Source organism: Symphalangus syndactylus, chromosome 6, assembly GCF_028878055.3.
Source record: "Symphalangus syndactylus isolate Jambi chromosome 6, NHGRI_mSymSyn1-v2.1_pri, whole genome shotgun sequence".
Taxonomy (NCBI): domain Eukaryota; kingdom Metazoa; phylum Chordata; class Mammalia; order Primates; family Hylobatidae; genus Symphalangus; species Symphalangus syndactylus.
Window position 1 is genome coordinate 45,436,829 of NC_072428.2, and position 243,793 is coordinate 45,680,621.

Here is a 243,793-nt window from a genome sequence, read left to right on the forward strand (position 1 = left end):
CACTAGTATTGGTCATATCTCCATTTCTGATCCACCTTCCTCCCATGCAAGCTATAGATGCATATCATCTATTTTGAATTGCCTACTGAAATGTCCCTTTGAATATCTAATAGGCATTTCAAATTTAATATATTCAGAATAGTTTTTCCTCCATTGTTTACTACCTGCCAGTTGCTTAAGGCCAAAATCTAGGAATCATTCTTGATTCTTCTCTCATCTTCAATATTCAATCCATCAGAAGTTTTATTGGCTTTATCTCCAAAATATATCTTAACAATGGAGCAAAATTTGAGTACCATAGAACCAGATTAGGGATAACTGTAGGAATGAAGGAGTGATACACCTAGGAATAGGAAAGTAGTCTGAAGCCAGATGATAAAGGTCCTTTTATGGCAAACTAAGAAGTTCAGATATTATTGTTACAGGAGAGCTATTGAGGTTTTTGAGTAGGGCACTTATATATTCATTTTGTACTTCAGGAATGAATCAGTAGAGGGGATAAATGAGGGTACCCTCAAAATTGCAAGCAATGAAGTATTAGAACTGAATTTTTAGGGACAGCAATACCAGCCTAACTGGCTCCATAAGAGAAGATTGGGTGTTTGGTAGAGGCAAAAAATAAGGCCAACAGAAAAGGTAGGGCAGGGACAGAATATAAAGGGCTTGAAAGCCAGGTAAAAGCATATGAACTGGGATCCCTGGGTTCTAATACCTGTTTCCCTACTTGGAGAAACTCCCCTTATCTTTTTTAAAACCCAGTCCTTTTCCTGGGGTTTGCTTCAGCTATAAATGTTGTAATTTTCTATACTGCTCTGACCTGCTACAGTGGCTCTGAAACCTTGAATGCACACTGGAATCACCTAGAGAGCTTTAAAAGCTACTGATGGCTAGATGTCACTACCAAAGATTCAGATTTATCTGGTCTTAGATGCAGCGTGGACACTGAGATATTTAAAAGTTCTCCAGGTGATTCTAATGTGCAGCCAAGGTTGAGATCAACTCATGTAGAAAATAGTGAAGCACTAAGATTCTTAAGCATGGTAATAATATGTTAAAGTTTAGTTTAGTTTTTTTGGTTTTTTTTGTTTTTTGTTTTTTTCCAAGACGGAGTCTTGCTCTGTCGCCCAGGCTGGAGTACAATGTCATGATCTCAACTCACTGCAACCTCCACCTCCTGGGTTCAAACGATTCTCCTGCCTCAGCCTCCCCAGTAGCTAGGATTACAGGGGCGCACCACAACGTCCAGCTAATTTTTTGTATTTTTAGTAGAGACAGGGTTTCACCATGTTGGCCAGGGTGGTCTATAACTCCTGACCTTGTAATCTGCCTGCCTCAGCCTCCCAAAGTGCTGGGATTACAGGCATAAGCCACCGTGCCTGGCTGAAAAAAGGTATTTTAAGAAAGACTAACAGGAATATACAGACTAGTAGGGAAAGACTACAGAAGATCAACTAGAATTTTTCAATAATCCAGGAGAAAAGTTTAGTAACAGCTGGATTAGCATACATGCAATGATGTTGTAGGGAGGAAGATGAATGCAAGAAACATTTAGAGAGAAGTAGCACCAGGATTCAGTAAGTGATTGAATATTAAATCCGAGCAAAAGGAAAAAAAATATGGTCAAGTTTCTAGCATAGAAGAATAGGATCCTTAACAAAATTAAAGTAGTTGTGAAACAGCTGGTTAATCAATATTATTGAGAATATGGAAACTAACATTAAATTCTAAGTTGGGATCTAACCTATGTGTCTTACATACATTATCACATTTAATCTTTACAACAACCATATAAATACTACTATCATTCCGATTTTACCGATTTAGAAACTGAGTAAGAGTCATTAAATTATTTGCCCAAAGTTACACAGTAATTGGTAGAGAAGACATTTGACCTCAACTGGTCTACTTTTCCTCATAGGAAGATGACCAGTTTACATATGGAATCTGCTGAATTTGAGCTAACAACTCAAAAAAGCAAAATGGCTATAGAGGCCAGATAGGAACATAAATGAGTGAATCAAGTCAGATGCAACTGTGGAGAAATCAAAACATCGAGAGGAGGTAGTTCTACTTAGTTATGCTTGAATGTTGCCCTATGAGAATTTCAGGCCCAGTATTCCCATATTTTAAGATTTTTCATGAAAAGATGGAAATCTGGATTTGTATGCAAAAATTTGTGTGAATATCAAATTCAAGTGTTTAAAACTACTGTGGCTCAAACTATGGCTTCAGGTTTGCATCTCTGAGCAAAACGCTGTTGGAAATTCAGAACTGGATGTAAAGTGAGAGATCTGGGCTGAAGGTATATGATTAGGGAATTCATAAGCACAGAGAGGATGGTAGATGCTTCCAAAATAGTATGTGTTAGAATAGTAACCAGCACTTGACACTCCAGGCTGTAGTGCAGTGACATGATCACGGCTCACTTCAGCCTCGACCTCCAGGGCTCAAGCAATCCTACTGCCTCAGCCTCCCAAGTAGCTGGTACTACAGGCATGTGGGACATAGGCTAATTTTTGTATTTTTTGTAGAGATGGGTTTTCACGTTGCCCAGGCTAGTCTCAAACTCCTGAGCTCAAGCTACCCCCCTGCTTCGGTCTCCGAAAGAGCTGGGATTGCAGGCATCAGCTACCATGCCCAGCATTTTTTTTTTCTTTTTTTTTTTTGAGACAGGGTCTCACTCTATTGCCCTGGCTGGAGTGCAGTGGCGTGATCATGGCTTAGTGCAGCCTCAAAGTCCTGGGCTTAAGGGATTCGCCCATGTCAGCCTCCCAAGTAGCTGGGACTACAGATGCACGTCACCACATCCGGATCTTTTTTTAACTTTTAATTTTAGAGACGGGGGGTCTCCCTATGTTGCCCAGATTGGTCTCCAACTCTTGGGCTCAAGGAATCCTCCCATCTTGGCCTCCCAAAGTGTTGCTGAATTTTCATATATCCATGATGTGATGGAAACATTTAGAAAGTTTCAATGTTTATTTCCCTCACTTAAATATATTTCGATTTGAAAAAAACTATTGTCTAGACTTCAAAGAGAATATTCATCTAGCCCTAAAAGCTGGATGTTCTTATAATTAAGACACTTAAAATTCAACAATTAAAAATTTTTTACACTGGGCACAGTGGCTCACACCTGTAATCCCAGCACTTTGGGAGGCCCAGACAGGTGGATCACTTGAGGTCAGGAGTTTGAGACCAGTCTGGGCAACATGGTGAAACCCCATCTCAACTAGAAATACAAAAATTAGCTGGGCGTGGTGGCACATGCTTGTAATCCCAGCTACTCAGGAGGCTGAGGCACGAGAATTGCTTGAACCCAGGAGGTGGAGGCAGCAGTAAGCAGAGATCACACCACTACACTCCAGCCTGGGTGACAAAGTGAGACTCTGTCTCAAAAAAAATTTTTTTTTCTAAAGGTTTTACTTAATGTTTTTATTTAGTCTTTGCTAATTGTGAACCTCTGCAATGGGCTTTGCAGGTATGATTTCAATTTCAAATCTTTCTATTTAAGTGAGAGAAAGGCAATTGAAAGATTGTTTTATCAATATTGTTACTTTTTCTACCTTAGGTTATTCCCTTCCAGGTCAATTTCTCACATAAACTCATATCTGTAAAGCCCATACCAAAAGGGTTCCCAATTAGCAAAGATTAAATAAAATATTAAGTAAAACCTTTTTTTAAATTTTTAGTTACTGAATTTTAAGTGTCTTATTTATAAGAACATCCGACTTTTAGGGCTAGGTGAATATTCTCTTTGAAGTCTAGACAATAGTTTTTGAATACTACTTTTCCTAGTAAACTAATGTATTCGTTCATTATCAGATATATGGAATGTAAACCAGTTATGTAAAAATATCACATATACTAATGCATTTTTCCAAACCTTAAAGCCCTACAGAAATTTTTTTTTTTTTTTTTTTTTGCCCTACAGAAATTATAAAGAAACATTATTCTGGTGTTATCATGAAGCTAGAAGGGTCCAAAAAATTACAAAGTGAAACCTCTTGTATTTAAAACAAAACTTGCACCACCACCACCACCCCAAAATAGTTTTTTTTTTTTTTTTAGAATCTCTCTTCCAAGTTTTAAAGTTCAAGTGAAATTGATTTAATAGCAGTAAGTGTATTAACAGTAAAGTAGGGAATGGTGACTATTCTATAGCAAAGATCTACAGATGTTGGAATTGTGTTAGAAACCTTCAGAGCCACACCACGGCCTTCTATTACATTTAAATGTCGTAGGAAAAACTGCAATTTTCCTGAAAATTGTATTAAGGACCAGGTGCTCTTAATACCAAAAGCTGTTTTGACACATCAAAGGTTAAGTTTGGGTCTTTGAAAATCCTGCCTCTTACTGAACACTTTCTTTAAAAGTCATTCACGTTAAAACACACACATTCTTGCCTTTGACTATACACCGTAAAAGTACTACATGTTAAAATGGAGATGGGGACATTTTTGTTGTTTAAGTTTATAGAAGTATGACTCCATTTTAGTAATAGCTACAATGTCGCAAACGATGGAATAAGGTACCCATCAATACATTACCTGGTAAGTATAAATAGTTCAACTTGCCGTCTTTGAAAAGCCTAATCGTATTATGGTGGACCTTAAATAAAATGAAAATACACAACTGACAATGTTTAACGTGCACTTAAACAAACAAACAAAAAAACAGGAGATAGCAATTCGAAATCCTCCAAACACCCGCGGAAGTCTGACACACAGGGTGTTTTCCTCGGTGACGGCCAGCAGGACATTCCTATGGGAAAAGCTGCTTCTTGTGTGCGGTACGAGGAAAATCAACCCCTTCCTTTCATCCCTCTCTCATTCACTCTGCAGGGGGTGGGCCAATAAGGAGCTGAATGAAGCTCTCCTTTGGCATCCGGGCGCACGTCTCGCCTCCTCCCCACGACTTTCTGGGTTCCCTAAGGCTGCCGAAGCCGAGGACCTGGAGCCGGGTGGTGTCCCGGCGCTGCGCCCGGGGGCGCCAGGCCTCAACCCGACGGGCCTAGCCCCGGGAGAGGCCAGGCACGCGAGGGCAGCCACAGCTCCAAGGGGCGCCAAGAAAAGCAATGCTCACTCGCCACGCACAGGGATCGGGGGAGGTAAGGGTGCGTTTTCTTCCCATATTCCCGGTGAGAAAACGAGGTCGGGGGAAAAGGGGATGATACAACCGGAGCATGGCATATGGACTCAGTGAACAAAGGGACTGGAGCAAGAAGCAGCAGCCACACCAACGCAGACTCAAAAGGGCTCTCCGGCTTTACGCACGCGGCCCTCATATAGACAGCGCTCGGCGCCCCTTACGCCACTGGCTCAGCCTCAGAGACTTCGCGAATATGGCTTTGCGCACTGCGGCGGGGTGCGCCGCAACCGAGCTCAGCCCTGTGGCTCCTCCCCGCTGCCCTGCGCGGATTGGTGGCAGACGGCAACCGGGCCGCTGATTGGGCGGCGAAGGAGCCATTCGGGGAGGCTCTGGTGGGTTCGGCTGCTCCAAGAGTGATAAGTTCGGCTTCAGACACGCCCCACCGCCAGCAGTGAGTCGGAGCTCTATGGAGGTGGCAGCGGGTACCGAGTGGCGGCTGCAGCAGTGACTCCTCTGAGCTGAGTTTCAGGCCGTCCCCGACTCCTTCCTCCCCTTTCCCTCCCCCTTTTTTTTGTTTTCCGTTCCCCTTTCCCCTCCCTTCCCTATCCCCGACGACCGGATCCTGAGGAGGCAGCTGCGGTGGCAGCTGCTGAGTTCTCGGTGAAGGTGAGTGGAGCCGCCGCCGCCGCCGCCGAGTGGAGCGCTCTAAAATGGCCGCCGTCCCTGGCCGCTTCTTCTCGAGTGGTACAAAATGGCGGCTGCAGGCGGAGCCGGGTGGGGCGACCCTTTTTTAGCATTTCCCCTGCGCTTCAGACACCTGGAAAGTCTTGGCCTTTGTTCTCTCTTCCTGTTGCTGACGGAGTAGAAGGAAGACGTCAGTATTGGCCAGACCGCCGTGCGGTCATGGCCGGATGGCCGACCGCTGCAGGGACGAGGCCGTGGCGGACCGAGGCACGGGTGTGCTCGGACGGCGAGGGAGCCTGGCTCGGACTGCTAGCGCCGTGGCGGGAGGCACGCGGGCCGGCAGGGAGGGCCCGGCCGTTGCCGCGGGACCAGGGAACCACAGGCGTCCCGGAGCCCGGCCTCCCGGCGGGGAGGTGTGTAGGGCCTGGAGTCGGCGGGGCTGCCCTTCGTCGGGGGGAAAGAGAGAGTGATGATTTCTGCCCCTTTTGTCAGCAGAGGAGGCCGTGGCGAGGCGGTTGTCAGTCCCGGGGGGATTTATGGGGCAGGAGGGGGCCCGCTTGGAGGCGGCGGGTGGGCAGGAGGCCGCCTTCCTGCCTGCAGAACAAAGAGCTGGGCGCCGGGCCGGCGGGGGCGGCCTCAGCTGCTCCTCCCCGCCGAGCGACCCGCGGCCTCGCGGGGAGGTTGTCGGAAGCACTTCCCTAACTTGCGCCTGGGTGGGAGGAATGCTTCGCTCTTTTGTTCCCAGGAAGGGAAAAACGGGGCGGAGGTTCCTGCTGCCATGTTGTGGCCCTGGTCTTCCGCCTGCGAGTGCTAGTCCCGAACACCCGGCCCCCTCTCGCGCGTCTTTCCACGAACTCTGCACGGGGAGGAGGCGAAAGGGTGGACAGGGGAAAACTGCTGAAGAGCTTTTGGAGAGACCTTATCCAGTCGCTGGCCTCCTCGTCAAGGCAGTAAAAATTCCTAGGGCCGACATTTTCCACGTGATATTGCTCGTGTCTGTAGTTAGATTTTTCTGTTGATCTCAGTGCTCAGTTTTAAAGATAGTAGAATGTGGCTTTTTCAAAAGATTCGTTCTGAGCCGTTTGAAATGGCTGTTGTGTTCTACGAAGTCTCTTTGCATCCTTGAACACCGGGGAATTTCCAGGTGGCTAAACAAAATGTAATTGTGTTTTGAGTACATTCTAGGTTAGTCTTACAGATCTGCAATGCAGTGACAGTGCCAGGATCTGAAATACGTTATAATTGAATGAAGGCTTATAGATCTGTATGTTAGCAGTGTCTAATTTTGGTGCTCTTTCTCGTTCCAGGTATTTCATTTCTCCCGTCCCCGCCCTTCCCCACCCCATCTATTAATATTCTTTTGAAGATTCTTCGTTGTCAAGCCGCCAAAGTGGAGAGTGCGATTGCAGAAGGGGGTGCTTCTCGTTTCAGGTATGTGTAGATTTATTTGGGGGAATCGTTTTGAAAAGGCCAGTCCCAAAAACTAGTTAACCACAGCAAATAAGTCCGACTTAATGGGCTGCAATTTTCATTTGAAAAGTTCTTAAGTTTTCATTGACAGCCTTCTAAGAACTGCCATCTGAAGAATAAATAAAATCAATTATTTGCCTTTCTTTTGGGTCCAAGTTCAGTCTTCATTTGTAGCATAATATACAAGCACTAAAATACAGGCCTGGCTCCAGTCTGGGCAAAATAGCGAGACCCCCATCTCTACAAGCAAAGCAAAACGTAAAATAGGTGCTTCATTCTTTTTGAGTGAGACATAGTTGGGATACAGTAAACAAAAATTTCTTTCTTTTACATAGTGCTTCTTCGGGCGGAGGAGGAAGTAGGGGTGCACCTCAGCACTATCCCAAGACTGCTGGCAACAGGTGTGGTAAACATGTAAAAAAAACAGTGAGCTTTATTTAACAGATTAAAAGTCTTTCCCATGTGACGGTATAATTAAGGCAATAGCCATCAAGAGTCCTAATCTTCAGGGGCGTGGTTTCTGTTGAGTATCCTAAATACAGAATATCAGCTCTTGATTATTCCTTAGCCAAATTATCTAAATGAGTTGAGACTCTCAAACTGTTACTTTTTTCCTTATTCTTTGGGTTATTTTTACTAATGTTTTTTCTGAAATCAGTAGCTATTATTCCTACTAATTGCTGTTAGTAAAGTAGTACGCACTCAACGTGGTCAATAAAACATTAGAAAGTGTTAATTGGCAGCCAGTACAGTGGCTCACACCTGTAATCCCAACAACTTTGGGAGGCAAAGGTGGGAGGGTCGCTTGAACCCAGGAGTTTGAGATCAGCCTGGGCAACACAGCAAGACCCCATATCTTAAAAGAATGTTAATTTTCAAAATGTGGTTCCACAGCGTTGATACTGGGAATATTTACTAGACATGCAAATATTTAGGCCCCACCCCAAACCAGTGAAAACAGAAACTGGGTGGGCCCAGCAATCTGTTTTAACAAGCCCTTCAGGTGATTCTGATGTACACTACTGTTCCAGAACCACTGATCTCCAAAGTTGGCTTTCTTGGAGGGGAAGTTGAGAAAGCCTAAATTACTTTTTTCTGTGTAAGAGAATTTATGATGTTTAACATTTGGTGTGTGACAATAAGTGTTTTTGCTGATTTTTATTAATCAGCGAGTTCCTGGGGAAAACCCCAGGGCAAAACGCTCAGAAATGGATTCCTGCACGAAGCACTAGACGAGATGACAACTCCGCAGCAAACAACTCCGCAAACGAAAAAGAACGACATGATGCAATCTTCAGGAAAGTAAGAGGGTAAGTTTCAAGGTCCGTTTTACTGAAAGATGGGAAGTATGGATTAGCTGTGTTTGGTGTGTGTGCTGTACTACTAAGAAGGCAAGGTTCATGCCCAGAGTATGTATGTTTTAATGAATCCTCATGGTAGCAATTTTTAAAAATATCTTGAACTGGCCAGGCACTGTGGCTCAGGCCTGTAATCCCAGCACTTGGGGAGGCCGAGATGGGCAGATCACTTGAGGTCAGGAGTTCGAGACCAGCCTGGCCAACATGTTGAAACCCCATCTCTACTAAAAATACAAAAATTAGCCGGGCGTGGTGGCAGGCGCCTGTAGTCCCAGCTACTAGAGAGTAGAGTCCCAGCTACTAGAGAGGCTGAGGCACTTGAATACCCCGCAGGTGGAGGTTGCAGTGAGCCAAGATCATGCCACTGCACCCCAGCCTGGGTGACAGAGCAAGACTGTGTCTCAAAAAAAAATGTATCTTGAACTGAAGAACAGCACGTCATATTTTGGGGCTTACGGTTGCTTTCAGCCATTGGATTGCAATCCATAATCCTGTCGTGCTAGCATTTCCCTTGACTAAGGGAAGTGCTATGTTATTTAAGCCAGTGAAGCAGGGAATGGAATATAATGGTCTTAGTTCATCGTCTAGCCTTGATAATGAGATCTTTGCACTCTAACCTTGAGAAAGTGAGAAAGGATTCTTGTCAAACAGCTGGGAACCCCCCAATCTAATTCAAATCATTGTAATTAAAATAACAGGTTTATTTCAGCATCCCTTTGGTTTTAGATGAGTAAGAAAACATGTCTTGATTATTTAAAGGGAGCAAGTTAGAAGAAAAATCAGTATAATTTAAAAGCAGTTTTTCAATTCAAATTCTGTGTATTAGCTAACACTTAAAATGTAATTCCTTTTTCTCTAGCATACTAAATAAGCTTACTCCTGAAAAGTTTGACAAGCTATGCCTTGAGCTCCTCAATGTGGGTGTAGAGTCTAAACTCATCCTTAAAGGGGTCATACTGCTGGTAAGTTTTAAATATTGGCTTAACTCAAAAGGGAGAGGGAACTGTTTAACAAACTCAAGTTGTGTTTTTTTACGCTTGGATTACTACTTAAAACCCTTAGGTGTGAGTTAGATAGGTATGTATTTTTGAATACTGATAGTGATTAAAAAGAACCACTGACTTTAGTAGCATTAGATTGAAGAGGTAAATGTTAAGTTCATGCTATGCTTGAAGAGGTAAATGGGGGTGCTTAGCAAGCTATTCTTTTTCTTTTGTGGAAAACACCATATTTAGGTCTTGGAAATGCATCGTATGACAATTTATGTAGACTTGAAAGTTTTGATATCCATGGCATTTTCTGACTCCCAGGAGATGGATGTGACTAGATGAAATCTGTATAACTGGACATTTTTGGTACACTGTAATAGCTAACATTTAGGTGGTTGTATTTTTCCTAAAGGAAGGGTTCTTGGAGAAGTTTTCGTATTTAGTTTAAGCAATGACATTTTCTGTAGATTGTGGACAAAGCCCTAGAAGAGCCAAAGTATAGCTCACTGTATGCTCAGCTATGTCTGCGATTGGCAGAAGATGCACCAAACTTTGATGGCCCAGCAGCAGAGGGTCAACCAGGACAGAAGCAAAGCACCGTAAGTGGTAGTTTTTGCTTGTTTTAAAGTTGACTTGAAAAATTTCCTTAATAAAGCATGACAATGTCTTTTTCCAGACATTCAGACGCCTCCTAATTTCCAAATTACAAGATGAATTTGAAAACCGAACTAGAAATGTTGATGGTAAGACTTACAGTTGATAATAAGTACTACTGTATATTTTCAGCTTAATTCTGAATGTTGGCTTACTTCATTGGTATTTTTTTTCAGTCTATGATAAGCGTGAAAATCCCCTCCTCCCCGAGGAGGAGGAACAGAGAGCCATTGCTAAGATCAAGATGTTGGGAAACATCAAATTCATTGGAGAGCTTGGCAAGCTTGATCTTATTCACGAATCTATCCTTCATAAGTGCATCAAAACAGTAAGTGTGACGGGGAAGTTAGGCTTAGGCGAATGTAGTCAGTCATTTGGAGGAAACGAGTCAATTATTCATCTAAGAGGGAGGTTGACTTGTTAAATACAGATGGGCAACAAAATTTACTAAACAGAATAATTTGAAATACGTGGTGTGTTTGACAAAGTAGGGTTAGAACTGATCAACACAGACTGGTAGAAAGCCCTATACTAGATTCCGTAGGAACTATGAATCAGTGCAAACATAAAGGGAAAGTACTACGCCTAAACCAGAGTAACTAAAATTTTATCACCATGGCATCTTATTCTTGTAGCTTTTGGAAAAGAAGAAGAGAGTCCAACTCAAAGATATGGGAGAGGATTTGGAGTGCCTCTGTCAGATAATGAGGACAGTGGGACCTAGATTAGACCATGAACGAGCCAAGGTACGTGTGTAGCTGATGGAAGCAGTACAAGTAGTTTGTCTTTAAATCAAGCTATTTATTTTTGTGACATCATAAGAGATTGCCATATTTAGCCATTAACTGGGTTATAATCTTAGAAGTCTTAAAGCTGTAAGTTGAACACATTTGCTTTAGCTCTTCCAATGAATGTATTCTTCTCTTATCAGTCCTTAATGGATCAGTACTTTGCCCGAATGTGCTCCTTGATGTTAAGTAAGGAATTGCCAGCAAGGATTCGTTTCCTGCTGCAGGTAATATTGGTTTCTTTAAATTTGTTGTTAAGCTGAGTTTTTGGTTTAGGAATATTAAAATAAAATTATTTTTCAATTAAAGGATACCGTAGAGTTGCGAGAACACCATTGGGTTCCTCGCAAGGCTTTTCTTGACAATGGACCAAAGACGATCAATCAAATCCGTCAAGATGCAGTAAAAGTAAGATTGGGTTTTGTTTGTCACATAGACTTCGTGTTTGTAGAGTAGAATGGGATTCCTCTCCACCCACCCCAAACACTTGAGGGGTCTGTCTCATCTTAGTGGTGGAGCTTAATGTTTTTAGTGTCTTGTCTTCCACTTTTTTTTTTTTTATTTTTTGAGACGGAGTTTCGCACTGTCATCCAGGCTGGAGTGCAGTGGCGCATTCTCAATGCACTGCAACCTCCGCCTCCCAGGTTCAAGTGATTCTCCTGCTTCAGCCTCCCCCAGTAGCTGGGACTATAGGCGTGCGCCACCACACCCCGCTAATTTTTTGTATTTTTAATAGAGACAGGGTTCCACCATGTTGGCCAGGCTTGTCTTGAACTCCTGACCTCATGCAAACCAAGGCTTGGGCCTCCCAAAGTGGCGGGATTACAGATGTGAGCCATCATGCCCAGCCTTGTCTGCCATTTTTGGAAGAAGTTATTTACAGAAATAACATAAATTATGGTTTAATATTCTAGGTTCCCCCTCAGTTGCAAGAATTGTAGTTTTAAGTAAAATAGTGTCCAGAGACAAAGTGCTTATTCAGTTCATTTCTAAAGGATCTAGGGGTGTTTATTCCTGCTCCTATGGCTCAAGGGATGAGAAGTGACTTCTTTCTGGAGGGACCGTTCATGCCACCCAGGATGAAAATGGATAGGGACCCACTTGGAGGACTTGCTGATATGTTTGGACAAATGCCAGGTAATTTTGAAAAAACAATGGTTTCATTAAACTGAAAAATCAGTTAACTTTAGTTTTGAGAGTTGTCCGTATATGTATTTTAAGGTAGCGGAATTGGTACTGGTCCAGGAGTTATCCAGGATAGATTTTCACCCACCATGGGACGTCATCGTTCAAATCAACTCTTCAATGGCCATGGGGGACACATCATGCCTCCCACACAGTCGCAGTTTGGAGAGATGGGAGGCAAGTTTATGAAAAGCCAGGTAAGTAATATTTGAATGTTTAGGCAACAAGTGTTAAATTCTACAATATATGTGATTTCATTTGCATTAAAACATGAAACTAGGAGTGTGCATGTTTTCTAAACCATATCTGCAACATTTATTTCAAACAAATGTTTATCCTTAAGATGAGTAAAGTATTAGTAAAATCATATCACTTTATTTGACAGTTAGGTTAGATTTTTATTCTTCCCTGTTTCATCTTTTACTTTCTCTGCGCAAATTCAGTTAAACTTTCTTTTTGGCTTGGCTCATCCCTTTGGTACTTGATTACCATAATTTGTGGACCCCTTTTTATCTAGACTTTCTTTCTCCTTTTCTGAAATAGGGGCTAAGCCAGCTCTACCATAACCAGAGTCAGGGACTCTTATCCCAGCTGCAAGGACAGTCGAAGGATATGCCACCTCGGTTTTCTAAGAAAGGACAGCTTAATGCAGATGAGGTACATTTGCCTATGTTACTTATATACCATAGTTTGTTAATTCAGAAATTTATTGCCCGATGATTATAAAAAGACGCGTTATTAAGAGGACTTACGCTGAAGTTCTTGACGTTTTTCTCTCTTTTCTATACTTCTTTTTCTTTCTTTGAATGTCCAGCGTCCTGTGAGCGAAGATTATGAGATATGAGGGCAAGTCTCCTAAAGTCTATTAGTTAGAGCAAGAAAACTGGTTGTCAAAATATTGTGGTTTCTTTCTTCGTAAGGAGGGTGATTTAAGGATAAAACAAGGCATTTTCTAAACTGTAGTTAAATTTGCAGTTTTTTATTTGAATATTTTAGTCATGTTAATTCTAAGAGAATTCTCATAAATGTAAGATTTATAATAGTATCTTACTACTGTATGCATCAGATCTTTAAATTTTTTGCCAAAAATTAAACCTGTTAATGTGGAGTACCTTCTTTAGTTTTTTAAAAAGCTTAGTGTTTCCCTAGATTCTGTCATGTTTGTATAGGATTTTAGAATGTTGTATTTAATATGTTCGTCAACTGCACGTTGTTAATTTAGATATATTTTGATTTGTTTTCAATTCCAGATTAGCCTGAGGCCTGCTCAGTCGTTCCTAATGAATAAAAATCAAGTGCCAAAGCTTCAGCCCCAGATAACTATGATTCCTCCTAGTGCACAACCACCACGCACTCAAACACCACCTCTGGGACAGGTACAGACCATAGTAGGACAGCATTTTCTAAAGATGTCTGAAGACTTTTTTCTAAATTTAGTGTGTTCTTCCCCCTAACCTCATAGTCCTCTTCTTAAAAAATGTCTGTCATTGCTTGTTTTTTAGACACCTCAGCTTGGTCTCAAAACTAATCCACCACTTATCCAGGAAAAGCCTGCCAAGACCAGCAAAAAGCCACCACCATCAAAGGAAGAACTTCTTAAACTAACTGTAAGTTTCAAATATCCCATTTTAGTGTAATTAGCCTATATATGAGATAGAGAAAACATTAAAGATACTTGTGTTCTTCACAGGAAACTGTTGTGACTGAATATCTAAATAGCGGAAATGCAAATGAGGCTGTCAGTGGTGTAAGAGAAATGAGGGCTCCTAAACACTTTCTTCCTGAGATGTTAAGCAAAGTAATCATCCTGTCACTAGATAGAAGTGATGAAGATAAAGAAAAAGCAAGTTCTTTGATCAGTTTACTCAAACAGGAAGGGATAGCCACAAGTGACAACTTCATGCAGGTAGGACACTTTACTGATTGTGTGGTAAGAACTCTTGCCACTCAAATTCGAAAACTGATAAACTGTTGTATATTTCTTTTAAGGCTTTCCTGAATGTATTGGACCAGTGTCCCAAACTGGAGGTTGACATCCCTTTGGTGAAATCCTATTTAGCACAGTTTGCAGCTCGTGCCATCATTTCAGAGCTGGTGAGCATTTCAGAACTAGCTCAACCACTAGAAAGTGGCACCCATTTTCCTCTCTTCCTACTTTGTCTTCAGCAGTTAGCTAAATTACAAGATCGAGAATGGTTAACAGAACTTTTTCAACAAAGCAAGGTCAATATGCAGAAAATGCTCCCAGGTAAGAGAATGCTGACTTGTTTGTTTTGTTTTTTTAATAATATTTAGAGATTTCAGGTACCTTGAGTGGATTTATGTAGGTCAGACAGTCTGATTGTCCTGCTTAGATAATGATAAACATTGCCACAGATCTCACCTATAAAAAGATTTATAATTTTTAACTACTTTCATTTGATCTGTTTGTTGAGTTTTTTTCATTTGCTGGGTTGGTTCTCTGTTCTGCTACATGGATCTTATGTACTTGGGGACATCATTTGTGAAGCTCTGCTCTCTGGACAGGACAACTTGGTAAAATGAACTATTAGATGATGCAGGTGGCTTTGTCTCTTCAGAAATTGATCAGAATAAAGACCGCATGTTGGAGATTTTGGAAGGAAAGGGACTGAGTTTCTTATTCCCACTCCTCAAATTGGAGAAGGAACTGTTGAAGCAAATAAAGTTGGATCCATCCCCTCAAACCATATATAAATGGATTAAAGATAACATCTCTCCCAAACTTCATGTAGATAAAGGATTTGTGAACATCTTAATGACTAGGTAAGACCAATGGTTTTCTACATATAGTAATGTTTCGTGTACTAGAAAAGAAGCAGGAGACTAAGAGTTGTCTCTTGAGCAAGAAAACTCACTATTGGGTTCTAACAAGACCTTTTTCTGTCCAGCTTCTTACAGTACATTTCTAGTGAAGTAAACCCCCCCAGCGATGAAACAGATTCATCCTCTGCTCCTTCCAAAGAACAGTTAGAGCAGGAAAAACAACTACTACTTTCTTTCAAGCCAGTAATGCAGAAATTTCTTCATGATCACGTTGATCTACAAGTCAGTGCCCTGTATGCTCTTCAGGTGCACTGCTATAACAGCAACTTCCCAAAAGGTGAGAGGACTTGTATCAGAACAGTGTGAGGCAGTTCTTCAACAGAACACTAAATAATGGGCTTATTACTTTTTTATTTTTTTTAAAGGCATGTTACTTCGCTTTTTTGTGCACTTCTATGACATGGAAATTATTGAAGAAGAAGCTTTCTTGGCTTGGAAAGAAGATATAACCCAAGAGTTTCCGGGAAAAGGCAAGGCTTTGTTCCAGGTAAGTCTTTTGTTAAAAAATTTGGTCTGCTTATTTCGATTTGCTTGGTATTAAGAGCCTTTTTCAACTGAAATACAGGCAAGGTAGTCCTAGTTAGTAGTTTGTCTTCACCTGTACATTTCATTCTGCACTATTTAAAGCTATGATTAAGTAAAGTACACAATTCTAGTGGTATATAAGATGTTAGAGGTAGCTAACAAACTTTTCAAGGAGTGTAGCTACTTATATACATGGGAGTGACTGTACAAGTTCCGATTTAAAGCTTTTTTAAAAACATCAGTAAAGAGGAAATTGTAGCTGGGCACGTGGCTTATGCCTATAAACCTAGCACTTTAAGAGGCCCAGGTGGGAGGATCACTTGAGCTCAGGAGTTCAAGACCAGCCTGGGCAGCATAGTGAAACTCTGTCTCTAAAAAATACAAAAAATTAGCCAGACGTGGTGACATGTTCTGTGGTCCTGGGCCCAGCTACTTGGGAGGATGTCAGTGAGCCCAGGAGGCAGAGGTTGCAGTGAGCTGAGATCACACCACTGCACTCTAGTCTGGGCAACAGAGTAAGACTGTCTCAAAAAGAAAAAAACAGTTTAAATACTATATATTTTTTTTAAAAGAGATATTTCTGATTTCTCACAATTTGATTTTCTGTCTCATTGAATGAAGTTGTAGCCCTAGGGGAAGAACATCAGGGCATTCTCAAATCACAGTGAATGCATTAATCACCTGAAGAGCAGTTTAAAAAGTAGGTTCCAGGCCTATTCCTAGAGATTCTAGTTTAGTAGGTCTGCGATACAAAATCCAGGTGATTCTTTCTCATGCTACTGGTTTTCCAGGGGTCCCAGGCTTCGAGAAACATTGGTCCTGCAGCATCATGCTACCTTTTTACTGCTGATGATAAACAAGATTCATGAGGATCATCCTTGCAGGATTAAATCTTTAGCTCTGTGTTGTCCCAAATCTGGATAATATACCAGTTTGTATAACTTAATATACAAATTGTTGGTAGGGATATCCTTGTTTCATATTCTAAAGCTGTGTAGTACCACCTAAAACTTTTTGGATGGATTTCTGTTTATATATCGTGAACTATTTTAACTTACAAATCTTAATTTATAGGTGAATCAGTGGCTAACCTGGCTAGAAACTGCTGAAGAAGAAGAATCAGAGGAAGAAGCTGACTAAAGAACCAGCCAAAGCCTTAAATTGTGCAAAACATACTGTTGCTATGATGTAACTGCATTTGACCTAACCACTGCGAAAATTCATTCCGCTGTAATGTTTTCACAATATTTAAAGCAGAAGCACGTCAGTTAGGATTTCCTTCTGCATAAGGTTTTTTTGTAGTGTAATGTCTTAATCATAGTCTACCATCAAATATTTTAGGAGTATCTTTAATGTTTAGATAGTATATTAGCAGCATGCAATAATTACATCATAAGTTCTCAAGCAGAGGCAGTCTATTGCAAGGACCTTCTTTGCTGCCAGTTATCATAGGCTGTTTTAAGTTAGAAAACTGAATAGCAACACTGAATACTGTAGAAATGCACTTTGCTCAGTAATACTTGAGTTGTTGCAATATTTGATTATCCATTTGGTTGTTACAGAAAAATTCTTAACTGTAATTGATGGTTGTTGCCGTAATAGTATATTGCCTGTATTTCTACCTCTAGTAATGGGCTTTATGTGCTAGATTTTAATATCCTTGAGCCTGGGCAAGTGCACAAGTCTTTTTAAAAGAAACATGGTTTACTTGCACAAAACTGATCAGTTTTGAGAGATCGTTAATGCCCTTGAAGTGGTTTTTGTGGGTGTGAAACAAATGGTGAGAATTTGAATTGGTCCCTCCTATTATAGTATTGAAATTAAGTCTACTTAATTTATCAAGTCATGTTCATGCCCTGATTTTATATACTTGTATCTATCAATAAACATTGTGATACTTGATGTAGTGATGTGTGGCTGTAAATGGCATCCACGGTCTGGGAGAATTGTCAGCTTTGTTTTTGAGGTATAGGAGACCCACCTTAGTTTGACTTAAGGACTTTTCAATTTTTTTATTGTTACACTTTGAAGGGTACATGTGCACAACGTGCAGGTTTGTTACATATGTATACATATGCCATGTTGGTGTGCTGCACCCATTAACTCATCATTTAGCATTAGGTATATTTCCTAATGCTATCCCTCCCCCCTCCCCCCACCCCACAACAGTCCCCGGTGTGTGATGTTCTCCTTCCTGTGTCCATGTGTTCTCATTGTTCAGTTCCCACCTATGAGTGAGAACATGCGGTGTTTGGTTTTTTGTCCTTGGGATAGTTTGCTGAGAATGATGGTTAGGACTTTCCAATATTTTTTTTTTCTGCTGTACAAGCCTGGGTTCCAGAAGAAATTTTTTAGATTCTTTTAAGATGAGACATAAGATTTAAGGTGTTTATTTCCTTTGAGTTACGGAAACTAACCAATATAAACGATTTTAATGACAAAAGATCACAAGTCTCATGAATTTGGAGGAACATTGCTACACATAGCAACTAAAATTTGGTGACATTTATCTTTTGTCAGACTGAAATATATGGTGATCTCTGGATAAGCTTAGCTGTCCTGCAAGCATCATTCCCTGTAGCTGCCCCTGAGTGTCCAGGAAGATCCCTGCTTCCTCTGGAAAAATTCCAGTGTCCCAGTAAAATTGACTTGATTCAACTAAACCTCTGCATGTTTTCCAAAAGCACATATAAAGGATTTGCCTCCAGCCCTGGAACATTGTGACAATCCTAGGATTACTTCTAACACTGGCGTTGGATGAGGGCTCTTGAAGTGTGCTACTGGAGTCCTGGTTGATGTCAACACCTAAGAACCTGTTCTTGGTGATTGGGGAGACCTTCAAGGCAGACTGTCATACTGCCGAACCCATTAGAACCTTGAAGTCAGAAGAGGCTGCCTGCACATGCTCCAATGGGTGGTAGGCAGAACCAATCAATGTTTTTGTGTCTTGTTTGGGCCAGGGAAGCTAAACCTTGCATTGTGGCACTCACCTTTAACAAGTCATAAGCTTTTGATGAGTACTTTGAGTACAGCAAAATTAAGGTAGGCAGAGATTTGTATGAACCTACTTTATATTTTAAAGGAGCTGTAAATTGTTTCTCTGCCCAACTCTCCCCACCAAGGGGAAGAAACTAATTTTTAACCTAGCAAAAGGAGCAAGTGGTTAGGTGGATCAGCTATACGATTCTTAGTGCCAGAATTTCCCCAATTCAGCCAGGGTATCAGGCTAAAGGAAGTTTTAGAACTAAACCTGGGCCGGGTGCAGTGGTTCACGCCTGTAATCCCAGCACTTTGGGAGGCCTAAGGCGGGTGGATCATCTGAGGTCAGAGTTCGAGATGAGGCTGACCAACATGGAGAAACCCTCCTTTATTCTAGAAAAATACAAAGCCAAATGTGGTGGTGCATGTCTGCAATCCCAGTGACTCGGGAGGCTGAGGCAGGAGAATCGTTTGAACCTGGGAGGTGGAGGTTGCGGTGAGCCGAGATGGCACCATTGCACTCCAGCCTAGGCAACAAGAGCAAAACTCCGTCCCAATAAAAAAAGAACTAAACCCAGTACGCAGTGGTTTGTCATTGCTTACAGAATCATGCTTTAATCTTCCCACCCCAAATGTGTCAAGAGCTACTCAAAATATTCAACCCGTAGAGAATGTATAATACTGCTGCTACCTTGTTCTAAAGACACCTAACAGTGTACTTTATAATCTACCATACTGTGGAACGGCAGTATCTGGGTATAATTGGGATGTACCTTGCATGATGGCCAATTTCTTTAGTTATCAGCATGTAGTGACTAATCATTTACTTCATGGTGACTTCAAAATATGATTGCACGTCTTTACTGCCCCCAATTTTTTTTCCTTTACTGCAAAATTGAAAGAGTTGTCCAATTTTCCCCATTCTCAAGCTTCAGTAGGGCTTCACTCCCCAGGTTCCCCACACCAAAACTTTCTCAGGGTCACCAGTAACTCCAATGCTATATCCAGTAGGTTTTGATCCTCCTGTAGGCAGCATTTGACAAGTTACTCATTCCTTGAAAGTGTTAACTTGTTCCCAGGACATCTTTTTCTTCTCAGTTTCCAATGGGAGATGCCTGATCTCAACACTTTTTCAGTTGTTGTCATACTCTACATCCATGCTAGCATCAAATCATGTTGATTGCATTCCAAACATTTTAGAAATTGAAGAACTCGCTTCTTCAACCACCACCCTCATTTCTCACCTAGGTACCCCCAGGAGCCTTAACTGGCCTCCCTGCTTAGCCCTCACCTCCATTTTGTCTTCTCAACACAGCACCACTTGGCTCAAAACCCGCCAAATGGCTTCCCACCTAGTGGGATTTTTACATCAAAATACTTAATTTGGTCTACATCACCCTGCATCTGATTTCCTTACCCCTCTCCCAGCCTTGCCCCACGACCTGTTTCTCTGATCTGATTTCGTACTGCTGGCACTTAATCCTTCTGCTCCCACCACACTGGATTTGCTGCTCCTGGGACATGCCAAGCATCTTCTTACCTTGGAGGTTTTATGTTCCTCATTTTTTCTGGATAACTGGATGACTGGCTTTCTCCCCTTCCTCAGGTCTTGGCTCAAATGTCACTTTTATTAGTAAAGTCCTCATTGTCAATTTTGATAACCTCCTGCAGATCTTAAGGGGCAGGAAAGAAATTCATATATATATTTAAAAACTAAACACATCCGCATCCCTCTTTCCTTTTTGTATCTCCATGTCTCATTACATGACATACTGCATATTTATATCTGATTCCTGCTAGATAGAATGTGAAGAGCATGAAGTATTTGACAGTTTTTCACTGCTGTATTCCCAGCATCTAGAACAGTGCCCAGTGCCCGGTAAACACTCAAATATTTGTTCAAATCATGAATTAATAAAATTACCCTACATGGCAGGATGTGGACATAGAGGAAGGAAGTAGTGGAAAGACCTCAGACTCAAGTTGTAGATCGATCTAGGATTAATCTCTAACACTTACAAGCAGGGTGATCTTAGGTAAGATATTTTTTATCCGAGTCGATTATTTCAGAAATTATTTTAGAAAATTTAGCTTGGGCAAGGTGGGGAAACCCTGTGTCTACAAAAAAAATAGAAAAATTTGCTGAGTGTGGTGGTGCACACCTGTAGTCCCAGCTACTCAGGAGGCTGAGGTGGGAGGATCACCCGAGCCAAGGAGGTCGAGGCTGCAGTGAGCCATGATCATGTCACTGCACTCCAGCCTGGGCAACAGAGCGAGACCCTGTCTCGAATGAATGAGACCCTGTCTCGAATGAAAATGTCGCTAACGTGCAGCTGTAGTTCCAGCTACTCTGAAGGCTGAGGTGGGAGGATTGCTTGAGCCCAAGAGTTTGACGCTGCAGTGAACTATGATCGTGCCACTGCACTCCAGCCTGGGAGAGCAAGACCTTGTCTCAAAAATTAAAAAAAAAAAAAAAGAAAAGAAAACAGGGTTCATACTTAAGGATTGTCATGAGAGCTAAACAAGCTAATATGTGAAAGTCACTAGGGAGAGCATCCCACATAGCAGCCCAATAGATATGAATGTCACCCTCCTAAGATTCCTCCCCAGGAGAACCGCTTCCATCTTCTGAACTAACAAGAACATTGGCTAGATCTAATTAAAGAGTATAGCTCAGTCTTATTTAATCAATCAAAAGCACTCGCCAGTTGACTTTCCTCTTCCCCTCTTTGTTTTTCTCCCAGCTTCTCCTCAGTCTCCTTTAAAGCCCTATTTTGTCACCTGGCCCCTGAATGTTGCTGTTTTACCTCCCTCCTCCAACACTGTCACTCACTCCTGTGGATCCGATTACCAGCTATCTGCTGATGACATCTGTATCTTGAGTCCAAACCCCTTTCCAGAATATCAAACTCGCACATCCAACCAGCCCATGGACATTTTTTCTGAATGTGCCACAAGCGCTTCAAACTCAATATTCATCCCTAAACTCTTTCCCGCAAACCAACACTCCCTCCCTTTCTAACTCTGGAACCATAGCCTCATGCAAACCAAAAACGAGTCACTTTCTCACTAGACAAATTTCCAAGCAAAGTCCTACAAGAATATGCAAGAGCCCTGGACAAGGAGACACCTGAGCACAGGGCAGAGAGTAGCGGACACAGGACATTCAAGTCCCACAGCCTGCCCCGCCCCGCAGCCCTGCCCTCGCCGGTCCTGACCCAGGGGGAGCGCAGGGCGCTGAGCTGGATCCAGATCCCCGACCGATCAGCAACGCTGTCCCACAGCGCCCTCTGCCGGGCTGCTGAGAGACCACCCCTGGCAGGTGGGTGGGGTTGCAAGGCTCTGGCCCTTGTCCTGTACGGTCCACGCGGAGGCAAGACGGAGACCCACTGGTCACGCTCATGGAGAGGGGAAAGTGAGAATGTTGCCCTGGGCTTGGTCTCCTGTCAACGGTGCATGACACGACGATGTGACTGGTAAATAAGCAGTGACTCCTCAAGCGCTGCTCAAGTCAGCTGCACAGCATGCAGAGCCACAGAGCAGAGCGCAGGCCCCAGCTTCCCGGGTCATCAGTCTTGGAGCCTAGGCCAATCGCTGCACCTCCCCAGGCTCTATTTGACTTACCTGTGAAATTATCCTTGGTCTGTCCAGCTCTCCGGTGCGTTTCAAGGGGCCGCATCGCTAGGTATGGAACATCAGTGATGGACATCTGTGGAACTGTTCTACAAGTCCATGCGTCTCGCAAACATGTACTTAGTACATATTTGCCAGGGGCTACTCCAGGGCCAGAGATGTAACAGTAACGAGACAGTCTTCTTCTGGAACAAACGTTCTGGGTGATAGCAGAGAGACAGTAAATCAACAAACGTACAGTGCCAGGCAGTAAAAAGTGTTGCATGTAGAGATGCGAGTAAGGGCTAGGGAGTGGAATGAGTGCTGCTTGAAAGAGGGGGTGCTGGGATGGCCTCAGGAGGAGGTGGCCTTTGAGCAAAGATCTAAGAGATGCCAGGGAGTGAACTCCACAGCCATTTGGAGGAAGAGCATTCCTGGCAGAGGGGAGGCCAAGGTGGAGGCCCTGAGATTGGGAACGCACCTGACCTGTCTGAGTAACAATCTGGCCAAGCAGAGGGCATGGGGGTTTGAGGCTGGGGAGAAGGGCGCCGGCCAGTGCAGAGAACTAGTCAGACCCAGTAAGGACTTTGGCTTTTGTGCTGAGTGAGATGGGCTGCCTTTGGAGGATTGCTTTTTATCATTTGTTAATATCAATCCCTCATTAAGACCAGTGCAGTGCCTGCACTGCATCCTGAGCTCTGCTAGGACATATTATGATTACTGTAGCTAATCTTTACCGAGGAGTTAGCATATGCCAGGCTGGACCAAGTGCATCAAGGTAGTCATCCCTTGTGATCGTCCCAACATCCTTGAGGCATAGTGCTTCACTATCCCCCTTTACCATCCCCAAACTGAGGCTCAGAGAAGCAAAGCACCTGCCCAAGATCTTTCACGTATTTGGCAAGTAGTTATGAACGCCTTTTCTGCATTGTATTGGGCCGTTTTCACACTGCTATAAAGAAACACCTGAGACTTGGTAATTTATTTAAAAAAAAGGGGGGTTTAATTGACTTACAGTTCCACATGTTTGGGGAGAATTCAGGAAACTTGCAATCATGGGAGAAAGTGAAGGGGAAGTAGGCGCCTTCCTCACAAGGCAACGAGAGAGAGAGTGTGAAGGAGGAACTGTCAAGCACTTATAAAACCATCAGATCTCCGTGTGAGAACTCCCTCACTATCATGAGAACAGCACGGGGGAAACCGCCCCCAAGATCGAATCACCTCCCACCAGGTCCCTCCTTCGACACGTGGGGATTATGGGGATTACAATTTGAGATGAAATGAGATTTGGGTGAGGACACAGAGCCACAACATATCATGCATGCTCTTTTGAAGTACTGGGCCACACATCTGTTAAGTCATGGGGTGGTGATTCGAACCCTACACTGTGACTCAGGAGCCAGTGCTCATACCAGATACACCAAAATGCATGTTGGGGTAGGGGACAGAAACTGAAGAGAGAAAGTAACGGGCCCGTTGCAGAGGCAATGAGCTCCTCGTGCTTGGAAGTGTAACCAGGGTGGAATGAGTGCAGGGAGGGGCAGGTGCTTCTGAGGGTTGGGGCGCAGGACCTGAAGTGAGGAAGAATCAGTCCCCTAATCCTCCTGTCATGGGTTGAATTATGTCCCCAGCCCCCAAAGATACATGCTGATGTCCTAACTCCAGGTAGCAGTGAATGTGACCTTCCTATTTGGAAATAGGGTCTTTGCAGATGTAATCAAGTCATTAGAGGAGGCCCCAATCTGATATAATGGTGTCCTTATAATAAGAGAAGTGGCACACAGACATGCAGGGTGAGTGCCATTTGATGACAGGGGCAGAGATTGGAGTGACGCCTCTACAAGCCAAGGACTGCCAAGGTTTGCCAGCAATGCTAGCAGCTGGGAGAGAGACATGGACAGATTCTCTCTAGAGCCTTCCGATGCCCTGCTGACACCTTAATTTTGGACTTCTAGTCTCCAGAACAATGAGAGAATATGTTTTTGTTGTTCAAGCCACCTGTTTGTGCCACTTCATTACGGTAGTCCTAGAAACTAATACATTGCCCCCAACCCCAGCACCATCACTTCCATCCAGGGCCACCGTGCCCTCTAGCTCTGTCCCTTCCTCTCTCCTCCCCAGAACCCACCAGCTGCTTCACAACTCAGCTGGGTACAGAAAGGTGAGGGAAGGGCTTGGATGAACCAGTAAATAAAATGAGTGAATGAATGAGCAGTGGAGCTCTATTTTGTTCTGAGAAAAATTCTTTGAAGAAAATTAGTAATCCACTTTAGTACTAAAAAATTAGAAAATAAGCCAAAAGAAAAGATATAAAGCTAAGCCTATTAAAATTTTTCATAATTTGGGGTGAGGTGACTTTTCTTTTTCTTTTCTTTCTTTCTTTTTTTTTTTTTTAGAGTCCCCCTCTTTCTTCTAGGCTGGAGTATAATGGCATGATCTCGGCTCACCGCAACCTCCACCTCCTGGGTTCAAGCAATTCTCCCTGCCTCAGCCTCCCGAGTAGCTGGGATTACAGGCGCCCGCCAAAACGCCCGGCTAATTTTTGTATTTTTTAGTAGAGACAGGGTTTTGCCATGTTGGTCAGGCTGGTCTTGAACTCCTAACCTCAGGTGATCTGCCCGCCTCGGCCTCCCAAAGTGCTGGGATTATAGGAGTGAGTCACCATGCCCGGCCTAGGGTGAGGTGACTTTTCTAAGTATGTTACTCGGGGAAGTTCCAGATTCTGTGGGGCCTGAAGTTTACATAATTTGGCAGGGGTGGTGGGGGTCTCTTTAGGAAAAAGGAAACAAAATCACAAATGAAAAAATTAGGTGCAGCCTTGGAAGAGGCCCAGGCAAGTGAGGGACCCTGATCCTAAGCTTTAACTTCATGGAACATCTATCTCTTTGTGAAAAAAATATACATATCCAGAAACTATGAAGGGAAATGTTGACAGATTTGCCTATTAATCTGTTTGTCCCAAAATGTTATAAAGGATACATTAAAATATTTGCATGTGCACAATAAAGGGCTAACCACAAAAAGCTCTTTAAAAAATCAGTGGGAAAAAAAGACTAAGCTTTTTGAACTCTGACTATATTATTCTCAGAATAGTCCTGGGATGTAGACATTGTTATCCCAATTTAAACAGTAGGAAATTGAAGCTGAGGGGGATGGAGCCATTGTTCAAAGTCACATCATTTGTCAGAGGAAGAGCTAGGATTTAGAGTTTGAATAACTCTGAAGTCCGCATTTTTTCTATTACACAGCAGTCAAAATTGGAGCTGATTTCCAAAGATGGGGAAAATAAAACAAAATGTGGCAACCTATAAATACCTGCAGGTTTTGTTTTGTTTTGCTTTTGTTTTGTTTGAAGACAGGGTCTCATTCTCTCACTCAGGCTGGAGAGCAGTGGCACAATCTCAGCTTACTGAAGCCTCAACCTCTTGGGGTCAAATGATTCTCCTACCTCAGCCTCCCAAGTAGCTAGGACTACAGGTGGGCCACCATGCCTGGCTAATTTTTTGTAGAGACAAGGTTTCACCATGTTGCCTGGGGTGGTCTGGAACTCCTGGGCTCAAGCGATCCACCCCTCTCAGATTCCCAAAGTGCTGGGATTAGAGGCATGTTTAACTGTGCCTAGCCAATACCTGCAGTTTTTATCCCCTTGAAAAAAAGGCTGACATTTTCGCTCTAACAATTTTTTCTTGTTTTTTTTTTTTTTTTTTTTTGGTAGAGAAACATCTTCACTATGTTGTCTTCCAATCCATGAACATGATATATCATGATGTATCTCTTTATTTAAGACTTTTTTTTTTTTTTTGAGACGGAGTCTCGCTCTGTCACCCAGGCTGGAGTGCAGTGGTGCAATCTCGGCTCACTGCAAGCTCCGCCTCCCGGATTCACGCCATTCTCCTGCCTCAGCCTCCGGAGTAGCTGGGACTACAGGCGCCCGCCACCACACCAGGCTAATTTTTTGTATTTTTAGTAGAGACGGGGTTTCACCGTGGTCTCGATCTCCTGACCTCGTGATCCGCCCGCCTCGGCCTCCCAAAGTGCTGGGATTACAAGCGTGAGCCACCGTGCCCAGCCGACTTTTTTTTTTTTTTTTTGAGACAGGGTCTCACTTTGTCACCTAGGCTGTAGTGCAGTGGTGCCATCTCAGGTCACTGCAACCTCTGCTTCCCAGGCTCAAGTGATCCTCCTGCTTCAGCCCCCAAGTAGCTGGGACTACAGGCACATGCCACCACATCTGGCTTTTTGTATTCTTTGTAGAGATGGGATTTCGCCATGTTGCCCAGGCTGGTCTTGAACTCCTGAGCTAGAGCAATCCTCCCACCTCGACCTCCCAAAATGCTGGGATTACAGGTGTGAGCCACTGTGCCCAGCCTGAGTCTTCTTTGATATTGTTTTCATCGTTGTGTAATTTTTAGAATACATATCTTATACATGTGTTGTTAGTTTTATTTATGTTTTTTACTTTTATTACTTTTAATTGACACACAATAATTGCCTGACAATTTCCAATTACATGAGGCCCTGTCAATTACATTTGTTTGGACAACAATCTACAGTTTGGGGATGACACATTAACCTGAAGTGACCCCCATCAATAGCTAGTTTTTGATGTTTATGGAGGCCTTCGAGAGGCTTGGTGTCAAAGAAATTGAATACAGATTTAATTGTTATTCCTGGGGACATGGTTGTAAAATCTCAAGAGTTTGCAAAAGTTATAAACAAGTATTTTAAAGATTGCTTTAAAAAGTGGTACATTGGCCTGGGCACAGTGGCTCATGCCTGAAATCCCACTGCTTTGGGAGGCTGAGGCAGCACAATCACTTGAAGCCAGGGGTTTGAGACCAGCCTGGGCAACACGGTGAGACCCTGTCTCTCCAAAAATTTTAAAAATTAGCCAAGCACAATGCTGTATTCCTGTAGTCCTAGCTGGTAGGGAGGGGAGGCAGGGGGATTGCTTGAGCCCAGGAGGTCGAAGCTGCAGTAAGCAATGATCTCACTATTGCACCCCAGCCTGGCTGACAGAGCAAGAACCTCTCTCACGCAAAAAAGAAAGAGCAGTACATCAAATGAAGATGGGAAAAGCCACCTACGGGACAAATGGGAAGGCCAGTTGTTCTAATGCGATGCAGAGGAGTGCTGGCAGCTCAGGACAACACATTCAGCCACAGAGCTGTGGACTCTCAAGTCCTGGACCTCAAACAACACGATGGGTGGGAAGGCAACGTTCTCCTGAAAACTGTTAGATGATTCCGAAAGTGGCTCAAGTACAATGGACAAAGATTCTGTGATAAATTTGAGTGAAATTATTGTATGGAATATGAATGGAGGAAAGCACTTGTTCTCAACATTTTATGAATGTGTGATTTAAACACATTTTAAATTTAATAAGTATTATTAGTAGACGTTGAACTATTTCATCTACATCCCCAAAGTTTATAAGTTTAAGTTAGTGAAAAATCTTTTGGGCAGACAGAGAACCTTTACAGTGGGCATGGGGTCACATTATATTCAGGACACCTTATACTCAGGCATCTGTGATATTTGAAGCTCAAGACACAGCTATTGGCCAGGCGTGGTGGCTCACACCTGTAATCCCAGCACTTTGGGAGGCCGAGGCGGGTGGATCACCTGAGGTCAGGAGTCTAAGACCAGCCTGGCCAACATGGTGAAATCCCGTTTCTACTAAAAATACAAAAAAATTGGTGGGCATTGTGGCGTGTGCCTGTAATCCCAGCTACTCAGGAGGCTGAGGCAGGAGAATCGCTTGAACCCAGGAGACAGAGGTTGAGTGAGCCAAGAGCGTGCCATTGCACTCCAGCCTGGGCAACAGTGAGACTCCGTCTCAAAAAACAAACAAAAAAACCCACAACTATTGCTTTATCTTTGGAAATGCTGAGCTGTAACCACCAAGTCACCAGTGCGTGGGGACAACATTGTCTGACCACATTGCTCTAAAAAGGCAGCATCCATAACAACATGCCCTGGAGAGACAAGGTCGCATGCATGGGGCTTCCACTCCATGGCTGAGACACCTGGGCCCTGGAGAGGGGCACCCCAGCTTCCTGTCCCAGCAGGAGTAACATCTCTCCTGAAGTTCTTGTTTTTTGTTTTTTTTTTGAGACGGAGTCTTGCTCTGTCGCCCAGGCTGGAGTGCAGTGGCGCCATCTCGGCTCACTGCAAGCTCCACCTCCCGGGTTCACGCCATTCTCCTGCCTCAGCCTCCGGAGTAGCTGGGACTACAGGCGCCCGCCACCGCGCCCGGCTAATTTTTTTTGTATTTTTAGTAGAGACGGGGTTTCACCGTGGTCTCGATCTCCTGACCTCGTGATCCACCCGCCTCGGCCTCCCAAAGTGCTGGGATTACAGGCGTGAGCCACTGCACCTGGCCACCTCTCCTGAAGTTCTACTGCCCCTCCCTCGTGCCTCCAAAAACAGGATCAGTGCATCACCTGAGTGCAGGAAAGAGCATCCCCGACCGCTCTACTCTGTGCGGTTGGAACTGGTTACCTGTCTTCCCATCCTGCTTCAGCCCTGCCTCGCCCACGGGAGCTCCAAGGGCACCAGTATGGACCTGGACCTCACACTGAACTTCTCCATACACCTGCTAATGTGCCCCCATTCTCCCTCCCTCTCCCCCTCCCCAACCCTTCCTCCACACCCTCTGGGCCTCACGGACTATCAGCAGCAAATTTCCCACATCCTCAATCTCTTCTCTGGACAGTCCTGTCATCCTCTTGCTCTAAAGGAAACCTGGCTGTCCTGTGACATCATCACTTCCTCTGCTGCCTTGCGTCTCATGCCCAATGGCCTTGGCATGGCCAGCGTCCACTCTGCTTTCTGTCCACCTCTCCTTTCTTCTGAAGGCCCAGGTCCTTTAAAATTTGTGCCGTTGGACTTCACCACCTCCCCGGTATGCTCACCTGCCCACTCTTCACAACAGCTGTTTCACATCGTCTCCTCCCTAAGCCTCCTCTCACTCATTCCTCCTGCCCCTGGTAATATCCGCTTCTCCACATCCCACCCCTACCTGCTGAAATTGCTTTGTCAAGCTTTTAAGCCTCAATGAAAGAAAAGTTGTGGGTGTTCTCCCAGAAAGGGCACGTTTGTAATGCTATACAGCCTCCCGGCTCAAAGTGTAGTCTTTGGATTCGTTTCACCTGCAAGCCGATGAGAAATGCAGAAAGTCTGGTCTCACTCCTGACCCACTGAATCAGAATCTGTAGGTGATTAGCCCATTAAAATCTGACGGGCCCTGATATCCAACCTAATCCACCCAGGCCCCATTGCTGACCACCAAAGACTGTACTGCCTTCCCAGCCATGGTGACTCTGGGCCTCAGCTTCTACTTCACTGAGAAGCAACTCCATCCCTTATATCTTCCTACCGTCTAAGCTACTGACTTGCCAATAACTGCCCTGACACATGATTTCCTTTTGTGTGGATGAAGGGACTCAGCTCTTTGCAAAGGCCAACCCTTTCCTCATGCTCCAACCCCATTGCCTAGAGTCAAATAACTATAAGGCATTTGTCATCCCTGTCACAGGGACAAGGGCCTACCAGCCACACCACAGCTGTCATGGAGAGCACACTGTCAGCTCATGTGACTACTGAGAACTTCCGAGCTGCCTTGAATAGGGGTTTTGAACCAGATCAGCTGTTTGCAATGTGAGATTCCAGAAGGGAGGGTCCCGAGTCTTCCCGGAGGATCAAAAGGGTGGGAACCCGAGTTCTGAAATTTCTATAAACCATGAAAAAGAAGGAGGTGCATGGTTCCCATGCCAGAGTTCAGCTAGAACCAACAAGAAGGTTGCAGGCTGTGGAAGCAAGGTTTTAAATCCATTAAACTAGCCCCAGCATTTGTCCCTCACAGTTGCTTCTGGCCAAGGAATATGGTGGTGCTCCATTCTCCCACCTCCTTGGCCTGATTGCTTTAGCTGCCACTCCAAGCTGGAAGCAGCAGGTGGTGAGATAAGTAAGGAGCATGTCTGCACCTAGGCACAGGCACACACATGCAGACCAGGACAATCTGCAGCGGGCTAAGGCAGGAAATGAAGTCGCCACTTCTTTTCGGTTAAGGAAAGCGGAGCAGCAACTCCCATGGGAGATCAAAACAGTATTGTTTCAAAGAACAAAGCAGTTCAGAAGAGAACAAAGGTTTTGGCATTGATCCCCCTCTGGAGAAGATATCACAGACATTCCACCCTGTCTGGGACTAAAGACAAACCTACATGTTCATTTATTGAGATTTTGCTCAAGAGTAGTGATCTTTGACGAGTTTGACGGACACTCAATGCCTTCACAATTGTCAAAATGAGAACAAAACCTGGTGGGCATAAGGATGGTTTGTGAGAAACAGCAGCCTGACCATTTCCAGCCACGTGGAGAGTCTGGCAGTACATCTGCTGTGGCCGCGTCTGTGAAGGGGACCTGGACTCATGCCACATGCTACCACTGAGTTCAAGTGGAAACCTGACTCCCACAAAATGAATTTGCTAAAACACATTCTAGAAGAGCAGGATGGAGCTGCAGAGGCCTCAGAGCAGAGTCCAATCCTTTCCACAACCTCCATGTTTAGTTAATTCAGTTTTAAATTTATATTCAAAATATAAATTAGCATCTACTTCTTGCCAAGCTTTATGATTGGCCCCTGGAAAATAGATGGAAACACTATAAGCTCTGTCCTCAAATTCATGGTCTGGTGGGGATAAATAGATCATTTCAATCAACACTAAGGGGTCACACAGGGCACAGGCAAGGAGTCTGACACCTCACTTTCTACGGCAATGCACAATGATAGCAATGTTCAAATTATGACCTACATCCTCAGAAGAGGGCTAAACCCCCAGACAGGTTTAAACACTTTGCTCAAACATAGCATATATGGGAAAGGAGAGGGGTGCAACTGGGAAAGGGCATACAGGAAGCCTCTAGAAGGGATATAGAGGTATTAATTTATATTTATTACATCATATGCTCTTCTATATGCATGATAAAAAGAATGAATAAAACTGAGTCTTTCATAATACTGAAACTTCTGATTGAACTGTAGCTTCCTTTCAGCAATCCCCCCGGATGTCCAGTTATAGGATACAACTATCTTTCCTTTTTTTTGAGACAGAATCTCACTCTGTTGCCCAGGGTAGAGAGTGGTGGTGCAATCTCAGCTCACTGCAACCTGTCTCCTGGGTTAAAGTGATTCTCATGCCTCAGCCTCCCGAGTAGCTGGGATTACAGGGGTGTGCCATCACGCCCTGCTAATTTTTGTATTTTTAGTAGAGATGGAGTTTCACTATGTTGGCCAGGCTGGTCTCGAACTCCTGAGCTCAGGTGATCCACCCGCTTCAGCCTCCCAAAGTGCTGGGATTACAGGCGTGAGCCACTGTGCCCAGTTTTTCCTTCTTGCTAAATCAGTTTGAAACAGAGTTATCTGTGAATTGTCACCAAAACTTCCTAATTGCTATAGCATTTTCATAACTTACTTGACTATAGAACTCTTTTTTTAAGGAGTATCTTTTGGAACTAGCATGTCCTGGAAAACACTCTGGGGAACCCACTGGATTGAGGTCTGTTTAAGAGACAGAATTAAAAAGAAGGTAAATTCACAACTTGAGTGACTTCTGCAGAAGACACCTGAAAAGCCAGCCCCACATGCCTTGCTAATAAGTGTTCTCTTCACTGTTTAGCTGTGGACTTCATGAACAAATATACTTGCCCTCCAGAGTGTTAGAGTAGTGGCAATCCAGAATTGATCAGCTATATCAAGGCATATGCACAAGATTTGAGATATTTTCCAGAACTCACTGTTTTAAAAATGAAAAAATGTTATCAAAATACCTGTGCTATAAAGCAGAATAAAGAACAGCAAAAGGGGATGGGCACAGTGGCTCACGTCTGTAATCCCAGCACTACGGGAGGCCGAGACAGGTGGATTACATGAGGTCAGGAGTTCAAGACCAGCCTGGTCAACATGGTGAAATCTCATCTCTACTAAAAATACAAAAATCAGCTGGGCATGGTGGCATGTGCCTGTAGTCCCAGCTACTCAGGAGGCTGAGGCAGGAGAATCACTTTCACCCGGGAGGTGGAGGTTAGTGAGCCAAGATCGTGCCACTGCACGCCAGCCTGGGTGACAGAGCAAGACTCTGTCTCAAAAAAACAAAAACAAAAACAAAACAAAACAAAAAACAGCAAAAGACAAGAGCCAAATAAATATACTTCTTTAAAAAAATTTTTTTAAATTGTTTTTGCTGGGTGCGGTGGCTCACGCCTGTAATCCCAGCACTTTGGGAGGCCGAGGCAGGCGGATAACCTGAAGTCGGGAGTTCGAGACCAACCTGACCAACATGGAGAAACCCTGTCTCTACTAAAAATACAAAATTAGCCAGGAGTGGTGGCACATGCCTGTAATCCCAGCTATTCGGGAAGCTGAGGCAGGAGAATCACTTGAATCCAGGAGGTGGAGGTTGCGGTGAGCCGAGATAGTGCCATTGCACTCCAGCCTGGGCAACAAGAGTAAAACTGAGTCTCAAAAATAAAAAAAAAATTTTTTTAATGAGACATGGTCTCACTCTATTGCCCAAGCTGGTCTTGAACTCCTGGCCTCAAGTAATCCTCCTCCCTCAGCCTCCCAAAGTGCTAGGATTACCGGCACGAGCCACCACACCTGGCCCAAATAAATATATTTCATAAGCAAAAATATATGTGTCTATAAGAAATTAGGCTTAAAATAGCAGACAAGATTTTCAATTACTAGAAACACCTCAAGTTAATAATGCAGTTGAGGTAGAGACACCGTATTTAAAATCATTTGGGCTGGGTGCGGTGGCTCACATCTGTAATCCTGGCACTTTGGGAGGCCGAGCCGGGCAGATCGCCTGAGGTCAGGAGTTCAAAACCAGCCTGGCCTGCATGGCGAAACCCTGTCTCTACCAAAAACACAGAAATTAGCCAGGCGTGGTGACCAGCGCCTGTAATCCCAGCTACTCGGGAGGCTGAGGCAGGAGAATCACTTGAACCCAGTTAGGTGGAGGTTGCAGTGAGCCAAGCTCATACCACTGCACTCCAGCCTGGGCATCAGAGTGAGACTCCGTCTCAAAAATAAATAAATAAATAAATAAAATAATCTAGAAAGCCCCCAGAATGTTAAAAGGATCATAAACAACCTAATTTATAGATAGGGATACTGAGGCTGAAAAGTGAAGCATTTTGTCACATCGAGTGTCAGAGTCAAACTAGGAGCCAGGGCAGCCTTCCTATCATTAGGGGCTAATCCAAAGTGAGAATCTCTGACTCTAGCTGCAGTCTAATTTGCTCAGCCCCAAATCAGAGGATGCACTGAGGTCTAGATGCATTTGATTTGCCTGTAGCATATACCCTTTCCTGGGCCCATAATGCCATTACAGGAGGCATTGCCACCAACTCATACTTCCTACCACACCCAAAAGACCAGAGCATCAGAAACTACCCCTATGACAAAAGTTGCACTGATCATAGCCTCCAAATTCCAGTTTGAGATGATATTATTATCCTTTAAAAGATCTTTCTTGCCTCTTTTGGCTAATGACACTCCCAGGGATGGAAATTGTTCATTAGTGGAACCAAAACAAGGGATACTTTAAAAACTCCAGGAAAGTCACATTTCCTGGAGATTCAAAATATTTTTCTCAAAGGGAACTAGGAAGAATTTTTTAAAGTATGATCTGTGAAAGAGTAACTGACCTAGTCCCCACTTAGGCTAAACGAGCCAAGCTTGATGAACTGTGCCAAACATTCAGAGCCAATTCAATCACATGCATAATTTTATTGGGAATTTACAATGCATTCATCACTTCACCTACCTTAACTCATCATCCTCACAACATTCCCGAGTTGGGTATATAGTCTTTTGCTATAATGGGATAGTCTGCTTAAAAAGACAATGCAAGTCTTATTCTCTAATTGTGACACTGAACTGAGGCTTTCAAGATTAACAGTGGAGAAATGGTTTGATTTAGATGAGGCATGTGGCCTATATAGGGGAAGTAACTTGCCCAAAGTCACATGGCTGATTAGTGTCATGAAGTGAGATTCCAGTCCTGGACTCCTGGGTTCCAGTATCTCTGCTCTCAGCTCTGTTGCCCAGGCTGGAGTGCAGTGGTAAAATCACGGCTCACTGTAACCTAGAGCTCCTGGGCTCAAGCAGTCCTCTTGCCTCAGCCTCCCAAGTAGCTGGGACTATAGGTGTGTACTACGACGCCTGGCTAATTTTTAAAATTTTCTGTAGAGCTGGGGCCTTGCTAGGTTGCTCAGGGAGGGTCTCAAACTCCTGGCCTCAAGCGATCCTCCTGCCTCAGCCTCCCAAAATGTTGGGATTACAGGCACGAGCCACTACACTAGGCCCATTATCTATGCTGCCCGCTCCTGCTGACACCAACTCCACTAAGAAATGGGAGGCTGATCCTGAGGTACAGGCAGAAGCCCTGGCTCAGGCTGAGTCATCTCAGGACTCCTGTCCTTCAAGAAACCTTGTCTTCACTGCTTCCTCCAACCTCCTTTTTGCTCCCACAACCTGTGCAAACATCATCACCCTATTTCTCACACCACAGGAACAATAAATTTATCTTTACTCAATTTTTGAAGACAAGAAGGGAACTTTATCTCTGCATTCTCACCTCAATGGCTAATACAGCACATTTACTAATACTTATTGGCTACAATAAAGTTCTTACAAACTACTACATAAAAAAATTACTGTTAATTACTGAATTACTGAAAATAAAAATACATGCTTGTACCTTAGTTTTCTTGCATCTTTAAAATAAACACTCCACAAATCTGTAAGAATTATAAAAGTCTTGAGGCTTAATGTAGGATTTTTCAAATATTTGCATAATTTATGCTACACTGCCATGCACAAATATATCAAACAAAAAAAGACACGAAGTTACCCATAAAGTTGGTAAAAGAATTTTATTATTACGTGGCTTAGGTAGGTTTTTGCGTTCTACGAACAGAAAAGCATTTTCCACACCTTATTCAACCTAACAAATTATATATTTGTGATTTTATCTACATCGCTGCAGTATTACACTATTGAAAACCTTCCTTTCAAATGTACTTTGGTGCAATTATACAGTAGATATCTCTGCCTTCAGAAAATAAAAATATTCTCAATCTAAACTCAAAATGGAATAAAGACATCAATACCAAGTTTGTGCACCACTTGGTAAAAGATTGCAATAAAAATCAAAAGAGTATGCTGCTTAACATATAAAGAAGATGAGACATCTGCCACGGTTTCAGTCAAACCTTTGTAGGAATGATTTAGCATCTGGGTTTATTTTTACTGCAGTTTTCACATATGATAGGTGGAATTGTACCACAAAGAATAGTCTCATTTGCACAGGAGACTCAAATATTGGACTCTAGCACAGGAAATGTCTCTTGGGGCTTAGTAATATACAAACTGATAGAAAAGAAAACTGCCTTAAGAAAAATTTCACAATTGACTAAACATCTGAAACATTTTTATCACAGCTTTCATATATTAAAAAAAGTTTCCTCCAGAGATGAAGCTTATTGATGAAATAAAACCTAGTCACTATCATCTGACCCATGTTCTGAGCCTCTATCTGAGGCTTCATTGTTGGATCCCTCTAGTTCCGATTCATTTGCAGAGCCTTGGCCAGAACCCTCATTATCAGATCCTCTCTCTGATTCGTGATCTGATTCGGCACTTGGAGAAGCTGGGCGAGAGTCGTTCTCAGAAACTCCTGAGCGGCTTCTCCCTGACTGCACAGATTCATTGTCAGACTGCTCAGAACCGGAGGGCCTTCTCTTTCTGGATGGCTGGTCACTGTCTGAGTCCTGATCTGACCGCTGTCTTCGTGGCCTCCGGGGACTGCCAGCCTCGCTGCCAGACTTGTTCTGGTTCTCATCGGAATCACTCTCTGATGAGGCACGTTTCTTTCGTTGTTCGTCCTCGTCTGAGTCACTGTTGCTGTTGCTGTTCCTGGGATGTCTGGCAAAGATGATCATTGGTTAGAAGCTGAGGATTCTGTCTAACTGGGGCCTTGATGAGCAGACAATGTGCTTTTAAAACAGAAGCGCATTTAATATTCTATTTCTTGACCTAAATAGTGGTTACACAGGTATCATTTTGTGATACTTGTTTTGTGTACTATTCTGTAAATGTGATATATTTCACAACTCAAAAAGGTTTAAAAAGGAAAAGAAGATAAGGCACTTTAGCTATAAGTCAAAATATAAACAGGGATGGTGACTCACTGGGCACTTTTTATCAGAATGAAGCATTTCCCAATTGCATATATAAAATTATGAAAAGGAAGGGATACATTTGTTTATCTTTATACACAAATTAATAGCAACAAAGGTGAAATCCAGGATCTCAACTGGCTTGAAGACTTTGAAGAATTAACCCTTTTCCAAAGGCAGAAAAGGGTTTCAAAGGACATTTCCCTGTCCTATTGCCATCGCTGCTAACAGGTACCTGGAGAGTGAGGTCATTATTCCTGTCCTAAGATTTGCTACTGCACTAGGTCCCCTCCACCATGACCAGACTTGGTCAAGATAGGGAACTGGGGCTAAAGGGGCCCTTTGGTTTATTTGCCTTTGCTCCCAAGCTCTCTCCTCTACTTGTCAGTTGATATGTGAAAGGAAAGGGGAAGTCATGCTTATGCTTAGAATGGTGGCAGCACCCTCAGGGTCTTGGCTTCCTGGAGGCTCTGAGGAAAGAACATTCCCTTAACCACCGTGACCGGTCCTTTGGAGCAGACACACTTCTCTGGCACAGACACACTTCTCTGGCACATTCCTTAGTTCTGGTTTTCATGACAGATATTCCAATAAAGGAATACTGAATCCCACAGAGTTCGGTCTAGGAATGGTGAGGGAAGTGAAATATATTACTCTCTTTCTGTATACATATTAAAGACCTGTGGGTCTTCCCTGGGATCCAATTCACTCCATTCCATCTCGCCAAATAAGCAAACAACTTTATGATGGTCAGGACAAAGCTTAACTGATGCAAGTGGCTCAAACAAACTTGGCCTTGACCTCAGGTACAGATCTGGAAGCAGCTCAGCCTCTCACAATGGACCTTTCTGCCAACATATTTAAAAGTGCTCAGTCTTTGAAAACCACGTATTTCGTTACACTGATCATGCATGTCTCTAAACAGACCTGGGTAACACTATGGGGACAAGGGCTAAACAGTGCTTTAAGGAAAAACAATCCAGATGTGTTAGCTGGTGCCTTCAGAGAAAAAGGGAACTGCAAATCTTTTTTGTTTTTGTTTATTTTGTTTTTATAAAATTTCTGTAGTGATGGAGTCTCACTGTGTTGCCCAGGCTAGTCTCAACTTCTGGCCTCAAGTGATCCTCCTGCCTCAGCCTCTCAAAGTGCTGGGATTATAGGCGTGAGCCACCTCACCTGGCCAGAACTGCAAATCTGGTTCTTTATAGATTACCTCCCTATGAGTCCAATCCCCACCAGAAGCCTTAGCCTCCTCAACATGCTAACCTCTGCCTCAGGAATCCCAATTCTTCTAAGACTCAACTCAAACACCCTTTCTTTTAGAAAAAAACATCTCTTACAACTCCTACCACCACCCAAACTCAAGACTAGGTATGGTTCCTGGAGAACAGTAATGCAAATTTACATGATAACATTAATCCAACTATAATGAGGGCTTTTTTTTTTTTTTTGACAAGAGTCTCATGCTGTCACCCAGACTGGAGTGCAGTGGTGCCATCCATCTCAGCTCACTTCAACCTCTGCCTCCTGGTTTCAAGCGATTCTTGTCCCTCAGCCTCCCTAGTAGCTGGGATTACAGGCACACACCACCATGCCTGGTTAATTTTTGTATTTTTAGTAGGGATGGGGTTTCACCATGTTAGCCAGGCTGGTCTCAAACTCCTGGCCTCAAGTGATCCGCCCACGTTGGCCTCTCAAAGTGCTGGGATTACAGGTGTGAGCCACTGCGCCCAGCCTACAACATGGTTTTGGTTTATCTGTTCTTCTCCACTGCCTCTGAAGCAGAAATTCCTTGGAGAATTTATGGGCCTATCTTTTCTCTCTGTATTCCCAGCACTTATACTATCTCACACACTGGACGTTCAAATGTCTGTTGAATGAATAAATGAAAACGATGGCTACAGAAGAACACAGTGTAGTACAGTATTAAGAGACCTGGTTGAGAAATCCAAATGGGGGACAACTTGAGCTTGAGGAGCAAGTTTAGGACAAATAAAATCAAATATTGCTTCACTGGGTGGGCCATGAACTAAAGGAGAGTCTTGTGGAAGGAGTCTAGGATAAGTCCTCCATGGAGCAGTTACTGTTGACTTACCACTGCACAACAGGGGAGGAAACAGTCAAGAAATAGCCTCTCTCAACACGGAGAAACCCCATCTCTACTAAAAATACAAAATTAGCTGGGCATGGTGGCGCATGCCTGTAATCCCAGCTACTTGGGAGACTGAGGCAGGAGAATCGCTTGAACCCAGAAGGTGGAGGTTGCAGTGAGCCAAGATTGCCACTGCACTCCAGCCTGGGCAACAAAAGCGAAACTCCGTCTCAAAAATAAATAAATAAATAAATAAATAAATAATAATAAAAAGAAATAGCCTGTCTCCATATGACCAGGACCTGGCTATCTGTAACACTTTCAGTGTGTCAACAGTAGGGCAACAAAATGATACATTTCATTTAGAAGGATGTCATCTAGGAAATTTCAGCTAACATCCATGAAGAAATGAGACTTCAAAAAAGGTTTTCTTATTTGAGAGAAAAGATGTAGTAGGACAAAATGGCAGGTTAAAGTTTCTTCCAGCTCTCAGATTCTAAGAAGCTGGGGAGAAGACATTTCGGCACAGCAACACTCCCAGTTATCTATTTCCTCCAATTTTCAAGTCTGTCCCCACCCCTCTTATTATTTATAAATAAAAAGAAAGGAAAGTATATTTTTCCTAGTACAGACAGGCTGATTAGTAATCACTTTTGATTTATCTACATCATGAGAAGAATTTACAAAGAGAAAATATCCTACCCTTCATCAGCAATTTTAAGTTTATCCTCATCCGAAGAGTCATCACTTGATGAAATTATGGCTTTGGATTTTATTTTTCCCTTCATTGATGGAGGCAGACGTTCTGGCTTGGGCTAAAGAATGTCAAACATAATAGATTAGTCAAGACTCTTACATTAGGCCATCTTGTTAAATTGGGTTTGCATTACAATGATACAATCAAACAGCCACTGATGAACTTTGAAAACAAGCATTTGTGCTTGAGAAAGCTGCAAGGAAAGAATGTATTCTAGTGTACTGCAATCTTTCACGTCTACCAGGGGACAGAAAAACACAGTACTATAAACTTACAGCCTTTTTCTTCTCTGCTCTTGGTGGACGTCGTTTTTTCGGTTTGGGGCCATTTTCTGTTTCATCATCATCAGATCCTTCTTCTCCCTTCGGATGTCTTAATAGTGAACACCAAGAGAGAGTTTGTCAAGAGCCTACCTATAAAGTTCCAGACTACTTTGTCATTAAATTATTATTCATTCTGAATCCTCTTCTATATGGGTGCTGTCCTCAATCATACTGTACACTCCTCAAGGGCAGGAGACATAACTTACTCTTGCTGCACGTGGCTCAGAAATCTGTAAAAACTATGTATTTATGCAATGTCTGCTGATTAGTCACTGCTGAGCTCTCATTAATTTGCATTTGAATCTTGCAGTTGGTGGAGTGATAGAGAAGATGAGAAAAGACCCAGGCTCCAGACTTCAACATCTTTCCCCTCCTCTTCCTTCTTTCCCAACTATTGATTCCAGGCCTGCTACTAATATCCTCACCACAGCTTCAATTCCACAAGTCTGTGTCTTACTGTATTAGCAGGTTCTTTCCCAAATATAGTCGGCCAAGGGTTGGGAAAGGCAGTCTAGGTAAGATAACTGAATGGAGGTTCCTGGACAGGATAGCACAACAAGAGAGGGACAAAGTAGCTTAGGAGGCCCCTCCGCATGAGAAATGGGTAGGGCATCCTTGATCTTAACAGCAGAGCACACTGGGTGGTTTTAAAGGCGCTTTCACACACACTCACATCTTACGCATTGAGCAAAAACCATGAGGTAGGCATTGCTGTTACCAACGACAGAGAGGAAACTGAGGCTTAGTGATTTTTCCAAGATTGCACATGCACAGCTAGTGTGGACACAATCCAGGTCTTATTCTAAACCACGTTTTCCAATAAATATTTAGAGACACAAGAAAGGCAATTATGACTAACTTGTAGCTCTTAGAAGGAAAGCTGTGGAGATTTATGGAAATCCCAAGTACTCAGTGGATTTTGTACTGGGGTCTATCTTAGGATTAAAGTAGGAAGTGGGGGCACAAAAAGCTTCACTGTTTGGATCAAGTGTTCATAAATTCTAAACATCAAAAGATTCAGAAGGTAAAAGGCCTTTCACCACTTTTATGAGGTTACTTAAAACACATTAATGATAACATTACCTTCTCCTCTTTTTCTTCTTTCTCTCACCACCCTCCTCATCTTCACCTTCTTGTTCACTGCCACTACCCTTTCTTCTCTTCTTCTTTTTGGATATAGGTAGCTCATCATCAGTGTCATCATTGACAAATTCATCAAACTCTCCTCCCTTCTTAGAACGCTAAAATCCAAACAAGACTACAGTCAGTTATTTCCTGGTTGGTGGAATGTGGTTAGAATGCTAAGGTACAGAAAGGGGCCCTATCCTATCAGTCATTTGACAATGAAGGATTTTGTTTGTTTGTTTGTTTTTTTGAGATGAAGTCTCACTCTTTTGCCCAGGCGGGAGTGCAGTGGGGCAATCTTGGCTCACTGCAACCTCTGCCTCTTGGGTTCAAGTGATTCTCGTGCCTCAGCCTTCCGAGTAGCTGGGACTACAGGCATGCATCACTATACCTGGCTAATTTCTGTACTTTTTAGTAGAGACATGGACCATGTTGGCCAGGCTGGTCTCGAACTCCTGACCTCAAGTGATCTGCCCACCTCAGCCTCCCAAAGTGCTAGGATTATAGGCATGAGCCACTGTGCCCGGCCCAAATGAAGGATCTTTTACTAAGCCACGTGGAAGAGGTTCTTGGCTAGGCTCATATTTTAAAGACTTCTAATTGAGACGAAAGTCTCAACTGGTTAAAACTTTGCAAAAATCAACTATTTAAAAGATAACTACAAGGTAAAATATACTTAGCTAACCTTGGAATGCATTGCTAAATACTGGATACCATTTAAATCATTCTCTGTGTTGGAAGACTGTCTCTTAACAAAAGAGGAAGTCAAAACTAGTAAGTACAGAAGGAATTTAACCAATTATCCTCATTTCTCAAAGCCAAAAGACAGAGCATGAGGTCACTCGTGCTAGCAGGAATTATATCTTACCCGTCCACCACCACCACCTCTTTTCTTCTCTTTTGTTGCTTCAGTCTCACCAGTAAACATAAGAATATTTTTGGTCTTTTCCACATACTGGGCCCGCTGTTCCAAAAGTTTCTTTTGCTCTTCCTTTTCTCTGAGACGTTTCTCTTCCTATGAGGAAAAATGGTAGAAAAGAAACCCCACTGAAAATTTTCTTATGATGAAAAATTAATGGCTACCATTCTAAGCAGAGGGTTTTTTTTTTTTTTTTTTTTTTCTTTTGAGACGGAGTCTCACTCTGTTGCCTAGACTGGAGTACAGTAGTGCAATCTCGGCTGACTGCAACCTTGGCCTCCCAGGTTCAAGTGATTCTCCTGCCTCAGCTCCCCGAGTAGCTGGGATTACAGGTGCATGCCACCACTCCTGGCTAATTTTTGTATTTTTAGTAGAGACGGTGTTTCACCATGTTGGCCAGGCTGGTCTCGAACTCTTGACCTCAAGTGATCTGCCCTCCACCCACCTCATCCTCCCAAAGTGTTGGGATTAGAGGCGTCAGCCACCATGCCTGGCAGAGGACTTTTTTTTTAAACATACAAAGTGTATGCATGCACACAATTCATTAATTCCAGTGTAACTGGAAAATACAAGATACCTGTTCTTTAAGAAGTTTCTGCCTTAACAGCTCCTTTTCTTGCTCTTGCTTGGCCCGCAACTCCCGCTCTTCTTCATCTTGTTTGCGTGCCCGGGCCACATGGTACTGGGCCTGGCTCAGTAAGTCAGAACACTGCCTGGAACATTTCAGGTTTAGAGAAACATGAATGTAACTACTATATTAAAAAACTCAGCACATCTATTTTCCTTATACAAATTAAAAAATCTGAAGCAGGACCATTAGCTGATCTATGTGAAGTCTTTTTTTAAAAAAATGTTTTTTTTCTTCCTTTTTTGTTTAAGAGACAGAGTTCTGCTCTTGTTGCCTAGGTTAGAGTGCAATGGTGCTATCTCGGTTCACCACAACCTCCGCCTCTGGGTTCAAGTGATTCTCCTGCCTCAGCCTCCCAAGTAGCTGGGATTACAGGCGTGCACCACCATACCTGGCTAATTTTGTATTTTTAGTAGAGACAGAGTTTCTCCATGTTGGTCAGGCTGCTCTTGAACTCCTGACCTCAGCTGATCCGCCCACCTTGGCCTCCCAAAGTGCTGGGATTACAGGTGTGAGCCACTGCGCCCAGCCAAAAAAAAATTTTTTTTTTTTTTGCATTACACTTCCCATACTATACCAATGCATGGAGTCTTAATTAGCAAAGTTAACTTAGTTTATCATAAGCCAATACTGCCAACTATGTTAAGTTTCCAAACTATAAATGTCCTCTCAAAGCACAGCTAAAAAGATTTCCAACATTATCTTTACATATAACTCAGAGTCATGAATTTTATCTTGACTAGGCTGACACAGCTAACGTAAGTAAAATAGAAAAGTATTTTCCCCCACAACTCAAGTACTTGTACTAAGGCTATTTTGTCCAATTCCCTGAAAGGAAAAAGTCCTGGCAAAGATTAGAGAGTCTCCAAGAGAAGTGTGAAAGACTGACCTGTGGAAGGTCAGGAACCTCTGTTCCCTACTGTGGCACTTTCCCAGCCCACGCAAATATCACTGCCTCACCCAAAGTCACCTTCCATAAATAGTAACATTACCTGGCTTCTGTAGCAGCAAGGGCCAAATCAAATCTCATTTTATCTCCCACTTTACTCAAATAACTGAAGTATCTAAATGAAACGAGAAAATACCACTTAAAAAAAAAGAGATTCTAATGAAATAAAGCCCTTAAAAAATTTAATCTGTGCTACAAAGTCTGAGAAAAGGTTTGCATATTGACTGATTTACACAAATTTATACCACTCATTACATTTAATAGACATGTTCATCAAGATGGTCTAAGTTATATTTAATATTATCAGTAAATTCACAAATAACCACAAATCAATTCAAGCAACGAGTATTTACTAAACATGAAATTTACTAAATATGTCAGGATAGAGGTTACGGGGCTCAGGCCATGAAAGCACTTATAATTTACCAGGCAAGGCAAGAATTGTTAAACAAGAATAAAAATAAAGTTGGACAAAACCTGAAGAGACAACAGGTTTTAATTTCACCACACACTGACTCACCATATAAATACTATATGGCTAAATAAATTTTAAGCTAAACTGAATAAAACTATTAAGCATTATTTAAGAGGTAAAACCTTAATCCTAGTTCAATGAAAATCAACATCCCATTAAAAGATACATTGGTGTAAAATGGAAAACCAACATAAGTGTCTAAAAAATTTCACATGTGTAAAATGCTGGGTTACATTACTGTCAGATTAATAAAAAATCTATGGCAAGTTTGCAAAGCTAACCAGCCAGTTCTAGAGGTCAAGCTACAAGATCCAAATCTGGCAGGATCCTGACTATAGTTTGGCACCACCTGGTGGCAGCTGCTATCTGCTTTGGCTTAACTATTGCTGGAATGATTATAATAGACCACCTTTAGAAGGAAGTGATTTTCAGCAGCTTGAGACAAATGGCTTTAAACAAACCATTTCAGACAAAATCGGAAGAGTTCAAGATTATATGGTCATAGACCAAACAAAGCATTTCATAGGTTGTTTCTACAAAATCTTTACCTGTGTGCAAGCTCCAGTTCTTTCACAGCATTAAGTACTTCCTTCAGATTACTTTTTTCATCTTTCAGGACAGAGGTAGCTAATCTTTGCAGGACCAAGGCCACATTAAACATAAGAACTGTATCACTGGGTGCCACATGTCTAGCCTGCGAATAAAAAATAAATATTTCATACATTCAAATGACATGAAAAGGATTTTAGACAGCAGAGTATTATTAAGTAGTAGCTATGTGAACATGCATCACAAAGAATTAAAAAATACAATGTAGCACAGAAATGAATGGGAAAAATATCTCTCCTTTTTACCTTCAACAAAGTCTGTTTGCATTCCTGTAACTTGCCACACTTGAAGAGGGCCCGGGCCAAATAGAGTACAACTTCAGTGTTTTGGTGCTTATAGAACTTTCGGAGGCAGTTTTCATACTACAAAAAAAGAAAAAAGTTAATTACAACACAACAAAGAATAAATGACATTTTCATTTTGTAGCAAAATGGCATTGCAATTTTAAAGCTCTGTAAAAAGGTATTTTACCCTTTGAATGATTAATTTCAGAGAATAATTTGGGGAATGATTTTTGAGATTCATCAGGATACATTTTCACAACATAAAAAATCTGACCATTAGAAAAACTAGATGCTTGAAATGGTTTCTTTCTATTTGAAATTTGGACCAACATTGAAAGAAAGGGTAAATAGATTGGAAAGCCTTTTTCATATTTTTAGCAATACTATCTAGAATCAGCTTATTGAGCACTGATTAGAAGTCATACACTGTTGTCCTTTGGGTTTTACCATCTATACCTTTCTTAACGATGGGCAGAACCTACTGGCAATGAGCATGAGGAGTCTTACAGTTCTGGTTGTTAACTTCTTGGTAAAACCAATACAATACTAGTGTTAATTGTGACATGAACATAGCACTTTTTGACCATGGAATACCTCTTGTCATAGGTAAGACCTTTTTCATGAAAAATGGTTAAGACAATTTTTTCCTGAATATACCTAGTAGTTAATTTGCATTTATAAAAGGCAACATTATCATTCAGCAGATCAGGAAGGTCAACCTCACAAAACACAACCTCTGAAGCTACCATATGCAATCTGGGTTCTGTGAGTTTCTGTGATTATTGACTTCCCAATACTCTGAATATTGATAATAACCCACCCATTTTAGAAAAAGGTAAACCACTTCTCAGAGCCTGGACTGCTCTTTTCGTCTACTTTTTGTAAGCTTTTCCTTTCTGACCATAATATATCCCATAGAGCTGAAGATCCTTTTTACTTTTTAATTTTATGGATGCTAAGTATGACTTTTATTTCGAGCTCAAGCACTCAACAAATGTAAGCATAAAAAAATTCTACGTCGTTAAATCTTATCGTTGTTTTGTTTTCTTTTTTTTTTTTTTCCCTGAGACAGAGTCTTGCTTTGTCGCCCAGGCTAGAGTGCAGTGGCGGGATCTTGGCTTACTGCAACCTCTGCCTCCCAGGTTCAAGCAATTCTCCTGTTTCAGCTTCCTGAGTAACTGGGATTACAGGCACATGCTACCATGCCCAGCTAATTTTTGTATTTTTAGTAGAGACAGGGTTTCACCATGTTGGCCAGGCTGGTCTCGAACTCCTGACCTCGTGATCCATCTGCCTTGGCCGCCTCAGCCGCCCAAAGTGCTGGGATTACAGGCGTAAGCCACCATGCCTGGCCTGTTTTCTTTTAAATAAGTCATTTAACCTTTCTAAAACTCACAGTTCAGTTTCAGAAACTGAATACACAAAAGAATATTAAATCCTACTACTTACTGGGTATTACTAATATGCTAGGCATGCTAGTGCCAAGTAGTTTTCATACTGGATCCTCACAAAATTCTATGAAGTTAAGGTGCAATTATCTCCATTTTATAGATAGGAAAACTGGCTCAGAAAGGATGTCCTTTGCCTGAGGCATGTAATTAGTGGTGGAACCAGGACTCACATCTCTGTCTGGATACCAAAGCCTGGCCTTAGCATTATATAATTATAAATCTCTAAATAGACACAGTATCACAAGAGATAGCACGCAGCTCCATGACAGGGCCAGAATGGCTAAGAAAACATCTGCTTAACAATGAACAAGATATAAAAATATCTTGAAAGAGAAGCTATTACCATCTGAACGGCGCTGATGTACTGCTTTTGCTCCACATAGATGTGTGCTAAGTTCAACCACACATCACTAATATCTGCTGTTGCTTCTCTTACTTGGGCAAATACATCACGAGCTTCACGAAAATATCCTTTGTGGGCCAAAACAGCTCCTAAAGATATAAAAACGTTCACACTTAAGAATTTTCTAATTGGAGTCAGAAAAACAACTAAAAATTCTATTTTAAAACAACTCATTGATCACATTTTAAGAAAAATTCTGATTTACAAACATTCCTCTGAAAGTATTCATTTAGAACAAATTGTTATGGGTACTCAAGTTTTATAGTCACCTATGCCATTGGCAGCATACAGATTCTTTGCATCATTTCTGAGTACTTGTTTGTAGATGGCCAGAGCACGATCTTGATGACGCTTTTCCTATAGAAACAAGTGCTCTTAAAAAAGATTCAAACAAGAATGCAGAGTATCAGTTTTGTTTAAAAGGACAAAAAGAGATTACCTTTTCTCGATCTCGGGTGGGCTGATGTAAAGTTTGGAGCCACACGTTGCCAAGGGCTAGCATAGAATAGGTGTCACTCTGTGTGGATGGCTGCTTTAATATCCTCTCAAACTTCTTCTGTCCGGGACCCCATTCTTGTTTTGCCAAATGAAGATTGCCAATCAAAGACCAAGCATCTGGATGATCCTGAAACACACATATATGAAGAAGGAAAATCTGCAGTTTAGTTTGAGAGAGATCAATCATCTTCCCACAATAGCTGATTACTGAAGAGGTTTACAAGCTATATTATAACAGTGTTTTTTTTTTCTTTTCTTTTTTTTTTTTTTTGCATGGCAATCTAAATTTATTGAACTACTAATGCTAAGTTATACAAAATTGCACCACTTTAATTAAGGCTTTCAGTTTACATTTGGCCACCTCAAAGTAGTTGTAACATTAGGCTGGTCAATTTAAATACTGTGGCTCCCTGTTGGATAGACACACAATCTTTACATCCAAACATAAATGCATACAAAGCAATAAGGCGCTGTTAAATAAAACAGCAATAGTTACTGCAAATTAGGCCTTGTGACCAATTACATGATTAAAATTACTTTCCCACATTCACATCCACGGTACTTGTCCACCATTTAAAAATCTCAACCAAAACATTACACATGTGGAACCATCACTAACAGGCAAAAATACTAAACTATATTTGGTATTGCAAATACACTTATGCATGAGCAAGCAAGGGATTCACAGTGAGAATCTACAGCTGCAGAAGCCTGAAAATGATTTACAAAAATTGTTAAATCATTAAAAAATTGTTTGAAAATATACACTTCTTGTTGTAGACCCCCATGAGTGGTTTTCAAACTGAGTTGATACCCATTAGTGAGTTGTAAAATCAGTTTAGTTAGTATTTAGTTATCTACATAGTAAATGCAACAGAATGGAATAAAGTAAAAATATCAGTGTATCGCCCAATGGCAAAAGCAAAAAATGATTTGTGAAACTTTCATTTCAGTTGTTTGTCATATACACATTTGTGTGTACTAGGCTATGATGTGAAATCTATTTCTTTTTGTGGGCCATCAAAACGTTTAGATGACCTCTATGGTTCCATACAAAATCCTAAGATACTATGCTATAAAGTTCTCTCATATGGTACTAACTAAACTGAAAGTGAAGTAAACTAGAGAGAGTAAAAAACACAGGAGCCAGGTCACATTTGTTGAAGTGGAGTGAAGGGACGGGATGGGGGAAGGGAAGAAGGAACAAAGAAGACAATAGGAAAGATTTACATTAAAAACATGGTCCCTATTTATAACATGATTAACAATGCAACCTAGTATATTTTTAGTATCTAACAAGTAAATGAAAACAAAACAAAACAAAAAATGACAAAACCAGGAAGATGTAGCCATTAAAAGGAAAAACTGATTTATGGGGAAGGAAAAGTGAAAATAATTATTTCTCAAACCTAAGAGTTAATATTACCAACCTGATTAATCTGAAGAGCTTCTTTAAACCAATCTGAAGCCTCATAAAAGTTTCCTTTATCTCTAGCCATGGCTCCTAGGCGCAAATAGCCTGAAAACATATTTAAAAGTTTTTATATCCCAAATATTAGCTATAAAGGATCATAATTTTAAAGTCATACTTTTGAAACAATTGTTTTCATTAATACAGCCATACAAGGAACAGAAAAGTCCCAAAGGTGAAAAAATATCAATCATCAATCCAACAAGTTAAAGAATAATTTTGTCATCATCTAGACTTACTATTTGAAATCTAAGACTTAACCTCTGCCACTCCTCTCCCAATGCTAGTTCCCTGGTCCAAGTCCTTATCTCAAGCTAAGTTATTTTAAAAGCTTGGAACCGGCCTGTTTCTAATTTTTCTCCAATGCACACCATTGTCAGTTACCTTTTTTAAAAAAAGCTGCTTGTAATATGGCAAAACAGTGAAAGTCTGATGAATAGGTATTACTACTTAGAAGACCTGGGCTCTAACTGGGGTTCTTCCTTAATTAATAGTGAAGTGCTACACAACAACAAAAGAAAAGTTGTTGTTTTCTCTAGGAAATGTCACTTCTCTCAGGAAACCAATAATGGTTCACTACTGCCTATCAAATCAATTCAAATTCGGTCTGGCATTCAACTGAAATCTTGCTTATTTTAAATCACTTTTGCATCCATAACAGCATGACAGGCACCAAGTTAATAGCTCCTGATATGCCAGGTGCGGTGGCTCACGCCTATAATCCCAGCACTTTGGGAGGCCATGGGGGATGGATCACCTGAGGTCAGGAGTTCTAGACCAGCCTGACCAATGTGGCAAAACCCCACCTCCACTAAAAACACAAAAATTAGTCGGACGTGGCGGTGGGCCCCTGTAATCCCAATTACTTGGGAGGCTGAGGCAGGAGAATCGCTCCAACCCAGGAGGCAGAGGTTGCAGTGAGCCAAGATTGTGCCACTGCACTCCAGCCTGGGTGACAGGGCAAGACTCCATCTTAAAAACAAACAAAACAAAACAAAAAACAAAAAAACCTCCTGATTTACTAGAGTCAAAGCATCATGCTTTAGGTTCTTTTTAAGGAAAGTACAAAAACAAACAAAAAAACCCTCAGACACACAAATAAAAGTACACTATGTATATTATTATTATTTAAAATATAAAGATGGGGTCTCGCTATTGGGGTTGTTTAGGTTGGTCTTGAACTCCTGGACTCAAGCGATCCCCCTACTGTGGCCTCCCAAAGTAATGGGATTCTAGGCATGAGCCACTATGCCAGGCCTAAATTATTTTTTAATTAAAAACTTTCCATATTTTACAATGCATAGGTTGCAAAACTCAAATTAGGACATTTTAGTAGTAATTGTTTCAAGGAAAAGCACTTTTCTTTCTCACTATTATAAACATTGTAAGAATGTTCATATGAAATCAAAGCAGGATGTTTCAAAGGTAAATGCATTATCAAATATGCCAAGGAGTTGTTAAAAGCCTAACAAAGGTAGCTGACCCACTGAAGATAACCTAGTCATAGAAATACGGTCCAGTTGGTTTTAGTTGCTTATTTCTAGCACAAATGTAAGTAAAGCTGCACCTTTGTTTTAAGGCCACGAATTTGCCCTGGAGAAATGGGGACATTAGAACCTTCAACATTTTTTACTATCAATTCTAAATTTCTTTTCAGGCTAAATTTTTGCTGCTCTTGTGGGAATGAAGGGATTTCATTACATAAAGAAGTTTAAAATCCTTACAGTCAACATAATTAGGATGTTCGCGTAAGATGTTTTTATACAGTTTTTCTGCTTCATGGAATTCACACATTGCCTCATATAGCCTGGCGAGATTATATGACGTGGTAACAGAAATGGCGTTATAGTAATGCTCATCGTGTTCTGCTTCTGCTTTTGCACGGTCCAGTGATGCCAAAAAATATTTCTATGAGAAAGAAAAATCACACTGTTAAAAGATTTAGTTTATACACTTTTTAAAAAGGTGTGCATTCAACTTGATTCAGTATAAAAGAAGGAAATATTTCTATTTTCCTACCTTAGCCTCCCCTAGGTTTCCAAGTCTAAAATGGAGGGCACCCACATTATTGAGAATCTCTGGAGGGACATCGGCCTGCACTTTCTCCTGAAGGATTCGTGTTGCTGTTCCATAGGCTGAAAGGGCACCCTGTATTTTCATGATTGACAGAAAAAGGTGTTAAGTGGAAGAGAGACACTACACCAGGCTTACAAAAAACCTATCATATGAGAAATTAAAAAACATTACTAAAATACCTGTATATCAGTCTGTTCTAAGATTTGTGCCAATTCAATCCAAGCTTCAACATCATCGGGATACTGTTCTGTGACCTTCTTCAAATGGCCCTGGGATAAAAGAGATTGTTAAGCTGAAGTATTCCATCTATAGGTTGTCAAAATAAAAAGTGGGGGCTATTTAAGTCTGTTTAATAAATCCATTGTTTGTTATCTAAACTGGAACAAGCTCAGCTAACAAAACTGTTTCTATCATATTTCTACTAGCAATAACAGGAAATGAGAAATGGGAGTTTTGGGATAGCTAACAGAAAACAGCTAAGACTTTAAAAAAAAGATGTACCTTGGCAATATCTCGTTTTTCTTGATCTTCTGAGGCAGCATAGAGAGAGCCGAGAATTTTCATAGTTTCATAATTATTAGGATAAGCTTTCAAAACCTTCTCAAAGCACTGAGATGCATTTTCTTTGTCACCTCGATAAATATACATTTGTCCCAAACCAAAAAATGGGAGCACAAAAGAGGATGAGGCAAACTGTGTGGCTTGATAATAGTACTGAAAAGCTTGGTCATAATCTTCCTAAAGAATGAAAATAAAACAAGACCAATATGTACAAAAGTATTGGAAAGACTTAAAACACTATAAGTAAAAAAATTAGACATTTAGAGAAGTTATAAAATTACCTGAACATGGAATGATCTAGCTAGCTGATAGCAGCTCTCTGCTTGCATAGCTTCCACTTCTGTATTATGGAATGCATGGAGGGCCAGATGCTGGACTTTACTATAATCCTGAACAAAGATCAGAAAGTCAACTGAGTGAATTCATAAGACTAGCTTGCATAGCTGTTTTATCTTAGACTAACACTTCGTTTACCTGTAAGATACATTTCCATCTTCTTCATAAATAGTTGCCTTTCAGTGCTGTAACAGTTATAACCTAATCAATAATTCACTATGAAAGGGGAGTATGTTTCTACAGCCAGAGAGAGTAAAGCACTGTGGTTAGTCTAAGGTCACATAGCTATTAACCACAGTGCTTTACTCTCTCTGGCTGTAGAAACATACTCCCCTTTCATAGTGAATTACTGACTTTAGACTATTAACTCTTCCTCAACTTATCCACCCACAAAATGGGAATAAGATTACCTACATCATAGAATTACTATGAAGATTACATAAGTAAATACATAAAGTGCACTTTTTTTTTTTTTGAGACAGGGTCTCACTCTGTTGCATGGGCTGGAGTGCAGTGGCACCATCATGGCTCACTGCAGCCTCGACCTCCCAGGCTCAAGTGATCCTCCCACCTCAGCCTTCTGAGTAACTGAGACTACAGGTATGTGCCACCATGTCCAGCTAATTTTTAAAAATGTTTGTAGAGATGAGGTCTCACTATGTTGCCAGTGCTGGTCTTGAACTCCTGGGCTCAAGCAATCCTCCCACCTCGGCCTCTCAAAATGCTGGGATTACAGGTGTGAGCCACTACTCCCAGTAGATTTAGTATTTTAAGAAACCTAAAATACCACTGCTTGGAATTAGTGGCAACTTAAAAAATACAACATGATCAACATGCAAAATAAAAATGTCAGTGACTCCTTGTTCCCTACATAGTATGCCCAAATTCTGATATTACACAAATGCTCCACTATCTGAATCCAAAGCATTGCTTGCCATAAGTATATTATATACTATTTCATAGATTTGTGTGTCTTTCCCTTTTCAACTCTCTAGTGACCTCTTCCTAAAAACCTAGTTCAAAAGCTCTGTAGCCTTGGTGAAAATTCACCTAAGCCACCTGACCACTTCCTCATTTCTCTACCATAAATGAGTAGATACCTTTATTTTTACACTTACATTTGTTTACATGGCTGCTTTTTCTATGAAACTGAACTCCTTGAGTACAGAAACCATGTTTTACTAATCTTCACATCACTACCACAGTGTTGGTTACAGTATATAGGGGTCAATAAATATTAAGCAAATAAATGAATAAACAAATGTAGGTACCACCCAGGTAACTAATACAACAAACTCTATAATTTGGAGGGGTGGAAAAATCTGATATTTTCAAATTTCTTTCCAAGTTTAAAAAAGAAATAAAATATCAGTTGCAGTACAGAAAAACAAAAATCAGAATTTAAAAATAAATACTTCTACCTTTTTGAAGAAAAAGTGATTTGCCAAGTGGTTCAATACCATAGGGTTACTAGGATCAATAGTATAGGCTCTGGAAAGAAGCTGGACGCCATTTTTAATGGAATCAGCCTAAAAGAAAACATCGCAACAAGGTGGAGTGAAAACAATACTAAATTAGCACTTTTTAAGAAGTTTTCTTTAGTCATAAGAAATAAGTTATAAACCCTAACATCAGACACTAAAACGGATTAGAAGCTTCTTATGATTTTAAATATCTGTATTGCATTTGTAATTAAATCTCCCTTTTAATCCTTAATTTTTTTGTGTGTCACTTTTTTCCTTTTTATTTTATTGTTCAGTTCTTGCTTGAGACTTATCTCATCTACTTTATTAGTCCCTGCCCCTACTTCTCCCACAAAGAGCCACCTTTGTTTTTATTTCTTTATATTCATTTTTATTTTTTTTCAGACAGGATCTCACTGTGTTGCCCAGGATGGAGTGCACTGGCACGAACACAGCTCACTGCAGCCTTGACCTCCTGGGCTCAAACAATCCTCCCACTTTGATCTCCCAAAGTGTTGGGATTATAGGTGAGAGCCACCATGCCTGGCCTCTACCACCTTTGGTTTTATTGATCCGAGCTGTTTTCTTCGTGTGACTGATACTGGTGGATTACCCAACAGCCATTTTACCACTTATCCTGCTAACAGAATCCAGATTTTGTAGCCTGTGAAAATCTTTTGAGTTTAGGAAGGAAAGCTCCCTTCCCCTCTTTCCCAGGCCCGGGGGATGAATCATGATTGATCTACACCAGTCCAGATAATCTTTTCCTCTCGCCTAAGGTAGTGGTTCTCAACTGGGGATGAAGTCATGTTTGGTTATCACAATTGGAGGAATGCTACCGGCATTTAGTGGGTAGAGGCCAGGGATGCTGTTAAAATAAACATTCTATAATGGAAGGGACAGTTCCCCCACAACAAAGAATTATCCAGCCCAAAACGTCAATAGTACTGAGGCTGAGAAACCCAGGTATCCCTGTTTTGGACAATTATACATAAGGGGAAGCATGATGGAGAGCTTCCTTCTCAATATAAGACAGGGCTTCTCTAAGAGAAAGCCTTTTTATCCTTTCCCTTTCCTCCCTCTTTATGAGACCGATGTAATAATGAGAAGCTGGAGATGTTGCAGCCATCTTGTGACTATGAGGTGACAGACATGATGAAGAAACGTTGCACCTTAAGGAAGGGAGGACAGAATTATATAAAATCATAGGTTTGACGACAAGGATCTATCAAATTTGAGACCTTTGACAATTGGTTTAGTAAACACTAAAAGCCCTTATGTTTAAGGCACTGGGATGTGTTTTTTGTTACTTGCAATGAAAGCATTCTAAACTGATATACAAGTCTACGACCCCTTATCTGAGATTCTGAAATCTAAATGCCTTAAAAAACAAGTTTGTTTTTTTTTTTTTTTTTTTTTTTTTTTTGGTAATCTTGGAGCAAACTCATTTGGTGGCAATACTACCTGAATTGTAACCCTATCCTACTAGTGTGATACCACAGAAATATAAGTTTGCTTTTGGGGTAGTGCCCCAATAACTGGGTGTTGTACATTACAAAGTACAGGTACCTTTCTGTAATCTGTAATCTTAATTTCTAAGACACATCTGGCTCCAAGAGTTTTAGATAAGAGGCTGTGGGCCTGACAAAGCAGTTAGGAGCTAGATACTTTTTTCACTTACATACCTCTTTATTGTTGAGTTCTAGAACAGCCAGTCCAACTAATGCTCCCACGCATTTGGAATTGAGTTCCAGGGCTCTGCTGAATGCCAGACGAGCTTTTTCCAGTTTGTTAAGTTTCACAAAGCAATGGCCCATTCCTAAACGAACTTCCGCTATAAAATGAAGTCATTCAATCTGTCAAACTAGGGCATTTTTTAGAGTTCAGTTACAAAAATGCTTAAACATTCTCTATTTATGAGTTGCAAAATCCCCAAAATTAACCTCAGTATAACTACACTACAAAATCTTTTGACCTATCACAACTTCGTCTCCTTGGAGGCTACATCATACCACATTCCAACCCTCTCCCCTATCACCGACACATTTCTCACTATAGAACAGAACACCTATAATACTGGTATTTTTCTTGTCTTCTAACATCACTGCTAACCATACCTTCAATTTCTCATTACTGAAGAACAATTTTTAAACAGAGAACAAAAGTTCCACTAAGACCTTAAATAATGTGACTGATTATGGGCACATACCATTGTTCCCTTCAGAGCTATGCTCACATGTGCTACCTCATTTAAGGCCATGCCAAAACACAAACAAGTTCCCATCTAAAGCCAATCGCCATACTGGTCACTAGATGCCCTCTTATCTATTTAAGGATACTGCTCCAGCAACCCTGCCCTATTTTTTCTCTCTACTGGATCATTCATTCTCATCTACACATAAACATTCTGCCATCTTATACAAATCCTCTCTTGATTCTATATCCCTTTCCAGTTGTCGATCATGTCTGTTCTTCCTTTGATAGCAAAACTCCCAGAATGATCTAGCTACGCTTGCTATGTCTAATTCCTTTCCTTCCATTTTCTCTTGAATACACTCCAGTGAAGCTCTCACCCCGCCATTCCAGTAAAACTGCTTTTATCAAGGTCACTATGGATTTGTATGCTGCTAAACCCAATGATCAATTCTCTAACCCTATTTTACTTGACCTAACAACAGAATTTGACACTGTTGGTCATCATCTTCTTCTGGAAACATTTTACATTTGCCTTTAAGGACAATGCACTTACCCTATTTTCCTCCTATACCTCTGGCTGTTATCTTCTCAGTCTCCTTTGCTGATTCTTCCTTATTTCCCTAATCTCTTAATATCAGAGTGCTCTAGGGCTCCACCTCCAGACCTCTTTTCTATTTGCGCTCATTCACAGCTTTATACACTATCTATATGTGGATGACTTCAGCCCAGACCTCTTTCCTGAATTCCTGCCTTTCTGCTGTCTCCACTTTGTCAATTTTAAATAACGGGATTTGGAAAATATGATTAAGTACAGAGTTTATTGGAGCGCAAGGTGTGAGAATGGCCACCAGAAAAGTACTGACTCCAAATGAATGATATCAGGGTTTTCCAAAGTGAAAAAGTTAAGGTTTTAATTATTTGGGGGGAAATAGAGAAGTTCTAGTAGGATTATAACATTCTAAAATATAACACCAGGTGCCTATGTCACAGCAACTTGATTGGTTACAAATTGCTATATTCTAAAAAGATTATTTTATTGCTCCATGTGAGGGGGGTCTTATTTCTGGCACCATTTGATCTTAATTGTTTACAGAAAAAAAAAAGGCAGAAATTGCAACTGCATGCCACGTGACTCAGGTAGTATAGCCACATTCTTCTCAAGGCTCAGGATAAAGCTCTAAAAGCTTTAAGTCTGAACTGCTTAATTTGACAACTTATATGTCTAAAAGGTATTTCAAACTTTTCATGTCTAAAACTAGTTCCACTTAAACTATTTCCCAAATATAGTAAAATATAACTCTACTTTTCCAATTGCTTGTGCAAGGGAGTTATCTTTGATTCTTCCTGTCTTACATATCATATGTACTCCATCAGCTCTCCTTTCAACATACATGTAGAATCTGATCACTTGTACCAACTCCACTATTACCTCCCTAGTGTGAGCCACAATCACCTCTGACCTGCCTGTCTGCAGATGCCTTCTCCCTGCTCTCCCTACTTCTGTCTTTGACCCCCTCCCCTTGAGCCCCACTCTAGTCTCAACCCCAAAACTCGAACGATCCTTTTAAATATAGGTCAGATCATGTCACTCTACTGCCCAAGGCCCTCCAATGGCTTCCCGTCTCTGCCGATGTAAAAACTAAAGTCCTTACCATAATCTGTGATGCCCTATGTGATTAGTCAGTCCCTGGTTACAGCTTTGACCCCATTTCTTACTACTTTCCCCCCCACTCTTTCTCTCTCTATTCCAGATACAATGGCCTCCTTACTCTTCCTTAAACTTACCAGGCACCCTCTTTCCTCTGGACCTTTGTACCTTCTATGCTCTCTCTCTAGGAGTGGTCTTCTCTTATATATCTGCATGGCTGCTAGTTGTTTTTTAGGTCTTCACACAAATGTTCCTATCTCTGATGAGTTTCCTTGGTCATCCTTTCTAAGCAACTCCTGATGCTTCTCATACCCTTTTTCTGCTTTATTCTTCTCCTTGGCTTTTATTGGTAGCTTACACATCATACATATTTTACTATTTATCTTGCCCACTGACTGGACTCCATGAGGGCAGGAACTTTTGTCTCTTTGGTTAATTGCTACATTCTCAGGGTTTAGAACACTGCCTGTCACATAGTTGGTACTCAATAAAAATTTGCTACATGAATGACATTTTGGAAAGAAAAATATTACAGGTCAAAAAGATTATATTATAATCTACTATCCAGACTTTTTTTTTCTTGAGACAGGGTCTTGCTCTGTTGCCCAGGCTGGAGTGCCATGGTATGAACATGGCTCACTGCAGCCTCAAATGCCTAGGCTCAAGCAATCCTCCCGCCTTAGCCTCTTGTGTAGCTGTGACCACAAGCACTACCATGTGCAGCTGATTTTCTGTAGAGATGGGGGTCTCACTTTGTTGCACAGGCTGGTCTCAAATTCCTGGGCTCAAGCAATCCTTCTACCTCAACCTCCCAAAGTGCTGAGATTACAGGTGTGAACCAGTACAGCCAGACCCTATCTATTTTTTTTTTTTTCCCCTTGAGACAAGGTCTTGTTCTGTTGCCCAGGCTGGAATGCAATGGCACAATCATGGCTCACTGCAGCCTCAACCTCCCAGACTCAAGCGATCCTCCAGCCTGAGCCTCCTAAGGAGTTGGGACCACAGGTGTGTGCCACCGTGCTCATGTAACTTTTTTATTTTTTGTAGAGACAGGGTCTCACTACGTTGCCCAGGCTGGTCTCAAACTCCTGGGCTCAAGTGGTCCTCCTGCCTCGGCCTACCAAAGTGCTGGGATTATTGGCATGAGCCATCGCACCTGGCCTTACTATCCAGCTTTTGACTCAAACATAGCACTAAAAAAAAAAAACCTTGATTCTGACATTTCTATAATCCAACAATATCTTTTCATAATTAACTTCATAAGCAACTGACAAATCCTCAATGCTTTAAGCTGGGTCATATACAGTTTAGACATAAAATAAAATTTTTCTCTTACCTGGACATCCTGGGTTAGTACGCAATGCTTTCTTATAGTAAGCAAGAGCTCCTCTGTAATCCTTCTTGTTGAAAGAAATGCAAGCTTTACCTGTAATGATTTTTAAAAATAAACACAGTGTCTGACTAAAGGCTACAAGTCTATTATGTTTTACACTAACTTATCTAAGTTAAATACATCTCTGAGTAAGAAATACTTGAAAACAGTCAACAAAATTTCATATTAAAAATTTGTTTTTCATAAAAGTATACTAATTTATGTCTAAAAATAAAACTTCCTGTTTTTATGTTAAATGTTATAAAGTTAGCAAACTAACACAGGAACAGAAAACTGAATACCGCCTGTTCTCACTTATAAGTGGGAGCTAAATGATGAGAACACATGGACACACAGAGGGGAACAACACATACTGGGGCCTTTTGGAGGGTGGAGGGTGGGAGGAGGAAGAGGATCAGGAAAAATAATTAATAGGTACTAGGCTTAATACCTGAGTGATGAAATAACCTGCACAACACACCCCCATGACACAAGTTTACCTATGTAACAAACCTGCACTTGTACCCTGAACTTCAATAAAAGTTTAGAAAATGTTACAAAGTAATAATTGAAATAGCTTAAAGTTGTCTAAGTAGAGATTGTTTATTGGCTCTTCAGAAGTGTATAACCAATTACTCTTTTTTGAAAAAATTATTTTTTTTAGAAATGGGGTCTTGCTATGTTGCCCCAGCTGGTCTTGAACTCCTGGCCTCAAGTGATCCTCCTGCCTCAGTCTCTCAAAGCGCTGGGATTACAGGTATAACGAGACAGGGTTGCAAAGCGCTGAAATTACACCATGCCTGGCCTAAATAATAAATTATTCTTAACTGGTATATATTTTATTTCTACAATTTCAACAATATTTGTTGTAGGTAATTTCATTTGTAACAACATAAAGCTCTTCTACTTTGCTATCTAGCGGAGTTATTAAGGAGCTATTACCAAGAGACATATTCTAGGTATATGCTGAAAACAATTGTTTCCTAACATGTTGCCAAAGATCACTTACCAAGAAGGGCTGGAATATTATTTGGAGACTGATTGAGTACAAAATGAAACTGTGCATCAGCTTGATCCATTTTGTCACCCTCAAGTAGGCAGAAGCAGGCTCTTCCCAACAAATGGTTCTATAAAGTAATGTATTATCTTAGACTTTACCCCTATATACCATGAACATGTAACACTAAAGTGAAAACCAAATAGGAAGGAGATGGAGCACAATGCAAATTCCCCTATCAAATGTAATGTGCTTAAGCTATTAACAAGCAATTCTTAATTGCAAAATGAGAAATTATCCTGAAATGTAAGTCTTCTGTGCCAGTAACAACAACCAAAAGAAAAATTTAAATTCCTTAAAATATCCTTGAAATTCATCTGGAGATAATAAAATTACTGGAGCAAGTTTTATGTACTAAATTTGCCCATATTACTTAAACAGTACAAAAACCAAAGCATTCCAATTTTAACGAGGAAGCTTTCTTCTTTTTGACTCTATCAACCATGTTATTTGAAGAAAAACTCTTTCAAAAAATCTGCTATCACACACATTTTGCTTTCATGTGCTTTTTTCCCTCTTCATAAATGGAAAGACATTTGACTTTATTTTTACCTGATCATACATAATAATTTTATCGGCCATTGTATACAACAAGGTGGCCTGCGTAATAAGATCCTTTTTATTGTCCTTATTCTTTTCTTTCCGAGCCTGTTGTACATAATACGCTGCCAATGTATCCAAGCAAGTCATCTGGTCTTTTTCATGGTCTCTATAGTCCAAATTGCCATCTATACGTGCTGCTTCCAACAATTTTACAAACTCTTCTGTTTTTCCTTGCTTGTAGTATTCCAGCTATAAGGTAATGAAACAAATTAGAATACTAAAGCATATGTCCATATAAAAAGTTGTACACAAATGTTTATAGCAGCTTTATTTGTAATAACAAAAAACTGGAAACAATCAAAATGTTGATTAACAGGTGAATGGATAAACAAGCTATGGTGTATCCATAAAATGGATACTATCCTACAATGAAAAAGAATGAACTATTGATACATGCTACAACATGGATAAATCTCAAAATAATTATGCTGAATGAAAGAAATCAGACCAAAAAAACAGTACATATTGTGTGATTCCATTTATATAAAACTCTAGAAAATGTAAAACAATCTCCAGTGTCAAAAAGCAGACCAGTGGTTGTCTGGCATGCGGATTAGGGGTGGGGTGGGGGACTTGTGGGGAGTGGTACAGAGGACACTTTTGGAAGGTGATGAATGTATTCATTAATCTTGATTGTGGTGATGATTTCACAGGTATATACAGATGATAAAACTTATCAAATGGTAAATGTCAAATATGTGCAGTTTATTATAAATCCATTAGACTTTAATAAAGCTGTTTAAAAAACTGGAATCATTCAAAATGTTCCCAATCTGCTGCTTATCTAGTTGATTTCTAACTAAAATTTTCAGATAAGTAGAGCCTAACAGAGAAAACAATAGTGAAAGAGATGAAGAATTCTAAATAGAAAACTTGGGTTCTGGTTCTAGATCTACCAAAAATTATCTGTGATTTGGGCCTGTTTAATAACTTCTCTAGGCATCTGTTTGACTTATAAATAATAAAAGAAATATCCACTAGGTGTTGTGGTATGCACCTGTAATCTACTACTTGGGATGCTGCAGTGGCAGGATGGCTTCAGCCCAGGAGTTTGAGTCTAGCCTGGGCAAAATAGAGAGACTCTGTCTCTATGTGGAATATCCACCACTTATTAACCACTGACTATTGGTCACATACCATGAAAGGAATTTCATATTCATATTCTCTAATCTGTACAACCACTCTATGAGGTAGATGCTAACATCTCTATATTTTAAATGAGGACATATGCTCAGAAGTTAGATCATTTGTCTAAGGTCACATAGCTAGTTAGCAGCCATGCCGGGACTTGATCTAACCCCAAAGCCTACATTCTTTTCCCTACAAAAATCTATATCCCACAATATGTCATTAATTTATTCTACTACAGGTGCCATGCTAATCCTCCAATATTCTAATTTTTGTTTAAGTGCTGTTAAGGAGGGCATATGTACTTAAAAAAAATATATATATATATATATATAATATACATCTAAATTACCATCTGGTTTTAAAAAAAAATTGTGTGACAAGGAGGCTTGGTCTCCATGGAATAAGAAAACTTGGCACTTCAAGTCAAGAAGGCACTGCTTGTCACTGAAAATACTTCTCTGTAAATCCACATCCAAAAGGAAGAAACTCTTAGAGCAGTCTTGAGCACTGGATATAAGCCCAATTCCAGACCTATTTCTCTGACTCTTCAAGACAATATTAGGAGCCTCTTCTGTATGTTTGTATGAAAGCAATGTGGCACATCTACTTAGGAATAATGACTGTAACATTTATATTACCTAGTCCTATAAAAAGGAAACATCACTATGCAGCTGATGCTGGCAAATAGAGGATATAGAATTTTAGGCTTTCTGATTGGATTTTCTTGAGAATCTCCAGTAAGATTCACATTGAAGGAGACTAAATAGGACAAAAAACATAAGCCTGAGATAAACTTCACCCAAAAGAACTTTTGTGATTTTGGGTGAAGTGATTTTCCCGGAACCTAATCACTTCCTAGAATATTTTAAGGGAAATGTTTTACTGTTATAGGAAACAATGTTAAGCAGCAATGTTCACATAGAAGCACTTTGCTTCTTTTCAGCTTATCTATAAACCATAAGCCAGCCTTCACTGAACAAGTACTAAATAATAAAATATTCAATATAGAGTACTACTTAAATGAATTTTGCCTTTACCAACATATACTAATTCACCAGTAGAGCAGCATATCATTTAGGAAAATGGCCTTATTGTTCCATAAATTATTAATGCAATTAACTTCCATACACATGGTATAACTAATCTATCATGCAGCCAAGCTGGCTATTACTATATCTGAAAACAGAAACTACATGTTTTCCTAGTCAACAAATAAAAAATATTTGCTACATGAATACTGACCGCCAAAGCAATCCATATGTGCAGTTGTGTGTGTTCCTGTTTCAGAATACTGATAACTTCATCTCCCTCCGGTAACTGATCGAAGTCAAGTTCAATGACCTAAAATACAAAATGTAGGTCTTAACTCTTATTCCACTTAAAAATTCACATTTCATCTTTGCTGCTTTTCGTGAATATAATCAACATGCATATACATAGAGTACGTGTTCACTTTCAATACGGTTGAGCTAATCCATGTTAATGTTTAAGGAGCACATGACAAATAGGTTATACTATAATAAAGTTAAAGCACAGAGAAGCAAACAAACCCTGCTACTTGTCCCCAAATCACTGGAACTATAAAATGCTAGAAATGGTCTGCTTACTCAGAAATAACAAAACAAAATCCTACTTAACATAGAATCCAAGTAAAGTGCAGATTAGCACCCTAGAGACTCTTATGCCATAGGTCTAACTCCTTGAGATGCATGACCCTACAGGCCATGCAAAGTTGAATGCCACTGCACACATTAATCATGGAGGTGGCACCTGCGTGTAACAGACAGTCCTGACTGTAAGCACAAAAATAATAATAGGAAAATGTCCTGGAATTAGAGGTAATGACTACACAACTTTGCGAATACACTAAAAACCACTGAATTTTATACCTCAATATTATATCTCAAACAAAAAAATAAAAATAAAAGATATACAAGAAGACTGAACATCAAAGCTGAGAGCTTTACTCAGACAAGCCACAGGCCACCCATGAATGAGACATAGGTAAGGGAGAGGAGGTTAAATTTTATCAGCACACAGGGGCGGTAAATCTTGGGCTATCTCGCTGAAGGAGAGTTGGTGTAGAGAACACAGTGCACCATGACAGACTCCAGTTTCCAACGGAGAAGAGGCGACCTCCTATATATTCCCAGGGAAAGATCTCGAGTTTGAGCAGCAAACATATAAACCCCGGTAACATTAGCGCCCACCTCTGTAATCTGCGAGGTGTTTTACAGTTTATCGGGTACTCTCACACCTCTGCTCTCGTGTGTTGGTTAGGAAAAGAGTAGCGCACTGTCAAATTCGAACAGGCTGGAGAGGAACTTTCAAGAACTCCTTCTCCGAGTGGCCCTGAGGCTGCAGAGATGCGGTGCCCCCAGCCTGAGAGGGCACAGGGGCTGAAGAAGATGATGATCAGACCTTGGCCAGGTATTTCGATCAAGGCTCTTAGGGAAGGAGGATGCTCTCGCTTCAGAAACGAAGTCGAGCGAAGTCGGTGGGGGCGATCGTACAAGTTCATGGCCCCCACCCGCCTCCATACACGACACTTACCTCGTCAGTGTCCCGGAGGGGAATCTCGATGGAGCCCCGCGACATGATGGGGTCAGAAGGCGACAAGTGTCTCGCCCTGCCGCTCCGCAGCCGGTAGTCTCCGCTTCAGGCCAATCCAGAGGTGAGTGACGGCTCCGGCTCTGGTCTTGACTGCCGCCCCGCGGTGCCGCCGGAGCTCTGGCTTCTCCTTCCCGTCAGCCGCTTAAACAACGAGCAGCGGACGGCGGATGGCCACTTCCGGCGACCCCGCCCCCTGTCCCGGAAGCACTCCCGCGGGAGCGTGCCCTGCGCGAGCTCAGCTTGTGGCTCCGGTGTTTCCGTTTTGGGGTTGGCGGCTCCGAAGCTTTCGTTGGCGTGTCGGCTGTAGGGTGACCCGAGAGCCTGCAGGACCTTCGGAACCATATGGCGTTTGAATCTCCTCAGCGCTGGTGCGGCCCCGAATGAAAGCTTGGAAGGCGTAGCCGCTTGGTCCCGCGGTGGGCGGGGCCCCTGCCTGACGTGGACCTCTTGGGATGGGTCTGGCCCATCCTGTTTTCTTCCCAAGATTGTTGTGGATAATTCAGTCATTCGCTCCGCAACCCAATCATTAGTTCATCTTTTGGCCCCCGTTAGGTGTAAGTCATACCTGTGATACCTTTGTGACTAGTTTAAATTTAAAAATTTACAATTAATTCGGTAATCATTGTGATAATTCATGTCTTATGTTTTTTTAGTTCTTCGAAGTATGTAAGAGGATCTAGTATATTTGTGATTTAAATAAAATTGCAGATGAGGCCGGGCGCGGTGGCTCACGCCTGTAATCCCAGCACTTTGGGAGGCCAAGGCGGGCGGATCATCTGAGGTCAGGAGTTCGAGAGCAGCCTGACCAACATGGTGAAAACCCGTCTCTACTAAAAATACAAAAATCAGCCCGGCGCGGTGGTGGGCGCCTGTAATCCCAGCTACCAGGGAGACTGAAACAGGAGACTCACTTGAACCCGGGAGGCGAAGGTTGCACTGAGCCGAGATCAGCCACTGCACTCCAGACGGGATCGATCGAGACTCCACCTCAAAAAAAAAAAAAAAAAAAGGAAATTAATTTTAGTAATTTATTTAACGTGATATATCCAAAATCTCATTTCAACATGTAATCAATATAAAAATTAAGATAATTTTTACATTTTTTTATACTAAGTCTTGAAAATTCGATACGTATTTCACATGTATACACTTAGTTGCCTGATTTTAACTGGAAATATTGGATCTGTGTTTAGATTTCATAAAGTTTGCAGTTGAAAAAATAGGTTCGCATACTTTAGTTTTTCCAAAATTTAAATTAATTAAAAAATTTTTAATTAAATTCCTTAACTGGATTAGTCGTATTTCAAGTGTTCAGTAGCCACATGTGGTTAGTGAATACTGCATTGGATGGCATCAGACAGTATTTCCCAGAAGTACTGTTTAATACATTTTAAAGTTTATAAAGTAAGCATTAAACAAAAGTACACATAGTGGTGATTGTTATTCTCCATGCCCAAAAGCCTCCCTGATATTAAAAACTCTATTGATAGGTTTGGTTTTTCAGTTATTCACATCCAAAGGCATCATACCTGATAATGCAGAGTGCTATGATTGAATAGTTGGGGCACTCAGTTTAGAGTGAGATTTGGAGGAAGTGACATTTAAGTTGCATCTGGGAAAATGAGTAAGGTTTGGCAGGTAAAGTATGTAGGGGAATGTGTACCAGACAGAGGGGGCAGCATGTTGGGGAAGAGCTTTGAGAACCTGCAAGAAGGTCATGTGACTAGAATGTAGAAAATGAGGGGGAGAGTGGCATGAGTTGAAGTTGATATAAGAAGTACCCAGACATGCTGGGCTTTATGCATATAAAGCAAAACTGACATCTTGTCCTGTTTCCAAAATGAGTGAGTGTACATATTACTTCCCACAGGAAAAACAAAATACTTTGTGTTCTGAAATAAACCGTGAAAGAACAGTATCACACTATCTGTAGTCTCCAAAGTGAACAAAACTTTCAGCATTTCCCATATATTACTGACTCTCTTACAGTTTAATTGCTGACTTTTGTACTGCAACAGTCTGAAGATATGTGGGAGCTTGGGGTCATATGGCAATCATATGAGAAAATTGCTTTCTTCCCACCATGAAGCAACTAACTGTAAATCTTGGTGTGTGTGTATTTGATGTATCAGTCCTTCTAAAGCCTAAATTCACTTGTATACTTTTGCAAGTGTTTGGTTTGGGGTTTTATCTTACATGCAAAGTGATTGAATGGTTTTAAGTGATGTGTATGTGTCAATGAGAGGAAGAAAGAATAAAAGAGAATTGGTTTTGGCCAGGCACGGTGGCTCATGCCTGTAATCCCAGTACTTTGGGAGGCCGAGGTGGCCTATCACATGAGCTTAAGAATTCAAGTCCAGTCTGGGCAATATGGTGAAATTTGTCTCTACTAAAGATACAAAAATTAGCTGGGTGTGGTGGTGCACGCCTGTAATCCTAGCTACTCAGGAGGCTGAGGAACGAGAATCGCTTGAGCCCCGGAGGTGGAGGTGGAGGTTGCAGTGAGCCAAGATCATGCTGCTGCAGTCCAGCCCTGGTGACAGAGTGAGACTGTCTGAAAAAAAAAAAAAAGAAAAAAGAATTGGTTTTAAAAGATTGTTCTGGCTACGTTGTGAAAGATGGATTGGAAAGTGTCTTGAGAGGATGTGGGCAGACCACTTAGGAAACTGCTGTCCAGGTCACAGATGATAAATAGGAATAGGTTTAAGACAGTGGAGGTGGAGAGAAGTGGATGGATTTAAGATTATCATCTATCTATCTGTCTATCAATCATCTGTTGATACCTTAGTCACTAGGACTTGCCAATGTATTGGATATAGGCCGGGGTCACTGAAAAAGTAGTGTTAAGAAGGACGTCCAGTTTCTGGCATGAACAACTGGGTGAATGATGTGTCATTTCCTAAAATAGGAAAGATTAGTGGAGGAACACATTTGGGCAAGGGTAGACCACTAGTTGGATTTCACATGTGTTGTTTGTGCTGTCTCTGCGACAGCCAGATGCAGATTTCAGATAGTCTAAATTACAGATCTGTAATTTAGAAGACAGTTTCTAACCTGGAGAAATAAGGCTGAGAGCCATTGGCGTAAAGATGAATTTTAAAACTATGGGATTAAATTAGATTAGATAACCTAGAGAGAGAATGGAGAGTGACAAGAGAAGGGCCTAGTTCCCAGCCTGAGGAATTCTAGCACACAGAGGGTGTGAAGAGGAAGGTGGCCTGCAAGGAATCAGCGAGGACAGTGAAGAGATAATCACCTACCGGGGCCTGGCAACCATTGAGACTTAAACTACACTCTTGGTATCGGGTTGCTGCAAGCAGCCTTTTGTTTTTCCCTAAATGTAGCAGACACTGATGAAATTAGATGTTTTAAAGCTGTAGAACCAGTTTTGGAGCAATTTCAAAGATTTTATTTCAACTGGCATGATTGCATAATGTCCACTCACAAAACACCATGCCCCATATTGGGCCTGAGTGCACCAGATCAAGGCAAAGCAGTTAGTGTATTTGGCCAGGTTTTGTTGAGTACATGTTCTAAATAGATTGCTAAGATTCTTAGTTTTATGTTGTTGGTATTGCAGTTGGCTGTAATATTGGTAAATATATACATTTAGCCAATCCGAAGAGTAAGTTATTTTATATGTTGATAAAATATGCTAATTATTAATTAATTTATTATTTTTGAGGCAGGGTCTCACTCTGTCATGCAGGATGGAGTACGGTGGCACGATCATAGCTCATTGCAGCCTCAAACTCCTGGGCTCAAGCAATCTCCTGCTTCAGCCTCCCAAGCAGCTGGGATTATAGGCAGACACTACCACATCTGGCGAAATATGCTAATTATTAAAAAGGAGTGAAGAAAGTTGATCTTAACAAATATACATATAATTTGTTATATATAATTATATGTGTGTGTGTGTATATATATATATATATATATATATTTTTTTTTTTTTTTTTTTTTTTTTTTGAGATGGAGTCTCGCTCTGTCACCCAGGCTGGAGTGCAGTGGCGCAATCTCGGCTCACTGCAAGCTCCGCCTCCCGGGTTCACGCCATTCTCCTGCCTCAGCCTCTCCGAGTAGCTGGGACTACAGGCACCCGCCACCACGCCCGGCTAATTTTTTGTATTTTTAGTAGAGACAGGGTTTCACCGTGGTCTCGATCTCCTGACCTCGTGATCCGCCCGCCTCGGCCTCCCAAAGTGCTGGGATTACAAGCGTGAGCCACCGCGCCCGGCCTTTTTTTTTTTTTTTTTTTTTAGACAGGGTCTCACTCTGTCACCCAGGCTGGAGGGCAGTGATGTGATCATGTCTCATTGCAGCCTTGACCTCCCCAGGCTCAGGTGATCCTCTAGCCTCTGCCTCCCAAAGTGCTGGAATTACAGGCATGAGCCACCACGCTCAACCTAAATAATATTTTAGATCTTAAGTTAGATATCTTTTAAATAGCAGGACACAAATTGAAGTGTTTTAAGTAGTTTGTATAAATTATTAAGAAACAATACGAAGCTATGTTAGTTTGCTGGGGCTGGGGCTCCCATAACAAAGTACCACAGACTGGATGACTTAAACAACAGAAATGTATTTTCTGACAGTTCTGTAGGCTGGAAGTGAGAGCTCAAGGCATTGGCAGGTTTGGTTTCTCCTGAGGCCTCTTTCCCTGGCTCGTATATGGCTGTCTTCTCTCTGTGGCTTCCCATGTTCTTCACTCTCTCTGAGTTTAAATCCTAATCTCCTCTTCCTATAAAAACTTCTGTCATTGAATTAGGGCTCAACCTAATGACTTTATTTTAATTTGATGCCCTCTCTAAAGATCCTGTCTCTAAATATAGTCACATTCTGAGGTACTGGGAGTTAGGACTTCCATAAATGAATTTTGAGGGGAACACAGTGTGGCCCGTAACAGAGACCTATCAGCAGGACACATCTCTGCAGCTGAATTATTTTTATTGTTTTCCTTTTTAAAAAAAGTTCAATAGTTTTGGGGGAACAGGTTTTTTTTGTTATGTGGATAAAATTTTTAGTGTTGATTCCTGAGATTTTGGTGCAACAGTCACCCGAGCAGTGTACACTGTACCCAATGTGTAGTCATTTATCCCTCACCCCTCCACCCTTCTCCCACCCCTGAGTCCCCAAAGCCCATCATATCATTCTTAGGCCTTTGTGTCCTCATAGCTTAGTTCCCACTTATAAGTGAGAACATATGACGTTTGGTTTTCCATTCCTGAATTACTTCACTTAGAATAATGGTCTCCAACTCCATCCAGGTTGCCATGAATGCCATTATTTCATTCCTTTTTATGGCTGAGTATCCCATGTTGCAGCTGAATTTTTAAATTATACTTTTCCCTATTAATTATTAAAATAAGGCTTGTTTATGAAATATTAGGACAAATCATCATTAGGCAAAAGTTTTAGGGTTATAATTTATCATTACAGTTGCCTGGGCAGTTGTCTTAGAATACCCTGTGTCATAGTTTCCTCTGGGGTTTCAATAAATATTCATCTCCAAAACATCACTATAGTTTCAGGAATTTAAAATTACATAAAATGCTCCTTTAGGTAAGAACTGGGAATAAAGGTCAACACACCTAATTTGACTGTCAGTAAAACACTCTGATAGAAATCTTAGTTCTGGCAGATTTGAATAACCAGAAATAACCAGAAAACCCTCCTGCTAAAAACACCTAGATTTGCTGGATTGAAAACACACACACACACACACACACACACACACACACACACACACACACACACAGAGTAAATGTCCTCACAAATGAATAGCTGAGCTATCTAATAATCTGAAGAACAGGCATTTAAGCCCATGCTAAGACTACCCAGGTAGTGGTGGCTGATATATTCCAGTGAATTGCGTCTTAATGTTCACATGGAAACAGGATTAGAGGCTTTGGGCCCACGTTGGAACCCTTAAAAGATTACACCCTAAGTAAAAGTGGGGGAACTAAAAAAAAATCCCACCAACACAGAAGTTCTGGGTATAAAAGTTATAGATGGTGCAATGGGGGAAGAGTCTCTCCTAAGCACTTATAACCACAGGTCTGTATCTCAGGTGGGTTTGGTGTTTAACATTGCCTACTTGGTCTGTGAATCCCCAAGGCAAGAGATTAGCATGGAAATTATCCCTAAGTATGTGATATCTTTGGGATGCCTGAGAAAGTTACTTTTTTGATTGATTTTACTTCTCCTAGTAGTAATTAAACAGAAAGTTAACATCTACACTTAATACATCTAACAGGTATTGAATATTTACTTGTGTCAGAATTTTACATACAGAAACTCATTTAATTCTCAGAACAATCCTGTAAGAGGGGCACAGTAATCTGTCAATAGTGTAGACAACAAGAGTGGGAGTGAGGTTGGGTTAGGTTGGGGTGGGGTAGTCATATCTGTCTCTGAGGATTGGTGTGGAAAATAAGATGGGGTGTCAGGTGTTAGGTCAGTGCGTATGTGTCATTGCTTTAGAAGCAGTCACTGCTTTGGAAGCGGTCACTACTCTATCCCTTGGAGTTTTCTCACTTCAGGTGGAACACAGACTCTCCAACTCTTCTCGTCCTCTCTTTCTTGTCCCCAATGACAAGAAGCACATGATCTCTCCCTTCTTGTGTGTGTGTGTGTGTGTATATATATATATATATATATTTTTTTTTTTTTGGTAGAGACAGGGTCTTACTATGTTGCCAAGGCAGGCCTGGAACCCCTGATCTCAAGAAAAACTCTTGCCTTGGCCTTCCAAAGTGCTGGGATTACAGGTGTGAACCATTACACCCAGCCCCTCCCTCCTGAAGGACTTTATTTTTTATTTTTTTTATTATTTTATTTCATTTTATTTTGAGACGGAGTCTTGCTCTTTCTCCCAGGCCAAAGTGCAGTGGCGTGATCTCGGCTCACTGCAAGCTCCGCCTCCCGGGTTCATGCCATTCTCCTGCCTCAGCCTCCCGAGTATCTGGGACTACAGGCGCCCGCCACTGCGCCTGGCTAATTTTTTGTATTTTTAGTAGAGATGAGGTTTCACCGTGTTAGCCAGGATGGTCTCGATCTCCTGACCTCGTGATCCGCCTGCCTCGGCCTCCCGAAGTGCTGGGATTACAGGCGTGAGCCACTGCGCCCGGCTCCTGAAGGACTTTATTATTGATCCTTATTGAAGGAAGGAAGGAAAGTAGAACTTCAGGTAGGCCTTGAAAGATGGGTAGGATTTGAATAAGCAGAATTATGGGAAGGATGTTTTATGCAGAAAGGGTATCATGAGCAAAATCTTGACAAAAACACTCTTTAAAGCTAGCAACAAGAGCACACGTCATAGCATTAAAATTTACTGATTATCTGACATCCGTTGTGTGTTCCATCTCCAGGAAGTCTTCCTTGTTATCATCCTTCTACAAGGAACTCTCGCCTTTATATTTTTCTTATCGTCTCCAAAGATAGCTTGGCATTGAACTATATTCAGCTTCGGAGAACAGTGTATCACAGGATATTTACCCTTTTCTCTTTAAAATACATTCTTGTGTACGTAGTCTTGTCTTCCCTCTGCCTCTGTCCTTCTTGAAGAGATACTTTCCAAACACCCCCTCTCCCAGAGTAAGGATGCTGGAAATGCTCATTATATAAATTTTGAGTTTTCTTGTGTATGAAAAAATGCAAAACATAGTAAAGAACTTTGTTTCTAAAAGCAAATGTTGTGTGGAACCCCTATTAACCTCAATAGGGAAAGCACCAGGTTCAAGAGGCCAAAGAAGAGACCCAGAGCCAGCAAAGGAGACATGGGGTTTTATTAGGGGCTCACATACAGGGGAGAGAGTGTAGTGGCGGTGGGCTGGGCAGGAGACCCGCCTCACCTACAGAAACATCGGTGGCAGCGGGATGGACCGCATAACCACACGACCTAGTGGAGGCAGCGAGCTGGGCAGGAAAACCACAACTGCTTGCAAACAGCATGCAGTTTATACAGCATTTTCACTTAACACTTTCCTGCTAACAACCTCCATCTGGCAACCTTCATTTAACCCAGAACTCAGGGCCTCAATCTCCCCGTATAGCCTGCGTTCCACTGGATGGGCCAGGGGCTCAGATGTTCCTCATTGACAAGGAAAGAATCTCCAGGTTGGTCACACACGGATTGCCTAGCTCGGAAACACACACATTTCAGGAGTATCTACCATATAAAGTCATTCTAAGGTATGCTTAAGTTATTGCTACAGGTGCATTTACCCTACAAATGTATACATAGACTTTGCATGTTACTGCTTTGTGTAGACGAAACTTTCTGCTTAAGTGTTTAAGTAAATATTTTGAAGATATTTTCAGGACCTTGAAAAGATTCTTCTTCACATTCATTCCTAAAAGTTGTAAGAAATATTTCAAATTAAAAAAAAGCTGGGTCATTTTGACCGAATGATCTTGGATTTGGTATACTAAAAGATCTTTATAGAATGGGTTTAGTACTGTTTTAAAATATTTTTTTCCTCTTTCTCTATCTTTATGTATGTTCTGCGACCTGTCAGGGCAGAGAAAAAAAATTAACATGTACTCCAATGAGAATTCTTTTTACTTACCCCTGGAGTGCTTTTATGCCTAAAGAAGTATGCTATAACCATTTAAGAAATCCTTTCCCAACTATCCTACCCACTTGCTCCCTCAGTTAGTGTGGAAAATAAATTTGACTGTGTAGTTTATGGTTGGCCACATTAGTGGCTAACACAGTGTAACCAAACTTAGTCAACTTATCAGTGCTGTTGGTCTGAGGATGTGTCAAAGCCAGGTCATACTGACTTATCTACGCCAGAGTGCAGACAGCTGGCGCACGTGAGGCCTATTTACAAAGGCAATTTAACAAAAGGAAAAAAAGGCATTGGGATCAGCACTATTTTTAATTCCTTTTGTTTTATTTGAAAAAATTATGTTCCAATGTTAATAGCATTTTAAAATAACTTTATTTTACAGTGGAATAAAGGGAGAGCTTTTCAAGTTTTGGAAACACTTTCCATGTTTTTTATTTCAGCGATAGGACAGTCCCTTCAGGCAGTGCTTCTCAAATGTTATGGGTAACAAGCATCAACTGGAGAGCCAACTCAAACTGAGATTTCTGGGCCCCACTCACAGTTTCTGATTCAGTAGGTATGGGGTAGAGTGGATAATTCGCACTTCTAATGAGTACCCAGGTGCTGCCCATGCTGCTGGTTTGAGAACCATGGCTTAGAGAACCTGGGGATTAGAGAATCCTAGAGTTGGACCTCAGAGGGAGAAGTTATAACTTATCGGATACTTACATTGTGCCAGGCACTGTGCAAGTCACCCCCCATACATTATGTCTAATCCATACAATAGCCTTACAAGTTGGGAATGGTTATTCCTATTTTATGGATCAAGGAACTGAAGCTCAGAAAGTTAAGTTATCCAATATCACAAAGCTAGTAAGTGGCAGAGACAGAATTTGAAGTGGGGTTTTTTCTCTCTCCAGATCCCAGTTGTTTCCATAAAAATGTGCTTTATCTGGATTAAAGCTTATCCAGTCTCAGTTCCTTCCTCATGCGGGGAAAGCTGCTCTACCAACCCTGAACCAGGATTCCTCAGCTTCTGCTCAGATCCATCAGCGACAGGTACTCTCTGCTTCATGAAGGACGCCTTGCTGGGGGACAGCTAGAGTGACCAACCATCTGTTGGCCCCATTTGCCTGGGTCCTAGCAGTTTTCCGAGATGGCACTTTCAGTTTTAATACCGGGACAGTCCTGGGCAAACTGGGAATGTTTGGTCACTCTAGGGCCCCTCAAACCGTTTCTGATTCTTTATTAAGAGCCAAGCCTCCACTTCTGTTAGTTTTCCATACAAGGGTCTTGTACAGGACAGTCCTTCAGATGTTTGAAGGCGGTACTCATTCCACCAGACTCTAGACTGCTTTTTTTTTTTTTTTTTTTTTGAGACAGAGTCTCACTCCATCACCCAGGCTGGAGTGCAGTGGTGCAATCTCAGCTCCCTGCAACCTCCACCTCCTGGGTTCAAGTGATTCTTTTGCCTCACCCTCCCACGTAGCTGGGACTACAGGCGTGTGCCACCATGCCTGGCTAATTTTTGTATTTTTAGTAGAGACAGGGTTTCACCTTATTGGCCAGGCTGATCTCAAACTCCTGATCTCAGGTGATCCACCCACCTCAGCCGCCCAAAGTGCTGGGATTACAAGCATGAACCACGGCACCCAGCCTCTAGACTGTTTTTATTCCCCTTGGCCTTTCCTCACACAACATCATTTATACAGTACTTATGATGTGTCAGGAACTCTTCTAAATGCTTTATATATATTAACTAATTTAATCCTCACAAGAGTCCTATGACGTGGGTACTGTTATAGTCTGCATTTTACAGATAAAGAAATGGAGGCATATGGTAGGTCAAACAGGGAAGGTTTTTTTTGTTTTTGTTTTTTTAATTTTAACTTTTAGGTTCATGGGTACATGTGCAGATTTGTTACGTAGGTAAACTCGTGTTACAGGAGTTTGTTGTACAGCTTATTTCATCACCTAGGTACTAAGCCTAGTACCCAATAGTTACTTTTCTGCTCCTCTCCCTCCTCCCACCCTCAACCCTCAAGTAGGCGCCAGTGTGTGTTGGTTCTTTCTTTGTGTCCATGTGTTCTCATCATTTAGCTCCTGCTTATAAGTGAGAACATGGGGTATTTGTTTTTCTATTCCTGTGCTAGTTGGCTAAGGATAATAAAAGGAATTATTAACTGTGCTGAAAGGATTACTAAACTATGTAAAGAAGCTCTGCTCAGTACCCTAGGGCTGAGGCAGGGCACTGAAAGAAGCCAACCTTGGGAGTAATTCAGATCTCACTGGAGAAGGTGTGGTTCAGCCACCAAGAGCAGTGTCTGGTTAGGCCAGGCTGAAGCTGGCTGGAGTTGCTGGACAAGCAGTTGGCCACCCCTAGAATGCAGGAAGACAGGCAGGCCATCAGCATGTGGTGGCCTGGGTGGTCAGGGCACTGGTTTGGGCAGGAGGCCTTCAGAGCATGTGAGCCACACAGGGGCTTCACGGGGGCTCTGGTTTTTGCTGAGAGGGCTCTGGAAAGGTTGTGGGTAGGTCGAGCTGCAGGGTTGCAGAGACACAGTGCTCTGAGTGTCTGACTGGGGCAAAGCCACCATGTGTCCTCATGCTCACCCCACCAACCCTCGACCTTGGCAAAATGGCAGGAAGGCCTTTTACTCCTGCAACGTCTCTCCAGCCTCCAACTGAGAAAGCTTAACATTATGCCCACTTTAAGGGAGAGACACTTAAAGGAAATCTGTTGTCTAGTGCAGAGCATGCATTGAAAGGCACATTCCATGAGCTGAGAGGCAATAGATTGATACTGAACAATCGAGCACCAGGTTTTTAAAAAATTCAAGTCAAAAAATAATATAAACCCAAGGTAAAAATTTTCAAATCCTTTAACTTTACTTTAGAAAGATACAAAATGAAAACAGAGACTCAATTTTCTTCCCTCTCATCCAATTTTCTCTCCCTAAAAGCACACTTTCCTGTGATTCTTTCCAGAAAAAAAAAAATTGCATCTACCTAAACATTATGTGTCAGTGTTATAATTTATACAAAGGGGATAATTTGTCCTCTACACCATGCTTTTTTTTTTTCACTTAACATATCTTAAAAATCTTTCCACATCACATATCCACAGCTACTTTTTTTTTTTTTTTTTTTTTTACAATGTCTCACTTTGTCATCCAGGCTGGAGTGCAATGGTGCAATCATAGCTCACTGCAGTCTTGAACTCCTGGGCTCAAGCCATCCTCCTGACTTGGTTTCTCAAGTAGCTGGGACTACAGGCATGTGCTACCATACCTGGCTAAATTTTTTGTGGGGAGGAAAGTGGGCAGAGTCTTGCTCTGTCATCCAGGCTGGAGTGCAGTGACGCAATCTCAGTTCACTGCAACCTCCACCTCCTGGGTTCAAGATTCTTGTGCCTCAGCCTCCGGAGTAGCTGGGATAACAGGCGTGTGCCACCACACCTGGCTAATTTTTTGTATTTTTAGTAGAGATGGGGTTTCATCAGGTTGGCCAGGCTGGTCTCAAACTCCTTGCTTCAAGTGGTCAACTCGCCTTGGCCTCCCAAAGTGCTGGGATTACAGGTGTGAGCCACCATGCCCAGCCTTGCTAATTTTTAAAAATAATTTTTTGTAGAGATGGGAGTTTCACTATGTTGCCCAGGCTGGTCTTGAACTTCTGGCCTCAAGTAATCGTCCCACCTTGGCCTCTTAAAGTCCTGGGATTACAGATGTGAGCCACCATGCCTGGCCTAGTTTATTCTCTTTAATCACTGTATGGTATTGTGTCATGTGGATGATGGATGATGGATAATTTAGGTACTTTTGATGAACACTTTGGGTTTGGCTTTTATAAAAATTCTGCCAAGAAGATTCCTGTACATATATATGGCTCAGTTTTGTAGCTATAGTAAACTATTTCTAAATTCTTGCTATGTGAAAGGATATGTGCCTTTTAAATTTTGATAGATTTTGTCAAATTAACTTGCAATAAGATTGCATCAGTTGTACTACCCTCTCATCAAAAGTGGGTGGCGGTATTCCTTCCCTCATATTCCTGCCAGCACTCAGGAAGCCTTTCACCAGTTTAAGTGGAAAAAAAATGTTTTCTCACTATTGTGATTTGCATTTCTTCTACTATACCTCAAGTAGAGCATATCTCCATGTTTACAGTCTTTGGAATTTGTTTTTCTATAAACCATTTCTATTCTTTGCACAATTTTCTAATAGGTTGTTCTTTTTTGTTGTTGCATTCATGTGTATCAGTTCTATTTAAGAAAAAAAGCTCTTTTACAAATATGTTTTAAATATTTTCCCTGTTTTTGTTTTTGTAGAGATAGGGGGTCTCACTATGTTGTCCAGGCTGTTCTCAAACTCCTGGGCTCAAGCAATCCACCTGCCTGGGGCTCCCAAGGTGCTGGGACTGTTTTCCTTATTTTTGAACTGAGTCTTTTGATTTAGTTGTGTTATTTTTCCTTCCTTATGTGTACCAAAGTTAGATTGCTACTTATACAAATTTATTAATTTTTTGCCTTATTGCTTCTGGGTTTTGGCCTTTTCAAACAAAGTCCTCACCTTTCTTAGATTTGTAATAAATTGATCCACATTTTAAGATATTTTACGATTTTTTTTTTTTTACAAATATTTGATTCACTACCATTGTTAGGGTAAGGAGTGAGAGAGAAATTCACCCTTGTCATCTTAACGGGTACTGACCAGCTGTACTATCACCATTTGTTTACTAATCTCTCTTTTCCCAGGTAATTAGACATCTCACCTTTACATTACACTAAATTCCCTGTGCATTTGAGTCTACTTTTGATTTTTCTTTGGTTCCACTAATTTCTTCTCTTATATCAAATTGGTTTACTTACTGGAGTTTCAAAATATGTTTTGATATCAGGATAGACCTAGAAGTGGACACACTTTGGATGAAGCAAACGGAGAAGGTCTTGCTGACTAGGTGATAGGTAGGCTGACATTTGAAGAGTAAGAAGTAACCAGCTTCACAGAGATGAGGCAGGAGCATTCCAGGTAGAGGAAGCTGCATGTACAAGAGCTGGAGGCAGAAAACAGCTTGGCATATGTACAGGAGGTTAAATGAAAAAAAGGCCAGTGGTGAGCACATTAAACAAGGGAGAGAAGGATGTGAAATGGGGTGGGGAAGCTAGGCCAGATTTTGTAGGACTTTCCTGTAGACCATGGTAAGGAGCTTGGTTTTGTCCTAAGCACAAAGGGAAGCAGTTAATGAATTTGAAGTAGGAAACTGACATGCTCCAATTTCCCAGAGGATGACATCGTCACTCTGGCTGTTACATGGAGGTGGAGAGGACAGTTGTGGAACTTTAAAAAATATCATCGGCTGGATGCAGTGGGTCACACAAACAATCCTAGCACTCTGGGAGGCTGACGCAGGAGGATCATCTAAGCTGAGGAGTTTGAGAACAGCCTGGACAACATAGCAAGACCTTGTCTCCACTAAAAAATGTGTGTGTGTGTGTGTGTGTAAATGTGTAAAATATTTGGGCTTATCTATATTATAAAGTCTCAGCAAGTGAGCAAGTGATACATTTGCTGAAATGGGGAAGGTAGGTTTGGGAGTGACAGAGCCAGGATTAAATCAGGATTGAGATACTAAGTTTGAGAGATCTGAGAAATCCAAAAGCTGAGAGCGGACAGGTGGTTCTTTGATATGTGTGGATCTGGAGCCAGAAGGAGGGGTCTAGGTGGAGACACCAACCCAAATAGGAATGTTATTCAAAATCACAGGAATGGCGGAGATGATGGAGGAGAAGTAGAGTGTGGAGAGAGAAGAAAAGAGGGCCCAGGACCAGGCCCAGAGGAGCATCAGCATTTAGAGATGGGTGGAGGCGAAGGAGTCTGCAGGACACCTGTGAGCTGGTGTGGTACAGAGAGCAGGAGGGCATGATCTCAAAACCCCACTTCTTCTTTTTTTTATTTTTATTTATTTATTTTTTAGATTGAGTCTCACACTCTCACCTGGGCTGGAGTGCAATGGCATGATCTCGGCTCACTGCAACCTCCACCTCCTGGGTTCTAGCGATTCTCCTGCTTCAGCCTCCCGAGTAGCTGGAATTACAGGTGTCCGCCACCACGCCTGGCTAATTTTTTATATTTTTAGTAGAGACGGGGTTTCACTATGTTGGCCAGGCTGGTCTCAAACTCCTGACCTCATGATCCGCCTGCCTTGGCCTCCCAGAGTGCTGGGATTATAGGCATGAGCTACCATGCTGGGACTTTTTTTTTTTTTTTTTTTTTTTTTTTTTTTTTTTTTGAGACGGAGTCTCCCTCTGTCACCCAGTGACGTGTGAAGTGATCTTGGCTTACTGCAACCTCCCCATCCTGGGTTCAAGCAATTTTCCTGCCTCAGCCTCCTGAGTAGCTGGGACTACAGGCACATGCCACCATGCCCAGCTAATTTTTTAATTTTTTGGTGGGGACGGGGTTTCACCATATTGGCCAGGCTGGTCTCGAACTCCTGACCTCAGGTGATCTGCCTGCCTCGACCTACCAAGCTGCTGGGGTTACAGGTGTTAGCCATCGCCTCACAACCCCACTTCTCAACCCTTCCATGGCTCCCACAGCACTTAAAATAGAGTCCAAACCCCTTTCCATTCTCATCGAGGCCCTGACCCCTCTGGCTACCCTCCAGCTATAGCTACTCCCTACCTCTGTCACCTTTTCTGGGGCCTTCACGACAGCCTTCTTGCGCCTCTGCCTGGAAGACCTGCCCCAAACCCCTTAACCCTTGGATGTGACTCGTATTCATGCTTAAGTTGCCTCCTTATCTTCCCTGAAGCTTCCCCTTGCCTTAGTCTATCCCAGCATCTTACTGAGTTCCTTTATCATGATTCACGACTGTGTATTTGTGTATACAGAACAGTAAGCGCCATTTGGGCAAGGATAGTTTCTTTTTGTATCCTTAGTACCAACCCAGTGTCTAGCAAATAGTAGAGGTGCAATAAACATATGACTCATAAATGAATGAATAAGCCCTTTTAATCTTCACCTTGGTCCTGTGAGGTAGGGATTATAACCTCAGTTTTGCTTTTAAAAAAAAAAATCGAGGAATGAGACTCAGAACGACTAGGTGACTGTTCACAGTTTCCAGCACACTGAGGAATGATGGGTGGGTGAAAATATTGGTGAACCTGTTCCAGCCTCTAAACCACAGAGGAACATGAAAAGGTTGGCCAAGAGCCCCCGGTGTTCTTGGTGGCTGGTGAGCCCCGGGGCTGTGTAGGCAAGGGTCCAGCAGAGGGCAGCAGAGGGCTGTGGGCGGCCAGGCACTGGGCTGGGACTTGGGGAGATGACCTTGTTTTGTCTAGTCCTTTGTAGGACTCTAGAGTGCGCTGATGGAGCGCTTAAGACAACATTCCTATTTGTGTTTACATGGGCCGATCCTCACCACAGAGTATAAGGAAGCCGTCTTTCTTACCGTGGGGCCCTTGTTGGAAAGGTCACTAAGTCTCTCCAAGGAGGCGGGAGGAGAGGACAGAGGACGGGGGTGGGGGTGACGGAGGGCCCTGAGGTGGATGGTGAGTACAAATGTGCAAATTGGCTTTGGCTGCTAGGGGACAAACGTCCTAGGGTGGCGTCCAGCAGTTAGCGCCAGGCAGGGAGCTGGGAAGGCTCTAAGGGAGACAGCAGGGTCGGGGGAATAGGAGGTCATTATTGGCTCAGGGACATACACTGTCAGAAATGACTTTCTAGGTTTCTTATGCTCTCTGAATGGATTTCCTTTCTCTTCTCCTTTTTCGTTAGGGAAGTTGTTAAAATTTCCACCCTATCATCTATGCTTAGGGGAAAAGGGATTTTACTCATGACCTGGGGTGAGGGTGGGGGGATGGGGGAGCCCCTTGGGGGCCAGCAAGGTGGTAGCAGCAGAGTCAGAATGGACGGCCCCAACAAGAATGATATAATGGACTTTGGGGACTGGTGGGGGTGGAGGGAAGGTTGGGAGGGGAGTGAGGGATAAAAGACTACATACTGGGTACAGTGTACATTGCTGGGGTGATGGGTGCAATACAATGTCAGAAATCACCACTGATGAACTTATTCATGTAACCAAAAACCACCTATACCCCAAAAACTATTGAAATAAAAATAAAATAAAATAAAATTTTAAAAAAGAATGGAAGGCACACTTAGTCCAGCATATGGTCTTCTCAACTAATACAAATATACACACATACTTTACCATATATGCACAATCACACACAACACACATGCTTAGACAGTCACATCACGTGCACAATATACTCTCATACCCACAAGCACACACCTCACACACTGATGCATCACACATACACACTGACACAACACGATACACCTACGCCCACACTGAAGAAGGGTCTTTGGGGTGAATATCTGCAGTTGCCATTGCAGGTTCCCCCTTCCACACCCCCATCCTATTGTGTAAAGCAGCAGTGTGGTTTAAGTCTAGGATCAAACCAACTCTTAATTTCAGGGGTCAGTTCCAATTGGCCTAAACCCATCAACATAATTCCTGCCCCTTTGGCATTCCCTTGGCCACTGCAATTGTTTTAGGGGTGGGCATACAACCACACTGATCCCCCAGACGTGAGTGAGGAAGCGTTGAGCCCTGGACGCTGTTGGCTGCATTGTGTTACCTCAAGGAAAGGCTGGTTTAGAAAAAGCCGACTGGGAGGCAGAGGTGAGAAACTTTCAGACAAGCAGAGTTGCAGCCCCCCAAACACTGGGAGCTCTCAACAGCCTGTGCCGGAAGCCCATGTTACCTCTAAACTTTAGATTTTGTGAACGAATACATTGTTTTGGTTATTTAAGGCATTCAAGTTTGATTTTCCCCTCCCTCCCTCCTTCCTTCTTTCCTTTCATCTCACTGTGTCACCCAGACTGGAGTGCAGTGGTATGATCGTAGCTCGCTATAGGCTCAAACTCATGGGCTCAAGCAATCCTCCCACCTCAGCCTCCTGAATAGCTAGGTTTACAGGTGGGTGCCACTGCGCCCAGCAATTTTCTGTTTCTTATACCTGAAAATCTCAGAGTGGATCAACTGCTCCCAGATCTTTTCTATGGGAAAGCCCGGGAAGGGTCCAGCCTCCTCTTTAAGGAGGACTGCTCCTTCCTCCCCACCTCCTTTTTCCTCTTGGTCCTCAAAGTAACCACACACACCTGACACGGTTCTTGGAGCCTTATGCATATAACAGAGAAGAAGAAAATAGTATTTAAAACCATGGCCCACTGTAGCCGCTTTGCCTTAAAAAGGAAAGTGACACAATTGAAATATGTAGCAAATCTCTAAATGGATCTTGCTCCTTGCAGAGGCCAAGATGAGATTCCAGCCAATGTTTGGAAATTTCAAAGGGCAGGAAACCTTGGCTGACATGGTGGCACACAGGGTACAGGATTATTATTTATATATATAATGTATTCAATTATATCAGTGTATATTATATATATTTAAATGTATATATTTAATGAGTGAATTAAGCACCCTAAAAAGTGAGCATTACTTTCTCCATTTTACAGATTATGAATGAGGCTCAGAGACAGAATCACCCACTCAGCTACAAAGGGGTGGAACTGGGCTTCTAAGCCAGGGCTTCTTGGCTCTAAAGTTTGTGGTTGCCCTTCCAGAACAGAATGCCATTTGCCACCCCCATAGCGGCCTCCTGCCTGTGATTTGGTCTAGGTGGGCTTCTCGGGAAGGGATGTGTTAAAGAAGTAGAAGGCAAGTTTTATTTGTATGTTTACTTAACTTTTCATGTTTATTTAAACTTTCATGGGAGTGACAGAGGGGGAATGGGGAGAATAGAGAACCTTTTTTTTTTTTTTTGAGACAGAGTCTCACTCTGTTGCCCAGGCTGGAGTGCAGTGGCACGATCTTGGCTCACTGCAACCTCCACCTCTGGGGTTCAAGTGATTCTTGTGCCTCAGCCTCCTGAGTAGCTGACACTACAGGCGCTTGCCACCACCCAGCTAATTTTGTATTTAGTAGAGATGGGGTTTTGCCATGTTGGCCAGGCTGGTCTTGAACTCCTGGGCTCAGGTCATCTGCCCACCTCTGCCTCCCAAAGTGCTGGGATTACAGGTGTGAGCCACTGCACCTGGCAAAGAAACTCTTATTCCAGGATTCCAATCATGGTAGGAAGGAGAAGCCCAGTGGACCTTGGAAAGTCAAACTCTGCTGGGAAGGCAGTGTGGCATAGTGCTGGGCACACAGGCTTAGAGCCCAGCTAGACTGAGTTCAAGTCCCAGGGCCATGATGTATTAACTGTGATCTCACACAAGTTAGTAAACCTATTGAGACTTGAGTTTCATCCTTAAAAATGAGACCTACCTCCTAAGGTCTTTGAGTAAATCAAACCAAAAGCCACAAGTAAAGCACTTAGCATAGTGACTAGCATCCCCAAAATGATACCTCTCATCATACACATTAAAATACATAGTGCTCGGCAGATTCAGAGGCATTCTAAAGTCCCCTGCTAGTAAACGTTGCCATGCTCATATACTATGCCATACTGAGAGGGCACAGGAAGGCAGCTCATGCACAGTGCTTTTCTCTGTTTTTGTCCCTTGGGAGCAAGCTGGTGGGAAGTGAGTGGGCTTCAGCTTGGACTACCTCTGTCGTTGGCTATTGGTATGAAAGGAGAAGGACCTGCTTACTATACAAAAGACCAGTATCCATCATGGAGACATGAGGACAGAGGGATTGAAATGTATTTGGTTTTTCTGTGCCAGGAAGCCTGGCACAGAAGAGCTGGTTTTCAGAGATCCTGGTGCCCCCTCTGACATCTGGCCCAGAAATCAAGCTGGAGGTGGTAGGAAATCTGATCACCATGCTTGGCCAAGACCTGTTCAGAGATTGTCAAGGCTAGGATAGGAGTGCAGGTTAGGTCTGCCCTGGGAGCTGGCTAGAAGGAAGGTGAGGCAGGCGAGGCACTCACTCTCAGGTGCTGACCCTGCACTTGCATGAGCCAGAGAAGGAGTGTCTTCTTCAATTTCATGCCCTGGGTACCTCTCTTGCAGAGAGAGAGAGAGGAGAGAGGAGAGAGAGAGAGGAGGGGAGAGGAGAGAGGAGAGAGTGCAAGGAAGATGAAAGTCATAGTCCTTTATAGCCTAATCTCAGAAGTGACACCCCATCACTTTAGTCCTATTATGTTAGAAGCAACTCACTCTGGACAGTACACACAGGCACACACACACATGCACGCGCACACATGAGAGGACACACCAGGATGTGACTGTAACTGCCTATTGGGTTCTCCTTGCCTGCTGCCTAGACAGAGCCAATTTATCAAGACAGGGAAATTGCAATAGAGACAGAGTTTAATTCATACAGAGTCAGCTATGTGGGAGACCAGAGTTTTATTATTCCTCAAAGCAGTCTCCCTGAAAACTCGAGGACTGGGGTTCTTAATGATAATTTGCTGAGTAGGGGGTTGGGAAGTGGGGAGTGCTGATTGGTCAGGTGGGATATGAAATCATAGGGAGTCGAAGCTGTCCTCTTGCACTGAGTCAGTTCCTGGGTAGAGGCCACATGACTGGATGAGCCAGTTTATCAATCTGGGTGGTACCAGCTCATCCTTTGAGTGCAGGGTCTGCAAAATATCTCAAGCACTGATCTTAGGCTTTACAATAGTGATGTTAGCCCCAGGATGCAATTTGGGAAGGTTCAGAATCTTACAGCCTCCAGCTGCATGACTCCTAAACCACAATTTCTAATCTTGTGGTGAATTTGTTAGTCCTGCAAAGGCAGTCTCGTCCCCAGGCAGGAAAGGGGTTTGTTTTGGGAAAGGGCTGTTATCATCTTTATTTCAAAGTTAAACTATAAACTGACTTCCTACCAAAGTTAGTTCGGCCTGTGCCCAGGAATGAACACGGACAGCTTGGAGGTTAGAGGCAAGATGGAGTCAGTTAGGTCAGATCTCTTTTGCTGTCATAAATTTCTCAGTTAAAATTTTTGCAAAGGCGGTTTCATGACTATCCAGATCATCAAGACCATTTCAGAAGTGGCCTATCACAGGAAGGGAGTAGAGGCAAACAATTGGGATTTACTGAGGTCTAAACATGTGTGAGGGCATGTCATAATTATCCCATTAGGTTCTTTTTTTTTTTTTTGAGGCGGAGTTTTACTCTTGTTGCCCAGGCTGGAGTACAGTGGCAAGATCTCAGCTCTCTACAACCTCTACCTCCCCACCTCCTGGGTTGGGTTCAAGTGATTCTCCTGCCTCAGCCTCCCAAGTAGCTGGGATTACAGGTGTCTGCCACCACACTTGGCCAATTTTTGTATTTTTAGTAGAGATGGGGTTTCACCATGTTGGCCAGGCTGGTCTCAAACTCCTGACCCCAAAAGATCTGCCCGCTTCGGCCTCCCAAAGTGCTGGGATTACAGGCATGAGCCACCGCGCCTGGCCCCATTAAGTTCTCGTGTTAGGCTTGTGAAGAGACCAGCCTCTGTTATTCTCTGCACAAAAGAACATCAAGGAAGGTTCTGAGGAATTGAAGCCCACTTGGGAGGCCCATATACGTCTGAGGAAGACAAGTCTGAGTTCTGTGAGAAACTACAAGTGGGGGCCCTGAGGTTGGAGCTCAGAGATTAGTCAAGTTTGTAGCATGATTGGCAACTGACAGACAAGCTGACTTCAAACCCAAAGCCACTGCTTGAGTGGGGAAGGTGGAGATTACTCTCTTGTGATGAAATGTGTGGGGGACAACAATGAGGCTGCAGGACAGCTCTGCAGAGGCTGAGATTGGGATTGGAGTTATAAAGCCACTGCACACCGATGTTCCTGAATTATCCATGATGTTGTAAGAAACAGCCACAAGCTCCTACAAGAAGAAGACCTCTGAGAAGCCGCCTCTGTGCTTCTGGAAGGGTGTCAGTGGGCATGCCAGCCTAGCAGAGTGTCACCCCGATGGCTGCCTCAGACAGAAGCTGGAAGACGAGGTGGGTCCTGAGACGATCAGGATGGTCAGAATAGGAGGAACTTGTGCACAGAGGACAGCAAAGTGGGGACCATGTGGAACTTTTGGAATTTCTAATAGATGGACCTATAAGCTAAGCTACCTTTCCTTAGCTTGTATGATTTCTGGAGTTTCCCCTACTGTCCTGGGATGCAGCTATATTGATGTGACTGGAGCAAAGGTCACATCCTCTGTATAGGCTGGGTGTGGTGGCTCATGTTTGTAATCCCAGTGCTTTGGGGGGGCCAAGGTGGGAGGATCACTTAAGCCCAGGAGTTTCAGACCAGCCTGAGCAACATAATGAGACCCTATCTTTACAAGTAATTTAAAAATTAGCTGGACATGATGGTGTGCACCTGTGGTCCCAGCTACTCAGGATGCTAAGGTGGGAGGATCGCTTGAGCCTGAGAAATTGAGGCTGCAGTGAGCCGTGATCGTGCTGCTGCACTCCAGCCTGGGTAACAGAGCAAGACCCTGTCTCAAAAAAATAAAAAACAAAAAAACAAAACCCGCAAAAAAACCTTATTCTCTGTAAGCATTAGTTCCCATATCTTTAATATGGTGATAAGGCCTACTCATCGTATTATAGAAATTAAGGGATGTAAGTTACCTCATTTACAGTAGGTGCCTAATAAAAGCGAATTCTCTTCTCCCTTCCACCTTCTTCCTCTCTCCCCCCGTTCAAAATGATATGGTGTGGTTTATCTGTACACTGTAGATTGACACTCAACCTTCATTCCGTCTGCCTTCTAGTGAACTCTCTGGTAGTGCGAAGGCTGGAAAGCTAAAAACTACATTTCCCAGGCTCCCATGCGGCCAGGGGTCCGAGGGCTTTAAGGCTCAGCGAATCAGATGCACTGTGTGAGATCTGGGCGGAAGCCAACGAAGACCCTTGCCTGCTGCTCCCGCTGTTTCTGCGGGCACTGCCGTGGGGGCACTGGCGCTGCAGCCCTGTCACCGTCCTCATGACGTTGGGAGGCAAGGGGCATCCATTCTGCTGGGAGCCGATCCTGGTCAGAGGCGAACCAGCAGCCCCCTTATTGGCAGGGGGCCCGGGTTTCATTTGGTGAAGCCTTGCTGAAATCTCAACTTAAAGTCTCATTTAAATCCCTCCTAGTAGTTTTGTAAGACACTTAATACTGTCATAAATCCTCTCTTGCTTAATCTGGCCAGAGTGGATTTTATTTCTTCAGCTAACCAATATTAAGTGGTACGGAGAGATTTTTATTGCCAAATTCCTCTTGGAGCAATCAGTCTGTGTGTTTTGGAAAGATTCCTTGATAAGGGCTTGCAAGGAGGGTAGTTCCCCCCACTCACACACCTCCCACCTCACTCCCACCCCAGCCCTCAGTGTCCTCTCACATTAAAGTTTTAGGAACTTTTTGAGTTGCTCCTGAAAAACAGGAGAAAAGAGACAAAAGTATGGAGGGAAGGCAGAAGGACTCAGCAGATGGCAAAAGCCAGGTGTGGTATTATATGGCCCTTTTCCAGGAACCCCACCCCCACCCCATTTTTCCACAAAGCCTGTGTAAATGCTTGCGGTAGTCAACTTTTTGTTGTGGAAACGAAGTGACTGAATTTTATGTTGGGGAGAACGTACTATGGGGACAGAAGAGATGTGAGAGGAGGCCAGAGTTTTGAGAGGTAAAAGACCAGGAGACACGAGTCTTCCCAGGGGACCAACAGATATACTGGGGAGGGTGTTGAATCTCCAGTCCATGGGATTCAGAAGTCTAAGGCCATCTCACTTAGGTACTGAGGAGCAGAGGCCCTCTGCAGACAGCTGGAGTACACATGAATAGCAATTAGAGCTGAGTCCTTTGCCCTCTGCTGGGCTCTTTACCTCACAACCTTATCTCTGTCTCCCCGAACTCAAAATATATAAGCTCCACAGACCTTCAAAGTGTGGGTCACTTTCTCATCTATATTGACATGCATTTTGCTTATTGTTGTTTACCTTTTCTGCAAGACTGTCAGCTCCTGGAAGGCAGAGGCTTGGATCTAATTCATCTTTCAGTCTTTAAAGTTATTGCATGCAAGTGCTGTGTGTATGTGCCTTTATGCATTTTTTTTTCTGGGTAGAGTACCTACGACTTTAATCATATTCTCAAATGAGTCCAGGACCTAGAAAGTGTTGAGAATCTGCATGAGGAAGTCTTTTGGGGGATGTCTGGATATTGTTTCTTGACTTACATGCAAAGGAGAGTCATCTTTCAAAAGTAAAATCCATCTTATGCTCAAGCTTGTCTTCCACTGAGGGTGTGTACCCACCGAGATCTAAAGCTCATGGGCTATGCAGGAAACCTAGACTCAGTCTCTGGTTTCAAGATTCTGTCAATTAGGGGTTCAGCCAAGCAATGCTTGTTTATAGCTTCTTCCCCAGGACACCTTGCCCTGCATTCAGAGAGGTTTACAAGCCAAGCCGACACCAAGTGAGTCCCACTGTGGGTGGGATCCATGGCTGCCATGTGCTTTCCAGCCTGCTGTCTCTTAAGCTGTAAATATTTATCAAGTGAATGTGGGGATGTCAGGCTCCAAAGAGTGTCTAGGGCAGTGTGTGGGTGTGTTCGGGGGTGGTGCTGGAGAGTGAGAGAGCCATGAAAGCTGGTATGTGATGGTGATGCCTTAAGACAAGAATGATAATAAAAACCCCATCATGAGTCTGTATCTCAGCAGCTCAGGGCTGGTGAGCTCCATTCTAACCTGCACATCTCAGGCCAGAAACCATGGGCAAATGTCGGCAAAGCAAAGCTGGGTTCCTGACAACTGCTGAGTTTGTAAACTTTCCAAAGTTCCCATATTTATCTCTGAAATTAATCCAGTGACACTTCTATTTGGCTGACAGCATGGCGTGTGGGTGTGTGGATGAGTTCAGCAAGGGAGACAATAAAAGACTGGAGGGGGCCAGATTAATTTTTGGTTGGCATTTTATGACTTTTAACTTGGAGTAATTGGTTGTTAAAATGGAACTGTGTAACTCTCAGTTGCAGCTGAGGCTCCGAAATCCCTGAACTTTCCAAGGTAAGATCACCTATGCCCCTCACACACTTAAGGATATAAAAGAGTTGAAGTAAAGGTGGCCAGGAGAAGCAGGCATTGGAGGAAGAATTTGATGAAAGCTGTCTGTGTGCTTTGAGTTCCCCCGCAACCCTCCAACTCTAGAGGGGGTTGTGGAAGGTCTGAGAATTTTTTTTTTTTTTTGAAACAGTCTTCCTCTGTCACCCAGGCTGGAGTGCAGTGGCATGATCTCAGCTCACTGCAACCTCCACCTCTCGGGTTCAAGCGGTTCCTGCCTCAGCCTCCTGAGTAGCTGAGATTACAGGTGCATGCCACCACAATCAGCTAATTTTTGTATTTTTAGTAGAGATGGTGTTTCACCATGTTGGCCAGGCTGGTCTCGAACCCCTGACCTCAAGTGATCCACCGGCCTCGGCCTTCCAAAGTACTGGGACTGCACCCCACCAGGTCTGAGCATTTTCTACTCTCAGGAAGCCACCCCACTACTCTGTACAACTGCCACCCCACAACCGTGCCATACTAGCCACAATCTCATAGCAAAAGGATGTCCCACCCTTTCTCTGGACACCCATGAGTCAGGATCTGAACAGTGGGGTTGCTGCCACGTATGATGCCAAGAAAGCACACACCTCCATGTCAGAGCTTGTCAGCAGAAATAGCAAAAGGCATGGGAGCTCAGCCCACGCCTGACTTCTTCCCTCCATGTCTTGCTTTAGCACATCTCATCGGCAGAACCTAAATCCTCTAGGAAGGGTTGCCTATAAGGAGTCTGGGGGATGTAATTTTCTTTCATGAGCCTCTGCAGTGCAGGAAGGCTCACCAGGAGGAGGTAGGCATGGGTGCCTAGCATCAGTTCGCCTTGGCTAACACGCTCCTACTCATGTTCCAAGGCCCACATCAAGGTCCCCACTGAGACTCCTCTCTCACTGTCACCTGCCCCCACCCCAGTAGAAAACTTCTTCCCTGTGATCCCTGGTTTATGGTAATCCAGGTAACATATCAGTCTCCTGTGTTAAGCTGAGAGTTTCTTGAGGGCAGGGATTTTGATTCATTTCTATGTCTTTAGCACCTAGTACAAGGCCAGATAAGTCATATCCGTAGTGGTTTTAAAACATGCCCACAAATGTTTTGATACTTCTCTCTTCATTTTTTTTAAAGCTAGTCAAATGAAACAGTGGGAGGAGAGAAGAAAAAAAAATCTGTAACTGGTTGTAATCAATTAGTTGTAAACACTGCTGCATTCGGACCTGCCTATGTCTCTCTTCAAAAAGTAGAACCTAATTCCTCTCCCTTTGAGTATAGGCTAGACTTACTGACTTGCTTCTACTGAATAGAATGTGGTAGAAGTGATGCGTGACCGTGAGACTGGTCATAAAAGATATGACTTGGTCTCTCTTGGATCACCAGCCCTGGGGGAAGCCAGTGCCATGTTGTGAGGACACTCAAGCAGCCCTCTGGAGGGATCTACATGTCAAGGAACTGAGGCCTCTTTTCCACAACCAGCGCTAACTTAAGAGGCATTTTCCTCTCCCGGGAGGGAACCTCTTTCTCATCTAATGTGGGAGGGCATTCAAGTCTCTTGTCTTCTCTGATCCATTAATGTGGTTAAAAACCACAGCCTGTTGACTCATCCATCCTCTTTGTTTCCTATGAGTTGAGGCATGGTGGACAAAAGGAGAAGGAATCAAGGGTGGACAAAATAGAACTGAGGCTGGGAGTTCCCTGTTCTCATCAGTGTTACTGGTTTTGGTTTGGCCAAGTCTGACTAATCTCACTGAGGAAGGTGAGGAAGGACACCTGCAGTTCAGAGCCTCCTCACCTCTCCTCATCAAAGAGAAGCTTGTGGTCCTGGTGAACCCCAGAGTCTCTGGCACGGGTCACACCTGAGGAGGAAGAGCTCATCAAAGAGTAGCTTTGGCTGGGCATGGTGGCTCATGTCTGTAATCCTAGCACTTTGGGAGGCCAAGGCAGGAGGTTTGCTTGAGCCCAGGAGTTTGAGATCAGCCTGGGCAACATAGCTAGACCCTGTCTCTACAAATAATTAAAAAATTAGCTGGGCATGATGGCATGTGCCTGTGTGCTTTGAGTTCCCCCGCAGCTACTCGGCTTCGGTGAGCCATGTTTGCACCACTGCACTCCAGCCTGGGTAACATTCCAAGACCCTGTCTCAAAAACAAACAAACAAACAAAAAAAAAAAAGCAGTCTTCCAGGCCTGGACCACCCTAGTTGGCCTGCATGCAAGCAAGTGGTCTGGAAAGGCTGCACCCCACAGCCGAGAGAGAGAAGGGTTGTTACCCAGCAGTAATGCAAGAGCATTTAATGCAGGCGCATTAAGCCCAGCTCTCCAAGCAACACCTCCAACAGGAAGGCCCTCCTTTTCTCTGTTTCTTGAGGCAGTTGGGGATAAATGAGCAGCTGCCCTCAAGAAAATCAGCTGAGTGTAGAAATTTACTTCTTCAAGAAGGCAGGGCCTTGGCATTCCTTGACCTGCTTTTCCCATGCTGAAATCCTGTCTTTTTTGTTCCTAATTACACAACTAATACATTTTCATTCCTAAAAAAAGTTTAAACAGTACAATTATATGGAGTAAAAACACAATGTTCTTGACAACCTACCCCCCAGTCTCATTTCCTCCCTGCAGGTAACTATGGCTAACAGTTTGACATGTAGCCTGCCAGACCTCATGGATATAGAAATATCACATTTTATATGTTGCCCTGCAACCTGGCTGTTTTTTTCTTCTCTTCATCTTTTTTTCATGTATGTACAGATCAAACTCACTCATTTTTCTAAGAGCTGTGAAATATATCATAGTGTATGCAAGAGGAAGAACCTTTTGTGGAGTGAAGAGTATGGGTGTTGAATGGGGAGTTCCGCTGAGCATCCAGAAGGGTTTGGATGGTGAGGGTTGGGGACAGAGTAATGGAGAGCTGAATTACTCTTTCCAATACAGGGGAGGGAATCTGGAGCTTCTGAGGCTCCCTGGGGTGGAGGGAGAATGGGGGAAGGAAGAGGTTGCTGACAAGATGGAATATGAGTGCCCTGCCCACAGTGATCCTCCCCACAGCCCTCACATCTTCAACAAGTTTACTAAATCCATGAATGAACATATTCCCCACCTAATATCTCAAGGATGCATGATAGCTCTTGGGACGTTGTTAAATTGTTATTTCCAGGTCTGTAAGAATTATGCTGCTACTTATGTTTCTCTGTGTGGAGAGGTGGAAATAAACCATAGTTTAGGACATGCATTTCTGAAATCTGAGAATAGAGATGATCTTCACAACATCTGGCAGAACAGCACATGAATATGGAGGCCTGCTATGTGCCAGCCCCTGTGCTGCACTGAAATGCCAAGGAGGCTGAGCTGACTCAGGCATCAACCTCAGCGCCCAGCCCCACAGGGCTGACAAGCTTAGGGGTCAGACAGTCATACAGAGAGTGGCCACACTGGGCGCGGTGGCTCACGCCTGTAATCCCAGCACGTTGGGAGGCCGAGGCAGGTGGATCACCTGAAGTTGGGAGTTCGAGACCAGCCTGACCAACACGGAGAAACCCCATCTCTACTAAAAATACAAAATTAGCTCGGTGTGGTGGTGCATCCCTGTAATCCCATCTACTTGGGAAGGCTGAGGCAGGACAATCACTTGAACCCGGGAGGCAGAGGTTGCGGTGAACTGAGATCGCACCATTGCACTCCAGCCTGGGCAACAAGAGTGAAACTCCATCTCAAAACAAAAACAAAAACAAAAACAGAGAGTGGCCACAAATACTAGGAGTGCCACAGACAGGGAATTACAAGCATGTGACGCCTCTGCCCCACTCCCCCACATTCACTCTTTTGGCAAATGTCCCTGATTGATCACGGAAGTATTTCTTGCTGAGCCCAGAAGCTGATTCGGAATCTTCTTAACATAGTGCTATAGGCAGCTGTCACCAATCAGTCAGAATTGGATGGTTGATGGGATGTATTTGCCACCCTGCTATAGGCTCAACTTAAAATGGGATTCTGAAATGTTGCCTTTTACAGAAATTTTATTTTTCTTTCTTTCTTTATTGTTATTATTATTTTTTGAGACCTAGTTTCACTCTGTTGCCCAGGCTGGAGTGCAGTGGCATGATCTTGGCTCGCTGCAAGCTCTGTCTCCTGGGTTCAAGTGATTCCCGTGCCTCAGCCTCCAGAGTAGCTGGGATTCCAGGTGTGTGCCACCACGCCCGGGTAATTTTTGTATTCTTAGTAGAAACAAAGTTTTGCTTATGTTGGCCAGGCTGGTCTCAAACTCCTGGCCTCAAGTAATTTACCTGCCTCAGCCTCCTAAAGTGCTGGGATTGCAGGTATGAGCCACCATGCCCGGCCAAAAAATTTCTTCCCACTGGCATGGTGGGAAGATGGGTGAGTGGAGCTCAGAGGGGAAGCAAGTCCCCTGCACCCACTTCCTGAGGCTGGCCTGGGTCGCATCTAGTGAGCCTGGAAGCCCATACTGGAAGCCCCAGGCACTTGAGGAAGCAATGGTGGCTGGCTGATAGTGGCAGGGGAACCTCAGGAAGGGGCTGGAGCACATCTGCTGGGCCAGTTGGTATGCTATCTGCCAGGAAGTCAGGGCCTGGAATCAGAAGAGAAATGAGGGGAGTGTTCTGCCCAGCAGCCGTTAAAGGCCTTTCATGATCCTTGGACTTGAACCAGACATCACAGGGCCAGAATATGTGAAAGCCCACATGAAAGCCACATGAAAGCCCACAGCAGCTCTATGCCTGCCGTTGAGTGATCTGCCTTGCACAGGGTTGGTCCCCTTTGCTTCATTTGTCTAAGGTAGTTACTTCTCTGGAAGTTAGGCAAGAAGCGCCTGCTCTTCTCTATCTCATTCCTACCAAAGACCCAGGGAATCATCCTCAGAGACCAGTTTCCTCTGACTTTGGGGCAGCGTCTTCCCTGAGGGGCTCCTGTGGCCTCCCACACATCCCACCTTCTGGTCAGCCCTGGGTCACTCTGACCTTGAATTGCAGCTTCCCTGGTCTCTGTGGGCCCCAGATCCTGCCTTTTTGCCCCTTGACTTGCTCTTATATCTCCCCAGGCCCCATCCCACATAACTGCCCACCAGTCTCCTGCCTACCCAGGATCCTCACAGGCTTTTCTTAGTGCCCAGGCCACTCCCTCTACAGAACAGTGACCCAACCTGCCAGATCCTTGAATACTGGCCTCACCTTTGAGCATCCTCCTACCAGCTGGGCCACAATTGTCATCCCTCACTGGGCTGTTGGCCCCAGCTCCTGTGTGGCCATCTGGGAACTGCCAGTAGTCGTCTGTCCAGAGTGGTCTGGGCAGGAAGCCCGTTTGTGTTTATAGTACAATGAATTGGGCACATCTACACGGGAAGTACAACCACCAGGCATGGCTCACTGGAGCCCAGGACGCATGGTAGCATCACTCATCAGGATATCCCTTCTGTCTAAGGCAATAATGGCTGGTGTAGAGAAAAGAACAGGGACTTCAGAGTCAAGCAGACTTCACAGTCAAGCAGCGAAGTTCGAATAATGGCTCATCCACTTAATACCCTGGATGAATCTCTTAACTCTTCAGAGCCTTGCAGTTCTTATTTGGAAAATGAGGCTAAATAAAAATATCTCGCTCACTGAGTTGTCATAAGGACGACTGAAATAAGTTAGCATGATTTACAGTGAGGATTTTTAAAGTATGTTAGTTTCCTGTGGCTGCCATAACAAAGCACTGCAAATTGGGTGTTTAAACAACCAGAAATTTATCATCTCATAGCTCTGGAGGCTGGAATTTCAAAATCAAGGTGTCCCCAGGGTTGGTTCCATCTGAGGGCTGTTAGCTAAGCATCTGTTCCAGGCCTCTCTCCTTGGTTTGGAGATGGCCATGTTCTCCCTGTATGTGTGTCTCTGTGTCCACATTTCCTCTTTTTTTTTTTTTTAAGTACATCCATCAGTCATATTGGATTAGAGACTCTCTTAATGACCTCATCTTAATTAATTACATCTGCAACAACCCTATTTCCAAATAAGGTCACATTCTGAGGTGCTGATGGATAGGATTCACCATATGAATTTGGGGGTGGCACAATTCAACCCATAATAATAAGTTGTCACTATTTGTCATAAGTTTTACTAAAGCCCTGGTTATTGATGGGATTTTAGTAGAATTAAATGGTAACCATTTAGCCTTTTCCAGTAAGCTGCATTCTCCTTGAGATACCTGTTTTATCAGTCACACACTGGTAGTAACAGGTCAGTTGGTGGCCCCACCAACCTCCAAGTCCATGTGTAGAAGCCAAATGCTGAAAAAGTCCCCCACCCCTTTTTCTGTAAACCGTGGTGGCAGTGATGACGGTGGTGGCAGTGGCAGTGGTGGGCTCCCAAGTGTCATGCAGGCTACACCTAAGCCAGGTGCCTATGTTGGATCCTTAGGGCCTGGGGCCTCCTTCGGACCCTACCTCCGACCCAAGCCACTATGAAGACGCTTCATGTCTCACTGCAAATTCCAGTCTGACTGGGAATTATTTCCCTAAGAAGTGGAGGGTATGGCAGCCCTAGGGAAGCCTCCATCACCCTCCGTGTTCTGTAGGAGAGCTGGATTCCCACAGAAGCAGCGCCCAGCAGCTGATAAGCAGCCCTTCTTATGCCAAATGGAAGGCAATGGGGAAGTGGAAAGCCCAGGGGAAACTGGGTGTGATGCAGGTGGAACAAAAGAGCTTCCATGACCAATAAGTCTTCTGCATACCCAGTCCACCTTGACAGGATTAGCTGAAGCCTAATGTCTTGGCTGATTCTCCCTTCCCCCTCCTCCAAGGGGAGCCATATTCAGGAAAACCACTCTGAAAGTAAGGCCCAAGAGTGGGGAGCTTGAATGTCTGGGACATGCACTTCTTTTTTTTTTTTTTTTTTTTTGAGACAGAGTCTCACTTTGTCACCCAGGCTAGAGTGCTGTGGCACTGTCTCGGCTCATTGCAACCTCTGTCTCCTGAGTTCAAGTGATTCTTATGCCTCAGCCTCCCAAATACCTGGGGTTACAGGCACGCACCACCATGCCCAGTTAATTTTTGTATTTTTAATAGATAGAGGGTTTCATCATGTTGGCCAGGTTGGTCTTGAACTCCTGACCTCAAGCGATCCGCCCACCTTGGCTTCCTAAAGTGCTGGGATTATAGGCATAAGCCACTGCACCCAGCCTGGGACGTGTGCTTTTGGTGTCAATGTCTCAGCAGCTCAGCACCCAGATGACCTGTAGTTTGGACAGGTGTCGTGTCTACTTCTCACCAGGTCAAGGCTCTGTCTCTGAATGTTGTGGCAGGATTTGTGAGGCTGGAGACAGCCAGGGATTCCTAATGAGCCCTTGGGGAATGGCCAGGCCCGGGGCTGCTGTTACTTTGCTCTCAGCTTCGTCTATGAGGCTGTGCTAGTTTTGTGGAGGACACAGGGCCTCTCTCTTCTCGCTCTTCTATTAAGGGAAATTGGAATTTCCTTTCTAATTTCATCTTCTAGCTCAGCTCTGATTCAGCAAATATTTATTGAATATCCACATCATGCTAGCAATTACAGCTGAATAATAATATATGATCCAGACTTGAAGGAGTTTACATTCAAGTGAGGGTTAAAAAAAAGACGTGGAAGGCCGGGCGCGGTGGCTCACGCTTGTAATCCCAGCACTTTGGGAGGCCGAGGCGGGCGGATCACGAGGTCAGGAGATCGAGACCACGGTGAAACCCTGTCTCTACTAAAAAATACAAAAAATTAGCCGGGCGCGGTGGCGGGCGCCTGTAGTCCCAGCTACTCGGAGGCTGAGGCAGGAGAATGGCGTGAACCTGGGAGGCGGAGCTTGCAGTGAGCCGAGGTTGCGCCACTGCACTCCAGCCCGGGCGACAGAGCGAGACTCTGTCTCAAAAAAAAAAAAAAAAAAAAAGACGTGGAAAAGCATTCACTGAAGCATAGGCAGAGAGCAACAAGGACAGCTATTTAGGTGATGGCAAGTACCAAGAGGCAGAGAGAAAAGAGCAGTTACTTCCAATTAAGGCACCTGGAAGGCCCCATAGAGGAGGTGGTATTTGTTTTGAATTGTGAGGAATGGATGGGATTTCAATGAGTAAAGAGGGAGGAGTGGAAAGTTAGGAAGGTTGAAACACACAGGGCATTGTAGAAGGATAGGTATTCAGGTGTGGCTTGAGCATAGGATGGCGGTAGGGATAGGGTGAGAGATGAAATTAGAAAGGAAAGTTGTGTCTGGATCATGTAGCATCTTGGGTGTCCCATGGAATGATTTAGATTTCATTCTGTAAGCAATGAAGACGACATCTAGAGATCTGGACCAAGTTAACAATCTGATCAGAACGCTTTCAGAAGACTCACGAGGCATCTTTCTGTGCCATGGATTTATATAGTAGAGCTGGAGGCAGGAAAACCACATTAGGGGCTGCGGCAACCGTCCAGGAGAGGGATGAGGTGCACATTAAGATGGCTGGGGTGGGTTTCACAGGTGAGGAATAAGAGCAGATGAATGGTTACTTAGAGCAGGACAAGCAGAAGGGTCTTCCCCCACCTACCACATAGCTGAGCAGGAGCTATTGGATGTGACCCAGTGGCAGGTCACACCAAGGATTCTGGCTGGTATATGCAGTGGTCTACTGGTAAGCAACAATTATTTCATGTCCCTCACCTGCATGAAGTAAGTTGGTAGGGCATCTTAAGTGGTGAGCAGGAGACAGGGAACCCAGGTCGGCAATAGCTGGAACTCCAGGCAGGTATCCTGGAGCCAGGAACTCTGTTGTTGGCCCTGCCTAGCTGTGCAGCTTTGACCAGGCATTTTCTCCATTCAGCTGCATACTCAGGTCTCTTGGTCAGATCAGCCAGTGTCCAGGCTAGCTTGTGGCTTTCAGGTTTGCCCTTATTCAGGTGGTACGGTCCAAGAATTGCAAATTCCATCCTCCAGCCTGATCTCTGTAGCCAGTGCTTCTTCATCAAAGTCATCCACATTTTCCAAGTGCCAGGATTCCGTTGTGAGAAAGATATGGAAGTGCCAGCTGGTCTTGGGCCCTTTGGAATCCTCTGTCATCCTTAGAGATGTGTCTTGGGTCTTCTAATGATTTCATTGCTCTTCCCATGAAACAGGAATGGGGAGTGGCGGGCAGCCACTCAGCTTCATCTATGAGGCTGTGCTAGTTTTGGATAGCCTCAGCAGATGCCTTGTTACATGCAGATGCAGGGGCCAGGCAGATGGTGCACTTCCATCTGGCCAGGTCTGGAAAAGGACGATGACCCACCTCTTCTCCTGGAGCCAGTGGCAGCTAGGCCCACACTTTTCCAGCTGCACTAGCTTCTTCATTGCTGGCTCTGTGGGAATGGCTCTATATTTGTTTAGTATCTCCAGCTACTCCACCTCTCAGAGATACTCCATTCTTCAAATGCTGGACATTGAAATTGGGTTTTGGTTTATTTGCTTTTTTCTTTTCCTTTTTTTTTTTTTTTTTTTTTTGTTCATATTCTCTAGGATTTTTGTACCTCTCTTGATGAGCTACAATCCAGAGAGGCTTTGATGAAGCCATTGGCCTTCTTTTCAAATGGAGTGACAAACTTGCTCTTGTAACCTAATTGTCAGCTCCCCTTTAGTATTTGAGCTTTGAGAAAGATTGCTCCCAATCCCAAATTCCACAGTCTAGGGCAGTCCAAAGCATTCCCCAAGTCTACTGTGAATTCTCATGGTGCTTCTCCTTCTGGGCTCTTGGAACTGTGTAAGCCATCTCTGATCCAAATGCCCCGTGTTTCCTGTATGCACAATTCATACCTTCACTGGGACTACAAGGAATCTACTCACAGGGAGTATATATGAACTTAGCAGAGGGAGGGGGTCACCTTACAAACCCCAAAGCCTTCTCATTGGCGTCTCTTTCCTATTTCTGTCATGTCTTCCTCCAGAGTGTTGTCACCCTTCCTCCTTTACAACACAGAGCAGTCCCCCACCTGATATCTCTTTCCCAGCTGACACTCAGATCTTTGAAGCTCCTCTTCCTGCCCTAATAGTTCTCAAGGTGTTTTCCTCAACAAAACCATTTTCTTCCTAGAAAAAATTCTAAAGCATCAACTCTTAAAATAATAAAAATTTCTCTCTCTGATTTCACATTTCTCATACACAGAGTTGGGGATTTTAAGCAATTCCCTTTAGCCATTGGGATGTGATTTAACAGGAACCCAATTCAAAGCGGCCTAAATGATAAAGATTATTATTATCTCACAAAATTAGAAGGCCAGAGACAGGTTGGCTGCAAGCTTCAGGGCCTCAGCTCTATCTCTCTGTTCCATTCCAGGCTTAGTCTCGGACTGGTAGCAAGATGACTGCTGCAGTTCTAGGCTTCGTAACGGACTCCACAATGTGCGGGACAAGAAGGGACGGTCTCTTTCCATAGCTCTTCTTTATAGGGAAGAGTCATTTCCCAGAAGCCCCTGAGCAGACACTGCCTTCCCATCTCATTGGCCAGGTTTGGGCACATGTCTAAACCCGTGGCTGGAAACCGGTGTGGGATCTGTGACTCGCTTAAATTGAGCAGGAACCATTTTCTGTGGCTGATGGGGTGTGGAAGGCATGCAGTGAAGTATGAGGCTGTATAGAGGAGGATGGATACCCCAACAAAGCTGGGGCACCTCAGCATTCCTGCTGCTCTGCCTCTTGGCCCTGCCTGATGGCAGGTTGTCCGCCCCCAGTATCCTTGTCTGTTTCTATAGCCGCAACCAGAGGGGAACCTACCAGACCTGAATGTCTCTGTCTTACAGGTCTCCTCCCACCTCTGCACCAAGGGCAACCCATCACCTTCCTGGAGTAAATTATTCTTATGATTTGAGGAGTTTGTATTCTTGTCTTTGTTTTTCTGTTTACAACATGCTAGCAGCCTTCTGCAAGTAATTGCATGAAATATTTTTTGAGAGAAGTTACAGGCATTTGGGGGATTCCAAAACTTCCATTTCACATAAGCTCATAAGAGTCTTTATTTTTTATTTGTATTTGTATTTGTATTTCTTTTTGCCTTTCACTAGTTAGGACAGTGGTTCTCAAATTTCCATGGGAATTTCTTAGAATGCCTGTTAGAAATGACTGTGCCCTCCCCCACTCCCCATCTGCAATCTGGAGTAGAATCTAGGAATGTATATTTAAAGTATGTATCAGAGGTGATCACATGTTGAGAAACACTATTCTAGGAGAAGGCGTACCGATCTAACCCTGCTTTGATAGATTAATTGAAGAGAGGGGGGCGATTCTAATTTCATATAATTTCATTTTTGTTTATATGAGGGACTTGAGTGCAAAAGCAAAGGTAATATGAATTTTAAGATCATCAGGACATTTTTTTCCTTTAAGTACATTTACAACTCAGAAAACAAATCTCTCACCAGGCTGTCTTCCTAACTAGACTTCAGGATGTCATTTGTTCAGATGAAATGGTAATTACTTGTTGTCCAAATGCCAAGTGTTGGGCTGCTTAAGACCTTGAACAGTCTGGGCCTGGAGAGAAAAGACTCTGGTACTTGGAGTATTTTCAGGGTGTTGAAGTCCCCGAGTTGGTCTTCCCTGAATACTTTTGTTTCTTTGTAAATGGGGACCTCTCCTTGTGAATTAGGTCAAGTTAACGTGGACCGCGAACTGGCTGCTGAGTCTGCTTCTGGGGTTCTGCCCCTCTTGCCCCATTTCCCGGCAGAGTTGGAAGCTCCCAGTGTGGAGGAGGGGAATACAGTAGAGATGCAGTGAGTCAGAGAAGGTGGCCACTCTCGGCAGGTCAGGGAGCAGATGGAATCAAGGATACTCCAGGGTAGCCTCCATCTTTTGAGTTGGAACTGGGCAGCTTTAAGTTTCGACCTTCAGGGTGTGGAGATGGAGATTGGAGATCCTTTTTCCCTTTGGAGAAGGTTCCCAGCACTGCAGCAGCAGAGGGAGCTTCTGAGAAAACAGGCAGAGACATGAAGAAGGACATGCAAGGGGCCGAAGCCTTTCAGTCCCTGATACCTGGTCCCCCTCTGCCAGAGACCATAAGCAACAGAGTCCGTTTTAGAAGTCTCTCCATGGCTGTTACGGGGGAACTGGATTGGACGGAAGCAAGAAACAAGGAGACTAGTTAGGAGGAAGTAGAAAAAAGTATATGCTTATTGAAGGAATGAATTTTGTGCTGTGATATTAAGCTGCGGCTTTGGGTCCCTGCTTTGAGCAAAGGCCAGTTGCACCATGTTCCCTAGGGACTGTGGTAGGTCATCAGACTTCTAAAAGAGTAAAACCCTTCTTTTCCTGCTCTCCTCCACTGACCCTGTAGATCTCCACTCTTCCCCTTCCTGGGAAGTCCCTGTGGCTGTAGCGCCTGAGGTCCCATCCTGTTTTTCTCTGTGCTCCGTGCTCTGGTGTGTTTGGAGCTCACTCTCAAGCTGGTATTAAGTCTGGTTCTGCTTTGGTGAACCCCACTTCGTTGCCTCTTGTAGTCTGAGCTGTGTCTTGCTTAATAGCAAACACTGTTTTTTTTCATAGCCTGTTTGGCTCACACCACATTTTTAGCCCACCAGAATTCCCACTCCAGCCCTCTACATCCACATTTGAAACACAGGGAGGTAATCTCTGGGCCATGGGATGACAGCTTATGTGCAGAGCCAAGGTGGCTGCAAAAGTCTACACACCTTTGAGGGGGTTACCCACTCTCCTCAGGCCCTTGCTGCTCTCAGGGAACCCACGACCTGGGTGCTGTGTCCCCAGGGTTCTGCCCTGCAGTTTTCCAATCCCAGGATGCTTAAACATTAACAAAAAAAAACAGGCATTATTCCTATCCATGAAAGCTGAGGGAGGTCTCTAGTACCCCTCAAAGCTAGCTTTTGAGCCAGGCATGGCGGCTCACACCAGCACTTTGGAAGGCCAAGGCAGGAAGATCACTTGAGGCCAGGAGTTTGAGACCAGCCTAGGTGGCCGGGCGCGGTGGCTCACGCCTGTAATCCCAGCACTTTGGGAGGCTGAGGCGGGCACGAGGTCAGGAGATTGAGACCATGGTGAAACCCCGTCTCTACTAAAAATACAAAAAATTAGCTGGGCATGGTGGCGGGCGCTTGTAGTCCCAGCTACCCGGGAGGCTGAGGCAGGAGAATGGCGTGAACCCGGGAGGCGGAGCCTGCAATGAGCCGAGATCGTGCCACTGCACTCCAGCCTGGGCGACAGGGTGAGGCTCCATCTCAAAAAAAAAAGAAAGAAAAGAGAGTAGCCTAGGCAACATAGCGAGATCCTATCTCTATTAAAAAAAAAAAAAAAGATTTTTTTTTAAACTAACTTTTGAAGAATCTAAAGCAGGCTTAGATGCTTTAAGAAGATATCTTTTTCTTCTAATCTAGAAGAAGGAAGGAAGATCACAAAGGAAGGCTCAGATCCAAAGTGAATTCTTTGTCTAGTACATGGTTTATTTTAAATGGGAAAGTTCAAGGTTACTAAAACAAATGATTTGGATGGGGCATTTGTGAATTCTGAAGCATAGATATTTCTTCATATTTGAAAGATGTGCTCAGATATTTGTGCGATTTTTGTCATTGTTGAAATAAAAGAGGTAGTGAGGCTGTGGAACATTGCACTTAGCATGATGTAAAAAATAAATAAACAACAGTACAGGCCCCAGTGTCCCAAGGAAGGGAAGGAGAGAAAATGTGGTCCTGTTTGGTCTTCCTCTCACATGGTCCCAGAACACTTCAGTGAAAAGTCTCTTCCTGACATACCAAACCATGAGTTGGATGGCTTTACTGATTGAATGGAATAAATTGGCCAGGTAAGCTGTTGTCAAGAAGACTGACCTGCAGAAGTGGAATGCTTACTTTTTCTTTGTCCTTAACTATTGATTTTGTTAAAATCTCTTTTTATGACCTTGGTGTTAGATTGCATTGACTTGATTAGATAGCTTTTGGAAATGAATTTCTTCGGGGAAAGAATTGAATTCAGTGTCAGTAACTGGATTAAAGGAAAGAGATGGGCCTTGGGGTGTTCAGGCCTAGTCCTACCATATAGCACCCGTGTGTTTCTTGGATAAGGCATTTCAATTCTCTAAGTTTCATTATCTTAACAGAAAAATGTAGACCAAACTCTTTTTGTGAATATGCTTTGAGAGTAGATGATGTATATAAATTGCCCTCTGTGGTATCTGGTATTATACAAAGTAAGTCTTTGATACTTGCTTGTTTTCCTTTCCTCCTCTGTTCCTCTTCCTATCTCCCTCTTCAACTTTTGCATGTGTCCAAGATGTTCATCTTTAGCACTTTGGGAAAGATGTTTTTCGAGGGCATGTCTCAGAAGCTGAAAGACTGGCTGACTGGTTTCCTTCAATGTTTATGACTTTCCCGTTGGACTCTGAAATGTGGCTCTGAAAATCTTTGTGTCTGTAGCTGCATGTCAGCATAAATACTCATACTTAATTTTTGGAATTAAGGTAGAGTGGAAGAGACTATGAGCTCTGGGGCTAAACTATCTGCGTTCAAATTCTAACTTTGCCACTTACATGACCTTGCATAAGTCACAACCCTCTAGGCTTCAGTTTCCTCATCTGTAAAATGAAGATAAGGATAGCATTTAACTTACAGGATTAACATGTGATGAAACAGCTTAATATATATAAATACTCAGAACAGTACCTAGCACTAGAAGTAGCATTTGAATATTGGCTACAGTGATGATGATGGGATGGTGATGATGATGGTGGTCTCCCCTGTTAGACTATAAACTTGAGGCAGGGAGTATGTGTAATTTGTGTCCCATGCCTAGCGCCTAGCACAAGGGCTTAGTCCATGAAGGAGACCCTCAGAAAATGCTTGTGGGATGAATAAATGCCTGAATGAATTAATAATATGAAAATAATAAGGGATCAATGTGCCAATAAGACAGATGCATGTGGGTGCTTCATATGTGTGTATTTTCCTTCTGGGTGAGAGTTCTTCAAATATTCTAGTTTCATTGCGAAATTTTTGGAGGAATTAAACCCAAAGAGCTTAAAAATGTATAAGATTTGCATTCAGATTCCATGGCAGGTACTAAATGCTGAGGGTTGAGCACCTTGGTAGGGCAGGGGCACTCCTGCATAAGGCAGGTCACAGCCTGGGATCAGACAGGGATTAATGTGGGTCAGGTGGGATGGATCCTGGAGAGGTGGTCTTCATGCCATCCACCCAGGACCTGGAGCATCCTGGAGTCATAGGAGTCTGACCTGAGGCTAAGCAGGAACCTGGGAATGCTCTTACCCGCGTGGCCCCTGAAGAAACCATGATCTCAAAAGCCACAAGCCATGCAGGACCTCAAGAGCTTGTCTGTCAAGTAGAAGGAGAGTGCCATCTGTCACAGTAGGCTGGCTTTGAGAGAGACAATCTTCAGGCCATGTGAGTGGGATAGGGTCTCAGGCATACCCAAACCCGAGAACAGACACAGCATCTCAGATTCTGATGTGGTGGGGGGGCAGTCATATGATCCTATCTAGATCCAACACTGTTATCGTCTTTAGATATGGGTTCAAATCTTGGCTCTCACCATCTATGAGGTCTTTGAAACTCAGTTGACTAATTTATAAAATGTGACTCATAATGACACTTAGTAGGTACTCAATAAATTCATTAATTCATTCAGCCAGTCAGTCAAGAAACATTTACTGAGTGCTTACCTATGTGCTGTTGTGGGCACCAGGAATACAATAGCTGACAAAACAAAGTTCCTTCTTTCACATTCTTAAGGTAGAATATAGACAACAGACAAATAAATATGTAACATATTATATAGCAATAAGTGTTATAAAGGAATAAAAGAGGGGATGGAGTGACAGGGTAGAAAGTGATGCTTTAGACTGGATGGTCATGGAAGGCAACCCTGCATAAGGTGACATTTGAACAGAGACTCAAGAACATGGAAGGAGTGAGCCCAGCAGATAATAACTGGGGAAGAGTATTCCAGGCAGGGGAATAATAAGTGCAAATGTTCTGGGAGTGTAAGATCACTTGGAAGAGCAGTGAGGAGTGCAACTGGAGATAAGGTCCAGGAAACCAGGATTAGATCATGTAGGGCCTCTTAGGCCATGGAAAAGATGCTGGTTTTTCATACTGAGTGATGTGGGAAGCTATTAGAAGGTTATGAGCAGGGGCCGGGTGCGGTGGCTCATGTCTGTAATCCCAGCTCTTTGGGAGGCCGAGACAGGCAGATCACTTGTGGTCAGGAGTTCGAGACCAGCCTGGCTAATGTGGTGAAATCCCATCTCTACTAAAAAATACAAAATATAGCCAGGTGTGATGGTGGGTGCCTGTAATTCTACTTACTCAGGAGGCTGAGGCAGGAGAATCACTTGAACCTAGGAGGCAGAGGTTGCAGTGAGCTGAGCTTGCACCACTGCACTCCAGCCTGAGTGACAGAGTGAGACTCCATCTCAAAAAAAAAAAAAAAAAGAAGGTTATGAGCAGGGAGTGACATGATCTAACTCATAATTGAAAAGAATCAGGCCAGGCACATAATCCCAGCACTTTGTGAAGCTGAGACAGGAGGAAACAACCATTTCTACTAAAAATATAAAAATTGGCCAGCCATGGTGGCACATGCCTATAGTCCCAGCTACTTGGGAGGCTGAGGTGGGAGGATCACTTGAGCCCAGGGAGGTTGAGGCTGCAGTGATTGTCACCACTGCACTCCAGCCTGGGCAACAGAGTGAGACCCTGTCTCAAAATAAATAAATAAATAAATAAAAGAATCACTCTGCCTGCTCTGTTGGGGCAGGGGAGAACTTAGGAATCAATTGTGTTGATTACATGGCAAGAAATTGTGGTTGCTTACACTAGGGTAATGGCAGTAAAGATGGTAAGAAATGGTCAGATTCTGGATGTATTTCTAAGGTAGAGCAAAAGGACTTTTTGATGAGTTCCCTGTGGGGTGCGTGGGGAACTGGAGGAAAATCACAAATGACTCATGTTTTGTGCCTGAGCTACTTGAAGGATGGACTTGCCATTGACTGAAATGGAGAAGACTGAGGGAAAAGCAGGTATTAGGGGTTGGACACGTGTTAGAAATGTCTATAAGATGCCCCCAAAAAGGTATTGAGTAGGCACCTGGGTGTATGACTTTAGAGTTAAGGGAGAGGTACAAGCTGGACATAAACGTTGGAGAGTTTTCGGAATACAGATGGTATTGAAAATCATGAGCTTGAATAAGATCATCTTGAGAGTGAGGATAGAAAAGAATCTGGGTCTGGGGCCCAGGCCCTGGAGCCGTCAAGTGTTGCACATGAGAGAGATGAGGAACAGATACATCCTTCCTTCCCCCACTCCTCCTCCTCCTTCTTTTTCTTTCTTTAATTCGGTTAGCCTTCACTTGAACAAATCTGCTTACAAAACTTCTTTTGGGTTTGCTCTTTAAAAGTAATATGTGCACTTTTTAACTTCAAAGACTTTTAAAAAGAAAAAAACACCCAACTCTGGGCTGCGGAAGAAGGCCTCGTGGTGCAGGCATTGAACCAGCAAGGCCAGTGCCTCTGGAGATCAAGTTCCTTTTAGGATTAGTGAAATCGAGCTTTTGTTAGCATTCATCTAATGGTGGAATGTCAACGTGAAAACCTCAGAAATCCTTTTCTGCTCCACATCTCTTTCTTTTTTCCATTTAACAGAAAAACTATGTGAAGCCAGAAGGGAGAATCTGAGAAAGATTTGACTCTTCCTTAGTGAGATAAACAATCTGTTGTGTCATGGCACCAGCATAAAAATCCTGTGTTTGAAGAACGGGCTGAAACACAGTGTTTCTCAGGATAGTTTAGGAAAGGGCAAAGCCAGGATAGCTCAACTCCTGTGATAAAGATCTTAGGGTCTCAGTGGACCACAGATTTCCTATGAGGCAAGTAATGACATGGCTGACAAGAGCCAACACAATCAAAGAAGTCTAGTGTACTGGCCATAGGAAATCAGAATCCCCTGAATAAAGAGGATACTGGTTGGATGACACAAGCAGTCCACGATGCTATTCCAGGCATTGCACTATGAGAGGGACTTGGCAAAATGTGTGGTGTTCAGTGGAAGAGACCCGCATGGGACAGGTTTTAAACAAACAACAGGAGTTTGGCCTCAGCTGGAGCCTTGGGCGTGCTGTAGTCACTGTCTTTAGATATTTGCCAGGGAATGAGGGAGATTGGTTCTATATTGCTCCTTAGAGAGAACTAAAGGAGAGAAAGTGACATAGAAGTTTTTATGGTTGGAATGGGCTTAACATAAAGTAATGAGCTCTCTCGCCTTTTCTCTCAAATGGAGGGTAAGTAATCAATAGTCAGGGATGCTGTAGAGCAAAGACTTTTAGGTGGGGGCCAGTGGATGAGCCTCAGGAGTTCTGTAAATCCCTTGAAAGTACAGGCCAAATGGTATAGGCATGTGTGTATTTTTCTGGGGAAAAGATTCTTAGCTTTTTATCAGTTTCTCAGAGTTGTGGGACCCTAAAAATGTTAAGAAGGTCTGCCACAGCAAATACCTGTAAGCTGCAAGGTTTGAACCCTGTGGTCTCCTTAGACTAAGTTCAATGGTTTTAACTAGCTTGAATAATCCCCATTCCCTGGCTGAGTGGTCCTGTGGAAAGAACATTGACTTTGCAGTTGGACAGATTTCAATTTGAATTCTAGCTCAGCTACCTTCTACTTTTGTGACTCTGGGCAAATTGCTTAACTTCTCTTAACTTCAGTGTCTTCATTTGTAAAATAGGAATAATAAAATCAATCTCACTGGGCCATTCAATCATATAATGCAGGTCACCTGGCACAGTTCTTAGCTCATAGCAGGAGCTTAGTAAATGCGAGGTCCTTTCCTCGCTCCTTTTCTCTGACGTATTTTATTGCCTATCCCACCTACGGCCACCCTGTTTATCACATGGTCCAAGCTATGGCTATCTGGTCAGAGAGGAATATCTGCCTTAAAGGTAGCTAGTAACTTTGGAGACTTGGCTTAAACAGACAAACTAGGCCTTTTTTTTTTTTAATCTGAAACAGGAGATAGCTGTCAGAGGGTCGGGGCAGGAGAAGGCTAGAGCTGAGAGGCCATGATGGGCCATAAGCAGGGTGAGTGTGCAGAAAAAGTAGAAGAGATAGGAAAAGGAGGAGGAGGAGGAGGAGGAGAAAATGGATTCGCAGAGAGAAGGGAGAGAGAGAGAGAGATTACATGGCCTGTGAGATCACATGGCGTGTGGGAGACAGGGATGCAGACATTCATACAGACTAACAGAGTAAAGGCTTCAGTTCCTGACAGCCCTCTGCTCCCTCAAGGTCTGGATGTACTTAATCACCAGTCCTTGGGTTCTGTAGGGGCTCAGTTACCATTGGCACAGGCCCCTTTAACACTTGAGCCAGCCAGAGTTGGTTTCTGTTCTTTGCACCTCAAAGAATCCTGCACTCTCCCCATCCATTCTGCTATTGGGTCCAGCAGAGTCCGCTCACCCAGCTGGCCCAATCTGGAATCCCTTCCTCCTCCCTTGATTTTCCCTATTCAACTCAACACTCAAGGCCCCACTGAAGCTTCTGCCTCTGTCATGAAGCCATTCCTGACCACTCCGGGAGCCAGAGACCTCTTTTTCCCCTGAGCTTCTACAGCTTTTCTAGCATTCCCAGCCCTGCTCCATCTTCGTATGGGCAGGCCAGGTAGAGGTTTCCTTGTGGACAGAGTCCATACCTCATTTCATCCTTGCCTGGCCTGGCCTGTGCCTGGAACCAAGCAGAGCCCAGCAGGCAAGTAGCCATTGGCTCTATTCACTCAGACCCCAAACTGGCTGCACCTGGGCCTCTCCTCTTAGCAAAGATGTGATTTCAATTCCTGTGTTCCCATGCTGTTTCTGGTGTTCTTGAGGCTCCTATCATGTTCATTTCCCTATTGACTCATTTTCTCCATGCACAAGTCAGCTCAGATCTCCCTTCAAAGACCTGGAACCTATCTCTCCATGCCCAGTAACTAGATTTTTTATTTTTCCCAGTTTAATTCAGCCAACATTTTCACTTAACATGTACTAGATGTTAAACTAGGCACTGGGGCTATTGCATCAGGAGGCAGTGTGAGCCACTGGTTTTGGATGCTGGTTCTAGAATTTGACTAACTGAATTAAAATCTAAGCTTGCATTCTGACAGCTGTAACCTTGGTCAAATTACTTATCATCCCCAACCCTTAGTTTCCTCACCTTTAGAATGGGTTGATATTCATAACAACAACATGCCTGCCTTGTATGGCTTTAGTGAGGATAGAATGAGATTATCCATATGAGGGGCTTAGCCCAGTGCCTGGCACCTAATAGATAATCAATGGACTGTTGTCATTGCTGTTACTATTATTATTATAAAGATGCATTGCCTGGGTCCTTATCTTTGAGGATCTCACAACCAGGTGGAGGAGGCAGAAAAGCCCCAACATTAGGCCACTGACCATTGTCCATGTAAAATAATAATAATAATAAAAGAAAAAGAAGAAAAAGTAAAGTGCCAACATCAGATGATAGGTGTGCAATACGGAGTTTCTCTTTGGTGTGCTCCAGCATTCTCATGGGCTGTGAATGGGGTAAAGATAGGCTGAGATACTGACTCCTGTCTGTTCTTTGAATGTATTTGTAGGGTGTGGGGCTACCACAATCCACAACTGACCACCTGCAGCCATGAACAGTCTTGTTCACTCACCCTTGTGAGCAGGTAGACAGCCATGGAAAGCTCTGCTGTAATGATGTGTGTGAGCACAGGGTGAAGGGGAGCTCAGAGGAGGGAAAAAACTCATCTACCACACTTCTCCAAAGAGCAGTACTGCCTGCTCTGAAATCCTCACCTGGCTTCCACCTCATTTTGGGACTTCTAGGTCTCCCTGGTATCACAGTTCATCTTACAACCTCCCTCCTCCTTCCCCCATATACGACAGTACATGGTTGCTGAGTGAATGATGAAGTGACACTCACAGCCTTCACCTCCATGACCTCACGAAACCCACCAGTCTACTGACAAGGCTTTCTAAGGTCTAGTAGCTTATTTGCAATCCTCATCTCCTGGGCTCCCTGCAGTACTCTACAGGCCACCTCCTCCTCTTTTCCGTGTACTGACAGCAGCTTCCTGTCTCTTGCCAGTTTTTTACTGGCTCCTCATTTTTTGGTCTTCTGTGTTGATTTTCCCCTTTCTCTCTTTCCAAGCCTTTATTATGTCCTCTCTCTCTCTTTCTCTGTCTCTCTGACTTTCTTCCCTTAGCTCTCTTTTCTCTTATACCCACCCTGATCAGTTTACAAAGGCCTGTGACTTAAAGCTCTCCTAGAAGTCCATACTTCTGAATTCGATGTCACCAGTCTGCACCTCTCTTAAGCCACAATCCTTGTCACTCTGCATTTCTAACCATTTGCGGGCCTCTCCGTCTGGGCCTCCCACCAGCATTTCAAACTGAACTCATATAATCCTTAACCAATGCACTCCTGCGCCTGGCTTCCTCAGGGCATTAACTTCTCTTTACCTGTCCAGAGATCAAAACTTTGGAGTCACTCACTCTGTTCTTCCCATCTCCCACATGCAGTTAGGGCACAAGTTTCTTGAGTCTCTCTCTCATCTGCCCACCTCTTCATGTTGTTCCCACTTCTCTGTGGAGCTTCACATGTTCAACTGTCCAGGTGTCATCTCTACTTGGATGTTTCACAGCCAACCAAGCTTAACATGTCCAAAATAATACTCTGAGTCCATTACTCCTGTGTCCCCAGCTCGCTCCTCCCAGGCTTTCTCATCTCAATAAATGTTTTTACTTTACATCATTTGCTCAACTGGGCATCCTGGACATCCTTCTATTTCCTGAGGGCTACATCTTTATGGGGTGTTTCAGGAGAGCCCAGGCTAATGTTCAGCCCATCCACCCCACTATGGCTATGAATTGTTCAAACATTAAGGTACTTCCCTGCCAGTTGCATATTGCTGCTGCCCTGAGACCTCTCCCTATCACCCCAGTCACCCTGGCCCCTTCCCTAGGATTACCTGGACCTTGTCATAATTTGGCAACTGAAGGGTTGATGCCTGGCACTGCTGAGGACCTCCAGGACCCAGCTCTAGCAGGACAGTCACTGTTACCCATCTTAGTGGCTAGTACCCAGGCCATAATAGTTGCCAACTTTCTTGAAGGCAATCCCCAGTGTTACTGATTTTGAAGGTGAGGAAACTGACATTGGAGAGGTTAATTAATTTTTCCACAGTTCCCTGGAGTCTGTCTGGCTCCAAAGTCCACTTTCGTTCTGCGGCATTTTACAATAATCCCTTGACTTGTCCCCTGCCCTAGAGCAATCTTCTCAAAGCCCAGCTCATATCAGACACTTTCTCTGCTTAGAAACTTCCTGGGGCTCCCAGCCCACATAAAAGTAAGTTCAAACTCCCAAGCCTGAGGTTTAAGGCTCCTTCATTATCTGAGCTACTCAGCCAGCCCCAAAACAGAACCCCTACTACTGCATTCCTGAACACTTTGCCATACCTAGGCATGTACTACTTCTTTCCCTGGGAAGAAGACCCTCCCTGACCCACTCTCCATCCTTTGAAACCTTGGCCTGTTTGGACTTAATAACTGTCTCAAATGTCAAGTAGAAAGCAAATCTTCCCAATGCTCCCCTTCTTCCTCGGAGCTCCTGCAGCACTTGGTTCAAGCTCAGTGATCCCTAACTACTGCCCATCCATGGTACTGACTGTGTTCTTCCTTATAGAATAATTTTACTAACAACATCTCATGTAAGCACACCAACAGAGCTTGCACACCACTTTCACATAGCTTGTATTATGGATGTTACTGACTTGTTGAAGTCTTATACTATCAGCTCCTGGAGGGCAGGAGCCATATCTTGCCCATCTCTGAGCCTCCCTGCCTAGCAGAGGCCTAGGCACAAGGTATGTGCATAGTGCATATCTGTGGAATGAATGGGTAAGTCATGCTCTTGGGGCAGAATGCAGAAAGTAGATGACAATGTTTCCAGTAGCTATTCCCTCCAGTCAGGATGCCAAGACCCTTTTGCTCCCTCTTTCTCCCCACCAGCCTACCTCAGGGCCTCCTTCTAATGGAAAGAACACCTAGGCACTTATTTTATTTTTGTATTTTTAAAATAATTTTTAAATAAAAGCAATACCTCCACGTTGCTTTTTAAAAGAATCAGAAGAGAAAGCCTTGTAACAAAAAGTCCTGGTTTCCTACCCCAAGTTCTGCTGCTAGAGGGAACCCTTTTAACAGTGCCTTTTTTTATTCTTTTTCTTTTTTTCAGATGGAGTCTCTCTCTGTTTCCCAGACTGGAGTGCAGTGCCATGATCTTAACTCACTGCAAGCTCTGCCTCTGGGCTCAAGTCATTCTCCCACTTCAGTCTCCTGAGTAGCTGGGATTATAGATGCCCGCCACCATTCTTGGCTAATTTTTGTATTTTCAGTAGAGATGGGGTTTTGTCATGTTGGCCAGGCTGGTCTCGAACTCCTGGCTTCAAGTATTCCTCCCTCCTTGGCCTTCCAAAGTGCTGAGATTACAGGCGTGAGCCACCACGCCCAGCCTAACAATGTCTTTAGATGGATACTACTGTAATGATGAATAATATAAATAATGTATGAATTACAGACATATCTCAAGGGGACCTCTTTATATAAATAATGTATGAATTACAGACATATCCCAAGGGGACCTCTTTAATTATCTCTTTGGATAGTTACTGCCATAACTCTAAATTATAGAAGTGATTTATGAGATTTAGACTTTATCCTTTGACTTTATACCGTGAGAGATGTTGCAGGAGCTCACTCACACTACTTTGATTTTCATTCCTTTGCAGGTGGCCTGTTCCCCCTCCCCCCACCCCCACCTCCTCCCTGGAAGTTTTTGATTTCTTCTCTATTTCCTTGGTGGTCTAAATTCCACAGTGTTATATCCAAGTGTACGCCTTTTCTCATTTTTGTATGCAAGGCACCCTGTGAGTTCTTTCAATCTGTAGACTCGTGTCCTTTGCCCCAGGGGAAATTTCTATTATTTCTTTGATAATGTCCTTCCTTCTACTTTATCTTTTTTTTTTTTCTTTTCCTGGAATTTCTATTCATTGGGATCCCTTGGTTTGGTTCTCTATGCCTCTTATTTTTTCTCTTTCCCATCCCTTTTTCTGTCTGTTCTGCTTTATGGAAGTGGAATTCTCCCACCTCACCTTTGGAAATTTAATTTTGTCGCTATCTTGATATCCAAGAGTTCTCTTTTGTTCTCATTTTTAAAATTAGATTGCAATTTTTTTTTAAATCTTTCTGTGGATACTAGTTAGAATTATTTTAACAAGTATCTTCTGTTTCCTGGATTATCTTTGTTTTCTCCATGGTCATATTTTTCTGCTCATTCATTTCTTTAGTCTAAATTTATTGTAGGCCTACTATGTCCATACATTATTCTAGGTACCAGGAAAAGAGAGATTAACAAAATAGACAAAAACCCTATCCTTATGGAACTCATATCGGGAAGGCTGCGGGAGACAGAGAGAGACAAATAAATAAATTAATTAAAATATAAAGTTTGTCAGATGGTAACAGGTACTGTGAAGTAAAACAGAAAATAAGGATAGGACTGCCTCGGCAGGGGTGGGGCTCCGTATCATGAATAAGGTGATCAGACAACACCTCTTTGGGAATTGATGTTTGAGTGGAGACCAGAAGAAGGTGAGTGTGTGAGCCATGTGGAGACCTAGAGGAAGAGCATTCCAGACAGAGGGAAGAGCAAATGCAAAGACCTTGAGGCATGATTGTGTTTGGTTTTATGTTTTCCTTTCATGTGGACTTTCCTTAAATACCTGGTTGTCCTTTGCTGCCCAGGTAAGAGTAAAGCAATAGAGGAGCTGTTAGCTCTGAGTGCACAGGTGGCCTGCTTTGCCAGCTCGCTTTGCTCAAGAGCGGGGATTGTTCCGCTTTACTGTAATTCTCTGTTAGGGAGTGGCTTTCCAAAATCACAAATCATGCCAATTTAATCAGAGCTTTTTTGGGATGGGAGGATAGGACCCAGGCATCAGTGGTTTTATTGATTGATTGATTGATTGAGACAGAGTCTCGCTCTGTCACCCAGGCTGGAGTGCAGTGGTGCGATTTCAGCTCACTGCAACCTCTGCCTCCCACATTCAATCGATTCTCCTGCTTCAGCTCCTGAGTAGCTGGGATTACAGGCTTCTGCCACATGACTGGCTAATTTTTGTATTTTTAGTAAAAACTGGGTTTCACCATGTTGGCCAGGCTGGTCTTGAACTCCTGACATCAAATTATTCACCTGCCTCCCAAAGTGCTGAGATTACAGGTGTGAGCCACAGAGCCCAGCTGATCAGTGGTTTTAAACAATCCCTAGGGGAAGCAATGTGCAGCCAACTTTGAGAACTGGTGCATCAGGGCTGTGGACGGTACTGGAATCACCTGAAGAACTTTAGCAAATTACCAATGCCTGGGGCCACATCTCCGAAAACAGTTAAAGCAGTGATCCTGACATATAGCCAAGGTTAAGGACCTCTGCTTTAGAGGATGGGGCTGTGCTTTCAGCCCACTCTGTTTTGCCATCCCACCCCCAAATGCTGGACTGCAGAGGGCTTTCTTTACTTAGGGGCAGCAGCAGCTCCCATAGGAGCTGGTCTAATTTATCCCAGGTTATTCAATTTCCTTGGAGAAGAGCCCTCTGCTGGTATTGTTCTTGTTGTTGGGGGTTGTGAAATCAAATATCTCATTGCCAAACTTGCTTTCTGCTTACAGAGGTAGGGGAGAGGGTGAGAGTAAAGGGGAAACTGATGTTTGTCTATACATCTCGTCTATATTGAGATTTGTCTTATAGACTCCAACTCCCTCTTTTTTTTACCATAATTTCAGACTTACAGAAACATTTCAAGAATAGTACAAATAGGCCGGGCGTGGTGGCTCACGCCTGTAGTCCTAGCACTTTGGGAGGCCGAGGTGGGTGGGTTGCCTGAGCTCAGGAGTTCGAGACCAGCCTGGACAACACGGTGAAACCCTGTCTTTTCTAAAATACAAAAAAAAAAAATTAGCTCGGCATGGCAGTGTGTGCCTGTACTCCCAGCTACTCCAGAGGCTGAGGCAGGAGAATTGCTTGAACCCAGGTGGCAGAGGTTGCAGTGAGCCGAGATCGCACCACTGCACTACAGCCTGGGTGACAGAGCGAGACTCTATCTCAAAAAAAAAAAAAAAGAATAATACAAATAATTACTGTAGATCCTTCACCCACATTACCCAAATATTGATATTTTATATATACTTTGTTTTATCCTTCTATCTATTTAGCTATCTCTTGCCTACCCCTGACCCTGAACTGTCTACAGACCTTATTCAGAATTTGCCAATTGTCTCAGTAATGTTCTTTAGAGCAAAAGAAAATCCCGGATCATTTGTTGCATTCAATTGTTATGTCTCTTTGGTCTCCTTTTTTTTTTTTTTTTAATCAAATAACTGCTCTGTCTATTCGTGTCTCCTGTGATATTGACATTCTTGAAGAGTACAGACTAGTTTTGTTGGATTTGGATTTGTCCTCACGATTACAGTCAGGTTATGCATCTTTGGCAGGAATATCGTATTAGTCTGTTATCATGCTGCTAATAAAAACATACCCAAGACTGGGTAATTTATAAAGGAAATAAAGAGGTTTAATGGACTCACAGTTCTACATGGCTGGAGAGGCCTCACAATCACGGTGGAAGGTGAATGAGGGGCAAAGTCATGTCTTACATGGCAGCAGGCATATATACATATACATCTCTATCTATCTATCTATCCATCTATCTGCCTATCTAGCAATCTAGTTTACTCCAGTTCCTATAATTCTAACACAATACTGCATAGTTTATTCTATTTTCCCTCCCTTTTCATATTTGTAACTCCCTCCTTTGACAGTGAGAAACTTTGCTCTCATTATCCAATATTTACTGATTTGTTCAGCCCTAGAATAGAAAGAAAGTATTTTCAGAATTGCTAATACACATGTCTATGAAAAAGAATTCTATTCAATATTTGTTTATAGTTCTTTTTGACTTTAGCCTGATGGCATCTAGTCCAAATCTAGTACAAATGTTTCTTGAATTAATTCCCTTTCTGTCCCTTCTGCCCATAAACTTTAATTCATCCCCTCTCTGTTTGGCTCCATAACTCATTCCTGTCCTTGTCACACCTGGCTTTTCAAGTCCAGAGCCTCTCAGGGGTTTTAAAGCTGGTGACCTCCCTCTCTAGGTGTTGTCTAGGGTTAGGCCGAAGCTTCCTTCTCCCTGCCTCATTAGGCAACTCTCTTCTATGCTCTTCCCAGCTTCCAGAAATATGTCCACTCATGCCTGCTCTCTCCCTCCATTCTTTTGTGGCTAAGAATTTATTCCTTTTTAAGGAGTTCTTTGCTATCATTTTAATGGGATTATGGGACAGGGAGAGAAACCTGTGTTCCCAGTTTGTAGCCTCAAACCTGACACCTGGGAATTCTAAAGTCAGAGAGATCTGGGTTTATGCCCTGCAAGACATCGGCAGGCATCTTGACCGCCCTACATCTGTTTCCCCATCTAGGATGTGAGGGTGAGAAGCTCCACACCACATGGATTTGGTAAGGATGAACTCTATCGTATATGTAAAGTGGCTGACAGTGCCTGGCACCATGTTCAGTAAATGATGCCTGTCATTGTTGCCTGGGTGCAATTCCTACAGATGTGGTCTCTTATTTGCTCACTCACTCATCCAGGGCTGAGTGCTGAGCATATCACAGAGTTCCTAAGACTAAGAGGGGTAGGGAAGTCAAAACACCCAGTGAAGTCAACCCAGCAAGCGATCGCAGAGCCGGCAGCATTCTTGGCAAGAAGCTGTTTTTCCTTGCTTGGCTCCCCTTGGTCCAAGGATGTGTCTTTTGCCTGAGACTCTAAAACTTCTTCCCTGGCCTTGGATTAAATGGCCTGTTGGGAGAGTCTCCCTGAGCTATGTGCCAGTCTGCCTCTGCTGGGCCCCTGCTTTTAGGTGGAGGACAAATGACTGTTGCTGATGGGAATGAGCGAGGAGCTGAAGATTTTGGTAGAGCGAGGCCAAATCCCTGTGTGGCTCCAGGAACAAGGATAAATATAGCCAGAGTAATTGCTCATGCTCTTTTAAGGATTAAAAGTCAGCTTTTGGGCAAGCTGTGAAGCTCCATGATAGCAAGGGACACAGTTCCTTTTTTAGAGCTGTGATCAGCACTCCTTGTGCATTGCTGGATCCCAGGCCTCCATGACGCTCTTCCCACTGGAGTAAAGGGATCGCCTTCACTAGTCTACCTGACATGAGGGAGGGATGGGTCTGAAGTGTTCCTGCCACATCCTATTGTCCCACATGATGTCTGGCACACTAAAGCTGCCCAATAAGCATTTTTAAATGGATGAGTGAGCTGTGAGAAATTTATGCTTTTAAAAATAACCTTTAGGATAAGATGTGTAGTCTAGTTAACAGTAGCATCCCAGTGCCAATTTCCTGGCTTTGAAATATACTGTACAACACCAATGTAAGATGTCTCCATTGGGGAAGCTAGGTAAATGGTATGTAGGACTCTCTGTACTATTTTTGTAACTTCCTGTGTGTCTATAATTATTCCAAAGTAAGAAATAAAAAAAAATAACCTTTAGTCAGGATCATGCCAATACCCTTTGACACTTGGGGGAAGCAGTGCTGGAAGATGAATTGAGTAAATCCCTGTTCACAGCAATGCTTTTGTTTTGTTATTATTATTATTATTATTATTATTATTATTATTATTATTTTGAGACGGAATCTCGCTCTGTCGCCCGGGCTGGAGTGCAGTGGCACAATCTCTGCTCACTGCAAGCTCCACCTCCCGGGTTCACGCCATTCTCCTGCCTCAGCGTCCTGAGTAGCTGGGACTACAGGTGCCCGCCACCACACCCAGCTAATTTTTTGTATTTTTAGTAGAGACGGGGTTTCACTGTGTTAGCCAGGATGGTCTCGATCTCCTGACCTCGTGATCCACCCGCCTTGGCCTCCCAAAGTGCTGGGATTACAGGCGTGAGCCACCGTGCCTTGTGAATGTCAACACATGTTTTGCTCATATGATTCAAAACTTTAAATGTATCAATAAGGTGTAACCATGGTCAGTCTTTATCCCAGCCACTTAGTTTTACTCCCCGTTGGCAACTAATCTAAATGTTATTCATTTCTTGTGCTAATTTTAGAGATGATATGCATACTCACATATGAACTTGTGTGTATACATGAATGTAAGCATATATACGTATTTGTGTGTATATATGTACATATTACAATATGTACACACACACACACACTCTTTTTCACTCAAATAGTAGCATTTGATAGACACTGTTATTTTACTTTTTCTACTTAATGTATCTTGGAATCTTTTCAGATCAGTACACCAAGAGCTTCCTTGCCCTTTGTTGTGGCTGCACTCCATCTTCTTTTATGGCCCCAGTTGCTAGACATTTATGTTGTTTCCAATCCTTTTGCTTTTGTAAATAACGCTGCAATGAATAATCTTGTTCATTTGTCGTTTCCCAAGTGTGGGAGTGTGTTTATAGAATAAATTCCTAGAAGTGGAATCGGTCAAAGGGTATAATCTTGATAGTGCTAAGTTGTCCTCTATAGAACTTGTTCCATTTTTACACACTGACCAGTCATGTGTTTTATAAAATGGTATCACTAATGCAATGATTAAAAAGTTATTTGGTGATGCCTTTGTGTGATGAAGGCTGTGGGTCTTTACCCAAGAGAAACATAAACCACATAGTGGCTTACATGCAATTTCAGTTGGCTCAGAGACCCCTGAAGGTTATCCGTGAACCCTGGGTTCAGAAACCCTGGCTGAAACGGAGGCAGCATGATAAAGAGGACAGAGCTTTAGGGACAGACCACCTGAATTCACATCTCAGCGCTGTCACTTACTTACTGGCTGCAGAACATCAAGCAAGTTGTTTTACTTCTTCCAGCCTCAGTTTCCTTTTGAAGGAAAGGCATAGGCACTTGTGAGGATAGAGTGCCTTTATGTAAAGCATCTAATCTAATGCTAGGAATATAGTAGGTACTCAATACAATATATGATTTTGAACTCTCTCTCTATCACACACACACATACACACACACACACACACACACACAGCCAGCCCTAGGTTCCATTTCAACTTCTGATTTTGATTGTCCCTGTAGTGCCTGCTGCTGGACTCACAAGATCAACCTTTGAAGTGACATTCCCTAAAGTGGGATCCTTGGACCAAGTACATAAGAATCACCCAAGGGCCTTCACTAAAACGCAGATTTCTGGGTCCATTTCAGATCCATAGAATTAGAATTTCTGAAAGAGGAGCCCAAGGAGCTTCACACTTGGGGGTTCTAATGCACATTGAAGTTGGAGAAACAGCACTGAAGAGTTTGGTCAGTTCCTTCTAGACCATATACTTGCAATTCTAGTAGTTACCACCATGTGGCTTTGTGGGGGACAGGGGTTGTTGGGGGAGCCTGTACCTCCATGTGGACGGGTGTGGACACTTGAGAGAAAGCATGGCTAGTACCCAAGACAGCCTCCTCTGGTTTCATTTACAAAAAACAATTATTGATGAGGGTAGCAGACTTCATGCGCTGCACCCCTGTTAGTGATCTCTCCTACAACAACCACACAGAAGAGACAGGACTTCCTGAGAACCACATGTCTGAGGAAGGTGCTGGGATGGAGGCTCAGTGGGCCAGGCTCAGTGGAGAGCATCTGCCACTGCTGCACGGCTGATCTGTGGCCAGGAGCTGAGCATAAGGACTGTGTTTGCCAGGAGGGCTTGAGGCCACAGGCCTGGGAGCTCCAATCCCTAGTGCTCTCTACCATGACTACTGAATGTTTTCTGGGTGGCTAATGATGGCCAAAAGCTAGGGTTCCCGGATTTATCAAACAAAAATAGAGGATGACTAGTTAAATTTGAATTTCAGATAAATAACAGTCTTTTAGTACAAGTATGTCCCCTGTTTATCTGAAATCCAAATTTAAATGGGTGTCCTGTAATTTATCTAGCAACTTTACCTAGGGTTTCTCTGTGCTGCTCTAACCACAGAAGGGGCTGAAGTCCCCATGTGGCTTGCGCCCAGCTTGGAGCTCCATGATCCTGGCCTTGGGTGGGCCCTATACCCAAGGCAGGTGAAGAGTGTGTATGGGCAGGGTGTGGATTTCCTGGGCAGGGGCAGGAAGCTCATTCATACTGAACTTGCTCTTATGAGATGCTGGCAGTGTATTAAACACTTGACTAACATCTCATTTAATCCCCTGACTACCTAGTGAGTTAGGCATTATCATTATTATTCCCACTTTAGAGATGAGGAGACTGAGGCTCCACAATGTTAAGACCACAGGCTGTTAAGTGGAGGAGCAAGACTGACATCCTTGGGGCTGGTGCCAAGTCTGGGAGTAGCTGAATCTCCCAGGCCATTCTCTCTGGCAATCCCAAGAGTTTAACGCAGTGGGAGCAGCCCCTGCCCCTGAATCCCCAGGACAGGAACCATTCCCAGTCTCTCTTGGCACTGGCCCAGGGTCTTCTCCCGGCTCACATGCTTGCTGGAGGCTCCAGGCGGGTGGGGAGATCTGCAGGGTCGCTTTGTCCCCGTCCGGCCAGGACAGTGTTCAGTGGCATGAGTTGCCATGGGGACTGCCATCTGCTGTGTGGATACCCATCGGAGGGGCCCAGGGTGAGTGACTGCCCCAAAGGCCCAGCCTGCCCTGAGCCCTGAGGCCAGCTGGTCGGCTTTCCCTGCCATTATCCCCCGAGCCAGGCCGGAGGGGGGCTCCCAGAGGAGCTCTCGGCTCTAAGTCCCAGCCCCTCTCAGAGGAGGCGTGCGGCCGAGGTTCTGCAGCCAGAGGCTTCTCGGCTCCGAGCTCCGGAGCCAGATGTAACATTGACCTTAAATGGTAAAAGCTCCCCAGAGTGAAGGGAGGCTGGCCAGAGGAGGAAAGGAGAATAACTCAGTTTTAGGTAAGCCTCCCCTATATCCTAGAATAACCTGCCTCTTCGTCTGGGAAGCGGAGGGAACCTTCTCTTCCTTAAAGGTACAGGGTGCTGGGATGGGGGCGCTAAACTTTAACTTTCCAGGGGAGCTGGCTTTGTTGGGTGGCATTTCAGCTGACTATCTTTATTGTTGCTGTCTTAAGTTTTAAATCAGAAGTGAATCTTGCCAGTCCTAACTTAACTAGATTGTGCTCCTTTTGCTTGCTGTTGGAAAGTGTGCACAGCTCAGGGTGAAAATGTGGGTCCTGACAGGCGATTGCAACCCCTAGCTTTCCTATGGGCCCCTTTGTGGCAACAACGGGGTCTTCAGCTTAGGCAAGTCTGCTAAGCAGGGCTTTCTCCCCTCTGTGCTTCAAGTATCTCTCTCTCTGTCCCCCTACGCCCCTCTGCCTTGAACCTGGGCTGGCATGACCTGTCTAGATCCTTAACCCTGCCCCTGTTTCTGTCTCTGCGCTTCCCATCCTGTGTTCTTGTCACAGTCTCTGTTTTTATCTCTGTCTCTGTCTCCTCTTTTGTCTCCAGCTTCCCCTGGCCTGTGCCCTTCCCTGCTCCCTAGAGGGGGTGTATGTGCCCGGCCCGTGCCCGGCCCTGCTCACCTCCAGGGCTCCGAGTTGAAGCGATTCCTAGAGTGAGCAGCATTTGGACTGGCTTTTTCCAAAGGAAAAAGTGGAAGCGAGAGGCCAGAGACTGGCCCAGCTGTCTTGCTCCCTCCTGCTCAGGAAACAGTTGTAAAGGCTATAGAAGCTCTGCAGTTTGAGTAAACAGCAGCCCGGGGTCTGGGACCCCTGGCCAGCACTCCAGCCTCCCAGAGCTCGGCAGCTGCTGTTTCCCAACACTCTTCAGGCTGCTCGCTGGGGTGGCGCAGGGAAGTAAAGCTGGTCTGAGCAGGGTCTTTTGCAGGGGAAAGGAGGAAGCTTCCCGGGACTGTGAGGCTGGGGGTCCAAAGGAGTCAGGACCTGCCAAGGATTGTATTGCCCCCACTGAGGGATGATGACATGCTAGTGAGGGAGGTGGAGTTGCCCATCCCCCTGCACTGCCCTACCTCAACAGTTCTATGGGGGAGGGAACTCAGGTTAAGGGACTAGCCTAAGGTCATTCCACCAAGATGGAGTGGAGCTAGGACTCAAACCCTGTATGAGTTTGTATGACTCTAACTCCAGTGCCCATGCCTCTCAACACAGACGTGAATGCCAGAGTATGATCCTGTCTCCAATTTTGTCTTGCGATTTTTGACCTAATGGACAAAACAGCTGTCATTACCATGTTTGTACTGTCTATGATTCCATTGTGCGTGCGTGTGTGTGTGTGTGCATGCATGTTTGGTGGGTGGCTGTTTATATTCACAGCGGATGTACCTCTCTTTATGCTTGGAGGTAAGGGAGGCATTCCTGTATCCTTTATCATCTTGGAGGGATAATCATGTGCTAGTTGCTACAACATGATTAGCTATCCCCATAAATGTATTTCTGGAAGAAAATAAACAGCAAACACATGGTTCTTACTATGTATTGAACACTGTTCCCCTTCCCATACAGTAACTCATGACTCCCACAGCTCTACAAAGCAGGGGTCATTCTTTCCACCCTGGTCTTGTAGAGGAGGACACTTTAGCACAGAGAGGCTGCACAGCTGGTGCTCAGCCCCAGGCCATGGTCTCTGGAGGCTCTGCTCTTGACCTCCAGGGTCAGCTCCTGTCTGCTTGGGACCCCGTGTCAGAGTGCAGCGGGGGAATCACCGGCCCCCTTGCAACATGGTGCATCTGAGGCTTTCCACGAGGGATTTCACATGCCCCTCACAGAATGCCATGAGGGATGTGTCTTTACCTTACTGCCCCAGGTGAGGACACTGGGGCTAGGGGATGTTAAATGACTTGTCCAAGCTCATCCAGCCACCAAGTGACAAAGCAGGGAATTTAAATAGTATCTTGGGTAAGGAAGTTAGGGCCATGTGAAACCTACTTGAAACTGAATCCCTGGGAGGCTGAGGGGGCTCATGGTTTGGGGATGAGGGGTTCTGTGGGTCTGTGTGAGGAAGCTAGGTTCCTTGACCGATGGGCTGAACTATACATGATGGGTCCTCAGCTTTCTAAAAAGCCCTGCCTCTCTCCTCTAAGCCTTTGTAACAGAGGTGGACAGAAGCACCCCACACCTCTTGGAGGAACAGACTGAGCCCTGCAAGGGCGGAGACCTTATCCTGTTCCTCACCCGCTGTGTGTCTAGCACCCAGAATGATGCCGGGAGCACACGAAGTGCTCAGGTTCAATCATGTTTCTGTGAATAAATGGACACAATGTTCATAAAGTGGGTTCTGGTTACACAGGGCCCTGGGTTGATTTTGTATGTGTGCCTGATGATCAGATTCATCTAGTTTGACTTGAAAGAACGCAAGGTGGGGGCCTGAAGTTACCTACCACCTCACCCTGCCTCCTCTCCTGGGTCACCTCACAGAGCCTGGACTGCCCCTCAGCCACTCTCTCTGGGGCTTATTGGTCAGCAGAGGGATTCTGTTTGCTGACTGAGTAGAAGCAGAGGCCTGGGTAGATAGAGAGAAGAGAGCTTGGGGCCCCCAGACTCCGGCCCTGCCCCTGCCCCTTGGTGAGCTGAGTCAGAAGTGGGAGATGGAGAGCTGAGTTCTCAGGTAGTGAATGTAAAAGGAAAGAGGGGAGAAAATTGGTATTAATTGAGCTCCTACTTTGTGCCAGGATCTGTGCTAGATCTGTTATTTAATTTAAGCCTCATGTTAGAGATGAGGAGAGAGGCATACAGCTGGTAGGTGGTAGACTCCAGCTCAAGCCACCTTGGTCCGAAGTGGGCACTTCCTGCATTAGATGTCACCCTGCCTCTAGTTAGTAACTTAGGTCCTGGGGCAGTTACTGAGTGTCACAGTCCAAATCATGGGAAAATCACGAATAGAGGGAAAGGGGATATCATGTTAGTCCTGTGGACCTTGGAGGCTAGACTCTGAGTTCAGGTGACAATCCAGGGCAGCCTCACCAATGGGCCTTCAAATTCAGTCTTAGCAGAGGCAACCCATGCCCATGACCCTGGACAAGCCCTGCCTTCTCTGCAAGGGCTTTCTCCAGGGGAGGTGGAAAGCAGAGGACAGTTGGTCAGACAGGAAACGTTTTTTTTTTTTTTTTTGAGATAGGATCTCGCTCTGTCACCCAGGCTGGAGTGCAGTGGTGCAACCCCCACCTCTCGGGTTCAAGCAATTCTCATGCCTCAGCCTCCCAAGTAGCTGGGATTACTGGCGAGCACCACCATGCTGGGCTAATTTTTACATTTTTAGTAAAGATGGAGTTTTGCCATGTTGCCCAGGCTGGTCTCGAACTCCTGACCTCAAGTGATCAGCCCACCTCAGCCTCCCAAAGTCTGGGATTATAGGCGTGAGCCACCGCACCCAGCCAGACTGAAAACTTTTCCTAGCAGGGAAGAGATGTAAAAAAAGTCTGCTAAGGCTGGGCTTAATCAGCTCTGGTTACTTTCTTCCTATTACTTTTTTATTTGTAATTTGTAATTTTTATTCAGTTTTTCTAGTAAAAAAAAGTAATGCATGTTCTTTGCTAGACTTTCTTGGAAAATATAGAAATGGATATAAATAAGAAACTCAGAAATAAATATAAAGAAATAAAAAAACCCTCTAGAATCCCATTCCTCAGTGATAAGTATTGTTTATATTACAATGTGTTTCTTCCTTTACATTTCTCTATATTTTGTAAAACTAGGGTCTTAGTGTATATGTTATTTTTTAGTCTGCTTTTTAAAACTGAACATTCGAATATAATCCTTTTTTCCATATCATTAAAGATACTCCAAAACATGATTTTTCAATGGTTTTATAACATAGAGTCATTTTAGGTGTGCAACAATTTAATCACCGTTCCTCTTCTTGGCATTTACAAATGTGATTTTTCTTTGGAGACTTTCTCAGTGGCACATGTGACATGATGGCTTTTCCATAGGTTTATAGCATTTGGAGACTCAGCTCTCAGAGGTGGGTTTGTGTGGTGTGGCCCAAGGTGTGGGCTTGTTCTACAAGATGATTGTATGTGGGGTACTGACCCAGCCTTAAACACACAACATCACATTGTAAGAACATTATTCCTTCTTAAGTTCTTTCTATTCCTTTGAATGAAGGAGAGAAAGCCTCTATTTGAGGTAGGGTGACCAACTGTCCAGGCTCACCCAGGAATGAGAATTGCTGCAGGACTTTCAGTGCTAAAATTGGGACAGGTCCTGGACAAATCCAAAAGGTTGATCACCCTCATTTAAGCCTCATATGCCTTCAACATCTTTCTGTTTGTTTCCCTTCTTAAAAAAATGAGAGGAGGCCTTAGCTAAGGTTTAATAACTGTTTTCATTTTATTTATTTTTATAACTCTATTTGTGGTAAGTGGTATTGCTTTTTCCATTTAAGGTAGGAATATAAAGTTTCCCTTTTAAATAAAAGTAACGACAATGGTAGCTAACACTTGGTGAGTGTGTACTGTGTGCTAGGCACTGTCCTAACGCTTTACCTGCAGTGGCTCATTTAGTCCTCACAGCAACCCTCTGAAGTAGTTACTGTCATTGTCCTCCTTATACAGATCAGGAAACTGGGGCACAGAGAGGGTAAGAAACTTGCCTAACAACACAAAGTTAGTAAATGGCCAACTGGGGTTTCAGTCTTGATTTTCTGGCCCATTGCTACTCAAATGAAAGAATATTAAGTAAATAAATGCATAGGTAAAACACAGGCATGGGAAAAATTGTGAGCATAGTGTATAAATGAGTCAGGTCATTCCACCACGGCTTGGTGGAAATTGGGTTGTATGAACTTGGTGGAATCCAGGTATTTGTGAGTGCAGGGTGTTGGGGAAGTTGAGTCATCCCAGCAAAACCAACAGGAATTTAGGAACCAATGGGCTCAGTGAGAGAGGCTGGGAGGGATGAAACTATACACTGCACACAGCCTGGCTCTGGGGGGGGGGTGTGGTTCCCAGAGTGGCCACCAGGGAAGGGACACAGAGAGGCCACAGAGAGTTCTGCGGCTGATAAGCCAATCAAGAGGATGTTTCCAGAGAGCCCAAGCTTCCTGGCTCATCAGGAGGAGAAGAAAGCCTGAAGACGTTCTTGACTTTGCTCATACAGGTGTGGTGAAAATAACCCTGGGCCCTGAGTCAGGAGGTGGGCTCAGTGTTGGCCAGCTCTTCCCTTATTATCACAGTGGGGAGATGACATCTTGTAATGGAGGCAGCACAGTGTCCCTGTGGAAAGTGTGGACCCTGGAGCGACTGTGTGGCTCCACCACTGACCAGCTGTATCCCTTGAGCTGCACCTAATCTGTTGGAGCCTCAGTTTCTTCTCCTGTAATATGGGTTCAGAATCCCTTACCAAAATGCTTGGGACCAGAGGTGTTTCAGATTTCACTTTTTTTTTTTTGGACTTTGGAATATTTGCATCATATTTACCCAGTTCAGCATCCCAAATCCAAAAATCCAAAATCTGAAATGCTCCAATGAGCATTTCCTTTGAGTGTCTTGCCAGTGGCCAGAAAGTCTTACATTTTGGAGCATTTTAGATTTCAGATTTTTCAGATTTGGGATGCTCGACCTATAATGCTAGTGTCCATTTTACAAAGTTAAATCCTTTAGCCCAGTGTCTATTCTTAGCACTCAGCATACATTAGGTCTTATTATTTCTAGCCCCTGTCTGTTCCCCTCCAGAGATTCCATCAAGAAGACTTCTGCACTGGGTTTGAGGCTCTGACCATCCACAATCCTGGGTCCTATTCTCAACTCCAAAAACACCCCAAGGAGAGTGGTGGACTTACTCTCAAGAGGATTGGGCATCTGTATCTGGTGAAGTCTTTAAGGAGGCCCAATAAATAACACCTCTTTCCTTCACTGAAGCTTTAAGGCTTGTTGGGAATTCAGAAACTAATATCACCCGTATGACTGATGAAGCTGGTATTGGAAAGTGTTTGGATCAACAGGCAAGTAGGTTTTCTAATATTGTATTGAGCAGATTTATCCCCCAGCCCTAGAGGGTGCCCACTGGGGAAAGTAGAGCTCTTTAAATATTAAAGCTTGGAGAGAGAGAGCAGAATGTTTATCCCCTGAAAGCAGCTAATTCCCTAGAGAAACAGAAGAGGGAGGGCTGAGCTATTCATGCAGACACTTCTCAGAACTCACCATCAGATAGACATTCTCTTGGCGTGGAAGAGCATGGCACTCTGGGGTACCACAGTGAGGGCCTGGCTAAAGCCCACTTGCAAGGCTGGTCTCCCATGGGCACATGGTGAGACTTGTGCCCTGCCCTAGTGAGAGACAGGCAGGGCCGAGGCTGCAGGGGTTGCCACATGGTCCCATGGGCACCCCCTCTCCTCCCTTTTCCAGTTAATCAGTCCTCACCTTTTCTCCAGAGATGCCTGGTGGGGAACTTGTTTAATGCAGAGTCCTTCCTTAGACAAGGCAAGCCTCTGACTAGAAGTATCTGCGGCGATGAATTTTCCCTTTTTCACAGAAGTTTCATTTAGGCAACTCCAGACAGGGAGCAAGTGATCTCTTAACTCATTTCTTCTGGGTTACTTCTTACAGGTAGATGAGAAAATATATGGGAAAGGAACTGCCATTGTTTGAGCAAGTTTGTATGTGCCAGGCACATTTGATACAATATCTCATCAAATCTGTACTTTAGTCATGCAAGGGAGGTATTTGTGAACAAACTGATTCAAGGAGGATAGTAACTAGTATGAGAAGAATGAGAGTCAAACCAAAACCATCAGACCACCAAGCCCCATCTCTTTCCATCTCTCTGTGGCCTATAGACCCGGCTGCAGGACAGATTGATAATGCCTGACCCTTTGTTCCCGCCCCTATAAGAACAAAGCCCTGGAGGTCCCAGTGCTGCTGCTTAGAGCTGAGGTCCTGAGCTCTCGGGGCAGGGCACTGGAGCAGCTTCCCCACTAGGCTTGCTCTACTTTGCACCTCTCTTGATTTCTTTCAGTATGTAATGATCTTTATCAGGTCTCCTAGTCTTGTTTATGAACAAGCTCCTTCCTCTGTTTAGAAGGAAAAATACAAATTTAGAATCACAAGCTTTTTACTGGCAAGAAATGCCATGTCCTGCATTGTGTGTCTTGAGTCACTTTCTATGGCTCTCCAAGATTTGTGCCCTAAAAGTCTATAAATGTTGCCAAGGTCACCCAGTCTGTTCAAATCCCAGCCCCACAACTTACTGTTTGACTTGGCGAATGATCTGACCTCTGAGTCCCCTTACCTATGAAATGGATTGCTAGATCTAAAGTACTTATACCTGAAAAAGTACCCAATAAGTAATTATTATTATTGGAGCCCAGGTTAATATTGAGCACCATGGGAGTCCTCTATTTTGGATGCCTCCAAATGGTCAGGTTTCCCCAAGGACTCTCTTGTCATATTTTCGACTTGTATGGGTATGCTAGAAAGAGTGTAATGTCTTCCTGGGCTTCTTACCTAAGACATCTTTCTTGTTTCCTACCTGAGATCTAACTGGTCCCTGTTGTAGGTTGGAAGGCAATGATGATGAGGCTAGGTGTTGTCAAGATAAACCTGGCTAGTTGGCTTCTAAGAGGCTTCCCCAAGGAGCATCACCTTGGGGATGTTCTAGAGTCCTGGACCTATCCCTAAGCCTGGTTAGTGACCTGGAATTGATTAGTTGATTGCTTATGTAGAGACTGACTCACAATAATCAAACTCACAAGAGACTGAAGTATACAATTTTTTTTTTCAAGAGAGGCAGGGTCTCACTCTGACCCCCAGGCTGGACTGCAGTGGTATAGTCACAGCTGACTTGCAGCCTTGACCTCCCTGGCTCAAGTGATCCTCCCACCTCAGCCTCCCAAGTAGCTAGGACTACAGGCATGTACTACTTCACTTGGCTAATGTTTTAAACATTTTTTTTGTTTTAGAGACAGGGTCTTGCTGTGTTGCCCATGCTGGTCTCAAACTCCTGGCCTCAAGTGATACTCTTGCCTCAGCCTCCTAAAGCACTGAGATTACTAATGTATACAATTCTTTTAATTCTTTTTTTTTTTTTTTTTGAGACGAAATCTTGCTGCGTCACCCACGCTGAAGTACAGTGGTGCGATCTCGGCTCACTGTAACCTCTGCCTCCCAAGTAGCTGGGATTACAGGCATGCGCCACCATGCCCAGCTAGTTTTTTGTATTTTTAGTAGAGACAGGGTTTCACCATGTTGGCCAGGCTGGTCTCAAACTCCTAACCTCAAGTGATCCACCTGCCTCAGCCTCCTTTCAAAGTGCTGGGATTACAGGTGTGAGCCACTGCACCCAGACAAGTATATAATTCTAAATGTCTATGTGCCAATATATAATGGGAGACAAACCCTTTCCAATGACCAAAATGCTTGATAGATAGAGATTTAGGTAAGAAGGCAGAAAGTTCTGAGGGGTGGGTCACCTAGGCTATGATGTGGCCTGATGAGCCACCTCTGCCTACAGCAGAGAGACTCTTCCAGAGCTCAAGAAGGGCCTCTTTCCTCTGGGGAGTTTAAACAAGCCTTTCTCTTTGCTATAGAAAAGTGCTTTATAAAATGGTAGTTATTACGTGATATTCACATAGTCTGTCCCAGCACACAAGAAACTGCAGATCCCACCTATATATTGGTTAAAGTTCTTTGGTTGCCAGATCTCAGAAGCCTATGTTGGCTAACTTAAGAGAAAGTGGGATTTATTATAAGGTATTTGAGAAAATCAAAGGAAAAGGTAGGTAGCCAGCAATGCCTCAGGAAGGCAGGACCCAGGGCAGCTTTCGGATCCCAGCAGTAGGAACTTGCCAGCCTTTTCTCTACAGGAGTGGTCTTCAAGTTTTTTGGATGTTGCATCTTATTAGTTTAGAGAAAATTTTTTTGGCATGAACCTCCAATTTGTGTATATTTCTTTATTATAAATCATATTCATGAACTATTGTACTAATGTGTTACTTTATAAAACATACAAAAATAGAATTTTTTAAAGAATAAGAAAGTTGAAATAATATTTTGAAAATCATGCTTTTTTTTTTTTTTTTAAACAGTGTCAGCAACTTTTCTGCTTTCCCTAAATAAGTATTCTTTGGTCATGATTCTATGTGCTTCTTCAAGGGGAAAGAGAAGAAAATCGTGTTACCAGAAGCCAGTGAGCTCCGGAGCCAGGGAAGAGGGTCCATCCAGAATGAGCTGTAGCTAAGGAGAGGCACAGTCACTGCCAGAGGTGTGGTGCTGGAACAAGGGAGGAAAGGCCCAGGCCTCTCTCTCCTCCCATCCCCTACTGGTCCATTGGCCAAACTCAGCCAGCAAGGAAAGGAGCCCAGGTTATACCTTCCATAGGTGTCATCCTGAAGCACACAGCAGAGAACCAGGGGGCAGGGCAGAGAACCAGGGGGCAGGAGAAAGGGAAGGAGGGCAGAGGAAAACCAGCTCAGATGCCTCATGTGGAAGAGGGACATCCTTACTTCCTGAATTATTATATGAAATTTTCAGTTTTATCCACTAGTTTGTAAAAATTTTTTTGACAGTTACTTTTAGCTTTATTAGTAGAAGTATTAGTATTTTCATTGTACTTTTTCTTTTTTTGCACAAGTCTTTTAAGCCACATACCCATTTTATGATAGTAGGTTTGGTTAAAACTAGATAAATATGTTTTATTAACCTACTTACTTGGGCACACACAAACTGTGTCACCCTTCAGGGAAAACAAATGGATACATGAGGGTGCTACATCAGTTCTGTAACACTGTAGAATTCCCCTTACAACAGCTCACAAACTGGATATAACAGTGGCCTTTCAATACATGAACCAGCACCATTGCCAATCTGTTTATTAAATATTAAGGAAGTGTACTTTGTTACTATTTTTAATTAAGAATTGAAGGTTTTTATTTTAAATTTCATTCCTATATTCCACCAAATCATCCTACATTCCCTGGATGACATACTCTACTCTGAAGACCACTGCCCAGGCCACAGGCCCAGTATGACTAGGTTCCAGAAGCTCCTGGTCTCTAAGTTCTTGAGAGAAATAATCTGATAAATCCAGCTTGGATCAGGGTCAATCAGTCATGGCCAGGGGACAGGATTATGGGGTATAAATGTGGTCATGGGGAAGCCATCCCTCACATATAGGGGTTCTTACTAAAGAAGTGAAAATTGCTTAAAGTAAAAGTGTCTTCGAAGAATATCATCACCCACTTATTTATAGTTGTCTTTCTGTCCTGCCTTCTAGAGATGTCTGTTAAGCCTCTCAACTCTGCAACCCTATATACAGAGAATTTCTTGGGTTACTTCCATAGATAACTAACCATGTCCATTATTTATGGCTTTTTTAAACCTTGTTAAAACATTGGGGGGCAGCCCCATTTCCTTGCAGTTATCTCCATGTATAGCCAACATTCCTAACAGGTCTGGGGTTCACAGACCTTATCAGACTTAGAGGAAGACTATTTCTCAGGCCAGCTGGGCCCAGAAAGGAAAAAAAGATATGGTTGGTTATAGACATCAAGGATCTGTTGCATTAGACCTGAAAACATTTGGCAAGTTGTCCCTATATCACGATTCCTATAGTTTATAAAGCATAAAAGTTGCTTAGACAAATGAACAAAGAGAGCCTGACTTTTTAGAGTCCCAGAGGGGAAGATTCCATTTGCTGAATCTCCAGAGACTTGTTTCACATGACAAGAGCAATAATAATATGCTTATTACTGTAACACCTGTCATTTATTGAGCACCAGCTAAATACTACGTTGTTCTTTACGTACATTATCTCATATTTTTGCAGCATCCTATGATATAGGTTGTAATATTATCTCCATGTTACTGATGAGAAAATGGAGACTTTGTGAGGCTGAGTGGTTCACTCAGGATTACACAGCTAGAAAGTGGCAGAGCCAAGGCCATATTGCCCTTGGTGCAAAGTACATGCAGCCCATCAACAGATAGAAACTCATACTTGGAGTTTATCAGGCCAGGAGAGAGTAGAGCTGGGACGATAAGATTTCAAAAAGGGTTAGATCATTATGGTTTTATAGAGAGGTATTAAGGGAAGCTAGCGCCATGGCAAATTTGTAGCAGGTGTTTGGTAGATACATTAAATGAATGAACAAATGCATGCATGAATGAAACCTCTCAGGTTTAAGGGCAGTCAAGGTCTTCCAGCATCCGTCCCTGGTGCCACTTCCTAAGCTGAAATGAAGAGACCATATAAGCAGTGGTCCTGAGTTGTAGGCCTGGTTCTGCCTTCAACTCATGTTGTGCTCTTGAGCAAATTAAATCTTCTTTCCAAGTCCTCATTTTCCTCCTCTGTGAACCATTCACCCCACAAGGCTCAGTGATTCACCCCAATAGTTGCATGATGGAGCCCATCCCAGAGCAATAATTGTGCTAGGCACTGTCAGTGACAAGGAGGAGGACTGCAGGTGTGTTTGAAGAGTCAGTTGTTATTGTTTATTTTCTACAATCCCATTCAAGTCCTTTGGTGACAGTTAGAATGGGCATCAGGTCCAAAGTTAATGGAAGGTTGTATTTAAAAAAAAAAAAAAAAACATTTACTGCTAAAGGGAATGCCTATTTATTCTCTTTTTTACTAACAAGGCACTTGACTCATGCGTCAGACATGTACTGCTCAGATTGGAAACGATGGTCCAGGCAGCCACTACAGCCTGGCCACTCTCCCCTCACACTATAGGGCCAGCTTCTCCCAGCTCTTCAGCTCTGGGAGCAGATGAGTATGCCCTACAGGAGTAGTGGGTGGTGACAAAAGGACAGGATTTCTGTTCCTTGGAAGGGATGAAACTCATAGACACCAGAATTTGAGGGGTCTCCAGGAGGTGTTGGGCACCCCCTAAGAGCTCCCTAAGTAGAGGAGACCTGGTGAACTTGAAAAGACCCAGGAAAATGGATCAAGCAGCTAACTAGCTAACTATCATCGCATAGCACTTTCTCCTCCCACTGGAACTCACTGACCCTCCCTGAGGACCATGAAACCATGCTATCTGTGTAATCTTTCATGAATTATCTGGATTTTTACAGTTTTATGCATCATAGGTAACATAACCCTTCTCACTGCCCCCTCTAGCCTGCCTGGCCCCAAAGACCATATTAGAATTTTTGTGAGCCCTATGTCACAAAAGGCATTGTTCTAAGAAGTTTATATTACATAATTCACAAGATTATTATTATCCATGTTTTACAAGTGAGGAAACGGAGGCATAGAAAGATGAAGCAGCATGTCCAAGGTCACATGGCAGGGCTGGGATATGAACCCAGGCAGCCCAGCTCCAGGGCCAATGGAGATAATTACTGTTCTCTCTCACCTCTGGACACCCTCTAACCTAAGAGGGTTTAGGGCATTTCTGAGTGGAGATTTCTCTTTCCTTTCTCTTTCTTTTTCTTTCTTTCTTTCTTTCTTTCTTTCTTTCTTTCTTTCTTTCTTTCTTTCTTTCTTTTTCTTTCTTTCTTTCCTTCTTTCTTTCCTTCTTCCTTTCTTTCTTCCTTTCTTTCTTTCTTTCCTTCTCTCTTTCTCTCTTTCTTCCTCTCTCTTTCCCTCCCTCCCTCCCTCCCTTCCTTTCTTTCTTTCTTTCTTTCTTTCTTTCTTTCTTTCTTTCTTTCTTTCTTTCTTTCTTTTTCTTTCTTTCTTTCTTTTTCTCTCTCTCTCTCTCTCTTTCTCAGTTTCATTCTTGTTGCCCAGGATGGAGTACAGTGGTGCAATCTCTGCTCACTGCAACCTCCACCTCCTAGGTTCAAGTGATTTTCCTGCTTTAGCCTCCCGAGTAGCTGGGATTACAGGCATAGGCCACCATGCCTGGCCAATTTTTGTATTTTTAGTAGAGACAGAGTTTCACCATGTTGGCCAGGCCAGTTTCAAACTCCTGACCTCAGGTGTTCCGCCTGCCTGGGCCTCCCAAAGTGTTGGGATTACAGGTGCGAGCCACTGTGCCTGGCCCAGAGTGGAGTTTTAAAGAGGACACTTTGAGATACTCCTTGGAAAAACATTTCATGGTCAAATAAATTTGAGAAACATTATATCCTTTCACCCCTTCTTGGAGATTTATACTGCACATTTGCTTCTTAAAGGCTCTGAGATGTCCTGCAAGACAGAAACCTATCTCTCGCTGATATTCCCAAATAGAGTGAAGCACATAACCTTTCTTTTCAGAGCTCCTGACAACATCACCCAGAACTGGAGTTGTATAGAACTCCATACAACTTTGAGATAAGTGGTTATTGGTATTCCTACTTGGGTGGACACAGGATGGATCACATGGCATCTAGAGAGTCCTCGCTGCTTGCAGAACTGCTAAGGAAAGCTCTCAGTGGGCCAGGTCAGCTCACAAAGCTTCTACCTCAGAGGCAGACAGTGGGCCAGAATGGGGAAGGCATGGGCTCTGATGGCTTCAATCCCTGTTTGGCCACCCATTAGCTCTGTGACTCTGGAGTCACAGAATCACATTGAATTTCAGTTTCCTTATCTGCAAAGTGGCATTCACCTCATAGGGCAGTTAGGGGATTGAGTGAGTAAATATGCCTAAAGCACCAGGCACCAGATCTGTGATTGCCAGGGCCTGGGGGGAAGGGGAACAGGGAGTGACTGCTTCACGGGTAGAGTTTCCATTTGGGATGATGAAAGTGTTTTGGAACTAGATAAGGGTGGTAGGTGCACAACATTGTGAATGTACTTAATGCCACTGAATCGTACACTTTTAAAAAGCTCTATGCCTCTGATGGATAGAGAATGTTGTTATTGTTATCATTGCCTGTTTTGCTTATTTCTACAGTCTCTTGGTCTCATGTAGAATGAGGACACTAAGATTGGAAGCTTCCAAGCAGCAGTATAGACACAACTTCACCACGTCAGGTTGAAGGGCATTGTGCCTCTTTTCTACTCCAAAGAGGTCAGGGGACCCCTCGGTCCAAGGGATAGTTTCCTCCTGAGAAAGGGAAGGGGATACTCTTGAGTTGACCTTGGGTTGAACAAAAGAACAGGGAGGAAATTTAGAGAGCTGAGGTTGAGCTTGTGGGACACGCTCAGATTTAGACTCATAGCAGCATCAAAAGGGAACATTAACCCAGGATTGCAGAAGGTGACAGAAGACCCAGAAAAGGTAAACACTGGTCTGTTTGGTACAGGCAGAATCTGCCCCAGGAAAAAAGTTTCGATTACAAATGAGGTGCCAACTGGTAGAGTATTTGCAGAGGTCTGTGCCAGCATCAACCAGTTGCCTACCAAGAGGGCATTTCTAAACAATGGTGGGTCTGAGAATACATTTCAGAAGGTGGCTATTTTACAAAGACTTCGGGAAGAGAGGCAAATTGAGAGAGGGCCACTGTGGTGGCGTGGAAAGGGCACTGGGCTGGGGTAAGTCTCAGCTGGGCTCCTAATGGCTGTGTGACCCTGCCGCATCACTTCATCCTCTGAATCTGTCAGCCTCCACATCTAAAAAGCAGACATAATAGTTTCCTCCTTACAGTATTTCTGTGAGGAACAAGTTAAATAATGTGTCTGAAATAGCTTAGACAAAGGAAAGCTCTAAACAGCAAGAGGTCAGTATTAAAAACTAGGAACATCCTTTAGGGATTGCCATCAGGAGATGACAAGATGAAATCGCTCCCTTCTAAGAAGCTTGGGCTCTCTCAGGGTGAAAGCAGTTAAATAGACCCAGTATGTTGGTGAGGCTTGGAGAGAGCAAGGATAAGCAGCTTCCCGGTAAATGTAAGATTTCCATATGACCAAGCAATTCCAGTCCTAGGTCTATATGCGAAAGAATTGAAAACAGCTGTTCCAACAAAAGTTGTATCACAATGTAATAGCACTATTCACAATAGCCAAAAGGAGGAAACAACCCAAATGTCTATCACCTGATGAATGAATAAACAAAATGTGGGATGGATAGACAGATGATAGATAGATAGATAGATAGATAGATAGATAGATAGACAGATAGATAGATAATGATGGAATGTTATTCAGCCATAAAAAGGAATGAAGTATGGATACATGCTACCATGTGGATAAACCTCAAAAACATTATCTAAGTGAAAGAAGCTAGACAGAAAATGTCACCTATTGTATGGTTGCATTCATATAACTATCCGGAACCGGTTAAAGCCACAGGGACAGAAAGCAGATTCGTGGTTGGCAGGGCCGGCGGGAAAGGGGGAACAGGGAGTGACTGCTTACTGGGTACAGAGTTTCCATTTGGGATGATGAAAAAGTTCTGGAACTAGGTAGGGGTGATAGGTGCACAACATTGTGAATGTACTTAATGCCACTGAATTGTACACTTTAAAATGGTTAAAATGATAAATTGTAGGTCACACATATTTTCTCATAATTTTTTTAAAAAGAAGTTTACTGGTGAAGAGGAAACGTGACCCAAAGTTTAGGCACCCCTCTCCTAGAGTATGGTCAAGGGGAGGGGACGGGGTAGTCAGAGTTTGTCAGCTGGAAGCCAAGGTCTTGTGTCAGCAAATTCAGGGAGGGTCTAGAGTGAGCAAATCTTGTGTAAGTGCCCCAGGGGATCCTGAAAGGAGTATGACATGCTCCTTGCTCTCAAAAAAAAATGTATAAATTACTCTCATGTCATAAACACCAAGAGGTACTATAGTATGTACAAGGGAGACATTGATTCAGGAGAAGGAGACATTGACTCAGTCTGGGGCCATCCATGAAGGCTTCTTGGAAGAGAAGGTAGTTGTGGATCTGGCAGGTAGGTAAGAAAGAAGTGAGGAACTTCCCAGGAAAGGTACAGGGTTAGGAGAGTGGAGGGAGCATTTCAGAGTGGGGAAGAGGTTGGTATGAGTGGGGTACAGAGTATGCATGGACCCAGAGGGGAAGGTCATGGGAGAGACACAAAGGAAATTAGGGTCAGATGTGGAGCTTTGCAGGTGGATCTGAGGAAGTTGGGACATGATCTCCAGGCAGTGGGGAGTCAAGGCATCTTCTAAGCCTGTGTTTGAGAACAGTCAGTGCAGTAAAAGACTGAAGTACAAGAGACTGAGGACAGGGAGATGAGCTGTAGCATTGTCTCTGCAGAGGCCAAGGAGCACCCCTTGCCCCAGAGCAATGGCCGTGGGAAGGGTGAACCTCCAAACATATTGAGCTTGGCATTTGCCAGGATTCTGGTTTGCCTGGAATAGAAACGGATTCAAATTAGATTAGCAAATTAGCAGAATGTTCTGGATCATATAATTGAGAGTTCTAGGGCAATTTCGGACATGCCTGGATCCATGGCCTCATTCCCTCTATCTCTCGGCTGTCCTTGGTATTAGATGTATTCTCAGGTGACCTCTCCTGCGTGGTGGCACTGTGGCACCTGCAGTTCCCAGCCTATCCTTTCAGCAACGCTTGCAGCAAGAACTCCCCCAACAGTTCCAACAGAAGTCACCGAACTGAATGTATTGGCCTGGTCTGAGTCATGTGCTCATTCCTTAATTACAACCCAGAGCTGGGGGCATGGGATATTCTGTGGGGCCAGTCCAGTGTTACAGCTCCAATCCCACAGTGGGGTCAACCATCCCCATCCCAAGCACAAGTGTGATGAATATGCTGCTGTTACCAGAAGAAGGGGGACGGGGGGCCACATGGGCAAAAATGCAGCTGTCCCCCCAAAGTACTGACTTTGTGCTGAGTCATTTACACATCTCATGTCATCCTCTCAACCACTCTGAGGTAGAAACTGTTATCTCCCACCGCATGGGAAGAAACCAAGGTGTAGACTAACTTATCCTCCCTCCTCACCCCTCCATCACTTTCTCTGTTCTGCGCTTCTGGAATCTCTTAGGGAGGCAAAGTGAAGCCACTAAGAGGCAGTATGAGCATCACAGCTAAGAACCTGAGAACTAAAGGACATGATCACAAAGATCAAATCACGATTCTCTAGGCAGAGAGATTCCCAAACTGCATTTAAATCAGGAAGCCCATGCAGTGGTTACAGACCCTGGCCACTTAGTTGTTAGATGGGAGGCCAGCCTCCATGAGGCAGGGGAGAGGCTTGTTCCTTGCCTCACTCCTGTCCATGAATAAGGCAGCTGAGAATCGTGGTCGATCCGCGGGTAGGAGAATGCAGGGTGTGAATCTCTAGGCATGGGAGTGTAACCGGGGCAAAGGTGGCCATTCCAGAGCATTCATTGCAGACAAACTTAGTAAAGACCGCAGCTTCCCACTCTTAGGAAGGCACTGAATAAGAGTATGAAGGGGCATTTGTCAGTCAGGGAAGAGGGCGTAAAGGGCGTTTCCTGCATAGAGCACAGGATGTGCAAAAGCACTGAGGTAGGCCTAGAGTGACAAGTCTTCATGATGATGAAATTCCCTGAGATCCCAAAATAACTTTATCAGAGAAAGACAAGCCACTGTGGAAATGACTCCCTTTGGCATCAGCAGCAGACCAGAGGCTCAAGGCTCCTCAGGTGACTCTGCTTCCCCAGTCGTCATTGTTAGAAATTAAATCCCAACTCAGTGGTAGAGAGCCACCCAGGCCACTTCTGCAAGGGGCCATTTCTGCCCTTCCAAGCCATTTGCAGGGTAAAAGTTCTTGGACCTGGTAACAGCAAGGGGCAGGCATAAATTAGCATTTCCTGTTTGGGAGGCCGTGCACGTGACACACAGGAGAGGGGAACCGGGCAGGAGCTAACGGAACCAGGAGAGCTTAACGGTGGCCCAGATTCTACTTGGGGTCTGACAAAGGCACTCTGGGTGAATGGGGACATTTTAGAAATGCTGACATTCCCAGGGGACTGGCCCAACCCAGGGTAGAAAGCAATTTTAGATGCTCTGGCTACTATTTTTGGAGCCTGAATCACATTAATTCACTGCTGCTCCAAATGGTGCACAGCCAGGGAGACCTTCAGGGAGCCCAAGGGCTGTTTCCCAGCCCAGCACTGGTGCAGCCTGCCCAGAATCTGCAGGGCGGTGCCCACTCCTTCCTGCTCCGGGTCACTCTGCGTTTCCTATTCGTGTACCAGTGCACAGCGTCCAAAGCCCCCAACATCTTCTCCAAAGAGAATCCTTCATATGAGGGGATGAACCCCTATCTTAGGATGTGACTTGGGGCTATTTCAGGAATATTGTGCAGCTTGGACTCTCACTAAATCTAGAGTTAGAAGAAGAGGGACCCAGGCAAGAGATATCCAGAAACGTCCCTGGCTTTCCCTCCTCAGACTTGGCTGAATCTGAGTCAGGCAGGGAGCCGACACTGTGCAGGGAGCAGTCACTTTTCTGTTGAGCTTCAGTTCCCTTTCATGTGCCTGTCAGCAGCAGAGAAGCCACAAGACTTCTCTGGGGAAGGGGCAACATGTGATGCCTTTATTGGGCCAGGTCGCCAGGTCTGGATGGGATGGAAGGAGGGTGGAACAGAATGTGTTCTGGGAAGTTTCCAGCTGAAAGCCCAGAGGAGTGGTGCTGGTGTGCTTGTAATAGGTCACATTCCTCTCTGTTTCCAAAGCCAGTCCCTCCCGATGAGGGGGAAAGAGTACTGGGAAGCGCTGGAGTGAGGGATGAATCCTGTCCTTCAGCCTCATTTTATAGAGACTTCAGGGTGAGAACTGAAGGGTGTCACCCCCATTTGTGCCCATACTTGTAAAAACCTGTTTATTTGAATGTCTTTGCTAGCAGAACTCTAAATGCCTCAGATGAGGAATGGCGCTCCCTACAAAAATGATTCTACCTTTGGGAATGTTGTGCATCTTGAGTGTGGTGTTGGGTGTGTGTTGCATCTGTGCACTTCTGGAGCATCTTGAATTACTGCATCCCAGCTCTCACTGTCTGTGCTTACTTGCAAATTGCCTGCTTACTGCTATGTCTCTTACCTCTGAGCTCAGTGCCCTGGTCTACCTGGTTTACTACTGCACAGAGCTTGGCAGTAGTAAACCAGGTGCTCTGTAAATATTTGGCAGGTGCTCTGTAAATATTTGTTAAATGGAAGCACAGATGAGTAATCTGCACATTCATCCCAGTGAGTCTGTCTTTCTTTTGGGGTGTAGTCTTGTCTCCATGTCTCTGTCTGTCTCTCTGAGCCCATGTCCCTGTCCCTTCATCTCTATTTCTCTTAGTCTTATTGTTGCCTCCTCCTTCATTTCTCCTCACACGAGCCCATCCTAGACACATAATCTATCTCTTTTCCTCAACCTGTTTTCTTACATTATGTACACTCAGCAATTTCAGAGATGGAAGGCACGTTATAAATCATCGAGCTTAATTTCTAATGTTTATGTTTGAGGAAGCTATGCCCAGAGAGGTCACAAGGCACTAAGGACCAAAGCTAGCTTCCTTCTGTTTTTTTTTAATGGAAGTTAGAAAAACTTTTAAAAGCTTTGTTAAAATATAATCCACATGCCATATGATTCACCTACTTAAAGTGTACAATTCAGTGGATTTTAGTATATTCAGAGAGTTGTGCAGCCATCATGGCTATCTAATTCCAGAATATTTTTATCATCCAAAAAGAAACCCCATAGTTATTAACAGCCACGTCTCATTTCCCCATCCTCTCAGCCCTAAGCAACCATTAATTTACTTTCCGTCTCTATAGCTTTCTCTATTACAGGCATTTTATATAAATAAAATAATATATGTGGTCTTTTGTGACTGGCTTCTTTCACTTACCATAATATTTTCAAGTTCATCCTTTCATTCATTTTAAGTTTCATACTTCAGCATGAAACTTAAAACTTATATCATTACTTCATTCCTTTTTTTTTTGAGACAGAGTTTCACTCCATCACCCAGGCTGGAGTACAAGTGGCATGATCTCAGCTCACTGCAACCTTCGCCTCCTGGGTTAAAGCAATTCTCGTGCCTCAGCCTCCTGAGTAGCTGGAATTACAGGCGCGCGGCACCAAGCCCAGCTAATTTTTGTATTTTTAGTAGAGACGGGGTTTTACCATGTTGGCCAGGCTGGTCTCAAACTCCTGACCTCAAGTGATTCGCCCATCTCAGCCTCCCAAAGTGCTGGGATTACAAGTGTGATTACAAGTCCTTTTTATGACTGAATAGATTCTTTTGTATGAATATACCACATTTTATTCATCCATTAATTACTTTATGGACATTTAGTTTGTTTCCATGTTTTGGCTATTATAAATAGTGCTGCTATGAACATTGTGTATGTGTTTTTATGTGGATATACATTTTCATTTCTCTTGGGTACATATCTAGAAGAATTGGTATATCATGCAGTAATCCTATGTTTAACCTTTTGAGGAACTGCTAAGCTGTTTTCCAAAGCGGTTACAACATTTTACATTTCTACCAGCAATATATAAGGGTTCTAGTTTCTTCACATCCTAGTCGACACTTACTGTTACTTGTCTTTTTTATTTTAGCCACCCTAATGGGTATAAAGTGGTATCTCATTGCTGTTTTGATTTGTATTTCCCTGATGGTTGATGATGTTGAACATCTGTTCATGTGCTTATTGGTCATTTGCATATATTCTTTGGAGATATGTGTATTCAAATATTTTGCCCATTTTAAAATTGTATTACTTGTCTTTTTATTATTGTGTTATAAGAGTTCTTTATTCAAGTCCTTTATTAGATATGCTATTTGCAACTTTTTTTCTCTTCTGTGGGTTGTCATTTTATTTTCTTGATAGCATCACTTTCAATACAGAATTTTTTTATTGTGATGAAGTCCAATTTATTTACTTTTCATTTTGTTGCCTGCACTTACGGTGTTGTATCTAAGAAGGCATTGTCTAACCCAAGGACACCAAGATTTACTCACATGCTTTCACCTAAGAATTCTATAATTATAGCTCTCCCATTTAGATGTTTTGAGTTAATTTTTGTGTATGGTATAGGAAGGGGTCCAACTTTACTCTTTTACATGTGGTTATCCAGTTGTTCCAGAACCACTTGTTGAAAAGACTATTCTTTCCCCATCGAATTGTCTTGGCATCCTTGTTGAAATCAATTAACTACAAATGTAAGGGCTTATTTATGAACTCTCAAGTCTGTTGCATTGATGTGTATGTCTCTTCTTGTATAGTGTAGAGTATCATACTATATTACGATAGTTTTATAGTAAGTTTTGCAAATGGGATGTGTAGATAATTTTTTTCTTCTTTTTAAAGTTTGTTTTGATTATTGTTGCTTCCTTGTGTTTCCATCTGAAATTGGAATGAGATGGCATTCCAACAATTTAGGGCTTTAATTTCTTTCAAAAATATTTCATGTCTCTCAGAGTCAAAGTTTTGCGTTTATTTTGCTAAGTATATTGCTGGGTTTTTGTTGTTGTTGTTGTTTGTTTGTTGTTGTTGTTTTTAAGACAGAGTCTCACCCTGTCACCCAGGCTGGAGTGCAGTGGTGTGAACTTGGCTCACTGAAACCTCCACCTCCTGGGTTCAAGTGATTCTCATGCCTCGGCCTCCTGAGTAGCTGGTACTACAGGTGCGCGCCACCATGCCCTGCTAATTTTTGTATTTTTAGTTTAGATGAGGTTTTGCCATCATGGCCAAGCTGGTCTCAAACTCCTGGCCTCAGGTGATCCACCCACCTCAGCCTCCCGAAGTGCTGGTATTACAGGTGTGAGCTACCACACCCGGCTAGCCGTTGGGTGTATTCCTAAGTATTTATGTTTTTGATGCTATTGTGAATAGAATTGCTTTATTAATTTCGTTTCTTGATTGTTCATTGCTAGTGTAGAGGAATATAATTGATTGTACTTATCAATCATATATCCTGCGGCCTTGCTGAACTCATTTATTAGTCCTAATGGTTTTTAGTGGATTCCTCAGGATTTTGCATATGTAAGATCGTATCACCTGCAAATAGAGATCATTTTACTTCTTCAAAGGTAGAATTCTTGGGACCTAGTCTAGAGAATTTTTATTTCATTAGAAAGGTTCTGAAAGGAGTTTTGTGGTTGGCCTGGAAAAATACTAAAGCAATTATTCTCCAAAATGTATTGATCCCTATTTCAAAGATTAAATGTTTGAAACAGACTTGAATTTAAATCTGATATGGCTGAGAGATTCTATCAATAGCTATATCAGTTTGTCAGAACTACTGTATTAAAATATCACAAGCCAAGTGGCTTAAACAATGGAAATTTATTTTCTAACAGTTCTAAGGAAGTCCCAGATCAAGGTATCAGCAGGTCTGGTTTCTTCTGCAGCCTCTCTCCTTGCTTATAGATGGCCACCTTCTCTCTGTGTCCTCATATGGTCTTTCTTCTGTATAGGCACATCCTTGGTGCCTCTACATCCAAATTTCCTCTTCTTATAAGGACACCAGTCAGATTGGATTAGGGTCTATTCTAATGGCCTCATTTAAACTTAATTACCTCTTAAAGGCCCTGTCTCCAAATACAGTCACATTATTATGTACTGGGGGTTAGGATTTTGACATAAGAACTAGGAGGAGTATTGGGGGGCACAGTTAAGCCCATAACAATAGCCTTCTTGGTTTTCCTTTGAGAGATCTGATTTCTGGTTAGTTGCAACTAGTGAAAACAGAATTTGTTAAATAACCGATTCACCATGACCACCAAATGACAGTGACCTATGGCCAGAATTAGAAAGCACTGCCTATTTTCACTAAGCTAAAGGATCCTTGTGCATGGTTCTGCGTGATCCTAGAACTCGTTTTAGTTAAGGACCACTCTAAAGCTACATCAGGGAGGGTGGATGACCAGCCATTAGACTCAGGCATGTACATAACACCTAGAATTTGATTTACACTACCGGCTTTAAAGTACTTCCAGATCCTGTTGCGTAAACAGTACGGTGACATAGTTGTATGAGGAGTCCTTCTGTGAAGTGAGCTTTTACAAAGTTCTAAAATGCAAAATCTCACACTAATTTTGTTCTCTGTTGGACTAAGGGTTAGTTTTGGAAGCTCAAGTTGTAGCTACTCCTTGCTCTGAAATTCTTGCAAAAGCCAAAAACAAGGTGCTGCTGATCTCAGTTGGTTATGTCAGTAGGAACTGAAAAACAAGATTCCCATCCCTGTGATCCAGACTGAGCAGTCATCCCACCTCAGCTAGTGCAGCTATCTATCTCCCTCTTTCCTCTGCTCTCATTTTCAGCATTTATTTTTAACTCTCTTGGCCTCTGAGTGTTTTTATTGCCATCTGGCCACAAGCCCTTTTAGGAAGCAGGCAGTTATAAATCACCTGCTGGGAAATCAATAAAAGTCAGTTCAATCCGCAGTTACACCGATTTGCCCCCAGATAACCAGGATCCTGCAGGCTTAGTATTTTATCCCATGGGGGTGTCTGCAAGGAGGGTGAAGGGTAAGGGGGGGAACTACTTTCTGAAAGAAAGGGTGGACTGCTGCTCCCAAAGGCTCAAGGAAGGGATGGACTTTGGCTTTCATCCATGTGCTTTTCATCTGGCCTCAGGGGAGAGCTGAGTGTTTCCACTTCATCCAGCACAGAGTTTTCCACACCATGGCATTTTCTTATCTTCTGAAGATCTTCTTCAGGGCTACAGCATCTTCTTTAAGCCTCAAGAAAAGGCAATAGAAATGAGTCGCTGTATTTGCTGGGGAGGACAGGGAATGTGCTACTGCAGCATAGAAGAGGGAAGACTCTCTATCAAGCTGCCTGTTGCCAGGCCACTGTTTTCACTCACCATGAGTTGGTTCATCCCCCTGGCTAGAACCCCAGGGAGTCAAGTCTGAAAGTTGTTATACAGAAGCTGAAAGCTAGGCCCGGAGAGGTGGGTGACTGGCCCAAGGTCACAGAGTAGTTTCATAACCAGCTCACAAAGAAACGGTCTCACTTCTTGGAAATCCTAGTTCTCTTCTTAAAAGGAGCTTTTGTCAGGAATGCAAATTCATGGGTAGTTGAAACTAAACAAAATATAAATCTCCAGAGAAAAAATACCAATCCATTAGTTCATTTATTAAAAATGGGTCCACCAAATTGCCCCCGTAAGGACCATGGGGACCATTAGACCATCCATTTGTACACTCTTGGATAATGGGAATATACTAACCTTTGAAGGAGTTCTTCCTCCCCTCTCTATCAGGGGAAATATTACAGCTGCAAAGCACAGAGTGCTGGGTTTTGGGTGGTGGGAGGCAGTGAGACTGTGGGACGCTGAAGCCAGGAGGGAGGCAGCCTCAGAGCCAGGTCTGCTGGCACTTACCCCATCTTCCCATCAGGGCTTTCAGGAGATGTGTGCATTTAAACTGGGTTAAAGAATTATTCACTTCAATTCAACATATACCAAGCCCTAATTATACACCAAATGTTCGAGATACAAAGATGAGAAAGACTTAGTTTTAAAGGATGAACAGGAGTCTGCCATGAAGATCCTTGAGTGTCTCTCAGACAAATGGGGGAGACCAAACTAAAAACAAATAATTGCGATTATGTTAGAGCAGGGTTGGCTAACTTTTCTGAAAAAAGGCAGCTAGTAAATATTTCGGCTTTGTAAGTCAGAGTGTCTGCCTCAACTACTCAATTGCCCTCATAGCATGAAAACAGCCAAAGACAATATACAAATGAATGGTTGTGCTGTATTTTGATAAAAATTTATTTACGAAAACCATTAGTTGGTCAGATTTGGCCCAAAGGCCGTAGTTTGTTGAACTCTGTGTTAGAGGAATGCCATCATAATATAGGAATAATAATAATAAAAGTTACCATTCTGTTAGTTATTTTGTGCTAGACACTGTATATCTAATTTATATATATTTACATACTTTTCAAATTTGAATATTTTTCATAATAATTTGTGAGGACATTGAAATTCAAGAGCCAAAGTCATAGAGCTAGAAAGTGGCAAATAGAAGGTTAAAGTCTGTGTTTCCAACTAAACAATTTAAAATGCTAAAAGGAAATGAGGCAGAGGGTTTAATCTGGTGAGAATCATGAGGTGGCTTCTGAAGGATGAGTAGGGTCTTTCATGGAGACAGATGGGGGGATGGCCTTCTAGGCAGACGGAGTGACACTGAGGTTTGATAGGACGTGGAATATTCTGGAAAGTGAGCATTAGGTGAGGCTGGGGTGCAGGATACCTTGGTGTTAGTGGCTGGAGAAAAAACAGAGAGGTTTGGCAGTCTCAGAGCAGAAAGTTTTGCATGAGTGCCCAGGAACCTGGACTTCATCTGTGGACCAGGGCTTCTCCAGCTCTGGTCTTTGGATCAGATTCCCCTTAGGGGCTTTTAGCTATACAGATTCCTGGGCCCTATTCCCAGATATTCTGATTCAGTCGATCTGGGAAGGGCATAGGAATCTTCATTTTATCAAGCACCTCAGATGCTTCTAGTAAGCAGCCAGACTTGGGAGTCGCACACAGAAAGCCACTGAAACGTTTGACTTGAGGGAGGCCTGTGACCACAGCTATGTTTTAGAATTCCAGCTGTGTGGAAGATGGATTACTTCATAGGAGAACCACCCTCCACCCACCCCAGGAGTCGATTTTCTGGTTATCAGCTTTTCTCATCTGGACATGTAGAATGAACAGGGCTGCAGGATGGCTAGATTTTTATGAGTAGGGAATTGGGAGGTAACTGAGGCAGTAAGAGGATATCAGGAAAGCATTGAGTAGCTGCTCCCTCCCTCCTGTCCCGGGGCCCCTGCCCAACTTGGGCCTTCCAGTGCTGACCTGCAGGCTGAGCAGAGCAGAGCTGCTGCTTCCAACCAGTCCCAACCACAAAGCCTGCCAGCCATACCCCAGCCAGCATTCCAGCCCAGGGCCCTAGAGGGCCTTTGCTTTTCCCAAACTCTGCCAACCCTAGAGGAAGGGCCCTGTGTAGGGGATCCAGAAGATCAGAGGAAAAGAGATGAAAGGCCAAGAGAACAATGTCCCAGGCCTTTGGGGCTTCTGGATCCAGGGTGACTCCAAATTAGGTGCTTTAAAAAAAAAAAAAAAAACACTTCTGTTCTATAAATGTAAGTTGTCATATTAAAAATATCTACATTCCTCTACATTCTATCATAGCATTAATGAAAAAATCATTTTATAACTAGGAAATACCAGCTGTGGGCACAGGAAAGAGGGGTACCTGGGCTGATGTAAGGAGCCTGGGGGCCACCCTGGGAAAATGTTCCCCAGGGTGCAGGAGCTCCACTCAGGCCTTGGTAATGTTGCTAGTGTGATCCAAGAAAACCCTGCCAAAACCCAGTGATTTCCCAGTGCATATGCTCCCTGTGGAACCTGGGCCAGGAAGGGGGTCTGCTCACCTGCCTGCCCACTCACAGCCCAGATCAGCTCCTGCAAAACTGCTGAGGCATCTCCCAGCAGTCCCTGGCCTTAACCTGCCCTCAGAGCTCTCTTTACTCAGTCTTTTCTAAAAACAAGAAAATGCTTCATGAGAATGACTCAGCTTAACCCCTTGGATAAACTCTATGCTATTTACCAGTTATCTTAAGCAGAGATATTGCACATGTAACAAACTGCAGGTTAACAGAGAACATATGTAAATCTGATTGTTAGGGATGATACCTTCTCCACGATGACAAACTGGTGAAGCCTTAGCCAGAAAAACCTCTTCTGGTCCTGTGTCAGCATTTCATTTTTGGTTGAAGTTGTTGCTGCTGCTGTCGCCTGGCTCTGCATTGACCTAGAAGCCTTCATTATGGTATACTGAGCAGAACCCTGGGCTTGGAGTCAGGTTCCCCTGAGCTCAAACACTGTTTATATTACTTAGTAATTGTGATGTCTGAAACAAATTACTTCACCTTTCTGAGCTTCAGTTTTCTCACCTGTAAGATGGGAATAATCATACCATGCAGGGCTGTTGTAAGGACTGGATAAGATAAAGGATGTAAAGAGTCAGGTAGAGCACCTGGTACAATAAATGTCAGTTTCTCTCCTGCTAATGCCTCGGAATCACTCCCAGACCATCCCCACCTCTCCATGGTGGAAAAATGACTCCCCTGGGGAGAAATTCTCTATGGTTACTTCCAATCTCATATCATTAGGCAGTCACAGTTGCACATGCCCACTTAAGCAGTAGGACCTTGAAATACATGTGCCTCCAATCACCAAAGCTTGCTGTTGGGAGAGCCATTCCCAGGCTCTACCCTTCCAGCTTCTACCCACTCCTGCCATTGCATATCACTGTTCGCCATAGCCTGTTCTCAATTTGGGTCTAAAGACTCAGCTAATGCAGCTGTTTGCATACATCTGGATAACCAAGGGACTGTTCACTTTTACTTTATCACGTGTCTTCTTGTGCACACACCCACCATCCTGCAGTTCAGCTCAGAGTCTATTGGTGAAAAAAAGGCCCTGGCCAAGATCCACGGCTGCTCCCACTCTGCTGCTGGCCTCGGTGGGCAAGGTGTGAGCTTCCTTCCTGTCCTGCACATGGGAGTCCCCACCCTAAACTCTGGTGCTGGGGTTCCAAGCAGAGGGCTATGAGCCTGTTCACACAGCCAATCATTGTCCAGGTCTTGGGGTCTGCTCTTCTGGGGAGGGTTGACAGTGAGAGCCTATCCAGCTCTGAGCTGAGGGATAGGTAGGTGGAATGGTCACCCCCAGGAAGTAATGATGTTTGAAAATCATTTGAAGGTTGAAATCTGACTCAACAAACACATCTTGGTGTGTACCAGTCTATCTTCTAGGCAGGAACATGGAGGTTGGTCAAACCGAGTCACTCCTCTGGAGCCTGAAGAGTTTAGATGTGTGTATTAGTAAAAAGAAGTGGGGACAGGCATTCTGGAGAGGTGGGAGAAGGTTCTATGTTTGGGCTGGGGTTTCTGGCCAGATGCTGGGCCCATCAATGGTAGGAGGGAATGCAGAAAGAGGAACAGGTTCTGAGGAAAAGGGCATGGTGATATTCTAAGTTAGGGAATAACTTAGGGTAAGCTCATCAACTCTAGATCTGAGTTCCCAGCTTAAACTCTCAGGTAAGCAGCAGAGTAGAGAGGTGAGAGAAGACTTTGGTGCCAAGAAAGACCCCACAGGCAGCATTATAAAGGATAGGCTGTTTGCACCAGTTGGAACTCTTTATTGCAAGTGCCAAAAAAGCTCGTACAAGCCAGCGTAAGAAAAAAGGGGTATTCATTGGTTCTCAAAACAGAAAAGGCTGGGGATATCAGGCATGGCTTGATCAGGATCTGAGAAGATAGCCTCAGGACCTAGTTTCTTTCTGGCTCTTAGCTGTGCTCTGTCTCACATTGATTCCATCCTTAGACAAGTTCTTCTTCATCATCTTAAGAGGGATTCTGTTTTCACCCTCTGGAACTCAAGGTTGCACTTAAGGATGGCTTTCCCAGGATGTCCAGTAGAGTCTTCTTGTATCTCATTGGTTCTTGTCAGCTCACATCTTCACCCTCCAGCCAATCACTGTGATCGGGGGATGTGATGGCTGCTTCCAGCCCTGGGATGCCAGGAAGGCCCCTAACTTCCTACTGTGTGACTGCTTTCAATAGGCAACATGGATTTGAACTCATGGGGCATAAAGCAGGGCTCAGGCTGGCAAGTTAGCCCAGCCTTTACTATAGAGATGGAGAGACTGAGGCCTGAATGGTGAAGGAACTCATTCCTACACAGGCAGTTAGCATGGCAGTCTGCTCTTCACTCCCCAGAAGGCCCTGTCCCTGAACCCCCATCTCAATCCTGCTGTAGCTTTCTGTAGCACGCTTTACACCAGACTTTGCCCAGCAGCCCAGCCCAGGGTTATTGGGCCTATTTCCACGGCTTTGGAGAACCGGGATTCCCAGAGTAGAGATGAACAGGAGGCGGGGACCTGAGCTGGGGTGCTCCATCCCAGCAGGGAAGAACACTCTCTCCTGCTGGTCTTAGATGATCACAGTCGCAGCTGCTTCCTATCTACCCCAGGGGATGCCGTGAGAAGGACTTCCAGTTCCTTGGAGAGGGGCTGCATCTCAGCTGGTGGTGTTCTTGTTGGCTGTGCTGGCCCTGAGGAAGAGCTGGGATCTAGAATGATCAAGAGCCCTGCCCTGTCAAAAAACATCTCCTAATACCCTTGTTCTGTCTTTGCTAAGATTAGAGAAGCATAGGAATAAGCTCTCTCTAAGAAAGAGCCAAATATCCCATTTTGGGCAGAGGAGACCCAGTGTTTAATCCTGACTCCACCTTCTGACTGTGTGACCTAGAGTGAGTCACTCTGCTTGTCTAAGGCTCCATTTCTTCATCTGTAAAATGGAGAAGTAATTCCTTTCTCACAGACCTGAGATGGTTCAAGAGCTAGCATATCTACATTATGCTGGGTGTGTAGTAGGCCATGTGAAAAGTGAGGCTTGATTCCTAGAGTCCTTGCTTTCAAAAGAAGAGATCCACCAGGTATTGAGAACTTTCTCTGTACCTGTGTTATGTTCCCAGCACAAAAGAAAGCTATCTGCCCTCAGACTTTGCAAATGAGATACAGAAACCACTGCTTGGCAGATTGGGATAGCCACACAGTGCTGTCATAGACCAGAGAGAATATAGCTTCCAGGAGAGGTCAGGGAAGCCTTCCTGGAGAAGGTGGCCTTGGAGGACACACTCCAGAGCCCCAGTGCCCAGCACAGTACCGGACACATAGGAAGCACTCAACAAACTTTTCTAGAATGGGTGAATGATTTAGGCAGGCACCATGGAGGCCATCTTTTCCTTGTGACTTTCCCAAACCAGTTCCTACATATATTCCTATATTCCTATATGTATTCCTACAGGTTCCTAATAGATCCTGATGACCTCTTCCTAGAAGAAAACTGAGAAGGGAAGGGGAGAGGAAGAAGTAGGAGGAACTGAATGAGAGAGGCACACTGTGAACTGGGTGTTAATTTTCTTTTCTTTTTTTTGCTTATTTATTTATTTATTGGGCTGTGGTGTTGCCAAGTCAAGGAAGTTTTATTTTTATTTGGAACAAAGTTTCTAAAGAATCCAAGGCAATAAGGTGCCTCTTCTGGTTCCTGGTGGTCTAGATGGCCCTTGACAGATCTCTGGGCCTGGACAAAACACGAGCTTGCCTTTATACATCCTTGCCCCCATCCTAAGAAAGGGCATCTTCAGGTTCAGAGGCCAGGAGATCCAAGGAAGAGGCCATTGGCTCAGATTCAGCCCACATGTTGGCTTCTGAAAGAGCCAAGGCCATCAAGGCCTAGTGCGATCCCATCAAGTGGATGCAATGCCTCCTGCCTTCTACCTGAAAAAAAACAATGCCTCCCGCCTTCTACCTTCCCAGAGGCCTGCTTCATGGGAATGGGCAACCCCAGGTGCTGGATTGCCAGGACCCCTAATACCAGAATCTGTGCCTTTGCCAGAGCAGGAATCAAGCCGTGAGTCCAAGTCTGGGTTTAAAGGCAATGACCACCTTGCAAAGCCTCCTGGCTCTGCTCTGTCAGGAAGGAGATGGTTCCAGAGTACCAAGGCAGCAGACAAGAGGGCGCTGCCTCATTTGAACACACATAACCAGCTGTTTGAGGAAATGCTTTGGTCAGCATTCCAAGCGGAGCCAGAGGGGCTGGTAGGGCTGCTCTGTGGTCTTCTGTTAGGCTTAGGTTAAAGCTAGAAGAGCCATTGATAAGTTAATCTGAAAACTCACTTTGCAAATTACTCTTGGATGGTAGGACAGAAGCATGAAGGTGTCAGAGAAGGAGGCCCTGCCCTTTTGTGAGGTTTTAGTTGTAGAATACTGTGGGAGAAATTTGCACATCTGTGTGGCAGAGAAGACATGAAACCTAGGTACATCATCGAGAGAAAAACTTGGCCGTTAACCTGGAGAAGCTCAATGAGAATGAGGGCAGGCAAGGCCACCCACCTACTTATATAGCAACCCAGATGATGACTAAGTTTTGTATTTTTAGTAGAGATGGGGTTTCACCATGTTGGCCAGGCTGGTCTTGAACTCCTGACTTCAAGTGATCCACCCGCCTTGGTCTCCCAAAGTGCTGGGATTACAGGCATGGGCAACTGCACCCAGTCTATGTAAAACTTTCTTATCTGCTTTTTAGAAATATGGTGTCATTCATTTATTAATTCAATAAACATTTAGTGAATGGCTATTCTGTGTTTGACCCTGTATTGGAGGCAGGTCATAAAAATATGATTATAAGAATATTCATAAAGCTATGAATAAGGCAGAGTCCCTGCTCTTGAGGTGTTCAAATTCTAGTTGGGTTGAGTTCTGTGCAAAGTACCTGGGAGGATAGGGCAGTAGGCTGAATACTGCCCCCTCCCCAAGATGTCTACATCCTAACCCAGGAACCTATGAAGATGTTACCTTAAATGGCAAAAGGGCCTTTGCAGATATGATTAAATTGAGAATACTTAGATGGAGATTACCCTGGATTAACTCAGCGGGTTCAATGTAATCATGAGTTCTTATAAGGAGGCAGGACAGTGAAAGTCAGAGGAGAAGGAAATGTGAAGGGGGAAGCAGAGATCAGAGGGGAGAAAAGATGCCAGCAACTCTGCTGGCTTTGAGGATGGAGAAAAAGGGGTCACCAGCCAACGAATGTAGGCAGCCTGTAAAGCTGGAAATGGCAGGAAATGGACTCTCCCCTAGAGCCTCCCGAAGAAGCACAGGCCTGCCGATGCTTAGACTTTAGCCTGCTGAGATGGATTTTGAACTTCTGACCTCAAGAATTGTAAGATAATGAATTTGTGCAGTTTTAAGCCACCAAATATGTGGAAACTTGGTACAGATGCAGTAGGAAACTACTACAGGAAGGGAGTAACTTTTCCTGAGGTGAAGAGGAGGAACGGGTTTATGAAGGAGGAGATATGTGAATTGGGTCTTGGAGGACAAGTAGGAACCCATAAGGTATTGAAAGAGGACAGAAGGCAGCCCAAGTATAAGGAGGAGGATGTATGCAAAGGGTGTAAAAAAGCAGGGCATGTTTGGAGGTTGGCTTTTGGTCCATTATGGTTGGGGCATAAGGTGTATGAAGGGTGAAGCAGAGGGGATCAGCCTCGAGAGAGGGGCTAGGAGCTTGACTGAGAACTGGCCCCATGGTAAAAGGGAATCAATCCTCAAAGAGTTTATGAAGGGGAAGGATGATCCAATTTATGTTTCAGACAGACTGTTCTGGTATCATTATGGAGGGTCATTGGAAGGGACCAGGCCAGAGGTAAGGAGACAAATGAGGCTGCTGCAGTGACTCAGGTCACACAGAGCCATGGGCAGGGGTGGCGGGGATGGGAGGAAGGGCATTTCTGAACTAGGATTCACAGGACTCAGAGTCATCTAATTGAATGTGGAGGGTGACAGAAATGAAGCAGTCATGGTGACTTCTAGGTTTGTAGCTTGAGTGCCATTCTCTAGGGCACAGGAGGAGTGGGCTGGGGAGGGAAAGAAACAGTGAGCTCTGTCAGGGATGTGGTGAGTGTAAGGGATTCGTGATCCACTTGGGAAAAGTTGTCCAAAGACAATTGGCAATGAAATCTCCATAACTATGCTATCTTGGGGTGATATTAAAGTCATCTGTGTTCCTTCTGCACCCTGGTAGGAGCAAGAATCAGGGAGCCTGGGGCTGAGTGGCTCAGTGGTGTTCTGGCAATGTTTCACGGCCAGCTTTCTGGGGGAAAAAAGGCCCTGATATGTATGTAGCATTTGCCAGTTTCCATGGTATAGATACTCCCACTATGAACCAATGGCAAACTACTAACTTGACCTCACCGATCATGGAACTGAGAAGAGATGGGCAGTAGCAAATCATTATATAGTGTTTCCACCATGCAGAGACTATAGAAATAAATCTTCCTAAGACCATAGATAATAGAAGAATGTAGTAAAATAATTAAAAAGCAGTTATTTTGAGTATTTATCTCCTTTTTGTTTAATGTAAGTTCATGTAATTTATTTTTTAGTAATGTCTGTGTTTAACCACCACTTCACAAAATTATTGAGAATTACATTAGACTCTTATGAGCTGGAACAAGCAGGCTCCTGTGCACCACTGAAGAGATTCCTCCAAATTACAAGTTAGAAGGGCCCAGAAATCCACCTACTTCTCAGGCTTAGTGACTCTCTAAAGTCACCCATGTGGGGAGGCAGAGCCAAGCCTAGGGCCTAGGAGACAGTTCCTCATCCTCCATGTCTTCCTGGAGACCCCTTGGTGCCCTGCCCCTTATAGGATCTCACAGACCCGGAATGCCGTGTGGTTCTTGACTTCAGGATGATGACTCATGGCACTCTGGAGTAAGTGACTCAGGGAAGAGGCTGCTGAGCAGCCTGGAACAAACAGAACTGGGCAAGATTTATATCTGCTAGGCGGTAAATGGGAGGCTCAGACACTTTGCTGCTATTCTCGGTGCCTTTGAACTGCCTCCGATTGAGCAATTGCACATATTTTGAAGAAGAAAAAATTTTTTCAAGTGGACCTATTTTTAAAAAAAGAATTCCTGAAGTGAACAAGCTGGAAAGGAAACCTGGGGAGATATTTAGGCTTATTTCCTGTCACTGGTCTGAGCAGGTGCTGGCTCCTTCCCAGGGCACCCCCAGCCAACAAAGCCTATGCGAGATCCACAGGAACGGAGAGCAGGGCTGGAGAAAATCAGGCCCTGAGAAGGTTTCCCACAGAGGTGCAAACCCCAGGAGTGTCGGGGTGCTCGGGGCCAGCCTCCCGAAACATGACTTTGTTTAGGGGAAGCAGTCTGGGGGGAAGTGACTTCCACTTCCTCATCCTCCCTTTTCTGTTGCCACCGAGGCTTTCTCCCTGCATCTCTGCCCTTCACCATTCCTGCTCCCCCACAATTCCCTTCAATCTAGATCCACTTTCAGGAGAGAATCCTGGGGCTTCCACCACACACTGGGGGTGGCTGTACCCCCTTCAGTCACTCACTTACCCACTTGTTCAGCACAGCACAAATACCTACTTGGCTAGACACTGTGGCTGGCCCTCTTCCAGGAGGGATTCCACGCTAGGCCTCATGTCTCACCTGTGGAATGAAAACCACTGTTTTTGGGGAGTCATCATGAGTACAGGGATAGTGGAAAGAACTGGGCTTTGAAACCAGACCAACCTGGGACTGAGCACAGCACAGACCTGGGACTGAGCACAGCGCAGATCTGGGGCAACCACAGCACAGACCTGGGGTAACCACAGCACAGACCTGGGACTGAGCACAGCACAGACATGGGGTAACCATAGCACAGACCAGGGACTGAGCACAGCACAGATCTGGGGCAACCACAGCACAGACCTGGGGTAACCACAGCACAGACCTGGGACTGAGCACAGCACAGACATGGGGTGAGCACAGCACAGACCTGGGGTAACCACAGCACAGACCTGGGACTGAGCACAGCACAGACATGGGGCGAGCACAGCACAGACCTGGGACTGACCACAGCACGGACCTGGGACCGAGCACAGCACAGACATGGGGTAAGCCCAGCACAGACCTGGGACTGTCCACAGCAAAGACCAGGACTGAGTCTGTTTTACTTGCAGGAGACAAATCTGGGAGCTCTGAGCCACCTAGGATGAACACCAGAGTCTCTCTGAGCCTTGGCTTCATTTTGTTGATGCAGTGCATGCTTAGAGAACTCAGCTGCCGTGTTTGGAGAATGGCGAGGGCACTGAGTGGACTCTATGTACAAGCACCTTGCATGTATTTCCTGATTTAATTGTTACAACAACGCTAAAAGGTGGGTGCTATTACCTCCATTTTCAAATGAGGAAACTGAGGCCAGGGGAGATTTATCCAGCAAGGGAGAGGCAGAGGAAGGATTAGAATGGAATCTGCCAAGCAACAAAGCCCTGTGAGCAGGCCAAGGTTAGGAAGCAGGATGGGGCTTTCCTGAGGCAGGCTTCCCATCCGGCTCACTTGTGGAGGTGTGGAACCCAGCTCTGCAGTTGGCCAGGCCCAGGGGACCCCCAGAGGCACCTCTCAGCACTTTCAGCAGATCTCCTGCGGGAGCATCCTTTCTCCCGTGAGAGTGACCACGAGAGCATGAGAGCAAGAACAATGATGAGTCACTGCCAAAGGACGCCTGCTTTCACAGCACAGACACAATGGCTTACCATTTACTACGAGCAAAACCGTCAAAATGAAAAGTCAGAAAGCTGCCACATGCAGCCGGGCTCGGGGTGTGGGGGCTCTGGGGCCTTCTCTGACTCTGCCCCTCACTCACAGGTGTGGCCTTGGTCACGTGCCTGCCCCTCTCTGGTCCTTGGTTCCCCATTGGTAAAAATGGGTGCAGGGGTAAGACTGGTGCGTTCTCAGTGGCCCCTCCATCACTCTCTGGATTTGCAGAAGGGCTAAGAGAGCTCCATGTGCAGTCACCCCTAACAATTCCCCCCATCAGTTGTTCATCTAGAGATAGACCCGTGGTATTAATAGCAACCTAATCTCTTTCACATTCTTTGTGCTGCTAAAATGAAAGCAAAAATTCAAAGCTGGAAGAACAAAACTCCCTTCTGAGAATACTGAGTCACTCCAGAAAGGTCAGTGGAGGCTAGGTTAACCCATTGTTTCCCAAAAGGGCTTCTTGGCTCTTCCCTCAATGCTCAAAGATGCACAGAGAGAATCTGAGAGCCGCTCAGCTTACAGGCTGTGCTCCTGGAATACTGTGGTTTCAGAGAGGAGTTTGGTCTCTTCTAGGCAGGTCGCGAGGCTCTGGGAGAGGCATCTTTGGGGCCATGATGAGAGGCTGCTGCTGCCTGCTGAGAACAGGCTTGGCCCTGCAAGGAAGGGGAGCATCAGACCCAGATTCGGTGAATTCTCAGAACTGCCATTCATGAGCGATGACATTGGGCAAGTCTCTGGGCCTCTGTTTCCTCATCTGTAACATGGGTCTGACTTTAATGTCTCCCCATCTCACAGCGTTGCTGAGAGCACTGAAGGAGATAGTCTCTGTAAATTCTGTTCCTGAACGCTACATCCCGATGATGGCTCTGTACTTTCTGGGATACAGTAAGGTCTTTGAAGCCTATAAGGCAGGGCTGGCCTCCGCTTCCCCCACCTGCTGCTACCACCTACCAGAGGACATGCAGGCTCAACTGTAGGCCACTCTTTAGCCCTCATAAGACCCCTGGCCCAACAACCGAAGTGTAGGTCCTGTTTCCTCCGCTCTGCCTCCCACCATCCTTAGCCTCACCGGGAGTACTCACTCCAGCCCTCCCCTTGGCTACTTACTAGCTGTGTGATCTTGAGCAGGTTGCGGAAACTCTCTGAGCCCTAGATCCTTAATATATTAAATGTAAATAATAAAACCTATCTCATGGGGGTTAAAGAAAATAGCACTTGAAATACATCTAGCATAGTGCCCGATGCTCAGTAGGCGACTTAGAAGTAGCTGAAGAATGAAAGCATGAAGAAAAGCATATTAGTTTGTTTTCTTTCATGAGCAGGGGCAGATAAAATATTTAAATATGGTTTAGGAACTCCTAGCGTCTTCAGTGGCACAAATTATTGGATAGTTATCCCAGCAGATTCTCTTGGAAAATTTGCACCAGATACAAGGGTAGCTGAACGAGTCAAGTTGTTTCCGTTTCTGCACCTCAGTTTCCTGGCCTGTAAAATGGGCCAGGTTCTAGCTAGGCACTAGCTGGAGGCAGAATGAGTAGAGTCATAAGAGCTGATTAGCTCTTGGCACTGGCCCACCTAACCCTTTCCTAACCAGACTGGAGAGGCAGCAAGAAGGGCCCTGAAAGTGGGTTAAAGAAGGAACAGCTTGGAGACCAAACATTACTAAATATTTTTTCCTTTTATGGGCTGGTGCTCTAGATCAGCACTTCCTGGAGATTATATTCTAAACTTTGCTGTGATGGATATGAGGTCCGTGTGCCCACAAGCTGCAGCAGAACCTAGATGTCATCCTGGGGGAGGGACTCTGCTTTTACCTTGCTATTTTAAGCAGTGAGTTTATAATAATGGATGGGAGAGACAGCAAACAGGGCAGGAGCAGCGTGGGAATGGCACCAGCAGGCAGAGCTGCTGGGGCTCCCCCTGAGGAATCTGGGGTCCCATCTTGTCAAGAGTGGGGCTTCAGCCAGCATCCACTCGACTTTTGTGTTGTGGCAGCTGACATCTGACTTCATTCATTTGTTCTATTTTGCTTTCTGTCACAGGGACTGACTTAAGTTCTTTTTGGCAGAGAGGGAGGGGGAGGAAAGAAAGTGGAGGGTTAGAAAATGAGGTATTTCTCATGAGACTTCAGACCATAATCCCAGAATCCTGGGATGCAATCGTCAGGTCTTTAAGTTTGTTGTAGCTAAAAAGAGTCCAGGATTTCAGGGACTCCCAGAGTTAGAAAAGGCCCCTGAAGTGGTTAGGAATCCTGTGACCCTTGTCCCAGGCTTTACCAGAACCCTCCAAGGAATGGGGAGCTCACTACCTTAAAGAACAGCCTGTTTCATCTTCAGGTGGTTCCAACCACTAGAAGGTCATCCCTTGCCTTATCTGACCTTCCAGTCATTAGTTATGACATCTATTCTTTGGGGACAGTGGAACCGCATGAATGCTTTCCAAACATCTGAGAAGACATTTGTATTTCTCCCTGCACTTCCTCTTCTCCGGGCTAAAGTTCTCTAGTTCTTTAAACACAAATTCTTGTTCTCCTTGCTTCCTGCTTCCCAGTTTCAAAACATGTCCCAATTTGTCTAAATCCTTCTTAACAGGCAGAGCACAATATACTTTGTGTAGATTAAGACAAAAGAAAAGTAGAATAGTCACCTCCCATGTTTTAGAAACCATACCCCTGTTAAGACAGTCTGGACCTGTACATACATCACACATAATTTTAAAAGGTTTCCTAGGAGATGTAGTCAACTTCCTTTAGTAGAATCAGGGTTTGTGGCTACTCTTTTGCTACCCTCAACCCCTGTTACCAAATACTTTACCCAGCACCACTGATGCCACTGCTGCTGAAATCCAAGTAAAGATGATAGAAATTCATCACAGAGCTCACCTTTGGGTGAACCTGATGCTCAGTTTATTCATACAGTAAGAATTTGGCATGGAAGACACGGACAGCAAGCCCTGGCCCCGTAGTTCTCATTCCCAAGAGTCAGGTGAAGTCTGTCCGGTATGGCTTCTCCCCATCCTGTCTTATCTTCCCCACTAGACACCCAGCTAATCTGTTCCAAGAAATTCCACTCAGCATTTGTGTTCATGGCTCAGCTCAAACATTTCTAATGTGAAATATTTGCTAAAATCATGTCCCACCATCCCAATTTCCACAGTTAGGTAACCCTTTTCTGGGGTCTTGAAACTTCTCACTTTCAAAATATTTGCCCCATTATACTGTTCTCCAGCATCTCCTACCACTGGACTCTGTTCCTTGAGGGCCAAGATTATCTTTGTGTCACCAGCCCCTTGCACGGGCCTGGTAGAGTAGGTGTAAAGTTTTGGCAGTGAAAGAATCAATGACTCTATGGATGGTCTACTTGAGATTTCTTGAGGTGACCAGTAGGGGTCACCCTAATTGTTCCAGAGCTGTGTGGGCTAACTTGTTCATTGCTGAGAAAGACAGCAGTCAAGATGGTGGTCACCTTGACCAATCCTGGGGCTAAAAGTCCCTAGTTCTTTAAACATAAATCAACAATTATTCTTTGCTGAATCTTTTGGGTACCTAGGATGAATCTGACACCTTGCCTAGCTCAACGAGCTCAGTCCCAGAGTCTAGAGGTATGTGTGTTGGCTGTGGGGGTGTGGGGGGTCTGTCAGAGCTGGGCTGATGGCAGCTCAGGCCTTTTCTGCAGCACTCTGACTCTAGGGCCTTTCCGAGCCCTTTCTGAAGGACAGGAAGAACACCAAGTATTATGGGAGGTGGCAGGGCTTTCTGGCTCTTCCTCCTACAGCCTCCCGCAGTCAGCAGTACTTTCCAGAGGACCTGGAACACAGTTGGTGCTCAGTAAATGACAGTGTCCTTCATCTCCACCCCCACCCACCACGTCCCATCAGCCAAAGGTCACCTCACTATGTTATCTGCATGGTGGTCTTAATCTACTGTCCAGTGGAGCAGCTCCTTCGGGGAATCTCTGAAAGTTGCAGAACCAGGCCAGTTGTTAGTTCTATAGATTCCTGAAGGTATTGCCCACCCCACTAACAGAAGAAGGAGGGAGTTTAAGGATGGAGAGAAGCCAGGCAGAGCCCTTGGAGCTTCGGCCAAGCTTCCTGGGCTGCAGACCCCCGTGCGGGTGGCCTCTGTGGGAACCTACTCTGAACTGAGTGTGTTTCATCCTTGGAGCATCCTGCTCGAGAGGCATTCTTATCTCTGTTTTGACAAGAAAACCAGGACTCAGAGATGAAGCCAACTTTCGAAGGCCACATAGCCAATGAGTGGCAAAGTGAGGACTCACATCGAAATATCTGGTTCCAAAGCCTGTGTTCTTTCTACATTGCTATCCTGCCTTTCCCTGTGGAAATGTGGCATTGCTAGTCTCCTCTTCTAAGAGGAAGCAGAGGAGCTAGACCCATTGGCTCAGGTCTGTTGGCAGGATCATACTCCTAGGCATCTTGACAGACAAGAAGCATGAAAGAGTAGTGGAGCATGTTTTCAGTTACAAGGAACAAAAACCCAACACAAAGTGATTTCAACACCAAGAGGCTTAATTGTTCATGTAACCGGCTAGTCCAGAAAGTGTTCAGGCTTCAGGCACACTTTAATCAGGGCTCCAGTTCTGTTTCTCTGCAGGTCCCTTAGCTCTGCCCTCCCCTGTGTGTGTCAGTTAGATTCTGTCTGGCTTTCCTCATGGAAGTAAAATGGTGTCCGTAGCACCAGGTCTCATATCTTCACACTCCACCACTCAGAGCAGGAGAAAGCATCTGGTCCCAGAACACTACTGTAAGCTCATCGACGTAGGCTGGGTCCATTGTCTATCCCTGAGCCAGTCACTGTGGGAGGTAGATGAGATTATGCTGATTGCAGTCCAAATCAGCACTGGGACCCCAGTGCCCCCAGGCTGCTGCACCATGGGGAGGGGATAGCCTGGCTTCTGGGAGTCAATCTAAGGTTGCCAGGGGTGGGCACAGGGCACACGGAATTCACCCTGCCTGAGACCTCAGGTTTTAGCAGGGCTGGTGTAGTCCCTGTGAGGGCTGAACTCAAATGAGAGAGCCTGTGCTGAGGGTCAGAAGAGCATGAGGGGAGGTGTCAGGGAGGAAGTCAGGAAACGGCACCCCTTACTCCCCATCCACATGGCTGAGGAACACTGTGTGGTATAGCGGAAAAAGCCCCAGCCTCAAAATCAGGAAGATCTGGGTTCAAATTACAGGTTTTCTGTATGATTTGGGGCAAGTGACTTTCATTCTCTGGGGCAGTTCTCTCATCTGTAAAATGGGAATATTAATGCCTACATCAGAGGTCATCTTGAGGATTCAATTAGATGATGGTGATGCTCCTAGGACAGGGCCTGGCACCCAGTAGGTGCTCAGTAAGTGGTAAACAACTGCCAATCTGATCTCAATGGAGTATCTTCCATTAGCTACAGCTTTGAGGAGTTTGAAGCACTTTTCTCCCTTCTGGGATAGCTGTGTTTACTGTAAAGACCAAATTAGATGCAAAATCTCTAAGGTCACCTCTGACTTTGTAAACAAAGCCAGAGAGCCGGAGGAAATGAAATTCCAAATGCCCTCGCCTAGCCTGGTTTGACCTCCGGTGTTGATGCAAACTCAAGCCGGCTCTCACTGTGGCTTGTGGCTCCGGGAAATGGAACCCAGCTTGGGACAGGGATGGGAATGGATTTGACTTGTCCTTTTGGCGTCTCCCCAGCCTGTGGAGCCCAGGCCTCTTGGAGCATCTTTGGGGCTGACGCGGCGGAGGTTCCGGGCACACGTGGCCACTCCCAGCAGGAGGCTGCCATGCCCCACATTCCCGAGGACGAGGAGCCCCCCGGAGAGCCACAGGCAGCCCAGAGCCCTGCCGGCCAAGTAAGTGCCCCCTCCCTGCCCTCAGCTAGCCTGGCTGGGGGCCAAGCCAAGCACCCTGGGCTGAGGCCACAGCTTTTAGGCTGGCCAGAGGGTTTGCTGACAGCTCATGTAGGTTGCAGTGGGTACCTGGAGAAGGTGTGTGGCTTCCATACTGAGGAATCAATTACTCTGAGTTGGTTTGAATTGACCGAGGCCCCAAATATTCTGGATATAGAACCAACCATCTAGGCTGTGTCTGACTGAGGCCTCAGAAGTCAAACCACAAACCATGCAGGCTCCCTCTGAAACCGGAGAAGGTCTTAGATGAGAACCATTAGCACTGAGAACCTCTTATGTCAGGTGAGTGGGCACGAGAAAAGGCCACTTAAAGTGAATCCACTTAAAATGGAGATCAAAATTGTATAGTAAATAACAAAAAAGGTTTTCAGTGAAATTTTATTATAGAAAGGAAATGATGAAAGCAGGTTAATTTAAAGAGACATTGAGATTTTTATTGTACAAATGAGGCGTTCAAAACAAGCTATTTTTAGCTATACAGATTACAAAATATAGGTTATGTGCTAATTTTCAGATTGAAGAAAGAATAAAATGTTGATTTTGGTGTGGGTATATTTATTTATTATACCAGCAAAATGATCTGTTCACATAGTAACTCGCTCTTCACATTTTACTTTACAGCACCTAATTAAGAGTCTCCGTCTGTTTAATGCTTAAGGGCTTCATCCATTTTCCCAAGGATCTCTTTCAGTCCCTCGATATTCAAATTATTCCCTTTTGAAGAACGTATTTGAGCATCATCTTCATCGTATTTTCTTCACTTAATTGATAAGCTCTATCTGATCTCCTTGGTCAAAGACCTTACATGTAAAATTCTCCATCACTGTTTTCTTTGACTTCAGGAACTTTGCAGTTGATTTGCATTGAAATGGTATTGTCCTGTTATATCAGACAGTCGTCCAAACTGACCTGAGCCAGGTGGGATAGACACTTTTTAAGTGAGGGAAGAATCTGTGAGTGGAGCATTATGTTTACAAATGGGCAGATTCTTAGTGAATATTTTCATGTTATGATGGCATTTGTCTTCTGACACATTACGACTCTGGGAACTTAGATAGTAAACACTTAGAAAAGAATGGCCCTTTGTATCTCCATATCCCAAGCTCATCGGATTAAGATGTTGCAGAACTTGGCAGCCTTAGGGGTGAGGGGGTTGTCCTTCCCTTGAATGTCTAAGTGACAGTGGGCCAACCCCCTAGCCCTTCAGCCTCGGGCAGCCCAGCCCAGGGTTTTATCAAGTCTAGGCCCACATTCTGGGAAACAGTGGGTCCTGCTGCTGAGGGTGCCGAGTTCCAAAAGCTTGAGGATTAAGGAAAGGAGAGACAAAACACTCACAACTGCATTCAAATGCGACTGCTTCCAGACCCTCAGGCCATGACTTTCTTGGCCTCTGTCTCCTTAGCATCCCTATTTCCTCATCCTGGACTTCTCTGAAAATGGCCATCCCTGGCCCCTTCTACTTCACTAACAATGGTAGTACCCTTGAATCAGATTCTCAGGCAAAATGTGACTCTAAAATCCTGGGCAACTCTCCTAAACAGCTGCCCCAAGACTAAAAGCATTCCTGAGATATAAGGTAATAAAAGATCAGCAAAGATGCACCTCTGCTGTCAGTGAAGACAGGCTTTTATATTGAGTTAAGTTCTTCCTGGTTACAATGCTTTATAATTAAAAGTTCTTTCAAAGTATATCCTCAGGAAACACAAAACAAGACAACATAAACACCTGTCACTTAGACATTCAAGGGAAGGGCATCTCCCCACCCACAAGACTGCCAAGTTCTACAACATCTTGATCCCATGGGTTTGGGATATGGAGGTCCAAAGGGCCGTTCTTTTTAAAGTGTTTGTTATTTAAGTTCCTAGAGTTGTAATGTGTAAGAAAACAAATGTAATCATAACATGAGAATATTCACTAAGAATCTACCCATGTGTAAAAATAATGTTCACTCATGTATTCTTCCCTCATGGGTCCTTCTGCTGGGCCCCAATAATGCAGAAGCTATCAGTACCTGCAAACATTCTCTCTATAGTCTTGATTTCCCATGGGCACAGAGAGAATCGTGGCACTTGAAGGGCCTTCAGAGACCATCCGTTATTTAATAAGAGTCTGGTTCTGGCTCAGGGTCACAGGGAGACTGAACTTGTGGGGAACTGGAATTTGGAGCTCCCACTAGCCAATCAGGGATCGCTTACTCTCAACTTTGTGGCAGGCAAGCTCATGGAACCCTCCCCCCATTGTGGCAACCTCTGGAAATTCATCATGCCAACCTAATGCCACCGTACCTATATGCGTTTTGAAGCCATGATGGTTAGGAAGGCCAGCAGGAATTCAGGGGAGCCGGGAGCCGAGAAGTCCAGGTCCTATCAGGGAGGACACATAGCACAGGATTTAAGAATATAAACTGTGCAGTCATACCAAGCTGGGCTTCAATCCCAGCTCCTCTACATTCTGGTCAAGAGACCTTGTCTTGGCCAAGAAACTTTGAGACCAAGTCTGTTAACTTTGCTGTGCTGCTGGTTTCTTATGTATTACCCAGTACAAGGGGTAGTTGTTGCCTCCTAGACTCTGCCTGTTCAGCCCAGCCCTCAAGTGCCTTCTATAGCCTGAGGGACCATGAAGCTGGGGCAGTTTAGACCCCCCCAACCAAAGGCCACATTAAACTCAACTTTCTTTTACCCTCTTCCCTTACTGCCACACCCTGGACATTTCAAACCTTTTCAGAATGTAAACCAGGCATGGTGAGTAAAGTGCTTCTCCCACTATTGCACCCACCAGACCACCCACATTGGGTTTCTCAGGTACTCACGGCCTCGGGAGGGTCAGGCCTTAGGAGCTGGCCTGGAGCCTTCAGGGCGCTGGAACCTGAGTCCCTGGGAGCATCTGAGGCCAGGCAGCCAAGGAAGCGGGGTTGGCCAGGATGACTCGGCTGGAAGTCCCAATCCTGCCTGAATTCCCAGTCTGTGAAGCAGGCTAAGAACAGAGCATCCTTCTAAGTTTACAGCTCCCCGGGGTCCAGCCCTAATTGTGATTCCTCAGGTCCCAGCCCCTATTTCCCATCACTGGCATGAGCACTAGCCGAGGCCTTCTCACACACAAACACAAAATCTGTAGGACTAGATCCTGTTTCTCTTTCTGCACGTACACACACAGACACAAGTGCAGATACACAAGCATGCACAGACAGACGTACTCTTCAGGTCCTTAATCAGAAGCTGCAATCAAATACCACAAAAAGGCCCCCAACAATGCACTTTTAAGGCTATGTCCTGAGTGGAGTTTTCTGCACTGGTCCTTAAACAGGGAGAGTTTGTAGCCAAGGGGTTCTAGCAGGAATAGAAGCTGTCAGGACATAAGCCTGGGACCTGAGGGGACCACAGAATGACAGACTGCCAGTGCTAGAAGAATCCCAGGTCACATCTAAGCTCCACCCAGGCAGGCAAATCTCTCTGTAACATGAACCCCACTCAGTCACCCTGGGAATTTTTTGAACACCAGAGTCCTCAGCCATCCAAGACCTACTGAACTGGAATCTCTTGAGGCAGGTCTTAGGAATCTGTAGGAATATATCTTTTTATTTTTGAGATGGAGTCTTGCTCTGTCACCCAGGCTGGAGTGCATTGGTGTGATCTCGACTCACTGCAACATCTGTCTCCCAGGTTCAGACGATTCTTGTGCCTCAGCCTCCTGAATAGCCGGGACTACAGGCCTGCACCACCATGCCTGGCTAATTTTTGTATTTTTAGTAGAGATGGAGTTTTGCCATGTTGACCAGGCTGGTCTCGAACTCCTGGCCTCAAGTGATCTGCCCACCTTGGCCTCCCAAAGTGCTGGGATCATAGGCATGTACCACCAGGCCCAGCGTAGGAATCTGTAGGAATATTTCTATAATGAAAAGCTCACCACCTCCCAAGGAAGCCTGTGCACTGATTGGCCAGCTCTGTCCTGGTCAAGCTAGAATCTGCCTCCCCCAAGACTCTCCCTCGGTTCTGCCCTCCGTACAACCTATAGCGGTGTGAAATCATACAGTTGCAGGAAGGCAGTTCTGAGTCTTCTCAGAGTCTCTTTTTCTCTAGTTTCTTCAGTCTTTGCTCCCATGACAGTGTTCAGAGCCTTCCTAACCTCCGCTCAGGACACATACCAGCCCATCTCCGCCTTACTGTAGGGCCCCAGACCTGGCCCCAGGCTCCAGATGCAATCTTACCTAGGCCTAGATGAGTTCCTGGACTGTGACCAGCAGCCACAGTAGGAAGCTGACTCACCCGGACAGTGCAGCATCCTCTGAAGTGCCTTGTAAACCTGAGGGTACAAAGAGGCTCACGTTAGCTGTAAGAGCCCAGTTTTCACTGGCTCTAGCTTCCAGCTGAACAACTCCCATCCTCCTCCAAAGGGTTTTAGAAGCCCCCAGGGGCAGGTCAGTGTGAACTCATAAGCAGACTTCACCTCTTCATATCACCCGTTCCAGCACCCAGCTACCACCTCCTCCTGTTCCCCTACCTCCACTGCACACGAAGCCACTTAATAATAATAGCTAACCCCGTGCCAGATACTCATCTACCGTATTAACTCATTTAACATATAATTAGCCTTACGGTAGGTATTATCATTCCCATTTCATAGCTGAGGAAACTGAGGCACGGAGAAATTAACTACCTTCCTCCAAGGTCACACATCTCATAAGTGGCAGGCCCAGGATCTGGGCCCAGGCAGCCTGACCCCAAAGCCCATGCTTAGTCCATACCCTGCAGTGAGCACTGTTACTGCCCCTGGGTCCTCTGTGAAAGCTCTGGGACCTGGGCCAACAGTACGTTGTCCTGTGTTCCTAAAGCCACTCACCTCAGAAGGGCCAACTTCAGAGCTCGCCGTCAGGGGAATGCCAAAGCACCACCAAACCCCTTCTGCCTGCCAGCCCCTCGGGAGCACAAGCTCGTGGGGCCAGCAAGCAAAGCTGCATGTCACACGCCTGTCTATGCCCCTTCCTCATTCTCCTTCAGCCAGGTAATCAAACAGCCCAACTTTAACTTGAGTGGGCTGTCTGATTGCTTAGCTGAAGGAGAATGAGGAAGGGACATGGACACATTGAGGAAGGGGAAGGGCACATTGACTCCTAGAAACACAGGCCACCATGCTATTGCCTGGTTTAGGCCACATGCATGGGGCACTCTGGGTCTCCCCGAGCATCCACTTTGTGTTTCATTCGTTGATGCTCTAGGCAGACATGGATGCTCAGCCCTGTTATGCAGTAGCTCTTGTGACTTAAGGTCACTGCAGCACTCCACTGATGAGTGGCATCTGCACCCCTCCCCTCCCGTAACTATTAAGTAAATGAGATGAGGTTGGAGTGTGCTCTGGAGAAGCAGTCTTGTTTGTGTGGCCCTTATAGGAAGGGATCTGCTTGTGGAGCACCTAGAACCTCTGGCCATGGAGCTGCTGGCCTTCCTCCTCTTTTGGCTCAGAAACGGGAACTGATATAAGTGCCACCATAACAAATCTGGGGTTAGGTAGATAATTGGCTGGCTAGATGATTAAATGGCTGCATTAAAGGGCAGAAGAAATGGAGGGAGGACTAATGTTAGGAAGGGAGGAAGGAAGGGAGGATAGTAGATATGATGGATGAATGACTACCTGAGTTACCCTCCTTGGAATAAAGCTAACACATACTGTGTTTTTCCACAGTCCCAAAGTCTGTTGGCATGAGAGTAAAAACAGTGGACAAGGGTTGTAGGAGGCCTATCCTGGCTTACACCCTCAGTCGGTGGGCTGGGCTCAGAGCCAACCTGTCTGTCCTTTTAGAAGAGGAGGATGACCAAGCAGCCAGAGAGTTCCAGAAGGTACAGGAAGGGCTCATAGGAACGTAAGGTATAAGCAGCATGGCAGAGCAGGAAGAACTTGGGCTTCACATCCTTGACTGCTACCTTGGATAAGTGATTCCTCATTATTCCTTGCCCCAGTTTCCTCATCTAGAAACTAAGAGTTACAGGAATAGCCACTAACAACAGCTAACCTTTATGAAGAACTTACTATGCGCCAGGCATCATATTAGGCTTATTTTATATGTTACATTATCTCATTTAATTCTCACAATACTCCTGGGAAAACTATTAGTATTCCCACTAACAGATAAAGAATTTAAGCACAGAAAAGTAATGTGCAGTGGGTGACATAGCTAAGGAAGTGGTTGAGGCTAAATTCAAACCCAGGCAGCTTGACTTCAATTACCGGAATAATATATATAAAGTGATGAGCAAAGTACTTAGCTCACAATAGGTGCTCAGTCCCTATAGCACAAAACAGTTTGCAAAAAGTTTCCACACGTGTCACTCCAAGTGCAATGACATTGCAAGTACAAAACCACTGTGAGGTAGGCAGAGCAGAGAGTGTCACCCCCATGAAAGTGTGAATTTAGAGCAGTTAGGTATCTTATCCAGATGAAGGGAAAGAAACTAACACACAGGTTCCTAGTGTTTTCTACCATTTAACCTTCAGAACACAGTCCTACATGGTAGTGATGACTACGCACATTTCACAGATCAGGATACTAAGGCTTGGAAAGGTTAAGCCAGTTGTTGAAAATCACATAATAGGGAAATAGCAAGGCCTTGATTCCACTGTCTCATGGTTGTAAGCTGAGGAAATGGGCTATAATTAATTGTTTTCCTATTTCTAGTCCAAAAATACCCCATTATATGCAATAGAGTTTGAGCACAGAGGCAAGGGATGACTATTCACATACACATGGTAGGCACTCAATAAATATGGAATCGAGGAATTGAAGTATATTTACTCCATCAATGTGTATTGAATTTGCTCAATAAATGTTTATTGAGCATTAACTAACTAAGGTCCTGCTCTCAGGAAGCTCATTTCCTGGTAGATTTGCTACCAAATGCCAGTTCTGCCAGATCCAATTTGCTCCTGTGTTCTCCCATGGCCTTCTCCCATCAGGACCTGGAGGAGACTTGTTCTGTGTTGTCTATGGGAATATCTCGAGTTTCGCCATATACTTTACTGCTGAAGGCAGATTGCTAGCTTCTCTATCCATTTGACTCCTTTTGGCTGTTCAAGCCCTGTCCTCACTGGCCAACAGAGAGGTTCTGCCTATACCTCCCTGGAAACTCCTTGGGAACCGTGTGCTCCCATACTGGAGAAAAGGCGTATGACCCAAAGGATCAATTATCTGTCAGGAATGAGATGAAGAGGAAACAGATGAAGCATGTAAAACACTTGGAACTTGTTAAGGACTGTGTAGAGTAGGGATCCCCCTGCCCCCCAGCTTCCCCAGTGAGAACCCTCATACGGTGCCTCCCATGTGCCAGGCACTGCTTTAGGCACTTTACACATAGCAACCTCACAACAACTCCAAGACACAGGCATGATGGTTATCCCACTTTATAGATGAGAAAACCGAGGCAGGTAAGGGCACTGTACTCACCAGAAACCAGGAAGTACTTGGATGCTCCCATCGAGGATTTTGAATTCATCTTCTCTGAGTTCATTTCCACTTATCTCATCACATCCTTTGCAAGAACAGCCTCAATTAAGGCCTTCAATAAAATAATTTAAAATAAATTATCACTAAAATATTAGTATCTGGTATACAAGATAATGGTAGCAACTACTGGGCACCTGGTATGTGGTCTAATCCCTCCAAGGTAGATATTATTATCTCTATTTTATAAATGAAGAAATGGAGTCTCTGAGAGTTTATGTAATTTCAAAGATCACCTAGCTGTGCTGTGGTCAAATGGAGATTCAAACTCAAGTTGCCCACCAATGTCATCCTGTCAGGTTTTCCTTCCTTTCCTGGCCCTAGCTAGGACACCAGAGGCCCCATGCATGGGAAGCAGGTGCTTGATGCTACATCATTATAAAAAGGAGCTCAAGAGGACAGTTCCACCAGGCTGGCCTCTAGTGGTTCTGGTCACAGGGTAAGAGCTGTGAGAATTTAGCTGTGGAAGTGCCTAAAACAAGGCAGAAAATGTTTTAGAAATGTTGACGGTTACAGACAGTCGGAAATGCATTAAAAATTATTTTCCCTTAGTTCCTATTGTGAGCAATGAAACAGATTGCTGTTCTTTGTTTTTCTGTCTCCCCACATCAGGCTATGTGTGAGCTACTTGGGGGCCACAGACTGTGCCTTTCACATGTGTATCTCCACCCATAAGCATAGGCTCCAGCATGCGGTGGGAGCTTACGGAGGGAGGGAGGGATGGATGGATGGAAAGGTGGATAGATGCTTGATTGTGTTGTCATAGGTTGGGTAGATAATTGGCTGGCTAGATGATTAAATGACTGCATTAAAAGGCAGAAGAAATGGAGGGTGGAGTAGTGTTAGGAAGAGAGGAAGGAAGGGAGGATAGAAGATATGACGGATGAACAACTAGCTGAGTTACTCTCCTTGGAATAAAGCTAACATATATTGTGTGCTTTTCCACACTCCCAGAGTCTGTTGGCATGAGAGTGAAAACAGTGATGAACAAGGAGTTGTTCTTTATATCTGACTTCTAGAAATAAATGGACAATGGCAGGAAAGAGGATCCACCAGAGGCAGAGCAGGCCCTTGGTGCAAGGGAGGGCCTATAGGGCAGACACCAGGGAGCCTTCGGGGAGCCAGGGAACTGGCCCTCTGTGCTTGGCAGGGAGGAGCCCCATGTCCAGCAGAACTCAGCAGAGGCACTTCTGCTCTCTCCTGTGCCCCCAGGACTTGCCACTGGGATAATCATTTTCTTTCAAATCCCCAGAGAGTCCTTTTTTTTTTGAGACGGAGTCTCACTCTGTCGCCCAGGCTGGAGTGCAGTGGCACGATCTCGGCTCACTGTAAGCTCTACCTCCTGGGTTCACGTCATTCTCCCCCCTCAGCCTCCCGAGTAGCTGGGACTATAGGCGCCCACCACCACACCCGGCTAATTTCGCTTTTGTATTTTTAGTAGAGACGGGGTTTCACTGTGTTAGCCAAGATGGTCTCGATCTCTTGACCTTGTGATCCACCCGCCTTGGCCTCCCAAAGTGCTGGGATTACAGGCGTGAGCCACCGCGCCCAGCCCAGAGAGTCCTTTTATCCTGTTGTAAGAGCACTGGCTGCTTTTGCTGCTGGATCTCCTCTCTACCAAGGCAGTCCCTGTTTGCCCTCCAGGCTATAAGACAGGGATCTGGGGATACAGTCTCACAGCGCCCACCCACCGCCACCACTTTCACCGTCATTATTATTGCTTTCTCTCATTTAATACTTAAAACAAGCCTAGAGAATAGTGATTATTAGCTCTATATAATGTTTTAGACCATGAAAGAGAAGTTTAGTAACTAGTCACTTGCCCAAGGTCACCCAGGTGGGATTCTGGTCTAGGCCCACCCAACTTCTTCACTAGCCCACGTTGCCTTCCAGCAGGGTCCTCCTCTCCTGGGCTGTCTGCCAGCACCCATCTATAGAATCTAAACCCCCCCATGCCTGCCTGAGCCAGAGTGGGCTGGAGCTGGAGCTGGGGCTGTTCTTTAGTTTCCTAGCCTGGGCCTAGCCATGTGACTCTGGGGAAAGGAAGCTAATATTCCCATTTATGACACTGGCCTATATTTATCCCTGTGCCCAGGCGGTTAGGAAAACTATTGTGCATTCCTGAGAATTTATGAGTGAAATAAACATTTAAATGTTTCTATAAGATTTATTTAAGGAGAACAAAATGTGGCCTGCTGGCTTATTAGAGGGTGAGCTTGCTGGGAGATGACCCAGCCCTCAGTGCTTGGCTGATTCCAGGGAAGGGAAATGGACCCCCAGGGAAGCTGGGCCCATGGATGAGTGAGAAGGGCAGTGAGCCAAGGGCATCCTCTGCCCCTGCTGTCCTTTTCTCCAGCTGTATGTTCAGCCCCGTGCTGGTTTGAGGGCTTCCTGGAGGAAGAGGTACCTTCTGTGAAGGAGAGTGCAGCTTGGAAGAATAAGAGTGTCAGAGGCCAGCAGGGCACCAGGAACCAGGGGAGGTGAGACCAAAAACTGGGGATGCAGCTGCAAGAGCAGCGTGGTGTCGTGGGAAGGACACAGCCTGTGTTCAGTCACTTCTCCTATTTACAAGTGGCACAGTCCTGAACAAGTCAGTTTTTGCATTGATAAAGTGGAGATCAAACTAGAAAAGCAGAAGAGAAAAAAGAAAGATATCAATCTTCTACCCCATGCTCACGGCCTTCACTTTCATCTTCTCATTTCCTCTTCACAATTCTATGAGTTTGGGAGGTATTACCACCCTCAATTTGTAGATGGTGTCCTGAGGTTTACTCACTGAGTTTCTGGGAGGATTCGGTGAGAAAACACAAGGATGGTCTGGAACAGGGCCCACCACACAGTGGGCCTGAGTAACTGCCACTTCCCTCTAGCCACATTTGTTTCTGCACTTCCATGTTGGTAACCCACAAAGGGCATTGATTGGTTTGAGAAGCAGAGGGTGAGAGAGGGAGTGGAGCAGGGTGAAGGTGACTTTGGAGGTGTGTCCTTGATCACGTGGGCTTATGTGGTCAGATGCCCCAGGAGAGATGCTCCATTGCACCGTGACCACAGGGGCTGGGCCCTCCCAATTTAACTCCAAATGGTTGAGGAGACCCAGAACTAACAGCAACAATCTTTTCAAAACCAAATGCCAAAGTCATTAATTCAATCCCAAAGGGAATAATAAGGGAACATAACATCTAATGCTTAGTGAGCATTTGCTCAGTGCTAGGTGCCCTTCCACAGGCTTGCCATCTAGGGCTGCCACATTTGGAAAATGAAAATGTGATTATATGCTGTACATGGTGGCTCACACCTGCAGTCCCAGCTACTCAGGTAAGAGGATCACCTGAGCCCAGAAATTTGACACCAGCCTGGGCACATAGCAAGATTCAGTTGAGAGAGAGAGAGAGAATAAAGTTATGTCCATGGAATATTTGAGACACACTTATACTAAAAATTATTTGTAGTACATTTGAAATTCAAATATAACTGGGGCATTCTGTGCTTTATCCAGAAATCCTATTTCTATATCAACCTGTTTAATTCTTATAACTACGCTGTGAGATAGTTCCATTATAGATTAGGTAACTAGGCACAGAGAGGCAAGGTAACTTGCCCAAGGTTATACAGCTAAAAAGTATAGCATAAGGTAGTGTGGCTTCTGAGCCTGAGGCCCTGAAGCCCCTAAGCCAGTAAGTTGCCTGGCCAACGATATTTGGTCTTACTGCTCTCCCAAGCTTTCTTGAAGGCCTGCCTTGTGTTTGGCAGCTCAGAATGGGAGCAGGGATGCGTGTGTGCACTGCATTAAAATCTGGCAGAATTCACCCCAGAGGGCCCCTAGAATCTTCCCACACACTCTCTCCTGGATTACTGTCTCCCCAGTCCCTGATAGAGTGAACAACAGCACCCACAAGACCTGAATGTTCCCACAAAAACAGTTTTGCAGAAAAGGAGAAGTTGCCCAGAGCTTGCTCAATGATTCTGTGAGCTGATGAGGGAAAGAACACTATGATTTTATGAGTTGTGTGTTTTGCACACATTAGAAGGCAAGTGTGAAGAGCCTTCCAGGATGTTCCATCAAGGGATTAGAGGATTTCCTCCTGATCGCTTTATGCTTCCTGCTTTGTAAGCCACTTGGAATTGTGAGTGTCTGTGGTTACCTGCTTGGCACTTGCCACCCATGGCTTGTTTCTGCCTTTTTGTATGGGCACCTCTGCCCTGGTCCTCCTCCCCAGTGAGATGCCTACAGTCAGGAGGGCTTTGCTTCAAGTAGCCATTAGCCAGCAAGCAGAGAAAGCTCCTATCAGAAGGCAGCTCACTCCAGTGCCTTGTACCCATTTACCCGGTAGGTATCAACACCGAGGACACTATTAGTAATAGCAGTGGAGGTTACTTCCCCTTCTCTCCCCATTCCGTCATGCTGATGAATGGGAAGCATTGCAGAGGCCTGCCCAGTTCACCTTTGTCTTCTCAGGCCTTAGCATAGACCCTGGCCACAATAGGCATTCAATAAATGTTTGCTGGATGAATGGACAGAGTAAGGTCCAATAATGTGGGAGTGTTCACAGACCACATCCCTTTCTTGGACGCCAAACAAAATCTGATCATTGCCAGCCCAGTGCCCCTCTCTTCTCCAAGAAGGTCTTTGCTCTGCAAGACTCTTCAGTAAATGTTTGTGAGTCAATCATACAAACAAATGAAGACAATCTGCACAAAAAATAACTGGATGGAGCTGGAGGAGTAAAGGCTGGAGCAGGAGAAAGAGAGAGAGAAGATAGACAGAGGATCTGGGCAGGGAGGCAAGCAGGGGAAGAGTCATCAGAGAGGGGGCGTGAGAAATGTGAAGGAAAGAGAAAAGGGCAGAGGAGAGGTCAGGATGGGAGTGAAGATTTGTTCCCCTTTCATGTTCTTTGAGAGGTGAGAGTAAAGAATGAAGTTCCTTCTATGTTGGTTTTCTTTCTGTTGAACAGTTCTGTAAGGCGAGCCTTCTCACAGTCTGCGCCACGTGGATCACGGCTTCATTAGGTTTCAGGGCAAATAGTTTAACCACAACTCCCAACCATAGATGGTTAGGAGCATGAGCTTCTCTTTGTCTGCTAGGGATATTTATGTTTGTCAAATCATCCATCATTCCCCTATTTATATAGTCTCGTGTTTTTATATCTTATATTTTATTGTTGGTTACTTTAAATTGCTTTGAGAAGTAGATAGTGTCAATAAGATTAAAAATAAACAAAAGCCAGGCGTGGTGGCTCATGCCTGTAATCCCAGCACTTTGGGAGGCTGAGGCGGGTGGATTACTTTAGGCCAGGAGTTGTAGACTAGCCTGACCAACGTGGTGAAACCCCATCTCTACTAAAAATACAAAAATTAGCTGGGCATGGTGGTACACACCTGTAGTCCCAGCTACTCGGGAGGCTGAGGCATGAGAATTGCTTGACTGGGAGGCAGAGGTTGCAGTGAGCTGAGATCATGCCACTGCACTCCAGCCTGGGAGACAGAGTGAGACTCCATCTCAAAAAAATACATAAAAATAAAATAAAATATGTATTTTACTTATTTAGCAGCCTGAATATATGAAACTGTTGGAAATGGATACATGCTATAACTCCCCTAATACAACCACAAGTATTTTTTCAGAATACAACATGGAGTTAGCTCATGTTTGGCCCATCCTGCCCCTTTAAATAGACACAGCTTATCCTCATCAATGCATGCCAGGAATTTGTAAAGCCCCACCACAAGGGGTGGCAGAAACCATGTGATAGAATGCATGTAAAAATGATATTTTAGCCAAAATGCATTTCTTCTTGTTCATCAGAGGACTCATACAAGAAAGAAATTCTCTAAATATGACAGACATGAAAAGGGCAACTTTCAGAGCTCAAATTTTCACGGTCAGAATAAAATCCAGGGAAAGAAGCCCGCGCATGCTATAAGTACAGTCAGAGTTTCCATTGGCGTTCCCATGGTGATAGGCATGAGGCTGCCCAGATGATGTGGGCAGGAGAGATTTTAAGCACAAACCTCCTGTACTCTGGAAAACCAGGCCAGGATGAAAACTACATGACACAGGGCGGTAACTCAGATGCATTTGGGGCCAGGGAGCACAAATCACTGAAGAAAGCCAATTTAGGATAGCTCAAACCCGGTTACTCTGCAGAAATGTGGGCCTAAGATTGTTTGATCTTTCAGTTTAAGGAAAAGCAGGCTATCCAGACCTTTATGTGAATTCTTACAATTATGGAATGTTGGTAACTAATTTAAAAACTTGTAAACACTACTAGCAAACAGGCACGTGGGTCTCTAATTTGCACCTCTGAGCTCAGAATATGCATCAGAGGATGCTGATTGCTTAATTAACATCCAAGAGATCACACCTGCCAGAAACACTGACAAATCCCTGATTCCCAGTAATGCCTTTTGCTAATACTACTCCCTTTTAATGATGTGAAGAGATCCGTCTGGAAAGACTTCAGCTCTTCCCACTCACCAGAAAACCCACACAGTAGAAAACTCCCTATTCCTTCTTCTTCCCTGGCTCTCCCATTTAGCTTGGCACCTGCCCCTGGCCCTGCCTGCTGCCCCCTCTATCTGGCTACCTGCCATTTGATAAACTGCTTCCCCTTCTTAACCTCCCCAGCCCTTGTGAATACCGTTCCACTGCATGTCCTCAGGGCCCCAGATCATCGTGCCACTTCCCTTCTGGTCCCCTGGAAACCCCCAGCCTCTGCTGCTTGCTGGCCTCCCACCAGGGGAGCCCACTGGACAAAAGATGGGAAAAACTGGCTCACCTTGAATAAAGCCATCATTCATTTTAATAATAATCGTGGCTCAAGGGTACTTGTAGACCATACGACACTTATCAAAGTGTATACACATTCATCATTTCTTTTTACTTGCATAATCTTCCTGTGAGACAGAGCAGGCCTTTGGCCATTGTGCCATTATAGGAACGGAGGGATAAAGCCACAGAAGGACAAGCTTATCACCAGCCCATCAAGGCATACTATCCAGAGAATGAGTTGTTGCTTTTCAGAAAACTCCCTGGGTGTCTCTTCTAGGGGGAGTCCTTGACAGAAGGATGGGTATCTGTGTCCTCGGAGGGACAGGAGCTCTGGGATCATGTGGACAGGTCAGCCAGTCTTGGTTTCAGCCACAAGCACCATGCCGACTTCTTGTCACTCCCTCTTGGCCAACTCTAGGTTTCCAAATGGAGAGCATTTGGAAACACAGCTCCAATTTACCAGGGAGCTCCTCAGAATTCCTATAGGGGATGATGGATGTTCTAATAACTGGGCCTCTTCTGTCATCTCAACCAGTGTGAACAGAGGGATGCATGGATGATCTGCTGTCAACATTTCTGTATTTCCCTTTGGGTAGTTAAGTTATTCTCAAGCCTAACCTTCAGGGCTTCCCATCTCCAAAACCATAAAGACCAAACTCATTAGAGTAGCTTCAAGGTCCTTCAGAAGCTGGCTCAGTCTCTTATTGCAGTTTCACAATTCCCGCAGCCCTGACCTCTCCTATCTCACATGTCATAGTCCATGCACCTGCACCAGCTACACTGACAAATCCCTGATTCCCAGTAATGCCTTTTGCTAATGCGATTCCCTTTGGCCAAATCCTGTCCTCTAATATCTTTGTCGTGCAAGCTCCTATTCATCCTTTAAGACCTAGCTCAAATGTCCACTCCTCTAGAGTCTTCTTTAACTCCCCTCACTAAAGAGTTTTCTTTTCCTTCCTCTGAGCTTTCACAGAATGTGGTCCATCCCTTGTTACCTTATATTCATTATGAGTTACTTCCCTGTATCCCTTGCTTGACTGCGAGCCCTTTAGGGTCTTCTCTTCATACCTCAAGTTGCTTTTGGCAAATGGTGGATAACCATAAAGCGTTTGTTGAATGAGAAAGAAATCTGAAGTAATATAAACATTTATTTAAAATATTAATCATATGCTAGATGCTTAGCACATTAAGAATATCAGTCATGGCCTGGCATCGTGGCTCACACCTTTAATCCCAGCACCTTCAGAGGCAGACGTGGGAAGATCGCTTGATTCTGGAAGTTCAAGACCAGCCTGGCCAACATAGTAAGACCCTGTCTCTACAAAAAAAAAATTTTAAGTCAGCCAGGCAGTCCCAACTACTCAGGAGGCTGAACCAGGATGATCGCTTGAGCCCAGGAGGCAGAGGCTACAACGAGCTATGGTTGTGCCACTGCACTGAAGCCTGGGCAACAGAGTGAGATTCCATCTCAAAACTAAATAAATTAAATAAATAAAAATATCAATCATGCAGTAGGTACCTTATCAGTGTTATTTTTAATTTTCACACTATGTGAGTTAGACTTTATAATCATGGATCATAGAGAGGTTAAATAACTTGTCCACGACACACAGCTAGTAGTTGAAATTTGAGCCCAGGCTTGTCTGACTCTTCCAATAGGCAATGCTGCTTCCTACTGCTTCTACACAGCCCACGTCTCTGCCCAAGCTTCTCTTCCATGTCCCGGGAGATTCTGAATGCCTCCTCTTCCTCCAGCAACTGTAGCTGTCTGCACTGAAGAGCTCCCGGATAAGAACACAGAGCCCAAGAACATCTCCTCAAGGATCTGGCTCTGGGTTTCCACATAAAAGCATCCTTTCCACAAGAGAAGCAGCATGGTGCTCCCCAGGCTGGACTCTCACCCAGAGACTTCTCCAGCTCATGTGGCCTTATGCTTGGGGCCAAAGAAGGGAAGAGACGAAAATGAAAATGGGAAAAGCTGGGTTCACTAAAAATTGTGGGACTTAAGAAGTCCATATAGCACTGTATGAGACCCATTTCACAACAAGACTTAATGTCAAAAGGAGAACGGGCCTCCTCCCTACCTTGCAGGGAACCAACACCTGCACACTGAGGGCTCAAGAACACAGCCTGGCTCTGCCAGAGGCTCCAGCCCTTCGGCAGCTCCCACCGCCAGTGGGGCTAGTGGAGGTGAAAACATTTCATGTGCAGGGGCTCTAGAAGGATTTGGCCCACCAGGGAAAGTGGCAATAGGGACAGTGGGCACCCACTGGTTTGAAGCTGCAGGAGGCAGCACCAATAGTGGAGGTGGCAGTGACACGCTCTGGGACGCTAGGAGGCAGGCCTTTGGCAAAGGCAGTCAGGTGCTCACAGAGGGAGCAGTGGCAGCACACACCAGTCAAGGGGGTGAGAAGGAGGAGAAGGAAAATGACAGGCACCCTCTTAAGTTGATGGAAGGACCTAAGAGAAAACCCCAGGAGAGTCTTCTAACAAATTACGATTACTGAAATGTCAGTTACCCAAAGGTAGGACTGTCATGGAACATCAGGGGTGTGTGGGTGCCACTACCTTTTCTCCAGGCCATCATTCTTCCCCAGCTAGGCTGGCCTCAATCTGAGGACTCTGTACTATTCTTTTCCTGCATTGCTAGTGAGAACTAACCAGGGATAGCTTGTAGTGTCCCTAATCTTAGTGCATGAATAGTGGACCATGTTAAGCTCAGGTGAGGGCCTGCTGGGGAATAAAGGAGAAACTGCCTTTTTTGTTTTCTGAGTAATCCAAATAACCTATATGTGTGCACTATTCACAATAGACAAGGTATGGAAACAATCTAAATGTCTGTCAATGGATGAATTAAAAAATGTGAAAAATATATACACAATAAACTATTGTATCTGTATACACACACATGAATATTATTCATCCTTAAAAAAAGAAGGAAATCTCACCTTTTGCAACAATGTGGGTGAACCTGCAGGACATTATGCTAAGTGAAATAAGTCAGGCACAGAAAGACAATATTGCATGATCTCACTTATATGTAGAATCTTAAAAGTTCAAACTTGCAGAAACAGAGAGTAGAATGGTGGTTGCCAGTGACTGGGGGTGGGAGAAATGGGGAGATGTTGGTCAAAGGATTCAACTTAATATTTTGGTTATGAGGTGAATACGTTCTGGGGGTCTGATGTACAGCATGGTGACTATAGTTAATAATGTATTGTATACTTGGAATTTGCTAAGTATTGTCCACCATACAAAAAGGTAACTATGTGAGTTGGTGGATATATTAGTTAGCCTGACTGTGGTAATCATTTCACATCAGAACATCACACTGTATGCCTTGAATATGTCACATTGTATCAAAACATTGTATCAAGGTAATGAAAACATCACATCGTATGCCTTGAATATATACAATTTTTATTTGTCAACTATAGCTCAATAAAGCTGGGGGAATAAAGAGTAAACTGCATTTGTCCCCTTATCAAGATGGCTCTGAGCATCATGATGTGAGAATAAATGCTCCAGCTCCTGTCCCTGGAAGCTCCCACCAGCCCAAGCCTAACTGTGTTTTTGTTCTAAACCAGCAGGGTCCTCCTCCCGCAGGAGTATCTTGCAGTCCACCTCCCACGATTGTCCTGACTGGGGATGCCACTTCACCAGAAGGAGAAACCGACAAAAACCTGGCCAACAGGTACAGGTGCCTGATCCTTGCATTGTGACAAACAATACTTCCTAAAACATGAGGATCAGACAGCTATATTTTTAAATAAATATTTTCTTTTTTCTTGTATGATTTTATTGACTAAACTATAATCAAGCAGTTTTTCAAAATACAAGAGAGAAATTGGAATTTTTCCATTATCTTCCTCCTAAAATGATTTTTCCTCTCCTGGATGTGGCCCTTTTGGCTCTGTGAGGGCTCCAGCCTATCCGCAACCCCCTCCCCGAGCGGGGCTAGTGGAAGTTAAAACATTTAATGCCCAGGGGCCCCAGAAGGACTTGGTCCCCCATGGAAAGGGCTAGCCTTTAAGAAAAGCATAAATCACCGCAGGGGAGTTTCCCATAATAACTGCCCAGCTATTTGCAGCCAAACATGAAAGCTGCAGGTGTTTGAATGTAGAATCCTGCCCCTGGCCAAAGTGTGTGGAATATGATCTCTTGGCAGGGACATGGGCTCACAGGTACAGGAATGTCTCCGCCTTGGTTTCACAGAGCACTAGCCCACGAACTGGGCTCGCTGAAATGAGATTGTCTAATTTTCAAAAAGTTAAAAAGATAAATCTCAGCCAGGTGCAGTGGCTCATGCCTGTAATCCTAGCACTTTGGGAGGCTGAGGCAGGTGAATCATGAGGTCAGGAGATCGAGACCATCCTGGCTAACACAGTGAAACCAGTCTGTACTACAAATACAGAAAAATTAGCCGGGCATGGTGGCGGGCGCCTGTAGTCCCAGCTACTCAGGAGGCTGAGGCAGGAAAATGGCATGAACCGGGGAGGTGGAACTTGCAGTGCGCCGAGATCGCGCCACTGCACTCCAGCCTGGGTGACAATGCGAGACTCTGTCTCAAAAAAAAAAAAAAGAAAAAGAAAAAGATAATTCTCATATAAATATACTGAGCATATGTCAAAGATTTACTTACCTCATTAATACGAGAAGCGTCTGGATAACAAAGCCGGTTCAAAGGAGAATGCAAGCAATAGATATACATATATTATCAGTGGGGAGGAAAGTGCTGGAATAAAACTGCTAAGTTAGATATAAAATAGGTGAATGTTCTACAGGGCAATGAAGCCATATTTTTGTCTTTTATCCCAAAGAGAAATCATCTGCGTCTTTGTCAGACAACAATGATTTACATTTTATGAGGCTTCTACAAGTTAGATGTTAGCTCAGAGTCTGGGACCTAATGAGTAGGAAATAGTAAGTCAAAGTTACATCCTCTTAGGGCAGTGGTTGGAAAACTTTAGCACGCATCAGAATCACCTGGAGAGCTGTAAAATCACAGCTGGCTGGACCCACCTCCGGAATTTCTGATCTGAGTTGGGGCTTGAGAATTTGCATTTCTAAGATGTTCCCAAGTTGAGAGTCAGAGAAGCCCTCGAGAAGCTTGTAAGATGATGTTCTAGGATGACTTTGAAAGAATATACAGGCATCTGGCTGGGCACAGTGGCTCATACCTGTAATCCCAGCACTTTGGGAGGCCGAGGTGGGCAGATCACCTGAGGTCAGGAGTTCGAGACCAGCCTGGCTGACATGGTGAAACCCCATCTCCACTAAAAATACGAAAATTAGCTGGGTGTGGTGATACATGCCTGTAGTCTCAGATACTCAGGAAGCTGAGGCAGGAGAATCGCTTGAACCTGGGAGGCAGAGGCTGCAATGAGCTGAAATCTCACCACTGCACTCCAGCCTGGGCGATAGAGTAAAACTGAGTCAAAAAGAAAAAAAAAGAAAGAAGGAAAGAAAGAAGGAAAGAGAAAGAAAGAAAGAAAGAGAATATACAGGCATCTTTTCACCTATTTTCAAATTGTGGATTGATTTTCTGAACAAGATGACTGTTCTGTCTTTCAGAGTTCACAGTCCCCACAAGAGGCTTTCTCACCGACACTTGAAGGTGTCCACTGCCTCCCTGACATCTGTGGGTAAGGACCAGGGCAATCTAAGGCATGTTTGAGTAGAAAGACTGAGGTCTGGCAGCGTGGCTGGGCTTGACTCCTTACTCTCTCTTGCTCTTCAAGGAGCTCCCTCCTGATAAGCCCAACAGGACAGGGTAGATCAGCCCTTCTGTGTCTGGGTCTAGGAGAAACATATTTAATTCCGTTTTCATTGCTCAAAAGACAAGACCAGGGTATGAAGAGGAAGATGCAGAAGTCAAAGAAGGAAAGAACAGCTGAGTGAAGCTCATTTCTGGGGTTTGGGGGCAGAGTCCTCCAGCCTCTGCTAGAGAGGCCCACATCCATGTTAGAGTGGGTGCCTCAGTGTAAAGCCGGCTGCCCTGGTCATCTGCTCATCCCCAGATGGTGGCTCACGATCTGCCCTGGGCTGTTGGAACATAGATCTCGTATAGAGTTGGTCCCTGCCTTCATGCTGCTCATAGACTATGAAGAGACTGAGAAATGAACAGATAATTGGGACATTGTATGATAAGGGACTGCACAGAAGAGCTAGGCCAGCCAAGGCAAGAAGGGGACCGAGTCTCTCTGAGGAGAGGAAGTTTTAGGAAGGTATTCCAGAGGAGGTGGCATTTGAGTTGTGCCTTAGAGAGCTGGACAGATAGGCGAGGGAGGAAAGGCATTCCAGGGGGAATAGGAAACACATTGAAAGAGCAGGAACCTCCACGGAGCATGTTGCTGGCAACTGAAACTCTGCCATGTGTACCAATGGGGACTTTTTCAAATGATAGAAACCCAACTGAAACTACCTCACACCAAAAAAAAAAAAAAAATTACAAAAGCCAGGGCTTGTGATTTCAGGTAGTGCTGGATCCAGGTGCTTGAAGTGGGTTATTAGCAATTGTCCCATTTCATCTCTTGAACCTTTTTTCTTGTGTGTTAGCTTTCTTCTTGGCAGACTTTTCAACACATGGTAGCCAATAGCTACCAGCAACTCCAAGGTTACGCCCCATCAGTGGAGAGTTCCTCTTCTCCATATACTCCACACCAGGATTGCCTCTCAATGGCTTCACATGGCCATCCCTGAGCCAATCCCTGTGGCCAAGGGGATTCGGTTCATTGATTGGCCAAGACTGGTCCACATTCCCATTCTTGGCACAGGGGAGGGGGGTTAGCTAATGGGGAATCAGAGAGGTTTTTACCAAGTGAAAATCAAGGATCTGCTGCCCAAAGAAGAATGGAACCCGATGGAGGCGAAATGGGAGCTGTTCATTCCAGGCACAGCTGAAGTGGAGGGACTCGGGAGGAGTATGTGGGGCCAGCAAGATTGGCTGAGTCCAGTTTAGGGTTTGGATACCACACTGAGGAGCGTGAGAAATCCCCATGAGATGAGGTATAGAATGGCATGGCCAGATGTGGCTCTGATAGCCACTCTGATAGGCAGTGCGGGATGGGACAGAGGGGTTCGCCTGAGGGCAAGGACCTCTTAGTTGGAAGACGTAATTGTCCAGGTAAGAGCTAACGAGCAGGAGTGAGGCTGAAGCAGGAGAATCACTTGAACCCGGGAGGCAGAGGTTGCAGTGAGCCAAGATTGTGCCACTGCACTCCAGCCTGGGCCACAGAGTGAGACTCTGTCTCAAAATAAATAATAAATAAATAAATAAAGAGCTAATGAGCAAGAATGGAAATGAGGAACAGGCTCCAGAGATGTTTACAGGTAAATGCAGGGAGGACTTGATCAACTGATTGGATGTTGGGGGAGGGAGGAAGAGGGAGAACTGGGGAGTGACTCCTGTGATCCTGAGCAGCCAGGTGAGAGGTGGTGCCATTCACCCACCTCATCCAGAGGGGCAGTTTTGGAGAAAAATGGGGTGAAAAATGTGAGTGGAGGGAAGGTGGCCATGGGGTTGTGGCCATGGCCAGTGATCTTTGGTCTCCTTTTATTCACAAACCTTAAGCGCATTAGCTTGTGAAAGAAACAGGCCAGAAGCAAGAATGCACTGGGGGCGCAGAGGGCGCCGGAGGTAGTGCTCCTGGGTGGCCTTCCCTTCCCGACAGAGTTTAGGAAAATTCTGGGAAACTGAGATGGCTCCAGGACCATTTGTGACAGAGGACCACAGGCCATAAGCCAGAGGTGCCAGACCTGCAGAGGAAACCACTGTCTGTCCCCATGCAACCCTCTTGATGGCACTGGGCTGAGGTTTGGCTGGCTGGGTCAGCTGTGGGCAGAGTCCCTGGGATGAGGCGTGGTATGGCATGACCTCAGCCTGGGGCCATGGATGCAGTGGCTCTCACCCAAGCTCACCCTCCTTCTGCAGACCCCACGGGGCACATCATTGACCTGGTGAACGACCAGCTGCCAGACATCAGCATCTCAGAGGAGGACAAGAAGAAAAACCTGGCGCTGCTGGAAGAAGCCAAGCTGGTGAGTGAGCGATTCCTGACCCGCCGTGGGAGGAAGTCCAGGAGCAGCCCCGGAGACTCCCCATCAGGTAGGGTGGGCCGGGATATACAGGTGGCTGCCCTGAGCCCCTCCAGGGTCGGGAGGGAAGGGCCTGGCACCAGCTGCAGTGGGCGCCTCACCTCCGAGGAGGTCGCCTTGGACTCGCCTGCTCTCCTCAGCAGAGGTCGGGATTCTATCCTGGGCTCCCTTCCCTTGATCTCTAACTGTGGGTGCTGGAAAGGATCCTAGGCCCTCTGGGGAAGGGGAGATGGTCTTCGGGGAATTTCTGGGTTAGAGGGAAGGTTTTCCTGGGCCCAGAAATCCTCCTGCTTCCTCTATGCTAGAGTCATTTTTCTTCCTGAGCAAAAAGTTGGGCAAGTGTGTAAGTGTACTTAGGAGGACAAGCGGAGCTTTTGAAGTCAGGGCCACCCTGGGAAGTCTAGAAGGAGCAGCCTCTGGAGCTGTACCTGCCAACCAATGCCAGGCCTCAGTTTCTGGACAGTGCCTTGAGGTCAGGCCAGGCAGGCTGAGGAGTGTGACTCTATCCTGGAACTCCCAAATGGCCTGAGGGCACCCATCTCTTGAGCAGCAGCAGAGAGGGGTTGGGCTGTAACAGGAGTGTCATATGGCAGTCCAGCATCAGCCCCTGAGCCCAGCAAGGCAGACCCAGTTCCCAGGGCCCGGGAATACCTAAAAGGATGCCTTTGCCAGGTTGAAGTCCTAAACCTTCACGAATGCCAGCCAATTTGTGTCTGTCTTCACAGCTGTTTCCCCGAACCTCAGCCCCAGCGCTTCTCCTACATCCTCTCGAAGTAACTCGCTTACAGTCCCCACCCCGCCAGGTGAGGCCCAGCTGCCCGGGGACTTCCTGCCCTGCCTCTCGCTCTGGGTGGCAGCTCAGCCTGGACAGATCAGCATGCCTCCCAGCCTGCAGGCTTCCCCTTCAAGAACTCTGGCCCCTTCACACCCACAGCAAGACCCCTCTCCAGGGGGCATTTGCTGGGCCACCCAGAGGAGGCAGATAGACTTTCTGTTAGTGTCTTGGGCTCATGTCAAGAGGCAGGTGTACCCCAGGGTCAGGAAGGCTGGGTGGGAAAGGGGACTAGGACAGCCTCTCTTGCTCAGGGAGGCTCAGAGAAGCCCTCAAGAGCTTATACGGAAAGGCCTCTTTGGGGTCTGACTTCTTCCCTTTCATGTGCCCAGAGCCACACCCTCTGGCCAACAAGGAAAGGGGGTGGGTACCAGGAAGGGCAGCCGGCCATCATCAGTGTGGCAGGGCACACTCAGGTCAGGGCCAGGCAGCCTGGGCCCACATCTCAGTGCTGACATTTCCTGGCCATGAGACTTTGATTTCCCCGTGCCTCAGTTTCCTCCTGTGGTCTCTGTGAACATTCGGAGAGGGCCCACCTGAGAACCTGGCACACGGGAGGTAGTCAGCAAATCTTCCAGGCCTAAGATTGCGAAGGGAGGATAGTCTGGGGAGGGAGATATGGCTGAAAGCACAGCTGAGGGCCTGGGCTGCTGGGCCTCACTCATTAGCGTCTGGACCCTTCCAGGTTTGGATGTGTGCAGTGGCCCGCCATCCCCTCTGCCTGGAGCGCCACCACAGGTGACAGGACCCCCCATCTGCTGTGCTATTTCTATGCCAATGGGTCTCTCCCCTTATCCCAAACACCAGGAGGCCCTTCATGACCCACTGGAGATGAGGGTGCTGGGTGGAGGGCATGAACACCACTGCTAGGGGGCTTCCTTGGGGATATTTCAAGAGGAAACACGATCTCTTCCCATTGCTGACTGACTCATGTTCACCTTCTCCAGCAGAAGGGGGATGAGGCCGACGGCTCTTCACCTCACCCTGGCGAGCCTGTGAGTTTGAGCTTTGCTCCCTTTGGATGATTTGAGTATGGGGGGCACAGTCTCCTAGAAGCCTAGGCTGGCCCCTGGCAGCCTTCAAGTGTATGTGTATGCACACGTATGAGTGGAGGGTCAGGGCCAGGGAAACAGCAGATTCCCCTGCCCTTTAGTGACTAGAAGTCTAAGGTGGAGGTGTGGGGAGGCAGGATTCAGAGGGGTGAATTCCATGGAGGCAATACTCACAGCGCTGACCCCCAGTCAGGCTGCTGGTTGGAGACAAGGGGGACCTCCAGGCCAGGTGAGACTGTGGCTCCTGTCAGCTCCAGTGAAAAGGGCAGGAAAGCACCAGCCCCTGCCTGGGATTCTGTCTGGGGAAGCTGAGAAAACCTCATCTTTGTTGATGAGCAACAGAAGCGCCCCACCCTGCTCACAGCAAGGGGCCCATGTGCTCAGTGTTTCAAGGGCAGCGGTAGAATTTAGTGTCACCTGGAACTGGGTCTGGGATACAGTCCTCTGGAAGAGTCTCAGCACACACGAGGCAGCCACACAGACACCCAGACCCGCGTGCTGCTCACAGCCCAGGTTTCCCTTGGGGAGCGAACAAAGTAAACTAACACTGCAGAATCTTAGACCTTCTGAGCAGGAAGACATCACCTTTGCAAGAATCACCCCATCCAATGATCCCTAACCTCTTTGGATCATGGAACTCTGAGAAATTGTTGAAAGCTGTGGATGTTTTTTTCCTAGAAAAATACCCCTCCACACACAGACATACACATACATAATTTCAGAGGGTTCACAGATCTGGGTCCCTAAGAGTTCCTTGCTAAGCAGCACCAAGGCTAGATCTGGGGCAACTGAGTTGGGGCCAAACCTTCCATTCAAGTTTCCTCAGCTCCGATCCCTTGGGAAATTCTTGGCTGGTTTTGAATTGCAGGTTCCATTTTCCTGTCTGTTTTACAAACCTCGGGCAGAAGCCCTCTCCTTCCACATCGTCCACTCATACCCCATACACACTTATACAAATGGGCCCTTTGGCAAGGTGTGTGGGGGCAGAGACTCCACAGCAGAAGTGGCCCCACCTGTTTCCCCTCAACCTGCCCCCCAGGGTTCCAGCTCTACCTTGTCTTTTTCAGAACGTCCCCAAAGGGCTAGCTGACAGGAAGCAGAATGACCAGAGGAAAGTGTCTCAGGGCAGGCTGGCTCCTCGTCCTCCTCCAGTTGAGAAGTCCAAAGAGATTGCAATAGAACAAAAGGAAAACTTCGATCCGCTCCGGTACCCCGAGACCACACCCAGAGGCCTAGCTCCTGTCACAAACAGCAGTGGGAAAATGGCCCTGAACAGCCCTCAGCCTGGCCCTGTGGAAAGCGAGCTGGGGAAGCAGCTCTTGAAAACAGGCTGGGAGGGCAGCCCTCTGCCGAGAAGTCCAACCCAGGATGCGGCAGGAGTGGCTCCCCCAGCCTCCCAGGGGAGAAGCCCAGCTGGAGAGCCAACGGGGCCCAAGGCTGGCTCCAAAGCTGAGCTTCCACCCACTGTGTCCCGGCCCCCGCTGCTGCGAGGGCTCTCCTGGGACAGTGGCCCTGAAGAACCTGGCCCCCGGCTGCAGAAAGTGCTTGCCAAGCTGCCACTGGCAGAGGAAGAAAAACGTTTTGCAGGCAAAGCCGGCAGCAAGCTGGCCAAGGCCCCTGGACTCAAAGACTTTCAGATACAAGTGCAGCCCGTGCGGATGCAGAAACTGACCAAGCTCCGAGAGGTGGGTTCCTGGGGGCCAGTTGGGCAGAGTGTGTACTCCAGGTACCCCCTGGGCTGAAGACCTCAGGGCTGAGTCTGGGCCCCTGGCCAAGGCAGCTCTGGCCTGGACTTGGGCTTTGTGGGGGCGTAAATTTTCCCACTCTGAGAAGTCAGGCCTATTTATGTGGCATCTCTTTCCTAAATACCAGTTTTAGGTGCTTTTTTATGCCAGTTACCAGGCAGAGCTCAGTCTAGAATCTAGTTGCCACACAAAGCCACGTCTCAGGGGAAGGCAGACGTGTGGAGGATCACGTGGGCCCCTCAGTCCTGGGCTGCTTTCCTCCTCCAACCGGAGTCAGTGGCTCATAAACAGGAATCCCTTGATGGAGTGCCCAGTCATGCCTAGGATTAGCTAGCAAGGGTGAAATAGTGATTTCCTTTGTGATGCCCCCAAGCCTTCCTTCCTGATGCCCGTTAACAAAGGCTTTAAGTCCATCTGCAAGTGTGACAGTTTCTCCACCCATGGTGAGTTTCTTCCAGTGCCCATGGTGTCCCCTCAGCTTCTGTTGGCCATCAAACCAGGCACAGCAGTCTCCTGTGGGGCTGCTACCCTATGCAGGGTATGATTGGGGGCATCCAGAGATAGAGACCAGATAACAGGACAAAGCAATCCTGACCAGTCCCATCTCCTCCAGAAGGCCCACTTGGAATACAAACCAAGGCACCTGGATTCCATAGAGTGAGGCCCAGCACCCTCAGAGCAGGATTCTCCTGGCTCCTCTACAGAGGGAAATGTGGGGCAGGGAAGAAAAGAAGGTGCCCGATAGCACTCAAGCACAAGTGAGGGGATTTCTGTGCTGGCAGGGACACATTCCAATGCTGGCCACTATCCTATTCAGAAACCTTCATGATGCTCTGAACTGGAGGCTCAGGGGAGCTGGGGCGTGACTGCTGATGTTAACATTTTACACACAAAACTCTTCCTAGTCAGAAAGACCCAACTAACTAGTGGATCAAACAGCACAGGGCCCAGAGGGGTTGCCACGGTCCCAGATCTCTAGCGGAAGTTGGAGCCAAGGGGCCGACAGCCAGGGATTTGCCTTCATGGGCCTCTGGTCATCAGAGCCTCCTCACTCCCTACACTCCCGCAGGTTTCACTCACCCAGAGAAGTTACAGGGAACCTGGAGGCCCCATGTCACTAACCACTACCCTGGCACCTGAGTGCCCAGCCCCTACCCAACTCCAGTGTGCTGAAGCTGACGGGCTGTGGGCCTCTGGCTTGCTAAGCAAATGGGTAAAGGGTCCTTGACCATGACTTCCACTTGGATCATGAGCACCCTCTGCTGGCCCCTTCCTTTCCTCCTTTCTCGGGGGACAAACCATTCCCAAGTGCCCTCTGCCACACAGCAGACTGAAGATCCATAAGTCACAAGGGCAAGGAGCTCTGCCAGGTGCCTCCACTCAGGGCCTTGGTCTGCTGCTAATTGGCTTAGAGCAGGTGTGAGCCCACTTGGGCCACATCCCATCTCTTCCCAGGCTCTGCCAGCTGAGGCCCCAAGCTAGCAATTCTCAGGCCTCACTTTTCTGGAGAGTTTAAAAACTCAAGAGGTGCCATAAAAGGCCATTGATGACCCGAGTGTGTGGGGCAATCACAGCTCCTGGAAGTGAGCAGTCACTGCCCGGAATGACAGGGCAGGAAGATCCAGCCAGACGTGAGATCGCCAAAGCTGTTTCCAGGAGCAGCGCCATACACACCCAGGGACCCTCCTGTCCCAGAGCCCTTAGTTCTGCCCCTGTGTGTCCTTTGCAAACCTTAGCCACAGTGAGGCCAAGCAATTCATTTACCCTGAAGCCCACAGACTTGTTTAAAAAGACCATGCCAAGGGTAGTCCCTGACCCATGGAATGTGGTGCTGACAGTGGCGTTTCAGGCACCTTCACGGACTGGGAGAGGAACTATTTCCTGGTGCTTCTCAGGCCTCACCATGCCATGCCTGCCCACCCACCTCTCAGGCTGCCCCGTTTTCCCACCTAAGATAGTGGTCGCAGAACCATAGACAGAGCCAAGAAAACAGCCCAGCCCAGTGTCATCATCTGAAATTGTTGTCTCTTTCTTTTACCACAAAGGAGCACATCCTGATGAGAAATCAGAACTTAGTGGGGCTCAAGCTTCCAGACCTTAGTGAAGCAGCTGAGCAGGAAAAAGGTAGGTGGGGTTGGGGCAGATGCTGTCTCAGCGAGTGCTGATTTGTCTGTGCCAGATCAAGGAAGGTGAATGTGTAAACACAAGACTCCCTGTGTCTTCCTCTGGAAACATTTGCAGGTGAATGAATGAATCTGATTGTGTGTTCTGTCCCCTCAGCACCTCCAAACTTGCCTCCTTCCAGCCAGCCCCCAGACCTTGCTGTCAGCCCTCCCTAAGCCCTGCTGGCATCTAGTGGGCCTGGAAGGGTGCCTCAGGCCTGAACTTTTGACAATTCCTTTTCCTCGTACACCCAGGAAGCTGCCCAAATTGAAGAGTTCCTCTTTTCAAGGCATCACGGCCATCTCTTATTTTCTAATCTGCCGTCACCACAAAGTCCATACACCAGCCCTGCCCTGCTGGGTAGCTGCAGGCCCCTTCCTCCAAGCCTCTGGTTCCCCGCCCACCTTCTACCAGAACCATCTTCTGAAAATGAGGCTTCAGCCCCCGCCCTGCCTCCCTCTCTGCACTCACCTCTGCCGATGTTCTCAGTAGGGTTCTGACCCCTCTAGATCTAGCTGGGCAGGCCCAGCCCTGCTCCCAGTGCCCCCAGCACCCTCCGTTGGCCCCATTCTCCAGCATGAGTATGTCGAGCCCCACCACGAGTTGGAACTGTAAGCCCTGCTACCACTCAGGTGACCCGGGCAAGCTATTCAACCTCCCTGGGCCTGATCCCCGCTGCATGTAATACCAGGCTAAGAACAGTACTTGCATTCTTAGGTGATTATGGAGATTAAAGCAGCTAATATCTATAAAGTACCTAAAACAATACCTGGTACATGACAGGTGTTATCTAGGTGTGAGCTATTATCATCCCTAGAGAAGAAGCCCCCAAGGGCAGGAGTGTGTGTATGTGTGTGTGTGTGTGTGTGTCCACTGCTTACAACAATGCCTGGCACTACTAGGGCCTGCATAGGTATTTGTTGAATGAACGAGTGAAATTGTATGAGATGTGGCAGGGGGCTAGGTGAACCTGTAATCCTAGCACTTTGGGAGGCAGGTGGCTTGCTTGAGCTGAGGACTTTGAGACCAGCCTGGGCAACATGATGAAGCCCCATCTGTACAAAAAATACAAAAATTACCTGGACATGGTGACACACACCTGTAGTCACAGCTACCCAGGAGGCTGAGGTGGGAGGATCACTTGAGCCTGGGAGGTCAAGGCTGCAGTGAACTGTGATCGTGCCACTGTACTCCAGGGTCTCGCTCTGGGGTACAGAGTGAGATCCTGTCTCAAAAGAAACATTTTTTAAAAGATGCGGCAGGAGCGTTGAGATAGGTACATGAAAATAATCTGTAACTGTAACCATAGTGCCATGAGGTGGGCAAAGAGGCATGGGCGAGTGGAGAGGAATGAGTGTTTCCAACAGGCCAGGCTCCTGGCTCTTCCCTCTTCCCAGAGCCTCTTCTCTGTGGCCACTCACCCTCTTGCCTCTGTGCCTCTGTTCCCGCAGCATCTCCCTCCTGCTGGGCTGTCGCCCTCCTCTCTGAATCATATGGTACCTGTTCCTTAAAGCAGTGGGTTAGTCCCACCAGCTCTGCAATCTTCCCTTTCTTGACTTTCTTTTGTATTTTACTCTATATAGTACTCCCTTTTTCAGAGGGGGTGAGGGACTATTTTTTATTGTAAATATATATAACATTCAACTTGCCATTTTAGCCATTTTTAAGTATACAGTTCAGTGGCAGTAAGTACATTCATATTATGCAACCATCACACTATCCATTTCTAGAACTTTTTCATCATCGCAAACTGAAGTGCCATACTCATTAAAACAATAATTCTTTATTCCCTCCCTCCCCAGCCCCTGGTGATCACCTTCTACTTTCTGTCTCTATGTATTTGACTCTTCTAGATCCCTCCTAGAAATGGAATCATACAGTATCTCTCCTTTTGTGTCGAGCTCATTTCAATTCATAAAACATCTTTAAGGTTCATCCACGTCACCTAGTCCTTTTAATTCAATCTTAATAAATCTCCCATAGCATTTTCCACAGTATAAACCACTTTGTACCTCTGATTTTATGTAATCTTCCCAGTCAGCTAAGAGGGGTTTCTTGCTCTTATAGTTGAGGAAACTGAGGCCCAAGGATCTCCTGACTCTGAATCTCATGGTTTGGCCATCTCATGAACAGTTTTAAAACTTTTTTTAAGCTGCACAACATTTCAGACAAGCTGATCTGTAGGAGGCCAGTGTGTTGGGGAGATACAAGTGGGGCTGCTCTGGTTGAAGGGGATAGAAGGGCTTGGATCCTGCATTTTCGGAGACTGTGGGCCTAAGGTACCTCCAGGGACCCAGGCTTCACAGAGCACCATTTGAAAATCCTTGCCCTGCTTCAAGCTGCTGGGGGCCAATCTCAGCATAAGAGCCCTGTGGATTCTTGTGTGAATGTGTCCAGGATGTCACTAACAATGGTGGAAACCCCTGGTCTGAACTATAGTAACTTACACCTACCTATTTATTCAGCATTAATAAGAAGGTTCCCAGAAGTAAAATTTCAAACAATATTTTATCCCAACGGCAAAATATTTTAAATAACCATCTTTAGAGGGATCTTTTGAAAATGCAGTATATACTTCTCTACTTATAACTTTAGATTTACTAAAGCATATTTAAAACACTGGAGAAAACACTTTAAAATTTCACCCACAACCCCATCAATTCTGAAAAACTAACAGTTTTTCTTCTTTGCAATATTTGCCCATATTTATAATGTTTTCACTTGATTTGATGAATAGATGTGGCTTCTTTTTTTTACTTGTTATTTGATACTCAGCAACTTCTCAGTTATGATTTAATGGGTGCATAATTTCTTTTGTATTGACATATCTATTGTTTTTTGAACTAGGATTAACAATGTTAGTATAAACAATTATGAACTGTTAGTTGTTTTTCTTTCTTCCTTTAAATTATTCCCTTGAGATAAATGTTCAGACATGAGAATCACAAGGTTAAAGAGTAGAAACATTTGCATTTTCCAAATTACTTACAATGAATAACACTACTGACAGACTGAATGGACATCTTTCTCTTACGTATTACCTGCACTGGTGTTTGCTTCTACTCCTTATTATTCAGAATATAGTCAGAATAATCAATAATTATCATTGTTTTAAGTTTATTATTATTAGTGTGAAATTTCATTATTATTTCAATTAATTTGCTAGGAAGCTGAAACTTAAAATGTTAAAATAGTCACTTTGTTTTCTTATTGGGTAATTAACTTCTTACTTCTTTGCCCGTGTATCCATTTGGGTCTGGGGTTTTTCATTGATTTGTTTGTTTTTTGTTGGTAATATATGTAAACTTGTTACATTATAGATATTAGCCCTTAATTGGCTTTCTTTCTTTTGGGGGGGCTGTATTTTAATATATTTTCATTCAATTTTTTTTTTGCTTTTTAATACATTTTGTGTTATTTTAGAGGAATTGTAAAGATTTTATATAATCATGTTTGCCTATCTTTCCCTTTGAGAAGTCTTCTATTATTTCAATCATCATAAAAATACTACTTCTCCCCAGCTGTAATAATAAATCTATTTTTTACTAGTTTATATTTATTTTGCTAATATCTCTGAAGTTTATTTTAATATATATGTATTTTAAAATTTAAGGTCTTGTTACCGCAATAATATTTTAATAGTGTTTTTATTTCTCTTGTGGCTTAGTCATATGTTACATTCTTTTTTACATATACACCAAAAACTAGTTCTGGGCTCCTGATTCTGTTTTATTGGTATCAATACTACACCATTTTAATTACTGCTGCCTTATAATATATTTTAGTGTGCAGTGGGGTTAGTTTTTCTTCATTGCTCTTCTTTTTCAGGATATTCATTGATATTCTAGATATAGCGATTCAGTGCAAAATAACAGAGCAACTGGACAACAAGTCAGGAGATTTGAGCTCATGTCCCAGTACAATTAACAGAGTCCTTAAATGTGTTCCTCAACCTCTGTGGGCCTCCATTCCCATTTGAAATATATACCATTTTGTATAACATTCTAATTGTGATTGCTATAAACCTACACATTGAATTCAGAAGAACTGTCCAAGTTTTGTTTGCTTTACAGTTTATAGACCTTTAAAGTACTTACTTTGCAGACACTTATTCTCATTCAGGCACATGGTTTGTTCCTCTATTAATTTACATATTTCCTTCTTTCTCCTCTAAAAGACTTAAGGTTCTTTGTATACATCTTCCGTATCTCTCACTGGGGTACAATCTATGTAGCTTATATTTTTGCTTAAGACTCTTTTTATATTAGATTTTCTAGCTAATAATTTGTGGCATAGGTGAATGGTGCTTGGTGTCATATGTGTTTCTTGCATAAAAAATATTGTTACCAAATGGTAGAGTGATTACTATAGTGATTAATCAGTGTGATTATTATTACTAGAGTGATTACTACGTGCCAGATACTATGCTAAGTACTTGATGATACCTAATGCTCACAACAGTCTTGGGAGGTGGCCTTATTACACTCACTTTACAAATAAGGAAATCGAGGCTTGGGGGAAGTTAAGGTTACGTGGTTGTTAATTGCTGAAGCCAGAAATGGAACCCAGATGTGTCTAACTTAAAACGCTCTTGACCATTTTGTAGAACACCTTTCTTTCTCAAATTCACAATCAAACCATCTGTGATATTTATTTTATCCAATTCGTCATTTATCTTAGTTGTATGCTTGTGTATTTCTCAGTGTGTATCTGTATATGTTTTATTACTTTAGCAACATTCTCTAATTCAATAATGGTGATAAGGAGAACATGTGCCTTGTTTCTCTTTTTAACTGAGTTGTTTTTTATATTTTTCTCTCAACATCATGTTGTATCTTGTTACTAAATAAAGGCACAATTTCAATTTTTATTTTATAGTTATAAACTAAAATATATAGGTAATATAAAATATTAAAATACAGAATTTATACTTTTTACTTAAGGAAATATTTTTCAAGTTTCAAAATATATGTTGACTTTTATTAAATGTGCTATGGATATCTACTGAAAAAATCATGTATTTTTAATAAATATTTCCCATATATAAAAATTATTTTCCATAGAAATAAACCCTTGTGGTGTGACAGTGAAACTCATTTGGTCATGGTTTATTTCTTTTATATATACTACTAAATTCTATATATCAGTATCTCTTTTAAAGTACTTTGCAACTTTCCTGCATTAGTTAAGATAACATCCAAGTTGCTGTAACATAGAGGCCCAAATGCAATAACGTATAGGAGACAGAAGATTGTTTCACTCTCAAGTAACAACTCCAAGGTGAACTGATCAGGTTAGCGGCAGGCTGTACTCCATATGATCATTTGGGGACCCTCACTCCTTCCCTGTTGTCATTTTGCCATGCCCTGAGGTGTTAGGCTTGATACAAGGTCGAAGCTGGATTATGGGCAAATCTGGGTTCTCATGTGAGGGAAGGACAGAGAATGGAAGCCCAAGCTTATTTTCTTAGCACAGGAGTTGCACATACCCCTTCAGCTCCCACTGCATGGGTGATAAGATGGTCACATGTGCATACCTAGCAGCAAGGGAAGCTGGGGAATGTGGTTGCTGGCAGGACAGCTGGCCATATGCCCAAACTAAACTCCATTTGCATGAAAGGCAGAGAAGACATGTTGGGGGATAACTAGGTGCTTCTGTCACATTGTCTTTTCTACAAAACAACATACTTTAGACAGTTTCTCATTTAAAGCATATGGAACTTTAAACATTTTTAACTGTTTTATAGTATTATGTAAGAAACACTGTATTATTTGGCCTATATCATTAATATTTATGTTATTTCCACTTTTTTTCTCTATTAAAAACACTGCTATAATGAATACTATCTTACATAGATCTTTATAGAAATCTGTTGTTTCCATGGGCTACTATTCTAGACTTGCAATTGATTGGTTAAAAGTATTTACTTTTAAATGTATATGTGCACACTGCCAGATTAGCTTACAAAAATTATACCAATTTAGACATCCACTACCTACAGCAAAACTTTATTATCCAATATTAATAGGGCATAAGATGGATCTCAGAAGTAAAATTATCAGGCAGATGAATTTGACTTCTATAAGCACCAAATTTTAAAAATAAAATTAACCATGGTCAGTGTCCAACAATATACACTCCCTCTCATTTTCTCTCAGTTCTAGGGTCTGGATGCTTAAGAGCTCAAACTTCATCACTTACCAGCTGCATAGCCTTGGTCAAGGTTCTAATTCTCTCCACGCTTCAGTTTGTTCATCTTTTAAAGGAGGTTAATAACAGTACCTACTTCACTAAGCTGCTATAATGTTTGCATGTGATACTGGTCTTTATTCCAGCAGGAACCTGGCATATATTATCATTTCTGTCATTTAGGTTGTAGAACTCTATCTTGCCAACCAAATGGGATATTCTTGTACACTGTGCTCCACAGTGCTAGAGATGTGGTGGGCAACCCTCTGGTTTAATGAATACTTGCAGACTTGTGACTTTCTTTTCTTATATTCTGAAAGCCCCATCAAAGAGCCCCATCCCCTCCCATACCCAGGATAAAAGGCTTTGGGAGCATTTTATGAGAGCTGGCTCAGATTGTATTTATAGGCACTAAATACAACTCTGCATATGAACTCATGGGGAAAAGTCCAGTCTCTTATGATGGTTGTTGGCTGTTCCTTTGAGAAATGGGAAAAGATACTTATCAGAACATTCTGGAGTCTGAAGAATTTTGGCTCTCCTTCAGTTTGTGAGGACTGGGAGGCTCATTTCTGTGCTGCATCTCGTCTTTCCAACAACCCAAACAGTTCCCTTCTCAGGAACTATATTCTATGCTGTTTTGATCTTTGATCATTTGCAGGTTATATTCAAGCCAAATATGTGAGACTGACTGTGGGCCATTTCTTAGGCTGTGTGCTGGGGATGCATTAAGTGAAAAGGGTTCAGGCCCCACCATCAGGGAGAAGGCCTTGTCCCAGCCACCATTATCAGTCCCCTTGGCTGTCTCAACAGCCTGCAACCTGGTCCCCTCTCCCTGCACTCCCAACCCCCAACCCAGCTCACACCATGGCCAACGCAGCAGCCACAGGGATCTCTAGAAGGCAAATCTGTTTCAGCATCTTCAGAGGCTTCATTCTGCTCTTAGGAAGAGCATTTGAATCCTCAGTAGAACCTACAAGGCCCTGGATAGTTAACCCCACCTACTTCCCCAGCATATTCTAGGGCCACACTCACTCTCACTCACAATATTTTGGCCTGCCTTCGCAGCTCATTCTTTCCTCTTCTTACGCATGGCGCATTCTGTCTTCTGCATGGAATGTTCTTCCTCTCTCCCTCTTTGCCTAATGAACTCCCACTCAATCTTTAGATATCTGCTCATGTCACTTTTCTTGGGAAGGGTTTGCTGGTACCTTCAGATCCCTTCTCCTTTGTAAAATCTCTCAGTGTGAAATTGTTTGGATGTTTCTCTGATTAATCTCTGTCTCCCTGGATAATGAGCTCCAGAGGATGTGGCATGTCAGTTTTGCTTAGCATTGTGTCCTTAGCTCCCAGCTCATTGCCAGGGACATAGTAAACACTCAATAAACATTAAATAAATGTATGAACGAATAAGCTCACCTTAACTGTCTAGGAGAGGAAACATAAGAATAGACAAAGTCACTATGATAATTTATGATAAAACTTTAACAGGCCATAAAGTACCTGGGAACAAAGAGGAAGAAGCAGCTAGCTCAGTGGGGTTGAGTCAGGGAAGGTTTTCAGGAGGAGCCACCTTGAGCTGGGGAAGAGAAAGTTATCCCAAGCAGAGGGACAGCAGAAGCAAAAGCATGTAGGCATCTTCTAGTGCTTGGCACACTTCAGGAACAGAAGGAATGTCATGTGAACTAAGTGTGAGCTACATGTCCCAGAGAGATGGGCAACAGGGTGGGAGCAGTGGGCTGAGACCAGGGAAAGTGAAGGCTTTGAAGGCCAATTAATGAGTTTGAATTCCATTTAGGACACTTTGGAAAGTCAGAGAAGCCTGCAGGTAAGGAAGCATCAGGATCAAATCTATATTTTAGAATAATTCTTCTGGACAGATTGTGAGAGCTGGCCTGAAACAGGAGAGGCTAGAGACAGGGAGACACCAGGTAAAAGGATAGGGAAATAGCCTGGTGAGAGATGATGAGGTGGTAGTGAATGTGGACAGGACAGTTTGACAGCTATTGGAGATCAGCTTGTCAGGACTTGATGAGGAGATGGAGTTGAGAGGCAGACCAGGAATACCACCAGGTACCTGTCTGCATGGCTGTGAGGGTGATGAATTGTGAGACAGGAGGAGGAGTTTGCTTGAGAAGGAAGACAGTGAATTTGAGTTTGGACATGTCAAATGCCCATAGAAAGCAGCTTGAATGCAACAGACAAACCTGGTTTTGCATTCTGGCTCTACTGCTGATAAGCTGGACCCCAGTAAATCACTTTAACTCAGCTGAGCTTCAGTTTCTCCAGAAAATGCATTTCATAATACATTCTTTGTACTTTTAGAAACCAATTTCTCTTCTTTGGAGGAAGCAATTATCAAAATTCAGCAGGTCCTACAGTTTCACTTCAAGTTCAATTAAATTCTAATACTTTTAATTTCAAAAAAGCATATCTAGTATAATCTCCCTCTTTTTCCCTTGCTCCTTCTGTATTTGTGGGGAAGGAGGTGTTTAAGCTATTTTTTATTTGCAGTACTATTGTAAGAAATGACAAAGTGTATCTACTGCATAGTTGATGTTCAGTAAATGGTGGCTTTTGAAATGATTTTTATTCTCCTTATCCAGGTGGCAATGTCTAGGAGGTAGTTGGCTAACTGGACCTGGATTTTGAGGGACACGTAGGCTAAGGCAGAGAAGTACATCGAATGGACAGTCCTTCCAAAACCCCCAGTCTAGACTCAGAGCCTCAGGTCTTGGGCAGGAAAGAGGCCTCCCTGAGAAGAAAGAGGTAAAAAAAGTTTATCCCCAACTAGCAGCTTTGACTTTTGGGAACCACCCTGGGACTCAGAGCATCTTTAACCAAAGCTCCAAAAGTAATGTTTCCAAGTCCCTGACATGGCCAGAAACAAATATTTTCATTGGAATGATCTAGTACTGGGAGATATATTTGAAAATAATTTTATTACTTTTTGTTGAAAGTGGCTTATGTTCATATCTAAAAATTCAACCAATAGTGAAAAATACAAGAAAGAAAGTAAAAATAGCTTACACTAAACACCTCCTTCCCCACAAATACAGAAGGAGGAAGGGAAAAAGAGGGAGATTATACTAGATGTACTTTTTTGAAATTAAAAGTATTAGAACTTAATTGAACATGAAGTAAAACTATAAGACTTGCTGAATTTTGGTAACTGCTTCCTCCAAAGAAGAGAAATTGGTTTCTAAAAGTATAAAAAATGTATTATGAAATGCATAAAGGGTTTGGAGTTACTGATGTAGTTTTTTTTTTTTTTTGCTTTGGTATGAGTTTTAATTCAATTTTTATAAATAATCATGTCCATAGTACAAAATTCAAAAAGTACAAAATGAGACAGGAAAAAGTAAGTCTCATTACATCTCTATCCCCCAGTAACAGAGGCAACCACTGTCACTATGTTTTAGTGTAACTTCTAGATATATTCCAAGCATTTCCAAATATAGGCATATATGTAAAAGTGGATTTTTCTTTTTTTTGAGATGGAGTCTCGCTGTCACCCAGACTGGAGTGTAGTGGCGCGATCTCAGCTCACTGCAAGCTCCACCTCCCGGATTCACGCCGTTCTCCTGCCTCAGCCAGGACTACAGGCGCCCGCCACCACGCTGGGCTAATTTTTTGTATTTTTAGTAGAGATGGGGTTTCACCGTGTTAGCCAGGATGGTCTCGATGTCCTGACCTCGTGATCCGCCCACCTCGGCCTCCCAAAGGGCTGGGATTACAGGCGTGAGCCACCGCGCCCGGCCAAAAGTGGATTTTTTTTAACATAAATGATAGTATATTATACAAGGTGTTCCAAACCTTGCTTTTTTCACTTAGTAATATACTTTTTTTATTATTATTATACTTTAAGTTCTAAGGTACATGTGCACAACGTGCAGGTTTGTTACATATGTATACATGTGCCATGTTGGTGTGCGGCACCCATTAACTCATCATTTACATTAGATATATCTCCTAATGCTATCCCTCCCCCATCCCCTGGACCCCACGACAGGCCCCAGTGTGTGATGTTCCACTTCCTGTGTCCAAGTGTTCTCATTGTTCAATTCCCACCTATGAGTGAGAACATGCGGTGTTTGGTTTTTTTGTCCCTGCGGTTGTTTGCTGAGAATGATGGTTTCCAGCTTCATCCATGTCCCTACAAAGGACATGAACTCATCCTTTTTATGGCTGCATAGTATTCCATGGTGTATATGTGCCACATTTTCTTAATCCGGTCTATCATTGATGGACATTTGGGTTGGTTCCAAGTCTTTGCTATTGTGAATAGTGCTGCAATAAACATATGTGTGCAGGTGTCTTTATAACAGCATGATTTATAATCCTTTGGGTATATACCCAGTAATGGGATGGCTGGGTCAAATGGTATTTCTAGTTCTAGATCCTTGAGGAATCGCCACACTGTCTTCCACAATGGTTGAACTAGTTTATAGTCCCACCAACAGTGTAAAAGTGTTCCTATTTCTCCACATCCTCTCCAGCACCTGTTGTTTCCTGACTTTTTAATGATCGCCATTCTAACTGGTGTGAGATGGTATCTCATTGTGGTTTTGATTTGCATTTCTCTGATGGCCAGTGATAATGAGCATTTTTCCATGTGTCTGTTGGCTGCATAAATGTCTTCTTTTGAGAAGTGTCTGTTCATATCCTTTGCCCACTTTTTGATGGGGTTGTTTGTTTTTTTCTTGTAAATTTGTTTGAGTTCTTTGTAGATTCTGGATATTAGCCCTTTGTCAGATGGATAGATTGCAAAAATTTTCTCCCACTCTGTAGGTTGCCTGTTCACTCTGATGGTAGTTTCTTTTGCTGTGCAGAAGCTCTTTAATTAGATCCCATTTGTCAATTTTGGCTTTTGTTGCCATTGCTTTTGGTGTTTTAGACATGAGGTCCTTGCCCATGCCTATGTCCTGAATGGCATTGCCTAGGTTTTCTTCTAGGGTTTTTATGGTTTTAGGTCTAACATTTAAGTCCTTAATCGATCTTGAATTAATTTTTGTATAAGGTATAAGGAAGGCATCCAGTTTCAGCTTTCTACATATGGCTAGCCAGTTTTCCCAGCGCCATTTATTAAATAGGGAATCCTTATCCCATTGCTTGTTTTTGTCAGGTTTGTCAAAGATCAGATGGTTGTAGATGTGTGGTATTATTTCTGAGGGCTCTGTTCTGTTCCATTGATCTATATCTCTGTTTTGGTACCAGTACCATGCTGTTTTGTTTACTGTAGCCTTGTAGTATAGTTTGAAGTCAGGTAGTGTGATGCCTCCAGCTTTGTTCTTTTGGCTTAGGATTGTCTTGGCAATGCAGGCTCTTTTTCAGTTCCATATGAACTTTAAAGTAGTTTTTTCCAATTCTGTGAAGAAAGTCATTGGTAGCTTGATAGGGATGGCATTAAATCTATAAATTATGAGGTAGTTTTTTTGCATTATAGGTTTTAAATTTAATCTAAACTTTGGACCTGGCATTTGTTTTAATCAGGTATGGTATGACACAGAGACCTGCAAATGATTCTCATGAAGGAACAGGTTTATACTCACAGATCCCTAATAGCAGGATGCGTGGCACATCATACAGAGCCCCTTGGGGAAGGACCAGGGTGGGTCAGAAGGCAGAAGTGGTGAGGGGAGAGACGGCCCCAAGCCTTTACTGGGGTTTTCTTGGAAAGGAAAGGTAGAGGCAGGGTAGGTACCCTGAGTATGTTTAGGGTTGGCTAGTTTGAATAATTTTGGCAGGCCCTAAGCTATAGGGTGGCCCCTAGTTGTCAGGTACTGGCCCTGGGGCGATTTAGGGGGAGTATTGGCTTGGTTTGTGAGAATTTGATAAAGGCAATGTTTACAGGTGTGGGTTCTGGATTGGCTGGTTTGTATTTCAAAGACACACTTGAAGGAGAGTTGTTTCTAGGAATTAGCTAGCCTTGAGAGGGGCTGTCTCTCCAGGATTAAGGCACCAAGTGACAGAACATCAAGAATACAGAAGATAAGAACATTTAGTCACTACAATGGTACCTACTGACTTCCTGCAGGAAAAGGTGAGAATGGCCGAATATCTTCCCACCTTCACGTTTCTTCCTACATTTCCATTTCTACCTCTACACATCTTGAATTCTTCTTTGTACATCGTTAAGGTTATAACATTTACATTCCATATTCTGTAACCATGGTTTCCACAGTTATTTACCCTTAGACTTAAATGTAAAAGGATTTCATGTTCACCACTGGTCCCTTTCCCAAATTTATTCTGATTTGTGTCTTGTTTAGCTGGATTTTGTTTTCCAACAATTTTTCTGAAAGAGTTCAGAGGTGCTGTGTTCCCCGAGTTCTATCATGTTTGAAAATTTTGTCTTATTCTTGAAGGACAGCTTGCGTGGTTACAAAATTCTTGGTTGACTGTTTTCCTTGGAACTGCGTAGATGTTGCTCCACTGTATTTAAAGTTATGGAGAAGGCTAGGACCAGCTGATTTCCAGCACCTCTTAATCTTCACTTTCCCATGTAGATGTCTGGTTTTATTTTGTTTTGTATGAAGCACTTAAATATATTTTTTAACATGATGTGGTCTGTCAACCTGAAGGGTTCAACTTTCCCCTCAAGTGAAGAATATTTTTCTTCTGTTATATCTTTGAATATGTCCTTTGTTCCATTTGTTTTGTTCACTACTTTGGAGACAACATAATGCATAGATTGGTCATCAGAGTCTCAACTCCAGGTCCATTATTTTATCTCTATATATTTCAATCTTTCTTTCCTTCTTTGCATTCCTTATGATTACTCAATCTCTACCACCCTCCTCTAATTCAGTTTGAAGGTATATCTGCTTTATTCCTTCATTTTTCCAATAAATTGGTTCGTTGTATATTTCCCAATTTCTTGATTAGTCCTTTTATTTTGGTCTTTGTTTCCTTAAATAGCCATCATCTTCCATCTTTGCATGATCTTCTCATCCCAACTCTAATTTCTTAATTTTTTTTCAGGTTCTTATTTTTTCTAGAGTCAAAGTATTTATGGTATATATTTTGCACAGAAGCGTACTTTTGCATTTTTTTGTGTGTTTCTTGCAACTATGTTTCCATCCTGACATCTGTCTCTTGCACGTTTCCCTTTTCCTTCCTTTCTACCTTCCTTCCTCTTTTGTCTATAGTATTTTTGTATAGTTGCCATGCCATCTGTTTTCCTTTTATTTCTTTCTGATTTGTATATTTCTACCTTGATTCCCTTTCCCTAGATATATTGTATTGTAGGTTAGTTTTTGTTGACTCCTTCCTACCTTAGCTGGGATCTTTTTGCCTTCCCTTTGGTGCTTTAGTTGAGGATTGTATATTTTGTGTTTGTTTTGTTACTGCTTGGGTGGTGGGGAAAAGGAGAAGTTAAGATAGAGCTGTTTGTAGAATTGGTTTCTGCTCTTTTTCCTTAACTCTGTTCATAGTCCAAAACATGAGTTTGTTATACCAAATCAGGGGCATATCTTATTCCTTTGGAGGTGGTTAGTAGTGGGTTTCTGGTTGTTTCACCAATTTAGGTTGGAATTGTAGAGACAAGCTGCCCATAGGTTTATTTTCCAGACTTGACCCAATGCTTCCCAACAGCTACTCCTCTGCTAGGAAAGGAAGGAAAAAAAGAAAAATCCAAGGAGTTTAGCCACTGTTTTTCAGGAGTTGGGGGAGAACATTGTGGTTGGGGCTTTCCATGTGTCTCCTGCCATTCACTCCTTCAGAGGGATGTGTTTTATTTACTTTATCGTTAGTCTTCCTTCCTTGTAAATCCCTTCATATCATTCAAGAAAATCCACTCTGTGCTCTGTGTGATCATTCTGCCTTTCCTCTCTTCTTCTCATCAGTAAGAAAAGCAAAATGGCAGGCAGCCCAGGCAGTTTTTTCTCTCTTCAAAATTCTGGTAAGATGGAATGGAGAACCTTCTATTCTAGGGAAACTTTCTGAATCTCCTCTGACAACTGCCTACTTGCCCCCTCCATCCCTTTCCGTCTCTATTCTGTGGTATTAAACTCTTTGTAAGAATTTTTTCTCTCCCATCTTCCTTTCAGTACTGATTCTTTGGAGAAGAAGAAAGGGTTATCATGGGTGGAAGCTCTACATTTATTCCTAGTAATTTTTATTCTTTCTCTAGTCACTATTTTTAAAGACTATTGCCTTTTCTTGTATCTTAGAGTTTCTTGTGTATTTTTTTATTTGTTCTGAAATTTTTTGTTGTTAATTTGGTTGAATTAAGGAGGAAGGTGGTTGGTTCCTAGAATCCACCAATTCTGGCATTACTCTTCAAGCACCATTTTGGGAAACTTTTCTAGGCAAAAACCCTGGTATGGATTTCACTTGATTATTAGACCTCATATGTTTCAATCATCCTATAGGTATCTCAGGAGCTTGCTACTCAGTTGACTCTCTGTTGAGTGTGGTAGGGATACATACATAAAGGTAGAATGATGCCAGGGGTGCCACAAGGTTTACCACAGGAACCTTGTCAGAGAGCTGTAAATGCCAGGACAGAACCAGAGAGGTAACAGGTAGCTAAGAGAACTTCTAGCTGAATCTCATATCCAAAGAAGAATTGCTGACTCACCCATCTCTAACAGATGATCCTCCAGCTTACTTGGATACCTTGAATACCAAGGAATCCATGCCTACCATTCTCTTATTGGCAAGCTCAAAGTATTTAAGCATATTTTATCTTGAGCCAAACTAGATAGCCTCTTGTCTCTTCATGGTCTCCTTTGGTGAGACTTCTTTCTATTCACATGATTCCCAGTCTTAACTCTTCAGGTGGCTACAACTATGCCTATAGTCCTGGTCTCTAGCCTAGCCTAGGATCCTGGAAAATGATTGAGCAGATTGGAAAGCTACCAGGTTAAAATCCATGAGAAAGAGTAAAACGGATAAATATGAAGTTCTGCATGCAAATGGAAAGTAACCATTATACAGGATGAGGATACCTGATTTGGGTCAACTAAAGAGGTTGAGAGTTTTTGCTTAATGCTAAGTGTACTGTAAGCCTGTAGTCAGGCACACAAAATCTATGCTGCATGAATAACAAACATCAATGCCAGGGACATTTACCAAAGTCCTCCTGTGCTAAGAGCTTGTTAGAGAACATCTGCGCCTCTGTAACAGCAACAAACCAGAATGCGTGCAGGAATGGGATGGTATCTAGAGACCATGGGCCACAGGGGACCACAGTGAGCTGTTGGAAAAATGGAGCTAGAGTCTGGAGAAGAGAAGCTTTAGAGAGGCACAAGAGCTGTTTTCAAACAGGAGAAAGATTTATAGAAAAGAGAATACCCTGTTCATTCTTTCTTCAAAGCACAGACCCAAGATAGTTTTAGAAGGTTAAAAAACAAAAAGCTGTTCATTGTCTCTGTTGACTAGGAGGCATTTATGTTTCTGAGATCTGTAAAAGATCTAGCAGCCTTAGGTTTACTCTGGAAAATCTCTTATCTATGGGGTACGGAATCAGATGCTAATTTCTAAGTAGGATACATAATATAGCATATTTTAATTTATCCGAGGAGGAATAATTGAACAACAGGTCTCCTGAGAAGCCTGCCAAGGAGCAGGTTTTTTTCCCAAGAATTATAGCCAAAGAGCCAACCAGCTTCCGATTGCCAGCTTAATACTGTGGGAAGCAAAGGGAAGAACATAACATTTGAAGCAGGTAGACCTTGAAGTCTGGCCATGCCATTTGCTAGTTCTGTAATCTTGAGCAAGTGACTTAACCTTGCTGAGCCTTGGCTTATCCACACGTAAAATGGGATGACTAAGTTCTAGCTCATTGTGAGAATAATGTAAGATAACAATTAAAAAGCCCTTAACATAGAACTAGATACTTATAAATGTCAAAGCTCTTCCTTGCCCCCTGAAGCTAGCTGCCAACAGTACTACTGTTATTTCAGAGACGCTTTATAAGTAAGCATTTTTTTTTCAGGGCTTCCTTCTGAACTCTCCCCAGCTATTGAGGAAGAAGAGTCAAAGAGTGGCTTAGATGTCATGCCTAATATTTCTGATGTGCTGCTGCGCAAACTGCGGGTCCACAAGAGTCTCCCTGGAAGGTAAAATCAGGATGTGGGTTACAGAAGACCCTGTACCGAGTGGCCCCTGCGTTGGATTCTAGGTAGGGCACAGAGGAACACCAGTCTTAATTCTTGAACCCAGAAGGGCCGAATTGTCTAGATAGGGATAATGCATTCAAAACAAAAAGAATAATGAAAGGCCAGGCTGGGTGTTTTCAACTCAAAGACCAGGTGGGGTTCTTAGGTGAGCATAGTTCATGAAGGCATAAGGGTCACCAGAAGCTCACGGCAGCAGAGAATGGGCTTTGAGCCAGGAGACCTGGGTTTCAATCCCAGATGCACCATTTACCCATGACTAGTTAAGTTTTCAAATTTTTTTGTAGAGATAGGGTCTTGCTATGTTGGCCAAGATAATCTTGAACTCCTGGCCTCAAGTGATCCTTCTACCTCAGCCTCCCAAAGCACAAATAACATTTAAGTAACCAAATGAATGATTTGAAAGAGTAAAGTTGGTAGAAAGACCATAAAATAGGGCACATCTAGAGAATGACATGAGAGTGGGGCATTGGGTAGGAGGTCAAGTTTGTGATAAAGTAATAATTTGGGACATGCAAATGACAAATGACAAAAAGCCACTCATGCAAGGGTTTTGGTAAGATTTACAGAGGAAAAAAAATCATAATTTTAACAAACAGTGCTGGGACAACTGGATAGCCACATACAAAAGAGTGAAATTGGACCCCTACCTCACACAAAACACACAAATTAACTCATAATGGATCATAGACCTAAATGTCAGAGAGAACACTGTAAGACTCTTCAAAGAAAAAATATAAGTAAGTCTTCATGTCTTTGGGTTTTTTAGATACGGCACCAAAAACACAAGAGACAAGATTTTAAAAATAAATAGTACTTCCTCAAAATAAAAACTTCTGTGCTGCAAACAATGTCAAGAAAGTGAAAGAAAGGCAACCCACAGAATGTAATATTTGCAAATCACTTATCTGAAAAGGAACTTGTTTCTAGAGCGTATAAAGAAGTCTTACAACTCAATAAAAAGATAAATAACCAATTTTTCAAAATGGGGAAAGGATTTAAATAGACATTTCTTCAGAGAAGATATACAAATGGTCACAACTTTTAGAGGCTCACAGCTCTGCCCCCGGGTACCTATGCCCATTTATAAGGCACAATTATCTGCATCAGACACCAGACATGCCTAAATCATGCTTCTCTGAGTCCTCAGAGTTTCCCCCCAGACCCCCACTTTTTTTTTAAGGTGGGTATGTTCTAACTGGGTGTGGTGGCTCACACACCTGTAATCCCAGCACTTTGTAGGCTCAAGGCAAGAGGATCACTTGAGGCCAAGAGTTTAAGACCAGCCTGGACAACAGAGTGAAACTCTGTTTCTACAAAAATAAAAAAATAAAATTAACCAGGTATAGTGGCATGCACCCATAGTCCCAGCTACTCTGGTGGCTGAGGCAGGAGGATTGCTTCAACCCAGGAGTTCAAGGCTGCAGTAAGCCACCTCTGCAGTGATCCTGCCACTGCACTCCAGCCTGGGCAGCAGAGCGAGACCCTGTCCCCAAAAATAAATAAATAAAATAAAAATAAGGTGGGTGTGTTCTATAGCAAAAAAGCAAAATGTGAGCCATTGAAATAGAAAAATGTTTGGTTTATAATTTATGAAAATATGTACATTTCGCATAATATCCCAACAAACCCAGGAATCAGAAACAAACTTGGCAAGTTTTGCCAAATCATTTAAATCATATGTATGTTAAGGCAAGGGCCTGATGGGTGGGGCTGTGACAAGGACTGTAAGTGTCAAACATCCCTGCAGCTGTTTGTCCCGTGTTCTGGACTTTGCTGACTTCATGGCCATGGGGTCTTATCACCTCATCCTGACAGGAAGGCACTCATATCATTCCTTAGGGGTGAGAACCAGCCCCCTGCAGAGATGGCTGACCCCTACCTTTGCTCCTGGGGTCCCTTCACACCCGTTCAAGAGAGGAAGCTGTGTTTCCTGAGAAGCTTATCGATGGCATGCTCTGTTGCCAAGTTCTGTGACACTGGTAGGATCCCTCCCAGGCCTCCCCGCCCCAGCACAGGAAAGGGCCTGTGCATTATTTACATTGTCTGGGCTTCAGATGGGGCCAGCTTTAGTTACCAGCAAGAGCAGCAGCAGCAGCAGCATCGAGTGGACGTGCAGAAGCAGGGGCTGCCTATGAGAGCCCTGGCTGTGGGAACGCCACAGACGAGGAGCTGCTCAAAAGGATGCCTCTGTGTCGGCTGGGGCTTTCCTGCCACTCTGTGATTCTAGCCATCAGAAGTTCTTACTGTGGAGAAGAACCCTGGTCACTCTCTCCTACCATTTATTCTCTGGCCCGCATGCACCTTTGTCACAGCCCTCAGAGACAGAGGAGGGTGAGGCTTTGCAGACCTGGGTGGATATCCACAGAACAATTATAATGGCAACTTAGATGTGTATGAGTTATAAAGTCCTTATCACATGCATTTTCTTATTTCTCACAGCAAGGCTATGAGTTCAAGGTCACATTTCCTGAGAGCCCACTGAGTGTGGATGCCATGTATTTATGCATACAAACACATATACATACATACATGAGTACATATAGTGCTTATAATACCTCTGCAAGGTAGGTGATATGATTCCCATTTTGCAGATGAGCAAGCCAGGGCTTAGAGAGATTAAATAACTTGTCCAAAGTCACAGAGATAGTCGTGGCACCGTAAGAGTCAGTATCTCACAGGTGACAGAGCACAGGCAAGGGGACATTGCATCTTTTCCTTCTCACCAACACAACTTACTCCACACCTGGAAACACATGGTCTACTGGTCATTCAGAGTCACCTTTGGGTCTGTTGACTAGGTTGCATAAAGTTCAATTGTGTGTTTTCTTTTTCGCAGTGCCCCTCCACTCACTGAAAAGGAAGTTGAGGTAAGTGACTCAAGTGTGTTATGAAATTTAGTGCCTGTGCTTGATTGCGCTTATTCAAAACATTTCTTCCTCCAGACTCTAGCTCTGACATTTTTAGACAAAAATGAGAAAGAGTGACTGTGGGGTAATATGAACATTCATGACCAGCCCTCTTGAACCATGAGATCCCCATTCCCATGTCCGTTCATGGAAGATTTTGACAAATTTGGGCAAAGGGGAGAAGGTAGTTGGAAATTTTACATTCCTGTAAAGATCGTTTATATTCTTTAAATGTACGACTTAGATACACAAAACCAGCTGGAAGACTGCAGAATTGAATCAAATTTATTTCAAAATTACTGAAAAATGGTCAGATTTCAAGTTCTAAGCTTTAGTTTAGTGGGAAAGGAGGCTGGCCTCCTCAGGGTTTCAGCTACAAGAATGCCAGCTCAGCGGAGCCAGGAAGCTGTGCTGTCAGCAATCCGGCCTTCCCCGATTCCTCACTGGGGCCTCCTTGTCCCAGCAGGGTTGTGAGTGAGCTGAGGGGAATCTGCATTTCATTCTATGGTGGACAAAGAGAACTTATCAGAGGTGAGACAGTGAGAACTGCTGATGTGGACCAGATAAGCAGAGGAAGACAGACAGTATGAAGTATCTACCACAGATAGTATCAATAACTTGCAACAGGCATTGCACTTGCAGTCTATAATACACGCATAGCCAAGTTTCTAGATACTGTAGTTGGCAAAACCAAGACCCAGATCCAAGTGTTCTCACTGAATTCAGAACTCGTTATGTCACACTGCTGTTGAGGGGATAATCAAGGTATAGAAAATTAAGCATTGTGCATTATTCATAGACTTGACCAAGGCCGGATAAGGCAGAAAATTTCTATCACTGGGCTGTGAGCTCGAAGCTTACCCACTGACATTTGTGAAGATGGGCCATGGGCGGTTTTTTTAATGTCCAAATGCTGACCGCAAATGTATGTGGACACAGCTCTCAGCATGGTGGAAATAAAACAGGCTTTCAAATCAGACAGTCTGAGGTTAAATCTCAGCTCCGTTACTCCCTGTGTCACCTTGAACAAGTTAATGACCATTCTGGTCTTGGCCTCTTTACCCATAAACAGGTATAACAGTTCCCACCCCAGAGGGTTACTGTGAGATTACATGAATTTGTAGAATGAAAAGCAGTGCTGGCATATAGTAGATGCTCAATAAGGAGTAGTTTTCAATATTGCCATCATCATCATCATTGGGTCAATTCTGTGCCTTCAGTTCTTCTGGAGATGGTTGCCTTCCATGGGCCATGTTACATGAACTTCAGAAGCCCCTGTGGGTACTAACCCTGCAGGGTATAAATCTGCTACCACTCAGGGCAGATGATGGCTGTAAAATTGAAGACCATTGCTTCCTTCCTGAGTGAGGTCCATCTGTCTATTTCTTCTCCCTGGTAGTTTCCTACTATTCTGGGAATTCCATGTATGACCACTACTATCTTTTCAAAGTCTGTTCATGCAGGCTGCAATTTTGGCATGAAATATTTATTTATTCCAGAAAGCTTAACCGAACAGAATCATACCTGGCCTTATTTAATCTCCTGGCAGCTACTTAAAGCTTCTATCGATACAGGATTTGGAATACTCAGGCTAGATGCTGATTGAAGTTTGCTTTAAGTCAACAATGCTTAAATCTCACATGGAGTTTCTTTCAATACAGTATTTTCATGCAAAATCTCCAAAACCCCTCATGTAATAAATCCCAGCATACATCCAGATGCTTACACAATTAGCTGTACTGGCCTGAGTTTATCTAAACCCAGATACAGGATGTTATTTTCTTAAAATTCAGGGAAAAGCAAAGTGTTATTCTCTTCTTATTTTTTGGTAGAATACATTTGGACCTCTGGTTCTGCCTAGCATGGACCTTGGGTTACTGCTTTACCATCTTTTTTGTGGTTTCCTGTGAAGTGAGCATTTCACTTGCACATGGCTGCTTTGGCAGCTGGTTCCAGGGGCTGTTGCAAAATGCTTGTACAAGGAACACACCTGCAGTCTCTGCAATAACTCCTCCTAGCACCTCTCTCACACTCTTGTTCCCAACAGAACGTGTTTGTACAACTGTCCTTGGCCTTTAGAAATGATAGCTACACTCTGGAATCTAGAATTAACCAGGCTGAAAGGGAACGCAACCTGACAGAGGAGAACACTGAGAAGGAACTGGAAAACTTCAAAGCTTCCATTACGGTAATTGTGGAGCCTGATATGAGGAGTCCCTGGAGCTGGGACTGTCCCCAAGGGCCATACAGGGTGTCATGCTTCTCTCAGGTACCAAGTATAGTCTCCTGAAGTGAAAAATTGAGCCAAGACTCTGACAGAGTGTTCCTCAGAGAGCTGGGGGGACCTGAGGCAGAGATCCCAAAGGCCTGGTTCCCTCAGGGCTGTGGGCAGGTCCTCCAAAGCCTTGGGAGCTTCTCAGAAGGGGGCAGGGTGGCCTGGGTGTGACTCCTCCTTTCAGGCTGCCAGGGATAGCGTGTTCACATTGGGCTTCTCCAAGCACCAGAAGAAACTGTGGCCCAGGCCCCACAGAGGCCACTTCTCTCAGCCTGGATGGGGCCCAAAGCTGGCTTCATGAGAGCTCAGTCTAGGCTTGGTATGTGTCTTAGTCAGTTTGAGTTGCTGTAACAAAGGGCCATAGACTGGGTGGCTTAAACGGCAAACATTTATTTCTCATAGTTCTGGAGGCTGGAAGTCCAAGATCAGGGCACCAGTGCAGTCGGGTTCTGGTGAGGGCCATCTCTGGCTTGCAGACTACCACCTTTCCATTATATCTTACATGGTGGAAAGAGAACAGAACTCTCTGGGGTCCCTTTTATAAGAGCACTAATTCCATTCTTGGGGGTTCCACTCTCCTCACCTAATCACCTCACCCAGGCCCCACTTCACTATCACATTGAGGAGTTAGGATATGTCCCCCCAAAGTCAGCAGATGACTTTGGGGGGGGCACAGATATTTAGCCCCGTGGTCCCCAACCCCCGGGCCAGGCCGCAAACCAGTACCAAACCATGGCCTGTTAGGAACCAGGCTGCACAGTAGGAGGTGAGCTGCCTGAAAGCATGACCTCCTGAGCTCTGCCGCCTGTCAGATCAGCAGCAGCATTCGATTCCCACAGGGTCACGAACCCTATTGTAAACTGTGCATGCGAAGGATCTAGGTTGTACCCTCCTTATAAGAATCTAACGATCAGAGGTGGAACAGTTTCATCCCCAAACCATCGCCCCCACCAGATTTGTGGAAAAATTGTCATCCATGAAACCAGTCCCTGAGGCCGAAAAGGTTGGGGACTGCTGATTTAGTCCATAACATTATTTGAGGACCCCAGGTGATGCTCCTACTCCTGTTCAGTCCTCAGCTTCACTCTGGCACCACTGTGAGCACCGGGAGACCTACCAGAAGTTGCTGGAGGACATCGCTGTCCTGCACCGCCTGGCTGCCCGCCTCTCCAGCCGAGCTGAGGTGGTGGGCGCCGTCCGCCAGGTAAGTCTCTCCAGCCCCCAGTCTTGCCAACTCTGTTCCACCTATGTAAAGTAGAGCAATCACCCGAGCAGCAGCAACTACAGATACCACTTAGAGGTGGCTTCCTCTGGGCCAGGCATCCTATGTACATCATTGCAGTATTATTCAGAGTATTTTTGGCAGATCGCTGAATGCTCAAGGTGCTTTGTGGAAAATGGTTTCTGTGGACGCACGAGTTTGGGGACTACTGCATACTCTCTTTCTTTCTTGGAAATTTCTAACACATTGGCCTAATCAAGGCTTTGATAACTCCTATGGTGGAGAAGGCGGTTCACTTTACCTACGTAGTTCCCAAATGTATTTAACTGAAGAATTCCCCCCACAGCCCTCCATTTTATTTTTCTCAAAAAATACCTATTCAACTCCCATGGAGCTAGTATTTGACAAAACATGCTTTAGGAAAACCTGCTTTGTCTCATTAAATCCACCCAGCAACCCTATAAATATCCTGTTTCCCAAATGAAGATGCAGAGTCTCAGAAAGTAAAAGCCCTAGTGAGTGGCGGAGCGGGGCACAGGCCCAGGTCTGGCTCTCTCTTGGCCACTTTGAAGTCCTAAAGCACACAGAGCCCCACCCTGGCCCCCCATGTTGTAGCAGGAGCACACTGCCCAAGTTCTAATCCTGGCTCCACCCTTCATTTGCTGTGTGACCTTGGGCCGCTTACAGAAGTTTCACTGCTTCAGTCTTTTCAAGTATAAAATGAGGATGGTCACAGTATCTGCCATAGAGGGTTGCTGCCGTACTTGTAAAGCATTTGGATGTTGTTATTATGTTGCTATGACATGAATCTATGTCCTGCTGCTCTGGTTACGTGAGAGGAGGTTCTTGGGGTGGTGCAGCCCTGAGCAGTTCCTATTAAATAAAAGAAGGACCTGTCGCTGGGCCGTCCCACCCTGTGTCCTTCAGGACAAGGACATCTGACTCAGCAGTGGTGCCCAGGAAGTCACTCCAGCTGGGAGCAATAACACAGGAGGACTCTAGGGAAGTAGCTGGTCTCAGCCACGCATGGCTGTGGGACCTGTTCCTGCGAAGCCACTGGGTGTGTCCCTCTGTGGCCAGGCAGGGCCTGAGCTAGATCCTCTGAGGGATCTAACTGGGGTATGAGCAGGAGAAATTGTTCTCATTGTGTGCAGGCTTCCCAAACATGTGCCTCAGCCCACCTGTCACTCACGCCATCTGCTCCCTTCTCCAAATGGCTCCCTCGTCTTGGCTTCTATGCCTCAGTCTTTGCCTTCCTCTCTGGCTCCACTGGGCCAGGTCAGGCTTCATCCTGTTTTTCCCTGCTGCTCTCACTGCCATCAGTCTCACTCCCTTGAGTCCCATCTCTACCTGTGACCTGATTATGCTACTCTCTTACTTTAAGGGAGATATTCAATGGCTTCCCTTTTCCTTCAGAATAAGTTCAAATTTCTTTGTCTAGCATTCGAGGTCCTTCACAACCCGGACTTACAAATAGACCCAACTGCTTGCTGATTCCTACATAGGTAGGAGGACCTGTAGTGTCTGGGCTTTCTGGACAGCCCTGGTTTATGTCGATTGTCCCAGCATAATTTGTCGTCGTGCCTTTCTTCGCTCTCCAGAGGACTCTTATTCAGAGGATAAAACCTCATCTACATGTAAGCCCTGTGCTTCCCTGCCTCTAGACTCCTCTTGGAGTTCCCTGGCCTGAATGCTGTGTCCCTCCTGCCCTTGTCTATGGGCCCAGATGCTGCTCACATCCTACATCCACTTCTTTCCATCTCCATGAAGCCTCCCCTGACCCGTTCTCTGCAAGCAGAAACAACTCTCCTCTGCCTCTCATCTCCTGCAGTGTGGTGGCTGTGCTTTTCTCATTCTCCCTAAGCACAGGTGCTGAGTCCACCTCTCAGCTCACATGGCAGACAGCAAACTCTTCAGAGGGCAGAGTCTTGTCCCTGTGCCCTTTTGATTCTCCTAGCCCAGACCCTAGCTCAGAGCAAATAAGTGCCAACGGAGCCTTTCCTCCAATGGCCTCATGCACTCACGCGCTCCTTCCCTGCAGGAAAAGCGCATGTCGAAAGCAACAGAAGTGATGATGCAGTATGTGGAGAATCTAAAGAGGACGTATGAGAAGGACCATGCAGAGCTCATGGAGTTTAAAAAGCTTGCAAATCAGAATTCAAGCCGCAGCTGTGGCCCCTCTGGTAAGGACCTAGGCTCCTGCCCCATCTTGGCCCTACAAGGTGGACTTCCAAGAGCTCTTGGCTAGGATTAGAGCTGTCAGAGCAGCCCCAGGACTTATTTCCAGTTGAGCAGCACTCCTGTCCAGTGCTGCCCACAGGGGACTCCCAGCAGCTGCTTCAGTGGGCCTGGCAGGGCAGTCTGGAACCAGAAAACATGAGCCTTCCCAAAGTGACTTCCTAACTTCCAAAGCAATAAATCACAGTGGCTGACCATGGATACAAAGCCCATGGGCTACGAGAGCTCTTGGACTGACTTATAGGGTCTGAGAGTGTCCCTAGACCCTGTAAGTCTGTGTGCTTTGGGACCCCCTTTTAGGCAGCACATGCTAAGGAATTTGGGCTTTATTCTGGAAAGCATTAGGGATCCAGCCAATGACTTTAATCAAGAAAATGACTTGATCATATATGTAGTTTAAGAAGATTCCCTTTAACTGTGGTGTGGCAATTACATTACTGAGACAAAGCAGGGATAGAAAACCCCATGAAGATGTTCTTGCAACAGTCCAGGTGAGGGGTGAAACCTGGGCAGTTAGGGTGGAGTGAGAGTCTGGCTGAAGGAGATGTTACAGAGAAAAACAGCAGACTCATGGGTAAGACAGAAGTTTCAAATAAATACTCTTGTTTAGAAGTTCCATACGAATTGCTATAGGAGCACAGAGGAGGGCCCACCTGATTCTGCTTGAAGGGAGACAAAGAAGGCTTCAAAGAGGGATGGTATCTTGTTGGTGTTTTAAAGTAAAAATAGGAGTTCTCCAGTCAATAGAGGAAGATACATCCCAAGTAGAGAAACCAGCATGGACAAAGGAGTGGAGGTTGGGGGTGAAAAGAAGATGAAACAAACAGTTTGCCATAGTGGCAGTGTCAGGGTGTGGTAGTAACAGGTTGAAGGTGAGACTTGGTTGACCAGGGCCACATGCCAGGCCATGCTAGCAATTTAAGCCTCTAGGCAATGGGGAGTCATTGGTAAGTTTATACCACATGATGTAATCAGGCTTTATTTTTAGATTATTCTGACTTCAGTGGACAATATATTGGAGGTGTGCAAAAGCTGAGGTAAAGAGAGACACAGTAGGAGGCTCTTTCTCAGTCCAACAGGAAGAGGTTGGTGCCTTGGACCAGATCTCTCCATGGGCACTGTCAGGGTTTGGACTCTGGCTGATGAGGGTGGCTAGCAGGAGAAAACAGACCTTTTAGCAACAGGAATCCCTGTGGAATGCAAACATCCGTGTTACCAAGAGCTGCAGAAGGGAAAGTACAGAAAGTATAACAGATGGAGAAACCTTTATAAACAGGAGGTTTCACAAGTTTCCTGGAGAAGATCAGTGACACATCCCAGAGTCCAAAGGCAGCATACACACATGCTCCAGACTGTCTGCTTCGGATCTGTCAGCAAGGCTCCTGACCCACATGCACCTGGGCCTCTAACCATTTTCCGTCAGTGTTGGAAGCTGGGGAAGTTGCCACCAAAGGAATTCTAATGCATGGACTCCTGCATTTATTGCTGCACAAGGCCTCCTGCAAACCACCTTACCTAAGATTTATAGGATGAGCAGTTACCCATGAGTCTCATTCATTTATTCTACAGACATTTATTGAGTACCTTTGGTTCGCCCTATATAATACTGGAATATAGAGGTAAAGGGCACACAGTCACAGACCCAAAGGAGCTCCCAACCTTTGGGAAGTCAAGGCAGTGTATGTAGCCAGTGCTATGACAGAAGAAAGCAGACTTCCAAGGAGAACACACCACAGAGTCCCACGTTCAGTCTAGGAGGATGAGAAAACGCTTACCATAAGAAAGGTCAATGATAGCTGTACATGTTTTTCCGATATTTGTTTCTACTCCAGTTGTTCTTCCAAGCTATACCTCAGCTTGGGCTAGGCAGAGGGGCCGTAACCACTCAGCAGGTGTTTCCATAAGATACTCTATGACTGTTCCCTACTAGTGTTTGCATCTTAAGCCTTTACACAACCTCTGCAATCTTTGTCTATGCCTGGGGTTTTGAAGACTACAGTAAATAAAATATCCCTGATTTCAAGGAAGGTGATACACATTTTTTAAAATAACATGTTTCTTTCTGAATATGAAATTTCCCAATTGTCTGCATTTTGCATTATTTCCTTAATGTAGATTTCTAGAAGTAAAAATACTAGCTCAGGGGAAAGAAATTTTTTAAGGCTCTTAAAGCAAATTATTTTCAAATAACCCATTTATGTTTTTACTGAATGGGTTACAATACTCAATTCACTGTGCCATTGGCACCATTCTTGTTCTTTCTTTTTGTAAATATCCATGATTTTGATAGGCCAAAATTGTGTCTTATTGTTTTAATTGTATTTCTCGCCTTTCCAAATGTTTGTGGAACATTTGTATTTCTACTTTTAAAAATTCTGTATTTATGACCTTTGCCACTTGTAAGCTTGGTAGTTTACTAATTTATATGAACTCTTCACATGTAAAGAATATTTTCTGGTTCTGCTATTTTGGCTGACTGGAAAACTTGAAAATCTTTTGACCACAAGCACTTAGAAATTTCTGCTGGACAAAATAAAGCAAACCTTTGTCTAAATAGCTGAATCCACAAGAAAAGAAATTGAAATACCCAGATACAAGAAAAGAAAAGAGAACTGAAACCAAGCTGACCCTGCAGCTTCCTTAGGGACAAGTGGCAGCCTCGGTTATCTGGGAGCTGAGCTTTTGCACTTGCCTGTGATCTGAGACAAGGCCTGGAACACCTATGGTAGAGAGTTGACACAGATTCCCACAGAAAGTTAAGGCTCTCCAAGGACTATATCCTCAGATGGAATTTGGATAAGGAAAAATAATAATCACCAACCAGCAGAGAAACAAGGAAATTTGTTTCACCCTGGACTGTAGTAGGAAAAAACACTTTTTCCTTCCTCATAGGAAAAGTACGTGCTCACAAAGTGACAGCAGTGATGATGCAATATGTAGAGGATTTGAAAAGAACAGCAAGATGGTACCTCTAAGATATGTTAGAAATAAGCAGGAAAGCACTCTGGAGAGACAGATGCTGCACCTGGACACACAGGATTCCTCTAATAAAGCCTCACTGAAGATGACTTCACAACTTATAAAATATGCAAGAAAACAATTCATCATGAACAAAAATCATCAGGTATACCAAACAATAGGATTATATCCTGAGAACCTTGGAAAATAAAATGATCTGATAATTTTTTTAAAGATAAGCTTAAAATTGTTAGAGGTAGCTGGGTACAGTGGCTCATGTCTGTAATCCTAACACTTTGGGAGGCCAAGGTGAAAGGATCGCTTGAGGCCAGGAGGTTGAGACCAGCCTGGGCAACAAAGTGAGACCCTGTCTCTACAAAAAATAAAAATAAAAAACAATTAGTTGGATGTGGTGGTGGGCACCTATAGTTCTAGTTTCTCAGGAGGCTAAGGTGAGAGGATTGCTTGACCTCAGGAAGTCAAGGCTTCAGTGAGCTGTGATCATGCCACTGCACTTCATCCTGGATGACAGAGTGAGACCCTGTCTCTAACTTAAACAAAAATTATTGGAGACATAAAAGAATGGATCAAAAACAGAGTAAAAGAATACAATTATCAAAGAATAAAATAGAACTCCTCAAAATGAGGAATAAAGTCATGGAAATTAAAAACTCAAGAGTTTAGGTGTGGTAGTTACTATATTTGAGGCTATTCTTCATTATTCCAGATCTCCTTCTTCTGGGCACATTTACCCATCCCCTTGAAGTCATAAGGCAAGGCCATGGGATTTGCTTTGGTGAATGAAATGTGAGTAGAAGGACGTGTCATATCTGAACCTAGGCCTTTAAGAACTAGTATGCAATTTGCCCTGTTTCTTCCTCCTAACATGATAACCATCAGTGCTCCAGAATACTAGAAGGCCAGTATTAGGCTGAGTCCAGAGTGAGGAAACACAGAACCAAACCTGCTGCAGACTCAGAAGTAAATGGGCATGTAGCATAAGCAAATCACATCTTCCTTATTATCAGCCACTAATACTTTGGAGTTGCTTATTATTGCTATGCTATTAAACTAGTATAACCTAGCTTATCCTGATTGATTATAACATTTAAATCAAATTGGGCACAGTTGAAGAAAAATTAGTTAACTAGAAGATAGGTTTGAGGAAGTTACCCAATGTACAGTTCAGAGAAATAAATTGATTAAAATTATGAAAGAAGCATTGAGATATGAGATATAGAATGTAGAATGAGAAAGTCCCAAATACATTTATTAGGCCATCCTTAAGGGGAAAACCAAGGAGAGAAAATATTCCAAGAAAGAATGGCTGAGGATTTTCTAGAACTAAGGAAAGTCATCAATCATTGGATTCAGAAAATACAGTGAATTCCAAGCAGGAGAAATAAAAACACACCAAAGAGAAACTGTAGAACAGTAAAGACAAAGGGAAGATCTTAAAAGTCATCAAAGAGAGAAGATTATTTACAAAAGAATGACAATTCTCAATGGCAATAATAGAAGGTGGCAATGGATTAATCTCCTAAAAGAACTAAGAGAAAATAATTGTCAACCTAGAGATAATACGGATGGCTAAGATACCATGCAAGACTGAGGGCTTGGTAAAGATCATTTGCAGACAATTGAGAAAGTTTACCTCTCATAGACCCTCACTGAAAGAACAACTAGAGGATATACCTAAGGAAGATTGAAATTGAACTCAAACACATGCTCACAAATGTTCACTGCAGCACTTTTCACAATAGCAAAGACATGGAATCAACCTAAATGCCCATCAATGACAGATTGGATAAAGAAAAATGTGGTACATATACACCATGGAATACTATGCAGCCATAAAAAAGAATGAGATCACCTCTTTTGCAGGAACATGGGTGGAGCTGGAGGTCCTTATCCTTAGCAAACTAACACAGGAACAGAAAACCAAATACTGCATGTTCTCACTAAGAATTGGGAGCTAGACATTGAGTACATATGGCCACAAATAAGGGAACAACAGGTACCAGTGCCTACATGAGGGTGGAAAGTAGGAAGAGGGAGAGGAGCAGAAAAAATAAATACTGTCTACTAGGCTTAGTACCTGGGTGACAAAATAATCTGTACAACAAATCCTCATGACAAGTTTAGGTAATGCACCTGCACATGTACCCTGAACCTAAAATAAAAGTTAAAAAAATTTGAGCTCAAAAGAAACAAGTAGGATACAAGAAGGAATAGTCAACAAAGACATTTGTAAACGTGGGTAAATCTAAATAAGCACTCTCTATAGAAACCAACAAACATAATAAATAATTTAAGAATACAAACTCAAGGTGAAATAAAAATACTGGATAGCTATATAATTAAGAGGGAGGGTTATTATTTTAAGGTTTATTCAAGAAAAGAATAGAGATCTTCTTTAATTTTAAATTTAAAGTCAATATGTTCAAAAGTTAAGAGGACATGCTAAAGGTTAAAAATATAATGTATAATTTCCAAACAAATGTGTAGGGTGGGAGGAGAGGTAGAAAAAGTCAATGAATAAACAAAATAAATAGAAAATATAAAATTACGTGGTAGAAATAAATACAAATATATTAATCACAAGAACTATAACTAGTATAAATCTATTGGTTAACAGAATCTCAGATTAGATTATGAAAAAAACAGGCCAGGTGTGGTGGCTCATGCTTGTAATTCTAGCCCTTTGGGCGGCTGAGGCAGGTAGATACTTTAAGCTCAGGAGTTGGAGACCAGCCTGGCCAACATGGCAAAACCCTGTTTCTACTAAAAATACAAAAATTAGCCAGGCGTGGTGGCACACATCTGTAATCCCAGCTACTTGGGAGGCTGAGGCATGAGAATCACATGAACCCAGGAGCCGGAGGTTGCAGTGAGCCAAGATCGTGCCACTGCACTCCAGCCTATGTGACAGAGTGAGACTCTGTCTCAAAAAATATATATATATATATTGTTTTGGAAAAAAAACATACAGCTATGTGCTTTTCAAGAGACTCACCAAAAATATATGGATATGAAAGAGAGAGATATGCAGGCTAAATAATGTTGGTCAAACTGAATCAAATTGAATTGAGCTAGCAAATACCTTTCTCTACGCATACTTATGTGTTTCCTGGTGGTAGTATTATCCAGGTATGAAGCTAAACATATTAAGTGAGTTATATCACTTAATGTATGTAGTAAGGAGAAGAAAATCCTGGGGTGGTAGCTTCCTTTGTTCTGAGTCATTTGGTAGGTAATATATTGAAACTACTTCTGTTAGCAAGTTTTCATTATTTACTGGTACCACACCTTCCTTGCTCATAGTTTCTCTGACCGTACATCCTTGAATGAGCATGAAATAACCCAGTAAGTCTTGGTGTTGCTGAGTAGTTTTCATACACTATCTAGGGTGTTATGCAGAGCGTGTTTAATGGGGTCAGATAAAGATCAGAGGTCCAAGACTGGGGCTTCCTATAGTGAGTAGTGGAGTTAGGATAAAGATTTTGTCCCAAAAAAGCCCCCACTCTGCAGCCCCATCTCAAAGGATGAAGTGCCAAACTCAGTGTCCCTAACACCCAGACCCTTGGGCTATCCCTTGAGGGCCAGTTCTGGCCCATGGATACCATAGCCGAGTTTCTGTTTCCTGCTGGTGCCTAGCCTGAAACTTACCTGTGTTCTCTTCTCTGCTCCCTCCTGCTGCAGAAGATGGGGTCCCTCGTACGGCACGGTCCATGTCCCTTACGCTGGGAAAGGTATGCATGTTCAAGGAATACCAGGGCTCCTGGAAGAGTATGACAGAAGTTTCCATGGTCACCCAAACAGTCATTCATTCTGGGATCCATGGATGCCAGAGAATCTCTGAACAGAGTTTCTACTCGGCTTCTCACACTCTCAAGTTTAGCCTCTGACATCTTACCTTTCTTGCTTATGGTTTCCTTAACTATGTATACATCCCTTAAATGAACATGAAATGATCGTAAGCCTTCATATTGCTACAGGCAGCTTTAATACAGTCTCCAGGGTGTTACCCAGAGACTGTGGGGTCATTTCCATTCTGTATCTCCAAGATCTCATAAGCTAAAATAGAACAGATTGAACATTCACTCACCACCAACAGAAAATTTGGGTCAACTTTGGCCACTCTCTCCACACCAATTCCATCATTGCTACTGCAAAACCAAAATATCCAGTGAATGCCATTACAGCATTAGAAATTAGTAGGCTTTTTCCAAGCCCTTCTGAACTATGGCTATTGCTACCTCCAAGACAGTGAGCCTGGTCACTTCTCTTCCCACAGAATATGCCTCGCCGGAGGGTCAGCGTTGCCGTGGTTCCTAAGTTTAATGCCCTGAATCTGCCTGGCCAAACTCCCAGCTCATCGCCCATTCCCTCCTTACCAGTCTTGGTAAGTATGATGATGCCTGCCTCCCAGCACAGAATAGTAGAATAACCTTTCCTTCATACTGTCCGAGGGGGGTGACCAAATGGGGGCAGGGTCAACAAGGAGAGGAAATTTCCAGAATAGAATCTGAGTGATAGGCTCAAAAACTCAATATAGACCAGGCTGCATGTATTCTACTACCCTGGGAAGTCCCACTGCCCTTAGCATGGTGTTGGCAGCTCAGCGTTCTTTGCAAATGATAACTCTTTGCGCTTACACCACAATCTGCCAAGGTGGTTACAATTTTTTTCTACTCTGCAGTGGGCTTAAGTAGCTGAAGTTTGTAATGTGTGATAGCTGGTAAAACAGCTTTGAACCCTAGGTTCTCTGATTCCAGAGCCAGAGTTCTTCAACCCATTGTTCTCCTGCCTCAGTTCATTGTAGCATTGTTCATAACAATGAAAAGTGGGAAACAACTCCATGTTCACTAATAAGAGATTGGTTAAGCAAATGGATATCCCTATAAGGGGTTTCTGTAGAATTGTCCATAATTTATTATGAATCAGAAGCAAATAGAATATACAAAACCTAGTGTATAAACAGTATAATTCTGTTTTGTACTTTTTAAAAGAGTGTTTTTCTGTGTGTAGACATGGAAATTTCTGGTAGAAGATATGTGAAACAGCTAATGATGGTTATCTCTAGGCAATGGTAAAATAGTTCATTTTTATTTTCTTCCCGATGCCTTTTTATATTTCTATAATAAGAATGTATTAGTAATAATCAGGAAAAATACATTTCCATTTCTTTTAGACAAAGACGTTTAGATATAACAAAATATTTTCTGTATCCCAGGCCTTTGTGCATCTGGCTAATTCTCTCTAATTCTTTCTTCAGTGGTTTCTGTATCCCCTGCCTATGACTAGCACTACCCTATAAGGAAACAATCTGATCGTGTAAGCAATTGGAAATTCAAGCTCTATGCAATACCAATGGGTGGTATTCACTGGTTCTTGCCTCAAGCATTTCAGTCATCTATGAAATCAACCCAAATTCCCAAATTACCCACTAAAATAAAACAACCTGAAAAAAATGTTTAAGGATGTTGGAGAGGACTGGTTAGTGTATTTTAACAGATCTGTTTCCCATACTTTGCCTAAAAGCATAAATTTATTTTCCAAATATATATTCCTTTAGACTAGGGGCTGGCAATCAGGGCCAGAGATTAAAAACCACACAGGGTGCTTTTAAACCATTCTCCCCCAGGCCCCACACCAAGATTCTGGAGTGGATCGATACTTTTCTAAAGCCTCCCCCAGGTGATTCTAATGTGCAGCCAACATTGAGAACCGTTACTTAAACCAGATCCATTGGAACAAAAAAACGTGGAAATCTTGGGGAACGTATTGTAAAGAAATTTCTGATGGTTTGAGCTTTCAGTAGTGATTGGCATCTCCTGAGAATTGTACCTGGAGCTGTGTCTCTAGGGACAGTGATGAGCTTGTGTGAATCTATCGTAGGGAGCCTGGGACCTGCATTTGTAGGAGGCCCACTGGTGTTCAGTCACAGTTGCTAAACAGGACAGAGAAAAACTGATGGCTCCTCTCCAGAATGGAGCCTCAAGATGTAAACTTTCCTCTTCACTTAAGGAAACTTAACAGAGGCGAAGGAAAAGAAGCAAGCTTCATGTGCCCTAGAGGAAAGGAATGCTGAGGAAAGGAGGACAGGGAAGGCCCAAGGGAAAGGGCCAAGGCCTGGGCTCAGAAGAAGATTGGAAAGTGGGGGCATGGAGGAAAGAGGAGAAGCAGCAGCCCCCCTCCCAGCATCATCAGAAACCCAGCAGCTCTGGCTTCTTCCTTCTGTAGCACATCCTCAATTCTCTGTCTTCTGTTTTTCATTCAGTCGGAATCACCCAATGGGAAAGGCAGCTTACCTGTCACTTCAGCACTGCCTGCACTTTTGGAAAAGTAAGTTTGTCAATTTTCCTCTTTGCTTCAGGGATCTCTCAGGAAATTTCCCCCATTTTACTTTCCTTCCTCCCATTTTCATCCCCAAAATGCAGTGGAAAGCAAATTAAGTTTTAAGGGAAATGAATGAGAGTCTAAGACCCACAAAGATTTCAGAACCTGTTTGCAAAATTCTTGAACCAGGAAGATATCCTGACTGAGGCCAAGTGTACCCAATCTTAGAGAGCCCAGAGAAGACTGGAACCTTCTCTGCCAGTTAGGATTCTTTGGGCTACAGATAAAAGAAAGCCCCAACTCAGTGGGACTTAATAAGTCCAGAGGTAGAGCTGCTCCTGGTATGGCACAGCAGGGCTCTAGCTCAGCGTGTCTACAACTTCCTTGCCTCTGGCCACATTGTATGTTAACTTCATCATCAGGATTGTGGCAGATGGCTGGTAGTTCCTGGCATCCCCTCCAGACAGGACAATACCTAGAGGAAGAAAGGGACTGTTTCTTGCCATGTTCCTTTCTTAGGAATAAACCCAGAAGCCTTTCACCAGTCTTCTCTATTATCTCATTGACAAATCTGGAAGGAAGACCTTTTTAAAAGAATCACTTTGGGAAAGGGGTTGTCATTATGGGGTTAAACTATTCCCTGGGGTTGGTGAGAGGGTCAGCTTCCCATAAAGCAAAATGACTCCATGAAAAAGAGTAAATTCCTGAACAGAATCATGTTGCTGTTAGGAAGTAGGAAGGAAAATGCATACTGGATTAGCAGCCAGCAGTTTCTGTGATTTTCTAGGCATCTATGCAATTTGCAGATCTTTTAATCCTCAGCCAGAGTAAGGCAGGCTGTTTCTATGCACTCAGAGGAGTTTATAGCTTACTTTTCAAATTCTTTCATTTGCTTGCTGAAAAACATCTGGATCACACCTGCTGCCTCTCAGAATTTTCCCCTTGTGTCTTTTCTCACTTGGTAGAACATATATGTTATTCTTCCTTCTTCCTTGCCTCAAGACAGCTTTAGTCCTTCATTTTTCTTTGCTGTTAGAAAAGTTTTGCTATCTGGCAGGGAACGTGTATGTTGGGACCCTTTTCAGTACAGACAAGCTCCCACCTCCAGACTCAGCCTGTTTCCTACATCTCTCATTATGTACAGCCACCAGCTTATCACCTAGTGATTTGTCCCCTGTTAGTCTTGAAGTTTGCCTAGCATTTCTTCTCTTTGCCACCTCACCCCCATAAGCTCACAGGTCCTTCATATTACAGAGGGTCTCTTGGGGTCTCTTTCTCTGTCTTTTCTTGATCACTACAGGGAAATTGTCAAGAGGTAACACAACCACCACCACGTGGAAGTAACTGAGTTTACAGAAACTTACCAAGTCCCTAGAGTCATAGTGCCTCATCCAGGGTCTCTGAATCTCTCCAGAAATGGTCACCTGATGCTCTGACTGAGAAGCCCACCAAAATTTTCCCTATCAACCTTCCCTTTGGGTGCACAGATCCCTACTTCAGAGAACCCTCAACTCTAGCCCCTTTCCCAACTCTAGGCCTGCAGAGCCACTCAAGGCAGAAGATCTCTTCAACAGACTCTAATCATGACAGAGAGGGCCTGAACTCTGTAGAATTTATGCCAGGCCAGTTGAGCACTTCTGTCCCAGGCAGTGGGGATCATGAAAACATGAATTATCCTTGGTAAGGAAACTGAGATACAAAATTGGAGACAATAAGCAGCAGCCCCAAGTTAGGAGTGTCAATGGGTGACGATCAATAGTGGCATCACCTTTCCAGTGGTTTATAGAACCTGGAGAGATAGGGACAGAGTGGGGATTAAGGCAAGTCAAGCACGCTGGGGCTGACTTGCCAGTTGGGAATATACCCATGTAAGAATGGTTATATAAGAGGGGAGGTTATGTAAGAGGGGAGGGCATCTTCAGAGGACGAGGGGTTCAGGATGAACAACAGCTTCCCCTTCTGGATTTCTCAAAGATGTTAAGTGATTTCCATTTAAAACTGGAAACATGGCCAGGCGTGGTGGCTCACACCTGTGATCCCAGCAGTTTGGGAGACCGAGGCAGGTGGATCACGAGGTCAGGAGTTCAAGACCAGCCTGGCCAAGAGGTGAAACCCTGTCTCTACTAAAAATACAAATAAACAAACAAACAAACAAACACTGGAAACATTTACTTGATTCCCAACAGACTAACAATAAGACAATATATGAGTAAAAGTGAATTCGTATCTTCTGTCCTATACACAAATACAGTCAATTCTAGCTGCCCTATCCATATCGTGAAAGACAAATAATGTGTTATAGTTTAATATACATTGCTTCGGAGATTGTTGTATTCAGCTTCATATTAAAATGATTTCACCTTTCCTAAGCATACAGTGACGAAGCAGGAAGGACACTGGCTAAGCAAAGGATAAGATCAAATACCCTGTGGCTAGTTCTCAGGAAAATACTTGAGAGCTGGTTACACTGCTCCATGAGATTTCAGAGAATGCTGAGCCTTGTTCTTGAAGGTCATTTCGTAATGAACTGCTCTTCACTCATCAAGGGCCTAAAAACCTATAGACTTAAACATACGGGTGGAGAGTGATATTTAAAGTTAGTCTTGAAGATGAAGAGAAAAAAAAGCTCAGGAGCAGTTCCGCAAGTAGAAATGGCTATGTAATTGTAGTCTTTTGTTCTTTCATTCCTTCAGCAATTAATCACCAAGGGCCAGACAACATAGAATGTACTCAAGGAGCTCACAGTCTAGTGGGAAAGACAGATGGGAAGCAGCCTATTATAATACAACACGATGAGTGGGATTGTAAGGAAGTGTAGGTTGCTAAGGGAATGATGCAGCAGAAAATGAGCACCTAACCCAATTTTGGTATAAGGTTGGGGGAAGTGGGGAAGTGAGGGGAAGAGAGAGCTTAGAAAATGATTCCCCTTGGCCGGGCAGTGGCTCACGCCTGTAATCCCAGCATTTTGGGAGGCCAAGGCGAGTGGATCACTTGAGCTCAAGAGTTCGAGACCAGCCTGGGCAATATAATGAAACCCCATCTCTACAAAAAATATAAAAATTAGCCAGGCATGGTGGCATCCACCTGTAGTCCCAGCTACGTGGGAGGCTGAGGTGGGAGGATGGCTTGACCCCCGGAGGCAGAAGTTTCAGTGAGCTGAGATTGCGCCACTGCACTGCAGCCTGGAGTCTGAGCGACAGAACCAGACCCTGTCTCAAAAAAAAAAAAAAAAAAAGTTTCCCTCTAGGAACTTACTTTTAAAGTAAAATCTAAATGGTACATAATCAACTAGGTGAACAGGAGGTTAACAACATTCCAGGCTTTGTCCATGTGACAAAGTATGGAGTATTCAAGAAATGATGATAATGATAACGATGATAATGGTAATTACTGTTGACTACTGCACTGATGACAGTGGTAATTATTGTTAACTATTTGCTGCACTGATGACAATGGTAATTACTGTTAACTATTTACTGCACTGATGACAATGGTAATTACCGTTAACTATTTACTGCACTGATGACCATGGTAATTACTGTTAGCTATTTACTGCACTGATGACAATGGTAATTACTGTTAACTATTTACTGCACCTTGCTTTATGCCAAGTGCTTTACTAATTTCTTTGTATTAAGAATCTCAGTTAATCCTCACAGTAATTCCATGAGGTAGGTATACTATTAATATCTCTGTTTTATAGATAAGGAAACTGAAGTTCAGAGAAATCGTCACTTGCCTGAGGTTACACAGCTGGTAGATAGCAGAGCACATGCCCTTACCCTTTTAATAGACCGCCCAACTGGAAGAACAAAACGAAGTTCACTGTGACCATAGAGAAGAGGATAAATTTAAGAGCTATTTTTGAAAGAGCCTGGTGACTGGCTGGGCATGGAGTGGAGAACAGAGTCGGGGTGAAAGACAGGGTGTGTGGGGAACCGTTCACAGAGGGATCAGCAAAACCAGGATGTAGATGATGCACAGGGTTAGTGTCAAAAAGGGTTATTACGTTAATGTATCACAGGGCAATTTTAACTCTGAATCTCTAAAAATAACCATGTTTCTATACTCTTGAAGCACCCAGGGTAAATTCCTTAAAGATTTCATAGGACGCTAAATTTGTACAGTAAGCAACTCCCCTTTGCTGATGGTATTTTGGAGTAAGTCCACCCCCCCACACCCACCCCAATAAACTTGTGGTGGACCCCGGGTATCTAGGACTGAGTAACACGGAGTAAGGAAGCTTGGGTTCCCTGGGCTGGGCTTGTCAGAGGGAACCATGCAGTGGGAGTGACTTGGAAACATTGCTGAGCCCAAGAAGAAATGCCCATCGCAAAGGATAGTAGCCACTCTCAAATATTGTTTACCACATGGGAAAAGTTGAATCTGATATACCTGCCTGTCCAAAAACATATTTTGACTAGTTCTTCACATTACTGAGAGCTAAGCACAATGACAAACATTTTTGACCTGGTGCATGTGTGAGAATAATGAGCCTCATTTTCATGAATCATCCCAGAAAGCAAGCACATAGGATTTCAGGCAGGGGACAGATGCCAAGATCCATGAGCCTTTGGGCCAGAAATCCCTAGGGTGGGCACAGGCTGTGCTCAGCTCCAGTTTACGGCCATGATTACAGATTCCTTTAGCCCAACCCAAACACTGGGTTCTCAGGAAATAACCATTTACAGAGAGGACTTGTGCCTTTTACAACATTCCTAGGTAGGGACTGGATAAGTCATAGTGAAACCGATGCAACTTGACAGGCACTTAAAGGCACCTACTGTGTGCCAGGCACTATTTTGACCCAAACACAGTCCTTCTTCCTGTGATTACAGTCATATGAAGGTATCTGAAACATACATCAATGCCCTCCCTGTGAGTCACGCTGTCACAGAGGTACAGTGGCAGCATAAAGGGAGAGAGAGGGCCAGGTGTGGTGGCTCACGCCTGTAACCCCAGCACTTTGGGGGGCCGAGGCAGATGGATCACTTGAGGCCAGGAGTTCGAGACCAGCCTGGCCAACATGGTGAAACCCCATTTGTACTAAAAATACAAATATTAGCCAGGCGTGATGGTGCATGCTGTAATCTCAGCTACTTGGGAGGCTGAGGCAGGAGAATCGCTTGAACCTAGGAGGTGGAGGTTGCAGTGAGCTGAGATCATGCCACTGTACTCCAGCCTGAGTGACAGAGTCAGACCCTGTCTCAAGGAAAAAAAAAAAAAAAGGAGAGATCAACTTTAACCAGAGGGTGTGGGGGAGGGGAGAACACCAGCAAAGGTTTTACAGAGGAGAAGGCATTTGAGGTTAGTCTTTTTTTTTTTTTTTTTTTTTGAGACAGAATCTCGCTCTGTCACCCAGGCTGGAGTGCAGTGGTTCAATCTCAGCTCACTGCAAGCTCCGTCTCCTGGGTTCACGCCATTCTCCTGCCTCAGCCTCCCCAGCAGCTGGGACTGCAGGTGCACGCTGCCACACCCGGCTAATTTTTGTATTTTTAGTAGAGACGGGGATTCACCATGTTAGCCAGGATGGTCTCAATCTCCTGACCTTGTGATCCACCTGCCTCGGCCTCCCAAAGTATTGGGATTACAGGCGTGAGCCACCGTGCCCGGCCTGAGGTTAGTCTTAAAGATGCTTAGGGAGAAACTTCTAGATAGTTAGAGAAGATATTTAGGAAATGACAAGCTCAGTTTAGAGGTCAGGAGAGAACAGCAAACATTTTACATATTGTGTTTCCCCCACTTCCCACCCTACCCGCAACCCCTCCACTCCCCACTACCCCCCCCCACCACACACACACACTAAACAAAGGCCCTCCCAGACACTTACACTGTAGACAAGCAGCCTTGAAAAGAGGGGCAGCATGGAAGCCACTGTCCAGCCTGAGGGCAGGAAGGGTTTCACTCAGCAGAGTGAAAGGAAGAGACTTCAATTTTTTTTTGTTTTGTTTTTTGTTATTTAGGTTTTAGGGTACATGTGCACAATGTGCAGGTTTGTTGCATATGTATCCATGTGCCATGTTGTTTTGCTGCTCCCATTAACTCGTCATTTAGCATTAGGTATATCTCCTAATGCTGTCCCTCCCCCCTCCCCCCACCCCACAACAGTTCCCGGAGTGTGAGAACTCATGGACACAGGAAGAGACTTCTATTGAAAGAAAGGCAGGGGTTCATGGAAGGCTTCTATTGAAAGAAAGGTGGGGATTCATGGAGGGCTTCTATTGAAAGAAAGGCGGGGATTCATGGAGGGCTGGAAAGTCCATCTTGACACGCAGGTGGAAGACCAAGGTGAGAGTCCCAGCACCAATAATGTGAATTTAGGCAAGTCACTTAATCAACCTGAGCTTGGGTTTCTTATCTATGAAATGGGATAATACCCCACCTAGGTGGCAGATAGTGTAGTCAGAAGAATGGGCGCATATCAGACTGCACAGGGTAAAATTTGGGCTCTACCACACACTGGTTGTATGATCTTGGGCTGATCCCAAGATCATACACATTCTCTCACTTGATCTTTCCAATGATAAGAAGAGCTAAAAGTTAACTTATGTATCAGGCTCTGTTCTAACATCGCACTTAAGGCTCACAAGTGACCCAAGAAGGTATTACTGTTCTCTGTTTGACAGATATGAAATCACTTGAAATGTGATTCTCATGCCTCAGCCTACTTTTTTGAGCCTTGGTTTCCTCATCTGTCAAACAGAGAATAGTAATACCTTCTTGGGTCATTTGTGAGCCTTAAGTGAGATGTTAGACCACAGCCTGATACATATAAGTTAATTTTTAGCTCTTCTTATCATTGGAAAGATCAAGTGAGATAATGTATATGAGAGTCCTGTAGGGGAGCTGAAATGAAAAGATCTGCATGTAAAAGAGTCGATGAAATGGGCTTCCTGGCCCTGCTAGGGAAAAGTTTTCCTCTCTAGAAATCAATGACCCAAGGACAATGAGAGCTTTATTTACAGTCACTTGTCTGCAAAATTCTAAGGTGCATAGTGTGTGATGACACACAATAGACATGCACCTGAGAAATTTCCTAAAGCCATTTTATGAAAATGTAATATTAATTTTACCATACCTTAAATTAGTTCACATTTAGGGTTCCTCTGACTCTGAAGTGTCTCAGTAATATATAACAAGTTCCTCCTTGATGATATAAATAATTGCCTGGATTTTTTATGAGTCATAATTGGAGGTAGCTCAGATTGCTCCCAAAATGTACCAATACATTTACTATATAACAATAATAATAGCAGATATAATTTGTTGAGTGCCACATTCCAGAAAGTTTATTTACATTTCTTCATTAATTCTTACACCTCCACCGTCAGGTATGTATTACTATCCCCATTTTACAGTTGAGGAATCTGAAGTTCAGGAAGATTAAATAATTTGCATGTCTTGGAGCTGGGATTTGAATCCAGGTTTGCCTAAGGCAAGTTCTTTTCCTTTATACTACACTGTCCTCCTTCATGCATGCTTAACATTAAGGAACCTCTAAGGCTGACAGCTGTATATAAATCAAAAGTCTGATACCAATATCTCATTTCTTATATATATATATTTCATGAAAGAATTACTTTCCCTGCCCTTGGCTGTAGCTATGTTTTTCTCCTCTTGCTCCAGTCGTTTGGATAAATAGGAAACTGCACATTAGGCCAAGGTCACATGGAAGGGAGTGGATAATGTAATTTGCAGAAGGAGAAATGTTATGAATAGCTGGTATTTTTAGAGCGTTATCTTTCTTGTTCACAATGGGTTGTGGTTTCCAGCCTGACTAAATGTAAATTTTAAAACGTCTGAGGAAAACTAAGAGATGGGAAACTGGTGCCAAGAATGAGGAGAAGATACAAGGCTCACTCATAAACCCTGTCTGAGAGTTCAGAGAGGGTGGCAGCTGTGATATTTCAGAGTCCTGGCTGGAAAGCTCTGCTCACAGTGTTGCCTTGTTGGAGGACTCCTCCATGACGACATTGCTCCCATTGGGAATCAGGACACGAAGGTGGGCTGCAGGATTTCTAGGGAAAGCATAGCCGTCTGGATACTTCCTTTAAACTTGTGATCCCATACCTGCAATGATCTCCCAGCACCGCCCAGCCATCTTACCAAGATCTTCTAGTATGTCTGTTTTCCTTCTTTCTCATATAACTCTTTTACACCCCTCCTCTCTCCACAGACCTTCCTAGAGCCCTCTACCTCTCACTCTCAGCAGATGACCTTGCCTTCCACTTTATAAAGAATACCTAAGCTACATTCCCATAGGAGCCCTCTCACTTTCCTTCACCAGATCTCCAGCCCAACAACTTCATCATCATCTTACCTTTGTTACAAACAAGGAGAGATTCTCTAGTTTTCCAAGATCTGTCCCTATTTCCTTTTGCAAAGACTGAGTTCCTTTGGGCATCTCTTTCTCTCATCCTCTCTACTGGATCATTTCTACCTACATTCAAATGTGCATCCTCCCGTGACCTACTTCAGCTGCACACTCTCTCCAACACACCCCTCTACTCTCCTTCCTACTCGAATTTCTGTGTCTGTGGCTTCCCCTTTCCCACCTCCCCTTCTTTACTTTAAACCTGTGCTTGGCTCCCAACATTACATAGAGGCTCCTCTTGACCTCTGTATTATCAAATCTAATAGTCACCTTGTCTGCGTGCTTCAAACTCAGAAGTATGTGGCACCGTTTACTCTTCTGCCTTGATGCGCTCTTATCTCCTGGCTCCCAAGATTCCACCTGCTCCTAGGTTTCCTCTTACCTCTCTGGCTGCTACTTCTCAGCCTCCTCTGAAGATGCCTTCTTTTCCATCTGAGCCAAGTGTGGAGTTCCTCATGGCTTGGTCCTGGGTCCTCTTCTTGTCCTTCTTCATATTATCTCCCTAAGCAATCTTGTCTATCACCATGGCTTTAAATAACATTTATGTTCTGATGACACCAAATGAATATCTCCAGTTAAAACTCCTCCCTGACTCACTTCGGTGAATTCAACTGTCTACTTGACATCTGCCTTTGGATACCTCGCAGGCATTGCAAATGTCTCTTGTCCAAAAGTTAACTCCTGCCACACTGCCTCTTTTTAAGTTCTCAAACAACTCAGCACCTTTTGTGTCTCAGAGTCTTTACATAACCCGCATTCTCTTCCTGGAATGATCTCTTCTCTGCTCTTTTACTGAGTTTTGCTTTATCATCCAGGCTGGAGTGCAGTGGTGCGATCTCGGCTCACTGCAACCTCTGCCTCCCAGGCTCAAGCGATTCTCTTGCCTCAGCCTCCTGAGTAGCTGGGATTACAGGTGTGTGCCACCACACCTGGCTAATTTTTGTATTTTTAGTGGAGATGGGGTTTCACCATGTTGGCCAGGCTGGTCTCGAACTCCTGACCTCAGGTGATCTGCCCGCCTTGGCCTCCCAAAGTGCTGGGATTACAAGCATGAACCACCACACCCAGCCCTCTCCTCTGCTATTAATACATCTGACTTCTCCAACTTCAGCGCCTCAGAGAGGCCTTTTCTAACTATTCACTCTAAACACATTCTCTCCTTGTTATTTTCTGTCACTGTACAGAATTTCTTTCACAAAAGTTGTAATTTGTAATTAATCACATATTTTTTCTTTCCTTTTATGGGGCTTTTCCTTCTGCTAAGTTCCATGTTGGTAAAAACCATTTCTTTATTTTCTAATGTGCCTGTGGCTTAGTCATGCTCAGTGGATATTTGAAAAAATGAGTGGGGGTCTTCAGGTGAAAGATAGATGACAGGAATGGAATGACCTTAAATGTACTGGTCTGCCCCCATTTTCCTCATCTCAGTGCTGTAGATCACCCATTACAGCATCTCCTGGAATAAGAATAAACACCAATTTGGGAGCATGAGGAGAAGGGGAGCTGGTGAGGTATTTCATGGGCTGGGGAAAATTCATGGACTAGGACCTTTATAAAATCTTGTCTCAGGGTAGAAGGATTGGGAAAAAATCTGAAAGTTACTGAAAGAGCCTGAGTTTCCTCACTCCTAATCAGGAATCGGGCCAAAAACATGGTTTTGTTTTTAGGCCTCCACCTTTTTCTGAAATGATGCCCTGTACTTCCCTCTTCTCACTAGTGGAAAGACAAATGGGGACCCAGATTGTGAAGCCTCTGCTCCTGCGCTGACCCTGAGCTGCCTGGAGGAGCTTAGTCAGGAGACCAAGGCCAGGATGGAGGAAGAAGCCTACAGCAAGGGGTGAGTCAGACCTCAGCCACCCCGAGGGCACCTGGCAGGTCTCAGAAGATGCCTTCCCATGGGTCTTTCTTGATTCTTAGAGGCTTTAGGGAAGTAATCAGTGGCCACAGGACCTCCTTGCCACAGGAAGGAACTACATAGGAAAGAGCAAGATGGTTCCACAGGAAGGACAGGAGGAAGCAGGGTCAGAGGGTGTGGTTAGACAATAACGAGACTGCCCTCTTTTTAGGCAGAGAGCCACCAGAATGCCACCGCTCAGAATAGTCTGGAAATCAGGGGCCCTGGGTGGGTTCCTCTTGGTGGTGCCTGAGGCTTCCTGACACGTGCTCAAAGCAGTCATGTTGCTGCCAGCAGTGCCCAGGAGCAGCTGCAGCTCTGCTTCCTAGAACTGCTTTGGTCACCCCTTCCTCCTATAAACAGAGTCTCTTCAACTTCCAACTGCCTCCTCCTCCATTTGAGCTTGAATAGCACCCATGGCCAGTTGTCAGCACTGGAGAGACCAAGTCCTGAGCAGGGCCCAAGCCTCAAGGTAGAGAATCACCTCCAACCATGTATGGTGCCCTATGCATCTCCTGTCTCCATAGCTCATGAGGAAGACATAGCTTCCCACTGACACAGAACCCACGGGCTTCAGTGGTGGGTTTGCCCAGCCAAACTGCTAGTGTTAGACACTCAGCGTAGGACAAGTGAACAGAGTATGTTTGGCGTAATATTGATCCTGGGGTAGAAAAACCACAAGGGTTTCTCTTGGAAAGCCTGCCTTTTTCACCCACCACTGTGCTCTATCCTTGGAATGCATGGGCATGAACTTCTTCATTGGTTTTGTAAACATTTACTGAGTACCTCTCTAGGTCAAGCCATGTGCCTGGCACTTCCAAAAATCATTCCAACGCCCTGTGAAATGAGGGTCACCCTCCCTCTTTTACAGATGAGAGGCTGAAACTCCACAGTCACGTGGAGAACAAATACAATCTTAGCCCTACGGAATGTTTTGTGGGTTAAGAACCCAGTCAGGAGACCCTGCGCCACATTTTTTCCCTGTCAGTTTTGTCACACTTTCACATAAACAGGAAGGATGACTGAGGAGTGAGGGGAAACGGTACTGGCATGAGCTGCCTTAGGATTCAGTAGAGCTTCCCAGCTTTTTCCTGTTTTGTGGAACCACAGGAAGCGCATAATTATTGGAGGTGCTGCTCAAGTCCCCTCCCCTCGGAACTCAGGAAAGGATGCACTGCATCTGGCCTTTCCAGACTCAACTGTTCCTTTTTGCCCCCCAGATTCCAAGAAAGTCTAAAGAAGACCAAAGAACTTCAAGACCTGAAGGAGGAGGAGGAAGAACAGAAGAGTGAGAGTCCTGAGGAACCTGAAGAGGTAGAAGAAACTGAGGAAGAGGAAAAGGGCCCAAGAAGCAGGTGAGAAGCCTGTGTTTGGAGTCCTTGCCGTTGCTGAAATCGGGGTTACAATTCATCTAATTTAAATGCACAAAATCCCTGGAAATGCCAGTCCAGGGCAGCAGTGAATCTGGGGCCCCAGTGAGTAGCCAAAGAAACCAAGAGGGCACGCATGTTGGGAAGGAGGTAGAGGAAATCCCAAAGAGCCAAGATAGCTAGCAATGAGAAGTTTGCAAGAGCCTGAGAGGTCAGGGGCAGTCATGGGAAGGGAGCATGGCAATCAAGAGCTCCAGGAGCTAAGGAAGGGCGAAGGGCCCTGAGTGGAGTCCCTCATAGCCCAGCAATGGTTAGCTCATTTCCCAGATGAAATTATGGGTAGCCATTCCCATGAAAAGGCCCAAGACCAAGAGAGTTGACTCGAAGCCCTGGAGTGAGTTTCTTACAAGAACAGGGACAGGGAGGACACACGGAATAGAGGGCAAACTCAGCTCAGTGGCAAAGGTGAGTCTCCAGCAGGTGCCTACCATGCTGACCAATCAAGCTTGGTCACCCAGACAGTGTCTTCACTTTAGGTTGGAAATACTTGGGGTTTTCTTTTAAAATACTTTCTATTTCAAAGGTACTTTCCCCTGAGTTGGGGGAGGAGAATATAACATGTAGATAAAGACACTATAGACCTGTATCTTGTCCCACTTGTGGTTCCTGCCTGGCCTTTAGGATGCAAAATCATAGAAATGACCTAATTTAGTTCCAGGGCACTCCATGCAATGAAGTACTATAGGAATGAGGTCTCAGCCTCACCTGGCCTGAATTATCCCCCAGAAGTTCATGCTTAGGGATAGGATAAACTAGCACCCATAGATGAGGTGTGCTGTACCCCATAGATATAATAACCATGACAACATTCTGGATTTTCAGGACAGACCAATTTCATATATTCAGCTATGTTGTCTCTATTAGTATATTTAAACCACAAGTCTTGAATTTTGATTTTTTAAAATGTAGTAATAGCCACCTTGGAAAACCTTCACCAAAATCTGTTTTTAGCCCCCTGGGATATCTTGGGGTCCAGGGCAGCTCCAGACAAAATATCTAATCAGCTGCTGAAATATTATCTAATCTGGGTATGTATCGGTGCCTCATTGCTGGAAAACTCTGGAAACCACATGCATGCAACAAATAGGTAATGAACTGAAGATTAGAAGCAAAATGGATAGGCACGCAGGAGCTACCAATAGAGCCAAGCTGGTGGAGAATTCAACTAAAGTCAGAGGTCTCAGCCCATGCCGGTCAACCCCATTGTTCAGGGGAAGGGCCATTAGGAGAACTGGAGAAATGCTTCTCCACGGAAAACAAATCACACACTGCCTCCCCAGTGAAAGAACCTCCAAGTTTTACAATTAAAGTGCAATCCCTACTCCAAGCAACCAGATCCTGTTCTCCTTAGGCCTCACCTCCCTCCTGAGGGTTCTCTGCTGGTATTTCTCAGTCCACCACATTGCCTTCCTCCCCTTTAATGCAGTCAAGCAAAGCCCTAGACAAAAAGCCTTTCCTCTGGCACCCGTGAATATAGCAGAGACAGACTGGAACTTCTAACACTTCCAAACACTGAGAAAGAACAAAAGGGAAATAAACAGAGGGAGAGAGAGTACATGGAATATAAACAGTCTGGTTTGCAAAGCAAGGGGCTCAATGTCTTATCTAGCTAGTTCAATCTCAGGCAATTGTCGGCTCCCTCCCATTTCATGAAACCCCAGGGGAAGTAAGGCTTAGCTTGGTTCCTTTCTGTCCAGCTCCTGGTCATCAGTGTGTGGCAATGGTGCCTGTAACATTTATCACTCACCTGCTCTCAAACATGATTTCTTCCCTGAAATGTTGGTACCTCACTAACAAGCAAGGTTTGAGGTTATTAAGAGTTCCATGTCCTACTTAGTGCATTTTTAAAACACTGGGTTCAGCCCAGCTGCCGATCACTTAAGAGATTCAACATCACACATTACAGTATTTTTGTCTGAGTCACGTATCTGTTATATATAACAATTATGTTACAAATATTGCTCTCTTGAGGATCAGTTTAAATAAACTTTGGGTAAACCCCAATATTTTAACCATATTTAAACAGAGAGCACAGTCTTCTGACATTGAACAAGTAAGACTCATAAGGGACAAGATAAAACTTTTGTCTTTTCTCCCAACGGCTGTTCAAACCAGCTCTGTGCGGTTAAGAGGACATTTAGGTTCCTTTACTTTTCCAATAACTCTCAGGAAACAGAAGTTTACTTATAACAACCAAAAATTGACTTCTAAAGAAATTCTATTTCTAATCTATTTCTAAACTCTTTTATAGGCCAGGCATGGGTGACCAGCTAAGGTCACACAGCCAGATCTTGGTCTCTTCCTCTGGAGCCACACTTAAGAGTGGGGTTAGAGTAGGGGAAGTCACTCTGGCACCTTGTTTTGGAGGATGGAAAATACAGCCCCAAAGGCTCCATTTTAGCATCCAACTCTGTCTAAATAGAATCTAGAGAATCTACAAAGGGCTGAGAGAAAATAAGCCTCTACTTCTAAACCCTCCCTTCCCAACAGTTGTGAAAATAGTCAATGATTTTCAAATCAGACAATGTGCTCACTTTTGTGCTTTCCTTAATTGTGACTGAAATGATCTGATGGGGTTCCCGCAGGGAACAGAAACCTGTCAATGTTCTCTGTGGCCCTAGCATCCAAGGCAGGCATTCTGAGCATCTGGTCCCTTTCTAAGGAGGGCATTTATTGAGTCTGTCAATCCTTTGTTAGTCATGCATTTTCTGCTACCTCTGAATTTGAGCTCTCTGCTTCTCAGCCAATGGCTTGGTCATTGCTGTGTGTGTGTGAGCCTCAGGATCTTCAGAAAGCTCTTCTATCACTTTCCCCACCTCCTTGGTTCAGGAATCCTCAGTATTCTCATTTTTCATATTATTTTTTAAATTGGATTAGAGGTTAAAAACATCAGGAAATCCTAGCTTAATGAAGGGGCTCAGGGCTTCTTCAGAGAGCTCTAGAATGAACTTGTCAAAGCAGGCCATCTGCCCGGTGTCTTTTTACCACACCACAGAGAGAGAGGACAAAATGAAAGACAGTTGGGAAGGAATCAAGAGGGAAAAGGGGCAAAAATGGAGAGGAAGAGAGAGATGAAAGGGAAGGAGAAAGAAGTGTGGAGAGAGTGAAGGAAGAAAAGGTGGAAGAGGGAGAAATTAGAGAATAAATATTAATGAGGTTGAGATAACATCATGAACAAACCACCCAGACATTTCTAGAGGCTTCTAATCTTCTGCCTGCTCTTGGATGGTTTGAAGTGAACTCTTGAGGTTGATCTAGTCCCTTGTCATTTAACAATGGATATCAAGCTTCTTAGAGTTTAGCATAGTCCTTCCACTCTGGACACAGTTAGATGTGGAACTGAGAACAATGAATTAGGCATCCGAGGCAAGGGACAGGTTAGAGCTTAGAACTGATCATTAATGCAGCTAGGTGCCAAAAAGATGCATGGCCAGCCAATCCTGTACCCCCGGGCTTGGGAGAGTGCAGATATCAGTAATCACCCTGTGAATAGATGAGGGCATGTATGGATGGATGATCAAACAATTAAGTAGAATGATCTAGACAAGTAGCTCTCAACTTCAAGGCTGTGGACTGGTGGAATCAAAATCACCTGGGAAAATTTAGCCAATGATTTCTAGACCATAACTTTGGATATTCTCATTCAGTATGCTTGGGGTATTTTGAACAATTGTTGCCAACCTAATCTATGCACAGCTGAGTTTGAGAACTATTGCTCACGACAGCATAGAAGCTATCCGCAGAGAGAACTATGGGTCTGTGTATCATATGTGTGCCCAGTATACTAAAGCCTCTGCCTATTTTTTTCATTGACAGCAAACTTGAAGAATTGGTCCATTTCTTACAAGTCATGTATCCCAAACTGTGTCAGCACTGGCAAGTGATCTGGATGATGGCTGCAGTGATGCTGGTCTTGACTGTTGTGCTGGGGCTCTACAATTCCTATAACTCTTGTGCAGAGCAGGCTGATGGGCCCCTTGGAAGATCCACTTGCTCGGCAGCCCAGAGGGACTCCTGGTGGAGCTCAGGACTCCAGCATGAGCAGCCTACAGAGCAGTAGGAAACCTCACACCTAGCCAGTGCCCTGCTCTGAGACACTCAGACTACCACCCTTTCCCCAAGTATAACGTCAGGCCCAAGTGTGGACACACTGCCGCCCATCCCATCGGGTCATGAGGAAGAGTTCTTTTAACACTCGGCACTTCTGTGGGAGCTATTCATACACAGTGACTTGATATTCTTGGAGGATCAACAAAACTGCCCTGGGAAAGCATCCAGTGGTTGAAGAAGTCACCTTCACAAGGAACTTTATTGGAAGGGAAGGTCTCCTGCCCCTAGCTCAGGTGGCTGGGGAGAACTAAAACACCTTCACTGGTGGTTGGGGGTAAGGAGCAGGGCATGGGGGAGGAGGAGGTAGGGGGCAGTAAAAAACTTACTCTCTTTTTTCCTCTCTGTAATTGGTTATCCGGAAGAATTTGCTTAATGACTAACACCCTAAGCATCAGACCTGGAATTTGGAGTTGCAAAGTGACTATCTTCCCATTTCCCATCTCATTTTCAATAACTTCAGCCTCCCATTCTTTCCTTTGGAATGAGAGTTTCTTTTTACAGAAGTAGGAAAGGCTTCTCAGAAAAAAAAAAAGTATAGGCTGAATTTAGCTCAGTGCTTGAAATGGGAAGATATGAATTATTATATACGCATCTGTCCACACATACACACATACTGTTGTGTACACACATACACACAACATGCCTGTGCACAGAGCCAGCCCTTCAAAAGTGTGCTCTGGGTGTGTACCTCTGGATAAATAAGACGCATGCCAAGCCAACCCACAGATTTTCACTAGTGTGGGGCAGTCACCAGGCACCTGTTCAATGAGCTGTCCACACGGATTGAAGATGTTTTAAAAACACAGAAAACTCATGGCTTCAATGGCAGACTTACTAGTCGCCATTTCAAATGCCAACTCTGAGCTGCTGTACAGCACAATCTATTCTCTATTCTCTCTTTGAAAACAGTTAACCCACCTCACAGGTGAATGAGGAGAGAAGATGTGCTTTCTGCTTCAGTCTCTTACTCTGTGTGTGACCACATGCAAGGGTAAACTTGCACCTCAGTGCTTCAGTTCAAATGGGATTTCCAACCCAAGTATAATTAGGGGTGTTTCAGAGCATCCCCAGTTATTTAGCACAACACTGAAGGAGCACATTCCCTCTCCATTTTGACTTCTGTCTCCACTTTTACAGCCACTGCCTTCATCAGTTTTGTAGGGGTGTTGATTTCCATGTGGGTTTTGTTGTCATTGTTTTGCATTTTTGTTTTGTTATTGATATTGTTTGCTCTCATTGCTAAAACTCATATACGACTTACTATGAGCCAAGCACTGTTCTCAGTATTATATAGGTATGAATTCATTTAAGTCCTGAAGAAAAAGAAAAAAAAAATATGAAGTGGATACTACCCTTCCCATTTTCAAATAAGGAAACTGAAGCACAAAAAGAACAAGTAACTTGACAAGGACACCCAGGTAGTAAACTACGGGGCTGGAGCTCAACCCCAGGGTAGGCTGGCTCCAGAGCTGTGCTCTCCTTGACTCTTCTGATGGTCTCCTAGCTGGAAGCCTCACATTTCAGTCTCACTCCCCCAAGTGGCCCATCAGCTACTCCATCTCTGGCTCCCAAACTAAACAGTTTCTCTCATAGCGCTGGACCTCCACTCACTAGTTTTTTTTCCAGCTGTTCTTCTCTTTTCTTCAGGTCACTCTTCTTGACCAAGTGCAAAAATTATCCCCTCCATACCAGCTTCGATGACCTTCCTTCCATACTCCTCACCAGACACAACATAATAGGTCACACACTCCTCTGTGCTTTCTGGCACTTTTTAAACATCATTATTATTGACCTTTACCTATAGTATATCATGGCCTATTTATGTATCTGTCTCCCCTAGCATTTTTCCTCAGACAAGAACCATGTCTTACCCATCTCTCGGGTAAGTGCCTAGCATGGTGGCTGATGTTTGGGAGGGTGTCATTAAATGTTGCTCAAAAGAACAAGCAAACATTCAAGGTGGTGGAGAGCAGCCTGGGGACAAATGACATGCTGCATGCTTCTCAGTACCAGCACCATCACCACCATCACAATGCAAAAAGCAACATGTTTCTTAACCTCAGCTTATTCTGTTTCTCAGTCTACTCTGTGAGAGAGCAGGAATGAGACCAGACTAGCAACACCATTTCCAAGCTCAAGGACTGGGCTCAATACAGTCACTCCTTCAGAGAGACCCCCCACCCCAAGCATGCCCCACTTTAAAATAGCATGTTTATTGAAGGGGGCATCCTTTACAGTAGCTAGAAAATGACTGAGGCCCAAGCCAGGGTTGATCAAGGATGTGCCATTAAGGTAAAGAGTTACAGAGCAGGGCAGAGGGACTTTGGGGGCAGAAGTGGATGATTTGCCTGGCCTCTTCCAGGGGGTCTGGATACAACTGAAGGAGCTTTAGCTACATGAGGCCCTCAGAGCCAAAGACAGGATGCAAGTGGAGTTCCAGAGAGTGGCTGTGGAAGCAGAACTCCAGGTAGGGAATGTTCAATCTCTGCCTCCCTTAAAGAAGGGCCAGGCTCAGCTGGCCCCATTGTTCACTTGGTCACAAGTTTCCCACCTTTGTTTCTAGATGAGTCAAAGGCCAGAAAGGCAGTTATGGAGAGCTCCTGCACCTCCAGCTGCCCCACAGAAAAGCCTGCAAGAGTACTTCCAGGCACAGGCCCTCTCCCACCCTATTCCATTTGTAAGCAAGGGAGGTCAAGGAAAAGGTAATCTCCAAAAGGGAGCATAAGAATAGCCATATGTACAAGGGCTGAAAAAGTGCTCATGGGTCCATCTTTTCTGGAAAGCAAAGACCAGCCTGAAGCAGTGGGAGCTGCTGCCCAAGCGGTAGTGAACTGGAGAGAAACAGGCCCTGGATTTTCAATGAAAATGTGGATCTGAAAAGTCCCCCAAATGCCTCTGAAGTCTGACATCTCTGCTTAGCCCTAGGAGTCTGGTTCCCTGCCTTCAGTTGCAGAGTGATGTGTTTGTGTCATTGTTGATGTCACCTCCTAAAAAGACCTTCACTTTCTGGCTGCCACAAAGCCATATATGTTGCTCCCCATATACAGCCTGACAGAGTAAATGGAGAGGAAGTGCTGGATTTGTGTATCACTGGCTGTCAGTTCCTCATGTTGTTAAGCCTCACACAGGTGTGCTAGCATTGAACTGTAGAGTGTCACATACCTGAGTTTGAAAATAAAAGCACATTTCCAAACCTCTGGCAGCAGCCAAATGCCTCCTCATTTTATGGAATTGATTTACAGTCTTACCCCAACCCAGAATTAGATGCCTTTGGGTATATTAGTGCATTCCAGAACCAAGTCAGAGGTCCCCAACCCTTGGTTTTTGTACTATGGGCTACCTCACAGGGGCTGGATCAGTTCCTCCTCTTCCCTTCCCCATTCTTGATCCTAGTTTCCTGTATCTTCCTGGTCTATGATTTTTTTAATTAACACATTTTGCTGTGATTGAGTCTGCTGAGTTTTTAACCAACCTGATTTCCACAGCTGAACTATTTTTTGGTCTTTCTTACAGCTAGCTGCAGGGAAATGTGGACTTTCCAAATCTAGTTCCCTAAAAATAAACTCTCCTGCTCAATACTTCACACCTTTTTTTACTCCCTTCTCTGCCTACCAAAGCCAGAGGATTCAGATGAGAACACTGAGACCCAAGAAAATGGCAGAACCACTAGATGGAAGCTGGGTCTTTGAATGAGCACTCCCAGTATTGAACTGTGACATGAATAAGAAATAAGATTTTAGTGTATTAAGCCACAGAGATTCCAGGATGTTTATAGCAGTTAGCCTACCCTAATGCATACATTTGAACCAGAAATTGTGTACTTTAACAGCAAAATTCCAAAATATGAAGTTCTAGCTTACCAGTTACATGGCAAGAAACAAAACTGCTGGAAAGATGGTAAGATGGTAAAGTCTTACCTGTGATAACTTGGAAAGCATCTCATGGTTAGCCTATTTATAAGTGGTGGAAAGAATCAGCGTTGGGGTATGGAAACTTCTCTTGGCTGCCTTTGGCAAGGTATTGCAGGAGAAATAATTGGCTATGTGGGAGCAGAAATGAAAAAGAATATAGAGTATTCAGAAATGTGAAAGATAGAAGGGTGAGAAAACCTGACCACTTCTAAATCCCAGACAGACTAAAAAGAGCTTTGAATGCGAGCCAATAAAATTTCTCAGTTGAACAGATCGACTCAGCCTTATGGCAAAGGCTAGATTAAGGATGTGGCCCTTTGTGAGTTCAAATGAACTTAGTGTATTCACCACCAAATTTGAGGGGTATGGTGCTGAGAAACAAGAAATACTTCTTGAGAATTATGACTGGGAAAGGATTCGGGGTATGATTATTGGGACATGGAAGCAGAAATCTAACTTTGTGAGGGAATTTACAAAGAAACACAAGCCAGGACTAAAAACCCCTTTCATTGTTCAGGTGAGGAAACAGCTTTGTGGAGGAAAGAAAATATATCAGAGAGATACCTGCACCCTCATGTTTATTGCAGTAGTATTCACAATCGCCAAGATATGGTATTAAAATGTGTCCAGCAACAGATGAGTGGATGAAGAAAACATGGTATACATACACAACGGAATAGTATTCAGCTGTAAAAAATGAAATCCTGGCATTCACAGCAACACAGATGGAAATGGAGGTCATTATGTGAAGTAAAATAAGCCATGAACAGAATGTTAACACCACATGTTCTAATTCGTGGAAGCTAACAAAAGATCTCATGGAAGTAAAAAACAGAATAGAGGATACTAGTGGCTGGAAAGGGAAGAGAGAAGGGAAAGACG

The 243,793-nt window shown here is 44.1% G+C and overlaps 3 protein-coding genes and 1 non-coding gene across 9 annotated transcripts; 3 read left to right on the forward strand and 1 right to left on the reverse strand.

The window, feature by feature from the left end:
• The first annotated feature begins 5,966 nt into the window (after nt 1–5,966).
• On the forward strand, nt 5,967–17,487 carry EIF4G2 (eukaryotic translation initiation factor 4 gamma 2). The gene is made up of 23 exons (XM_055282417.2): nt 5,967–6,107; nt 6,166–6,185; nt 7,080–7,203; nt 7,578–7,643; nt 8,412–8,552; nt 9,460–9,562; nt 10,057–10,188; nt 10,266–10,332; nt 10,420–10,571; nt 10,879–10,989; nt 11,175–11,258; nt 11,341–11,439; nt 12,027–12,168; nt 12,253–12,413; nt 12,760–12,873; nt 13,467–13,592; nt 13,719–13,823; nt 13,907–14,122; nt 14,206–14,464; nt 14,796–15,000; nt 15,126–15,337; nt 15,426–15,547; nt 16,660–17,487. Exons 1-23 carry the CDS (start codon nt 5,992–5,994, stop codon nt 16,723–16,725), a joined length of 2,943 nt encoding a protein of 980 aa, XP_055138392.1. The 5' UTR covers nt 5,967–5,991; the 3' UTR covers nt 16,726–17,487.
• On the forward strand, nt 12,926–13,066 carry LOC129485617 (small nucleolar RNA SNORD97). The gene has a single exon (XR_008658747.1). It is a non-coding gene; the product is annotated as a small nucleolar RNA SNORD97 (small nucleolar RNA).
• A 17,615-nt stretch (nt 17,488–35,102) lies between the features above and the next one.
• On the reverse strand, nt 35,103–63,693 carry CTR9 (CTR9 homolog, Paf1/RNA polymerase II complex component). 2 transcript variants are annotated; one of them, XM_055282420.2, is made up of 25 exons: nt 63,407–63,693; nt 62,096–62,194; nt 59,672–59,911; nt 59,072–59,189; nt 58,027–58,116; nt 54,532–54,680; nt 52,805–52,912; nt 51,329–51,436; nt 50,988–51,224; nt 50,666–50,755; nt 50,430–50,558; nt 50,135–50,318; nt 48,370–48,458; nt 46,881–47,066; nt 46,711–46,798; nt 46,382–46,530; nt 44,549–44,665; nt 44,243–44,388; nt 43,263–43,334; nt 42,220–42,355; nt 41,592–41,738; nt 40,682–40,839; nt 39,551–39,647; nt 39,221–39,333; nt 35,103–36,172 (listed from the first exon to the last, which is right to left on the reverse strand). In XM_055282420.2, exons 1-25 carry the CDS (start codon nt 63,449–63,451, stop codon nt 35,746–35,748), a joined length of 3,522 nt encoding a protein of 1,173 aa, XP_055138395.1. In that variant the 5' UTR covers nt 63,452–63,693; the 3' UTR covers nt 35,103–35,745. The 2 variants fall into 2 exon arrangements, with proteins under 2 accessions (XP_055138395.1, XP_055138396.1); XM_055282421.2 differs by lacking the exon at nt 43,263–43,334.
• Nucleotides 63,694–119,741: 56,048 nt separating this feature from the next.
• Nucleotides 119,742–243,584, forward strand: IRAG1 (inositol 1,4,5-triphosphate receptor associated 1). 5 transcript variants are annotated; one of them, XM_055282422.2, is made up of 21 exons: nt 119,742–119,961; nt 160,574–160,731; nt 178,637–178,740; nt 180,621–180,691; nt 182,980–183,153; nt 183,869–183,946; nt 184,661–184,713; nt 184,926–184,970; nt 186,095–186,712; nt 188,818–188,896; nt 205,068–205,191; nt 208,088–208,118; nt 210,205–210,345; nt 211,505–211,636; nt 213,696–213,837; nt 220,553–220,602; nt 221,148–221,255; nt 223,134–223,198; nt 233,284–233,403; nt 234,681–234,815; nt 238,707–243,584. In XM_055282422.2, exons 1-21 carry the CDS (start codon nt 119,895–119,897, stop codon nt 238,948–238,950), a joined length of 2,739 nt encoding a protein of 912 aa, XP_055138397.1. In that variant the 5' UTR covers nt 119,742–119,894; the 3' UTR covers nt 238,951–243,584. The 5 variants fall into 5 exon arrangements, with proteins under 5 accessions (XP_055138397.1, XP_055138400.1, XP_063497177.1 ...); XM_063641107.1 differs by lacking the exon at nt 119,742–119,961 and adding an exon at nt 154,072–154,241; XM_063641106.1 differs by lacking the exon at nt 119,742–119,961 and adding an exon at nt 154,096–154,241 and having other exon boundaries at nt 178,634–178,740.
• The last annotated feature ends 209 nt before the right edge of the window (nt 243,585–243,793 follow it).

Excerpts from the sequence above, each read along its gene's own strand:
- EIF4G2 (XM_055282417.2), top strand. The coding sequence starts at position 5,992 with ATGGCCGGATGGCCGACCGCTGCAGGGACGAGGCCGTGGCGGACCGAG. Across the intron at positions 6,186-7,079 it reads CCCGGCCTCCCGGCGGGGAG|GTATTTCATTTCTCCCGTCC; the intron begins GTGTGTAGGGCC and ends TTCTCGTTCCAG. Across the intron at positions 14,465-14,795 it reads TATGCAGAAAATGCTCCCAG|AAATTGATCAGAATAAAGAC; the intron begins GTAAGAGAATGC and ends TTGTCTCTTCAG.
- CTR9 (XM_055282420.2), bottom strand. The coding sequence starts at position 63,451 with ATGTCGCGGGGCTCCATCGAGATTCCCCTCCGGGACACTGACGAG. Across the intron at positions 42,356-43,262 it reads CTTGCTGCTACAGAAGCCAG|GCAGTGTTCTGACTTACTGA; the intron begins GTAATGTTACTA and ends GAAATGTTCCAG. Across the intron at positions 40,840-41,591 it reads GAGGTGGTGGTGGTGGACGG|CGTTCTAAGAAGGGAGGAGA; the intron begins GTAAGATATAAT and ends TTTGGATTTTAG.
- IRAG1 (XM_063641106.1), top strand. The coding sequence starts at position 154,169 with ATGGGGCGAGCACAGCACAGACCTGGGACTGACCACAGCACGGACCTG. Across the intron at positions 160,732-178,633 it reads CCCAGAGCCCTGCCGGCCAA|CAGGGTCCTCCTCCCGCAGG; the intron begins GTAAGTGCCCCC and ends GTTCTAAACCAG. Across the intron at positions 183,947-184,660 it reads TACAGTCCCCACCCCGCCAG|GTTTGGATGTGTGCAGTGGC; the intron begins GTGAGGCCCAGC and ends GGACCCTTCCAG.